This window comes from Dendrobates tinctorius, unplaced genomic scaffold (assembly GCF_039654945.1).
Source record: "Dendrobates tinctorius isolate UK_male_01 unplaced genomic scaffold, ASM3965494v1 ptg000154l, whole genome shotgun sequence".
Lineage (NCBI taxonomy): Eukaryota > Metazoa > Chordata > Amphibia > Anura > Dendrobatidae > Dendrobates > Dendrobates tinctorius.
The window spans coordinates 16445884-16734241 of record NW_027361821.1 but is presented as its reverse complement, the minus strand read 5'-3'; the positions used below and the strand labels follow the sequence as shown (position 1 = coordinate 16734241).

The 288358-nt window shown below is 45.0% G+C and overlaps 2 protein-coding genes across 5 annotated transcripts; both read left to right on the top strand.

The window, feature by feature from the left end:
* The first annotated feature begins 113291 nt into the window (after positions 1 to 113291).
* On the top strand, positions 113292 to 266869 carry LOC141050921 (probable global transcription activator SNF2L1). Its single transcript, XM_073547622.1, has 24 exons — positions 113292 to 113542; positions 118917 to 119003; positions 138501 to 138667; positions 140522 to 140622; positions 141549 to 141649; positions 142005 to 142184; positions 143124 to 143279; positions 144503 to 144634; positions 146200 to 146268; positions 146353 to 146462; positions 158085 to 158311; positions 167794 to 167915; positions 178662 to 178814; positions 179241 to 179373; positions 180210 to 180358; positions 180613 to 180732; positions 186678 to 186788; positions 188645 to 188758; positions 213058 to 213180; positions 230926 to 231058; positions 231340 to 231458; positions 242889 to 243101; positions 259683 to 259790; positions 266461 to 266869. Exons 1-24 carry the CDS (start codon positions 113474 to 113476, stop codon positions 266521 to 266523), a joined length of 3060 nt encoding a protein of 1019 aa, XP_073403723.1. The 5' UTR covers positions 113292 to 113473; the 3' UTR covers positions 266524 to 266869.
* On the top strand, positions 237061 to 240907 carry LOC141050920 (uncharacterized). 4 transcript variants are annotated; one of them, XR_012220561.1, is made up of 6 exons: positions 237061 to 237395; positions 237579 to 237664; positions 237758 to 237968; positions 238049 to 238205; positions 238331 to 239268; positions 239345 to 240907. XR_012220561.1 is itself a non-coding variant. In XM_073547621.1 (6 exons), the coding sequence occupies exons 3-6, from the start codon at positions 237818 to 237820 to the stop codon at positions 239077 to 239079; spliced, it is 459 nt and encodes a 152-aa protein (XP_073403722.1). In that variant the 5' UTR covers positions 237061 to 237395; positions 237579 to 237664; positions 237758 to 237817; the 3' UTR covers positions 239080 to 240907. The 4 variants fall into 4 exon arrangements, 2 of the variants coding, with proteins under 2 accessions (XP_073403722.1, XP_073403721.1); XR_012220560.1 differs by having other exon boundaries at positions 238331 to 239501; positions 239625 to 240907; XM_073547621.1 differs by having other exon boundaries at positions 238331 to 238455; positions 239054 to 240907.
* Positions 266870 to 288358: the final 21489 nt, after the last annotated feature.

The following is a 288358-nucleotide window of genomic DNA, read 5'->3' as shown; positions in this document are numbered from 1 at the left end:
GACAGGCCACGCCAAAAGGCCCCTACGAGGGCCTCATTGTTCCAACTGAGTTTGGAGGGCAAAGTGCAAAAACGGATGGCATATTGTCCATCAGATAGAGTACCCTGATGGACTCGGTGGTGCAAGCCAGATGACTCGGCTCGTCAAACACCTTGCCGAAGGTGTCCTAAAAGGTGGAGAGCTGAGATACGAGTGGATCATCACGCTCCGAGAGGGGATTCAGCCATGCTAACGCCTCCCACTCTAAGTGGGAAACTATAAAGGCCACTTTAGCGCGATCGGTGAGGTATTGCTGCGGCAGGAGCTCAAAATGCAGCCAGCTTTGGTTCAAAAACCCCCGGCACAACTTGGGGTCACCACTATATCGGGGTGGTTTGCATAAACGTTGCAGCGGGTGCAAGCCTGAGGCTTGGGCAGAAATGGAGGCAACAGATTGTAGGGCAAAGAGTCGGTTATCTACCGATGCCATATAATTGAGAATGTGGACCTGGGTGTCGCGTTGCTGAGTGTGCTCCTGTTGGAGACTGGCCAACTGGGAAGCATTCCCAGGATCAGAAGACTGTAAAGCCAACAAGCGGGACTCCATAGATTTAAAAAAAGACATAATCCTAGTCTGATTCACCCGTAGAAACACCAGTTCCTTTTGGGCTGAGGCCGTGGTACCAGCGGGGTCCATGGACTGATTATACTGTGACGATCCCTGGAGTGGACCCTCTAGGTCATGATACCAACCCACCCAGGGCAAGCTGACCTAGTGAGGACCACCCCCTATACAGGGAGTGTCAGAGGCAGACCCAGGGGGTAAAGTACCACGACTGCTGGAACCAGGTGGCCAGCTCACAGAAGACACGAGTGAGTGTGTCTAGCAAGGTGCAACAGGGAACGCGCAGAATACAAGAGTGTGCAAAGCGTGGACACAGGGGCACGCAGGGTATAGGAGAGTACAGGGCGTGTGCACAGAAGTACGGAGGGTTCAGGACTTGTACAAGGCGCGTACATTGGAGCATATTGGGTACGGGAGCGCGTATGGCGTGCACTGACAAGCACGCCCGGGTACGGAGCAAAGAAGAGCGCTTGTAGGAAAGCACGCCTGAATACAAGGCTAGGCAGAGGGCGTGCTGGAAAGCACACCTGAGTGCAAAGCAAGGTAGAGGGTGTGCTAAGAAGCACGAAAGGACACAAGGCAGGAGCAGAGCGTGTGCTAAGAAGCACGACAGAGCACAATACAGGAGCAGAGCGTGTTCTAAGGAGCACGACAGAACACAGTGCAGGAGCAGAGCGTGTGCTAAGAAGTACGGCAGAGCACAGGGCAATAGCAGGGTGTGTGCTAAGGAGCACGACAGAGCACAGTACAGGGGCAGCGCATGTGCTAAGAAGCATCACAGAGCACAAGGCAGGGGACCTGAATACAGAGAGCGGCTGTCACGTCGCTGTCAGACTCAGGGCCTGCTGTTCCGGCTTCGGCCACTAGGAGGCACCAGACAGGTACGTCGCCGCCAGACTCGGGGCCTGCTGGTCCGGCCTCGGCCACTAGGAGGCGCCGGGCTGTCACGTCGCCGTCAGACTCGGGGCCTGCTGTTCCTGCCTCGGCCACTGGGAGGCGCCGTGGTTCGCCCGTGGGTGATGGTGGTGACAGAGAAGAGGCTCCTGCACAACCATCTGGTGGGCGCAGGCTCCGCCCCTCTGTCAGTCGTCAAGAGGTTACTGCATCACCATCTGGCCTAGTCCTGGGGGCGGTCCTAATGACATCTTCAGTCCGGGAACCTGTGAGGGATGACCTGATCCGTCAAATACCTTGGGACTGGTCTTGCAAGCTGCCGGATATATTCTTGGTTCCCCTGCGTGCTTCTGTGTGATTTGCTATAGTTAACTCTGACCTCAGCCTGGATTTCTGACCATTCTATTGCCTGCCATTTTTGTACCTCTGCCTCTCTTCCTATTTTTTACGCTGACCTTAGCTTGGATTCCTGACCCTTCTGCTGCCTGCTGATTCTGTACCTTCGCTGCCCTCCTGGTTTTTACTGACCTTGGCCCAGACTTTTTGACCCTTCTGCCTGCTGTTTTTGTGCCTCTGCTACCTGCCGGCCTCCGACTTCTGCCTCCTGACCACGATTACGGGTTTTAGTTTTAACCCCTTGGCAGCCGTCCTGCTCTGGTCCACTGCACCTCTAGACAGCTACCCCCTGGGCCATGCTACAATTCCAGCTCCCTGTATAGGGGTTAAGGGTCTCGGGGTTACTCGGGGCGCTGTTCCTACTGCAGCCCAGATTCGCAGATGGTCGTCACATTATATCCAGCCCAAAAAACTGCTTTCTGTATATATATCCATCATATATAAAAGCAGTCTCCTGAACTTTTTTTTTTCCTTCTCCTGCCTGAGCTGATTTCTTGGCCTAACACCTGCTTCAGTGCACAGCCTGAAGGAACACTCCCATCTTTCTATACCAGCATGCTGCAGCCTGGAGACTTCAAGGGAAATGCTGGGTGTCAGAAATCCACATTCCTGGGACATCGGCCTCTGGTCATGCTGGCCTAGAGGCTCAGGTATTGCCCGCAAATGCGGCTAAACTTTTGTTTCCCGTCTCTCTCGTTTTCAAAAAAATCTCTGTGTGTGAAAGCTTATGTGGATTGTGGTTCTGCAGGCAACTTCATGGATTTTTGTTTGCAAGGAACCTTGGTGTACCTCTGTTAAGGCTTAATGCCCCTATTCAAACAGCTGCGATTAATGGTACATCTATTATCCAGGGTGGAGTGGAATTTGTCACTACAGAAATTGCTATGTCAGTGGGGACATTACACACAGAACATATGTCGGTTTTTGTTTTTCACAATTTATCACATGCAGTTGTTTTAGGTATGCCATGGTTGCGCCAGCATAATCCTGTTATTGACTGGCACCTAGGTGATATCGTGCTCTGAAGTCCACAGTGTCAGAATCACTGTATGTCGCTGTCAGTGAACCAAATTAAAATTAAAACACCCTTTATACCAGGGGTCCCCAACCGCCGGTCCGCGGCCCAGCACCGGGCCGCTGCAGTGCCCTTGCCGGTCCGCGGACACAAGGGGAGCCAGGGGGCGGTCAGTGGCGTAGCGGGGGCTGGGGCGGCGCGTAGCAGTTCTTAGCGGCGGCCAGGGAGCGATCCAAGCAGCTCCGCTGCCTGCAAGAGGGAGTAGCAGGAGCGGAGCTGCAAGGACCCGTCCACTGCGTCCAGCTTCCTGCCAGCCGCCCGCGCTTCCTGTCTCTGACTGACACAGAGAGGAGCGCGCCTCTGCTGTGTCAGAGCGAGGAAGCGCGGGCGATGCTGCGGACAGGTGAGAGGTGGTGTCTGTGTGTATGTATGTCTGTCTGTGTGTGTACATGTGTGTGTGTTGGTCTGTGTTTGTGTAGCCTGGCCCTGGAGGAGATGGGGACATGAGGAGAAGGCCATGAGGGGAGTGATGGGGTGAAGGCAATGATGGAGAGACAGCAGTGATGGGGTGAAGGCAATGATGGGGAGACGGCAGTGATGGGGAGAGGGGAGTGATGGTGTGATGGCAATGATGGGGAGAGGGGAATGATGGGGTGAAGGCAATGATGGGGAGACGGCAGTGATGGGGTGAAGGCAATGATGGGGAGAAGGCAATGATGGGGAGAAGGGAGTGATGGGGTGAAGGCAATGATGGGGAGAAGGGAGTGATGGGGTGAAGGCAATGATGGGGAGAAGGGAGTGATGGGGTGAAGACAATGATGGGGAGAAGGGAGTGATGGGGTGAAGGCAATGATGGGGAGAAGGGAGTGATGGGGTGAAGGCAATGATGGGGAGAAGGGAGTGATGAGGTGAAGGCAATGATGGGGTGATGGAGCACTCATTCAAAACCTATGGTGAGTTGAGTCACATTATAAATGTTATTTAATTATAAGTATGCACTGCTAAACTACAAGTGTCCATAGCCCCGCCCCCTTATGACCAAAGCCCCACCCCTGCCACACCTCCATCCCCGCCCTGCCGGGCCATGGAAGAATGGTCTTGCTTGAAACCGGTCCCTGGTGCAAAAAAAGGTTGGGGACCACTGCTTTATACCACATGCATTCAGGAACTATGAGGATGTCTTTTCCATAGTAGAGTCTGAGAAATTACCTCCTCATAGAGAGTATGACTGTCCTATAGACTTTGTCCCAGGTTCTCGTCTCCGTAAGGGGAGAATATTAAGGCTGAGTTCACACGTGGCGTTTTTTTCACGGCGGTTTTAAATGCGCGATTTTGCCGTGAAAAATAAGCATCCCATGCATTCCTATGGGATTCCGCAACACTGTGCTAATGCTGCGGGTTTTAACGTGGTGGAATCGCTTCGCGGTAAAAAACGCAGCATGCTCATTAATTTAGCGGAACCGCGGCGATCCCGAACCCATAGGAATGCATTGTTCTGCTTAATTTCCGCATGTGGCTGTGCACACCATGCGAAAAGTAAGCAGAACATTTGCGGATGGTACCCACGGTCCGGAGGAGAGGAGACTGTCCTCCGGGCTTTGGGTACCATATCCCTGTAAAAAATAGAATTTAAAATAAAAAATATTGTTATTCTCACCTTCCGATGTCCCGTGCAGCCTTCCCGCCTCTCTCCACGCTCCCGGTCCCAGTAATCCATTGCGAGCGATGACGTCCGTTCTCGCAGGATCGCGAAGTCTCGCGGTCATTTGCGCGATGTCATCGTGAATGACCGCGAGACGTCGCGATCCCGTGAGAACGGTCGTCATCGCGGTAATTCCCGCAAAGGATTACTGGGACCGGGAGCGTGGAGAGAGGCGGGAAGGCTGCGCGGGACGTCGGAAGGTAAGAATATCAATTTTTTTTTTTTTATTATTATTTTTTACATCCTATCTTTTACTATTGATGCCGCATAGGCATAGTAGCATAGTAAAAAGTTGGTCACACTTGTCAAACACTATGTTTGACGAGTGTGACCAACCTGTCAAACAGTTTTCCAAATGATGCTACAGATCGCTGAAAACGCTAGCAATTCAGCAAGCTAATAACGCTTGCAAAATGCTAGTTTTTCCGCAGGAAAATCGCGGGAATTTAAAATGCGATTTTCCCGCGGAATGGAATTCGGAATTCTCGCTGTAATTTCCGCAAGAGCTCTGCTACGTTTAAACCCAGCCTTAATCTCTCTGGTCCAGAGCATGTAGCCATGAATGACTACATAGCAGACAGCTTACGAAAAGGCTTTATTAGGCCATCCACATCACCTGTAGGGGCTGGGTTTTTCTTTGTGGAAAAAAAAGATGGTGGACTCAGACCTTGCATTGATTATCGTGAGCTGAACGCTATTACTGTAAAAAATCAGTATCCGCTTCCACTCATCCCTGATCTGTTTAATCAGCTACTGGGAGCCCGTTGGTTTACTAAGCTTGATCTCCGGGGAGCTTACAATCTTGTCCACATAAGAGAGGGAGATGAGTGGAAAACCGCGTTTAAAACACAACTTGGTCATTTTGAGTATCTTGTTATGCCGTTCTGGTTAAGAAACGCACCTGCCGTGTTCCAAAACTTTGTGAATAGAGTTGAGCGATACCGTCCGATACTTCAAAGTATCGGATCGGAATGGATCGGCCGATCTTTAAAAAAAGTATCGGTATCGCCGATTCCGATACCGGAAGTCCCATTCAAGTCTATGGGACTTCCGGTATCGGAATAAGAAAAACCCTGTTTTTGCCTTGTACAGCCTCTCTGGGGTCTGTACGGGCCTTTCGGGGGGCTGTGCCGGCCTGCCAGGGGGTCTGTGCAGGTTCCGGGGGTCTGTGCCGGCCTGCCGGTGGTCTGTGCAGGCTCCGGTGGGCTGTGCCGGCCTGCCGGGGGGCTGTGCCATCGGGCGATGCCTGCTACCATGACAGTGATTGACACATTAGCCAATGATGGGACAGTAGTAGTCCCATCATCCGGCTAATGTGTTGAATGTAAAAAAAAAAAAAAAAAAAAAAAAAAAAAATAAATTACATGCTACATACATACTACATACTACATACATGCTACATTCATACTACATAAATACTACATGCAACATACATACTACATATATACTACATACATACTACATGCATGCTACATACATACTGCATGCTACATACATACTACATGCTACATACCACATATATACTACATACATACTACATGCATGCTACATGCATGCTACATACATAACACATATATACTACATGCATGCTACATACATACTACATGCTACATACTACATACATGCTACATACTACATATGCATGCTACATACATACTACATGCTACATACATACTACATATATACTACATGCATGCTACATACATGCTACATACATACTACATATATACTACATGCATGCTACATACATGCTACATACATACTACATATATACTACATGCATGCTACATACATACTACATATATACTACATGCATGCTACATACATACTACATGCTACATACATACTACATATATACTACATGCATGCTACATACATACTATATGCTACATACATACTACATATATACTACATGCATGCTACATACATGCTACATATATACTACATGCATGCTACATACATACTACATGCTACATACATACTACATATATACTACATGCATGCTACATACATACTACATGCTACATACATACTACATATATACTACATGCATGCTACATACATACATACTACATGCATGCTACATACATACTACATGCTACATACATACCACATACATACTACATATATACTACATGCATGCTACATACATACTACATGCATGCTACATACATACTACATGCTACATACATACCACATACATACTACATATATACTACATGCATGCTACATGCATGCTACATACATACTACATACATACTACATGCTACATACATACCACATATATACTACATACATACAATACATACAGTACATATAACATAGAGTAACATACTTACCAATACTTGTCACATTGTTCCCCGAAGCCATTGTCTTTTCCGGAATAAATATTAACATAACAAACCACAAAAATACTCACCCACGATCCGAAGCAGTCCACGAGTGTGTCCCACGACGATCTTGGGTAGAGAACGGCAGCATCAGCTGATGCTGCCGTTCTCTACGGGCTGTAGGAATCCAATGACGGAAGGTAGGTATCCTTCCGCACTGTATTCCTCCGCCACTTAAAAAAAAAAAAAAAAGTCCCTAGTCTCACTTTATGCCATTGCTGTGTGGGAATTTCCCACGCAGCAATGGCATAAAGTGAGACTAGGGACTTTTTTTTTTTTAAGTGGCGGAGGAATACAGTGCGGAAGGATACCTACCTTCCGTCATTGGATTCCTGCAGCCCGTAGAGAACGGCAGCATCATCTGATGCTGCAGTTCTCTACCCAAGATCGTCGTGGGACACACTCGTGGACTGCTTCGGATCGTGGGTGAGTATTTTTGTGGTTTGTTATGTTAATATTTATTCCGGAAAAGACAATGGCTTCGGGGAACAATGTGACAAGTATTGGTAAGTATGTTACTCTGTTATATGTACTGTATGTCTATGTATGTATTGTATGAATGTATTGTATGTATGTAGTATATATGTGGTATGTATGTAGCATGTATGTAGTATGTATGTAGCATGCATGTAGCATGCAGTATGTATGTAGCATGCATGTATGTAGTATGTATGTGGTATGTATGTAGCATGTAGTATGTATGTAGTATGCATGTAGCATGCAGTATGTATGTATGTAGTATGTATGTAGTATGTATGTAGTATATATGTAGCATGTATGTAGTATGTATGTAGCATGCAGTATGTAGCATGTATGTAGTATGTATGTAGTATATATGTAGTATGTATGTAGCATGTAGTATGTATGTAGCATGCATGTAGCATGTAGTATGTATGTAGCATGTATGTAGTATGTATGTAGTATATATGTAGTATGTATGTAGCATGTAGTATGTATGTAGCATATATGTAGTATGTATGTAGCATGTAGTATGTATGTAGCATGCATGTAGTATGTATGTAGTATTTTTTTTTTTTTTTTTAACATTTAACACATTAGCCGGATGATGGGACTACTACTGTCCCATCATTGGCTAATGTGTCAATCACTTTCATGGTAGCAGGCATCGCCAGATGGGACTTGTAGTCCCATCGGACGATGCTTGCACAGACCCCCGGACATCAGCACAGCCCCCCGGCAGGCCGGCACAGCCCCCCGGCAGGCCGGTACAGACCCCCACAGGGTGCACAGACCACCGGCAGGCTGGCACAGCCCCCCGGCAGGCCGGTACAGACCCCCACAGGGTGCACAGACCACCGGCAGGCCGGTACAGACCCCGGGCAGTCCACACAGCCCCCGGCAGGCCGGCAGAGACCCCCGGAAGGCCCGAAATGACGGCGCATCATGATGCGCACACACCGCGCATCATGATGACGTCAGGCTGTCAATCAACTTTGAACTTCCGATTCCGATGCCGAATTCCGATATTGAAAAAATATCGGAAGTCGGTATCGGAATTCCGATACAGCAAGTATCGGCCAATACCCGATACTTGCGGTATCGGAATGCTCAACACTATTTGTGAATGATATCTTCAGGGATATCTGTGGGGTATATGTAGTGGTTTATTTAGATGACATCCTGATCTACTCTGCTGATGTTCTTACACACGCGCAACATGTCTGCTCTGTGCTCCAGAGACTTCGAGAACATTCTCTATTTGCCAAGTTGGAGAAGTGTGTTTTTATGGCTGAGGAGGTACAATTTTTGAGGTACATGGTTTCTGCTAAGGGGTTCCGCATGGATCCTGCCAAGATCCGATTCATTAGAGAATGGGTGCAACCCAAAACTCTAAAAGCGCTGTAGCGATTCTTGGGGTTTACAAATTACTACCGTAAATTTATCAAATGTTTCTCTGAGATCGCCAAACCGCTCACGGATTTGACCCTCAAGGGGGCAGACGTGGTTAATTGGAAGCCTGAGGCACTTCAGGCATTTTCTGTTTTAAAGGATTGTTTTTCTGCCAACCCGATATTAATCCAGCCTGATCTAGATCGCCCCTTTGTGGTAGAGGTCGATGCCTCTGAGGTTGGAGTAGAGGCAGTGCTTTCCCAAGGCACTGCCTCCCTCACTCAACTCCATCCATGTGCCTTCTTTTCCCGAAAATTCTCTTCTACTGAGAAAAATTATGATATAGGGAATCGGGAATTGTTGGCCATAAAAGGAGCCTTCGAGGAATGGCGCCACTTCCTCGAAGGTGCTAAACACAAGATTACAGTGATCACAGATCACAAGAACCTGACCTACTTGGAGTCAGCTAAAAGACTGAATCCTAGGCAGGCAAGGTGGGCTTTGTTCTTCTCAAGGTTTAACTTTGTGATCACGTTTCGTCCAGGGACTAAAAATGTAAGGGCTGATGCCCTCTCTCGAAGTTTCTGCCCCTCACAGGCCGAGGACTCGGAACCAGTTCCAATACTGGCCAATGGGATCGCTGTGTCGGCAGTGTCTCTGGACCTTCTGGAGGAGATCCGTTGGTCCTCAGAACCAGCCCCTGACATGTCGCCCCACCCAGAAATTGTTCATTCCAGCCCCGTTTCGTCTACAAGTTCTGAAGGAGTCGCATGACTCTGTCCTGGCAGGCCATCCTGGTGTCGATAATACTGCCAGATTAGTGACTAGGAATTTTTGGTGGCCAGCGGTAGTTAAGGACTGTAAAGATTACGTACTAGCTTGCGAAACCGGTGCTCGCGCCAAGTCCCCCCATTATCGGCCTGCCTGCTGGCTCCAGTCCATGCCCGTCCCAGAGAGTCCATGGACCCACATCTCCATGGACTTCATTACTGACCTGCCGACCTCAGAAGGGAAGACATGTATCTGGGTGGTGGTGGACAGGTTCAGTAAGCAGTGCCATTTTGTTCCCCTGTCTGGACTACCTAATTCAGAAACCTTGAGTAAGTTGTTCGTTATTCATGTAATACGACTGCATGGCGCTCCGGTGAATATCGTGTCCGACCGAGGTACCCAGTTCGTTTCTAAATTCTGGAGGGCATTCTGCAAACGCAGTGGTGTTGAATTATCCTTCTCCTCCGCCTACCAACCTGAGACCAGTGGTCAAACTGAGCGCACCATCCAAGCCCTAGAGCAGTATCTCCACTGCTATGTCTCGGAACATCAGTCCGATTGGGTGGAACATCTCCGTTAGCCGAATTCGCCCTAAATAACCAATACCAGGAATCCATCAAAACCACCGCGTTCTTCTGCAATCATGGTTTGCACCCACGTTTTGGTTCATTTTCGGCCAAGATGTCGGAGCTCCCGGGGGTAGAGAAATCCATACATCACTTACGGACTATCTGGTCGGAGGTGAACACAAACTTGAAAGGGTCCCAGGTCAAACAGGCTTCGGCCGCAAATAGACGGCGGTCCAAGTGGCCGTACCTGGGAGATGGGGACAAAGTTTGGCTGTCTACCAAGAACATTAAGCTTAAGGTACCATCTGCCAAACTGTTTCCCAGGTTTATTGGTCCCTATGAGATATTAGAGGTAATTAACCCGGTAGCCTTTCGTTTAAAGCTCCCTCAGTCTTTTAAAATACCCAATGTTTTCCACAAATCAATCCTCAAGATGTACCGCTCCCCAATTCATCCTGTCCAGTCCCCTCCTCCTCCAGTTTTGGTCAAGGGTGCCTTGGAGTACTAAGTCCAGGGTATCCTTGATTCCCGTTTGGTGAGAGGGTCCGTGCAATATTTGGTGCATTGGAAGGGCTACGGTCCAGAGGAGAGGTCCTGGATCCCGGCTAGTGACATCTATGCCAAGGTGTTAATTAGAAGGTTTCACCTCCTTCACCCTGACAAACCGGGTTTTGAGGGTCCGGAGGCCCCTCTTAGAGGGGGGTACTGTCACGTCGCTGTCAGACTCAGGGCCTGCTGTTCCGGCTTCGGCCACTAGGAGGCGCCAGACTGGCACGTCGCCGCCAGACTCGGGGCCTGCTGGTCCGGCCTCGGCCACTAGGAGGCGCCGGGCTGTCATGTCGCCATCAGACTCGCGAACGGCTGTTCCTGCCTCGGCCACTGGGAGGCACCGTGGTTCGCCCGTGGGTGATGGCGGTGACAGAGAAGAGGCTCCTGCGCAGACATCTGGTGGGCGCAGGCTCCACCCCTCTGTCAGTCGTCAAGGGGTTACTGCATCACCATCTGGCCAAGTCCTGGGGTCGGTCCTAATGACATCATCAGTCCGGGAACCTGTGAGGGATGACCTGATCCCTCAAATACCTTGGGACTGGTCTTGCAAGCCGCCGGATATATTCTTGGTTCCCCTGCGTGCTTCTGTGTGATTTGCTATAGTTAACTCTGACCTCAGCCTGGATTTATGACCATTATATTGCCTGTCGTTTTTGTACCTCTGCCTCTCTTCCGATTTTTGACGCTGACCTTAGCTTGGATTCCTGACCCTTCTGCTGCCTGCTGATTCTGTACCTTCGCTGCCCTCCTGGTTTTGACTGACCTTGGCCCGGACTTTTTGACCCTTCTTCTGCCTGCTGTTTTTGTACCTTTGCTGCCCGCCGGCCTCCGACTTCTGCCTCCTGACCACGATTACGGGTTTTAGTTTTAACCCCTTGGCGGCCGTCCTGCCCTGGTCCACTGCACCTCTAGACAGCTACCCCCTGGGCCTTTCTACAATTCCAGATTCCTATATAGGTGTTAAGGGTCTCGGGGTTACTCGGGGCGCTGTTCCTACTGTAGCCCAGATTCGCAGACGGTCGTCACAGTGGCCAAGCAGGGACCAAGCAGGCCTAGCAAGGAAGTACAGCAATAATCAGGCGCCTCCCATAGGAGGAGGCAGCCTGATTTAGGGCAAGAGCGCTGGTGTTACACCCGGTCCCTGTCCTGGCGCTGCTCCCCGTTCAGGGCACTCACCTCGTGCCTTGCACGCTGTGCCTGTGCAGCAGCCGGCTCCCTGTGTGTCCCATCCTGCTTCTCAGCATTCAGTTCTCTCCCCTTCCCCCACCTCCTGGTGTCCTGTCGGCAGGCCTTCAGCCAGAGCTATTAGGGTGTGTGCACACGCTGCGGATTCTGCTGCGGTTCCGCAGCAGTTTTGGCCGCTGCGCATCCGCAGCAGTTTTTGCTGCGGTGTACATTACCATAATATCCTATGGATATTAAAACCGCAGTGCAGACGGTGCAGATTTTTCCGCGCGGTTTTCCTGCGGTTTCCAAACCGCAGAAAGAATTGACATGTCAATTTTTTTCTGCGGATTCCGCTGCGGTTTGCCATCTCCTCCATTGTGGAGATGAAAAACCGCAGGGCAAAACCGCAGGCTAATCGGCAGGTAAAACCGCAGGTCTTTTGACCTGCAGATTTACCTGCGGATTTTACAAAATCCGCGCAGCCAAATCCGCACCCCAATCAGCAGCGTGTGCACATACCCTTAGGGCACACGCACACGCCCCCCTGGCTTCTTAAAGGGACAGCGTGCATTTTTCAAAATAAGCAATTATCCAATGGCAGCGCACTGGCTGCTATTTCTGGCCTCTCCATAGGGAGAGCGCTGGAGCAACGAGTATCAGTCATTGCTACACCCGGTTCTGTTGCTAACCTGTCTGCACTGCGTAGCAGTCTCTGTGCATTTTCTTGTGCTGTCTGAATCCTGATAACCCTGGTTATACCTGCAATCATCTGGGCGAAAGCCATCCCATTCCGCCAACAGCCATCCGAGTCCGAGAACTGAGTCAAGGTTACCAGAGCCAGCTACACACCATCTACCTGGATCCAGGACCCGTTTCATTACGAACTCTGCTGTCATTTCTGTTATCCCTTTTGGTCCCGCTGGGACAGCTGCCATGTGTCCGGGGTCTAACTGGAGGTAGCACCTGTGTCCTCTGGGTATTCCATTCTGGTCCTGTCTGAGGGGCTTTACTACGGGTACCCGGGGCTCACTAGTTACGCCCCCTTCAGAGCCCCCCGGACCGTAGTCCCGAGGTTCGACTTTAAAAATAAAAAACGAATGTGAACTTCACCATCTCTGCCTCCACTTCCATTCGTTACAGCTGGGACTTCCGGGTCAGGTCTTCCAGGACCATAGAGATGGCGTGGCTGCAGTCAGGGCAGAGAGGAAAGCGCATGCGTGCTTAGCAACACAGTGCAGCTATAGGATCAAGTGCGAGAGGTGTGCGTGCGCACCCGACAGGATCGCCGGAGCGGCCGCAGGATCGGAAGTGGTGACGTCGGGCGCAGAATCCTGGCCCTGGGTGAGAGCGGCATGACAATATTTTAAATTTTCATAAGGCCTGTTTCACACTTCCGTTTTTGACCATCAGTCAAAATCCGCCAGTTTTTGAAAAAAACGAATCCGCCATTTTGTTTGGCGGATCCGTTTTTTTCCCCATTGAGTTGCATTACCGGCGGATCTTGACGGATGGCCATCCGTTGGATCCGTTTTTTTGGCTGTAGGATCCGCATTTTTCAGTGCGCATGCCCGGAGAAAGGAAGTCAGCCGGGGATTTAACCCTGAAATCCTTTCTGGCGGTGGGAAAAAAAATCTCTCTCTCTCTCTCTCTCTCTCTCTCTCTCTCTCTCCTATGGTTCCTTTAAAATTCTGCATTCAACGGATCCGTCAAAAAAAACGGTCCGGTGGCATCCGTTTGCATGAGTTACAAACGGATCCGCTTTCCGCAATTCTGGCAGATTTTAACTGACAAGAAAAAAAGGAAGTGTGAAAGAGGCTTAAGGAAAGCAACAGATAAAAGGCCTCTTTCACACTTCCGTTTTGTCTTGTCAGTTAAAATCCGCCATAAATGGCGGAAAGCGGATCCGTTTGTAACTGATGGAAATGGACCGTTTTCTTTGACGGATCCGTTGAATGCAGAATTTTAAAGGAACCGCAGTCCGGGAAAGAGAAAGAGAGAGGGAGAGAGTTTTTTTTTCCCCACCGCCAGAAAGGATTTCAGGGTTAAATCCCCGGCTGACTTCCTTTCTCCGGGCATGCGCACTGTAAAATGCGCATCTTGCAGCCAAAAAAAAAGTTGCAGGGTCCATCCAGGCATGCCGGTGGACGCAAACATTTTGGCGGATCCGCAAAAAACCGGATCCAACGGATGGCCATCCGTCAAGATCTGCCGGTAATGCAACTCTATGGGGAAAAAAACGGATCCGCCAAAAGAAATGGCGGATCCATTTTTTTCAAAAACTGGCGGATTTTGACTGATGGTCAAAAACGGAAGTGTGAAAGAGGGCCTAAGATGTACCACCACACTTTGAATCCTGAGCAACTTATTAGAATGACAGGTGCCTTGATCTCGCCGCTTACTGTGTCCTAGGGATGGAGTGACAGCTTGGCTGTCCTATAGTATGCAGAGGCATGCTGGGCTGTCAATTTTGTATTTGGGATTACCTTCCATTCCAATTAGGCTGGGCCTACTGGAAATCCTCCAGGTGTCGCCCTACAGGGTGATTGCTTGGCCATTTAGCTGGCTGGCTATTTTGGGACTATTGCCAGTCGTAGCTTTCAGCTCAGAGGTGTGTTTGCTCTGATATTCTGATTTTTGTTGCCAGACCTTGGATTTATCTTTTGACTACATGATTGTATTACCACTTTTGCCTTGACGCACTCTGAATTTGGAATTCTGACCCCGGATTGTGACCAGATGACGCCTTCTTCTCTTCCCTCAGTTTATGATGTACTATCCTGGCTCTTGACCTCAGAATCCTTGACTCCCATACCTCACAGCTTGCCTGTGAGAAGTGACTCAGCGTCACAAGGGAAAGTGTGAAGAGGGAACTAGGGAGCACCTTAAATCTCTGTTTTAACAGGACATTATCACTAGAGTACTAGTAAACCTGTTGCCATGTAGTCCAACCACGCTTTCACCGCTGATTGGCAGCTTTCTGCCTAAGCATAGTGTACACAGAAAGCTGTCATTCAGGGGTAAGTGAGGGGTTATACAGGATTCAGCATTCAGAGAACTGGAAGATCTGTAGAAGAGAAAAGTTTGATTTTTAGGAAAATCAGGGTCACTACCCCTACATCATGCTTCAATTAAATGGGGTAGTAAAAACCTGTTGACAGTCTCCCTGAGGCATGACTGAAGCAGAATTGTGGGATGTTAAAATTGCTTTGGATGTTCAGAGTCACAAGAACTGCAAAAAGAAGGGGGTTGTTTAGAGCTCCATGAAAAAATAGTTTATAGATTATCTAGCAAACCCCTGGTTCCAACTTTTAGGTGGCACTTAGGGTGTAATGGAGGCCAGAAAGATGACAGGGATGTTTTGGAGGTGGTAGGACTTTCTGGGCATCCTCTAACACAGGGGTGGGAAATTTATTTTACCAAGGGGTCACATGAGAGACCATGTAGTGGAGGGCCGAAACAATAGGTTGAAATTAATTCTACTCAATATTAATTATAATTATTTTATATCAATATTCATTGTATCATTTAATATTTAGCAGAATTAAGTATGCCGACATCCCCTTATATACCGTATGAGCCCACACACAGTTACATACGTAGAAAAAAGACCTAGGTCCAACAAGTCACTAAATTGACTATAACCCACAAGGTCATGATGTGTACTGAGGAAATCATCCAGCCATTTTTTTCAAAAGCTATTATAGTGTCTGCCATTACTACCTCTTGTGGTTGGCATTCCACATTCTGACTGCTCTAACTGTAAAGAACCCTTTCCTGTTTAGATGCTGGAATCGCCTTTCTTCCACCCGTAATGAGTGTCCCCTGGTGTCCAGCATGATCTTTGAAGGAATAAGTCATGTGCCAGCAGGGCTGGTTTTAGACAAAGTGGGGCTCTGAGCAAAAGTTTAAAGTGGGGCCCCAAATGTTCACATATTGTACCATCACACAGAAACATTTCTGTTGTATTTACATGCGCTGAGATCAGGCTGTTAAACGAGTGTGATCGACAATATTGAAGTCATTCGACGCTTGTTTCCCGGCCTCTTTACTGAGGAAGAATGATAGGTACAGATGTCAGATAGTCCCTGATATAGTATAATGCATGTCCCATATAGTAGAATGGACTTCCCATATTACTTAATGGAGTATAATGAAGCCCCCCTTAGAGCATAATGCAGCCCCACACACAGTATAAGTTAGCCCACCTCATAGAGTATAATGTAGTCCCCTCAGTGTACTGTATAATGCAGCCCCTTCCGAGTTTAACGCAGCAGCCATCAGAGTATAATGCAGCCACCATCACAGTATACTGCAGCCCCATCATAGAGTATACTGCAGCCCCCATCATAGAGTATACTGCAGCCCCCATCATTGATCATATTGCAGCTGCACACACACACAGTATAGTGTAGGCTCCCACTCACAGTATAATGCAGCCTCTCCCACATCACACACTATAATGCATACACACACATGCAATACTTACCTCTCCTCCTCTTTCCCCCGCTGCTATGGCTTCTGCAGAGCATCTCATCAGCTCCACTACTGGCACACGCTAAGTCAGAGGGGGAGTGATTGGAAAGGGAGTGTCATCTGATGCTCTCTGCACCATCACTGCTATCAACTGTATCTGCATCTGTGATGTCGATAAGTTGAATGTGTGTGATGCGAGGGAGAGGGCGACAGGCCCCTCTTACTCATGGGCTCCTGGAGGAGTGGGGGCCCTAGGCAGCTGCCTGGTCTGCCTGCCCCTAAAACCAGCCTTGTGTACCAGTCATTTGTACTGGCCACACATATATTTATATATATATAAAAGAGTTCTCCTCTGAGGCATATTTTTTCTAAGCTAAACATGCCCAACTTTTCCAACCTCTCATCATACTAGAGGCCTTTTATCACTTGTAGTAATCTAGTTGCTCACCTTTGAACTCATTTCTGTTAGTCCTTATTTAAAATTGGAGCCCAAAACTGGATCCCATATTCTAGATGTGGCCTCACAAGCGATGTATAAGCGGGTAACAATACGTTGAGATCAAGGGATATTTTCTCTCTTTTTATATATCCTAAAATCTTGTTTGCTTTTGTGGCTGCTGCTTGACATTAAGTACTGCTGCTCAGCTTACTTGTAATCAGAATACCCAAGTCCTTCTACTGTTCTGTAGTTCCAAGTATACTCCCATTTACTGTATATGCAGCAATAGGATTACTCTGTCCTAAGTGCATTGCTCTACATTTATCTACATTAAATATAATTTGCTAAGTGTTTGCCCATTCAGACATCTTATTCACATCGTTTTGCAAAACTGTGCTGTCTAGTTCAGATTTTAGAATCCTAAATACTGGTCGTTTCGTGTCGTCAGCAAAGACTGACACTTTACTCTCAATCCCATCCACTAGGTCATTAACAAAGAGGTGAAAAAGAATTGGTCCTAGCACAGATTCCTTGCGGTCCCAACTGCTGCTAGCATAGAGCTCTGCAGTCCCAACTGCTCCCAGTACTGATCCCTGCGGTCTGCACTGCTGACTATATCCCAGTTAGAGAATGTACCTGTAATGATAAGTAAGATATGGCTTCGCTGGAACATTCCAGAATCTCCTATTGTTACACTACAGATGAGACCCTGCCAGTCATGCAGCTGCAACCCCCTTTCCTCCCCCCTCGGCTCACACAAAAAAAAGTCTAACCTGAATCCCCAGTGTGAGCTCCTTCCTGCCTCACGGCAGGGGGTCTCTTTGTCTCTGAACCTTGTGCTCAGCTACTCTCATAGAAAATAATGGAGATCAAATCATTCGGTCATAAAACGCTGCGTGTTTGTGATAAAAACACGAAAATTACATTTCTGCGTAGGGCATGAAACCTGCGTTCTGGCCCATAATTTTCACGGTTCTAGCACCCACAGAAACCGAGAATTGGATTTCTCATAAACAGTGTGACATAATTACTGCATGTTTGGTCTTTAGTTATTGTCTGCGACAGGCTAAAAAGAATGATACCATGTGCGTGTTTATATGAGGTACCCTCTGCGAGATGTAGTCATTATAAGTTTTGTAGTCAGAATTGTAACTCCTAGAACAGGGGGAGGAACATCTCTAGACCGCCCCTTTCGTGATGTCACAAACTCAAAGCTATAAGGTACTCCCTCCCTAAAATTGGTCATTCGAGCTGGAGGTTTGATGCCAAAAGGACCCCAGATGCAGGGCGATGTGTGGCCCCGCCTCCCCACATGGTTAGCCTAAAGACCATTAAGCAACTGTAAGTGTTGATTTCTATGTTAATCCCATTTATTTTATATTTGTATTGTACATACCTAATGTCTCAACTTTGTAACATCTTTTATCTGTGTAATCACTGCCCCCCTTTTGGGGAATAAAATGGGCATGAGCGAAGTCCACTACCTGGGGCACCGGGTAGGCGGGGGTTCCATGAGTCCGGAACCAGAGAAGGTGGATGCAATCACGTCCTGGCCCACCCCCAGGGCCAAGAAACAGGTGATGTCCATCGATGAAGAACCCGCTGATGTGCGCACGGACGGCCTCCTTAGCACCCTCTAAAAGGGGGAGGTGTAATGGTAAGTAAGATATGGCTTCGCTGGAACATTCCAGAATCTCCCATTGTTGCACTACATATGAGACCCTGCCTGTCATGCAGCTGCAACCTCCTTTCCCCCCCTCTCGGCTCACACACAAAACCAGTCTAACCTGAATCCCCAGTGTGAGCTTCTTCCTGCCTCACAGCGGGGGGTCTCTTTGTCTCTGAACCATGTGCTCAGCTACTCTCATAGAAAATAATGGAGATCTAATCATTCGGTCATAAAATGCGGTGCGTTTATGAAAAAACATGAAAATTACATTTCTGCGTAGGGCACAAAACCCGTGTTCTGGCCCATAATTTTCACGGTTCTAGCACCCACAGAAACCGAGAATTGGATTTCTCATAAACGGTGTGACATAATTACTGAATGTTTAGTCTTTAGTTATTGTCTATGACAGGCTAAAAAGAATGATACCATGTGCGTGTTTATATGAGGTACCCTCTGCGAGATGTAGTCATTATAAGTTTTGTAGTCAGAATTGTAACTCCTAGAACAGGGGGAGGAACATCTCTAGACCGCCCCTTTCGTGATGTCACAAACTCAAAGCTATAAGGTACTCCCTCCCTAAAATTGGTCATTCGAGCTGGAGGTTTGATGCCAAAAGGACCCCAGATGCAGGGCGACGTGTGGCCCCGCCTCCCCACATGGTTAGCCTAAAGACCATTAAGCAACTGTAAATGTTGATTTCTATGTTAATCCCATTTATTTTATACTAGCTGAAGAGCCCGGCACTGCCCGGGCATAGTAACTAACTGTGGTTAGTTATAACAAATTATAATTATCCTCCATCCCATAGCCCCATGCCCATATACCCATCATACATATCCTCCATCCCATAGTCAAGTGCCCATATACCCATCACACATCCTCCATCCCATAATCCCATGCTCATATACCCATCACACATATTCTCCATCCCATAGTCCCATGCCCATATACCCATCACACATCCTCCATCCCATAGTCAACCATTATGACATCATAATGAGTGGCGGGGCTTGCAACCTATGATGACATCAGCGTCGCCATGGCAACCATTATGACATCATAATGAGGGGCGGGGCTTGATACACACACACACTTTTTCCCCATTATGTAGATAGGGGCAAAATTGTTTGGTGAATTGGAAAGCGCGGGGTTAAAATTTCACTTCACAACATAGCTTAGGACACTCTCGGGGTCCAGATGTGTGACTGTGCCAAATTTTGTGGCTGTAGCTGTGATGGTGCGGATGCCAATCCTGGACATACACACATACACACACACATACATACACGTGAGCTTTATATATTAGATTTGTATTGTACATACCTAATGTCTCAACTTTGTAACATCTTTTATCTGTGTAATCACTGCCCCCCTTTTGGGGAATAAAATTATAACTTTATTAGGCTGTCTTCATGCTCTAAAAACGAACACGTGCCTTTAAGATAATTGCTACTGAATTGGGTTGGCTTTGAACCCCTCTCTTAAGTTTATAACTTAATCAGAGAAACTCTGGAGCTGGTGGCGGCAAAGTGTGATCTGGGCCCTGGGTACTGCTGAGAGTGACGGAAGGGATTTTATAAGCTAATTGGGTGGCTGCGGACAGAGCATTTTATAATTCCCTCACTGCAGCATGCCGGGTGGCCAGACCTCATTGAAGCAGCCGGCCGGTGACCAATTATCCCAGGTGTAGTTCCCTGACTGATCTGAGGGTAAGGGGGCGCCGGAGAGCTGCGAGTTCCAAAGTGGAACTGAAAGTTTTGTGAAGTATTGTGGGCAGTGGTGGGACAACCAAAATAACCCCCCTGCGATAAATTGATAGGGCAAGACTAGCTTGCTGTTTTTTTATCACATGGTGCCAGCGGTGGGATAACTAAGATAAGCCCCCCCGTGCCTGTGATAGCCGTGTGTTGGCAGTGCGTTGCATCCCTCCGTCCATGACAAACCGGTGTCAGCAGCGGGTCTGTGACAGTACCATTTATGACAACTCTTTGTTTCCTGTCATTTATCCAATTCCTTACCCATCTGCATATAGTTTCCCCCAGTCTCTGCTTATAGAGCTTCAGTAAAAGACTATTATGTGGAACAGTATCAAATGCCTTTGCAAAGTCCAGATAAATCACATCTGCCGCATTACCTACATCCAGATTTGCACTTACTGTACGTGCTCACAGATACCCAACATGTTAATTAAACACGACTTATATTTCATGAATCCATGCTGGTTGTCAGTTATTATACACTGCTCAAAAAAATAAAGTGAACACTTAAACAACAGAATATAACTCCAAGTAAATCAAACTTCTGTGAAATCAAACTGTCCACTTAGGAAGGAACACTGACAATCAGTTTCACATGCTGCTGTGCAAATGGAATAGACAACAGATGGAAATTGTGGGCAATTATCAAGACACCCTCAATAAAGAAGTGGTTATGCAGGTGGGGACCACAGACCACATCTCAGTACCTATGCTTTCTGGCTGATGTTTTGGTCACTTTTGAATGTTGGTTGTGCTTTCACATTCGTGGTAGCATGAGACGGACTCTACAACCCACACAAGTGGCTCAGTTAGTGCAGCTCAACCAGGATGGCACATCAATGTGAGCTGTGGCAAGAAGGTTTGCTGTGTCTGTCAGTTTAGTGTCCAGAGGCTGGAGGTGCTACCAGGAGATAGGCCAGTAAACCAGGAGATGTGGAGGGGGCCGTAGGAGGGCAACAACCCAGCAGCAGGACCGCTACCTCAGCCTTTGTGCAAGTAGGAACAGGAGGAGCACTGCCAGAGCCCTGCAAAATGACCTCCATCAGGCCACAAATGTGAATGTGTCTGCACAAACGGTTAGAAACCGGCTCCATGAGGATGGTCTGAGTGCCCGATGTCCACAGATGGGGGTTGTGCTCACAGCCCAACACTGTGTGGCCCTCCATAGAAATGACACCCCACACCATTACTGACTCACTGCCAAACCAGTCATGCTGAAAGATATTGCAGGCAGCAGATCGCTCTCCACGGCATCTCCAGACTCTGTCACATGTGCTCAGTGTGAACCTGCTTTCATCTGTGAAGAGCACTGGGCACCAGTGGCGAATTTGCCAATCCTGGTGTTCTGTGGCAAATGCCAAGCGTCCTGCACGGTGTTGGGCTGTAATAATAATAATTATTATTATAATAATAATATATTCCCCATTCTGGTATATATCTCTCATCCTCATATATTGTATATCCCTCATCCTGATATATGTTCCCCATCCTGGTATATATTTCTACATCCTGCTGTATGTCTCTACATCCTGTTATATGGACCCATCCTGGTATAAGTCCATCCATCCCGGTATATGTTTTCCATCCTAGTATATATTCCCCATACTGGTATATATCCCTCATCCTGGTATATGTTCCACATCCTGGTATATGGCCCTCAACCTGGTATGTGTGCCCAATCCTGGTATATGTCTCTACTTCCTGGTATATGTCCATCCATCCTGGTATATGTCCATCTTTCTGGCATATGTCTCTCATCCTGGTATATGGCCCTCATCTCACCCTGGACCTCCGCACCCCGACACCTCCTGTGATCACGTGCACTTAGCAGTGTGTGCAATAACAGGGGGAAGGTGGCACACACTGCGGGCTACAAGAAAATGGCCGCAATCTTCTACCACAGCTGTGTTCTGGACGGACCAGGGGGCATCCACCTGCACTCTCTTATGCCCAGGGACTGCCGTATTTCAGATGTGTAAGTGTCGTGCTCAGACACTTACACCCCCCCAAATGCAAATGGCAGCCCTCAGTGGCTGAAGCAAAAATTAATAAATACAAAACTAAAGTAGTGTATTTAATTTTGTATTAAAAACAATTATATAATCTATAATTATTAATACAAAACCAGAAAAATTGAGTCACCTTCCCTTTTTAGGCTGGCAGAGTTGTGCTGAGAGACAAGGTGGTAAAAACCTGGCGACAGATTCCATTTAAAGCATTACAGTGTTTTTTCCTTTTATATCAACTCCAGAGTGTTATCATTAATGTATGTTCTCTGACCCTAGTATTATACTCACCAGCCGCTGTCTTCTGCTCTTCACGACAACGCTCCGGTCTTGTGCTGCCACCTTGTGACCACAACTTCTGACTGACCGGAAGTCAGAGGTAACGTTCATAAGCTCTCTAAGTAAGTCTATGAGTACCTCGTTCTCAGTCTCATAGACTTACACTTAGTTGTGACTTCCAGCTCACCCAGCAATCACTGGAGCAATCTGACAGGTCACGAACTGCTGTACTTCTTGGGACCGATTGAGGTGTGAGGGAAGCACCGGGCCATAGTCATGGCCAAACACTCCGGTACTGTTATGCCCGGGACTCCCATCACAGGAAAAAGGTACATTTTCTGCATAGCACGATCTGTACTCACGGTGCTGGCAGAGTCCTCCCTCTGCCTTCCAGGACTACCTTCGGTCACTTGCATACAAATAAAGACAGAGTCCAAGCTTAGCTCACAATGCAGAACTTTACTGACGTCTCTTCGCAACCGAAACAGATTACAATCATTATGGACAATAGAATCTTCGTTACATTCCATAGCAGCTTTCCCTTCTTTACTCTCTTTCCTACGCAGCTCGAGGTCGGGTCGTACCCACTTGTACGTATTACTGGTGTCCCTTCTGTCTGTACTCACTATCACTGGTGCTTCCCTCTGCCGTTTCGCCCCGGCTCCTAGAGAATGTGCCAAGGTTGCGAGCCGCCACATAATGAAACACTCGCCCGTCTGTCAGCCCTCTGCTTCTCTCACTAGTCACTTCTTTCACTGGGGAACTCTATCCCCCTTACCTTGCTGCTGTGCTTTTTCCTCTTTCCTGGACAGCTGGGCACTTAACTTGAACATTGCTAGATAATAAATAAAGAAGGTAGTAGAACCTGGTGTATAAGACATGTGGGGAATTCTAATCGAAATATCCAGTGTAATATTATATAATTAACCACCAACATGCACACCCAAGGACTATATATGACCAGTTGCAAAGACATGCACAAAAGGGGGAAGGACGAATCCAAGAACGCAACTGAATGTCAAATGTAAAATTGCTTTATTAGCGTGGAAGGCAAGGTACAAATATAGTGTGCTATAAAAACACAATCAGCGAAAATGGACACTGATACCCTGTTGGCCAATACTACCCATAATAGTACAATAGAGTACATAATAAACATATATCTAAAGACTGGTTTATAGATAATATATATGATACCAATGATGTACCAGTGTATAGTCAAGCTAGATAACACCATATCCAGGCAGAGTAGAAAGTGCAAATTTAAATAAACAAGCAATGCATAATACCTGGATTGAGAGGTAGATAGAGGCCGCGGGGTACCCTTGTGCGCCCCAACGCACGTTTCGGAAAACCTTCGTCAGGTCGTGCAGAGAATGAAGTGAGGGCGCTGATTTAAATAGCGGGCATTGGCCGGAAATTGGACAGTGACGCAACCGGAAGTCGTCACCGGTTGCTATGCGTGTAAGAATCAAAGACATGGGCGGCGTATAAGCCGTTACCTAGGGAACACCCCAGCTCCTCCAGGCCGACAGTACAGAGGTGTGACGCGCAGATCCTGCGGGGCCCCACGAGACTGGACGTCCATAGCCCGCACTGTCAGACAGGAAAGGACGGGGGAACCACGCATGCGCTGTTAAGCAAGGATGACAAATGCCACCATATTAGAAAAGGGCAAATATACCCAGATTGCTGCTCAGCAATAAATACAAATAGTGGCACACAGAAAGGAAGTGTAAGAAAATCTAGGGATACAGTTAATGGGACTAATTGACATCATGCTAGATAACACTTTATGATATAATTATAATGCAATTTCAATGCATGGTAATATATACAAAATCAGTAAGTAATAGCATATCGCAATAATAGCAACATCTATCATAAAGGATTACCTATAGCAAGCATTTGATTAGCATATACAAATACAAATAATACTAGATCCATAAATACAGATCATACCAAAAATGACACAAGAACGCACCCTTAGGCTAGTTTCACACTTGCTTTTTTTTGCAGCGCGTTTTTCCCGCAAAAAAACGCATACAACTGCTGCGTTTTTTTCAAGCATTTTTATGAGCATGCATGAAAAAAACGCAGCGTTTTTAAGCGTTTGTATGCGTTTTTAGTGCGTTTTTACCGCGTTTGCATTTTTTTCCAACATTAGGTGGCCCCTCACACTAACCCAAACCATGACTTTACTAACCCTAACCCTAACCCTTAACCAAACCATACTTAACCCTAACCCAAACCCTAAACCCTAACTAACCCTAACCCTAACCCTAACCCTGACCCTAACCCTTAATCAAACCATACTTAACCCTAACCCTAACCCTAACCCTGACCCTAACCCTAAACCCCCTTAACTAACCCTAACTTTACCCAAACCCCTAAATTCCATTGTCTAAACTAATGGTAAAAAAAAAAACGCATGTGCAAAAAAACGCATACATGAGCATGCCAGTGCGCACATATGCGCATCCATAGGCTATAATGGCCAATTTTAGCGCAAAACGTGCGCATACGTGCGCATGCGCTTTTTTGCAGGGCCAAAAAATGCAACATGCTGCGTCTGGAAAATACAAACGCACACCCCAAAAAAACGCAGCGCATGAAAATCGCATACGTGCGCTTACCAGCGCGCAGGTATGCGCACCCATGTTAAATATAGGGGAAAAAACGCATGCGCAGGTATGCGTTTTTTTCCAGCGCTAAAAAACGCAAATGTGAAACCAGCCTAAGTTATATCTTATGAGACATAGTACAGAAGTGAAACAAATGGATAATAATCAGTTGGCCACGACAACTTCCATATTGACAAAACAATAATGTTCATAAGACAAATAGCCGCATGTCCACTTGATTCGTCAGCAGTAAAGAAGAAAACTTTGTTTTTGGTGCACACATGTAGCGACAAATCCATCCAGTAGCCCGCAGACAAAGCATAGAAAACTAAAATTGAAAAAAGATTAAAAAACAATAAACAATTAAAAATAGCACTAGGGATTCCAAAATACTCTAATCTAATCCAAGAAGGGGGCAAAACTGAGGTTCTCATTCAACCCGTAAGGATGCACAGTTCTCAATGTCCAAATCCAATGGGATTCAAGACGTGCTAATTTAGAAGATAATTTGCTACTCCTAATATTGACGTCAAGGGCATTAATGCCTCTAAATCTGATCAGACTACTATTGCTCTCATGATGTAATTTAAAATGCCGGGGAATCGTTTTCAGCAAGGATACATCCACCTGGCCAACTGACGCCTCAATGCTCAAAACATGCTCCCGCACACGCACCTTCAACTGACGTGAAGTTAGGCCTACATAAATAAGGCCACACGGACAAGTGGCATAATAGATAACATACCGTGTGTCACATGAGATGGATTTCTTGATGTTGTAGCTCTTGCCACTAGAGTCAGTGAAGGTGGTGGCGCGATCCATGCTCGGGCAAGCGACGCAGTGGCCACATGGATAGCACCCGCGCCTATTAGTCCTCCTATCAAGAAAGGTAGTCCTAGGCTCACTACCATAGAGCCTACGGGTAAGGTGGTCCTTCAGATTTCTAGCTCTCCTGAATGATAACGCCGGCTTCTCAGGTATAATTTTGGATAGAATCGGATTCACTTTTAAAATTGGCCAGGACTTCTGAAGGGCCTCCCGAACCCTAGTGGCCTGGGAATTATAGCCAGTAATGAATCTGACTTGGGATTCCTTTTTAGGAGCCATGTCACGCCTATTATCATACAGGAGGGACGTGCGAGAACTATGCTTAGCCCTATTATACGCTCTTTTCAAGGACCGTCGGCTATAACCTCTATCCAAAAATCAACACCTCAAATCCGCAGCCTGCTTTTCAAAGTCCTCATCTGAGGAACAAATCCGCCGCAAGCGGAGAAATTGTCCCACAGGTACCGCCCTAATAACATGACCGGGATGACATGAAGACGCATGTAGGAGTGAGTTTGTGGCAGTGGGTTTGCGATAGATGTCAGTATGCAACATAAAAGGAATGTCCTTCTTGACAATGGTGTCAAGAAATTCCACTCTCTCACTATCATGTGTGTATGTCAAACGGATATTCAGGTCATTGCTGTTTAAGTCCAAGAAAAATTGGGAAAGGTCAATCGAGGACCCCTGCCAGATCATCAATATGTCATCAATGTACCAGGTCCCTTCTGTCCGTACTCACTATCACTGGTGCTTCCCTCTGCCGTTTTGCCCTGGCTCCTAGAGAATGTGCCATGGTTGCGAGCCGCCACATAATGAAACACTCGCCCGTCTGTCAGCCCGCTGAATCTCTCACTAGTCACTTCTTTCACTGGGGAACTCTATCCCCCTTACCTTGCTGCTGTGCTTTTTCCTCTTTCCTGGACAGCTGGGCACTTAACTTGAACATTGCTAGATAATAAATAAAGAAGGTAGTAGAACCTGGTGTATAAGACATGTGGGGAATTCTAATCGAAATATCCAGTGTAATATTATATAATTAACCACCAACATGCACACCCAAGGACTATATATGACCAGTTGCAAAGACATGCACAAAAGGGGGAAGGACGAATCCAAGAACGCAACTGAATGTCAAATGTAAAATTGCTTTATTAGCGTGGAAGGCAAGGTACAAATATAGTGTGCTATAAAAACACAATCAGCGAAAATGGACACTGATACCCTGTTGGCCAATACTACCCATAATAGTACAATAGAGTACATAATAAACATATATCTAAAGACTGGTTTATAGATAATATATATGATACCAATGATGTACCAGTGTATAGTCAAGCTAGATAACACCATATCCAGGCAGAGTAGAAAGTGCAAATTTAAATAAACAAGCAATGCATAATACCTGGATTGAGAGGTAGATAGAGGCCGCGGGGTACCCTTGTGCGCCCCAACGCACGTTTCGGAAAACCTTCGTCAGGTCGTGCAGAGAATGAAGTGAGGGCGCTGATTTAAATAGCGGGCATTGGCCGGAAATTGGACAGTGACGCAACCGGAAGTCGTCACCGGTTGCTATGCGTGTAAGAATCAAAGACATGGGCGGCGTATAAGCCGTTACCTAGGGAACACCCCAGCTCCTCCAGGCCGACAGTACAGAGGTGTGACGCGCAGATCCTGCGGGGCCCCACGAGACTGGACGTCCATAGCCCGCACTGTCAGACAGGAAAGGACGGGGGAACCACGCATGCGCTGTTAAGCAAGGATGACAAATGCCACCATATTAGAAAAGGGCAAATATACCCAGATTGCTGCTCAGCAATAAATACAAATAGTGGCACACAGAAAGGAAGTGTAAGAAAATCTAGGGATACAGTTAATGGGACTAATTGACATCATGCTAGATAACACTTTATGATATAATTATAATGCAATTTCAATGCATGGTAATATATACAAAATCAGTAAGTAATAGCATATCGCAATAATAGCAACATCTATCATAAAGGATTACCTATAGCAAGCATTTGATTAGCATATACAAATACAAATAATACTAGATCCATAAATACAGATCATACCAAAAATGACACAAGAACGCACCCTTAGGCTAGTTTCACACTTGCTTTTTTTTGCAGCGCGTTTTTCCCGCAAAAAAACGCATACAACTGCTGCGTTTTTTTCAAGCATTTTTATGAGCATGCATGAAAAAAACGCAGCGTTTTTAAGCGTTTGTATGCGTTTTTAGTGCGTTTTTACCGCGTTTGCATTTTTTTCCAACATTAGGTGGCCCCTCACACTAACCCAAACCATGACTTTACTAACCCTAACCCTAACCCTTAACCAAACCATACTTAACCCTAACCCAAACCCTAAACCCTAACTAACCCTAACCCTAACCCTAACCCTGACCCTAACCCTTAATCAAACCATACTTAACCCTAACCCTAACCCTAACCCTGACCCTAACCCTAAACCCCCTTAACTAACCCTAACTTTACCCAAACCCCTAAATTCCATTGTCTAAACTAATGGTAAAAAAAAAAACGCATGTGCAAAAAAACGCATACATGAGCATGCCAGTGCGCACATATGCGCATCCATAGGCTATAATGGCCAATTTTAGCGCAAAACGTGCGCATACGTGCGCATGCGCTTTTTTGCAGGGCCAAAAAATGCAACATGCTGCGTCTGGAAAATACAAACGCACACCCCAAAAAAACGCAGCGCATGAAAATCGCATACGTGCGCTTACCAGCGCGCAGGTATGCGCACCCATGTTAAATATAGGGGAAAAAACGCATGCGCAGGTATGCGTTTTTTTCCAGCGCTAAAAAACGCAAATGTGAAACCAGCCTAAGTTATATCTTATGAGACATAGTACAGAAGTGAAACAAATGGATAATAATCAGTTGGCCACGACAACTTCCATATTGACAAAACAATAATGTTCATAAGACAAATAGCCGCATGTCCACTTGATTCGTCAGCAGTAAAGAAGAAAACTTTGTTTTTGGTGCACACATGTAGCGACAAATCCATCCAGTAGCCCGCAGACAAAGCATAGAAAACTAAAATTGAAAAAAGATTAAAAAACAATAAACAATTAAAAATAGCACTAGGGATTCCAAAATACTCTAATCTAATCCAAGAAGGGGGCAAAACTGAGGTTCTCATTCAACCCGTAAGGATGCACAGTTCTCAATGTCCAAATCCAATGGGATTCAAGACGTGCTAATTTAGAAGATAATTTGCTACTCCTAATATTGACGTCAAGGGCATTAATGCCTCTAAATCTGATCAGACTACTATTGCTCTCATGATGTAATTTAAAATGCCGGGGAATCGTTTTCAGCAAGGATACATCCACCTGGCCAACTGACGCCTCAATGCTCAAAACATGCTCCCGCACACGCACCTTCAACTGACGTGAAGTTAGGCCTACATAAATAAGGCCACACGGACAAGTGGCATAATAGATAACATACCGTGTGTCACATGAGATGGATTTCTTGATGTTGTAGCTCTTGCCACTAGAGTCAGTGAAGGTGGTGGCGCGATCCATGCTCGGGCAAGCGACGCAGTGGCCACATGGATAGCACCCGCGCCTATTAGTCCTCCTATCAAGAAAGGTAGTCCTAGGCTCACTACCATAGAGCCTACGGGTAAGGTGGTCCTTCAGATTTCTAGCTCTCCTGAATGATAACGCCGGCTTCTCAGGTATAATTTTGGATAGAATCGGATTCACTTTTAAAATTGGCCAGGACTTCTGAAGGGCCTCCCGAACCCTAGTGGCCTGGGAATTATAGCCAGTAATGAATCTGACTTGGGATTCCTTTTTAGGAGCCATGTCACGCCTATTATCATACAGGAGGGACGTGCGAGAACTATGCTTAGCCCTATTATACGCTCTTTTCAAGGACCGTCGGCTATAACCTCTATCCAAAAATCAACACCTCAAATCCGCAGCCTGCTTTTCAAAGTCCTCATCTGAGGAACAAATCCGCCGCAAGCGGAGAAATTGTCCCACAGGTACCGCCCTAATAACATGACCGGGATGACATGAAGACGCATGTAGGAGTGAGTTTGTGGCAGTGGGTTTGCGATAGATGTCAGTATGCAACATAAAAGGAATGTCCTTCTTGACAATGGTGTCAAGAAATTCCACTCTCTCACTATCATGTGTGTATGTCAAACGGATATTCAGGTCATTGCTGTTTAAGTCCAAGAAAAATTGGGAAAGGTCAATCGAGGACCCCTGCCAGATCATCAATATGTCATCAATGTACCAGGTCCCTTCTGTCCGTACTCACTATCACTGGTGCTTCCCTCTGCCGTTTTGCCCTGGCTCCTAGAGAATGTGCCATGGTTGCGAGCCGCCACATAATGAAACACTCGCCCGTCTGTCAGCCCGCTGAATCTCTCACTAGTCACTTCTTTCACTGGGGAACTCTATCCCCCTTACCTTGCTGCTGTGCTTTTTCCTATTTCCTGGACAGCTGGGCACTTAACTTGAACATTGCTAGTAGTCTGTGTAGGGTCCTGAGCACTTAAGCTCAGCTCATGCCAACTGAGAGTTTTTCAACCCCAGGCAACTAAACCCATCCACAGGGATCGAACGGCCCTGCCCTAACTAACTCTAACTAGGAAGTCCCCCCTATTCCTATCCAGCTAACCCCTCCTATTGTTAGCCCTTAACACTATACTAAATCTTTATTACCACCTCCTGGATAAGGAACTCCATGACCCCATCTAGTGGCCATAACTCTAACTGTACTGTCCCTATTATGTACATAGGTTAAACAGCAACAGAAAATATACACGTTATATCACAATACGATTTGAATCATAACACATAGCAACGATATATATTGTGGTGTAGTGACCACTGTGTCCGCTAGGGGGCGCTGTGTGGATGTCCCAGGACGAGAGTATAAGTATTTCCAGTGTCCTGATAGGTGTAGGACACTGAATGACCGTTATGTATCCCAAGGTGGGTGGCCTTGAGATGGAGACATATATGTGTGTGGATCAGCAGTGATACTGCTGAGGTGATGTTTCAATGTGTCAAGGATCAGTTACCTACAAATCCACCCAGGTGTGTGGTTAAGAACGCTATTGTAAAATGTGTATGAGTGGTTCAAGGACCTGTGATGAGGTCACAGCCATGTGACCCGGTGGGCTTGGCTACGGACCATATAAGGTGGCCAGGGTAGGTCACATGAGGTGAATGCAGGGACCTGGTTGGTCCATTTTGGAAGGCCCCGTCTGGGAGAGATGGGGGCTTTCTTCCTGACAGCAAGGAACGCTGTGTTGAATTGCTGCACGTGCCTGATGATTCCTAGGAGGGAATGGACGTCTGCAGCATGGTGAAGGAACTATGAGGAGACCCTGACATGGGTGAGATAACTGAGGCTGAAGAGCCTGTGTATGCATAACCTGTGTGACCACAGGGATTACAGAGCTGAACTCTGTCATGGACGCTATGCTGATGTTATGAAGTTTGTGTTGCTGCTGTGGGTTTATGATGCTAAATAAACCGCATGGACTATGATTGTTTATGGAAAACCTGTGCCGGATCTGGTTTTGTGGTGGCTAAGTGAGTATCCCCTACTTGAATAACAGCGCTACCTCACAATATATAGACACATGGGGAGCATAGGGAACTTAAAGGGATAGAGGTTTTTTTCACATACCCCTACAGGGGCAGCATCGAGAACAGATGAAGATGGTGTCTTGTAAGTATAAGGCTGAGTTCACACGTGGCATTTTTTTCGCGTTTCCGTGGCGGTTTTAACCGTGAAAATGAAAAAAATAAGCATCCCATGCATTCCTATGGGATTCCGCAATGCTGTGCTAATGCTGCGGTTTTTACCGCGGCGGAATCGCTTCACGGTAAAAAACGCAGCATGCTCATTAATTTTGCGGAATCGCGGCGGTCCCGCACCCATAGGAATGCATTGTTCTGCTTACTTTCCGCATGTGGCTGTGCACACCATGCGAAAAGTAAGCAGAACAATTGCGGATGGTACCCACGGCCCGGAGGAGAGGAGACTGTCCTCCGGGCTTTGAGTACCATATCCCTGTAAAAAATAGAATTTAAAATAAAAAATGGTGTTATTCTTACCTTCCGACGTCCCGCGCAGCCTTCCCGCCTCTCTCCACGCTCCCGGTCCCAGTAAGCCTTTGCGAAAATGCCCGCGATGACGGCCGTTCTTGCGGGATCGCGAAGTCTCGCAGTCATTCGCGGAACGTCATCGCGAATCACCGCGAGACGTCGCAATCCCGCGAGAACGTACGTCATCACGGGCATTTTCGCAAAGGATTACTGGGAACGAGAGCGTGTAGAGGGGCGGGAAGGCTGCGCTGGACGTCGGAAGGTAAGAATAACACCATTTTTTATTTTTTTATTATTTTTTACATTTTATCTTTTACTACTGATGCTGCATAGGCAGCCTCAGTATTAAAAAGTTGGTCACACTTGTCAAACACTATGTTTGACGAGTGTGACCAACCTGTCAATCACTTCTCCAAGTGATGCTATAGATCGCTTGGAAAACGCTAGCATTTTGCAAGCTAATTACGCTTGCAAAATGCTAGTTTTTCCGTGGGAAAATCGCAGGAATTTAAAATGCGATTTTCCGGCGGAATGGAATTCCGGAACTCTCGCGGTAAGTTCCGCGAGAGTTCCACTACGTGTGAACTTAGCCTAAGACTAAGAGCATGGAACTTGGATCAGTTGCACAACTCCGGGGGTTTCAATTAAAAAAAATGTGGTGCTTCAAACTCCTGATCAGGTTTCTTTAAGCTACAGTCATACGTTCAGTATTTGGTCAGTATTTGACATCAGTATTTGTAAGCCAAAACCAGGAGTGGGTGATAAATACAGAGGAGGTGATGTGTTTCTATTATACTTTTCATCTGGTTGCTCCTCTCCTAATTTTGGCTAACAAATACTGATGTAAAATACTGATCAAACACTGATAGTGTGCCCGTAGCCTACAGTGTTCAGTTTAAATGAGCACTAAAATGACAGTGTAGCAAAATGTTCTCCATGTTTCTTCTAAGTGTCCTGTTCTTAGTGAAATGAGCCAACTGCTCAGTTTGCCTTAATTGGTTCTGGATATAGACTATTGATTGACAGTTACAATAATAATGTCTTCTAAATCATTCTGCAGATCAGCATATGTGCGTCACATCATTCATTAGAGGTCATCACTGCTTGTTCTGATCAGGAGTCTAAAAAGGAAAGTTCCATTATAGAACATCGGCAAAACTGTTGAATCATCGGTCAGGTTTAACAAAAATATCAAGTATGTGCTCCTCAAGTATGGCTTTTTAATTGAATGCCATAATGTCTGTATAAAGGATGCTTGTAAACTACAAATCTGCCTCCTTATTATGGACAAGACCCCCAAAACTCCAGTGCTTCATCAGAATTGAAGTTTGAGTTCATCAGAAGAATATGACGTCCATCTATATAATTTGAGTCTTAAAGACTTCTGAAAGATTTCTAATCATAGTCTTTGGACTGGCTTGTCTTTAGTTTTTCTTTGTAAATAATGAAAGCACCACTCCAGCGGTTTTTTTATGGCACCGCTGGAGTGGTGCTTAAATGTAATTCAACTGTTTTATACTCGCCTGCCACCACCTTCATTCTTTTCCAGCATTGTTCCCGTCGGTCTCTGGCGAAAAAGTGACTTGCCTTCAGCTACAGTGTTTCATGAAGCACGTTGGAGCTCACTTTTCAATACATCTCCGAGAGCCTTCTTCTGGCTCTCATAGACTTGCATTGAGCTGTTGTGAAGTATCTTTTAACTTCCGGGCAGTCAGGAGTTAAGAACACAAGATGGCGCCGCGGAGATGATGCCACCGGGGGACTTACATTTAAAGCGCCACTCCAACAATGAAACCCCCTCCCCCCCGTTGGAGTGGAGCATTAATAGGGATGTCTTATCCTTCCCTACTCAGATAAATAGACTTCATAACAAGAACGAGGGAACTACTGTCATGACAGCCACCATAACAGGTGTAATTGCTGTGCTGTTGGACTAGTCTAGAAAAAAACTGTGACCCCAATTCATCAAAGCTATTTCACCAGAATTCTGTGTTAAATTTCTTTAATTTGGTGCAGCTCTGGTGTTACTTATGCCAGAAATGTTTCCACCAGTTGAGGACTGGCTTTTGTCCACTGGTGTCTTGCTTTTCTATTTCCGTTAGATAGCTATGACACTTCAACTAGTTGTCTGCAGCTAAAGCCCATCTGTGCTAAGGAAAAATGAGCTGTTCTTCAGACACGCTAGTTGAAGCACCAGCATTTCATTCATTTGCAATTAGCATGACTTTGCACCCAGTTTATCAGAGTGATTCTTTACATCCTCCTCTGACCACTTTATGCCCACAGGATCTCTTTTTACTGGACGTTCTCCTTGATCCCACCATTCTTGGCATATTTTCAGCACCACTAGATGAGAAAACCCCCATATGGAGGTTATGGCTAGGCCAGCACTGACGACCGTGCCATGTTTAAAGTCACTCTGATTGCTGTGCTTTCTCATTCTAATGTGAATTAATGCTGATAGTAGCAAACAAGCTCGCCGATTTTATACTGCACTTTGGGATCACGTGTCTAATTTAGAATAAAAGGAAGCTCCAATAGTATAAGTGCTGGTGGTCATATAAAGTGGTCATATATGCATACACCCATTTTTAGTCTTTTTACAAGGAAGCGGTGTAAATTACTGCCAAAAATCCCAAAAATGTTGAGCCATAGACTTGACCCTACTGTAATAGACCATGTAAGGAATGAATGTTACTATAATAACAGATGTAATTCTTACTACATTATTGTTTTATTCCCACAGCATGAAGATGTGATACTGTTCAAGCAGATATAGTCCAGCTGTTTCTTATACCCATTTCATAATGTTATCTGTTAAAAAGAATGTCTCACCCTCCTTACAGGAATATGAGGTAATCTCCAGCAAACCATCACAAGATCCCTGTTCTGGCACTGTAAGAGCCTATATATAGTGCATGGCGTTACTGGATGAAAAGATTGCTGGACAGAAGTATAAATCTGTGGGCCTATCACACACCAATATACCGTATAACATATTCTCTTGTAAGGTTGTAGCTTAATGTGACCCTTATGGTAAGTGAGCCCGATGGCCTTCTTTAGCCTATCATATTGCCTATTACCAGGCCCCTCATTATGCACCAAATTTAGCAGTCAACTTCTAAGACCACCCTATGCACGGTATGAAGCTGGTAGATATCTGTGGAGAAAGACGATGGGCCCAACAAGTACCAGGAGACAATTATTAGGTTATTGTAGGGTACACTCACGTATACAGTATAAGGTATTGTTTGTTCTTCACACTCAACGTCCCCAAATGCATGTGGACTTTACCTGTCAGATCCTTAGTCTGCAGCCCCAGGATGGTCCCCATCAGACAGTTGGGTTAAGACATGGAAAGTTCAAATCCAAGTCAGAAGCAGTTAAGGTTAAAAAGTCACATGTAACCTAAAGCAAAATCAAGCTAGTGTCCTTTAGTAATGGTGACTCCAGCAATATACCACCATCCGGGCAGATGGGGCGCCACAAACTAACACATATGATAAAGGAATATCCATCCGTAAGACCCCGAGTGAAGAGAGGCGCAAAGAAGAATTTCACACTTCGCGAAAGTCCAGCCAAAGACATGCATTACACGGTGCACCATTCCTATGCTTTGAAAATAGTGAAATCTGCAGCGAAAAGCAATGGCAATTCCTCACAAGACTATATTCTACCTTCCTGATTTTCAAGGGGAACAGTTCCCCAAAGGATCTACCGTGTCTGAACTGAACAAATTCAGTAACTCCTGTTAGGATTTCTGGGTCATTCTTTGTAGATCCAGTAACATATAGAATCCTAGTTGTAAGGACAAGAGAAAAAATTAGTGCAGGGAGAGGTGTGCCATTTTTAATTTGTAATAAACAATATTATGTTCATTATTGGATTTATGTTTTTCCTACTATTGTGGCTCAAATAGTTACAAAACAAAATGAAACTAAAATATAACTTTATATAAGAGATTAAGCTAATAACATATGCATATACATGCAATTTGAATTGCAACTTTTGGTGGCAGATCTACTTTAATCTAATATCACACAAAGAGAAACAAACATTTTAACTTCGTACAATACAAACCCAATGTTTTGCTCAAAAACAAGCTACATTTACGCTGTGTGGAAACATGACCTAAGGCAATCCTAATAAAAGTGTCCACTTATCTGCTAGGAGATCCAGTTATAGGGCACCTGTATAGTTTGGGAGTATTTTGAATACTTATATTATTCTGATTTCAAACATAAACATACAGCTACCTTTCGTAAGGATAACGTGGTGTGCTTCATTGGATACCAAATAAAAGATCTAATGTCTCCTAAATGCCAATACCTTAGATAATTCCAGAGCAGTATTTTGTACAAATAGGGGCATGTCTCCCCCTTCTGGATCTTCCATTTTGTTTATATAGCTTTCCAATGATGGTTGGCGGCACAGTAGGGACTCGGTCCTGCTCTGCCCCATCTATTTGGATGTCTGTTTGACACATAGTGAGGTGAACTACAAGAGTTAGGTACTGTCCGAATTAGGTCACCTTGTTGACATGGGATGTCTTTTATACTTTTGTGATCAAAATAGTGTTGTCATGACTCTGGATGGGATGGTTCAGCCCCCATCCTGGTCAGATCAGGATTAATGCTAGTTCACCTCTCTTTGGTTCTGGGTGGCTATGTGCTAAATGCTGGGTGTTCCTGGGTCTAGAGTCGGTGATACTTCCGTGTTCTCAGTTAGAGGTAGCTGACCCAGGGTACTCATCTGTAATTGTTGTGCCTCTGTGCGTGTGAGCTTTGCTGTGTATAACCCAGTTTGTCCCATAACTTCTGCCTGTTTTCTGCTTGGTACTAACCTGTCCTTTCTGGCTCTTTGACCCCTTGGATCGTCTCGGTTTACTCTTCTGTCTTGCAGCTCGATACCTCGCTCTCGTCTGGCTTCTGACAATGTTATCGTTTTGTGCCCTGTTCTCCGCGCTCTCGGCGGCTTCCCCGTCCTCATGCGGAGGCTCCGCTCCCACTGTCTCTCCTGCAATCATGTGACTGCTTAGTTACAGGTCCTGTGCGCACTGCATGCATTAGTCCTTACACTCCCTGCGCTCGGTCCCGTGCCCCCTGCTAGCGCCCCCTAGGCTTTCCTCAGTGACACTAATCAATGTCATTTCATTATCACCAACCCTTATTTTTTCGGGGGGTTTGTGACTCACTGTGTGTTATGGACCCACTGCGTGCTCTGTCGGATCAGGTGACTAACCTCAAAAAATGATAAAGAACCTGTCTGTTGAGCAAAGAGCGTTGGTCGCTTTTGACCAACAGGTACAAAGGGAGTTGGCAGATATGGTTAACACTGTTCGGGGTTCCTACTCTCCGTCTGGCAATGTGAAGGGTACTGTGTCTGATGTTTCCTTGTCCTCTCCTGAACCCTTTGTCAAACTTCCGGATACCTTTTCTGGGAATAAAAGAAAATTCCGGGTGTTTAGGGAGAGTTGCAAATTACTTTTTTCCCTGTGTCAAAGGGTGGGGATAGTTATTTCCCTATTACGTGAGGGGCCGCAGTCCTGGGCTTTCTCCCTATCCCCTACCTCCCCCGAGAGATTTTCTGTTGATTGGTTATTCGAGGCCTTGGGTCTGATTTATGATGAACCTGATCGAGTTAGATTGGCTGAGGACACGATTATGGGTCTCACCCAAGGAAAGCTCTCTGCTGAGTGGTACTGTTCAGAGTATAGGCGATGGGCACCCGAAGTAACCTGGAACGACTCGGCACTCAGAGGGCTATTCCAAAGGGGTCTGTCTGGGAATTTAAAAGATGCCTTGGCCCTGCATCCACTGCCCGATTCTTTGGATGAGGCCATGACCTAGGCCATCCATATGGACCGCAGGCTGCGTGAGAGAGGAGTGGTGCAACGTGAGGCTCCTCTGTTGCCAATTAAACCAGAACCTTCATTATCAGTTGAACTCATGGAGGTGGGGGCTGTCTCCTGAAGGAAAAGGAGAGGAGACATCAAAGGGAGAATAATCTCTGCTTCTATTGTGGAGCTCCAGGCCACTGGAGAAAGGCCTGCCCCTCTTGTCCCCCGGGTTCCAAGGTCTCGGGAAGCGACTAGGTCTGGGTAGCTGCCAAGGAGGTTACCCAGACCCTCAGGTACTTTTTTCCTCAGTCATCAAACTATTGTTAAAGTGGAAGTTAGTGTGAACAATTGTTTTTTTTCCCTCTTCTGCGTTAGTCGATTGCAGGTCTTCAGTAAATTTGATTGACTCGAGATTGGTGGCCCATTGTGAGATAGGGACAGTTAGCTTGGGGAAACCCATGATAGTGGTAGCTATAAATTCAACCCCTTTCACTAAGGATGGGATCCGTTCCGTTACTAAGGAATTCATCCTTAATGTGGGCCCTGTTCATCTGGCGCATATTGCCTGTTTCATTCTGATTAAACTCCCTGCCGGGTTGATTTTGGAGTTTCCTTGGCTACAATGTCATAATCCAGTCATTGACTGGGAGGCCCGGGAGATTGTTAAATAGGGACCCAATTGTGGAAAGAAATGTCTGAATTCTGCATCTGTGTCGTCCGTCAGTCTGGAGGGTATTCCGAAGCACCTAAAGGACTTTGAGGACGTGTTCTCCGAAAGTCAAGCGGAGGGGTTACCAAAGCATCACCCTTTTGATTGTGCCATCGACCAGATTCCTGGGGCTAAATTGCCTAAGGCCCGATTGTTTAACCTTTCTGGTCCCGAGCGGGCCGCTATGAAGGAATACATATCTGAGAGTCTCCGCAAGAGACATATCCGTTCTTCTGTGTCTCCTGTTGCTGCGGGATTCTTTTTTGTGAAAAAAAGACTGTGGTCTCCACCTATGCCTTGATTTTCAGGAACTTAACAAGATTACTGTAAGAACCACATATCCCCTTCCACTCATTTCCGATTTGTGTAATCAATTGTCCGAGGCCAAATGGTTTTCAAAACTAGACTTGTGGGGGGGCATATAACCTGATCCGGGTATGGGAGGGGGATGAGTGGAAGTCTGTGTTTCTCACAAATGAAGGGTTGTTCGAAAACTTAGTTATGCCGTTTGGTTTGACCAATGCTCCTGCGGTCTTTCAAAACTACATCAATCATGTGTTCTCTGATTTCATTGGGCGGTTTGTCCTTATATAGTTATGACATTTTGGTTTATTCATTTGATAAGCAGACCCATATTGGTCATCTTCGGGCAGTTCTCTGTTGTGAATTCACTTTCTGGCCTACCTCTGGTTACTAGTGAAGGTAGTGGAGCTAGTTATATTGACAGAGGGGTTGCGAATTCTATTTCCGGGCTTCCTCTGGTGGTTACAGGAGGTAATGGAGCTGATCTAATTAACAGAGGCCTGCCACCTGATAAAGAGGAGGACGATTGGACATCTGGAGTTTTTGACTGGATTTAAGACAGCCGACTCCCTCTATCCCTGCTGGTGATTTTTTCCTGCCTCCTGATGTCTTAGTTTCCAGCTCAGTCCCTGCATGCTCAAGCTAAGTGTTCTTTTGCTATTGTTCACATTTGATTTAGTTTTGTTTATTCAGTTTTGTGTGGTCAGCCAGCCCCGGCTGGGGCTGTGCTGAATTTCCATCCTTATGTTACTGCTTGTGCCAGTTTGTTTTTGTCCCTTATTAGATTGGCCTCTTTTTTGCTCTGCTTTCAGAATATGCCAGAGTGCTGATATAGTGGGCGAAGTCGAGTGATGCTACTTTCACACTTGTGTTTTTTTGTGGTGCATTTTTTTGCACACACAAACGCATTGAAAAAACGCATACAAACGCTGCGTTTTTTTCAAGCATTTTTATGCGCATGCAGGAAAAAAACGCAGCGTTTGTATGCGTTTGTATGCGTTTTTAGTGCATTTGCGTTTTTTTGCCCATTGCGTGTCCTCACCAAAAAAAAAATCTAGATAACAATCTTGCAACACACACGACCAATGGGACGTCAGTGGCGGTGTGGTATGTTAATATATAGACCCTGTCTACAGTATTCTTCACATTTGCTTGATTTTTCTCGTCTCAACATGGATCTGCGCTGGAAGAGTTTTCACTTCAACTTGGATTTGGACATCGCGATGGCTAGGGCATATGCAGTTGCTTGCCATGAACAAAGGAAGAGAGAGAGACAGCAAAGACGGCAGCGGCGGCGTATGTGGATACATCCGAATGTTGAACTCCGGGAGAGCCGTGGGGCGTACCACACCCTCTACAGTGAGCTACAGGCAAACCCGGAGAAATTTACAGATTATATCCGGATGTCCCAAGAAAACTTCAGGGATTTGCTTGCTCGTGTCCAAGAATCTATCTGGAGACAGGACACACAGCTCCGTCGTGCGATTCCTCCTGAGGAACGGCTCCTGGTGACATTACGGTACGTAATATTTAAAAACCAAGGGGTGGGGTCTGATGTTTTTTTTTTTTTACATGCACTATTCAAAACCTGGGCTAATTATTTTTCGTGAATGTACTAATTTTTTATTTTATAGTTTTAAAAAACCATATACAGAAATATTAATTTTACTTCTTTCTCTGTTTCGCAGATTCCTGGCGACTGGAGAGACACTATCTTCACTACACTTCCAGTACCGTATTGGAATCTCTACCTTGTCTGGAATTGTTGCAGATACCTGCCGGGCTCTCTGGAACGTTCTTTGTCCAGAATTTATGCCCCTGCCCACCGCTGAAAAGTGGATGGAAATTGCTGAGAAATTCTGGACAGTCTGCAATTTCCCCAACTGTTTGGGAGCTGTTGATGGCAAACACATACGGATCATAAAACCCATAAGAACTGGATCTGAGAACTATAATTACAAAAAGTACTTTTCAATAGTACTCATGGCCATTGCGGATGCCGGATGTATGTTTGTAGCAGTGGACATTGGAGCATTTGGCCATGGTAATGACTCCCAGGCTTTTAAAAACTCAGACATGGGCCGGAGGTTGTATGGCAACCAATTTAATTTCCCTATGCCACGGCCTCTTCCCCACATCGAAGCTCCGCCACTGCCCTTTGTAATGGTTGGGGATGAGGCTTTTCAAATGTGCGCAAACCTACTGAAACCCTACTCCAGCTGTGACTTGGACCGCACCAAAAAATTTTTTAATTACAGGCTGACCAGGGCCAGAAGAACTGTAGAGTGTGCTTTTGGGATTCTTGCCTCCAGATGGCGAATTCTCGGCACAGCCATTAATCTTAAACTTGAAACAGTGGATGAGGTGGTGAAGGCGTGTGTGGTTCTACATAATTTTGTGATGGCTAAAGAGCACCCGACCTTTCAACTCGATGATGCTGCTCCTAACCCATTGCCTGAATTCACTCAGCACCCTCTCAGGTCATCCGTTGAAGTTGGCCAAATGAGGGACCAATTTGTGGCCTACTTTATTTCTGATGTAGGACGGGTGCACTGGCAAGATGAAATGGTGTAAAAAATGTTTTCGTGTGTGTATGTTAATAAAAAACCTGTTTTGATACCAGTACCGAGTGCACTATGTTTTTTACACTCCAATAAAATAAAAAACTTCCCATGTATACCTGTGAATTCATGATGTTCTCACACCTGGGCAGCTAAATACAGATATGAGTTAAACTGCAGCATTGCTAGTCTGCGTGAAATATATTGGTACGTAAGCAACGCTGCAGGTTAAATATGATATGTGTATTAACCAGGCCATGATTGATAAATAGTTATGATTAGAGTTGAGCGACTTTGGTAGGATCGGGTTTCATGAAACCAAATTCGTTTCAAATGAAACTGGTCCGACTAGTGGAAAAAAAATCGGAGTTTCGTTCAAAACCCGATCCCAATGCAAGTCAATGGGGAATAAAAGTCTGCATTGAGTGGATGAATGCATTCCGCTCAATGCCGACTTTTATTTCCCATTAACTAACATTGTGGTAGGGTTTTGAACGAAACTCCGACTTTTTTTGCCCTAGTTTGACCAGTTTGTTTCATGAAACCAGATCCTAGTCGGTAAACTCTAGTTATTATACTAGGCCTTGGTATTGAACATATGACGTGTATTTTACCCATCAGTAGATTCAACACACACGTAATAAGAGTATGTTGTTAATTACAAGGTATATCTATAATCCCCCTTGCCTAGTATCACAATAAGTGAAATGAGGATGGTAAAAACAGCCAATCCTCAAAACACTTTTTATGACACCTTGCAAAGTTTAAGGCGTATTGTGTGTACGGCGCAGTGTGTGTAGCCGGCGCCAAACTTTGTTATGGTGAACCACAAATTTAAATTTATTTTTAACCAAAAAAATTATAAAAAACTTTATTTTTTTCTGCGTTTTGGGGCAGATGGTTGCAAGTTGGGGGTGTGCAGTGAAGATGAACAGCTTATTGTCGATGAAGGTGTTCTAGGGGAAGGGGCAACAAAACTTGTGGGGGAGTCCAGTTATGGGAATGGAACTAGACACACTAGAAGGAGAGGACAGAGGTTCAGCTACAGTGGTCCTAACTGTTTGTCTCCTTAAACTGGCCTGCCTGGAACTACTTGGGCCCAATGCCCGCCTTGATTGTTGGCGCCGCCTGGAACTTGGGGCAAATAAGGAATGTGGGTCCCCCATCTGCTGCTGTGGCTGCTGCTGTGCATGCTGCTTGTGGCTGCTGCTGCTGTGGCTGCTGCTGTTGTGGCTGCTGCTGATGCTCTGTGGTGGTGGTAGCAGTGCTCATCCTTGCAGGAGGACTGGTGGTGGCAGTGATGGTCCAGGTTTGCGGAGTGGTGGTGGCAGGGCTGGTAAATGTTGTAGTGTTTGTGGCAGGGCTGTTCCACGTTTGAGGAGTGGTTACTGTGGCTGTGCTCCTAGCATGCATGGGGGTGGCGGTGGTACTCCAGACAGGAGCAGCGCTTGACATGGTTGTGTTGGTGAAGTTACCAGCAGCACTCAGACTTGTGGTGGTGTAACGATGGGTGTCCTGGCTTTGAATAGAGGTGTCCGTGCAGTGGTATGCAGCACAAGTCAGTAGTGAGTAGTGTTGAGCATTCCGATACCGCAAGTATCGGGTATCGGCCGATATTAGCGGTATCGGAATTCCGATACTGACTTCCGATACTTTTGTCATATCGGATTCCGGGATCGGAATCGGAAGTTCCCATCATGCTATGAGCCTGCTTGCTTTGATTAAGCCAATGGGAATCCTCCGAAGTGTGGGCACATCCTGTTAGGCATGTAGGCATGTTAACTATTGGCATGGCTGTGATTGGCTGCCGAAATGATGTCATGATGCACTATAAAAGCCACCGCAGCCGCCATTTCTGGTCACTCTGCTGTGAATTCAGTTAGGGACAGGCTGCTGTAGAAGACTGTGAGGGACAGTTAGAAATAGCGATTCCACCAAACATCTAGTGCTTTACCCAGGCTACATAAACCACCACTGTAGCCTTCTTTGCCCTAGCAGCAGTGTTCACAGCTGTCTGCAAGGGCTGTGTGAGTGCAGCTCACGCTGTGGAGTGGGTCCTGCAGCCACGTCAGGCTGTAGGCCACCCAGTGTGATCACTGCTGCCTCATACATCTTTTATTTTTTGAGCTGCATTTTTTACATAATTTCAATCTAGTGTGCTTCCATCCGTATCCATATACGTTGGTTGCAAACACTAGTAGTAGACAGCGGAGCCTTTCTGCAGCCTTTCAGTGCTAGTGTCCACTTTGCTGCACTGTTCACGGCTGTCAGAGAGGTCTCTGACTGTGTGTGAGTGCAGCTCACGCTGAGTAGTGTGTCCTGCAGCTACGTCTGGCTGTAGGACGCTCAGCGTGCGTCAGTGCCTCACACATATTTTTATTTGAGTGCAGCTCATTTTTTCTTCTATTAGTGTGCATCCATCCGTCTCCATCTACGGTGGTTGCAAACACTATATAGGAGTACACAGCGGAGCCTTTCTGCAGCCTGTCAGTGCCAGTGCCCACTTAGCTGCACTGTTGACGGCTGTCTGAGAGGTCTCTGACTGTGTGTGAGTGCAGCTCACGCTGAGTAGAGTGTCCTGCAGCTACGTCTGGTTGTAGGACGCTCAACGTGCGTCACTGCCTCACACATATTTGTCTTTGAGTGCAGCTCATTTTTTCTTCTCCTATTAGTGTGCATCCATCCGTATCCATCAACATTGGTTGGTTGCAAACACTATATAGGAGTAGATAGAGGAGCCTTTTTTTCTGGCTTGTGCCCTGCCGGCGCAGCCAGATTATTATTACCCAATTTTTTTGGAGCCTCATCTTTTGCATTGTAGGTTACCTGCCTGCATTGTAATAGCTCCAAAAAGTTGGTGATACTATCAGTTTCAATTCTTTGTTCACATACTTTGAGTTTGTTTCCAACAAAGAAACCACAAAAAAAGTTCACCAAACACTACATTTGGATCTTGTGTAGGCCACATCAGCTCCTATTAAAGTGTAGTCCACACACACACACTTCATAAAATTAGTGTTTCTTGTACCTGTAACCAGCTGTTCAGGAATAAGCACACTAAGGCCCCCCTTTGTACTTTTCTGCCTATCTTAAGCAGTCTTGCAAGATGAAGAAGGCAGGGAGTAAGGCGCGTGGGCGTGGGCGTGGAGTTTCAGCAGGGAGAGGACGTGGGGATTCTGCAGGGAGAGGACGTGGGGATTCTACAGGTAGAGGACGTGGGGATTCTGGGCCTGCTGCGGGCACCAGTGGATCAGCATCCCCCAGTTTTAGCAGGCAACAGTCCTTTATGCGCAGCTTTGTAGGACCTCAACGTACCCCACTGCTGCGGGAGGAACAAATTGAAGCCGTTGTCGGATGGATGGCAGCTAACGCATCGACTTCAATTACTTCCGCATCCTCTCAGGGTCAGAGCACCGAAGAGCAACCATCTGTCTCTTCACCACCTGCCAAAGTGCCCAGGCAGTCAGAGAGACATGGACAGGAGCCATCACAGTCTCTACTTCTGTTCTCGGAATCTGTTGGCTTGGAAAGAGGGGGCCAGCCATGCAGCATTCCTGAATGTGAAGAAGAGGGAGTATGCAGTGATGCGCAACTTCTTTGTCCCTCTGAATCTGAAGAGGCGAGTGGGCCAGTGCCTATGGTCAGCACACCTCAGTACGCATCAGATGATGACGAGACTCAGTTGCCACTTTCAGGTGCGTACGGTGCTGGCGAGACAACCCCTGAGAAGCAGCTGTTTGAAGAGGGGAGGGAAGATGATGAGGTCCTTGACCCATCATGGCGTGAGGAACAGGAAGGTGGTGGGAGCAGCTCGGAGGAAGAGATTCCCCTACCGGCCAAAACAGGAGGCAGAGGGAGGGGGAAGACTTGGTTGCCTGTACCCTCCACTTCGGCACCCGTTAGGAGCATTCCTCATTCCAAAGGCAAACCGGGCGCTCCCAAGAGTTGCAGTGCGTGGTCCTTTTTTGACACAGTTGCAGATGACATTTGCTTTGTCAAATGCAAGCTGTGTCATCAGAGAGTCAAAAGAGGGAGAAATGTCAGCAACCTCAATACCACAAATATGTGGAAACATGTGCGCACCAAGCACGAGTTGGAGTTGCAGAGACACCCTGAAGACGTAGGCCAACGTACAGCACCACCTACCACCTCTTCAGTTCGTGTTGGGGCCTCTTCCTCCAGCTCACACACTGCTGGTTCGGCTTCCTCACAGGATCGCCAAGGAAGAACCTCTGCCACTGTTGTCCGGAGACCCTGTCAGATTACACCCATAGCAGCACGTTCCCATCCATCACAGCCATCGGTAGCACAGGCATGGGATAAAAGGCGCCCTTACTCGGCAAACCATCCCCGAGCACAGTCTCTGAATGCTGGCATTGCCAAACTTCTGGCAGTTGAAATGCTGTCATTCAGGCTGGTGGACACTGACACCTTCCGGGACTTAATGGCATTGGCAGTCCCCCAATACAACGTGCCCAGCCGCTTTTATTTCAGCAGGCGAGCCGTCCCTGCCCTGCAGAAACATGTTGAGGGCAAAATAAAACATGCGCTACTAAACGCCGTTAGTAGCTAGGTCCACCTGACCACCGATGCGTGGACCAGTAACCATGGACAGGGACGATACCTTTCCCTCACTGCCCACTGGGTCAATGTTGTGGAGCCGGGTACGGATCTGGAGAGTGGCGCTGTACGTGTTCTTCCAACGCCACGGATTGCAGGACTCCAGTCTGTACACATAGACTCCTCCTCCTACTCAAGTTCCTCAGAAACAGCAGAGCAGGAGCCTGTTACGACCGATATGAGCACAGCCGTGGCCAAACGTCAACAGGCTGTACTCAAATTAATTTCTTTGGGGAATCGAAGCCACACAGCGCAGGAGCTCTGGAATGCTATCAAGCTGGAGAGCGATGTGTGGTTTGGGCCAGCGAATCTCCAGCCGGGCTTGGTAGTGTGTGACAATGGCCGAAATCTGGTGGCAGCTCTTGGCCTAGGCAACCTCACACACATCCCATGTCTGGCACATGTTCTTAACTTGGTCGTGCAGAGCTTTCTGAGGGACTATCCGGATCTTGATGCACTGTTGCACAAGGTCCGCATAGAGTGCGCTCACTTGCGACGTTCCAGCACGGCAAGATCGCGCCTCGCTGCTCTGCAGCGACGATTTGGCCTTCCGGAACATCGCATCATATGTGACCTACTCACCCGGTGGAATTCAACGTTACATATGTTGGAGCGGTTGTGTGAGCAGCAGGCAGCAGTCATGGAGTACCAGCTGCATCAGGCGCAAACAAGTCGCACTGTGCGCCGTTCACACTTCAGCACCATTGAGTGGGCCTCTATGAAGGACATCTGCCTCGTTTTGCGTGCCTTCGATGAATCCACGCGGATGGCGAGTGCAGATGATGCACTAGTCAGCATGACTGTCCCCCTTTTCTGCCTGCTTCAACAAACACTGCAAGCACTAAGGGATGAGGTTTCGGAAGAGGTGGAGGATGAGGAGTCCCAAATGCCATCTGCTTCTGGACAGTCTGCGCTACGTGTTTCCTCACAAAGGCCTAGGCAGGGGACACTTTGTGAGGAGGATGAGGAGGAGTCGATGGAGGAGGAAGACATCTCTCCAGAGGAGGGAGGTACACAAACCTCTACTCAGTATGTACAGCGAGGGTGGGGTGATGCAGAGCAGGCCGAGGTCACGCCTCAAACAGGGGACAGCGGTTCTTTGGCAGTTGGGAGTCTGCAGCACATGGTTGATTTCATGCTGCAGTGCCTGAGAAACGACCGCCGCATCGCCCACATTCTCGTCTCGGCTGATTATTGGGTGTACACCCTCCTAGATCCTCGCTACCGGGACAGCGTACAAAGGCTCATACCAACGTTGAACCGGGAGCGTAAAATGCGGGAGTACGAAGAGTCACTGGTGCAGTCCATAATGTTTTCCATTCCACCCGACAGCATTGTTGCTAGTGCTTTAAAAAGCAGCTCTGTGCATCGAGGCAGTGGAGGAAACTCTGCACAAAGAGGGAGCAGAGGCAGCGCCGCAGCACAAGGCAAGGCCACTATGGCCCAAATGTGGCAAAGTTTTGTGTGTCCACCACAATTGTCTACACCATCAGCGACGCCTCGAGTCAGCAGGAGGCAACGCTTCCGTCAGATGGTGTCAGACTACATGTCTTGCCCTGTCGCTGTACTCCCAGATGGCTCTTCCCCCTTCAAGTTTTGGGTCTCTAAGCTGGATACATGGCCAGAGCTTAGCCAGTATGCATTGGAGGTGCTGGCTTGCCCTGCTGCCAGTGTATTATCGGAACGTGTCTTTAGTGCCGCAGGTGGTGTACTAACAGACCGTCGCACGCGACTATCTTCCGATAATGTTGACCGGCTGACTTTTCTGAAAATGAACAAGGCCTGGATCTCCAAAGACTTTGCCATTCCTCTTACAGACTAAATTAGTGGTTGGCAACTGTATCCAGGTCTGCTGGTGTGTTCATTTTTCTACCACCTGAACTATAATCCCTGTGCTTCAACACAGCCAGTTGTCGCTCAGATGTGTCGTCTGCACAGAGAAACACACTAGCTCCTGTGTTAGTGGGGTTCAGTAATGCCAGCTGATCCCCTGCTGTGTGGACGGCAAAGTCACCAGCTCCATCAACATTCAAACCACTACTGATTTTTAACCGTGCCCAACTTAGGTCTCTGGCTCCACTGTCTCTACTATTTCCCCTGACCTCCAACCCCGCCATCTACATCTCTGAAGTGGCGTCAGCACAATCTACAGTTTATCCCCTGATGTGTGTCCGGCAAGGTCTCCTGCTCTGTCCACATTCCCATAACCAGTAGTGGGAATGAGGACAGAGCTGGCGAACTTGCCGGACAAACATCAGGGGATCAACTGACGGGACTGAGCACCAGTAACACAGGAACAAGTGTAGATTGTGCTGACGCCACTTCAGAGATGTAGCTGGCGGGGTTGAAGGCCAGGGTAAATAGTAGAGACAGTGGAGCCAGAGGCCTAAGTGGAGCATGGTTAGAATCAGTAGTAGTCCACAACCTCCATAAAAACCGCTGCCCATTGGCCTCTGCATGCGGCATGCGTAATCCTGGGCTCCAACAGTGTCAGTTGGTGTTCAGAAGTGTCGTCTCCACAGAGCCAAACACATTCGTTCGAGTGTTAGTGGGTTTCAGCACTGCCAGCTGTTCCCCTGCTGTGGAGATGGCAAGTCTCCTGCTGCCTTCACCTGCCAAAAACAACAGGCCCCAGCCTGCTCCTCGCCTAATCCTGGGCTCCAACAGCGTCAGTTGGTGTTCAGAAGTGTCGTCTCCACAGAGCCAAACACATTCGTTCAAGTGTTAGTGGGGTTCAGCACTGCCAGCTGTTCCCCTGCTGTGGAGATGGCAAGTCTCCTGCTGCCTTCACCTGCCAAAATCCAGTAGGCCCCAGCCTGCTCCTCGCCTAATCCTGGGCTCCAACAGCGTCAGTTGGTGTTCAGAAGTGTCGTCTCCACAGAGCCAAACACATTCGTTCAAGTGTTAGTGGGGTTCAGCACTGCCAGCTGTTCCCCTGCTGTGGAGATGGCAAGTCTCCTGCTGCCTTCACCTGCCAAAATCCAGTAGGCCCCAGCCTGCTCCTCGCCTAATCCTGGGCTCCAACAGCGTCAGTTGGTGTTCAGAAGTGTCATCTGCACAGAGCCAAACACATTCGTTCAAGTGTTAGTGGGGTTCAGCAATGCCAGCTGTTCCCCTGCTGTGGAGATGGCAAGTCTCCTGCTGCCTTCACCTGCCAAAAACAACAGGCCCCAGCCTGCTCCTCGCCTAATCCTGGGCTCCAACAGCGTCAGTTGGTGTTCAGAAGTGTCATCTGCACAGAGCCAAACACATTCGTTCAAGTGTTAGTGGGGTTCAGCAATGCCAGCTGTTCCCCTGCTGTGTGGATGGCAGTCTCTCCTGCTGTCACCTCATTCAAAATACAGTAGGCCTCTGCCTACACCCTCCTATTTCCTGGGCTTCAACACAGCCAGTTGTAGTTCGGAAGTGCCGTCCACACGGAAAGAGATACTTGCTCCTGTGTCTCAGTGGGGTTCAGTAACGTCAGCTGATCCCCTGCTGTGTAGATGGCAAAGTCTCCTGCTGCCTACACAGTCGTACCACTACTGATTTTTAACCGTGCTCCAATTAGGCCTGTGGCTCCACTGTCTCTCGTATTTCCCCTGTCCTCCAACCCCGCCAGTTACAGCTCCGAAGTGGCGTCTGCACAATCCACACTTGTTCCTGTGTTACAGGTGTTCAGTCCGGTCAGTTAATCCCCTGATGTGTGTCCGGCAATGTCGCCTGCTCTGTCCACATTCCCATGGGAACGTCTTTAAAAAAAAAAAAAGTTTAATTCCTGCTATTCCTTTTGATTGGGCTAAACCTCTATGGCTTTAATGTCTCCTCCACCTCCCACAATACATTCTACATTATTCTTAGTTGTTTTTCTTCATGTAGAATTAACCTACAAGGAAAGAAAGGGTTTTTTTTTAATTCTGATATTTTGGCCCCATTGACTTGCATTGGTTCCCGGTATCGGAATCGGCGATACCGATACTTTTTTTTTTAAGATCGGCCGATCCATTCCGATCCGATATTTTCAAGTATCGGCTGGTATCGCTCAACTCTAGTAGTGAGGTGAAGCGAGTCAATGGTGGCACAGTTGGAAATGACACCACTGACTGCTGCCCGTACCAATTATGCTGCATAGCCTGCAAGAAAGCATTGTTGCAGGCCTGCAACACACTCAGCTGTTGCTCAGGACTAAGGTGTTCCGCCATGCCCTTTTCAATCTTACTAAAAAAATGGTGCGCTGGTCTGTTGAGGTCGGCCTCCAGATGGTCAAGACGCTGTTCGACAGAATGGAAGCGGTGTTCCATGTGGTTAAAACAATGTTCCATGAGTGAAAAACCGCTTTCCACTCTGTCTGACAGCGACTTGAGGCTGGTATTAAAGGCCCCGCTCAAGTGCATAAACTCGGGCAAGACATTCCTGTCCAAGGCCCTCTGCCACTGGCGGGTAGTGCCTGCATAACCAGTGGCAGAGACCTGGGACAGGGAACACCTGATTGACCAGCTTCCTGGTCAGCAGCTGTTTGTGTTGCTGACATGCAAGGTGCTTCCTGGCTGTCGGATGGCTGAGATTGGCCGAGGTCGTCCGATGAAGGACCGCTCCAGGGCCAGGTTGCAGGGTGCTGCTCCAGGTGCTGTGAAAGAAAGGAAAATCATTACTATCATGCCTTTACAAGAAGCATCAACTGTGGATTAGAAAAACACAGATTAATAAAAATAAAAACCAAAATATTATAATACTTACGATATGGTGGCAAGGACCGGTCTTAGGTACCGCAACGCTTGATAGTACCAGTATCTTGTTCTTGTCCTTGACGCTGAGCCACTGCGAACCTGGCCCTCAGCACGAACATCACTGTTGAAGCGGTCCTTGACCGAGCCCCAATGTGTTTGGACTTTATCCACTGTTGGAAAAACAAACAAACAAACAAACAACATTTAACAATTGTGTATGATGCACGACATATGCTATCATTAAACCCAACAGTGCCATCACGAACAAGAGTCAATGCGGCACAATACAGCAATACAATACCCAAAGCAGTCATTGTTGAGCCAGATGACACTGTTGGGTTTCGTGCAAGAATATATCTAGCACGAAACCCAACAGTACCATCAAGGACAATAGTCACTGCGGCACAATACAGCAATACAATACCCAAAGCAGTCACTGTTGAGCCAGATGACACTGTTGGGTTTCGTGCTAGAATATACAGTCATGGCCAAAAGTATTGACACCCCTGCAATTCTGTCAGATAATACTCAGTTTCTTCCTGAAAATGATTGCAAACACAAATTCTTTGGTATTATTATCTTCATTTAATTTGTCTTAAATGAAAAAACACAAAAAGAATTGTCCTAAAGCCAAATTGGATATAATTCCACACCAAACATAAAAAAGAGGGCGGACAAAAGTATTGGCACTGTTCGAAAAATCATGTGATGCTTCTCTAATTTGTGTAATTAACAGCACCTGTAACTTACCTGTGGCACCTAACAGGTGTTGGCAATAACTAAATCACACTTGCAGCCAGTTGACATGGATTAAAGTTGACTCAACCTCTGTCCTGTGTCCTTGTGTGTACCACATTGAGCATGGAGAAAAGAAAGAAGACCAAAGAACTGTCTGAGGACTTGAGAAACCAAATTGTGAGGAAGCATGAGCAATCTCAAGGCTACAAGTCCATCTCCAAAGACCTGAATGTTCCTGTGTCTACCGTGCGCAGTGTCATCAAGAAGTTTAAAGCCCATGGCACTGTGGCTAACTTCTCTAGATGTGGACGGAAAAGAAAAATTGACAAGAGATTTCAATGCAAGATTGTGCGGATGTTGGATAAAGAACCTCCACTAACATCCAAACAAGTTCAAGCTGCCCTGCAGTCCGAGGGTACAACGGTGTCAACCCGTACTATCCGTCGGCATCTGAATGAAAAGGGACTGTATGGTAGGAGACCCAGGAAGACCCCACTTCTTACCCCGAGACATAAAAACGCCAGGCTGGAGTTTGCCAAAACTTACCTGAAAAAGCCTAAAACATTTTGGAAGAATGTTCTCTGGTCAGATGAGACAAAAGTAAAGCTTTTAGGGCAAAAGCATCAACATAGAGTTTACAGGAGAAAAAAGAGGCATTCAAAGAAAAGTACACGGTCCCTACAGTCAAACATGGCGGAGGTTCCCTGATGTTTTGGGATTGCTTTGCTGCCTCTGGCACTGGACTGCTTGACCGTGTGCATGGCATTATGAAGTCAGAAGACTACCAACAAATTTTGCAGCATAATGTAGGGCCCAGTGTGAGAAAGCTGGGTCTACGTCAGAGGTCATGGGTCTTCCAGCAGGACAATAACCCAAAACACACTTCAAAAAGCACTAGAAAATGGTTTGAGAGAAAGCACTGCAGACTTCTAAGGTGGCCAGCAATGAGTCCAGACCTGAATCCCATAGAACACCTGTGGAGAGATCTAAAAATGGCAGTTTGGAGAAGGCACCCTTCTAATATCAGGGACCTGGAGCAGTTTGCCAAAGAAGAATGGTCTAAAATTCCAGCAGAGCATTGTAAGAAACTCATTGATGGTTACCGGAAGCGGTTGGTCGCAGTTATTTTGGCTAAAGGTTGTGCAACCAAGTATTAGGCTGAGGGTGCCAATACTTTTGTCCGGCCCATTTTTGGAGTTTTGTGTGAAATGATCAATGTTTTGCGTTTTGCTTCATTCTCTTTTGTGTTTTTTCATTTAAGACAAATTAAATGAAGATAATAATACCAAAGAATTTGTGTTTGCAATCATTTTCAGGAAGAAACTGAATATTATCTGACAGAATTGCAGGGGTGTCAATACTTTTGGCCATGACTGTATCTAGCACGAAACCCAACAGTGCCATCAAGGACAATAGTCACTGCGGCACAATACAGCAATACAATACCCAAAGCAGTCACTGTTGAATCAGATGACACTGTTGGGTTTCCTGCTAGAATATATCTAGCACGAAACCCAACAGTGCCATCAAGGACAATAGTCACTACGGCATAACAGAGCAGGGAAATACTTACTAAACGCCTTTTTGGAGGATGCAGTGGCGCTGTCCCAGCCATCCATCAACGCTGCGGCCACCTCATTCCATAGCCGCCAGGTCACCACATTGTCCTTGTACAGCCGGTCACGGCTGTCCCACAATGGGGCACACTCTTGGACCAGGCGGATAAGGTGCTCATTATCCAGGTAGACGTCTTCTTCCCGTTGTGGAACCTAGACAAAACACATTCATTAGAATATTCGAATTTTGTGTGAATAAAAAGTTACAAAAAAGATCCAGAAAAGAGGAAATATAGAAAATAAAAAATAAGGAACATTACAAATCATTTGCTACTTACATTCCATATCACCACCGGGACTTGGCTTGGCTGCTCATGCTGTTCGCCCTCACTAGTCGCGTCCGCTGAAGATGACGATGTCTGAAAAAAAAACAACAAGCGTTAGAGATTTTGAGAAGCAGCAGATATACTTACCAAACACATGAAAATAATCACCTCACGGTCTGCTTGCGCAAGTTCCTGCCGGGAAGGTGAATATTCCTATTCCGAAGACATACTGCATGTAAAAATAATACAAAGCATTAGTACATATACAATTTAAAAGGACAGGCATACATTTTTAGATGTAATAATACTCATATTCTTGCCGCTGAAGCTGGAATTGAAAATGGGGTCGTCTTTTGCAGTCTTTCTGCTCTCCAGGCTGTCTCTATAGTTATGGTACAGTGCTGGCAGACACCTCCTTTTATATAGACATGAAGTTTTTTTTAGGTGGGGATTTTTTAACTAGTCTAACCAATGGACACCAAAAAAAGCATGCGCAAAAAAAACTCATACATGCGCATCCATAGACCATAATGGTAATTTTTTCCGCAAACCGTGCGCATGCGTTTTTTTTAAGCGGTTGGGCGGACCAAAAAATGCAACATGTATCGTCTGGAAATTAAGGATGCACACGATAAAAAAATGCAGGGCAAGAAAAACGCATACATGCGCATGCCAACGCGCACGTATGCGCAACCATGTTAAATATAGGGGAAAAATGCATGCGCACGTATGCGCAAAAACGCTGCGCAAAAAACGCAAATTTGAAACCAGCCTGACTTCAGTATTTTTCTATTGGACATTTTTTGCAGGGTTTTCTGCGTGATTGCAGACAGTGTCTTTCCTTTCCTGTCCTGTCTAGTTAGTGTGCGCCCCTTCGTTTGCTCAGCCTATTTTCCTACCTGAATTTGTGTTTTCATCTTGTCTCACCGACAATATGTTTGGGGACTAGCTATTCCTTTGGGGTCTGCTCTTGGGCAGTTTAGATTTCCCCTTTCTTGCTTTAGGCTTATTTAGTTCTCCGGCTATGTCAAGGCGTCTAGAATCATCGTAGGTACGCTCCATGGCTACTGCTAGTTGTGTAGATAGGATCAGGGGTCTGCAATCCACTTAGTTACCAACCTCTCTGGTTTTCTGTAGCTTAGCTTGGTCTTGCTTTCCTCCTCAGTGACACAATCATAACAGTTCTCCAAAGACTCAGGGAGAACCAGCTTTTCGCTAATTTAGAGAAATGCTTATTTTTTGTCCAGGAACTGTCTTTCTTGGTATTTATTGTCTCTAGTGAGGGGTTCCGTATGGATCCCAAAAAGGTTCAGGCCATTGTAAATTGGGTGCAGCCCCGGGACCTGAAAGGTCTTCAGCGCTTATTGGGATTTGCCAATTATTACCGAAGGTTTATTAATGGGTTCTCACAGGTGGTCAAGCCCCTCACCGACTTGATGCAGAAGGGGGCTGATATTAAGAACTGGTCTGCCTCAGCAGTAGCGGCTTTTCTGATTCTGAAAAATTGCTTTATGAATGCACCGGTTCTGGTTCAACCAGATCCATCTGAACCCTTTGTGGTGGAGGTTGATGCCTCAGAGGTGGGGGTGGGGGCAGTGTTGTTCCAGGGGCCCGCCACTTTGACCAATCTAAGACCATGCGCCTTCTTCTCCAAAAAGTTCTCCTCGGCAGAAAGAAATTATGACGTGGGTAATCGGGAACTTCTGGCAGTTAAGTTGGCCTTTGAAGAATGGAGGCATTTTTTGCAAGATGTGACTCATCCCATTAATGATCACAAGAACCTGGTGTATATGGAGTCTACTAAAAGGTTGACCCCTAGACAGGCTAAATGGTCACTTTTTTTTTCCCGGTTACAGTTCTCGATCACTTTTGGTCCGGGATAAAAGAATGTGAAGGCCGATGCCTTGTCCTGAAGTCTGGATCCAGTTTCTTCCCCCAATCCTCCATCCTCCATTTTTCAACCTGGGGTGGTGGTGGCTAATGTGTCATCAGGCTTGGAACAGGAGATTTGGGAAGCTCCGTCTCAGCCTCCCCAGTTGATAAATTGTTCCTGTTCAGTTTCGACTCAGTTTTCCAGGAGTTCCATAATTCGGCTGCGAGTGCACATCCTGGGATTTCGGCTACTTGTGGGGCCATCGTGAGAGTTTTTTGGTGGTCCTCACTTACGTCTGATGTGAAGTTTGTGTCTGCTTGTGAAGTTTGAGCCCGCGCTAAGAGCTCTCATAACCGGCCGGCTGGGGAATTGGTACCTTTGCCAGTTCCTGATAGACCATGGACACATTTGTCGATGGATTTTATCACCAATCTTCCTCCTTCCAAGGGAAATACTGTCATTTGGGTGGTGGTGGACAGGTTTACGAAGCAAGCACACTTTGTACCCTTGGTAGCGCTGCCCTCTGCAGAGACGTTGTCTAGGTTGTTTGTTCAGCATGTGGTTTGATTGCATGGTGTGGCGTTGAGTGTGGTGTCTGACCGTGGAGTGCAGTTTGTGTGCAGGTTTTGGAGAACGTTTTGTAAAAAGTTGGGTATTGCGTTCTCCTTTTTGTCTGCATACCATCCAGAGACCAATGGTCAGACCAAACAGACTACTCAGTCGTTAGAGCAAATTTTGCAGTCTTTCCACTTCTAGTCAGGATGACCGGTCCGATGCCTTGCCTTTAGCAGAGTTTGTGTTCAATAGCCGTGTTAACCACTCCACAGGTACCTCCCCTTTCTTTTGTAATTACGGGTTTTTGTAGCTATACAGCAGTTGGGGAATTTATGGCGGGAGGTCCAGAAGAATATTGGGGAGGCTCAGAGGAAGTTTAAGGTTTTTGCAGACAGGAGACAGACTGTGGGACCTACCCTTCGGGTTGGGGATAAAGTGTGGCTGTCTACTAGGAACCTTAAGCTTAAGGTTCCTTCAGCAAAATTGGAACCTACAGTTATTGGCCCTTATGAGATCATGGAAGTGGTTAACCCAGTGGCATTTCGTCTGAGTCTCCAATTGTCTTTTAAGATGCCCAATGTATTCCATAGGAATCGGCTGAAACCATTGGGGGCTGTGGAAGAAGGGTCATTGGGTCCCTCGCCACCTCTATTGGTGGAGTATGAGGTGGAGTGCATCATGGATTTCCAGGTGGTCCATTGCTCCCTCCATTATTTTGTGCACTGGAAGGGGTATGGTCCTGAGGATCGATCCTGGATTCCTGCCGATTGACTCACACCGGTCGTTTCATGGTAAACCTGGGGGTCCGGTGGCCCCCCTGTTGAGAGGGGGGTACCATCATGACTCCATCCTGGTCAGATCAGGCTTAATGCTAGTTCACCTCTGTTTGGTTCTGGGCGGCTATTTAATGTTGGGTGTTCCTGGGTCTGGTGTTGGTGATAATTCTGTGTTCTCGGTTAGAGGTAGCTGACCCAGGTTACTCATCTGTAATCATTGTGCCTCTGTGCGTGTGAGCTTTGCTGTGTATGACCCGGTATGTCCCCTAACTTCTGCCTCTGTTTTCTGCTCGGTACTGCTCTGTCCTTCCTGGATCTCTGACCCCTTGGCTCTTCTCGGTTTACTCTTCTGTCTTGTCCCTGGATACCTCGCTCTTGTCTGGCTTCTGACCCTCTGCTTCCCACTGACAACGTTATCGTCCTGTGCCCTGTACGCCGCGCTCTTGGCTGCTTCCCAATCCTCACGCGCAGTTGCTCTGCCCCCCGTCTCTCCTGCGATCACGTGACTGCTTTGTCTCAGGTCCTGTGCGCACTGCGTGCCTTAAGGGCGCTTTACACATAGCGATATCGCTAGCAATATCACTAAAGCGTCACCGATTTGTGATGCAGCTCCCCGCTGGTTATCGCTGATCGCGCGAGATCGGCATGGTCCATTTCTCGTCTTCTGTTTGGCAGCTCACTAGTGACCATTTAGTGATGCACCAGCGATCCTGACCGGGTCGTATCGTGGTCGGGATCGCTGGTGCATCGCTAAATGTAAAGGGGCCTTTAGTCTTTACACTCCCTGCACTCGGTCCCATGCCCCCTGCTAGCGCCCCCTAGGCTTTCCTCAGTGACACTAATCAGTGTCATTACAAGTATTAGCTAAGTACCTCTCTGTTAGAGCTGTATAGTAAGTTATATGGATAGAAGTGAACCCTGTGCCACTTAACATAAAGTAGGTCACTAATGTAAGATCGAAGGGGTCCGACACATGGCATCCCCAATGACCAGACATGACAAGCTTTGCAGCATTGTCACATTGTGTAGTGGCAGCTGCTCAGTACTGCAGATTAGATACTATTCTCTATAGTGCTCGACCTTGGAAACATGGAGGTGTGGTGCTCTGCTTCATACACCGTCTACATCTGGCCACTGCTGGAGAAGATACTGGCTGACTGGTAGGGGTGGGGCCTTAAGGACAAGTCATTAACATGAAATTAGTGGGAAAACCTCTAACATAAAAGCTCTTTTAATGCTATATACTGTACACTGCACCAAATCCGCATTGTGCGCACAAGTCTTAATGCAGTAGATTTACTCAATGTCTGGCAGATTATATATTTTATTGTGATGCTTACAAATGTGCAATCATTTTTTATATTATCTTTAAGTCTTGGAGAACCATTAAGCTTATGAGCCCATTTGTATAAATGGTGCAATTTCTGGTGGTAAAGGTGTTACTACTTCTCAGAATTAGGCTCAGTATACCTACACTAAGTGTCCATGAAACACATCTTTCACATTTCATGAAAACCACCGACTTGAAAAGAAATGACACTTTTCTTAAGGATGTGGGCATCTTATTACATCTCCTAGAAACAATACAATGCATGTCACTAATGAGAATATTACATGTTCTTTGCAGTCAAATTCTAGTATACAAACACTTTAACTACGTTAAGTAAGAAAATTATTTACAGTGTTACAGGGGTGCCAAAAAATTATCAACTATGTGCGGGATCGATGATATCTTCTAGAGCAGTGGAGGTCCGACCGCTGGGACTTGTGCTGCTCGGCAGAGAGGTGAACTTCTAACACTGTTAGAATAGAGCGGCGGTGCGCATTCTCAGCCTAGGCGCCATTATTTCCTATGGGGCTGCAGGCGCTGCGCACACATTTTCCAGCAGTTCCATGGGGAATAAGTGGAGCTGTTAGCGTGGGTGGTCGGGAGCCGGAATCTCCAGGAATGGACCCTCTTGACCGTGGCATTGAAGGGCCCCGGGCGAGCTGCCAGGTAGAACCGACCCCTATACAGGGACCGTTAGGAGCAGGCCCAGGGGTTCAAGTACCATGGTAGCCGGTACCGAGAGGGGCGGCTCAGAATGGACTGGAGTAGGAGTGCGGGACTGAAGCGTAGACTGTAAGGCTGGAATATGGAGAGATGGCTGGAGAGGAACACAGGAGACAGGACTGAAGTAGGACTGTATGAGTATGTATAACTGGATGGAGCAGGAACACCTGGAGTAGGATGGAACAGGAACGCAGGAACAGGACTGGAGTAGGATGGAATGGAACACAGGAACAGGGCTGGAGTAGGAAGGAACAGTAATGCTGTAGCTGGAACAGAGTATAATGGAACTGGAACACAGGAATAGGACTGCGAGGCTGCTGCAGGAAACACCGCGGACGGAACCGAGAGGCTGCAGAGAGCACAGGTGGAAGCAGGGCCCAGTGTGCAAGGTAACACAATGATCAGGTACCTCCCTCAGGGGGAAGCAGCCTGATATGGCCCCATCTGGTCTGCCATTGGTCCGAAGGTGCCTCCGGGTCAGGGCACAGCCGGGGCACAAGAAGCAGAAGGGAGGCGCGGCCGCGGCCTATGGCGCATGCGCATTACATGCAGGTATGGCATTGGCTGCGAGCCCGTCAGAGGTGACCGCCGCGGCCGCCGGGCGGTGAGAGGCTGCGGTGTGGGAGCAGAGACCGGCTGTGGCATGGGAGCGGAGGCCGGGTAAGTATGACGGAGCGGTGTAACAGCATCCCCTCCCCTAAGCCGCTGTCATGTCGGACGCTATTCACACCACAGCGTCCGGCAGGCAGAGGTAGTTCCACCTCCGTCCACTATAGCCTCAGTGGCGCCGGCTTGAGTTTCTCAGGCTATCGGGGGTTAATCTAGCTGAAGATCAGGTTGGATGTTTGGTCACGCCCACGGTCTTTAAATAGTCGTGCTGGCCTATGGGCGTTGTCGATTATAGCTTGTGTTTCATACCAAGTGGTTCCGGTCTGGAGTGGAGGTGTTGGAGAGAGAGAGAGATTCATATCTGGTGTCGTATGATCCATTGTTACCTTCTCGCCTTCCCATATTTGTGTTTTGTTGTGCCCTGTTCACATTACTGTATAGTCCTGTGTGTATGCGGCGCGGTGCAGTTTAAGTTCTCCCTTTCTGTCTTTATTGTTCGGGGCTTTGGTGGTTTGTCTCCTCACTGGGTGGAGGGTGGAGGGTTAAGCTTAGGGCTGAGCAGGAGATAAGGAAAGGGTGGAGGCTCAGGCATTTGCACCTTCAGCAAAAACCCTGGGTTGAGGGTCAGACAGGGTTTCCCCTAGTTAAAGGGACATCACAGGGGCCCCGGGTATTTCTGCCTTAGTTGACCTAAGCCCCGCGTGACAGCCGCCCTCCCCGGAGATTAGCAAGAAATCTCATGATACGGGGAGGACTGATATTCTCCAGGGGCTCCCAGGACCTCTCCTCAGGACCAAAGCCCTCCCAATCAACAAGAAAGAATGTCCTACCTCTAACCCTCTTCATAGCGAGAATGTCCTGCACTTCAAAGACATCATCGGCACTCACCGGCTGAGGACCAGGATCAGGCAAGGAATGGAAGCGATTCAGCACCACAGGCTTCAGGAGGGAGACATGGAAGGTGTTCGGGACCCGGACCGAAGCAGGCAACCTCAATTTGTAGGCGACTTCGTTGATAGGACCATGAATTAAAAATGGACCGATGTAGCGAGGTCCCAACTTGTAGGAGGGCAGTTTCAACCAGATGAATTTGGAGGAGAGCCAGACTTTGTCCCCAACACGATACGGTTTGAGGATCCAATCTCCTTTTGTTGGCATAATTCTTCATCTAATCAGCGGACCTCTTGAGTGACGTATTGGTCTCGGCCCAAATCTTGGAAAATTCAGAGGACAAGGCGTTGGCCACAGGTACCTCGGAGGCAGGGGTTATCGGAAGGGGAACACCAGGATGTCTGCCAAAAACAATGAAGAACGGAGACTTGGCCGAGGACTCGCCAGCATGGTTGTTATAAGCGAACTCTGCCCAGGGGAGTAAGTTGACCCAATCGTTCTGGTGGGCGTTGGAGAAATGACGTTGGTACCCTGTCAACGTCTGGTTGGTATGCTCTACCTGTCCATTGGACTGTGGATGGTAGGCCGAGGAGAAGTCGAGGGAAACGTTCATGAGCTTACAAAGTGATCGCCAGAACTTGGAGGTAAACTGAACCCCTCGGTCAGACACAATGCGTTGAGGTAGTCCATGGAGTCTGAAGATTTGGTGAATGAAAACTTTGGCCAGCTCCGGCGCCGAGGGAAGACCGGGCAGAGGGACGAAGTGGGCCATCTTGGAAAAACGATCCACCACTTCCAAAATGACTGTGCAGCCCGAAGAGCGGGGTAGGTCGGTGATGAAATCCATGGTGATGTCTTCCCAAGGAACCGCAGGGACGGTTTCGTGTGGCTGGAAGACCCTGGACAGGGTGTCGGCTTTGGTATTCTTGTTGCCGGGACGGAAACGGAGCTCGAAGTCAAACCGGGTGAAAAATAAGGACCATCTGGCCTGATGTGGGTTGAGTCTCTGGGCAGACTGGAGATAGGCCAGATTCTTGTGGTCCGAGAAGATGACAAAAGGATGGACAGCTCCCTCCAGGAGGTGACGCCATTCCTCCAAGGCCAACTTGATGGCCAGGAGTTCCTGGTCGCTGATCAAGTAGTTACACTCGGATGAAGAAAAGGCCTTCAAGAAGAAGCCACAAGGGTGCAGGCGACCGGAGGCGGTTCTCTGGTACAATACTGCCCCGGCACCTGTCGAGGAAGCGTCCACCTCGAGTACAAAAGGTCGATTGCTCTCAGGGCGATGCAGGAACAGAGCCGTGGAGAACGCCCATTTTGGGGTCAGAAAGGCCTCTTCCGCCTCAGGAGTCCAACCTTTGGGGCTAGTCCCTTTACGGGTGAGAGCAGAGATAGGTCTTGTGATCGCAGAGAAGTGGGAGACAAATTGCCGGTAATAATTGGCGAATTCGAGAAATCGTTGTATCGCCTTTACTCCAACGAGTCGAGGCCATTTGAGAATGGCAGACAACTTCTCGGGGTCCATCCTTAGTCCAGCGTCGGAGATAATGTATCCCAGAAATGGCAGAGAGGTCTGTTCGAAGAGACATTTCTCGATCTTCGCATACAGGCAGTTCTCCCGAAGACGCTGTAGCACCAGGCGGACACTCTTTCTGTGAGACGAGAGGTCCGGCGAGAAGACGAGGATGTCGTCTAAGTACACGACCACACAGGAGTACAAGAGAAGATCCCGGAAGATCTCATTGACGAATTCTTGAAACGCCACAGGAGCATTGCAGAGACCAAAGAGCATGACCAGGTACTCGTAATGGCCGTCTCGAGTGTTGAAAGCGGTCTTCCACTTGTCACCTGCACGGATACGGACCAGATTATAGGCTCCTCTGAGGTCCAGCTTGGATAAGACCCGAGCCCCTCTGAGACGGTCAAACAGCTCCGGAATGAGTGGAAGAGGGTGCCTGTTCTTGATGGTAATTTCATTCAAGCCCCTATAGTCAATGCACGGCTGTAGAGTTCCGTCCTTCTTTTTGACGAAGAAGAACCCGGCTCCCATGGGCGAAGAGGATTTCCATATAAAACCTTTGGCGAGATTCTCTCGGACGTACTCGGACATGGCGGTGGTCTCTGCAGGAGATGGGGTAGATTTTGCCCCTTGGAGGGGTTGAACCGGGCACAAGTTCTATTGGGCAGTCAAATGGCCGGTGTGGAGGAAGGACCTCCGCTTCCTTCTTATCAAAAACATCGGCATAGGAGCTGTAGGCTGGAGGAAGACCCGGAAGGTCTGAAGGTGACCGAGGAGCGGCCGCCAGGCGGACAGGAATCAGACAGCGAGCTTGGCGCAGGTGCCCGCAGCGGAGTATCACCCCAGAAGACCAGTTGAGAACAGGCTGATGAGTCCTTAACCATGGAAGACCGAGTAGAATGGGGTGAAAGAGAGCTTAGGCAAAACGTAAAAGGGTATCTTCTCTCGGTGTAAGGCTCCGACTTGCAACTCCACTTCTTCAGTGACCAAGGTGATGGTCACCTGTAGCGGTTTTCCATCCACTGCGGCAATCTGGATAGGGTTAGATAGAGTAACCACGGGAATTTGGTATTTGTCCACCTCTTCAGGTCGAATGAAGTTACCTGCCGAGCCCGAATCCATGTAGGCCACTTCGGAACCACGTCTCTCCCCTGAAACCAAAAGCACAGAAATCGTAAGAGGTTGAGAGGGATCATCATCACCTAGGGAGGCCTCTCTTACCTGACCTAGGTGGAGAAGTTTCCCTGTCTCTGAGGTCAGGTGCGGACATAGTGTGACGAATCACCACAATAGAGGCACAGACCTTGTGCCCGCCTCGCTCTCTGACGCAACTCGGCCAACTTTAGGCGATCTATCTGCATGGATTCGACCGAGGAGGGAGAAGAGGACTCGGCCGAACGGGGACTGGCAGAATGGGTGAAAAGGGGAACTGGCCTGGTGGACCTCCTGTCTCTCGCTGACTCCCGAGCGAGCTCCTGGAAGCGTAGGTCAATGCGGGTAGCCAGCGAGATAAGGTCCTCTAAGGTGGACGGGGTATCTCGACCTGCGAGTTCATCTTTTATTCTGCCTGAAAGACCGCGCCAAAATGCCCCTACCAAAGCGCATTATTCCAGCCGAGCTCGGAGGAGACAGTGTGAAAGCGAATAGCGTACTGTCCGACCGTGAGAGAACCCTGATGTAAGTTAAAGAGTGACTCAGTGAGAGAGGCTAACCGGCCTGGCTCATCGAAGACTCTGCAAAAAGTATCCAGGAAAACCGGGAGACTCGAGACTACAGGTTCGTCACGTTCCCAGAGGGGATTCAACCAAGACAGGGCCTCCCCCTCCAGATATGACATGATGAAGGCCACCTTGGCCCAGTCAGAGGGATATTGATGCGGCAGCCATTCAAAGTGGAGGCTACACTGATTTAAGAACCCCCTGCAGAGCTTGGGATCCTGTTATGAATGAGTCACCGAGGAGGAAAAAACAAAAAGCAAGCTAAGCCCAGAGGTTGGTAACTAGCGGATTGCAGACCCCTGATCCTATCCACAACAACTAGCAGTAGCCGTGGAGCGTGCCTACGGTGGTCCTAGACGCCATGTCACGGCCGGAGAACTAAATAAGCCGAAAGAAAGGGAAAATCTAAACTGCCCCAAAGCAGACCCCAAAGCAATAGACAGCCCCCAACATGTATTGTCACAGACACAGGTAGAAAGATAGACTGAGCAAACGATGGGGCCCTCGCTAACTAGAAAGGACAGGAAAGAAAAGCTGCTGTCTGCAGTCACGCAAAAAACCCTGCCAAAAAGAATGTCCAACACGTCTGATAGAAAAAGGCCCTGAAGTCGCTAGACTTCAAATCACTATATCAGCACTCAGGTATATTCTGAAGACAGAGCAAAAGAGATCAACTGATCAGAGACAAAATGGGGATTCATCCCAGTCCCAGTCAGGGCTGGCTGAACACAAAAACTAAGTAAACCAGACAAAAACTCATATGAACAATAGCAGAGAAAACTTAGCTTTAGGAAGGCAGGAACCAAACTGGAACCAGAAGCCACAGTCAGGAAAAATCACCAGCAAGAAACTAGGGAGTCGGCTGCCTTAAATCCAATCAGAAACTCCTGATGTCCAATCGCAGTCCTCTTCCTCAGGTGGCCGGTCTCTGCCATTTAGATCAGCTTCATTACCTCCCTTCACCAACAGAGGGAGTCCAGATAGAGAACTCACTACTGCTCTGTCAGCACAGCCAGTTCCATAACCCTCATCAGAAGCCAGAGGCAAACCCGAAATTGAGCTCACAACAGGATCCCCGGTGAAGCAAGGCGGTTTGGCGAGGCGGGGAGTCGGGAGAGCTGTAGATGCGGGGGGGGGGGGAGTCGGGGCTGCAGTGGCAGCCTGGAGGGCCGACAAGCGACTGTCAAAGGAGGCCATGTAGGACAAAATGTGGGCTTGAATATCTTGTTGCTGACCCAGCTCCTGTTGGAGACTGGCCAGCTGAGTGGCATTTCCAGGATCGGCCACCTGCATGTCCGACAAACGTGTGTCCATAGACTTCATGACCGACATTATGCGTCCGATTCTCCCGCAGGAAGAGCAACTCTTTCTGGGTAGCAGCCGTTGTACCGGCGGAGTCCATGGCCTGATCGTACTGTTAGCATGGGTGGTTGGGAGCCAGAATCTCCAGGAGTGGACCCTCTGGACCGTGGCACAGGGACCGTTAGGAGCAGGCCCAGGGGTTCAAGTACCATGGTAGCCGGTACCGAGAGGGGAGGCTCAGAATGGACTGGAGTAGGAGTGTGGGGCTGAAGCGTAGACTGTAAGGCTGGAATATGGAGATGGCTGGAGCGGAACACAGGAGACAGGACTGAAGTAGGACTGTAGGAGTATGGATAACTGGATGGAGCAGGAACACCTGGAGGCAGGACTGGAGTAGGATGGAACAGGAACACTGGTACAGGACTGGAGTGGGATGGAACTGGAACACAGGAACAGGACTGGAGTAGGATGGAACATGAACGCAGGAACAGGACTGGAGTAGGATGGAATGGAACACAGGAACAGGGCTGGAGTAGGAAGGAACAGGAACGCTGGAGCAGGACCAGAGTATGATGGAACTGGAACACAGGAACAGGACTGCGAGGCTGCTGCAGGAAACACCGCGGACGGAACCAAGAGGCTGCAGAGAGCACAGGAGGAAGCAGGGCCCAGTGTGCAAGGTAACACAATGATCAGGCACCTCCCTCAGGGGGAAGCGGCCTGATATGGCCCCGTCTGGTCTGCCATTGGTCCGAAGGTGCCTCCGGGTCAGGGCACAGCTGGAGCACAAGAAGCAGAAGGGACGCGCGGCCGCGGCCTATGGCGCATGTGCATTGCATGCAGGGATGGCGTCGGCCACCAGCCCGTCAGAGGTGACCACCGCAGCCGCCGGGTGGGGAGAGGCTGCGGCGTGGGAGCGGAGGCCAGGTGAGTATGACGGAGCGGTGTAACAGGAGCAGCAGTCAGACCAGCTGCTCTATTTAGTAGTAGGGATAAAATTCCCCAATACTGAACGATGCGGGTGCTGGTGGTCAGACGGTGACGGATTAGCAAGTCAGCACCTATCGTATGGATAGATAAGAGTTGTTCAGTGAAATCAAGATAAATGTTAAATGGATAAAACCAACACAAGCATATACATTATGTTTTGTATGTGTAGGGTTCACTCTCTTCTCCTAATTTGATTGAGAACCAAGATATCACGCTTGTGCAGTAGACTCACAGGCGCACTCTGCTCTGCCCTACTGTGCGCAGAGTATAAAACAGCACTGTGCAAGCGCATAGTGACATCATCTGCATCAATCAATGAGAGGCGCTTGCGCAGTGCTGTGTTATGCTTTGCTCACAGTAGGGCAGAGAACGCCTGTGCGGACCTGTGAGGCTACTGCGCAGGCGTGATAGTTAGGTTCGCAATGTGGATGACACATCCAAATCAAAGCAGGAGGATGCGATTAGCAGAGAGGAGGCACAGACGCCGCAGCGCGGATGCTCATCGTTTGTGGGATGTAGATCAGGAGCAGTAAATGTGGTGCCATTTGTTCATTTGCTATAAAACTGGTGACAGGTTTCCTTTACAAATGCTTATTTCACAATTATCTATCAGCATAAACCAGCTGCTGATCACCCGATGAATGAGCAAAAGATAATTGTTTTCAGCCGTGCACCATCCTGTGTAAACAGAAATCTCACTGCGGAGAAAAATGGCAGCCTATGTACACTGAGTGATTCACTACACATCGCTCAGTATGAATCCTTTGTTATGGATCTGCAACACAGGACTGGGGTAGAAGGGGGGAAAACTGACCCTGCACTATGACTAGGCTGATACCCTACGATGGAGTGGGCGACCCATTCCTTGCGAATAGACCCGACGATCCTAGGTTAATCTCAAGCGAAGACCTATAGATGGGGGAAGGGGGGCCCTGAAAGATCTAAGGACTTAGTACAAAAATGGGTGACCTCCTAATAGATAGCACAGAGAAGGCTGCAGTAACCAACGGAATAAAGAAACAAAGACTAGCAGAACCAGAGCTCCCAGCACTGCACAAATTACACACACAGAAGGCAAAGCAAAGCACCAACCCAGAACTCAAGTGGATTAACACTGTTGTCCAGCAAGGACTGGGAGGCAGGTGCTGGGTAATAAAGATTGATACCATCACCCGACCCAAGACAAACCCAGCACCAGAGGAAAAAGACCAGCAGCCAGGACGCCACAAGAAAATGGCGGATAGTCACAAACATCCTTTATTTTGGTCTTCCTGTGTAAAAAGGTTATTAAACGGGTTATTAAATGACCAATCCCGCTGATTGGTCACTTAATGCTGCAGATTGTTCCGTGTAAATGGACCCTAAATCTACCTACAGAGGAGATCATGTGTATGTTTAATATGTAGATTTTGCTACTGATTTCTCCACTTAACTGAAATTTATGGTGCAAATCCACCAAAAAAAAAAAACCCACTGGATTTAAAAGTCCACACTACAATGCCAATGTCTGCATAGAAAATTGTACAACGCCATGAGATCATCTAAATTGCTGGTACAGAATAACGACATTGATTTTCAATAGCAAAATCCATGCAAAAGCTACCACAAATGTTTTTTTTTTACACAACTTACAGTGAGCCATTATTGCTTCATGTCACATGTGAGAATGCAAAAGTGCACGAAACATCGCCACCTTATGCATTTTTGCAGTACGTACTGCAATATATAAATCCATCATTTAATAGCAGTGGAATGAGCAACATACCGCCTATTATTGTGTTGAAAATCGGCTCCAGGGACACTGCGGTACAGCTATTTCTCCAAAGCCTCATATTGCTCGTGTTACTGTGAGCAGCCTGCGTGGCCTAACGCGTCTCTGGATGTGTTGTAAATCAGGCAATATGGGACATCATTGGTCAGAAATTGCAAAGGGATTTCCCAGCATCGGATCTATTCGTATCCATGCATCATAATATGCTGCACACAAGCATTTAACCCTCTGGGTCACTCCCCTCCTGCCCTCTGGGCTGAATCTAACTACCTTCCCCTGGAGGTTTGGAGATAAATCTCACAAAACTTATGAAAGATCATAACTCCTTTCTGGGTGGTCCTAGGGCAGCGGTCTTGGCACCATTGGCCCCTTCTACTCATAGAGACTGAACACAATTTTGCTACCTAGCTGCTAGTGGCTGTTCTGTGCATCTCCCTTCCCATGCATTTTAGAATGACTTAAGACCCAGGCAGGATCTTGACCTGGTCTGGGCATCTTGGAAATATATACGATGTACAGCTAGGACTTAAGCGGGAGTCACACATAGTTATCTCGCTAGCGAGATCGCTGCTGAGTCACAACTTTTGTGACACAACAGCGATCTCACCAGCGAGATCGCTGTGTGTGACAGCGATGAGTGACCGGCCCCCCTGCCGGTATCGCTGATCGCTGGAAGAAACCTCTGGACATATTTTTCGTCGCTGGTCTCCCGCTGGCCAGCACGCATCGCTGCGTGTGACAGGCAGGAGACCAGCGATCAGCTGTAAAAAATAGTAAAAAAAATATTGTTTTTCTCACCTTCTGACGTCCCGCGCAGCCATCCTGCCTCTCTCCACTCTCCTGGTCCCAGTGATCCTTTGCACGAATGACCGCGAGACGTCGTCGTGGGACCAGAGCGTGGAGAGGCAGGATGGCTGCGCGGGACGTCGGAAGGTGAGAAAAACAATATTTTTTTTATTTTAAATCTATTTTTTTACAGGGATATGGCATCAGCGCTAACGAACACAGTGATGTCGGGCGCTCAGCATCGCTGTGCTGATCGCAGGTGAAGCTGTCTGTTTGACAGCTCACCAGTGACCACATAGCGACTTACCAGCGATCCTGACACGTTGATATCGTTGTCGGGATCGCTGGTAAGTCGCTATGTGTGACTCCAGCTTTACAGTATTTCCAAATCTCCTTTATGAGATCTTAGCTGGCTGAACAAAGAACTCAGGTCGCATGGCTTGGATCCACAAGGGGTCTTCCTGTAGAAGGTTGCATACCAGCTAGCTAGTTGGGGGTGTGAATCCTTTGTCTGAGCTGGCCAGTTATCATGTTAACACAGCATGTGCTGAAGGATTTTTTTTTTATATTTCCATGCCCAATAGTATACAGATAATTGACATGAATGAAAATAAAAATAAAGGAATACTAGTAAGAGCAGGGTGCCAATATAAAATCAAATTATAGTGTGAATATAAATAGTAAACTAATTAATAAAGTAAATAATGAACTCCTTGCAATAGTAAAAGTGGACAATATATATTTAATATAGGGACAATCAGATAAAACCAAGGTGAAGAGAGAAAAAAACGACTACAAAGTCCAAAAGGTAATGTGATAAAAATGTTTATTGATAATTGCAATTACAGAAATAATAATGGGACCAAATCAAAAATCGATGTGTATTAGTTAAAAACAAGGCCACATGAAAAAACATAGACATAAAAATATGCTAAAAATTGTGGTTCATTGGCGATGTGGGTGGGGGAGGTGGACCATGGGAACACGGGTATCTCAGATCATAGTCCGATAATAGTTAAACTCAGATTTGGTCAAACACGTCATAGTTTATTTTGGAAGTTGAACACATTTTGGCTGAAATTGATAGGCCCCAATGACAGGACTCTGAACCAGTTAGATTCCTTCATGTCGTCTTACCCTGAACCCCAGAATATTAACTTGTTTTGGGACGCCCTTAAGTCATATCTAAGGGGATGTACGTCTTCTACAATATTTTTATATTAAATGGGTGACATCAAGGGAGGATGATGAAATGGAGGAGCGACTAAGGGAATCAGAAGCAAACTATATAGCTAATCAAACAAATGAAAATAGATTTGAGTGGTTAAACTCCTATAGATTATATATTCAATATATTAATACCAAGTCTAAGCGTAAATTATTCTTTACTTGTCAGTAATATTTTGAATTAGGGAATCAATCCAGTAAATTGCTGGCATTTATAGTATGTCAGCACAACATATCTAATACCATACTTCAAATTCGGAAATCAGGTAACTTAGTAGCTGCACAAAACACAAGAGAAAAGGTCCTCCAATGAGAGTAAAAAATTTTTTCATTTTATTGATCAAATAAATACATGATAAAATTAGAATTGGCAAACCATACAGAAATAGGATAGCAAAAACAAGCACACTGGGTGACACAATTAATAACTAAGGATAAACTACCTTAATAATGGCACATGAGAAAGCATATATATGAAAAAAGATATAAAAAAATAATTTTTTATATAAAGTGCTTAGTGCAAGAGAATTACTGACCAATATGCTTCAAAGCTCCAGACATATCAAAATTAATACAAAAAATACATAAATAAATACATAAGGTGCTGGTGCAATGAAAAAACTATAAGCAAAAGGAATTATGGTTAAATAATGTATTTCATAAATCCAAATACATCCATATCAATTCGTCAAAGTGTATGGAGAAATGCATAAAGTGATAGTGCAACAGAAGAATTGAAAAAGAAAATCATACACATAGAGATTAGTCAGATAATGGTATTGCTGGTTTTTCCCATATCTGGCTACCTCAGAACGGGATCAAAGCCCTGAAGTCTGTAATGTTGTGAATATACTGAGAGCCATATATAATAATAATAATAATAAATTTTATTTTTATAGCGCCGACATATTCCGCAGCACTTTACATTTCAGAGGGGATTTGTACAGACAATAGACATTACAGCATAACAATAATCACATACAGTAGATTATAACAAATACCAAGAGGAATGAGGGCCCTGCTCGCAAGCTTACAGTCTATGAGGAAAGAGGTAGACACGAAAGGTGGGTGGTAACAGTTGCCCTGATTGTATGGACCAGCCATAATGTTAAGTGTGTAACAGTACAAACACAGAGGGCTAATGGATGCATAAAGCATGTGGGAACATGAAGCGGGAAATCTGGTTATGTTAAAACTTTTGGCTGTGCCACAGAGGGATAGATTAGATTAATGTGTTAAGGCGATAGGCCAGTCTGAATAAATGCGTTTTCAGGGCACGCTTAAAATTGTGGGGATTGGGGACTAATTGTATTGACCTGGGAAGTGCATTCCAAAGAATTGGCGCGGCACGTGTAAAGTCTTGGAGACGGGAGTGGGAGGTTTTGACTATTGAGGATGCTAACCTCAGGTCATCAGCAGAACGGAGGGCGCGGGTAGGGTGGGTATACTGAAACAAGGGAGGAGATGTAAGGTGGTGCTGAGCCATGGAGGGCTTTGTGGGTGAGGGTAATAAGTTTATTAGATTAGATTAGATTAGATAAACTTTATTGATCCCGGAGGAAATTACAGTATTACAGCAGCAGAACAAAGATCAAGAACATTACAAGAACAATACACACTTTACAAAATAAGTCTATATGGACAGCAGATGCGGATAGACTGGTACTTGTAACTCACCAATTCCCCCCCATACACTTTGAACTTCATTTAGTCTTGGGATGCTTTACACTTATACATTTGTTAAACATCCCCACAGCTGTCGGAACAAACGATTTTCTATATCTTTCCTTTTTACACATTAGTTGGAGTAGACGCTTGCTGAATGTGCTCTTTTGCTTCGCAAACAGTTCATAGAGCGGGTGTGTATTGTTGCTCATTATAGCCTTGCATTTCTTAGTAATTCTATCCTCTAATACCTCCTCGAAAGTCCTGAGTTGTAGACCCACCGCCGCACTAGCCTTCTTGATAAGTTTATTCAGCTTATTCGCGTCAGCTGTGCGCACACTACTACCCCAGCATATAATTGCATCAAAGATTGCACTCGCCACAATGGATTGGTAGAACATTTCAAGCATTTTGCTACACACATTAAACGACCTTAACTTCCTTAGGAAGTAAAGTCTACTCATCCCTTTCTTGCAAACCTTCTCCATATGGCACCTCCAATCAAGCTTGCTGTCCAGGTGAACCCCCAAATATTTGAAATTCTCCACCATCTCCACATCCTGACCATCAATAGTGATAGGTAAGCAATCCTTCATGCACCTTCCATAACTCAACACCAGCTCCCTGGTTTTCTTTACGTTGAGTTCTAAATGGTTAGCCTGGCACCAGTCAACAAAGTCCAAAACCACCCTTCTGTATTCCTCCTCCCCCCGGTCTCTCTCAATACCTCCGACTATCACTGAGTCATCAGAGTACTTCTGAAGGTGACAAAGGTCTGATTTATACTGAAAATCAGCTGTGTATAACGTAAAAAGGAATGGCGACAGCACCGTTCCCTGAGGGGCTCCAACACTACTCTGCACACTATCCGATACGGCCGCCCCCAACCTCACAAACTGTGGCCTGTCCGACAGATAATCAATGATCCAATTCACTAGTCCCTCATCAACCGCCATTTCAACCAGCTTTTTACGTAATAATAGTGGCTGTAAGGTGTTGAATGCACTGGAGAAATCGAAGAACATGGCACGCACAGTGGTTCTATCATTGTCCAAAAAGGAATGTACTGTTTGTAGTAGATACGCTACAGCATCGTCCACCCCCAGACTCTGCCGATACGCAAACTGAAGGGGGTCTGTAAAAGCAGACACCCTCGGACACAAGTAGGCAAGTACAATTCTCTCCAAGGACTTCATCACATGCGATGTTAAGGCCACCGGTCTTACTGAATTCTGGAGTGGATGGGTAGCCAGTGTAATGACTGGCACAAGGTAGAGGCATCGGTGTAACGACTGGTGAGGAATATGATCCTGGCTGCAGCATTCAAGACAGATTGGAGAGGGGAGAGTTTGGTAAGAGGGAGACCGATTAGAAGAGAGTTACAATAGTCAAGACGAGAATGAATAAGAGAAACAGTTATAAGGATAAGGATATAAGGAAATGCATCTCATGGCTGTAAAAGAAAAGCTATATAAGTATATTTACCACAGTAGAAAATCACCCAGGGTCCCCCTGACGCACGTTTCGATGGTTATCTTCCTCAGAAGGGGTGCTCAACCTCCCGTTTCAAAAGATCACCCTTTTATAACCACATCCTCCATGCAATGCGGATCACCTGTGTAGTGCGCGGCCCCTACCAGCCGCATTATGTCACCCTCCCGGAAATGTGTCCCCATAAAAAACCGCCGTGTTTCACACATATAAAGACGCCGTTATAGCAAATACACGGTACCCGGAAGTGCACCCTCATAGTCGTCGTAGTGACGAATCACTATGCATATATTAAGAGCCGGAAGTATCAGCGCCATCTTGGATGCCCCGTGAAAGGAAGTGTACTCCGTTGTCCTGGAGATATCACGTCATACAGCACAACAGTATCGTGCCCTGTGAAACCAGCCTACCCTTTGAGGAATGCACATAGAGCAAATCTTAGCGCAATCTAAATAAAACGCTCAACTAATGTTTAAGGGACAGACAAAGAACTGTACAAAATCAACCAAACAAAACATATTCGCAGGAAACTGAGCAATAAAGATTTTTTTTCTTTTAACCCCAAAAAAACCCAGATATATCAAATAAGAATATTATTAAAGTTATTCAAAATGCTGTTTTGCTGAATTAAATTTTGTCATGATCAAACGGGTGATGCATGCGGGCCCTCATGCATCCTCCTTGTTATCATAACTATTTTAATGGTATTTTGGATATAAAATAATTATATACACATATATAATTTTTAGAAAAATTCTCTGAAGTTTTTTTTCTTTTTAAAGAAAAAATAAAGAATAAAAAAATAAAAAAATCTAAATAAAAATAAAAAAGATTAAAGAGAAAATTTTTTCCAAAATTTTTTAAATGAAATAGGAAATAAAATTCAAGAATAAAAAATAAATAGAAAATAATAATAAATAATTAAAACAAAATGTAAAATAATGAATGAGACAAACCACAACCAAAGGTGAATTATTTATTGAAGTGAATATGACATCATTAAATAGAGAGTGCACAGTGACATATAGAGGTATACATCACAAAAGATCCATATAAGGCAATATTTGCATAATCAATGTGTATAAATCAAACAAAAATATAGGACCCAACCAAAAAAATGATTGTCCCCCAAAAAAATTTAATAGTTAAAAATTAGGAAAAATAAAAAATATAACCCACCATGTAGCCATAAGTGCAAAAATTAAGCAAAAGTGATGACATGCACATGACAAAAATCATGTGAAAAAAATATGAAATAGATTGTATATATATAAAAAGAGCCTTCTAAAAAGCATTATCTGAACACAAGATATTGTGTTTAAAGTGATTTAGTGCAAAAATAATGTGCTATAGGCAAAATGCACCAAAGTGCTGTTCATACAAAAGAATTTTTGTTAAGTAAAAAATTTTTTAGTCATACTCACCATAATAGAAATTATGGTCTATAAAGAAAAAGAAAACAAGACAAAAAGACAAAACAACAAACAAATACACATAAATATGTATACAGATCTAAGGATGCACTCCAGCAACACCAGATAAAACTGCATTAAAAAGTGTATATATGGGATTAGAATGTTCAGAGATTTATTATATTCCAGGAAAAAGAGATAAGACAGAAAAGTATTCCAAAAGGAATCTCATAATTCCATCTTCACAACATTTTTGAATTCAACGTAATTCTTTTAGTTTCCACCATTCATCGGTCATATGGGAGGGACCGAAAATCCATTAGGCAATGAATAGAGGATGTGATACAAAGAGATGAACCGTCCATGACAGATATAGGTGATCAAAGAACAATCGACACTAAACAGTGCAAAGACAAAAAATTAAAAACAAAATTAAAAAACAAGTGAATAAATTCATTCACAAAATGGGAGCGTAGCTCAGGATTTCGTTTAAACCTTTGGGGCGTACCGTCTGCAGTCTCCAAATCCATTTAGATTCCAATTGTGAAAGTACCTTCCTGACATCACCTCCTCGATGGTCCATCAATACACAATCAATGCCGTTGACTTTTAAAAGTTTAGAGTCACAATTGTGTGCAATTTTAAAGTGTTTAGGGATTGGTTTTAGTGTTTTCCAATCTGCAATTTTATCAGCATTAATGTCTAGTACATGTTCATGGATCCTAACACGTAACTTTCTTGATGTCAAACCCACATAAATTAATTTGCAGGGACATGTTGCATAATATACAGTATAACTCTCTCCGTGTTACATGTAAAATGTTTCCTTATTTTGAACTCCTTTATCCCATCACTTGAATAGGAAATAACTTCTCGTCTAATGTTCAGACATGCAAGGCATGAACCACATGGAAAGAAACCCTCTTTTGGGCCACTGGCACCAAAAATATTCTTAGGTAAATCCCCGGTATAGTTACTTTTGACGAGTTGATCCTTCAGATTCATGGCCCTTCTATAAGTAATTGATGGACGATCAGGGATATATTCATGGAGTACCGTATCCGTAGTCAGAAGTGGCCAAAATTTTCCCAATGCTTGTTTCATGTCATACCAATGTTCGTTATATTGAGAAATGAATCTCACCTGTTCTTTCTCTGTTCTGTTCTCCTTTCGTGGTTGTAATAAAATGCTTCTCTCAGTGTTTAAAGCTCTCTTCAGACCCTTCCAGACAGATCTTCGGTTATACCCCCTCTCAAAAAATCTTCGGGACAGCTCACATGACTGCAAAGAGGAGTTAGCATCAGAACAATTACGTTTTAACCTTAAAAATTGTCCTGTAGGAATATTGTTAATAAGATGACTTGGGTGTGAAGATGAGGCATGCAGTAATTAGTTGACTGCAGTGCTTTTCCTATGAATACTTGTTTGTAGGCAGTCCTTTTGGTCCTTGTATAGCAAAATGTCCAGGAATTTGATAGATTCTTGACTTTGTTTGCTGGTTAAGTGAATGTTGTAATTATTCTTATTCAATTCCGAAATGAATTCCTCCAAGTGACATTCAGGGTCTTGCCATAGGAAGAGAACATCATCTATAAATCTTGTCCAGATTAACACTTTCTCAGAGAGTTTGACAGGATCTGTCAAAAAGCATTCCCGCTCCCACAGCCCCAGGAATAGGTTCGCATAGGAAGGCGCGAACGCCGCTCCCATGGCCATTCCCTGGAGCTGTAGGTAGTGGGTGCCCTTGAAGTGGAAAAAATTATGCTTAAGGCTAAAATCCAATGCCTCAAGTAAAAATTCTCTAAGTTGAACCTCCATGTCTGTGGTGGAAAGAAAAAAGGCAACCGCACCAATTCCATCTGAATGTTTGATGGACGTGTAAAGAGCTTCTATGTCCATAGAAACCAACCACATGTCAGATTCAAGACGCATACCCTCAAACCAAAGTTGAATCTTTCAGAAACGTAGGTAGCTGCAACAGACGATATACCCCAGAGTTTCCATGATTACTATAAAACACTATATAGCTCCAAAGGTGGTTTTAGCACCTTTGATTGTCTCGAGTATTTATCAGATGTAAAGTTTCCCATGTTAAGCCCTACTCAATGGCCCTTTTTGGATGCAGATTTTACATTAGAGGAGATAAATGGAGCTATAGCAGATATGGCCTCTTGGGAAGGCACCTGGGCTGGATGGATTTCCCATAGAATTGTACAGGAAATATCGGGATGTTTTGATGCCGCTCCTTTTGAGGGTCTTTCAGAGGACCTGGGAGGAAGGTTGTTTACAAGACTCCTTCTATGAAGCTAGTATAATAATACTTAAGAAAGAGGGGAAAGATCCTCTTAAATGTGGATCATATCGCCCTATATCGTTGGTAAATGTAGACTATAAGATCTTCACTAAGATCCTGGCCACTAGATTGAATTCGGGAATACTGAAAATAAGACATCCAGACCAGACCGGTTTCATGCTCGGGAAGAATATCTCTATTAATATCAGGAGAGTTCAGTCAGTGGTTCAGTAGAGTTCCCTGGTGCCAGATAATAATTGGGCCCTGGCCTTGTTGGATGCGGCTAAGGCCCTTGACTCCCTTGAGTGGTCCTTCTTATCTGCATGTTTATAAAAATATGAATTTGGTTCTAAATTTAGGAAGTGGATTTGCGCAATGTATATGAAACCAAATGCCTGAATAATAACAAACAACTCTATATCCGGGTCGTTCTCTTTGGCAAGGGGAACACGTTAGGGGTGTCCCCTTTCCCCGGCTCTTTTTGCTCTTGTGATCAAAGCACTGACGACTCTTATAAGATCCACTCCAGCCATTAAGGGTATAGATATAGCGGGCGATTTGGACACCATTGGCTTATATGCTGATGACATGGTGATATTTATGGATAAAGCAGAAGAAACATTACCCCATGTGATTGCCACTATAGATAGACAAGTTTAGTAGCTATTCGGGATTATACATAAATTGGGATAAATCTACTTTAATGTCTCACTCCCATGGTCCAAAGGATCAACTTGAAACGTTATCCCCATTGACCATTGTAGCTAATTTTACGTATCTCGGAATAAATATAGCTAAAAGCAGCAAACTCGACTTACAACTGAATATACTCCCGTTGTTAGAACTTGTCATACTTAAATTTGCGATCTGGAGTACATTACCGTTATCTGTCTCTGGACGTATCAACTTGATTAAAATGATTCTACTTCCCAATCTCAGTTATTATCTTCAACATAGTGCAGTATTGATCCCTAAATCTTTTTTCTCAGGCTTAAATTCATTAATTTCATCCTTTATATGGGGGAAGGCTAGACCCAAAATCAAATTATCTGCCTTACATAGATCTAAACAGATGGGTGGAGCAGCACTGCCGGATTTCTTTTTATATTATTTGGCTGGGCAAATTAAAGCCTTGAGTACCTGGATGCCCAATAATTGCCTACCTAACTTGGAGAGCCATTTGGCCCATGCTGCAAAGATTGACTACCTGGTGTTTTTTTTAGAAACAGACAAACCTAATATCCCAGGATTATTACCCTTACTCAGTCTGGCTAGGTCAGTCTGGAGACAATTTAACCCCTTTACCCCCAACGGTGGTTTGCACGTTCATGACCGTGCCAATTTTTACAATTCTGACCACTGTCCCTTTTTGAGGTAATAACTCAAACACTTCCATGGATCCTGGTGATTCTGACAATATTTTCTCATGACATATTGTACTTCATGTTAGTGGTAAAATTTCATTGATATAACTTGCGTTTATTTGTGAAAAAAATGGAAATTTGGCGAAAATTTTGAAAATTTTGCAATTTTCCAACATTGAATTTTTATACCCTTAAATCACAGAGATATGGCACACAAAAAACTTAATAAATAACATTTCCCATATGTTTACTTTACATCAGCACAATTTTGGAACCAAAATTTTTTTTGTTAGGAAGTTATAAGGGTTAAAAGCTGACCAGCAATTTTTCATTTTTGCAACACCATTTTATTTTTACGGACCACATCACATTTGAAGTCACTTTGAGGGGTCTATATGATAGAAAATACCCCAAAGTGATACCATTCTAAAAACTACACCCTCAAGGTGTTCAAAACCACATTCAAGAAGTTTATTAACCCTTCAGGTGCATCACAGGAATTTTTTGAATGTTTTAAAAAAAAAAATGAACATTTAACTTTTTTCACAAAAAAATTAATTCAGGTCCAATTTTTTTTATTTTACCAATGGTAACAGGAGAAATTGGACTGCAAAAGTTAATGTAATTTGTCCTGAGTATGCTGATACCTGATATGTGGGGGGAACCACTGTTTCGGCGCATGGCAGAGCTCAGAAGGGAAGGAGCGCCGTTTGACTTTTTCAATGCAAAATTGGCTGGAATTCAGATCGGACGCTATGTCATGTTTGGAGAGCCCCTGATGTGCCTAAACAGTGGAAACCCCCCACAAGTGACCTCATTTTCGAAACTAGACCCCCCAAGGAACTTATCTAGATATGTGGTGAGAACTTTGAACCCCCAAGGGCTTTACAGAAGTTTATAACTTACAGCCGTACAATTAAAAAATGATATTTTTTCCACAAAAATGATCTTTTCACCCCCAATTTTTTCCCAAAGGTAACAGGACCCCAAAAGTTATTGTGCAATTTGTCCTGAGTATGCTGACCCTATATGTGGGGGCAAACGACTATTTGGGCGCATGGCAGAGCTCGGAAGGGAAGCAGCGCCATTTGACTTTTTTTGGCTGGAATTGAGATCGGACGCCATGTCGCGTTTGGAAAGCCCCTGATGAGCCAAAACAGTGGAAACACCCCACAAATGACACAATTTTGGAAACAAGACCCCCCAAGGAACTTATCTAGATGTGTGGTGAGAACTTTGAACCCCCAAGGACTTCACAGTAGTTTATAACGCCCGGGCGTGAAAATAAAAAAATCATATTTTTTCCACAAACATGATCTTTTAGTCCCCAATTTTTTTATTTTGCCAAGGGTAACAGGAGAAATTGGACCCCAGAAGTTGTTGTCCAATTTGTCTTGAGTACACTGATATCCCCCCATATGTGGGAGAAAACTACTGTATGGGCACATGTCGGGGCTCGGAAGGGAAGTAGTGACGTTTTGGAATGCAGACTTTGATGGAATGGTCTGCGGGTGTCATGTCGCGCTTGGAGAGCCTCTGATGCACCTAAACTGTTGAAACTCCCCACAAATGACCCCATTTTGGAAACTAGACCCCCCAAGGAACTTATCTAGATGTGTGGTGAGCACTTTGAACCCCCAAGAGCTTCACAGAAGTTTATAACGCCCGGGCATGAAAATAAAAAAAATATTTTTATTTCCACAAAAATGATATTTTTGCCCCCAATTTTTTATTTTCCTAAGGGTAACAGGAGATATTGGACCCCAAAAGTTGTTTTGCAATTTGTCCTGAATAGGCCGATACCCCATATGTGGGGGTAAACCACTGTTTGGGCGCATGGCAGAGCTTGGAAGGGAAGGAGGGCCGTTTGACTTTTTCAATGCAGAATAAAGCGAGCTGGAATTGAGATAAGACGCCATGTTGCGTTTGGAGAGCACCTTATGGAAACCCCCCAATTCTAACTCCAACCCTAACCCTAATGGGAAAATGGAAATACATTTTTTTATTTTCTTATTTTTCCCTAACTAAGGGGGTGATAAAGGGGGTTTTGATTTACTATTTATGGTGGGTTTTTATGTTTGGCAGCTGTCATACGCTAAAAGACACTTTTTATTGTAAACATTGACATTTTTGATCGCTTTTTATTCCGATTTTTGTGACGCAGAATGAACAAAAACCAGCATTTCATGAATTTCTTTTGGGGGGTACGTTTACACCGTTCCGCGTGTGGTAAAATTGATAAAGCTGTTTTATTCTTCAGGTCAGTACGATTACAGCGATACCTCATTTATGTCTTTTTTATGTTTTGGCGTTTTTATGCAATGAAAACAATTTTTATATAAAAAATAATTATTTTTGGATCGCTTTATTCTGCGAGCTATAACTTTTTTATTTTTTCACTGATGACGCTGTATGGTAGGTCGATTTTTGTGGGACAAGATGACGTTTTCTGCGGTACCATGGTTATTTATATCCGTCTTTTTGATCACGCGTTATTGCACTTTTTGTTCGGCGGTATGATAATGAAGCATTGTTTTTTGCTTTGTTTTTTATTTTTTAAGGGGTTCACTAAAGGGGTTAACTAATGGGACAGTTTTATAGGGCGGGTCGTTACGGACGTGGCAATACTAAATATGTGTATTTTTGTTTTTTTTATTTACAAAAAATGAATTTATTAGGGAATTTTATTTATTTAGCGATTTTTTTTTTTTTTTTTTTTTTTTTTTTTTTTTTTTTTATAAATTATTTTTACACTTTTTGTTTTTACTTTATTACATTGTCTCAGGGGGGACATCACTGTCATGTGTCAGATCGCTGATCTGACACATCACACAGCGCTGTGACAGATCAGCGATCTGACTGGCGCTGCACAAGGCTTCCTCATACCTGCACTTTGCAGGCACTGAGGAAGCTGCCTCCCTGCAGGCCCCCGGCGGCCATATTGGATCCAGGGACCTGCAGGGAAGGAGGCCCCCAGAGCAGCGCAGCACATCGCGCTCCGCTGGGGGTCTCAGGGAAGCACGGAGCGAACCCCATTCCTGACGATGCTTCCCTAATCCCCCGGTACACTGCGATCATGTTTGATCACAGTGTGCCAGGGGTTAACGTGCCGGGGGTGGTCCGTGACTGCCCCTGACACATAGTGCCGGGTGTCAGCTGTGATAATTAGCTGACACCTGACCGCTATCAGCGGCGCTCCCCCCGTTTAATAGGGATTTTCAAATCACAAGGCCCCCAGGGTCTTATCTCTGCTTATATATGTTGTCTGCAGGTACCGACTCTGCTTTATTGACAGTAAAAGATGGAAAACTCTCTCATTCCTGATATCCAGGATGAAGACTGGGAGGAGATTCTTGGTTCTCCATCTAAGGCAGTGGTCCCCAACCTTTCTTGCACCGGGGACCGGCTTCAAGCAAAACCATTCTTCCATGGCCCGGTAGTGCGGGGATAGAGGTGTGGCAGGGGCGGGGCTTTGGTCGTAAGGGGCGGAGCTATGGATGGGGTTGTAGTTTAGTATATATATATAACATATAACCCCCATATATATTATGGCCCCACACATGTAATCCCCCATATATAGCATGATAGCCCCACACATGTAATCCCTCATATATAGTATGATGGCCCCACACATATAACCCCCATATATAACATGATGGCCCCACACATGTAATCCCTCATATATAGTATGATGGCCCACACATATAACCCCCATATAAAGTATGATGGCCCCACACATGTAATCCCCCATATATAGCATGATGGTCCCACACATGTAATCCCCCATATATAATATGATGGCCCCACACATATAACCCCCATATAAAGTATGATGGCCCCACAATGTACCCCGCAAAAATACCTCTCTTCCTCCACTGCTGCTCCAGTTGGGCTGCGGCTGCAGTGTTACTAGGGCCACGGGCAGAACAGAGTGAATCCTCTCTGCCCACAGACAGAGCTGTCATATAACGCTGTTAAGATAACGGGGTCAGCGCATTCCTGGCTGCAGCCACACATGCGTCGTAGCGTTCAGATGATGAACGCTGTGTGCGTATGCACGCCCCGCCCTGGTGATAGGCACCTTCAGTGTTCTCTGAGCCGCCGCAGAGAACAATGTCTGTGTATAGTGCTGGTCGGCGCCACCGCCGCGGATCGGCGCAAGAACCCCAACGGCCCGGTCCTGGGCCGCGGACCGGTGGTTGGGGACCCCTGATCTAAGGTGTCTACCATCAGCTAATAATAAAATGAATCAACTATATATCGTGCACCAGCAGGGCCGCAGCTATAATGAGCCAAGTTGAGCGACTTGCTGAAGCAGCAGGCAGCAGGGGGCGGCATTATGCGCTCCTCTACCTGCAGCACCTACAATTTAGCCTCTGAGTCTGCACACTGGTGCTGCGGCCGGTCGTGCAAGAGGCTGTCATTGATGGTCAAAGGATGTTCCCCCTGATCATGTGACCCCTGACTTCTCCCCTCCTGTGACCTCATCACAGGTCCTGTGCGCACAGAGCAGCCATATACGTGGAGTGCGGCTCTGCAGGTGGAGGTAGGTGCTGGATGCCCCATTATTCTCTATGTGGAGTGCGGCTCTGCGGGTGGAGGTCGGTGCCGGAGGCTCCATTACTCTCTATGTGGAGTGGGGCTCTGCGGGTGGAGGTCGGTGCTGGAGGCCCCATTATTCTCTACGTGGAGTGGGGCTCTGCGGGTGGAGGTCGGTGCTGGAGGCTCCATTATTCTCTATGTGGAGTGCGGCTCTGCGGGCGGAGGTCGGTGCCGGAGGCCCCATTATTCTCTATGTGGAGTGGGGCTCTGCGGGCGGAGGTCGGTGTCAGAGGCCCCATTATTCTCTATGTGGAGTGCGGCTCTGCGGGTGGTCTGTGCCGGAGGCTCCATTATTCTCTATGTGGAGTGCGGCTCTGTGGGTGGAGGTCGGTGCCGGAGGCTCCATTATTCTCTATGTGGAGTGCGGCTCTGCGGGTGGAGGTCGGTGCCGGAGGCTCCATTACTCTCTATGTGGAGTGTGGCTCTGCGGGTGGAGGTCGGTGCTGGAGGCCCCATTAGTCTCTACGTGGAGTGCGGCTCTGCAGGTGGAGGTCGGTGCTGGAGGCTCCATTATTCTCTATGTGGAGTGCGGCTCTGCGGGTGGAGATCGGTGCTGGAGGCTCCATTATTCTCTATGTGGAGTGTGGCTCTGCGGGTGGAGGTCGGTGCCGGAGGCTCCATTATTCTCTATGTGGAGTGTGGCTCTGCGGGTGGAGGTTGGTGCTGGAGGCCCCATTATTCTCTACGTGGAGTGCGGCTCTGCAGGTGGAGGTCGGTGCTGGAGGCTCCATTATTCTCTATGTGGAGTGCGGCTCTGCGGGTGGAGGTCGGTGCTGGAGGCTCCATTATTCTCTATGTGGAGTGGGGCTCTGCGGGTGGAGGTCGGTGCTGGAGGCTCCATTATTCTCTATGTGGAGTGCGGCTCTGCGGGCGGAGGTCGGTGCCGGAGGCCCCATTATTCTCTATGTGGAGTGGGGCTCTGCGGGTGGAGGTCGGTGCCGGAGGCTCCATTATTCTCTATGTGGAGTGCGGCTCTGCGGGTGGAGGTCGGTGCCGGAGGCTCCATTACTCTCTATGTGGAGTGTGGCTCTGCGGGTGGAGGTCGGTGCTGGAGGCCCCATTAGTCTCTACGTGGAGTGCGGCTCTGCAGGTGGAGGTCGGTGCTGGAGGCTCCATTATTCTCTATGTGGAGTGCGGCTCTGCGGGTGGAGATCGGTGCTGGAGGCTCCATTATTCTCTATGTGGAGTGTGGCTCTGCGGGTGGAGGTCGGTGCCGGAGGCTCCATTATTCTCTATGTGGAGTGTGGCTCTGCGGGTGGAGGTTGGTGCTGGAGGCCCCATTATTCTCTACGTGGAGTGCGGCTCTGCAGGTGGAGGTCGGTGCTGGAGGCTCCATTATTCTCTATGTGGAGTGCGGCTCTGCGGGTGGAGATCGGTGCTGGAGGCTCCATTATTCTCTATGTGGAGTGTGGCTCTGCGGGTGGAGGTCGGTGCCGGAGGCTCCCCATTACTGGGCACAGGGGGAAGTAACCTTTTCAGAGCTGAGACTATCTTGGTGCTTTTTTGTTGTCACTTTCTAAGAATCATAGCATTTTGTTCCTTTTCCTCTGATAGATACATATGACCCAAGTATGGAAAACAGGAAGTAACGAAACACATATTGCAATGTCCCTTTCCTGTCCCCACATGCAGTATAATGTTCCCCACTACCGTCACCCCCCCACACAGTATAATATTCCCACAGTACCGCCATCCCCCACACAGTATAATGTTCCCCCAGTACCGCCATCCCCCCATACACAGTATAATGTTCCCCCAGTACTGCCATCCCCCACACGCAGTATAATGTTCCCCACTACCGTCACCCCCCCACACAATATAATGTACCGCCATCCCCCCCATACACAGTATAATGTTCCCCCAGTATCAGCCCTTGGTTTATGCAAGACTCTGCTGTCTGTGCTGGTTCTCATCGTCCTGGATGAGGTGAAGTTTATGTGTGGGGTCAGGGAGGGTTTACAGAGTGTATGTAGCAAAGCCGTGTGTGTGAGTTGTACGGAGCGGAGCCGCACGTGTACGAGGTGTACAGAGCGGAGTCGCACGTGTGTGTATGGAGCGGAACCGCATGTGTATAGGGTTTACGGAGTGGAACCATTTGTGTACAAGGTTTACAGAGCATGGCCACGTGTGTATAAGGTGTACGAGGTTTACGGAGTGGAGCCATGTGTGTACTGAGTGGAGCCGTGTGTGTGTAAGGTGTACAGAACGGAGCCGTGTGTACGAGGCATAAAAAGCGGAAGTGTGTGTAGGATGTATGCGGAGCCATACGTGTACAAGGTGTATGGTGGGGAGCATTCATACCTCCCAGCGGGACAGTCCCGATTTTGAGAGCGATACTGCCCCGGCTGGGAGCTTACATTTCCCGCGGACACAGGAGTACACGGCGGAGCCCCGAGGAGCACTTTAAAATTCGCACGTGACGTTCCACCGGAAGTGACGTGCTAAAAGCTGACCGGAAATGAGGTAATTTCGGGAGGAGATTGTGACGGAACCATGGAGGCACTTCAGGGAATGCTTCAGATCCATCACAGTGTCCTCCTCCAACAGCGCGGATAGCAGGATCGCTTTGAATTCGGGGATGCCGGCCATGTGAGCGGATCATGATATGTCCTGCATCGGGAGGCTCAGGTGGGCACTACAGTGGGAGTCGGGCTGCTATAGTATCTTTATAGAATCTTTCTTTCTCTCTCTGTTTCTTTATCTCTCTAATCTTTCTTTTTTTCTTTCTCTCACTCTCTGTTCTTTCTTTCTCTGTGCTTTCTTCTTTTCTTTCTCTGTTCTTTCCCTTCTTTCTTTCTCTCTCTGTTTTCTTTTTTTCTCTCTGTTCTTTCTTTCTTGCCCACAGTACCAGTAGAATAAGGGGGGTAGGAAACTAGGTGGCACTGGTCACTTTGAGCCTCTCATACTTTTTATTGGTGTATAATCATATGCCCTGAGCACCCCCATAAAGAGGGCCAGCCCCAGACAACAGGGTACAAACAAATCACTATTAATATCAGTCCAAGTGGACAATTATATACGTAAAGGTAATGATGTCCCTGTGCCAAGCAGTGCGGAGGATCAGAATACACTGAGGAGACCAGAACAGCGGGGTTTGGGGAGAAGAATTATATGGGGCCCATTACATTGTATGAAGTAATATATGGGGCCCATTATGCTATATGAAGTAATATATGGGGACCATTATACTGTATGAAGTAATATATGGGACCCATTATACTGTATGAAGTAATATATGGGGACCATTAAACTGTATGGAGCATTATATGGGGCCCATTATGCTGTATGCAGTAATATATGGGGCCCATTACACTGTATGAAGTAGTATATGGTGCCCATTATACTGTATGCAGTAAAATATGGGGCCCATAATACTGTATGGAGCATTATGTGGGGATAGGGGATGACTTTGTTTGTTGTGGATCTGACCGCTGGGACCCCCATGATCCTAGGTAACATAGCTTTGAAGAGCACCATGTAAATGGAGCTGTGGTCAATCATACGCACTGTGGTGCCATTCACATGTGGCTCTTCAAATAACTCCTTAAATAGAGTGATATGGGGATGACAAAGTATAGCAAAAATTCACTGATCGGGGTGATGGGTGCTATAGTTTGTGGGCTGGTGAGATTTGTGTGGCAGGGCTACCATTGCCATTAATGACCCTTGTTCTGGATACTTCTGTGTTGTTCTTGTATGTGCGTGTGATGGCGCTGACATCCTTGTGTTTTGACACCTTTTTTTTTCTATTTATCTAAATCAAAATATCCACTATTGTACTCAGTTTTACAGGATAGATATGAAAATTTACTTTGTGTGCGAGGGGGGGGGGTGGGCATCATTTTGCTGCTCGCCTCAGGCAGCAGAGAGGCTAGGTTCACCCCTGTGCACCAGTCATACCTGACCCCGTTACGGTTATTTAGAATGGGGTAGTCGCAATACTCAGAATGTTTAAGATGTCATACAATGGATGCGGATTTTATATAAATGGTGTGGGGATGCCCAAGTATCCTATCCTTTTGGAATGTGGTAACCTCGTTTATATGTACTCCTGTTCCCATTATTCCATTAGTGTGTCTGTTTGGTGTGCTAGAAGATAAGGTATGGGGGCACCATGTTAAAATTCTCCTATGGGAGACACTTTTCTTAGCCAAGAAAATATTGGCCCTACGCCGGATGGGTAATGTACATCCATCTCTCAAAGCTTGGATTGAGCTGGTAAATTCAATTATACCTTACGAGCGGACAATGTATCAGAATAGGGGTTGCTTGCGGAAATTTAATAAGATGGAACTCATCTCACCTTACCATATCAACGTGTAGATAATGGTTTGATGCCATCATAATAGTTGTGGTGGAAAATACATTGACTCACACTTTATAGTTTCATAAGGTCATTAATGCTGTGGAAGTTGTTCTTGGCAGCAGAGTAGTAGTAGTTTTAGTTCTCTTTCTTTAAGACTATGATAGATACTTTGGTTGTAATGTATCCTGAGTTATGTATAACTAACCATTTACACACTTGAATAACGGGCTATTTTAAGTACTCCGAATTGTCCACAGGTCTCCCAAAAGAATGAGGACCTATGAAATTGAATTCTATACAAATATCTCATTGTGCAAGCTTGTTATTTTCCCATAGTTACTATGATGAATGTGTATACATTATATTGTTTGTATATAAAATGTGTATGTTTGTTTGTTGCTGTTCAATAAACAAATAAAAAAAATTGTGTTTTACAATGTGGTGGAAAAACCCCACAATGCAAAGTGGTGATAGTGATAAAAACAATAGCGTTTAAAGTGCGTGTGTGTGTGTGTATATCTATAATAATAAATGCCCTAAGCAGCTTCCGGTTGTAACAACTTCCGTCCAGTTGTAACCGGTGACGTCACCACACACACACGCACATGTTAACCCTCAACACACCACACCGCCTCAACACACACTCCTCTCACCTTCCACCTCCACTCATGTCCACTCACTCTTTCACTCCACATACATTCCTTTCTCTCACTCCGTTTCTCATACTCACACCGTCATCATCGCTGCCCCGACATCTTCCTCCGCCCCCGCGATCCAGGATCCAGACGTTCTCCAGGCCGCCGACATGTTCTTGCGGGACGCCATCTTGGATGTCGTGAAATCCCGCGAGATTCAAGATGGCGTCGCCGCAACAATATGTCGCTGGCGTGGACGACATCGGGATCCAAAAAGATGGCGTCGGCGAAATCTCGCGAGATTACGCCGACGCCATTTTGGATCCCGATGTCGCCCATGCCAGCGACATGTTGTTGCGGCGACGCCATCTTGAATATCGCGGGACTTCACGACATCCAAGATGGCGTCCCGCAAGAATATGTCGCTGGCGTGGGCGACATCGGGATCCAAAATGGCGTCGGCGTAATCTCGCGAGATTTCGCCGACGCCATCTTTTTGGATCCCGATGTCGTCCACGCCAGCGACATGTTGTTGCGGCGACGCTATCTTGAATATCGCGGGATTTCACGAAATCCAAGATGGCGTCCCGCAAGAACATGTCGGCGGCCTGGAGAACGTCTGGATCCTGGATCGCGGCGGCGGAGGAAGATGTCGGGGCAGCGACGATGACGGTGTGAGTATGAGAAACGGAGTGAGAGAAAGGAACGTATGTGGAGTGAAAGAGTGAGTGGACATGAGTGGAGGTGAAAGGTGAGAGGCGTGTGTGTTGAGGCGGTGTGGTGTGTTGAGGGTTAACATGGCAAGAGGTGTTAACGACGTCGGCGAAATCTCGCGAGATTTTGCCGACGCCATCTTGCATTCGTGAAATTGCGTCATTTACCTCACGCCGACTTGCTGTGCGGACGCTTGGCATTGCCTGTACCACCATAACTACTGCTGCCTTGGTCCTATGCCTGTTTACTGCCGGTGTCTAATTACTGGACCAATTTGCCTGTACCGCCATAACTACTGCTGCCTTGCTCCTCTGCCGGTGTCTAATTACAGGACCAATTTGCCTATACCGCCATAACTACTGCCTTTGTCCTCTGCCGGTGTCTAATTACAGGGCCAATTTGCCTATACTGCCATAACTACTGCTGCATTGCTCCTCTGCCGGTGTCTAATTACAGGGCCAATTTGCCTATACTGCCATAACTACTGCTGCCTTTGTCCTCTGCCGGTGTCTAATTACAAGGCCAATTTGCCTCTACCGCCATAACTACTGCTGCCTTGCTCCTCTGCCGGTGTCTAATTACAGGGCCAATTTGCCTATACCGCCATAACTACTGCTGCCTTGCTCCTCTGCCGGTGTCTAATTACAGGGCTAATTTGCCTCTACCGCCATAACTACTGCTGCCTTGCTCCTCTGCCGGTGTCTAATTACAGGGCCAATTTGCCTATACCGCCATAACTACTGCTGCCTTGCTCCTCTGCCGGTGTCTAATTACAGGGCTAATTTGCCTCTACCGCCATAACTACTGCTGCCTTGCTCCTCTGCCGGTGTCTAATTACAGGGCTAATTTGCCTCTACCGCCATAACTACTGCTACCTTGCTCCTCTGCCGGTGTCTAATTACAGGGCCAATTTGCCTCTACCGCCATAACTACTGCTGCCTTGCTCCTCTGCCGGTGTCTAATTACAGGGCCAATTTGCCTCTACCGCCATAACTACTGCTGCATTGCTCCTCTGCTGGTGTCTAATTACAGGGCCAATTTGCCAATACCGCCATAACTACTGCTGCCTTGCTCCTCTGCCGGTGTCTAATTACAGGGCCAATTTGCCTCTACCGCCATAACTACTGCTGCCTTGCTCCTCTGCCGGTGTCTAATTACAGGGCCAATTTGCCTCTACCGCCATAACTACTGCTGCCTTGCTCCTCTGCCGGTGTCTAACTACAGGGCCAATTTGCCACTACCACTTCATAACTACTGCTGGGCAATTACAGGGTCAATTAGTATCTGTTTACTCTACAATACTCCAGGACGCCTTCTTCACTGCCAGATAACTGCCAAATAGACTCCTTTACCTGTGCCAACATGAGTCATAACAAAAAGTATGCCAATGCCAGTGAAAGGAAAGCAGCTTTAGCACTACGACAAAAACAACGCCGTGCTAATGAGACTCCTGAGGAAAAACACCATCGCCTTGAGAAGATTAAGGCTTATAAACGCCGTCGCCTCACACACGAATCCCCTAACTCTAAATCCATAAGATTGGCTGAAGAAGCCTCTGCACGCCGTCACCGCCGACAACAGACGGCCTCTTCCTCATCATTATTATTAGACTCACAACAGGATGCTTCCACATCAGCATGTGGAACAAGTTACTACCACACTTCATCCTATATGCCGTTCACTGACATAACTAATCAGCAATCTGTTTCTTCCCTATCAATACCACCATTAGTCAATACCAACGCACAGTTTCTTCACATACAAGCTGCAGTTAGCCCGCAGAAAGTGCAACCAAGACAAATATACGTTGGTCTCAAAACTAGGCGCACCCCATCGGTTGGACATGCACTTCTACTACAACCTTACATTTTCACTAATGATGAAAATGGTATTACCGAACACAGCTGTGGTGACATGACCCATGTATGTGAGCATTGCGAAGCTTTGCATTTTGTAGCAGAGATACCTTCTGATAACTTTACGCTCTGCTGTCAGAAGGGTAAAGTCCATGTACCCATACTACAATATCCTGATGTCTTTACACGTTTGCTGAAAGGGCAAAGTGAATTTAGCAAAAATTTCATGGATAATATTCAAAGTATTAACAGTTCCTTTGCTTTTGCCTCCATGGGTGCAAATATTTCACCACCTCCTGGATATGGCCCATACTGTTTCCGCATACATGGCCAGATCTATCATAGAACTGAAACACTACATCCCTCAGATGACCAGCAACGCGCATTTGCCCAACTTTACATTCTCGATACCACTACCGCAAACGAACAACGCTTACGATGTAAAGAAAATCAAAAATGTCATCCTACATTGATGAACATTATTGCCCTTCAAATCCAAACTATTAATCCTTTTGTGGAAGCTTATCAAATGTTACGTGATGTGGAAGAACAAGAAAAAATTAAATCTCTACAAAACGGAACTGTCATGCCAAACATCACTATGGCTATTAAACAAGATCGTACTCAAGACCCTCGACGCTACAATAATCCCACTGTCAGTGAAGTAGCAGTCGTGTTTCAAAATGACAATGGTGAGCCACTAATGTCCACTCGCAGGATTTCAGAATACTCAAGATGGCATGGCCGCAAGAACATGTCGCCGGCGTGGACAATGTCGGGATCCAGGATGGCGCCGGCGGAAGATGTCGGGGATCGTGGAGCAGCGACGATGACGGTGTGAGTATGAGAGACGGAGTGAGAGAAAGGGTCGTATGTGGAGTGAAAGAGTGAATGGACGTGAGTGGAGATGGTGAAAGGTGAGAGGAGTGTGTGTTGAGGCGGTGTGGTGTGTTGAGGAGGTGTGTGTGTATTGAGGGTTAACATGGCAAGAGGTGTGTCACTATCCTCTCGATGCGATAGCATCGGGCCTTAATCTACTATAATAAATGCGCTAAGCAGCTTCCAGGTTGTAACAACTTCCGTCCAGTTGTAATTGGTGACGTCACAGCACACCTCTTGCCATGTTAACCCTCAACACACCACTCCTCAACATACACTCCTCTCACCTTTCACTATCTCCACTAATGTCCACTCGCAGGATTTCAGAATACTCAAGATGGCATGGCCGCAAGAACATGTCGCCGGCGTGGACAACGTCGGGATCCAGGATGGCGCCGGCGGAAGATGATGTCGGGGATCATGGAGCAGCGACGATGACAGTGTGAGTATGAGAGACGGAGTGAGAGAAAGGGTCGTATGTGGAGTGAAAGAGTGAGTGGATGTGAGTGGAGATGGTGAAAGGTGAGAGGAGTGTGTGTTGAGGAGGTGTGTGTGTATTGAGGGTTAACATGGCAAGAGGTGTGTCACTATCCTCTCGATGCGATAGCATCGGGCCTTAATCTAGTGTGTGTGTGTGTATATATATATATATATATATATATATATATATATATATATATACACACACTGTAGATATCTAATATATAAAGCTCAATGTGTGTGTATGTTTGTATGTGTGTATGTCCGGGATTGGCATCCGCACTGTCGCAGCTACAGCCACAAAATTTTGCACAGTCACACGTCTGGACCCCGAGAGCGTCATAGGCTATGTTGTGAGGCGAAATTTTAACTCTGCGAGTTCCAATTCACCAAACAATTTTGCCCCTGGGTACATAATAGGGAAAACGTGTATGTATATATGTATGTCCGGGATTTGCATGTGCACTGTCGCAGCTACAGCCACAAAATTTTGCACAGTCACACGTCTGGACCCCGAGAGCGTCATAGGCTATGTAGTGAGGCGAAATTTTAACCCCGCGCGTTCCAATTCACCAAACAATTTTGCCTATTCTTATCATTTCTATGGTGTTATCGTCCTTCTGTAAAGCTGGAAATAACACAATTTATTACCGTGCCAACACAGACCACCCTCTGACACAGACTACAGGGGGAGCCCAGTATCACACAGGATAGGATTAGATACACAACTCAAGCACACAGTATCACACAGAATAGTATTAGATACACGGATCAGCAGACAGTATCACACAGGAGAGGATTAGGCTAGTTTCACATTAGCGTTTTTTTGTGCAGCGCATCGTGCGCAGTCCAAACGCATAAAAAAACGCATCTAGCGTTTTGCATGCGTTTACTTATTTTATGCGCATGCATTTTAACCAGTTTGTTGCCATGTGAACTCTTAAAACGCATGCGATTTGTAACGCTGATGTGCGCATGTCTATGCGCACGCCAGCGTTCCCATAGACTGTAATGTGTTTTTTTTGCGCATTCCGTGCGCTTTTGTGCGCATGCGTTTTTTTGACACAGGTTGGGCGCACAAAAAATGCAACAGGGTGCGTCTGGCGCGCATAGGCGCACACTGCAAAAAACGCATGCGCACAAAAACGCGTACAAACGTTAGACCATGCGCACCCATGTTAAACATAGGGGTGCATGCGCATGTACGCGCACGATGCGCTGCGCAAAAAAACGCTAATGTGAAATTAGCCTTAGATACACAGCTCAGCAGAAAGTATCACACAGGAGAGGATTAGGTACACAGCTCAGCAGACATTATCGCACAGGAGAGGATTAGGTACACAGCTCAGCAGACATTATCGCACAGGATAGGGTTAGATACACAGCTCAGAAACAGGATGTGCCAAAGGAGAGGACATTTTCATTCCACTCATTCCATCTGATTTGTTTTTTTATTTTAAACGCCTCCAGTTTCCAATTCAACTGCTATTTGCAATGTCCATTAACAATGCTCAGTGACAGTCCTTGAAAGTAGTAGGGATCGATTTGCAATCTCCATGCTTTTCTCATGGTCAACTTTACGTGGTTGGAACTGCCAAAAATCTGTTCATCTTTGCACCGAAAGGAAAAACCAAAAATCTTCAATGAGTTGAAAATAAAATACTATCAATACTTGGGTAATCGTTTAGTTAATTTGTGTTGCAAATCTGTAGGTTGGTTACTATGCCCAGGCAACGCCGGGCTCTTCAGCTAGTGTGTGTATGTGTGTGTATATGTATATATATATATATATATATATATATATATATATACACACAGTACAGACTAAACGTTTGGACACACTTTCTCATTCAAAGGGTTTTCTTTATTTTCATGACTATGAAAATTGTAGATTCACTCTGATGGCCTCAAAACTATTAATTAACACATGTGGAATTATATAATTAACAAAAAAGTGTGAAACAACTGAAAATATGTCTTATATTCTAGGTTCTTCAAAGTAGCCACCTTTTGCTTTGATTACTGCTTTGCACACTCTTGGCATTCTCTTGATGAGCTTTGAGAGGTAGTCACCGGAAATGGTCTTCCAACAGTCTTGAAGGAGTTTCCAGAGATGCTTAGCACTTGTTGGCACTCTTGCCTTCACTCTGCGGTCCAGCTCACCCCAAACCATCTTGATTGGGTTCAGGTCTGGTGACTGTGGAGGCCAGGTCATCTGGCGTAGCACCCCATCACTCTCCTTCTTGGTCAAATAACCCTTAGGCTGTGTGATCCGCAGCGGATTTTACAGTGCAGAAACGTTGCATATCCGCATTGTTATGTACAGTGGCCTTAAAATCAATGAAAATAAAGAAAACTCTTTGAATGAGGTGTGTCCAAACTTTTGGTCTGTACTGTGTGTGTATATATATATATATATATATATATATATATATATATATATATATATATACACTCACTGGCCACTTTATTAGGTACACCATGCTAGTAACGGGTTGGACCCCCTTTTGCCTTCAGAACTGCCTCAATTCTTCGTGGCAGAGATTCAACAAGGTGCTGGAAGCATTCCTCAGAGATTTTGGACCATATTGACATGATGGCATCACACAGTTGGCGCAGATTTGTCGGCTGCACATCCCTGATGCGAATCTCCCGTTCCACCACATCCCAAAGATGCTCTATTGGATTGAGATCTGGTGACTGAGGAGGCCATTTGAGTACAGTGAACTCATTGTCATGTTCAAGAAACCAATCTGAGATGATTCGAGCTTTATGACATGGCGCATTATCCTGCTGAAAGTAGCCATCAGATGCCTGTTCTTAGCTGAGGAGTGGTACCCAGTGTGGTCTTCTGCTGCTGTAGCCCATCTGCCTCAAAGTTCGACGCACTGTGCGTTCAGAGATGCTCTTCTGCCTACCTTGGTTGTAACGGGTGGCAATTTGAGTCACTGTTGCCTTTCTATCAGCTCGAACCAGTATGCCCATTCTCCTCTGGCATCAACAAGGCATTTCCGGCCACAGAACTGCCGCTCACTGGATTTTTTTTCTTTTTCGGACCATTCTCTGTAAACCCTAGAGATGGTTGTGCGTGAAAATCCCAGTAGATCAGCAGTTTCTGAAATACTCAGACCAGCCCTTCTGGCACCAACAATCATGCCACGTTCAAAGGCACTCAAATCACCTTTCTTCCCCATACTGATGCTCGGTTTGAACTGCAGGAGATTGTCTTGACCATGTCTACATGCCTAAATGCACTGAGTTGCCGCCATGTGATTGGCTGATTAGAAATTAAGTCTTAACACACAGTTGGACAGGTGTACCTAATAAAGTGGCCAGTGAGTGTATATATATTTATTATGATATGTAAAAAATAAATCATAAAGTGCTGGGTGCAAAACATCTAAAAAACAAGAAAAATCACAGAGTAAACAAAAGTGTCAAAGTGAGAGCAGTATAATCCCATATAAAAATGGGAACAATAAATGAACACATCAGAAATCACAGTAGAATCATAGAATCATAGAATCGTAGAGTTGGAAGGGACCTCCTGGGCCATCTGGTCCAACCCCCTGCTCAAAGCAGGATTCGCTAAATCATCCCAGTCAGATGTCTGTCCAGCCTCTGTTTGAAGACTTCCATTGAAGGAGAACTCACCACTTCTCAGTACTGCTGAGTGGAGACGAGACCACCAATATTGTGTAAGGATCAAGTCAGAAAAAAATAGTAATAACTGGGATACTAGGGTCACACTTTCCTGAGATGGCGTGCCTCCCCAACGCACGAGTCGGAATGTTGCCTTCATCAGATAATTGACATGGAATTATGTTTCCAATATTCTTCCCAGTTATATTCTGTCTTTATATTAATGATTTCTTTCAGGCTTCGTGGTGTGCGGTGCCTGGAAGAAATCCCTGCCTCCTCTCTTTATTACAATACTACCCCCCTCCCATGCATGTCAGTTACGGCCCCAGAATCCTGCGCCCTGCACTCCCTCAAAAATACATACCTCATCCTCCCCTTCTATGGGGGTTAGTATTACAATGAAGACAGGAGGCAGGGATTTCTTCCAGGCATCGAACGCCACGGAGCCTGGAAGAAATCATTAACATAAAGACAGAATAGAACATCTCTTAACAACAAGAATTTGTAACATTTCTAGTACCGGTATGCCCATATTAATAGGTCATATACGTCCCGGGGGTGACAGATTCCCTTTAAATCCAGTGATTTTTTTATATGTTTCTCGATCACAGGTGGTACCTGGTGATGCATCTTTGAGCAGCACTTTTTTCTCCAATGTCCTCTGTGTTTAGGATTGTGACTTTGAAGGTCCAGTTTTCCTATAGTTTGCACATCAAACTGCAATACAGATCACAATTCTTCAGTGTGAAGTGCTGCTCATGAAATTAGACCATGGCATCTACATGGGTAGATAACGGCAGGGGACGCCTCTGCCACTAGGATGTCATGGCAGCTGTCGTTCTACCGAAGGCCTAGCAACATAGATCACTAAATTCACAATACAGAAGTATCAGTTTCCTAGGGAAGACTAACAAAGAAATTTAAAGAACACATTATATACAGTGCCTTGCGAAAGTATTCGGCCCCTAGGAACTTTTCAACCTTTTCCCGCATATCATGCTTTAAACATAAAGATACCAAATGTAAATTTTTGGTGAAGAATCAACAACAAGTGGGACACAATTGTGAAGTTGAATGAAATGTATTGGTTATTTTAAATTTTTGTGGAAATTCAAAAACTGAAAATTGGGGCGTGCAATATTATTCGGCCTCTTTACTTTCAGTGCAGCAAACTCACTCCCGTAGTTCATTGTGGATCTCTGAATGATCCAATGTTGTCCTAAATGACTAATGATGATAAATATAATCCACCTGTGTGTAATCAAGTCTCCGTATAAATGCACCTGCTCTGTGATAGTCTCAGGGTTCTGTTTGATGCACAGAGAGCATCATGAAGACCAAGGAACACAACAGGCAGGACCGTGATACTGTTGTGGAGAAGTTTAAAGCCAGATTTGGATACAAAATGATTTCCAAAACTTTAAACATCCCAATGAGCACTGTGCAAGAGATCATATAGAAATGGAAGGAGTATCATACCACTGCAATCTACCAAGACCCAGCCGTCTGTTATGACCTCATTTTCTCCTTCACCTTTGTCCGATGAACTCCCTCTGCTGGTGAAAGGAGGTAGTGAAATTGATTTGGATGGGAAAAACCTGTCATCTGAACAGGTGGAGTGTGATTGGACATCCGGAATCTGAGTGGATATAAGGCCGCTGACGCCCTGCTGGGTTACTGGTGATCCTCTCTGCTCTGAGTTCTGGCCTCCAGTTTAGTCCTGTCTACTAAAGCTAAGTTTTTGCTGTGCTATTGTTCCATGAGACTTTGTCTGGTTTACTTAGTGTTTGTGTTCAGACAGCCCTGGTTGGGACTGGCTGAACTCCATTTTTGTCTCTGATCAGTTGATCTCTTTGCTCTGTTTTCAGAATATACCTTAGTGCTGATATAGTGATTTTGAAGCCCCATCGTTTGCTCAGCCTGTCTTTCTGTCTGTGTTTTCATCTGTCTTCACCGTCAATACATGTTGGGGGCTGTCTATTGCTTTGGGGTCTGCTCTGGGGCAGTTTAGATTTCCCCTTTCTTTCTCTAGGTTTATTTAGTTCTCCGGCTGTGAACGAGGTGTCTAGGACCACCGTAGGAACACCCCATGGCTACTGTTAGTTGTTGTGAATAGGATCAGGGGTCTGCAATCCGCTAGCTACCAACCTCTCCGGTTTTCTGGACTTGGCTTGTAGTTTTGTTTTTTCCTCCTCCGGTGACTCATTCATAACAGAATCACCAGCCATACCGCAGATTCTAGGGTACTCAATAGCAGGAAAGAATGGTAAAAAAAAAAAAAGTGTCAGAATTTTTTTAATGTAAATTTTTTCCTCTTTTTCTCTGGGGCCGTAGGAGGAATTTTCTTAACGGAGATTAAGCAATTGTCTTATCGTGTGGAGCAGCTGGCTGCTGAAGTGCGGGGAATTTCCGCCTATCTTGCTCATTCACATGCTGCTGAACCAAAGATTCTTACTGCTGATGTGTTTTTTGGGGATCGGTCTAAATTTTTGAATTTTAAGAATAATTTTAAATTATTTCTTGCCTTGAAGCCTAACTCATCGGGGAGCTCTGCGCAGCAGGTTAAAATTGTCATCTCTTTGCTGCGCGGCGATCCCCAGGATTGGGCGTTTTCTTTGACACCTGATGATCCTATTCTAACTAATGTGGATGCATTTTTTCAAGCCTTGTGGTTGTTGTATGATGAACCTAATGCTATTGATCAAGCTGAGAAAGCCCTGTTGGCATTGAGCCAGGGTCAGGATTCTGCAGAGTTATACTGTCAAAAATTCCGAAAGTGGGCAGTCCTTACTACCTGGAATGATGGTGCCTTGGCAGCTCTCTTTCGGAAGGGTTTGTCAGAAACCGTAAAAGATACTATGGTGGGATTTCCTGTTCCCTCTGGTCTTGAAGATTCTATGTCATTAGCCATTCAGGTTGATCGGCGTTTACGTGAACGTAAAAGTACACGAGAAATGTTGCCACTTGTTGAACAAATGTCTGAACCTATGCAATGTGAGATTTTTGTCTAGGGCGCAACGTCAGGAGTTCAGAAGGTGTAATAAGCTGTGTTTTTTCTGTGGAGATGCCTCTCATATGATTTCTGTCTGCCCTAAATGAGAGAAACGTTTTGCACACACATTTGCTGTGGGTGGTGTTCAACCTAAGTTTCTTCTGGCAATTACTCTGATCTGCTCCCTGTCCACATTTTCCGCTAAGGCTTTTGTGGATTCTGGAGCAGCTCTGAACCTGATGGACTTGGATTTTGCTAAATGTTGTGGGTTTCCTATGACACCTCTGCGGACGCCTATCCCTTTAAGGGGTATTGATGCTACTCCTTTGGCGAAGAATAAACCTCAGTTTTGGACCCAGGTGGTAATGCGACCAGACCATCAAGAAAATTGCAGATTTTTGGTGTTGCATAATTTGCATGATACCATTGTTCTGGGATTTCCCTGGTTGTAAATCCATAATCCAGTTTTGGATTGGAAATCTGTGTCTGTGGTGAGTTGGGGTTGTCGGTGTGCTCTTGGTGACGCTCCTGTTTTCTCCACCTCTCCCCAGTCGCATGATGTTCCTGACTATTTGGCTGATTTTTATGATGTATTTAGTGAGAATAAGTCTGCGTCTTTGCCTCCTCATAGGAGTTATGACTGTGCAATTGAGTTGAGCCCTGGGTGTAAATTTTCCAAGGGTCGACTTTTCAATTTATCTGTACCCGAGCACGAGGCTATGTGATCTTATATTAAGGAGTCGTTGGAGAAGGGTCATATTAGACCATCCTCTTCACCTTTGGGTGCTGTTTTTTTTTTCGTGGCCAAGAAAGATGGTTCATTAAGGCCTTGTATTGACTATCGTTCCCTCAACAAAATTACTGTTAAATATCAGTATCCGTTACCCCTGATTTCTGATCTATTCTCCAGAGTTAAAGGTGCTTGCTGGTTTACCAAGCTTGACCTCAGGGGGGCGTATAATCTTATTCGCATTAAGCATGGGGATGAATGGAAGACGGCGTTTAATACTCCGGAGGGACATTTTGAGTACCTGGTGATGCCTTTTGGGCTCACTAATGCCCCTTCTGTTTTCCAGTGCTTCATGAATGATATTTTCCGGGACTTTGTGGATAAATTTTTTCCAGGGATTGGGACTCTCATGTGGAACATGTTCGGACTGTGTTCCGGATCTTGAGGGAGAATTCCCTGTATGTTAAGGGATCGAAATGCCTTTTTGGTGTACAGAGGATTTCATTTTTGAGATTTATTTTGTCTCCGTCAACTATTGAAATGGACCCGGCCAAGGTACAGGCCATTTATGATTGGGTTCAGCCCACTTCTTTGAAGGCCCTCCAGAAGTTTTTGGGTTTTGCTAATTTTTATCGTAAATTTATAGCTAATTTTTCTGGTATTGCCAAACCATTTGACTAAGAAGGGTGCTGATGTGCTGAATTGGTCTCCAGAGGCTGTTTCTTCCTTTCAGGAGCTGAAGCGGAGGTTCACTTCTGCTCCGGTTTTGCGGCAACCTGATGTCTCACTCCCGTTTCAGGTAGAGGTGGACGCTTCTGAGATTGGTGCAGGAGCTGTTTTGCCCCAAAAAGATCCGGTAACATTTAAAATGAATCCCTGTGCTTTCTTTTCCCGAACGTTCTCCCCATCCGAATGCAACTATGATGTGGGGAATCGGGAACTGTTAGCCATGAAATGGGCATTTGAGGAGTGGAGACATTGGTTGGAGGGAGCTAAACATCAAGTCGTGGTCCTTACTGACCACAAGAATTTGATTTACCTTGAGTCGGCCAAACGCTTGAATCCTAGACAGGCTAGGTGGGCCTTGTTTTTCACACATTTTGATTTTGTGGTCTCTTTTCTTCTGGGCACTAAGAATGTCAAGGCAGTTGCCCTCTCTAGGAGTTTCTTTGCTGATTCTCCTATTGTGACCAAGCCTGCTACCATCTTAGGTGAGGGGGTAGTTCTTTCTGCCATCTCGCCCGATTTGAGACGTGCTCTGGAAGAGCTTCAGGAGGACAAACCTGAGCGTTGTCCCATTGGAAAATTGTATGTTCCTGACCAGTGGAGGAAGAGAGTAATGTCTGAAGTTCATTGCTCCGCATTGGCTGGTCATCCAGGTATTTTTGGTACTAGAGATTTGGCGAGTCGGTCTTTTTGGTGGCCTGCCTTGTCTCGTGATGTCAGGAATTTTGTGCAGTCCTGTGGGACTTGCTCCGGTCTAAACCTTGTTATCGCTCTATTGGGTTGTTGATGCCTTTGCCGGTGCCCAGGAGGCCATGGACCCATATTTCAATGGATTTTATTTCTGATATGCCTGTCTCTCAGAGAATGACTGTTATTTGGGTGATTTGTGATAGATTTTCTAAGATGGTCCATCTTGTACCACTCCCTAAGTTGCCATCTTCCTCAGAGTTGGTGCCCTTGTTTTTGCAACAGGTGATTCGCTTGCATGGGATTCCTGAGAACATTGTGTCTGACAGAGGAGTTCAGTTTGTTTCTAGATTTTGGAGGACTTTTTGTTCCAAGCTGGGAATTCAGTTGTCCTTCTCCTCTGCGTTTCATCCTCAGACCAATGATCAGACGGAGAGAACAAACCAGACTTTGGAGTCTTATTTGAGATGTGTTATTTCTGCTGATCAGGATAATTGAGTTTCATTTTTGCCCTTGGCCGAATTTGCTTTAAATAATAGAGCTAGTTCTGCCACTTTGATGTCACCTTTTTTTTGTAACTTTGGGTTTCATCCTCGATTCTCTTCAGGGCAGGTGGAGTCTTCTGCCTGCCCAGGTGTTGACACTGTGGTGGAGAGAATGCACCAGATCTGAGACTAAGTGGTGGATAAGTTGTCTCTCTCCCAGGAAAAGGCCCAGCGGTTTTCCAACCGGCATAGGACCATTGGTCCCCGGTTTAAGGTGGGTGATATGGTTTGGTTGTCATCAAAGAATATCTCTATGAAGGTGGCTTCTCCAAAGTTTAAACCTAGATTTATTGGACCTTACAAGATTTTGGAGATTCTTAATCCGGTCTCTTTTCGATTGGCTCTTCCTGTTACATTCAAGATCCATAACGTGTTTTATAAGTCTCTGTTAAAGAGGTTTGTTGAGCCAGTAGTTCCTGTGGTGGCACCTCCTGACCCTGTATTGGTTGAAGGTAATGTGGAATATGAGGTTGAGAAGATACTGGATTCTCGTCTGGCTAGACGGAGACTCCAATATTTGGTTAAGTGGAAGGGTTATGGCCAGGAGGATAATTCTTGGGTTGTTGAGGTAGGGCTAAATTATCCCTTCATGGTTGAGCCAGTGATTTCCAAATTAATTTACAGGGCGTTGCTAGCAACTGGGAATGACCACACGGAGACGGGTGTCTCTGTACGGGAGGATCGAGGCAGATCACTGAGCCCCTTTACTGAATCTCACATTACGTAGCATTCTGCTTAATTATGCAAAGTATACAGCTACCAATAGAATCGTAATACATGTAAGCCAATAGTATTGCAAGAAAATCGGAATATGTCCCTAGCTGCGTGACGTAGAATATAGAACAATAGCACATTCTTTTAGGGTCTCATCTCATATCTTGTACAATCTGGAACAGTCTGGTTTCATAACAGCCGTGAACTTTCATCTAGTTAAGTTACAAAATTTAACTCGTAAACAGTAAAATGGCGTAGCGAGCACAAAAATGGATCCCGGAGAACAAGATGTCCTGTACATCTGAATACTGTACTTCACAATTCCTCCCTAGATAAATTTTGATAACACATATGCAGCATCAGAGGTGCTATCCCAAGGTAACAGCTTAAGGGGTACTGGTCTTCACATGACTGATGCCGTGTTACCAGTCATGGCTGTCGCCGCGCACCCGTCCCCCCCTGTATACTGCAGTTCACGAATAATAATTTTTGATGACTGTGTTGGAAAACTTTTGTAGGTAGCCATGCGCTTGGCTTCAACATCTTCATCAAGTAGCCTTTTAAGATCGGTGCAGAGAAGAGCAGGGGCGACGCCGCCTTTGGTATCATCATTAGCTGTCTTAGTGCAGAATTTCCTAATACATACAGAAATACACCAAAGGCCTGTTTCACACTTCCGTTTTTTCAAATCCGTCAAAATCCGTTGTTTTCCGTAAAAAAACGGATCCGCCATTTTTTGCAGGATCCGTTTTTTTTGTCCCATAGACTTCCATTACGGTTACCGCGGATCCGTCAAAAAAATGGATCCGTTTTTAAAAAAACGGATCCGTTTGCATCAGTTTCCGTCAAAAAAACGGAAACGGATCCGTTTGGCGGACACAAAAACGGAAGTGTGAAACAGGCCAACAAGTTTTAGTATCACATATACAACAAGGATACAGGCAGCAATGTGCAACAAGCTCTGTAAGATCCCAGCTATCCAGCCCCCAATTCCCTTGAACCAATTGGCTGGATTGAGAAAGGAGTAGGTGTCTGACCACCAACTGTCCTTATTACGATCATTGTCTTTATCGTATTGATCTCTGAGTCTTTGAATATCTTCTAACTTTAACCTTAACTTCATAGTACTGTTAGGATCTATATAATGACAGCAAGCGGGTTCAATGACCTGACACATACCACCTTGTGCTGCTGTTAAGTAGTCCAGCACTATAGTATGTTGATTAGTGACTATAATAAGTTGATTTTGGACAGCAACAGTAGTATTAAGTATGTCCAATATATCCCAAATTTGATCATCTAGATAGTCTGCGGCCCTAACCAATTTATCCCACATTTGTATAATCATAGGGTAAATGAAAATAGAACTGACAATTTTATTGGCCACACTCATCTGCACTATATGTGGTCTCCCTGAAGGGCGGGGTGAATTGTCCGCAGCTCTTTTGTATAATGTATGTTTGGGTATAGCCTGTGTATCCAACTGTTTGTTCAGAATAACAAAGGTGACCGGGGTCAAGTGACCCAGAGTACAAGTACCTCTTACCCCTACTGGCAACCATTTACAAGCATTGTCTCCACATACCCAGAACATGTCATCAGGTAAATCCCATAGGGCTGAATGTTGCAGTACCAATCTATGAGCTAAGTCTATGAACGCAGATGCATTCTGAAGCATACACCAAGCTGGAGATTGTCCTAAAGGACTTCAATAACCTACATCAGGATTTCCACAAGTGGGGGTTCCTGGCACATATTCAGAGGACTCATTACAAGATATATTGCCAGGAATACTGGCACAGGTTTCATTAGAACCCTAGGGAAACAAATTAGAAAATTCCCATGACGTGTTATGTAACCACCTTTCTAGCAACATTGGTTTGAAGGCATCAGTAGAGTGTAAAGTTACATTAAAACTGACTTGTAAACCATACGTTGGAACTTGCCCTAGATTGGTTAGACTAGTCTTATTCTTAGGGACCCATGCCCCTCCTTTGTAGGCCAAATATTGAAGTTGGGTATTACTTCCTGAAAGGTTACCTTGAAACCAGGGGTACCTCACAATAGGTATACCAACAGTTAAATTCCATAACTTAGCATTATCTGTGGCATTATTAGCGAGTGTGTCAGAACAGTCCGTCCAAGCAAATAACTCCTCGGGTGGAACAAGGGATAGCCAAAAAGGGGATGCTTGTGGCTGATACTGGTGAATACGTGCAGATCCAACAGTCTGCCAGAGACTGGGAATTGTCCAACAAATCTCTCAGTAATTTTTCATGATGTTGTATAAACTTATTATTCAAGGACGGTGGGGAATTTAGGCTGTCCCATGCGGTTACCAATAATAATATGGAAAATGCGAAAGACCAAAACATTATTCCCCTTCATTTGCTATTGACTTGTTGGGTGATGAGGAGGACTTCATAGAGACCGTCATACAAGGGTTCTAGTCCGTGCTTCCTGACATGCCTTTTCACGACTACCAAATCACCAGGCTTCAGGTTATAGCAGGTGTCGGTTTCTGCTGAATCTGGAAAAGAAGAGGAAACTAGAACATGGGTGTTAGTAAAAAATCTTGCTAAGCTGAATAACACATTGAACAGCACGGTCAGTTTCTTCTGATAACTGCTGAGGCTGGAAATTTGCAACTGGGGGCCTAGTACCAAACAATATCTCATATGGGGACAGGCCAGGTTTTGCAATAGAGGTAGTACGAATATGGTATAGTACAATGGGTAGGAGCTCTGGCCATAGAGCCGTAGTTTCCTGCATCATTTTGGTCAATTGTCCCGTCAGTGTGCCATTCAACCTCTCAACTTTCCCACTGGATTGTGGGTGGTACGGAGTCTGGAGGGCTACAGTGGATCCAAGCATTGTCAAAACTTCTTGGTACACATGAGAAGAAAAGGCCGGACCTTGGTCACTTTCAACAACTTCTGGAACCCCATATCTGCATATAACTTCTATCACCAGTTTCTTCGCTGTGGTCTTTGCAGTCATGTTGGTAACAGGGAATGCTTCTGGCCAACTGGAGAACCGGGGCCCAGTAGAATTTTTGCACCAGTGCGAGGGCCTGATTCTTTCCTCGATGTGTAGGCCCATGTGCCCATATGGCAATAGCAGGGTACATCCGCTTAGGGAGACACACGAGTTGGTCCTTTTTCCAGAGACCATTATCCATACGTGCCCCATCAGTCTTCCATTGCTACACCTCTTCCTTTGGAGACATTCTCTGCGTCGTCATTAAGCGGTCTCGCGGGGTCCGACAGAAAACTTTAGTCTGTTGTAGATCATCAGGCTCTTGTAGGGTCAGTGCTTCTTGTAACTGTTTACGCAGAGAGCGTGTGGTCACCATAGTTGTATGGTTGGTTCAACGGGTAAGAGAGCAGCGGCTTTTGCTTGCATATCCGCAAATGTGTTGCCAACAGTCTGTGGACTGGTCCTAGGACCGTGCACCTTAACTTTGATAATGGCCACCTGAGTAGGTAATTTGATCGAGTCCATGAGGGTTTTAACAGCTTCAGCATTTTTTACTGGGGTTCCAGCAGTAGTAATAAACCCTCGATTGGCCCATAGAGCCCCAAAATCGTGAGCAATACCAAATGCATACCGTGAGTCCGTGTATATATTAGCCCGTCTGTTCTTGGCCAAAGTACATGCAGTAGACAGAGCCTGGAGTTCTGCTTCTTGTGCTGACTGTGAGGGCGGGAGTGCAGCTGCGTGCACTACAGTGTCCTCTGTGGTAACAGCATATCCCGAGTGGAATCTACCAAACTCGTCAGCATATCTTGAACCATCCGTGTATAACACCAGATCAGGATTTGGGAGTGGATTCTCACTGACATTTGGTGGAGTAGCTGTTCCTTCTATCAGAAATTGGGAACAATCATGTTGGAGGTAATCCTCATCACTGCCATCTTTCCTTATAGTTCATTATACCGTCTTTCAAGGCTTTGTAAAGGGGTTACATTATGCGGGATTTATCCGGTATCCACTGACAACAATAAGTGCATAGTCCAAGAAAACGCTGGAGTTCAGTTTCATCTTTTGGGAAAGGAAGGGAGCTGACAGCTATTTTTCTTTCTTTTGCGAGGTGTCTGGCACCCTGAAGGAGACAGTGACCCAAGAATATCACTTGACCAAGGCAGAACTGAAGTCTCGAGGCCGAAACCCGACAGTTCAGTGCTGCCAGATGCTTTAAGGAGGCTAACAGTGGCAACAATGGGAAAAGACACCTGCTCATATTTTTTTTGCAAACTGGTTGGGACTGTTTTGTGCCCCTTGTGGCATAACTGTCCACATTAACTGTCGTCCCTGCTAAGTGAATGCAAATAGAAACTGGCAATCTGGGTGTAACAGAATGCTAAAGAAGGCATCGGGAAGATCAATAACTGTAAACCAAGCAGCATCCTGGGGTATTTGGGACAAAAGAGTATGAGGATTAGGCACCAGGTTTGAGAAACACTTTTACTGGTTCTACAGGCATTTTCCCTATATCATTTGGCCCTTTTGACCAGAGTTTAGATAGTATCTCTGAGAGGTATGGGGTGAGTCATTGATCCTCTGGCAATATTGGGGGTGGATCTGGGCCTTTCAGGGCCATCATAACTGTAGGAAGGACATGCAAAATACAGATTTCCTCACTGTCTTCATAACGTAAGAGCCATCTGACCATCATCTTGGAATTGTATTCCGGAGCGGATCTGTGATAAATCTGCCCCTAGTAAATTTACTGGACATGTGGGGGAGATTACAAACTGAACAGTAACCTTGGGAAAAGGTCCCACAGAAATAGGGTTTATAAAAGTATATTAATTGGGTCTACCATCTACTCCGATTAAAATAGCAGGGGAATGACAATCTCTGAAAATGTTTGAGTCTGGCACAGCGCCATAATTAGCAGGGAGGGGCTGAGGAGCAGGGTTACCAGTAGCTGAAGTCTGGGGGGCAAGAGTTTGCTGTGTGGGCTGAAGGGCACACTGATACTGATAAGGGACTGTGAACTCGCAGCCTCGCTGGGCACATTGGTGGGGGCTGGAGCAGCTGCTGGCTGCTAGCTTGCTTTTTTTTTTTTTTCTGTATGCTGAACAGACGGGTTAAATTCTTCTGAAAACTTTTTTTTTTTTTTTTTGCAGCGATGGCTGATAATAGATACTGTGAGCGTTTAACAAAGAAAAGGTGGGGGCTGCCTCTCGGTCTTCTTGTACAATTGTCATCTAGCAGGGAGACCTCTTCTTTCAAATCATCACTTTTAACTATTCGTCTGCCTAACACATTAGTATCATTAATCTCAGTTCCTTCTTTTAATCACTTCCTCACACCACAGTCACTTGCTTGAACCACAATACATCCCGTTTTTGCCATAATAATAGACAATTTTTCCTTCTTCAACATAGCAGTAACAGAAACAATCAGAATTCACTTCCTCTGTTCTCCCTAACACCTTCATCACACAATTCATGTGCCAAGCCACAAAACTCTTCTTTTCCTTCCACGGATTCTCTCATTTAGAGCTAAATATCCTGACAAATTGTGCACAATACTGGAGCGGCCGTACAGGTTGTTCCACAGGGTCAATAATCCCCCTCTGGGATTGCCCAAAATTCGCGGTACTCAGTGAAAGGAGGAGGGCGTCTCAGACTATCCCTCCGGACACCTCTTGATATATATATATATATATACCGGGTGAGTCATAAAGGACGGATGTATTTGAAGTGGCTATAACTCACCACCAGGTGGAGGTAGCGATGTGCGGGAGGCGGGGTTATGTTTGTGAGGTGAAAGCATTGTTTTTATTTTAGTTTCAGTTTAAGCTATGGTGCCGCGGACGATAGAACATCGCGTTTTTGCGTACGACAGTTTTGTCAAGAATAATGAGTGTATCACAGCCGTTCAGCGTGAGTTTCGGCGTCATTTCAATATTCACAGAAATCAAGCTGTTCCCGCTCGTAACACTATCCTACGTTGGGTTGAAGCACTCCGTACACGAGGTACACTAATGAACAAACGACCACCGGGGGCTCCACGAACGGCACTTACCCCTGAAAATGTGGAACGCGTCAGGCAAGCCATGCTGCGTAGTCCGAGTCGATCTGCTCGGAAACATTCTTTAGAACTTGCCCTCAGTAATCGTACAGTAAGGCGTATTTTGCATTTAGACCTGCATTTCCACCCCTATAAATTGGCCATTGTGCAACAGTTGGAGCGCGGGGATTACGCAGCGCGACTGAAGTTCGCACATGAGATGGAAGCAATTATTGAGCAAAACGACAACCTTATTTTATTCATGAGTGATGAAGCTCATTTCCATGTCAATGGCATGGTTAATCAGCAGAACTGCCGTTATTGGGCCTATGAAAATCCGAAAGAATTACATGAACGACCGCTGCACAGCCCTAAGGTAACGGTGTGGTGCGCTATGGGCAAATATGGCGTGATCGGTCCGTACTTTTTCGAAGGCGATAATGGCAATACTGTTACCGTGAACTCACAACGTTATATCGCCATGATAAATAACTTCTTTGTTCCTGAGTTACGACGGCAACATATCCCCATCTCTAGTGTGTGGTTTCAACAAGATGGGGCAACGGCCCACACAGCCGGAGCAACAATGAACGTTCTTCGCCCTCTCTTCCCTGGTCGCATCATTTCCAGGTTTGGCTATATTAATTGGCCTCCTAGGTCCCCAGACCTGTCCATGTGCGATTATTACTTATGGGGTCACCTCAAATCACGTGTATACGGTACAAGCTTAAGCCTCGATCATTACAAGAACTGAAGGAAGCTATTCGAGTGGAAGTTGCCCAAATCAACAGAGTTGTGTTGGAACGTGTTGATGCCAACTTCCAAGAACGCCTTTGGAAATGCATCACTGATAATGGCCACCACATGGCAGATGTTGTTTTCCACACTTGAATTTGTCAAATATTTTTCAGTATACGTAACCAAATCTGTGAATACATTTATATTTAATAAGTATTTAACGATTTTATGATTAGTTTAAAAACGTCCGTCCTTTATGACTCACCCGGTATATATATATCTAAGTTACATATCCTACCCATCTTCGATCACATGACCACGCCCAATACTAATAATGATCGGGAATTTCAGGATATTTTGACTATAAAGAGAGTCACAATCCCTGGTCAATCTGGGGTGTCCGTCCCATTTGAGGTACGGTTCGAGCACTGGGCCCCCAACGGGACTACACCTCTATATGATTCCACCCATGAGTCACCCCACCACGGGGACAAACCTCAGATCCTCTTTGCAGCAACAAGCACAGGAAAACCACACCAACGGTCAGTCTGAACAGTATAACTGCCAACTTACCGTGGTTGTCGTGGGGGGGTGATCAGTCCCAATTTTCCAGCACCTGTGTCTGCTCCAAGGGCCCTTTGTCTTGTTGTCCTCCGGGGGCCCCACGTTGGGTGCCAAGCTGTTGAGGTAGGGCTAAATTAACCCTTCACGGTTGAGCCAGTGATTGCCAAATTAATTTACAGGGCGTTGCTAGCAACTGGGAATGACCACACGGAGACGGGGGTCTCTGTACGGGAGGATCGAGGCAGATCACTGAGCCCCATTACTGAATCTCACATTACGTAGCATTCTGCTTAATTATGCAAAGTATACAGCTACCAATAGAATCGTAATACATGTAAGCCAATAGTATTGCAAGAAAATCGGAATATGTCCCTAGCTGCGTGACGTAGACTATAGAATAGCACATTCTTTTAGGGTCTCATCTCATATCTTGTACAATCTGGAACAGTCTGGTTTCATAACAGCCGTGAACTTTCATCTAGTTAAGTTACAAAATTTAACTCGTAAACAGCAAAATGGCGTCGCAAGCACAAAAATGGATCCCGGAGAACAAGATGTCCTGTACATCTGAATACTGTACTTCACAGGGTCTCTGCATCCGATATTCATGTCGAAAGATTGGTTCGTGCTTTTCATCGGGCCCATCCTGATCGCCCTGGTGGCGTGGATGAGGGTTCGGTGACCCCTCCTCAAGGGGGAGGTACTGTTATGAGCTCATTTTCTCCTTCACCTTTGATGTCCGATGAACTCCCTCTGCTGGTGAAAGGAGGTAGTGAAATTGATTTGGATGGGAAAAACCTGTCATCTGAACAGGTGGAGTGTGATTGGACATCCGGAATCTCTGAGTGGATATAAGGCCGCCAATGCCCTGCTGGGTTGCTGGTGATCCTCTCTGCTCGGAGTTCTAGCCTCCAGTTTAGTCCTGTCTACTAAAGCTAAGTTTTTGCTCTGCTATTGTTCCATGAGATTTTGTCTGGTTTACTTAGTGTTTGTGTTCAGCCAGCCCTGGTTGGGACTGGCTGAACTCCATTTTTGTCTCTGATCAGTTAATCTCTTTGCTCTGTTTTCAGAATATACCTGAGTGCTGATATAGTGATTTTGAAGTCTAGTGACTTCAGGGCCTTTTCTATCAGACGTGTTGGACATTATTTTTGGCAGGGTTTTTGCGTGATTGCAGACAGTTGCTTTTCTTTCCTGTCCTATCTAGCTAGTGAGGGCCCCATCGTTTGCTCAGCCTGTCTTTCTGTCTGTGTTTTCACCGTCAATACATGTTGGGCGCTGTCTATTGCTTTGGGGTCTGCTCTGGGGCAGTTTAGATTTCCCTTCTTTCTTTAGGTTTATTTAGTTCTCCGGCTGTGAACGAGGTGTCTAGGACCACCGTAGGAACACCCCACGGCTGTTAGTTGTTGTGAATAGGATCAGAGGTCTGCAATCTGCTAGCTACCAACCTCTCCTGTTTTCTGGACTTAGCTTGTATTTTTGTTTTTTCCTCCTCCGGTGACTCATTCATAACAGCCGTCCCTCTAAACTTTCATCTCAAACAAGGAGAAGACTGATCAGAGATGCAGCCAAGAGGCCCATGATCACTCTAGATGAACTGCAGAGATCTACAGCTGAGGTAGGACAGTCTGTCCATAGGACAACAATTGTGCAGTGAACAAATCTGGCCTATGTGGAAGAGAGGCAAGAAGAAAGCCATTTCTCAAAGATATCTATATAAAGTGTTGTTTAAAGTTTGCAACAAGCCACCTGGGAGACACACCAAACATGTGGAAGAAGGTGCTCTGGTCAGATGAAACCACTATCGAACTTATTGGCAACAATGCCAAACGATATGTTTGGTGTAAAGGCAACACAGCTCATCACCCTGAATACACCATCCCCACTGTCAAACATGGTGGTGGCAGCATCATGGTTTGGGCCTGCTTTTCTTCAGCAGGGTCAGGGAAGATGGTTAAAATTGATGGGAAGATGGATGGAGCCAAATACAGGACCGTTCTTGAAGAAAACCTGTTGGAGTCTGGAAAGACCTGAGACTGGGACGGAGATTTGTCTTCCAACAAGACAATGATCCCAAACATAAAGCAAAATTTACAGTGGAATGGCTCACAAATAAACGTATCCAGGTGTTAGAATGGCCAAGTCAAAGTCCAGACCTGAATCCAATCGAGAATCTGTGGAAAGAGCTGGAAACTGCTGTTCACAAACGATCTCCATCCAACTTCACTGAGCTCGAGCTGTTTGCCAAGGAAGAATGGGCAAGAATTTCAGTCTCTCGATGTACATAACTGATAGAGACAAACCCCATGCGACTTGCAGCTGTAATCACAGCAAAAGGTGGGGCAACAAAGTATTAAGTTAAAGGGGCCGAATAATATTGCACGCCCCACTTTTCAGTTGTTTAATTTCCACAAAAAATTAAAATAACCAATAAATTTCGTTCAACTTCACAATTGTGTCCCACTTGTTGTTGATTCTTCACCAAAAATTTACATTTGGTATCTTTATGTTTGAAGCATGATATGTGGGAAAAGGTTGAAAAGTTCCAGGGGGCCGAATACTTTCGCAAGGCACTGTAGATAAGAATATACAAAACAAACATTCAAATCACCTCTTTTCCCATTCTGAACATAAAAAGACGCTATTTGTCTGTCATCTAACCGGCCACAAAAAACAGAGCAAAAAGTCATCAAAATCTCATCTGTCTCTCGCAATACAGTGGCAATAAAATGCTCATGCCACAAAGAAAAGAGAAAAAAAAGTCTGACTGATGAAGCAAGACCATTTTGGGTCTCTTTTTTCAAGCTCTGACTTAATTATACAGATGTGGCCTTTGATCGGCCTGCTGTGCACAGAAACAAAACAATGGAGCAATCTCCAGCATTGCTGCACCAACATCTGCACTGTGGACTTTTCCGCAGATCAGTCTGCTGTGTGCACAAGAGTCCATTATACAGACTGGTGAACTGATTACTGCCTGGGAGTTGCACACTTGCTCTCCAGCACTATGTAGCACAGCGCACTCACTTTCCAGCACTAGGCAGCAAAGCAAACTGACTCTACAGCACAGCACGCTCGCTCTCCCGCACTAGGCAGCACAGCACTCACTCTCCTAAAAGGCACATTCGCTCTCCAGAATACCACGCTCACTCTCTAACACTAGGCAGCAGCACAGCATGCTCACCCTCCAGCACTAGGTGGCAGCACAGCATGCTACACTCTCCAGCACTAGGTAGCACAGCATGCGCACTCTCAAGCACAGTACACATGCTGTCAAGCACTAGGCAGCACAAAACTCGATCTCCAGCACTAGGCAGCACAGCACACTCACACTCAAGTAGTATGCAGCACAGCACGCTCACTCTTCAGCTCTAGTAGGCATCACATCACGCTCAACTCACCAGCCCAGCACGCTCACTCTCCAGCACACACGCTCTCCAGTACTAGGCAGCACAGCACGCTCACTCTACAACCCTAGGTAGCAAAGTATCCTCACTCTCCAGCAGTAGGCAGCACAGCACACTCCTCTCCAGTAGTATGTAGCACAGCACGTTCACTCTCCAGCACTACACTCACTCTCTAGCACTAGGCAGCACAGCACGTTCACTCTCCAGCAGTACACTCACTCTCTTACAAGACACATTCGCTCTCCAGCACAGCACTCTCCAACACTAGACAGCACAGCATGCTCACTCTCCAGCACTAGGCAGCTCAGCATGCTCACTCTCCAACACTAGGCAGCTCAGCATGCTCACTCTCCAGGACTAGGCAGCACAGCAAACTCGCTCTCCAGTAGTATGCAGCACACCACACTCACTCTTACAAGACACATTCGCTCTCCAGCACAGCACGTTCACTCCCCAGCACTAGGCAGCACAGCACGCTAACTCTGCAGCACAGCACATTCACTCTGCAGCACAGCATGCTCACACTCCAGCACCAGATAACACGCTCACTCTCCAGCACTAGGCAGCACAGCACGTTCACTCTCCTGCACAGCACGCTCACGCTTCAGCACGCTCACTCTCCAGCACTAGACAGCACACTCACAAGACACATTCGCTCTCCAGCACAGCACGCTCACTCTCCAGCACTAGACAGCTCAGCACGTTCACTCTGCAGCACAGCACGCTCACTCTCCAGTACTAGACAGCTCAGCACGTTCACTCTGCAGCATAGGCAGCACAGCACTTTCACACTCCAGCACTAGAAACACAGCACGCTCACTCTCCAGGACAGCACATTCACTCTGCAGCGCAGCACGCTCACTCTCCAGTACTAGACAGCTCAGCACGTTCACTCTGCAGCATAGGCAGCACAGCACTTTCACACTCCAGCACTAGAAACACAGCACGCTCACTCTCCAGGACAGCACATTCACTCTGCAGCACAGCACGCTCACTCTCCAGTACTAGACAGCTCAGCACGTTCACTCTGCAGCATAGGCAGCACAGCACTTTCACACTCCAGCACTAGAAACACAGCACGCTCACTCTCCAGGACAGCACATTCACTCTGCAGCGCAGCACGCTCACTCTCCAGCACTGGACAGCACAGCATTCTCACTCTCAAGCACTAGGCAGCACACCACAGGACGGCGTTCCCGCTCTGCGGACACAGGAAAGTTATGCGCAGAATCACACTGATAATTTGATAGCACGTCACCAGACGCGCGCTGTAACGTCCCTGCTCAGCCTCCGTAGATCGTGGCTCTGCTGCCTGTTGGGCCGTCCTCCGCTCGCCCCCGTGTACTTTCCCGCCCTCTGTCTTTAACTGTCGGGGCGGGGCTTGTTTCCCACCACCTGATGTGACGTTATTTGTTTTACTTTATGGCGTTTTTATAGATTTATCACCCCGGTTAAGTGAAGCAACAGCCCTGTGAGCAGTGATGGAGGAGATCCCTGACGAGGAGGTGCCATCCACATCACGGGAGGACGCAGACACCACTGCCGACGAGGTACGAGACCCGGCGGGAGGGAGGTCTCAGCCTCTGGACGCATGCCGCGATTTTCGTAAAGGCGCAGTTCTGCGGCGACAGAAAATCGCGGCAAAAGAACTGCGAGCTGCTCCCCGTAGCCCCGGCCCAAGTCCTGACTACTGCAACCGCCTGACAACCGGGCCATGAACGCACTCAGGCCAGAGAAGCCTGCAGCAACCGATCACAGGCCGGCTTTCATTTTCTATCAAGCCACTGAAAGCTGAGAGCTGCGATGTGATTGGCTGCTGCACCTTAAGCCTGGCCTGCAGTGTCAGTGTACACTGCTGCTGGTAACATACAGGCTACGGGCCTTGTGACGCATCCTTAAAGGGGTTGTCCGGCCTTAGGCTACCAGCCTGTAGTTATACTATGCGACTGTAGACTTGTGACTTCTAACATCGTGCACTGGGAGAGCTGTCATGTGGCCATAAGTAGGCAATGTGCATAATAATGGCCACAGTCCAACTAGACATGTCTGGCCTCACTCAATACACTTGTACACTTACATTGAGCGAGGCCGCGCACAGCGTCGGACTGGAGCACCTTGGGCCCACCAGAGAAAATCATTCTTGGGGCCCACTGTGTAGCTACATAGAAATAAATACAAGGCCACCAACTGTGTAATATAACACACTAATATCAGGGTATAACATAAGGTAGTACACGTCTTAATGATATAACAGTGGTTGGCGTCCACATTTTGGTTCAAACTCAATGATAAATGTTACCTGGTGTTTATTAACCACTAGGCCAATGTGTTATAGCACCAGTGTAGTGGAGGGGATTTTATGACATCTCATCTATACTGAGAAAATCCACGGTGGGAGTTGACCGATGCAGTTTTAAAGGGGATCTGTCACCCCATTTTATCCCTATCAGCTGCCGGCACCGCCATCAGGGGCTTATCTACAGCATTCTGTAATGCATTCTGTAATGCTGTAGATAAGCCCCCAATGTAACATGAAAGATAAGAAAAAAGAGTTAGATTATACACACCCCGGCGTTTGTTACGGTCCGATCCAGCGCCTCCCCATCTTCATATGACGATGTCCTTCTTGCTTCTCCCTCGGCTCCTGCGCAGGCGTACTTTTATCTGCCCTATTGAGGGCAGAGCAGAATACTGCAGTGCGCAGGCGCCGGACCTCTCTGACCTTTCCCAGCGCCTGCGCACTGAAGTACTTTACTCTGCCCTCAATAGGGCAGATAAAAGTACGCCTGCGCAGGAGCCGAGGGAGAAGCAAGAAGGAGGACATCATAGTATGAAGATGTTAGGGGCCGGACCGCGACACCCACCGCACCCGACCTCGCCCCCCGGTGAGTATAATCTAACGTTTTTTTTTATCTTTCAGGTTACATCAGGGGCTTATCTACAGCATTACAGAATGCATTACAGAATGCTGTAGCTAAGCCCCTGATGGCGCTAAAATGGGGTGACATTACCCTTAACAAATTCACCACCGATTTCATCCTTTGCAATACAAAGAATCAGGTCAGTGGTAAAGGTGCGACATTACATAGTAAATGCAGCAATATCTGCACAATGTCTGTGTGGATGTTTTTGATGTTAATTTGCTGTTTGATTTCTGCAGCAAATACATTATGTGAATGCCCCCTCTTCTAGTGGTGGGGGGTCCTAAATCACTTATATCTGACATTGGAGTAATATCAAAAGAGTTTTCCCTCACATCCCCCCCCAATACATTTTTTAACGTTTCATGAAGAGCCTCATTTTGTTAGTAGTAGGGAAAGAAAAGTTTTAGTCAGGGGTGATAAAGGGGGAGAGGTGGTGCAGTCAGGGTAATACAGTGAGAGAGGGGCGCAGTCAGGGTGTTACAGGGGGAGGTGCCGCAGTCAGGGTGTTACAGGGGGAGGTGCCGCAGTCAGGGTGTTACAGGGGGAGGTGCCGCAGTCAGGGTGATTCCGGGTCGAGGGGATGCAGTCAGGGGTGACTCCGGGGCAAGAGGGTGCAGTCAGTCAGGAGTGAGAGTTGAGGTAATGGGGCCCTGATTTATCCCTAAGTAACTTAGCCCCTCCCCCTCTCACCCCTCACTAAAGGCCCCCCATTTACTTTTAGGCTGGCAGGGGGCCCTCCTTCAACCATTGCAGCTGTAGTAGGGAGTCATCTATCTCCCTCTGCTGCTTACACTGTGGGGGAGGGGCGTTATAGATGACAGCAGCTCATTACCTGAGCTTTGCTGTACGGCTGGGGAGAAGAGGACACAAACTTAAGCTAACACTGATTAGCTGTGCTGCAGCCAGTCAGTGTTAGGGTACCGTTACACATGCACCAGCGATCCCGACCACGATATGACCCGGTCAGGATCGCTGGTGCATTGCTAAGTGGTCGCTAGTGAGCTGCCAAACAGGCAGATCTCACCAGCGACATAGCAACGGTCAGGGGTCGATACTTACCTGTCAGACGAGGCGATCCTGACGTCCTCCCGCCTGTCTCCACACGCCGCTCGTCGCCTCAGCAGGAAGTGGTCGACGAGAAACGGCCCAGGACGTTCTCGCGCGATCAGCGGGGGAGCAGGTCGGAGGTAAGTATCACACATAGCGGTATCGCTAGCAATATCGCTGCAGCGTCACTAGTAATGTTATAGCGATATTGCTAGCGATATCGCTTAGTGTAATGGGCCCTTTAGCCTTGCCAAGAGCTGCTCCACTCTCTGCTTGCTCATCGCAGGGAAGAGCAGTAACAAAAAGTCATCAGGACCCGAGAGCGCTTACTACTTACAAATAGTGCTCCCCAGTCTGCAGCAGCCGAACATGTGACGCCCGCTTGCACTGCTCTCTGAGCAGTGAGCACGGAGCTGGGAGTAGTGGTGGTGATGTCACGCTGGGAGGAGTCCTGCTCTGGGCTTCTCCCACAGAGCAGTGAATATTAATTTTTCTTTAGTAGCGGGGACAGCAGAAGCCGGCTTCTGCTTCCTGGCACGGGGGGGCCCATAGCAGCTGCCCACTGGCTGGGGGCCCCTGGAGCAGTGGGGGCCCTAGACACTATGCTTGGGCTCACCGGAGAATGCTCCGGTTCTCCGGTGGGCCAGTCCGACCCTGGCCGCGCATGTGTAGTCTCGTGACCGCCTGCATGCAAAGCACATACTTGTGTTACCTGGAGAATCCTGACAGCGAGCAGTGTGCGCACTGTGAGGATTCACAAGTCTGTAATCCAATTGCGGCTGCACATTTGAAGCCTGACCCTTTAATGCCATCTTCTCCTTTAAAGGGAATGTGTCACCCCACTTTTGGCCTATGAGCTGCGGCCACCGCCATCAAGGGCTTATCTACTGCATTCTGTAATGCTGTAGATAAGCCCCCGATGTAACCTGAAAGTTAAGAAAAACGAGTTATATTATACTCACCTGGGGGTCCGGTCCGGCGCCTCCGATCTTCTAGAGATGACGTCCTCCTTCTGCCACGGCTCGGGAAAGTCAGAGAGGCCCGGTGCCTGTGCACTGCAGTACTTTACTCTGCCTTCAACAGGGCAGATAAAGTACGCCTGCACAGGAGCCGCTGTAGAAGTAAGAAGGAGGATGTCATCGTATGAAGATGGGAGGCGCCGTACGGAACCGCGACACCCACCGAACCGCACCCCCCGGGTGAGTATAATATAACTCTATTTCCATAGTATTGGGAAAAAAAGGACGATCCGCAAACATTTTTTTGCGGCCCGTTATTGCAGTACAACACAAAAAGTGTGGCGATACGGCCCGCAAAAACAGGCCGCAATAACAGCTTGCAAAAAATGTGGTAAGTGTAAGACCAGCCTTATTTTTGGAGAAATACAGTATACGCACTACATGTCAGCACACTTCGATTGATGAATACATGAATTTCAGTGTTGCTGCACGTACAAATCGGATGTATGCAGAGAACATGTTTTTATTAAAATGCATAAAAGCTATCTAGCCATGAGAGGGTATACCCCATGGATCGGCCCCACAGCCTTTATTTTACCTGTACAAGTGCCAATCCTGCCTCATATTAACTGGAAAAGGTCCAGCACACGATCTACATTCATGGCTAAGGCCTCTTTCACACTTCAGTTTTTTGTGTCAGTTAAAATCCGCCAAAAAGTCGGACAAGCGGATCCGTTCCTAACTGATGTGAACGGATGCCACAGGATCCGTTTTTTGACGGATCCGCAGAATGAGGAAATTTAAGGGAACCGCTGGCCGAGAGAGAGTTTTTTTTCCTCCGCCAGAAAGGATTTCAGGGTTAATTTTCTCCCTGACTTCCTTTCTCCGGGCATGCGCACTGGAAAATGTGGATCCAACCACAAAAAAAAGTTGCATGGTCCGTCCAGGCACGCCGGCGGATGAAAAACTTTTGGCGGATCCTCACAAAAACGAATCCAGCGGATGACCATCAGTCAAGATCCGCCAGTAATGCAACTCAATGGGGAAAAAAACGGATCCGCAAAAAAAATTGCGGATCCGTTTTTTTCAAAACCTGGCGGCTTTTGACTGACAAAAACGGAAGTGTGAAAGAGACCTTAGACTTTGGATATATTCTATTTGTTCCTGATGGTCATACACTATGCAACCCCGAAAGTTTAATCTGACAGAGTGGCCCTTGTACTGGAAGTGGTTTTCCACTCTGTTTAGAGGGTAATTCCGAAGAAAAAAAAGTTAGAGGATAACTTGCTGATCAATAGGGGTCTGACGGATGGGTTCCTCAGCAGTCGCAAGGTTGGGGTCCTGCAGCCCCGCCTCGAGTGGAGTAGATTTGCGCACGCTCATCGTCCCCTTCAATCTATGGCTATGGGATGGCCGAGTGCAGCGCTCAGCTAGTTCTAGCAGTCTCGTCTACACTTAATGGAGTAGAAGTCTAGCATGTGCACATCCACTCCATTATCTACCTCCAGATCCCCATTCTCTGACTAGTGGGGGTCCCCAAGCAATGAGTACAATTATCCCCTATACTGTGGATAGGAGATAATTTAGTATCTTGGTATTAACACTAACTACAGCTTCATTGAATGCACGCAAGGGCAATACGGGTGCTACAGAGGTAGGTACTTTGCTTGGGACCCTCTCTATTTATCAGAGGACAGATACCGCCCTTCAGGATATTCAGTAACTTGTATGCATACCTTCGCTTCAGTATGGTGCCCCAATAAGATCATTACTGACCCAGAACCCTGCAGCCTTCTGTAAGTATATGGCTGTATCAGGCGGTTCATGACTGGCAGGTAGGTATGGTACCACTGAATTTTGGGATGCTATGCAGAATGAGAATATTAGTTTCTTCCATCCACCACTTCATCATGGCCCACTTTGAGGAAGTGTTTTGTGTTCGTGCATTGTAACCATAACGTGTGTAATCACTTTTCCCATTTATTCTGTCCTAGAAAAATGATCCTCCCTTTCAACTGAAGCTTCCTCCAAAAGCTCAGCGTCCTGAAAAGGAAGTGGATCCAGAGTATGAAGAAAAGATGGTAAGCAGTGCTCTGCCAGGATAACAGACGTGTTGTGTGCCGCTGAGTAAAGGCCTAAAGTCACACAATGGCAGGAAGGTCCACATTTACTGGCAGGATGTTACCAGGAAAGTGAGTGAGGGAGCTGTCAGTACCCGCTGTTTCTCATCTGCTCCATGAGATATCACCGCTGCCAGACACTACCCAGCAGGCTGGCACTCCTCCTCCTACTGCCAGTAGGGTAAATTTTTGGGCTGGTAATATTGTGATGAATATTAGAGGAGAACATTAAGAAAGAAGCCAATCTTGTCTGAAGACTTACACCAGCAGCACAGTATAACCATACTGACAGCAGTAAATCACAACACGCCCTTCATAGACTGTAGTCAGACGTGTCACCTAAGAAAAGTAGACTAGAAACAGGGAGCGAAACAATGAGAACGATGTGGGGGGGGGGGTTATAGGTTTGTGAAGAACTCTAACAGGAGATGCTGTAATGGCAAGGAGCAGAATGTGGTCAGCGTCGTGGAGGAAGGCATGACACGGATCGCATTGAATAATGCCGAGTACAAAGCCCTGGTGTCTTGTGTTGTACTTAACTGGTCGCTTGTGTATTACTATATATTATACATTTGGTTCAGTCTCTTGTGCTATTTATGCATTTATATTAAATTTATGACAATCCAGATGACATTTTCTGTTGGGATGAAGGGCTTGAACCCCCCAAAATGTAGCACTGTGTATTAATAAAGCTGTTGTAACGTTCTGTGTCTTTACTTTTATTACTATGGTGGTGGTGTTTTTATATAGTGGTCAGTATATGTGGCCAATATTCTCTTATTGGGGGAGGAAAAAAAGTGTTTAGACACTTTTTATGCCTTCCCAATGAGGGGTTGTGTCCTCACACTAAGAGGGAGTGGTTTAGTCAAAGGGGCTGTGGTCTAACAGATGACCCTGCACCAAACAATGTACCAAGATTGTGATGCAAACTTTTGGCATAAATGGAACCAACTAACAGGTGGGGTAAGCTTAGACCAGAAATACATGCCATTTGATAAAACTACTGTATCACTATGATAAATCTGTAGAATTTTACTGCTAAGTATGATATTGATAGCTTTTCCTTGATCTATGTGCTCTGTGGCTGACACATATATAGGGTGCCTTCTTGGTATCATAAATAACACTGAGAATCCTCATCTAAGATATTTCTAGGACCCTTAGTTAGCAGGAGAAGAGGGGTCCATTGCCCCTGTTGACCTACTGGCAGGTTCCTCTGCATTCCCTCTACAGATACTTGGACATGTGAGGCGGCTGCTCTTGCATGTAGCTTTCTTTTAAACTGGTAGTCTTAAGTTTTGAGGTTGTCCCTTATCACTAGGGGTCTGACTGGTAGGACCTCAACTGACCCTGAAAACCAGGGCTGTATTGAGCTCGCTCATGCACACTGCCATTACTCGTTCTTAGGCCTCTTTCACATTTCCATCTCCAGTACGTGTGGTGACAGTTTTCACACGTACCTTGAGACCAGGGCCGTATTTAGAGTGTGTGCTGCCCTAGGCAGGTTTCGTGCTGTCCCCAACCCCCCCCATTGGCGAGTATGACTAATGCAGACACGGTCGGCAGTGACTTGGGCTACTTTCACATCAGCGATTTTCGCCATTCATGGCAGATCCGGCAGTTTTTTCCGTATCTGTCACGTAACGGATCACTTATGGCAACACTGCATTCGGCCTCGTTCATTCCCTATGGGACTTGTGGGCATGTGCGGCACTTGCGGTTTTGCTGCGATCCCGCAAATGCGGTACTTGCAGCAACGTAAAAAAAACGCTGCTAGCTGTGTTTTTTTTTTTTTTTTTTGTCTCACCGTAAGTGCAAAACCGCAAGTGCCGAACATGTTTGCAAGTCCGATAGGGAATGAGTAAGCGGTCCGAATCTATGTATGCCCATGTAGCTCTTTCAAAGACAATTCCAGTAATATTTTTACATGTTCAGTCTATTCATCTGAAATCGGTTTGCATACATATGCAAATGAGGGAGTAGAGCTGTTACTCCTGCTCTTTTTTCCAGAAGGAAGCACATAGAGGCTGTCGGTGAAGGAGATGACACTCTGTGGGAAATAGGGCTGGAGTGATAGAGGGATAAGATCCACCATAGTCGTTAGGCATTATTTATAGATCAATTGAAATGTTGATTTCTCAGTACAGCAGAACGGATCTGGTTCACAAATCTGTTTTTTTTTCACGGATCTGTACAGATCCGTCTCCATAGACATCCATGTTATTTGACTCCAGAAAGCTACGGATCCATGTCTGTCCGATTGTGTCGACGTTTTTCAAGGCAGCCCAAAACCAGAGCAGTCTCCGATTCTGGATGCATGAAAAGAACTGACACAAATGGATCAGAGAAAACGAATAGAATAAAATGAATAACAAAGAGTAGACACGGATCAGAAATGTAGCAGTGTGAAAGCCGCTAAGATATTTTTGATTGAAAAAGCATTTGAATTCAGTAAATGTGGCCTCAGACTGGAAGCACAAGCTGTGAGATGCATGCGAGATACTTGTACGAGTCTTACATGACTCTCCTGGGACAGTGGCAGGAGGGAAGCATGTCAGCTGTATGAGTTTCTATGCAGCTGATGCACTCGCGTCCAGAGAGCCTGCCGCTGTCCCGGGTGAGTCATGCGACACTCATGCGTGTATCTTGTATGCCTCTCGGTCCGTGTTTCCAGCCTTAATGCTACAAAATCAACAAATGACCATTGGAACCTAGTGTATAAGTATGGTAAAATAGCAGTCATTCCATGAAGCGCTACAATGCCTTCAGGCAACTGATTAGTGCTAGTGTCAATATTGATGGCCTATTATAAGGATAGGATATCAATATTACATCCTCAAATAAATCAATAAAAACTTGTAGTGCATAGAAAGACCTAATACACAATGCTGCCAGCAAAAATATTCTTGCATAGCTATTATGGCAGCATGGTGGCTCTGTGGTTGGCACTGTATATGGTGGCTTAGTGCTTAGAACTGTATATAGTGGCTCAGTAGTCAGCGCAACAGCTTTGTAGGTCTGGGGTTCAAATCCCAACAAGGATGACATATGCAAAGAGTTTATATGTTCTACCCGTGTTTGTGTGGGTTTCCTACCACACCCACAAGACCTACAAATAGGATGTTTAGATTGTGAGCCCCAATGGGGACAGTGTTGATGTATGTAAAGCGCTGTGGATTTAATAGCGCAATATCAATGAATAAATATTCTTAATATGTCACAATACCAGGATCTGAGGATCTTCTGTTTCGAGGTCACGAGCTCTCTGATGCGATGTTGCTGCCTGTCTCGCTGTCTTCCTCTTTTGACACTGCAGTGTGGTGGACAAGAAAACATTAACTGGTTAACAGCAAGAAGTATGGTGTCTGTACTAACTGAACTATAAACATCCCCATACCATGTCCAGCAGACATTGGAGAATTACTCGTGTATAAGCCGACCCCCTTAATTTTGCCACAAAAGACTGAAAAATTATTGACTCGCATATAAGCCTAGGGTGGAAGATGCAGCAGCTACTGGTAAATTTCAAAAATAAAAATAGATACCAATAAAAGTAAAATTAATTGAGACATCAGTAGGTTAAATGTTTTTGAATATCCATATTGAATCAGGAGCTCCATATAATACTCCGTACAGTTCATGATGGGCCACATAAGATGCCCCATATAATGCACAAAGGTTAATAATGGCCCCATAAGATGCTCCATAGAATAATATGCCCCATATGCGGCTCCATAAAGGTTATGGCCCCATACGACATTCCATAGATTATGCCCCATATGCTGCCTCATAAAATGCTCCATAGAATAGGCCCCATAAAATGCCCCATAAGATGCTCCATTGCATATACCCCCATATGCTGCCCCCATAAGATGCTCCACTGAATATGCCCCCATATGCTGCCCCCCATAAGATGCTCCATTGAATATGCCCCCATATGCTGCCCCCCATAAGATGCTCCATTGAATATGCCCCATATGCTGCCCCTATAAGATGCTCCACTGAATTTGCCCCCATAAGATGCTCCATTGAATATGCCCCCATATGCTGCCCACATAAGATGCACCATAGATTATGCCCCCATATGCCGCCCACAGAAGATGCCCCATAGATTATGCCCCATATATTGCTACTACAGGTACTAAAAAATCAAACTGCTCAGTCTCTCCCCGGCCCCCATTCTCCCCCTGGCACTCATTAAACCCCCCCGCTCATTCCTCTCCTCGCACTGCTCAGTTTCCCCCTGGCCCTCATTCCCTGCACTCATCTCCCACACCCCCCCCCGGCGCTCAGTCTCCCCCCCCCCCCCCCCCCCCAGCCCCCATTCTCCCCCTGGCACTCATTCCCCCCCCATTCCTCTCCCCGCTGCTCATTCTCCCCCGCGGCCCCCATTCTCCCCCTGGCTCATTGCCCCATCCCCGGCGCTCATTCCCCCCATGCTCATCTCCCCCCCCCCCCCCCCCGGCGCTCAGTCTTCCCCTCGGCCCCCCCCCCCCCCCCGCTGCTCAGTGTCCCCCACCGGCCCCCATTCTCCTGGATCATTCCACCACCCCCCGCGCTCATTTACGCCCGCTACTCAGTCTTCCCCCCGGCCCCCATTCTTCCAGCTCACCTGTCATGGCGCGGTCTGGTCCTCCTGCTGCTGCATCATGTGCCAGGAGCCGCGGCGCCGGTATCTTGAGCTCTCTTCCTGTTTGTGTCAGCGTGCGGTCACGTGGTACCGCTGATTAAGATCATGAATATGGGTGCCACACCTATGAGAGGCGTGGCGTCCATATGTATTCATGAACGGGACCACGTGACCGCACGCTGACACAAGACGACAGATATCGGCGCAGCTGTGCAGGACCATCTGAGCTGCAACAGGCACCGCTGGAGCCTGGAAGAGGGGAGTATGATTGTGGAGGGGCTGGGGGGTGAACGAAACGAGGGGGAGGGCCGACCCTGGACCCCCCCTCCCCTAAAAAAAAAAACCCTTGCTCAGGTGCCGCCCCGCCCTAGGCACGTGCCCTCTGGTGCCTAATGGTAAATACGGCTGCGTGAGACACTGACACACGTAGACCCATTCATTTCTGTGCACGTTTAGTGTGTTTCCAGAGACCGTGTGTACATGGGCAAAACACACTGACGTGTCTGTTTTTTACCATCAACAAGGGCCGCAAAACATCCCGCACATGGAGAACACACATTGATGTCATCCGTGTGACACGAATCGGCAACGGGGAAGAAGCGCTACAGTAAGCGCTGTTCCCAAGCGGCAGGTGCTGAAGACGCTCTCATTCTCTCCTGCTCTGCCGGTGATCGGCGCGAGCAGGGGAGAATAAGGATTTATATTAAAGTCAGAACAATGACAGCAGGTGAGGGCTTTTGGGACTATTACTCCCACCAACCTACACCTTCTGACGGTAAGAACAGTGACAGCAGGAGCGGATGATGAGGGTAATCCTCACCCACCGGCTGCACAATAAATGAATGAAAAACCCGACGTGGGTTCCCCTTTTTTCTATAGCCAGCCTGGCAAAACTCACAGCTGGGGGCTGCAACCCTCAGCTATCAACTTCCGCAAGGTTGGTTATCAAGAATAGAGGGGTCCCCACGCTGTTTTTTTAGTTATTTAAATAATAAAAAAATGACGTGGGGTCCCCCCATTTTTGACAACCAGCCTTGCTAAAGCTTACAGCTGGGGGCTGGTATTCTCAGGCTGGTAAGGGGCCGTTGATATAGGCCCCCCAGCCTAAAAATAGCAGCCTGCAGCTTCCCAGGAAAGGCACATCTATTAGATGTGCCTATTTTGGCACTTTACCCGGCTCTTCCCACGTGCCCTGTAGCGGTGGCAAGTGGGGTAATGGTTGGGGGGTTGATGTCACCTGTGTATTTTCAGGTGACATCAAGCCCTGAGGTTAGTAATGGAGAGGTGTCAATTAGACGCCCCCGTTACTAACCCCACAGTCACCTTGAAAGAAAGCACAGACACCCAGAATAAAGTCCTTTAATTGAAAAAATGACACAGACTCCTTTAATAATCTCAATTAAACTATACTTACAACCTCACCTAATTCCACCGAAGCCCTCGATCTCCTGTAATGAAAGTAAAATAAAAAAACAATATACCACACCTGTCTGTCGTTCTGTCCCACGCCATAATCCATGTCTGGGGGAGAGAAATAGTTTTCAACCTGGACGGTGCCAAGATGCGACCGTCCAGGCTGAGAAGCACTCGTGAATGAGATGCTGTGAGCACAGCCTCTGTGACGTCACTGTGGCTGCGTTCCTAGCCGGGCTGAACGGCCGTGACCTCGGCACCGTGGGTCACCGCAGTACAAGCTCAGTGTCTTCACAGCGGATCACGGTGAGAATTTTTCGTGGTGATCTGCTGTGACCTCATCACTGGCATTTTCCCACGGTCCTGAGGTCACCTCAGTTCAGCCCGGCTGGGAACGCAGCCACAGTGAGGTCACAGGCTGGGGAGAATGATGAGAGCCGTCTTCAGTACCCACCACCGGGGTACAGCGCTTACTGTAATGCTTCCCCGGCGGCTGTCCGTGTGGTACCAGAAATAAACGGATGTGTGAAAGAGGCCTTGGGGTCTACCAGAGATAGGTGAGTGCTGCTCTTGGCTGATTTTCATCACTCCCATAAGAATGAGTGGAGCAGCAATGCACCTAGTCTACCACTGCTCAATACACACAGGGCTAATCAAAGCGCCAGTTATTTGGATCAGTGGGGAGGTCCCAGCGGTTGGAACCGCAGTGATCAGGAAATTCTAACCTTTCCCATGGAGAGAGGATAACTACCAAGCTTTACAATGTGCCATAGACTTTAAAGGAAAGTATGAAAGAACCAAGCAAGAAGTGTAGCCAATCCTCCATTGAAGTGTTGGGAGAATATCTTGACCATAGGCAAACAAGTTTTTCGTACCCTGGTCTCCCGATAAATGAGGGTCCCAGAATGGGGGAGATGTAAGCTAGGAACACTCCTGTAATATACTATCACTATTTTTAATCCTGCTTATAGTATGGCAACACTTCTGTATGAGTCCAGACATTCCCCAAAAAATTCAAATCTTTTAGTCCTTGCTCCAGTAACATCTGTGTCTCCAACAATTGGATATTCATAGTTCCTCTCCAATACTGGGTCAATTGTACAGTAAACTCCTGACCATTAATAACTAGTAAGTTTTCTGTCCCTCATGGGTATTTTCTTACTGTTGCTTTGCATACATTAAAGTGCTTGTGCACTGCTCCTTCTGAATTGCCTATGTTTCGCCAGTACAATAATAACACCTATACTCCTCTGCAGTGCTGGCGATGTTCAAGCTCTGGGGCTCATGTGACATGTCATACTATCCCTGTGGCCAATCAGCGCTGACTTGACGGTTTCCTCCTTTGGACAAATCAGACATACAGAGTTAGGCCACGGTCACACGTTTCGTACTTGGTCAGTATTTTAGATCAGTATTTCTTTTCCAAAGATTTTATTTGGATTTTAAAATAACAGGCAAGAATAGGGAGTAAGGGCAGGAGAGGAAGGAGGGGGGGGGGGGGGAGGATAGGGATGGGGAGGGAAAGAAAAAAAAGGAGGGACATAGGTAAAATAACAATGCAACAATATAACAATATAACAAGAGTGATATTACACTTATAGGGTATATAATGCCCAGGTCACTGGGGGTGTAAAAGGTATAAACAAAACAGCTGCGAACAAACGCATAACGAGAGATTGTAGCCAATTAAGGCCAATCATAAGTGAGCAAATATTTAGCAAGGATTAGTAGACGAAATATACAATTAAATGGTAGCGCCTAGAAGTTGGTGGTGAGAGAAATTAAGTTATAGGGGACGGAAAGGCCTTGTCCCATTTGTTCCATTTTTTATAAAATTTTCCAAACTGATTATTAATCAGAGCAAAATTCAGTTCATGTGCTCTATGTTGCTGGACTAGGTGGAAGATAACCTCTGGATTTGGGAGTATTTTGTTTTTCCAGTGGAAAGTGATGAAATTTTTTGCTACAAGACAAAGATGAATGAATATGGGTTGGAGTGCCAAGTCTAGTTCGTCTAGGTTAAGGGAAAGAAGGGCCATTTGAGGGGTGAGGGTTAAAGTTTTGTTAGAGAGTTTATTGAGAGAGGTAGAGATCCAAGACCAGACTGTTTTGACTCTGGGACATTCCCAAAACATATGCAATAGGTCTCCCTTGAAGCCACAGTCTCTCCAGCAAAGGGGTGAGGATGAGTTTGAAGGACCGAAGTGTGCTAATTTTGCCGGAGTAAGGTACCAATTACTAATAGTTTTAAAGTATGTCTCTTGAAGTGGAAATGAGATTGTGGAGTTGTACGTTTTGGAGAGTTTAGATCAGTATTTCTAAGCCAAAATCAGGTGAGGAACAATCAGAGGAAAATTTTAATTAAAACAAGTGCACTAATTTGGCATTTTTGACCCACTCCTGGTATTGACTTGCAAATACAGACGTAGAATACTGAGAGCAGCTGCTGACATCTTATTTCCACCGAATGTCAATTATGTCCAAAGGAGGAGAGTGAAACCAGCACTGATTGGCTGCATGGATTGTGTAACATTATGTCACGCAAGCCCCGTTAGAGCCAATGCCAGCACCTGAGGTGAGGATAGGTGTTAGTATTTTACTTGGGAAAACATATAGCTTGTCTGAGTAGTGGGCAACTCCATTAATAAAAGAAATGGGAATTTTGCCTATGGTGCCTATTTTTGCACCAGCTCAAGAAGTTCTGATCCAACACGCTAATGTAAATCAGTCATTTTTCTTTCCATGTACGAATTAAAAAAACAAAACATAAAAATTGACATCTAAATTAGACCTAAGGCTACATTCACACAGCTGTGACACATCCAAATGCTTCATATCTCACTGTGATAAATGTGAATAAAAATGAGGCCTTCCAGGGATCTGTGTCTTGATTTGGAAGCAAGCAGATGTGGAAAATCTGCAGGTTAAAAAAACACATGTAATCCGCACATGGCTAAATCAATAGTTTTGTCAAAACCAAAAAACAGGAATTATCAAAAACAAAGCAAATTTATTTAAAACATGGCACACCAACAAGTGACAAACAGCAGCATTAAAACACAAGTAACTGATTTTACCTGAGGCTACGTGCACACGTTAAGTATTTTACATCAGTATTTGTAAGCCCAAACAGGAGATGGTGATAAATACAGAAGTGGTGACGGGTTTCTATTATACTTTTCCTATGATTGTTCCACTCCTAGTTTTGGCTACAAATACTGATATAAAATACCGTATATACTCGGGTATAAGCCGAGATTTTCAGCCCATTTTTTTGGGCTGAAAGTCCCCCTCTCGACTTACACTCGAGTCATATACCGGGGGTCGGCGGGGGAGGGGGAGCGGGGTTGTCAGAGATCATACTTACCCCCTCCTGGCACGGACTCTGCAGCCCCCTTGCTTGTCCCATGGTCTCCGTTGTCTGCCTTCAGCGGTCACGTGGTACCACTCATTAATGAGCATGCGTATTTTTCCGTGATGCGATTCTGCCGCGGGAAAATCGGCAGCATTAGCACAGCATTGCGGAATCCCATAGGATTGCATGGGATGCTGTTTTTTTACGTTTTCGCTGCAAAATCGCGCGTTAAACGCCGCGAAAACGCAAAAAAAAGCGACGTGTGAACGCAGCCTTAGTGGGTGACTGAATTGAAACTTCTAGCACAACTTCAGTACAACCAAATCATATGTTTTCTGTTTGTACCATTAAAAGCTAGTTCAGAAAAGAAAAATAAAAAAAATCTGGAAGTAGGTGTTTTATAACTTAAAATTCAGACAGAAGTAGTTTGCCGTATATTTGCATATACAGTGTGTCCGTGAAGTCATGGTGCACTTTTGACCAGTCACTGGGAAGCACCAAAAGACGATAGAAATGTGAAATCTGCTCCAAAATCCAAATAAAAGAAAAACTCCCAGTTTCATACCTATTCAGTGCAGTTCGATGTGGGCTCCATTTGTTGCCCTACACACATCCAAACGATAGTGAAGTTCTTGCCACACACGGGTAAGGACGTCTGGTGTAACAGAGTGAATAACACTTGTGATTCTCTGTTTTGAGTGATTAATGTCGTTGATACGTTCAATGTACATATGTTGCTTCACATAACGCCAAAAGTAAAAGTCTAAGGGCGTCATATCCGGGGATCGTGGTGGCCATAGCTTGACAGAACCCTTGCCTATCCACCGCCGAGGGAATGTTCTATCCAGAAACTCACGAACAATGATGGCGTAGTGTGGAGGAGCGCCGTCCTGTTGAAAGATGACACCTTCTGGAAATTGTGGCACTTCATACAATTCCAACATGTCAAGATACGTGTTTGCCGTCACAGAATGCTCCGCGAAAAAAAATGGGCCTATCACCTTGTCATGCATCAGGCCACACCACACGTTCACTTTAGGGGTGTTACGTTCTGTAGGGATTCTACTTGCTCAGGTGCAGCGGGAGACAATGAGGAGGCAGATTCCTATAAAGTTCATGGGGTTTATTGCATCATATACCCATAAGACAAAGGAGCACAAAAGAAATAGCCTTTAGCTCAGGCAAAATACATAACAAATGTCCAGTCCTTTAGGCCCAGTCCTGGAGCCAGAACACGCACAGGAGACTTCCACTCCCCACATACAACCCTCTGTTTCAGGAGCAGTCTACGTTATAAGGGTATAGCCACACCCACGAACCCAGCAGCTGACTGGTCACGTGACTGTGACCTCACCACAGGTCCTTGCAATACATTAGCAATATAGTGATATTACTTAGGACTTATGTTACAGAGACAAGTCGTCTCTGAGACACATACCTCCCATCAACTACAACCCTTAGCCATGCCACATACCTCACCCCTCTGCCTAAAGCCGTGGGGCTTGGCATTTTCACCTACTAGACAAGGGATTCTTGAGAGGGCATCGGCATTACCATGTAGCTTCCCGGTCCTATGCTCTACATGGAAGTTGAAGTCTTATAGGGCTAAGAACCAGCGGGTGACCCTAGCATTCTTACCCTTTGTTTCCCTCATCCATCTGAGTGGGGCATGGTCAGATTTTAACCGAAACTTCCGTCCCACCAGGTAGTACCGTAAGGTATCCACTGCCCATTTTATGGCCAAGCACTCCTCTACAACTGATTAAAGTCTTTCACAAGAAGACAACTTCCTACTCGGGTAAAGAACAGGATGCTCCTCCCCACGTATCTCCTGGGAAAGGACTGCACCTACCCCGACATCTGAGGCATCTGTCTAAAGGATAAATTCATGTTGAAAGTCCGGGGCCACCAGAACGGGTTGATTACACAGAGCCCCTTTCATCTCTTGGAAGGCTGACTCTGCCTCTTCGGACCATCTGACCATTACTGACTTTGTCCCCTTTAGAAGATTAGTTTGGGATGAACCTTCTGTAATTTCCCACGATCCCCAGGAAGGATTTAACTTGCTTTTTGGACAGAGGTCTCGGCCATGTTTGAATTGCCTCCACTGTATTGATTAGGGGTTTGCTCTCGCCACGCCCCACTACATATCCCAGGTACTTGGCTTCCTCTTTGCCCAAGGCACACTTCTTTGGGTTTATCGTAAACCCCGCCTCCCTTAGAACATCAAACACTGCTTGGACCTTTTCCAGGTGAGTCTCCCAGTCCGGGGTAAAGATGACAATATCATCCAGGTACGCGGCAGCGTATAGCTTATGAGGAACAAGAATTCTATCCATAGCCATCTGGAAGGTCGCCGGAGCACCCTGCAGGCCAATCGGCATCCGGACATACTGGAAGCACCCGTCTGGTGTAGAAAATGCAGTCTTCTCCTTGGCTTCCTGTGCCATGGGGATCTGCCAATATCCCTTTGTCAAATCCAAGGTGGTTAAGTACCTGGCAGGTCCAAGTCTCTCGAGCTCATCAACGTGTGGCATAGGATATGCGTTGAACTTGGAGACCTCATTCAGCTTCCGGTAATCGTTGCAGAACTTCCATTCACCATCAGGTTTTGGGACCAGGACAATCGGGCTCGACCAGCCGCTCTTGGATTCCTCAATGACCCCGAGCTTCAACATATGCTGCCCCTCCTTGGAGATTACTTCTCGATGAGCCTCAGGAATCTGATAAGGCTTCACTTTCATCCGCACATGTGGCTCAGTCAGAACTTCGTGCTCGACGACCTTCGTGCATCCCGACAATTCTGAAAATAGGTCCCGTTTTCTCTGGAGTAACTCTCGGCACTGCTGTTTCTGGGCCTTCGATAGCGTTTCCACTATGGTAACCGCTCCAACCTCACCTAGGTTTCCCAGTAAACACGGAGTTACCGCTGGCTCTCTATCTTGCCACGGCTTGAGGAGGTTGACATGGTAAACCTGGTATGGTTTCCGTCTTCCAGGTTGGTGAATTTTATAATTTACCTCACCAAGCTTCACCTCATACGGCCCTTGCCACTTGGCCAAGAACTTAATCTCCACTGTCGGAAATAGCACGAGAACTCGGTCTCCCGGACTGAACTGCCTCACTCTTGCTGACCAGTTGTAGACCCTGGCCTGAGCTTCTTGTGCCTGGCGGAGATGTTCTTTTACAATGGGCATCACCTTCGCAATCCTCTGCTGCATCAGTGTGACATGCTCAGTGACGCTTCTGTGGGTCATGGCTTCGGGTTCCCAGGTTTCCTTGGCTATATATAGGAGACCTCACGGATGTCGGCCATACAGAAGCTCGAAGGGCGAGAACCCCGTGGAAGCCTGGGGAACTTCACGGATAGAAAACAGCAGATACAGTCTCTACCGTCTTTCTCTATGGCTTTTCTTAGCATGCTCTTCAGTGTTTTGTTAAATCTCTCAACAAGGCCATCTGACTGCGGATGGTACACTGAAGTCCTCAACTGGGAGATCTGCAGAACCTTGCACAACTCCCTGTTCATCTTGCTCATGAAAGGTGTTCCCTGTTCAGTCAGGATCTCCTTCGGCAAACCCGTCCGGGAAAACACATGGACCAGCTCGCGGGCTATACTCTTCGCGGAGGAGTTTCTCAGGGGAATTGTCTCAGGATAACATGTGGCATAGTCCAGGATAACTAATATATACTGATGGCCCCGGGCTGATTTAAATAAGGAACCGACCAAGTCCATGGCAATTCTCTCAAATGGCACCTCAATAATGGGCAATGGCACAAGGGGGTTCCGGAAGTGAGATGTGGGGGCAGTTAACTGACATGTCGGGCAGGACCTGCAATAGTTTCCTATCTCCCGGTGACATCCAGGCCAATAGAACCTCTGCACAACCCGTTCCTGCGTTTTTTCCACCCTCAGGTGTCCCCCCAAGATGTGTGAATGGGCCATGTCCAACACTTTTCGTCTATAGGAGCCTGGTACTATTAACTGTTCTACCAACTCCTCCCTTATTTTCGTGACCCGGTATAACAACTCCCCACTCATCATAAAATAGGGAAACCTTGTGTCCGCTCCCGGCTCCTGTGCAACCCCATTAATGGCGGTGACATTGTTGAAGGCTTCTCTCAGTGTTGGGTCCCTATGTTGGGCAGTCCCAAAATTCTCACCGGCCACCCCTAACTCCGGAATGTTAGATACAGGGGACCCTTCCTGCTCATCCGCCACAAGGACACATAAAGGAAACCCGTCTACCTCTGATGGTGGCGATACCTTATTAGGGTTCATTGGTTCCCTGCTCTTGCTAGCAATCTCAGAACCCTTACCCCACAGATCACAAAACAGACAGAAATCCCGGCCTATAATTATAGGATGCAACAAGTCCCGAACGACGCCAACTTTATGGGACTTGGTGCCATGCGCTGTTTCAATGTTCACCCTGGCCATAGGGTAGTCTTTTGCATCGCCATGTATGCCCCGAACGCCAACCTTTTTACCCAGGAGTAGGTTGAGAGTAAAACTGGCCCTTACAAGGGTCACCAAGCTCCCGGAGTCTAGCAGCGCCATTACTGCTCGACCGTTCACCTTCACGGGACACGCTTGTGGCCCCTCGTTAGGTGGCGAGTTCACACTGCAAGCTGGATATGCATAGAATGAACTACGGCGCCCCATGCTGCAGTCCATCTGCTTGGTGGTCTGGGAACAACGGGCAACTATATATCCTGGCCCGTGGCACTTCCAGTAAATAATATCACCTGTGGGGACCTTGGGCACCGCTTCCCCCGCCCTTTTTGACCTTGGATGCCCCACCCCTTTTTGGGACTCCGCCCCCTGTTGGAAGCACCAATACGGAATGGGCTGCTTCCTCAAGGAGTCTTCCATCCCCTGGTATCTCTTGACCAGTCCGACCAGTTCATCGGCATTCTGGGGATCACCTTGGGCAACCCAAGTCTGTAGGTGAATACAGAAACCGATCCTTCACCACTCGCTCTACCATCTGTGCAGGGGAAGACGACTCTGGCTGCAGCCATTTCTGGACCAGGTGCAACAGGTCGAACATTTGGGAGCGCGGCGGTTTGTCCCGGTGATAGGCCCAGCGGTGAACTCGCTGTGCCCTGTTAGTCATTGTCACCCCCAAATGTGCGAGAATTTCAGCTTTTAGTTTGGGATACTCCTTGGCGTCTTGTACAGTCAAGTCATAGTACGCCTTCTGGGGCTCCCCCATCAGGTATGGGGCCAGTACCTCTGCGCACTGCTCTGGCTGAAGTTTTTCCCTCTCAGCCACCCTCTCAAATACCGTCAGGAAGGCCTCAACATCATCCTCGGGGGTCATTTTTTGTAATGCGCGTCTTACCGCCTTCCCGACGTGGGTGGCATCAGCCAGACCTGGGGTTGGGGCGCTCATCCTGCCCTCCATCCTCCTGCATCTGCTGCCGTTGCTCCTGCTGGCTCTGCTGGAACTGCTGCCGTTGCTCCTGCTGGCTCTGCTGGATCTGCTGTAACAACAGCCTGTTGGTCTCATGTTGCTGTGACTGGGACTGGACCAGGTGTTTCAGCAGGTCCTCCATTATTCCTGGTTGTGCTTGCTGCCTCGCAGAAAACTTGACCCAGGACATGCAGCAATTGTCTCAAGTCTCTGCTGGGAACGCTGCCCGCACATCTAGCACCAATTGTAGGGATTCTACTCGCTCAGGTGCAGCGGGAGACAATCAGGAGGCAGGTTCCTTTAACGTTCATGGGGTTTATTGCTTCATAAACCCATAAAACAAAGGAGCACTAAAGAAACAGCCTTTAGCTCAGGCAAAATACATAACAAATCTCCAGTCCTTTAGGCTCAGTCCTGGAGCAAGAACACACATGGGAGATTTCCCCTCCCCACATACAACCCCCTGTTTCAGGAGTAGTCTATGTTATAAGGGTATAGCCACACCCACGAACCGAGCAGCTGACTGGTCACGTGACTGTAACCTCACCACAGGTCCTTGCAATACATTAGCAATAGAGTGATATTACTTAGGGCTTACATTACAGAGACAAGTCGTCTCTGAGACCCATACCTCGCATCAACTATACAACCCTTAGCCACGTCACAGTTCGTACTCAATATAGGCATGAGGATGTTCAGCAGCCCATGTTCGGACGTTATGGCGATGAACATATCCACAGATATGGAAGCCCGCCTCATCAATAAACACAATTTTCTGCAAAAATCTTGCATCATTTTCGATCTCATGAAACATATCTGTAGCAAACACGCATCGTTTGGGTCTATCCGCTGGTTTGATAGCGTGCAACAGCCATAATTTGTACCCCGTTAAACAGAGACATTTCTTTAACGCCTTATGAACTGTAGTCTTCCTTAGGTGTAATTGTCAAGCATACTGCTGAGCAGCTGAAGAGTTCTTTAAGTTCCCACCTGCCCTCCCTGACTTTTATGGACTTTGTTATTGTATACTGTATGCTTTCCTGTGACTGGTCAAAAGTGCACCCATGACTTTACGGACACACTGTATTTTTGATGTGTTTGTCCTATGCAGATGTACAGATGTGAAAACGCCTGCTAGTTACAGAAGGCCATGCAGGAACGCAGAAACCCCCCCCCCCCCCAATTAAATACTTTGTCACTCGCTATGTCTGTTGAGCCGGATATCATCCTGTGGCCCTCAACGTATGTTACTTTATTCATAAGTGTCTCATCCACGTGAGCTGTATTGCACTGCGCTTTACTGGGTACCATTAATCACACTTTATCTTGCTGCATAGGTTCCTGCATATTTTGCATCCGGTGAACTCTACATAAAAGTTCTGCTCTATACAACCATATTCAGAATCTCAGATCCCCAATTTGCCTGTGTCCCTTCTTTGTTTTATTTCTTGCCTGCTGCTTGTATAGTGCTTACATACTCCTATAGTACAAGTCTTCTTCCTCTCTGAAGTGGAAATTTACATATTAAATTTCCCAGAGGAGCATTGCATGGTAAGTAAGCCTCCGTACCTTGGCATGTCAGAGCTGGTATGTCACTCTCCACAAGGCAAAATGTAACCCCTTAGGCTATTTTTACTGAAGCCGGGTTATTTGCGGGCCGCTTTTGCGGGCCGTATTTTTTCCGGTCTCCCGCAAAAAACCTTCTTGGATCGCCGTTTTCCCCTGTTGTAACAAATTGCAGGGAAAAATACGGCGATCTGCAAATACTGTGTACCGCAAAAACAAGCTACCGTTGTTTTTGCGGTACCATTGATTTAAATGGAGGCCGCATCCGTGAGCCGTGAAAAATATCGAGCAAGCAATGGAATGATAAGATGGCGTAGAGATAACCATGGCTGCTCTCCTCTCTCTATGCAGAGCTGTATATAATGGCCATTTAATAAGGTGACTTCATTATAAAATGGGAAAGATACTGCATTCTTTGTCAGGTGAGACGATGTGTAGTATGTGTCCAAAAAGGACATCTAAAAACCCTGCATAATTATGTGCATTGATAGCATGTTTAGCAGATATTTGATCAATAAATGAATGATGGGGACCCTCAATAATGTCTCGAACAAAAGGGCAATGCCCCCAAAGAGTTGATCTTAATGACATTCCATCAAGGACAGGTCGTGCTACTGTATTCTTTCTTATAGCGGGCATTGTCTGGATCGAAAAAAGATATGGGCTGGTGGGCAAATAAGGGTCTGTTCATACTGGTCATGTGTCAACTGGGTCTGTAGACTTCTTTAGTCCTGACATGTTTTTTTTTTTTTTTATTTTCTTTTCTTTGGGCTTGTTTATATTTCTTTTGTTCCACTGTATTAAAAAGTGATGCCTGCGAGGCAAAAAAAAGGGATGCTTTCTGAGCAGAATCCAGGTGTGTGCTTAGGAGTCATCCAACACATAGACAAGCAGACACCCTATATATATATAGTGTAAATGTCTCTTGTCTCTCTTGACTTGTCCGGTTTAGTAAGTCCTTGTATCCTTTGTCGTATGTCAATTCTAGGCCATGTTTTCTTAGAATCCTGCAATGTTATGTTCCTCTGTTATTCATCCTAGAATTGTATGAATAAATTGACAACAAGGTGTTACCAGTTCGAGGGTGGGTTGGCATCCCAGCACAAGATGTCTATGCATTCAGTTCTCACTAATGGACACAACCCATTGATAAAAAAATAAAAAAATAAAATAAATAAATAAAAACAAAAAATCTACTCCATAATTGTTATAGTATGGGGATTAGAATTATTGATAAAAGCAGGCATCAGTGGTGGAACCTGGAGCTTTTTAAATAATTTAATTCAGATTCATATTCTGTTAATGATTTGCTTTACAAGAGTAGTATGTATGAAATAATTAGTTAATGATTTGCTAACATCCTGTCCCATGATCTTATCAGCTCTCTGCCGGTAACATAAGATGATGATGTATATACAGTCATGGGTTAAAGTTTTTCTCCCAGAAAATTTTTAGCTATTGCACATGTTTTGTTATACACATGTTTATTTCCTTTGTATGTATTGTAACAACACAAAAAATGGACATAATTTCACACACAACCCCAAAAATAGGCCAGACAAAATTGCTGGCACCTTTCCAAAATTGTAGGTAAGCAACTTTGTTTCAAGCATGTGATGTTTGTTCAAACTTGCTTGTGGCAAGTAACAGATGTTGGCAATATGATAATCACACCTGAAACCAGATAAAAAGGGGAGACGTTCACCTTTGCATTGTGTTTCTGTGTGTTGTCACACTAAGCTTGGAGAACAGAAAGAGAAGAGAACTGTCTGAGGGCTTGAGAACCAAAATTGTTGAACAATATCAAAAATCTTAAGGTTACAAGTCCATCTACAGAGATGTTGATGTTCCTTTGTCCAAGGTGCGCAGCATAGTCAAGATGTTTACAACCCACGGCATTGTTGGTAATATCCCTGGACTTGGACAGCAGAGAAAAATTGATGAAAAGTTGCAACGCAGGATAATCTGGATGGTGGATAGGCAGCCCCAATCAAGTTCCAAAGAAACTCAAGCTGTCATTTATGTCTCAGGGTACATCAGTGTCAGAGCAAACTATACATCAACATATGAATAAAATGAAATGCTATGACTCGAGACCCAAGAGAACTCCACTGCTGACACAGGGACTTAAAAAGCTAGACTGCAGTTTGCCAAAATGTACGTGACTAAGACAAAATCCTTCAGGAAAAGTCTTTTGGACAGATGAGACCAAGATACAGCTTTTTGGTATAGCACATTGTTCTACTGTTTACCGAAAATGGGATGAGACCTACAAAGAAAAGAATATAGTACCTACAGTCAAATATGGTGGAGGTTTAAAGATGTTTTGGGGTTGTTTTTGTTGCCTCTGGCACTGAGTGCCTTGACTGTGTGCAAGACATCATGAATTCTGTAGATTACCAAAGAATTTTGGGTTGCAATCTAATGCCCAGTGTCGTAGAAAGCTGGGCTTGTGTCCTAGGTCATTGGTCTTCCAGCAGGACAATGTCCCTGCTCATACTTCACGAAGCACCCAGAAATGTTTGGAAACAAAGCGCTGGAGAGTTCTGAAGTGTCAGCAATGAGTCCGGATCTAAATCCCATTGAACACCTGGGGAGAGATCTTAAAATTTCTGCTGGTAGAAGGTGTCTTCAAACATAAAAGACCTGGAGCAGATTGCCATAGAATAAGAAGAGTGGTCAAAAATTCCAGTTGAGAGATGGAAGAAGCTTCTAGATGGTTATAGAGGTGATTGATTGCACTTATTTATTCCAAAGGATGTGCAACCAAATATTAAGTAGAGGGTGGCAACAATTTTTACCCGGCCCATTTTGTCCAGTTTACCTTTTCCTCTGTTTTTTTTTTGTGTTGTTCCAATACACACAAAGGAAAAAAATGTGTAGAACAAAATGTGTAATTGCACTGAATTCATGAGAGAAATACTTCATTTTCTGCAACAATTTTTGAGGGTGCCAACACTTTCGGTCGTGACTGTAGATGTGAACATTGGGCAGAAGCCTGTAGTTCTCTAGATGTAGAAGTACATACTTTTAGAGCGTTACTTTGATGTATTTGTATTCTTTTCATATTCCAGAAAACAGATCGTTCGAAAAGATTTGAGTTTCTCCTGAAGCAGACCGAGCTATTTGCACATTTTATTCAGCCCGCTTCCCAAAAGTCTCCAACGTCTCCTCTCAAAGTGAAATTAGGACGCCCCAGGATAAAGAAAGATGAAAAACAAAGTTTGTTGTCGGTTGGAGAGTATGTAAATCGCTTCTCGCCTTCTTTGACATTTCACAAATGCAATTAAACAGACTGTGCACAATTTTCTAATTTACAAGCCAAATATCAGTGATGACTATTAATGGCATCAAATAGAAAAAAAGCCATTACTTCTGGGCTAAATGTATTGTCACAATGATGGAAGAATTCTTTCTTTTTATATATGGTACTTTTTATGTTTATGCTGTAAGTCCCCACTAGTTATGCTTTTCTTTGACATTGTTTAACCCCTTAGTGACCAGCAAATACATCTTTTTACTGACTTGCATTATAAGAGACTAGCATCCGCATACAGGTGACAATCCAGCAGCTATAAGCTGTACACTATAGCTGACAACTTGCTTCATCAGCCATGATCAGTGTTGGCACTGACTATAGTTTAACTCCTTAAATGCTGCTGTTAAGGACTACAGCATCTAGATAGTTAACAGCGTGTGCGGCGCCCTCTTTAACCCTATCGGCACCCTGAGATCATGATTGTGTGCCTCTGATGTTTGCAATGGCAATTCATGGCTAAATAACAGTCTTAGAGTCTGCCGGCTACAGTGGCCTGTTCAGAAGTTATCAACATTTCGATTATATTAATTCATGAAAGTTACCTGAAGAGTTAATAAACTACCTGAAAGCAATTTTGAATATGTTGGGGGGGCTGTTTTTAAAATGGTATCACTTTTTAGGGTTTCCAATATATAGGTACAACAAATTCACTTCAAACCTGGATAGGTCCCTAAAAAAATAAGTTTGGTAAATTTCCTCGAAAAAATGAAAAATTGCTGCTACATTTTTAAACCTTCTAAAATGCGAACAAAATAAAACAAAATTTTACAAATGGTGCTGATGTAAAGCAGACACGTGGGAAATATTATTTAATGTTTTTGTGTGGTATAACTATCTAGATTAAAGGAATAACCATTCAAAGTTTGACAATTACAAATTTTTTGAAATTTTTGTAAACTTTCTGATATTTTTATAAATAAATGCAGATTTTTTTTTTACAAATTTACCATTATCATAAAGTATAATGTGCCACGAAAAAACATTCTCAAAATCAATGGGATTTGTTGAAGCGTTCCAGAGTTATTACCACATAGTGACACTGGTCAGATTTCCAAATTTTTGCCCGGTCACTAAAGGGTTAAAATCTAGAGCTTCAGGTGAGACTTTCAAAACTGCCAGCAGGTTTTCCATCTGTCAGTCACTTTTAGGGTATGTGCACACACTGCAGATTCACCTGCGGGTTTTTTCCCGCGGAACCGCAGGTAAAACCGCAGGTAAAGTGACCTGCGGTTTTGCTGCGGTTTGGCCTGCGGTTTCACACCTCTACTATGTTAAAGGTGTGAAACCGCAGCAGAATCCGCAGAAACAGTTGACATGCTGCGGAAAAAAACCCGCAGCTTTTCCGCAGGTAAAAAAACGCGGCGTGAGCACTGCGGTTTTGAAAACCCATAGGCTAACATGGTAAAGTACCATGTCTGCGGAACTGCTGCAGTTCTGCAGGGCCAAAACCGCAGCAAAATCGCAGCGTGTGCACATGGCCTTACCAGATTTGAATCACTCTGTTATTCCTGCAGGAAATTTTACCGTTCCTCTTGAGGAAGGTTTTTGTCCCTTTCACCTCTTGAAATCGTTGACAACGCCAAGCTGTATCATACTCACCTTCTTCTTAGTTCTATCCTACATTTCCAGAAAGTATAACAGCACAGTAGTATATTACAAAGTTGTAGAAAAAGATGCCCATGTATTCAGTATGTATGGTTATATGCGCTGCATGTGGGGGACACATGGACACCATTAACTTGATAAATGTATTCTTCATATATTTTCTTAATGCAGCAATCGACACCGACGGACAGAGCAAGAAGAAGATGAAGAATTATTGTCTGAAAGCCGCAAAACTTCCAATGTGTGCGTGCGATTCGAAGAATCACCATCTTGTATGTCATAACTTTTTCTGCTCAATGATTCACCTATCATGAACTAAGGTTAAACTGATGTTCTTTATTAATGTAGTAGGTAACATGCCTGTGTGATACCCCATAGGACCCTATCACACATAATTTGTAGACCGTGTTCTGGGTGTTTTTTTTTCCTCACACTGACCCATTAAGGCTAGTTTCACATTAGCATTTGGAGGCACAGCGGATGCTCGCCGTGAACCTCTGCCCCCTGCCGCGCCTCCTCCGGTCAGCTCCGCCTATGGGCGCATGATGTTGCATGCGACCTGCGTACCCTATCTTTAGCATTGGGTACGCAGGCCGTGCGCAGGTATGCTTTTGCCGCCGCATGCGTCCTTTTGACGGTGCAGCGATCGCACCAAAATGCAACACGTTGCGTTTGGCACAGGTTGCCGCACCGTCAAAAGAACGCATGTGGCGGCAAAAGCATACCTGCGCACAGCCTGCATACCCAATGCTAAAGATAGGGTACGCAGGTCGCATGGATGTTTCATGGCTGTCAAATAGCTGCGACAACTGGAACATAATATTCGAGCACGCTGAAGATACTCTAGGAGCACACGCGCATGCTCAGATAACACCTTGTCCGGTCACACTCGCTCATCACTAATGACAACTTCTATTGGAGTGGGCTGCCTGAGACCTATAGTGTTGGATGCTCTTTGTGTTAGTTACATACCTGGGATATTGATCTTTTTAAAGGAGCTGTGCCGGACTACTACAATGATGCCTACTCCTGGGGAAAACTCAGTGGAGAAAGAAGGTTCACAGTTCTCTCCTTTGTAATCATTCTGCTATAATGATGGGTTTTATATAGCAAAACACTTGTAATTGTATTTGTGATGTTACATCGGTGTCTTATTTAGGTTTTAATCAGACCTCATCTTTGAATGCTTACTCTGCAGATGTGAAATCAGGAAAATTGCGCGATTATCAAGTCCGAGGCCTCAATTGGATGATCTCTTTGTATGAAAATGGCATTAATGGCATATTGGCAGATGAAATGGTAAAGTCCATGTATTCTGTGGTGTATAAGTGTCTGTTAGACACAACTATAGACATATATGTATATATATATATATTTATTTATTTAGATAAATAGACCTATGCACTTATATTGCTCTTAGATCAGCCTTTAAGATTAGATGTACTGTATGATTCAGTTTCCTATATGAACATTTCCCATGACGACTCCATTTATAATAAAAGATTTTATTGCAGTGGTTATTAGGGCAATTTATTGGATTGTCTGAGGTGCTGCGTTGCGCTTTAGCAGTTGATTTATATATAACTGTTATGTATTTGAAGAGCAGAATCTGTGTTATTTTACATGTTTTTATCTTTGGTCTATTTGTTTTTAGGGATTAGGGAAGACATTGCAAACAATTGCTTTGTTGGGCTACCTTAAGCACTACAGGAACACTCCTGGTCCACATATGGTGTTGGTACCAAAATCAACTTTACACAACTGGATGAATGAGTTTAAACGCTGGGTCCCGTCACTTTGTGCTGTCTGTCTTATTGGTGACAAAGATGCACGGGTAAGTATTGCTATTGTAAGAGCAGGTAATCACAGATAGACTTTATACAAGTGTGTAAAGGGGCATTTACACTGCAAAAAAATTGTGAACAAGTGCTGCTAAGAACGTTTTTTCACGATTATCTTGCAGTGTAAACAAACTGTCGATCACACGTTGAATGAGCAAAACTCTCATTCACTGGGTGAAATGATCTTTGGTGCAGCGCAAAAGACCACCATCCTCGGTGGTGCATCGTCCTGTATAAAGAGGATTCGCACTGCCGAGAACATTTACAGTCTATGTCCACTGAGTGATCCAATACAGATCGCTCAGTGAGCATCGTCTGCTTGTGTAAACGGCCATTTAAATGACTACCAATCAGGGAAAAGTTATATTGTGCTGCCAGTATGTCCATGTAAAGAGACCTTAAGTTACTCGGTTAACTTTACATGATGAAAATAATAATTTATCACCTACACACAGGATTAATAATTTGCAGATCAGGGTAAAACAGATTGATTGGAGTCTATGGGACTTACTGCGACTTACTGTGTCCTACTCAGCTGTCGTCTGCAAGCTCATTTTAATGTTTTCCCCATTTTTTATTAGTTCCCTAAGAGGACTTATATCTGCGATCTCTTGATTGCCTCTACAATGCACTGCTATCCTGTCAAACTGATGTGATTGGTTCTTGCATTAAAGCAGTTACTTTCCGGTGCCGGTACCTCCTGTTCTTTCTCTATGTACGGCAGACATCGCTAATGGGGTTAAGGCAACATTTTATTTTTATCGCTTTGTTTTTATTTTACTGGACAGCAGATTACATACTAAATGTACTATTATGTTCACTGGTGACAGGTTCATTATAACAGTAAATCCCTAAATATGCATTTTTTTGTATTGTAATCTGTCGTTTCCTCAGTTTATGTTCAATATGTTCTTATTTCTTATGTAAACCAGGCGGCCTTCATTCGAGATGTCATGATGCCGGGAGAGTGGGATGTTTGTGTTACCTCCTATGAAATGGTCATAAGGGAAAAATCTGTTTTTAAGAAATTCAACTGGAGATACCTTGTTATTGATGAGGCACACCGAATAAAGAATGAGAAATCTAAGGTCAGTTGCGTGATTAAGACCGATAGTTATAATGTGCCTTCAGTAATTGTCTAGAAGTGTCCTTTAATAGGATATGTTCAAAGGGATTACTTTCCAGACACTGGTGGTCCGACTGCTGTGGTCTCCTTCGTTGTTGAGTGAATGGCGCAAACCACCGCTCCATTTATTTTTAATGGAAGCACCAGAGATTACTGAGCGCAGCGCTCTGCTGATCTTGGCACTCCTTTTAGAATGAATGGAGTGTCAGTGCTCATGATCAACCTTTGCTCTGTTCAGCAGGTGCTGTTCAGAGTCCCTTGTTGCATTTTGGTGCGATCAGTGCACCGTCAAAAGGACACATGCGCCGGCAAACGCATACATGCTCACGGCCTGCGTACTCGATGCTAAAGATAGGGTACGCAGGTCGCATGCAGCGTCATGCGCCCATAGGCAGAGCTGACCGGAGAAGGTGCGGCCATGGGCAGAGCTTCACGGCGGCCGTGCGCATCCCTCCGCAGCTCCAGGAAACGCTAGTGTGAAACTAGCCTAAGTGTTAACTTTTCTTGCTACAGACCTCTCCTTCGTAATTCAGGAGCATACAATTTTTATGCTCCTGTATGTAATGTTGTTACTGATATATTGGTGCTGCAGTCCTGTCACCGATACTTTACTCTCCACACTCTTTCCCCCTCCATCTGTTAGCAGAGAGAGAAAAATTGCTTGAATTGATGCCATGCTATAGTAAAAATAGGACTTATTATGTTGCAAGTTCTCTGTGCAGACGCTCAGACAGCTCCTGTAAGACATAAGCAGGGAGGAAGTAAAGGGCTGCAGTAATCAGTCTCTTCCTACCCCTCTCAGTGTTGATTCATACAGTGTGTGCTTCCTGCAGGCGAGGAAAGCCAGCAGACATTATATTTTGTAAATGACTCATGGAGGTAGATATCAGAGGAGGTTTTCTATGGATCATTGGACGCATGCTTTAAAATCTTTCCATCATTTTGCAGATAAGACATTTTTTACTTAACAACAGATATACTTATCTGTATTTTTGAAGCTCTGGATCCCTGCAGGGGAATTAAACACAACTAAAGGATAAATGTAGAATTGGATCGTGAGTGAATCTTCGCCACAGAACATTGGTGGATTTCTGCATCTCGTATTCTAAAAGTGCAAATAATAATTAAAGCTCCAGAATCAACTGCTCAGTCTGGTTATATGTGTTTGTTTGGTCTGTTCTTTAGCTTTCTGAGATTGTCCGAGAGTTCAAGACCACCAACCGTTTGCTATTGACGGGCACGCCACTTCAGAATAACCTCCATGAATTGTGGGCATTACTAAACTTCCTTCTACCTGATGTATTCAACTCTGCGGATGTAAGTCGTCATTTCTTACTATCATACAATCCTCACCAGTCACAACAATGTACCTCTGCCATATAGACTATTGCAGCAATTATTCACTGCCAACCCAAAATACATTGCAAACTGTTCTCACAATAGGTTGCAAATATAGGTCTAACTAAAGAGATGTAATGGGGCCCCATGTAAGGTCTGTAACATCACCCTCAACTAGCACCAGTGATTTACACAGTATTACTCGAGTCATCATATGGGACTCGTGGACCTTTTTGATGGTCTCACATTAAAGGGAATCTGTCACCCTTTTTTTCGACTATTAGCTGCTGGCACCGACATCAGGGGCTTATCTACAGCATTCTGTAATTCTGTAATGCTGTAGGTAAGCCCCCGATGTAATCTGAAAGATAAGAAAAAAGAGTAAAGGCCCCGTTACACATAACGATGTCCCAGCGATCCCACCAACGATCCAACATGGATGGGATCGCTGGGACATCGTTAGGCTGATGGCTGGTGAGCTGTCACATAGACAGCCCCTCCAGCGATCAGGACCAGCGAGCAAGCTGGTTTCTAATGTAAACATCGGGTATCCAGGAGCCGCGGCTCCTGGATACCCGCTGTATACCTTGGAAACTGGCGTACGTGCTGGTTTCCAAGGTAAACATCGGGTATCTAAGAGCTGCGCGGCTCCTGGATACCCGCTGTTTACATTAGGAACCAGCGTCCAGCGTCGCTGATCGCTGGTCTCTCGCTGCCACACGCAGTGATGCGTGCTGGCTAACGGGAGACCAGCGATCAAAAAATGGCCCAGGCCGATCGAGCACGATCAGCGATACCCGGCAGGGGGGCCGGTCGCTGATTCCCTTCACACACAGCGATCTCGCTGGAGAGATCGCTGATGCGTCACAAAATCCTAGCGAGATCACTGTGTGTGGCGGGGCCTTTAGATTATACTCACCGGGGGGGCCGGTCCGGCGCCTCCCATCTTCATACGATGCCGTCCTCTTCTTTCCTTCCTGTCGTGGCTCCGGCGCAGGCGCACTGCTCTGCCCTATTTAGGGCAGAGTAGAATACTGCATTGCGCAGGCGACAGACCTCTCCTGGCGCCTGCGCACTGCAAGACTTTGCTCTGCCCTCAACAGGGCAGAGCAGTGCACCTGCGCAGGAGCCACGACAGGAAGAAAAGAAGAGGACAGCATCGTATGAAGATGGGAGGCGCCGGACCGGACCGCCCCCCCTGGTGAGTATAATCTTACTTGTTTTTTTTCTCTTTCAGGTTACATCGGGGGCTTATCTATAGCATTACAGAATGCTGTAGATAAGGCCCTGATGGCGGTGCCAGCAGCAAATAGTCGAAAAAAAGGGTGACAGATTCACTTTAAAGAACCCCTTGTACAACTGCAACCTCTTCCCCATGATGTCAGGCTTTCCTCTGGTAGCACCAGGGAAATGTCTGAATTTTACAGATATTTCACTTTACAACGAATGCTATTGTAAATCACATTTCCGTCATGCTTTTTGTTGCTGCGTATGTAATGTCTTATCTGACCACATCATTTATTGGAATACACTTGACTTTACAGGATTTTGACTCTTGGTTCGACACCAACAATTGTCTTGGAGATCAGAAGCTTGTTGAAAGACTTCATGCAGTAAGCACTGCTTTATCTGTAGAAGGACACTTTATTTCTTGCTTTTGGACATAATTTTAACTCCATTTTTATGTATTTTACCAGGTTTTAAAGCCATTTCTTTTGCGTCGTATAAAAGCTGAAGTTGAAAAAAGCCTCCCTCCAAAGAAGGAAGTCAAAATTTATCTGGGGCTCAGTAAAATGCAGAGAGAATGGTAAGAGCCATTTGTGCGTCACTCTCACAAATGCAGTTATGTGTATTGCTCTGCTGGTGCCTATGTGAAGGAGCAGGAATTTGAATGGTCAGTTTTGGATATTTAGAAGTACTTTCGAGTTGCGTACATTTGTAGATACATTGCTGTACTGATTATCGTGATTTACAACGGATCCCATTATCCAGAGCTACATTCACAACGCTGCAAAGCTACATTCACAATGCTGCAGAGCTACGTTAACAAGGTTGCAGAGCTACATTCACAACGCTGCAGGGTCACATTCACAATGCTGCAGAGCTACATTCACAACGCTGCAGAGCTACATTCACAATGCTGCAGAGCTACATTCACAAGGCAGCAGAGCTACATTCACAACGTTGAAGAGCTACATTCACAACGCTGCAGAGCTACTTTCACAAGGCTGCAGAGCTACATTCACAACGCTTCAGGGTTACATTCACAAGGCTGCAGATCTACATTCACAACGCTGCAGAGCTACATTTGCAACATTGCAGAGCTGCATGGACCTTGCTTTGATGATTTTCTTATTAAGGGTGAGGTCTGCGCACCAGGCACATTATAGAAACTTGATTTTAGAGAGTCTGTTGCTTCATCTTCATTATGTGAGTTTAGACAAAATTTTAGACATGTATCCATCAGGAGCCTTGTCCAGTACTAAGCTTCAGATGAAAGGAAAACGGAATGATTCCTTGTCACCATGTACGGTCCCGTTGAAGATTACAAACAAAGATGGTTTTGGAGGTGCAATTGGGATAGTGATGGTGGAGCTTACCTCTGCTCCTAGGCTTTCATGAATGAGGCTGTTTTCACACATAGAGCTCAGCACACATATATCTAATGCATCTAAGGTGCATCTGCCAAGAAATGGCCTCCTTATTATCACAGCAGCATTTTCTCTTTCGCCTCATTGGGAGACGCAGAGACCATGGATGTACGCTGCTGCCACTAGGAGGCTGACACTATGCACAAAAAAGGTTAGCTCCTCCTCCGCAGTGTACACCCCACCGACCGGCAGGAAATTCCTCAGTTTAGCTTAGTGTCAGTAGGAGGTGGACACGGGTCTTTCATTGGACCCTTATCTACCTCGATGTGCGTCTTTCCTTTTCAGGTTTCAAGAGGGATACAGTGTTAACAGTGACAGCTGTACTCCCACAAAGAGGCTATGAGTACGGCGTGTACTGTCACTCCGTATCCTCATAGTTCTCAGGGTGGACCACAGATTCAGCACAGGTGATGTGCCAGCGAAAACGGATGGTCCTTGCTCCCCCCCGCCTCCCACCCACTCGCCCACCAGAGCCTGTCGGTTGGACGAGGCGCGAACACGTAAAGGATGAACAGACAGCGTGGGATACTGAAGGTACCTTTATTGGAGCACCGGAACATGAAGCCAGGAGCGGCGCCATAAATAGCGCCGCAGATTCTCGGCCACTCGCGCCTTCCAACGGTCGCCGCATCCCCCTTTGGGTCAGACTGCGGTGCGGACTTTCTTCACCCACCTCCGATATTCCTGCAGGCTGGCATCTAGGAGCAGGGCTCTGGCGGCGTCTTCTTTAGGGACGAACGCGGCTTCGCCGCAGATCTTCCGCGCCGCCCCTTGCTGACAGGCAGCCGCCGTTTCAAATTTAGTCACCGGCTTTAGTTTGGGCCTTTGCGCCCGTTGCGGCCACGCCCCCCGTTCTTTCTCATAGGCCGGCTGCGATCCCGCCCGCCCCAAAGCCCTCCCACCGCCTCTCTAGTCTTGTGGCTGGGAAAGGGGGGGGTGGTTCTTCCCTCTGGTGCAGACGGCTAGCTCCGCCCTTCTTCTTAACACAGAAACCGCGTTTTTGCTTCCTCACATCAGGCTGCCGCCATCTTTGCAGCCTGACAGCCGGAAATTACAGCGGATGCCAGCGCTCTCTGTTGAACCCCTGCCAGTTACTAGAGTCTCTTTCGGGGACACGGGACTGTGAGTAGTTCTGCAACTGCAGACTGACACCATACTCTGCCTTTCTGTCCCCCAACCTTCCGGCTTTTCCGCAAGTTTTCTTCTTTTCTTCCTTCACCATGTCTAATTCTAAGTCTGAGCGTGGCCGTCCGCCGGCCTCTACGGGCACTCTAGTCCAGTTCTTCTCATGTTCCTCTTGCAATCGCAAACTTCCCTCAGGGCAGCCTACTCCCCTCTGCCTGGACTGCAGCAATCCCATTCAGCATGACCCCGTCCAGGAGCCATCTAGTGAGCCACGTGAAAGTGAACCCCCCGTCCCTGGCTGGGCCTCGTCTCTTTCACAATCCGTGGCAGACCTCACCAGAGTGTCGCAGTCCCAAGTGGCCGTCCTTGATAAGTTGCCCCTGGACACTTCTGCAGGGTCCAGCAGGTCGCAAGACTTTCCATCTGAGCCAGCTAGCAGAAGCCGCAAAAGGCCCAGGCAGGACCTCCGGCCGGAATCCTCCCCTGGCCTCTCTTCTCCACTTAGTCCTTCCCAGCAGTCGCCCTCCCGTGCCTCCTCACCCGAGTCAGGGGAAGCGTTCTCGGATATGTCATCTGAAGGAATTTTAGAGCTGGATTCGGACCAGGACGCGGACATGAAGGTTATGGTACAGAACCTCATTGCGGCGATTAATCACACCTTCGAAATATCTGACGCCCCTGCAAAATCCTCAGATCAGAAGGTTTCGTTCAGACGGGCAGAAACACCTTCCAGGGTATTCGCTTCCCATTCCGAATTTGGAAAGATTCTTACCAGGGAAATAGAAAATCCGACCAGACGATTTCAAAGAGGGAAGCGCCTCGGCGTGTTGTACCCGTTTGCCAAAGAGCTCACGGACAACTGGTCTGCTTCTCCCTCGGTGGACCCACCCGTGTCCAGACTTTCTAATAACACGGTTCTCCCGCTTTCAGGTGTGGCGTCACTAAAGGATTCTAATGATAGAATTATAGAATCCTTAGCTAAGTCAGCATTCGAAGCGGCTGCAGCGGCGCTATGTCCAGTCTTTCCTTCATCGTGGGTAGCAAAGGCCATAGCCACTTTTGCAGAGGATCTCCGTAAGGGCATCCTAGATAAGGCCCAACCAGAACAACTGGCCGATCTGGCCAACCAGATTTCCCATGCAGGGGATTATCTGATTTCTGCTTCCTTGGATGCCGCGTCTTGCGCAGTTCAGGTGTCAAGTAACGTAGTGGCAATCCGACGTACAATTTGGCTCAAGGCTTGGCAGGCGGACTTATCTTCAAAGAAGTCTCTTACCAGTCTGCCTTTTCAGGGAGCGCTCCTCTTTGGATCACAACTGGACCAGATTATTAAAGATGCCACTGGAGGCACGAGTTCCCTCCTCCCTCAGTCCAAGCCTCGCAGACCCCCGCTAAGGCGTCAATTTCGGCCCTTTGGGCTTTCCGCCGCTTCAATACGGCAGAGAACTTCTCTAACCAACAAAGACCACAGGCACGCCAGGATAGAAAGAAGGTGTCCTTCAGACCCACTCCCTCCTGGCGATCTCACTCCTCCCAAGGCAGACCCTCCAGGTACAGACCTGGACGGTCCACATCAGCATGATTATCAATGAACTCCCGAGGGGCCCTCCCAATTGGGAGGTCGGCTCCTTTTCTTCAGGGACATCTGGCTAGCCTCGGTAGAGGACGCTTGGGTCAGGGAAGTTGTATCGTCAGGATACAAGATAGAGTTTGTTTCTCGTCCACGGGATCGTTTCTTCGAGTCCCGTCCTCCAAAAGATCCAGCCTTAGTTCCGGGGTTCCTTGCAGCCATCGCCTCTCTCCTCAGTTCTGGGGTGATTGTGCCCGTTCCCGAAACAGAACGTTTCACAGGGTTTTATTCGAACCTATTTGTGGTGCCGAAAAAAGACGGGGCAGTTCGACCCATACTGGATCTCAAGCTACTCAACAAGAGAGTCCGACTCCGGCATTTCAGGATGGAATTGCTTCGTTCGGTAATCGCTTCCATGGAGGAGCAGGAATTCATGTGTTCAATAGACATTCAGGATGCCTATCTACATGTTCCCATATTCTCCGGACATCAGAAATTCCTGCGTTTTGCGATTCACCAGGAACATTAACAGTTCGTTGCGCTGCCCTTCGGTCTCGTCACCGCGCCCAGAGTTTTCACAAAGATCATGGCGGCGTTAATGGCCTTGTTGAGGATCAGAGGTCTTGTTCTTTTTCCGTACCTCGACGACATTCTGATCAAAGCTCCGTCTTTTCAACAGGCTCGGCTAAGTCTTACGATTGTCCTAGACACCCTGTCCAATTTCGGGTGGCTCGTCAACAGGAAAAAGTCCTGTCTTGTTCCGACACAACGTCTGGTGTTTCTGGGCCTATTGTTCGACACTCGTCGATCAAGGGTCTTTCTCCCACAAGAGAAGATTGTTTCCCAGCGGCAGGATGTACGATCACTACAGATCACACGATTTCCGTCCCTCCGGACAACCATGAAGGTCCTGGGAAAGATGGTGGCAGCGACAGAGGCAGTTCCCTTTGCCCAATTTCACGCCAGACCTCTCCAACATGCCATTCTGTCGCGGTGGAACAGGTCGGCTCTTTCCCTGGATCGCCCTGTTCGTCTTTCATATCGGACCAGGCAGTCCCTCAACTGGTGGTTGACGGCACCTCTCATCTCCTTGGGACGGTCTTTCCTTCCCATTCACTGGCAGATTGTAACAACGGATGCCAGTCTCCTCGGCTGGGGGGCAGTGTTCCGCACCCACACTGTTCAGGGTCGGTGGTCGACTCAAGAGACGACTCTGCCGATCAACGTCCTCGAGATACGGGCAATTTATCTGTCTCTCATTCACTGGGAGAGGCTCCTCAAGGGCCTGCCTGTCCGGATTCAGACAGACAATGCCACAGCGGTGGCATACGTCAACCGCCAAGGAGGGACACGGAGTGTCTCAGCCCTAGCAGAATTGTCCAAGAATCTTCATTGAGCAGAGGTTTCAGTCCCGACAATTTCCGCAGTACACATACCCGGCGTAGACAACTGGGCCGCCGATTTTCTCAGCCGCGAGTGGTCCCTACATCCGGAGGTATTTCATCAGCTTTGCCGTCGATGTGGAACCCCGGATGTAGATCTGCTGGCATCTCGCCTCAACAGGAAAGTCCCACAGTTTGTATCCAGGTCGCGAGATCCTCTTGCAGTGGGCGCCGACGCTATGGCCATTCCTTGGTCGCAGTTCGAGCTCCCCTACCTGTTCCCTCCCCTGCCTCTTCTTCCCAAGCTGTTGAAGAAGATCAAAGCAGAGGGAATTCCAGTCATCCTCATCGCCCCGAATTGACCCACAAGGTCTTGGTTCGCGGACATCGTCAACCTCGCGGCCGCCCCCTGGAAGCTTCCAGACAGGGCAGATCTACTGTCTCAAGGTCCAATTTGCCACCCCAATTCTCAGCCGCTCAATTTAACGGCGTGGCTGTTGAGACCGAGGTTTTGAAACGATCAGGACTCTCCGATCGAGTTATTCATACCATGATCCGAGCCAGAAAGCCATCGTCTTCCAAGATTTATTACCGTACCTGGAAGGCCTATTTCACTTGGTGCGAGGCCAATGACATTGCGCCCATGTGTTTTTTGCTCCCTTCTGTCCTGTCGTTTCTTCAGGCAGGGCTGGATGCGGGTCTTGCCCTCAGCTCTTTGAAGGGTCAAGTTTCGGCGCTGTCCATTTTATTTCAGAAGACGTTGGCCTCCCGTCCTCAGGTTTCCTTCCTTCAAGGTGTGGCTCACACGGCTCCTCCGTACCGAGCGCCCGTAGATCCATTGGATCTTAATCTGGTTCTCGAGGTTCTGCAAGGTCCTCCCTTTGAACCTCTCAGAGAGGTTTCCCTTCCTCTCCTTTCTTGGAAAGTAGCTTTTCTGGTAGTCATCACCTCCATCCGGCGCGTGTCGGAATTGGCAGCTCTTTCTTGCCGCTCCCCCTTCTTGGTGCTCCACCAGGATAAGGTAGTTCTGCGGCCTCCGCCCTCTTTCCTTCCTAAGGTGGTGTCTACTTTCCACCTCAATGAGGATATTGTTCTCCCGTCCTTTTGTCCGAGTCCAACTCATCCTCGGGAGCGGTCCTTGAACAAGCTAGACTTGGTCAGGGCGATGAAGGTCTACCTAATTAGGACGACTAATTTGCGAAAGACAGACTCTCTCTTCATCATTCCAGATGGGGTGCGGAAAGGTCAACCGGCCTCCAAAGCTACTATTGCTCGCTGGATCAGATCGGCAATTTTGGAGGCCTACCGGGTCAAACATCGAGTGGCCCCTCCGGGAATTAGAGCGCACTCTACCCGGGCAGTGGGTGCCTCCTGGGCGGTGCGCCACAGAGCTTCCGCGCTGCAGCTTTGCAAAGCTGCAACCTGGTCATCGGTTCACACGTTTGTGAAATTCTACAAGGTCCACACCTACGCTTCGGCGGACGCCAGCCTAGGTAGAAGGTTCCTGCAGGCTGCGGTGGTGAGTCCGCTGGCTTGATGGAAGTTTGTTTTTTCCCACCACAGGGACTGCTTTGGGACGTCCCATGGTCTCTGTGTCCCCCAATGAGGCAAAAGAGAAAACAGGATTTTTGAGTTGCTTACCGTAAAATTATTTCTCAGAGCCTTCATTGGGGACACAGCACCCTCCCATGTTCTGCAACTCCTAATCTTATGTTTGTTGGTTGTTTACAGTTGAGTTGTTTGTTCTGTTTTCAATCTATTCTGTTACTTCTCCTACTGCTTTCTCACTAACTGAGGAATTTCCTGCCGGTCGGTGGGGTGTGCACTGCGGAGGAGGAGCTAACCTTTTTTGTGCATAGTGTCAGCCTCCTAGTGGCAGCAGCGTACACCCATGGTCTCTATGTCCCCCAATGAAGGCTCCGAGAAACAGATTTTACGGTAAGCAACCCAAAAATCCTGTTTTCTGCTGCATCATCAGATATTAATTGCTGATGGTTTACCTATTGTTCATGGCTGCACATTTTCTCATATAGTAGATTCAAAGATCCAGGAGTTTTGATTCCAGTAGATGCAATATTTTTACTACATGCCTTTGTCAGGATGTCCCTGACAGTTTGGCATGTCTTCCACTTGATAAGGCCTTTTATGCTTTTATGGTAGTGAAGCTTAGAGTTTTCCAGCATTGATAACTTCAGAATTAATCACTAATCTATAATCTAATATATAAAGCTCAATGTGGGTGTGTATGTATGTATGTGTGTATGTCCGGGATTGGCATCCGCACCGTCGCAGCTACAGCCACAAAATTTGGCACAGTCATACGTCTGGACCCCGATAGCGTCATAGGCTATGTTGTGAGGCGAAATTTTAACCCCGCGCGTTCCAATTCACCAAACAATTTTGCACCTATCTACATAATGGGGAAAAAGTGAAAGGAAAAGTGTTGGAGGCAAATTGACAGATGCCAGATGTGAACAAGGGGGACTTAAAGAATGAGAGCGATAGCACCAAAGAGTATATACCGTACAGTTGCTAAGATGGGGCCCTGACATGGGATACTCACCACACACGGGGATATGAACACACACACAAAATGCGCCACACACTGCCACGTGCTTCAACACATATACCACACATACATCAACCTCGCCACATAAAAGTCGAAACACAAAAGTCACCACTCTGTCCCAGAGCTGTTTAAAAGATGAAAAATGAGCTGTGATTGGTTGCTATCAGCAACAGTTTTCTTTGTAGACAGTTGTGGTAACTGAGGCCTATTATTCTTATCATTTCTATGGTGTTATCGTCGTTCAGTAAAGCTGGAAATAACACAATTTATTACCGTACCAATACAGACCACCCTCTGACACAGACTGCAGGGGGAGCCCAGTATCACACAGGATAGGATTAGATACACGGCTCAGCAGGCAGTATCACACAGGATAGGATTAGATACACAGCTCAGCAGTCAGTATCACACAGGATAGGATTAGATACACAGCTCAGAAGTCAGTATCACACAGGATAGGAATAGATACACGGCTCAGCAGTCAGTATCACACAGTATAGGATTAGATGCACGGCTCAGCAGTCAGTATCACACAGGATAGGATTAGATACACAGCTCAGAAGTCAGTATCACACAGGATAGGAATAGATACACGGCTCAGCAGACAGTATCACACAGAATAAGATTAGATACACGGCTCAGCAGTCAGTATCACACAGGATAGGATTAGATGCACGGTTTTTATGTGCAATATAATCATTATAATTTGTTATAACTAACCACAGTTGGTTACTATGCCCAGGCAACACCGGGCTCTTCAGCTAGTCTGAAATAAGTCTGGAAGTAGCACCGCAGTGGAGATTCTATAGAGCTCTATCAAGTACTGGGGTCTCTGTTCTACTGATCAGAAGAGGTATTGGGTGAAACCCTAAGGCCTGCTTCACATTTCCGTTGTCGGCGGTCAGCTGAAATCCGCCAAAGGTAAAAAAAACAACGGATCCGCCTCTGTTTAGTGACATACGGATATCAGCGGACCACTTTTCAGTACAGATCCGCGGAAGAAGCAAAGTGCCGAAAGCGACCGTGGCCTGGAAAAGGGGAGAGAGAGAATTTCGCCGCTTCCAGGACCGTATTTCAGGGTTAAAATGTTTCCCGGAGGAAAGCGTTCGGGCATGCGCACTAATAAATAGCGGACCATCAACCGAAAAAAACGTTGCAGGGTCCGCCCGGGAACCGCTAAAATTTGCACGGATCCGTCAAAAAACGGATCCAACAGACGACCGTCAGTCAACATCCGCCACTAATGCAAGTCTATGGGGGAAAAAAGCGGATCCACCCAAAAAGGGGCGGATCCGTTTTTTTCACAAACTGGCGGATTTTGACTGACGTCAAAAAGCGAAAATGTGAAAAAGGCCTTACCCATCACATATTGGTATTGGATCAGACCCTTACAAATCACACACTGGTATCGGGTCAAACCCTTACTAATTTCACATTGGTATCGGGTCAGACACTTACTGATACCGATCACACATTGGTGTCAGATCAGACCCTTACCGATCACACACTGGTGTCAGGTCACAACCTTACTAATCACACACTGCTGTCAGGTCAGTCCCTTACTGATCATCACAAATCATGGTCAGGTCAGACACTTACCAATACTGATCACATATTGGTGTCAGATCAGACCCTTATCGATCACACGTTGGTGTGTCGTGTCAGACCCCTACTGATCACACACTGGTGTCAGGTCTGACCATTATCGATCACACGTTGGTGTGTCGTGTCACACCCCTACTGATCACACACTGGTGTCAGGTCAGACCCTTACCAATCACACATTTGAGCTGGGTCAGACATTAAGGATAGTGTTGGCGCAGCCAACATTATTCTCTCCCTGTACATAGGTGCCTGACACCTTAGCTGTGCTAGGCGGCTGAGGAGAAACGGGGTCAGTGGGTGCTCTCATCTGCTGGCCCGGCTGTTTTTAGCAAGACTGCATGAACCAGGGCTCATACCACTGAACGCCCGCTCTATCTCCCCGTGGGCAACATACTACACAGACAACGCAGAGTTAGGGTAAAACAGTGTGGCAATACTTTATTGAACCACAACACCCAATAGCAAACAGAACAATCCCAGCAATTACCCCCATGGTGCACATTACCCTTCTGCTGACTCGCCTGGATAACGGTACATGTTACGTCAGAGCTCCCAGGGTCGATATTCCACCTGTGATATACACACAGAGAAGAGATATTGACAAGCGTAGGGAGATGACCGAGAACAGTCCATAGAGTCTGTATAAGGTCCAAAGCCAGTTGACACAAGAATCATCTCCTGGCTTGTCCGACCATCTCCATGGAACCAGGCGACCAGTGGGTCCCAAAACCTGGCTTTTTCCAAACATATCCATGGTTGAGAGAAGGTCACTGGATCAGATCTGTGTCCTTCCAACTGGAGCCGATCACTCCTAGGTTGTTTCCCTTAGAATCATAGATCCGTGTCCCTCGTGATGGTGCCATGATGAATTGGCTGCAGTCTTCTCATTCGTTGAGTGTTGTGCAGAATGTACAACTGGTAGCTTTCTGTGTCATGAGATGAGATGATATCAGGCCTGGTCTCTCCATCTCAGGGTCTTTTTATACTCCAGAAAGGTAAGCTAGTTTTAAGGGCCTGTCACAATAAGCGATATCTCTAGCAATATCGCTATAACTTGTGACGTTATAGCGATATTGCTAGCGATATCGCTGTGTCTGATACTTACCTACGACCCGCTCCCCCGCTGGTTATCGCTGATCGCGCGAGAACGTCCTGGAGTGTTTCTCGTCGTCAGCTTCCTGCGGCACTTCCTGCGGAGAGACGAGCGTGGAGCCGGGCGGGAGGACGCAGGATCGCCTAGTGTGACAGGTAAGTAGCGACCCCCGTCCCTAGCGATGTCACTGGTGAGATCTGCCTGTGTGGCAGCTCACTAGCGACCACTTAGCGATGTACCAGCGATCCTGACCGCGTCATATCGCTGGTCGGGATCGCTGGTACATGGCTAAGTGTGACAGTACCTTTAGAATTACCCCAGTGTCCTTCAGTACACCCTCACAGTCTTTCCCTATCTGCAGTCAACAAACTGGTTGTAGAATACAATACACAATTAGCATATCAGCTCACAATAAACACAGATAAACACACACTATGTATAAAGGCCCCGTCACACTAAGCGATCTCGCTAGCCAGATTGCTAGGATTTTGTGACACATCAGCGATCTCGCCAGCGAGATCGCTGTGTGTGACGGGGATCAGCGACTGGCCCCCCTGCTGTTTTTCGATCGCTGGTCTCCCGCTGCCCAACACGCATCGCTGCGTGTGGCAGTGAGAGACCAGCGATCAGCGACGCTGGACGCTGGTTGCTAATGTAAATGTCGGGTATCCAGGTACCGCGGCTCCTGGATACCCAACGTTTACATTAGAAACCAGCATCCAGCGTTGCTGGTCCTGATCGCTGGGGCTGTCTATGTGACAGCTCACCAGCGATCAGCCTAACGATGTCCCAGCGATCCCATCATGTCGGATCGTTGGTGGGATCGCTGGGACATCGTTTAGTGTGATGGGGCCTTAAGTCACTATTACAGACTTACACAGTATGTTAAATAGTATATCAGCTTGCAAGACTATATTCTTGACCCACCAGACATAAACACTTAAATCCACAAGCCAATATACAGATAAAAAACGAACTCCCCTTGGCTTGCAAAAAAACACATTCGTCTGGGTAATTAAGATATAATCTGGTTTCTTCACAGCGGCCCGTTTGAACCTGTGCAGTATAGTGCTCAGAGTACAGGCCATACACAGTGCTTGTAGTTAGTGCAGACCCAGGGTTTGATTGGCGAGGATTTCATTACAAGGCAGTTTAGTTTTAATAATAATAATAAAAAAAATAAACATAAACCCCCTCCACAAAAAACACTGAATTTTCACAAGCAAATACCCCCTAATGTCATATTTGGCAATTACTATATTTGTGAATGCTTTACTATTAAGCCTCCATTAACAAGCCTTATAGCAGCGGGTTCTCTAGACCTCATCCCTCTAGATGAGGGGCGCTGGTATGTGGTTTGTTAAGAGAAATTCTGAATGTACTATTGTGCTGTTCGTGCTTTCAGTGTTAACCTGACTTTTTGCAACTCTTTAGGTACACAAAAATTTTAATGAAAGATATCGACATTCTGAATTCTGCTGGAAAAATGGACAAGATGCGTCTGCTAAACATACTGATGCAGCTGCGCAAATGTTGCAACCATCCGTACCTGTTTGATGGAGCTGAGCCAGGTCCCCCGTACACCACTGACACTCATCTGGTCTTCAACAGTGGTAAGATGGTTGCTTTGGATAAACTGCTTCGAAAACTGAAAGAACAAGGTAAGTAATTACTTGCGCTGTTGTATGGTTTACCAATAAGACTGGTACAGCTTCACATAGAATGCAGATTCACAAAACACTGGTAGAGAGTGACGTCGGCATTAACTCTTCAGAAAATAAGAGTCTTAAGCACTCACATAGAAACCTAGTATGGTCCTTCGATCTTAACCCCCAAGGGTGGTTTGCACGTTCATGACCGGGCCAATTTTTAAAATTCTGACCACTGTCCCTTTATGAGGTAATAACTCTGAAACGCTTCCATGGATCCTGGTGATTCTGACATTGTTTTCTCGTGACATATTGTACTTCATGATAGTGGTAAAATTTAATTCATATAACTTGCGTTTATTTGTGAAAAAAGCGGAAAATTGGCGAAAATTTTGAAAATTTCGCAATTTTCCAAATTTGAATTTTTATGCCCTTAAATCACAGAGATACAGCACACAAAAAAATTAATAAGTAACATTTCCCACATGTTTACTTAACATCAGCACAATTTTGGAACCAAAATTTTTTTTTGTTAGGAAGTTATAAGGGTTAAAAGTTGATCAGCGATTTCTCATTTTTGCAACACCATTTTATTTTTAGGGACCACATCACATTTGAAGCTACTTTGAGGGGTCTATATGATAGAAAATACCCAAAAGTGATACCATTCTAAAAACTGCACCCCTTAAGGTGCTCAAAACCACATTCAAGAAGTTTATTAACCCTTCAGGTGCTTCACAGGAATTTTTTGAATATTTAAAAAAAAATGAACATTTAACTTTTTTTCACAAAATAATTCAGGTTCAATTTTTTTTTATTTTACCAAGTGTAAAAGGAGAAATTGGACTGGAAAAGTTATTGTGCAGTTTGTCCTGAGTACGCTGATACCTGATATGTGGGGGGAAACCACTGTTTCGGCGCATGACAGAGCTCAGAAGGGAAGGAGCGCCGTTTGACTTTTTCAATGCAAAATTGGCTGGAATTCAGATCGGATGCCATGTCACGTTTGGAGAGCCCCTGATGTACCTAAACAATGGAAACCCCGCCCACAAGTGACCCCATTTTGGAAACTAGACCCCCCAAGGAACTTATCTAGATATGTGGGGAGAACTTTGAACCCACAAGGGCTTCACAGAAGTTTATAACGTACAGCGGTACAATTAAAAAAATCATATTTTTTCCACAAAAATGATCTTTTCACCCCCAATTTTTATTTTCCCAAGGGTAACAGGGCCCTAAAAGTTATCGTGCATTTTGTCTTGAGTACGCTGATACCCCCATATGTGGATGTAAATGACTATTTGGGCGCATGGCAGAGCTCGGAAGGGAAGCAGCGCCATTTGACTTTTTTGGCTGGAATTGAGATCGGACACCATGTCGCTTTTGGAAAGCCCCTGATGTACGAAAACAGTGGAAACCCCCCACAAATTACACCATTTTGGAAACTAGACCCCCCAAGGAACTTATCTAGATGTGTGGTGAGAACTTTGAACCCCCAAGGGCTTCACAGAAGTTTATAACGTACAGCCGTACAATTAAAAAATCATATTTTTTCCACAAAAATGATCTTTTCACCCTCAATTCTTACTTTTCCAAGGGTAACAGGACCCTAAAAGTTATTGTGCAATTTGTCCCGAGTGCGCTGATACCCCATATGTGGGTGTAAACGACTATTTGGGCGCATGGCAGACCTTGGAAGGGAAGCAGCGCCATTTGACGTTTTTGGCTGGAATTGAGATTGGACACCATGTCGCGTTTGGAAAGCCCCTGATGTACCTAAACAGTGAAATCCCCCCACAAGTGACCTCATTTTGGAAACTAGACCCCCTAAGGAACTTATCTAGATGTGTGGTGAGCACTTTGGACCCCCAGTGCTTCACAGAAGTTTATAACGCCCGGGCGTGAAAATAAAAAAATCGTATTTTTTCCACAAACATGATCATTTAGTCCCCAATTTTTTTATTTTCCTTCTCCATTGTGTCGATGTTCAAAAAATGGACTGCACACAGATGACATCCTACTGCAGCTCAATGATTTCCACGCATTCATTGACTTGTGTGGCCGAGTGCGATCTGAATATTGGATGTAAATCGGGCATGTAATGATTATTTTCCTCGGGCAGACTCTGTCTGAAGAAAAAATCAAACGTGCACTGCCCCATAGAATAAGATTGGTCACGATGCGATCCATTGTTTTGTCGGATCTCACTCAGACCGATAATACGGCCGTCTGCTCCTACCCTTAGACTAGGTCATCAATATCAGATTGATGGGAGGTCTCACTCGCGGCACCCCACCAAACACCAGTCGTTACCTACGGCGGCAGCCAGATATAATTGGTTTCATTTGAAGTATAGCTGCTTCAACAAAATTGAAAAGACCAATAAATCTATAGGAGAGGCACATACAATTAGCCAAGCTTAGTAATTATATTCTGTCACTTTATGTGTAGGGAACACCCCATTAATACAAAACAAGCTCAGTGCACAGTATCAAGGATAACTTTTTTAACCCCTTGGTGACATCTGTTGGACATAGTGCACATCTGCTGTATATCGCATTACGGAACAGGTTCAGCTGCTGAGCCTGCTCTGTACTGTACAAGCTCCAGTTGAGTTACATTCTCAGCACTTGGGACTATCTGTTGCGATTGAAGTCATAGCCAGCTCTGTTTAATCACATAGAAGCGGCCGACTACCATGACGATGATCGCAGGAGGCTGTTGGCATTGTTATATGCCCCTGTGGCTGCCATGTTTGTATGCTTGTGAAGCTCTGCGTGTGGCTGAGCTTCATAAGAAATCGGAAATTTCACAATAGACTGCAATATTACTGTACAGGATTGTTTAAGCCATGAAGCAATTGCAGCTACAAGTACCCTAAGGGGACTAATACAAAATATTAGGTAAATTCAATCTACTTTTCCCTTAACAAAAATAACATAATTGAAAAAGAAAGCACTACATTTCATATTGCGGCATGTGTAATTGTTCAAACTAATAAGATATCAAAATATTCATCACATATGATAAATGCCCAAAAGGAAAAAAAAAATTGCTTCATTTCCCCCCAAAGAATGAATAAACAGTGGTCAGAAAATACTAAAGACTGACCGGAAAATAAAAAAAAGTTATGGTTCTTGTAATATAGAAACGAAAGCCAATTTTTAATTAAATTACTATATAAATTTGGTTACACCATAACTGTACTGACCCCAAAGAACATAGCCACCGGGTCATTTTGCCACAAAGGAACAGAGAAAAACACAAAAATACCACATTGGAATTTGTTTTCTATTTCACCCAAGTTCAAATTTTCGTTTCCTGTTTTTCACCACATAATATGGTAAATTGTGCCTTTCAGAACTGTAACACATCTTTGCAAAATGTAAAGTCTTTATATAGCTGTGTTGATGGAAAAATGCAAAGTTATGGACTTTAGATGGCAATGTAGAAAAATGAAGTATTTTTCCCAGAAAATTATTGCACTTACACATGTTTTGTTATACACTTGTTTATTTCCTTTATTTGTATTGGAACAACACAAAACGCAGGCAAAAAAAGGCAAACTGGACGTAATCTATAATAATAAATGCCCTAAGCAACTTCCGGTTGTAACAACTTCCGTCCAGTTGTAACCGGTGACGTCACCGCACACCTCTTTCCATGTTAACCCTCAACACACACACTCCACTCACCTTTCACCATCTCCACTCACGTCCACTCACTCTTTCACTCCACATACGACCCTTTCTCTCACTCCGTCTCTCATACTCACGCCGTCATCGCCGCTGATCCACGATCCCCGACATCATTTTCCGCCGGCGCCATCCTGGATCCAAACGTCCTCCACGCCGGCGACATGTTCTTGCGGCGACGCCATTTTGGATCGGCGAAATCCCGCGATAGTCAAGATGGCGTCGCCGCAAGAACATGTCGCCGGAGAGGATGACGTCGGGATCCAAAATGGCGTCGGCGAAAACTCGCGAGATTTCGCAGACGCCATTTTGGATCCCGACGTCGTCCACGCCGGCGACATGTTCTTCCGGCGACGCCATCTTGACTATCGCGGGATTTCACGATACTCAAGATGGCGTCGCCGCAAGAACATGTCGCCGGCGTGGACAACGTCTGGATCCAGGATGGCGCCGGCGGAAGAAGATGTCGGGGATCGTGGAGCAGCGGCGATGACGGCGTGAGTATGAGAGACGGAGTGAGAGAAGGGGTCATATGTGGAGTGAAAGAGTGAGTGGAGATGGTGAAAGGTGAGAGGAGTGTGTGTGTTGAGGGTTAACATGGCAAGAGGTGTGATGCTATCGCATCCTCCCGATGCGATAGCATCGGGCCATAATCTAGTTTCACATAAAACTCCAAAAATTGTCCGGACAGAATTGTGGGCACCTTTCTAAAATTGTGGGTAAACAACTTTGCTTCAAGCATTTAATGCTCGTTCAAACTCACCATTGGCAAGTAACAGGTGTGGGCAATTTGAAAATCACACCTGAAACCAGATGAAAAGGAGAGACGTTGACTCAATCTTTGCATTTTGTGTCTGTGTTTGCCACACTAAGCATTGAGAACAGAAAGAGGAGAAGAGAACTGTCTGAGGACTTGAGAACCAAAATTGTTTTATGTATATCAGCAATCTCAAGGTTACTACTAGTCCTTCTCCAGAGATCTTGATGTTCCTTTGTCCACGGTGCGCATCATAATCAAGAAGTTTACAACCCATGGCACTGTAGGTAATCTCCCTGAGCGTGGAGGGCTGAGAAAAACTGATGAAAGGTTACACAATCTTTGCATTTTGTGTCTTTAAGTGCCACAATAAGCAAGGAGAACAGAAAGAGGAGCTAGTCTGGATGGTGGATAAGTAGCCCGAATCAAGTTTCAAAGAAATGCAGGCTGTTCTGCAGGCTCAGGGTGCACCAGTATCAGCGCGAACTATCCATTGACATTTTAATGAAATTAAATGCAATGGCAAGAGACCCAGGAGGTCCCCACTGCTGAAGGACTTAGGGTCACAATGTAGTGCCCAGTGTCAGAAAGCTGGGTTTATGTCCTAGGTCATCTATCAGGACAATGACCACAAATATACTTCAGGAAGTACCCAGAAATGGATGGCAACAAAGCGCTGGAGAGTTCTGAAGTGACCAGCAATGGGTCCATATCTAAATCCCATTTAACACCTGTGGAGAGATCTTAAAATTGCTGCTGGGAGAAGGTGCCTTCAAATATGAGAAACCTGCTGCAGTTTAGAAAAGAAGAGGGCTCCAAAATACCAGTTTCTCTATCACTTCATTGGGGGACACAGGAATCGTGGATGTATGCTGCTGCCACTAGGAGGCTGATACTATGCACAAAAAAGTTAGCTCCTCCTCTGCAGTGTACACCCCACCGACCGGCACTGGATTAGTCAGACAATTGGTCTTGCGGCGGGAGAGTGGTCCCTGCATCAGGAAGTCTTCCATCAGACTTGCCTTCGATGGGGAACTCCGGATGTGGACCCCATGGCGACCCGACTGAACAGGAAGGTTCCACTGTTTGTTTCCAGGTCCCTAGACCCTCTCTCGGTGGACACCGATGCTCTGGCGATTCCCTGGTCACAATTTGCTCTTCCCTACCTGTTTCCTCCCCTCCCTCTTCTTACAAGACTTTTGAAGAAGATCAAGGTGGAAGGGGTGCCCGGGATTGGTCCAGAAGGTCTTGGTTTGCAGAGATTGTCAATCTTCTCGCAGATGCCCCCTTGAGGCTCCCAGACAGGCTAGCTCTTCTGTCCCAAGGACCGACCTGCCAACATAATTCTCGGTCGCTCAATTCAACGGCTTGGCTGTTGAAACTGCGATTCTGAGAGCGGTTGGGTTTCCAGACCGGGTGACTCGCACCATGATCCAGGCTAGGAAGCCATCATCCTCAAGGGTCTAATATTGGACTTGGAAAGCCTATTTCAGCTGGTGCGAGAGTAATTGTAGTGACCCGATCCAGACTGGGTATGTCCCTTTAAGTAACCCTGGACCGTGATTAGCTTTTGTACACCTCAACTCACCCCTAAGTTATCCTTTTACTGTTATATGGTTTAAATGAATCCATTACTCACTAATCTCATATATTCATGATTTATATATTAATCTCACAATGTGAAGTCTGACACAAGAATTGAGAGTTATCCTATTGGTTGGTGACCCTGTCACAAAGGTTCAATGGGAGGAGCTACCTCCAGTCTCTGTGGAGACAAGACAGGGTTCTGGACGGTTTCCTGAGGAGTCGGGTTCAAGATGTGACCCAGAGCAGACCTCATGTGAGGGGTCTCCTAACCCCCCCTCCAAGCTCCAAGCCTGGAGGTTCATCCTTCTCTTCATCTCAAGAATAACAGCCAGGCCTAATGACTTGGATCTTCCTCTGACTTCTACAGCCAAGATGGCTAAAGGCTTTTAACCCTGGGTCCCCGCTGTCCGGTTTAAGGCATGCTTCTCCAGCACCAGGTCGCACTAAATGTGTACAGACGAACCTATTCCTCTGCGTGTTGAGGAAATCGAGGGTCCCCAGCCTCACCGCAAATTATCCCTTATTTACTTCAAGTATATTTCTGCATGTACCGTGACCAGCTGAGAAAATGAATACGGGATTCCAGGTCTGTACATATTGCCATATATTCCCTCTTCTACCTTTATGCCACCAAGAGACTTTGAGCTTCTTAGAATTACCTGCAAGTACTGCTCCTAACTAATACAGGTTCTTAAAGCTCCAGAACCTTAATTCTATGTCAGAATCCAATCCTGAACTGTATTGGCCGTGGATTCCCCACGTGAACTGTTACCATAACTCCATGTTATTTCTCCCCGTTCTGCTGACGTAAAGCAGCTGTTATCCCCGAGACCTGTTGTCTGTGGTTATTCAATCAGCTGTGGACACAGCGTCGCGGTGGATAACAGTGAACGGAATAGCCCCATGTCAGGGCTGTTGCATAATCACATCCCGCCTGTGTCCTTTTCTCTAACTTTATTTTGTTTTTTTTCCAGGCGGGACTCGACACTTGTCTGGCTCTTACTTCTTTAAAGGGCCAGGTGTCAGCGCTTTCGATTCTTTTTCAGAAAAACCTATCCTCTTGTTCTCAGGTCATAACTTTCCTTCAGGTAGCGCATGTGGCTCCCCGTACCGGACACCTGTGGATGCCTTGGACCTCAATATAGTTCTGGAGGCCCTGAAGAGCTCTCCCTTTGAACATCTCTGAGAGGTTTCTCTGTCCTTTCTGTCTTGGAAGGTGGCCTTTCTTGTGGCCATCACCTCCATTACGTGTGTCTCGGAAATGGTGGCTCTTTCCTGTCGCCCTCCTTTCTTGGGTCTTCACCAGGGCGAGATGGTTTTGCGGCCTCTACCTTCTTTCCTTCCCAAGGTGGTGTCCGCTTTTCATCTAAATGAGGATATTGTCCGCCCTTCCTTTTGTCCTTCTCGGACTCATCCTCTGGAGTGTTCATTGAACAGGTTAGACCTGGTTAGGGCGGTACGGGTCTATCTGGCTAGAACCGCCCCCTTTAGGAAGACGGATTCTCTTTTTGTTATTCCAGAAGGTGCACAAAGAGGTCTGCCAGCCTCCAAGGCCACGATTGTTTGCTAGATCCGAACGGCGATTTTGGAGGCTTACCGGGTCAAGACCAGAATGCCTCCCCCTGGGATTAAGGCTCACTCTACCCCAGGCAGTGGGCGCCTCCAAGGTGGTACAACAAAGGGCATCTGCCCTACAACTTTGCAAAGCGGCAACCTGGTCTTCCATTCACACGTTCGCCAAATTTTATAGGATCCATGCCTACGCTTCTACAGACACCAGCCTAGGAGAAGGATCTTGCAGGCAGCAGGGGTGAGTTCTCTGATCTGAACTGAGTTTCTGCTGTTCCCTCCCCAGGGACTGCTTTGGGACGTCCCATGGTTCCTGTGTCCCTCATTGAAGCGATAGAGAAAATAGGATTTTTGGTTGCTTACCGTAAAATCTGTTTTTCGGACCCTTCATTGGGTGACACAGCACCCTTCCATATTTATCAGCTATTTTTCTGTGTTATATTGTAACAGTCTGAGTTGTCTGTTTTTCTTTATCGCTATCTTGTTGTTTCTCCTACTGCTTTCTCACTAACTGATTATCCTAGTGCCAGTTGGTGGGGTGTATACTGCGGAGGAGCTAACCTTTTTCTATGCATAGTGTCAGCCTCCTAGTGGCAGCAGCGTACACCCATGGTTCCTGTGTCTCCCAATGAAGTCTACGAGAAACAGATTTTACTATAAGCAACCAAAAATCCTGTTTTTTGGGTGAAATTATGTCCAACTTGCATTTTTTTTCCTGTTTTTTTTTTTTGGTATATTTTTATTACACAAAAATTAAATAAATGTGTATAACAAAACGTGTAATGGCAGTAATTTTCTGGGAAAAATACTTCATTTTCTGGAACAATTTGACGGGTGCAAACACTTTTCGGCCATGACTGTAGGTAGTAGCAATTCTCAGCTTGCTTAGAACTGATCCAATATCGTAGGATGCACTATTATCTACCTATAAGGATGGGCTTTATTGGTGGCAGAGATAACATGTCCGCTTCTCTCTACGGGAAATAGAGAATGTGTGCCGGATGAACCATGAAGCACGCCGTTCCCATGCCTTCCATGGGATTGAACATTTGATAATGAAATCTAGAACTGATTCACAGTTTGCTGCACTTTAGCTTTTTAGAGTCAAAAGGATTTTGTAAAAATAGATTCAATTGTGCTAAGACTGAAGCAGAACTGCACAATAAGAAGTGTGAAGTGCAGCTTGTTATGTGGTTTGTGGAGGAGAGAATAAAGCCCCAGGATTCCTTAATAGCCCCATTAGCACCAGAGCGGCCTGTTCCTGCTGTACATGTGAATTTGCTGTGGCCGTATACGTGTGTGTGATTTTGGTAAAAAAGCTTTTCTGGCTACTATTCCTACTCTGCTCTCTAATGAAATAAAACACAAAAAATGCCACGTTAAGGACTGGCCCTGGTGCTGCTAAAAACACAGCAGGTCAACGACATCACATTGTTAAATAAAATTGTGTGAAAATGGAATTAATAAATTGCCACTTACTTGCAGGTAACAGCCGGTGCTGGTTTTTTTTTTAACTTGTAAAAGAAAACAGTGGAAAAACCCTACAAAAACTAAATGAGAGGATTTTGCACTGCTAGGTATTTTAGTTCCACTAGATGGCGATGTGACCGCATAATCTTTTTTGTTCATTTAGCGGTGAGACAATGACTCCGGCCCTTCGCTGCCTTGATCACGTGTTATGCTGATTTATTCTATACATTACAGGATGCATAGGAAGCCATTTCTTGTCTGATGTAACAGTTAACAATGCCATCATATTCTGGAGAATAGCAAACCATATGTTAACACCAGAATCCATTAATGCGATTGCTTGCCTGGTATTTCTGTACTCCATATGCTGATGAACAGTGCACAATTGTAGCCGTGAAAATACTTTCTTTTTGTAGGATCTAGGGTCCTGATATTCAGTCAGATGACCCGGCTGCTCGACATTCTGGAAGATTACTGCATGTGGCGCGGCTATGAGTACTGTCGCCTTGATGGACAGACACCACATGAACAAAGAGAGGTAATGTCAGCTAGCTTTCATCTGCAGACACGCAGAGCTCACTGGAAGGATTTTACAGTCCTGGATCTTTCCCGCTGAGGACTTTGTAGGTCACAAGGCCTAATGGACCTGCTTATCAGCAAAGCTAGGCTTTCAAGATGCAGAGATTTCTTTATTAGATCTTATGTAGAAATATAAATGCATACAGTCAAGTTTATATTCAATAATGCCAAACTTAGCCCGGAAAAAAACAACTCTTTATAGACTGTTTTTTATGCCTTCTTATTATCCACTTAGAGGGTTTGTCCCACAAAGAACATTTTATTTAATTTATATTGGCATAGTGATATGTTGCACATTTGGATGTGTTAAAAAAATGTTCCTGTGCTGAGATAATCTTATAAATGTGCCCCTGCTCTGTACTGTGTAATGGCTGTGTCTGACCATGCAGAGCTGCTCCAGTTCATGGTTGGCACACACCACAGCTCCTGTGCAGGGGGGAAAGCATCAGTCAGTCATGATAAGTGAGTATACAGACGAAGCACCAGGGTCTCACAGCTGCTACTTTCAGAGGTAACACCTCCCAGAAGCCAGTTTTTCTGCTTTATCACCAGTCCTGTGCGCTTATCGTAAATCAAGTCAGTGACATAAGCTCAACAGACTATGGGCTCCTACCTCAGTGACATCATTTATGATGAGGTTTGAGGACTAGAGATGCTGTAGAAACTCTCACTCATGTGTTATCTCAGTCAGTAAAATGTGTTACCACAGAAAGTAGCAGCAGTGAGCAACTTTGTTTCATTTTATACTCATTTATCATTATTGACTTATGCCCCCCCAGCGATAAGGAGCTTTCGTATGTTACGACCATGACCTGGAGCAGCTCTGCATGGCTAGACACGGCCATTACACAGTACACAGCAGGGGAACATTTATAAAATTTTCTCAGCACAGGAACATTTTACTTAAAACACATCCAATTGTGAAACTTATTATTCTAAAGGTAATTGATCATGGGAAAGCTCCTTTAAGGGTTTAGGATGCCCCCATTAGTTAACAGCATGGCTGTCTCTGATATTTATATGGAACAGCTTTTATATTTAATCGTGCTGTAGCAGATTAACCACATGGTCAATCATAGTGAGAAGTGTTTTTCATCTATAGACTACAAGCATGAGGGAGTTAAACCCCCATACATCTATTAAGGCTTTCGGATAATTGTTCGTACAGCACCTATTTTCACTGTCACTCCCAAACACAGGAGCTCCCACACATCTGGGTTCTCTATGAAAATGACGCTGTCAGACATGCTTAAATTCCCTATCAGTCATCTGTTTGGGGCTCCCATGCACATTAGATTGTCGGCTGAGCTTGTTGATATTGGTGGGTTTGACTGACGTTAATACAGTGTGAATGGGGGGCGTTAGGCCAGCTTTACACAACTAACATTCATGGTCTGAATACGGACTGGCAAAGGGTCTCCTGATCTGAGCTCCCTAGTCTCACTGGCATATATGAGACTGCTGAGTGTGGGTCAGGAAACCCATGGCTAGTCCTGACATCATGGTTTGTTCACAATCCAAGAATGTCAGATGTGTGAAGCCAGCCTTAAGGGCCTGTCACACTAAGCGATATCGCTAGAAATATCGCTATAACGTCACTGGTTTTTGTGATGTTATAGCGATATCGCTAGTGATATCGCTATGTTGGATACTTACCTCCGACCGCCCCCCCGCTGGTTATCGCTGATCGCGCGAAAACGTCCTGGACCATTTCTCGTCGTCAGCTTCCTGCTGGGGCTTCCTGCTGTGGAGACGAGCGATGCGTGGACGTGGGCGGGAGGACGTCTTCATCACCTCGTCTGACAGGTAAGTAGCGACCCCCGACCCCTGCGATGTCGCTGGTGAGATCTGCCTGTGTGGCAGCTCACTAGCGACCACTTAGTGATGTACCAGCGATCCTGACCGCGTCATCGCTGGTCGGGATTGCTGGTACATCGCTAAGTGTGACAGTACCTTTAGTGTAGTTCTGTGTTCACACTCTGCCCCCTGCTGTATACTACAGCATTAGACCGTCATTCACCGAACAGAGCACAGAAGAGTGTCTTTTGGACTTCTGTCTGTCTACATCTGCACACCATTTATTTAGCTGTATAGGAAACCATAGCAGACTGTTCTTTTCTTTTTTGGCTACTACAAATAAGTACCCCATGCTACACAGCATATACATATTTTTTTACGGTGATGCCTCTATATTGGACAGATACCACATTATACACTGTAAGGTAGTGCTGTTATTCAAGTAGGGGATAGTTGCTTAGCCGCCACAAAACCAGATCCGGCACGGGTTTTCCACAAAACAATCATAGTCCATGCGGTTTATTCAGCATCATAAACGCACAGCAGTAACATAAAGTTCCTCAAATCAGCATAGCGTCCATGACAGAGTTCAGCTCTGTAATCCCTGTGGTCACACAGGTTATGCATACACAGGCTCTCCAGCCTCAGTTATCTCATGTCAGGGTTTCCTCATAGTTCCTTCATCACGCTGCAGACGTCCATTGCCTCCAGGGAATCATCAGGCACGTGCAGCCATTCAACACAGTGTTCCTTGCTGTCAGGAAGACAGCCCCCATCTCTCCCAGACGGGGCCTTCCAAAACGGACCAACCAGGTCCCTGCATTCACCCTATGTGACCTACCCTGGCCACCTTATATGGTCCGTAGCCACGCCCACCGGGTCACATGGCTATGACCTCATCACAGGTCCTTGAACCATTCTCACACACTTTACAATATCCTTCTCAACCACACCCCTGGGTGGATTTGTAGGTAATTAGTCTCGCCCGATTCACCAGCTACCTGGAGACTTCTCCCGGACACGCTGAAACAGCACCTCAGCATTATCACTGCTGATCAACACACACTTAAGTCTCTATCTCAAGGCCACCCACCTTGAGATACACAGCGGTCATTCAGTATTCTGCCATTTATCCTCTCTCCTAGGACATCCACACAGCGCCCCCTAGCAGACACAGTGGTTACTATACCACATACCTCCCCCCTCTGTTCAAACTTGTGGGGTTGAACACACAACTTTACACCAGGATCTCGAGACCGGGCACTCATTACACCTTGCCCCATAGGTAGAGAGAACCATCTCCATCTGTCACATGGCGTCATTCCTACATTAGGCCTCCCCCGCCCCCAGCGGTCAGAATATAGGCCCTGATCTTTGACCCTCCAGTCACGGTCTGTCTGCGTCATCAGACACTGTTTAGTCACCACATTCCTCTCCCTGTCTGTTCCGTTCCCCGACCAGCTCCCCCGGTCAGTGCGGTCATAAGTCTTAGTTAAGCCTGAGTCTGACTCATTCAGCATCTCACAGGAACTACGGTCTTTCAACTTCATTGTGCCAGTCAAACTACCACTTGTTGACATTCTTCGGCCACCTGCCATGTCACTTCTTGGAGGAACCCTTCGGGTCCTTACATCTTGGGTGGAAGGCGGCTGCCACCTGGTGTTCCGTACCTCTTTATTGATCCATCGACGGTCCAGCCTTAACTTCTCAATCTCTTGCAGGTACCCCACTCGATACTCCAATAGCATCCAAAAGTTTCTCAGGCTTACCACGGAGCCAACCACCATGATGGGAATCCTACCCTCTTCACTGGATATCTGGTCTTCATCATAAGGAGGGATCCTCACCCTCACTACACCAGAGATATCCACAAGGTCTTGCATTACCTTCCCGAATCTTCCAATGATTCTCCCAATCAGACCCTTGGGTACCGGAATCACATCTTTCTGCAAACCCAACCGATCCATAGCCTCTCTTGCTAACTCTAGGCGTCGAGCAGCTTTCATATTACTCCGCCTAACCAGCTGTTTGGTGTGAAGACATTGCAGATGCATTTCTTTCAGGACAGCTACCCGTTTTGATGTATCTTCTCTGCCTGAAATTATCACCAATTGCGGAGTCTCAGGTGCCCAGTGCACCTTACACACCTTGACCGCCTCTTTGAAAGCCTCATGCACACCTTCCTCAGCACAGGCTTCTTGCATGTCTTTGGGTACCTCGACTACAGATTTGAAGGTCGTGGTCTTTCTCTCTTCCTGGACAGAAGACTCTGGCTTTACCACAGACACTTCCCTCACTACCGTTGACCCGACCGGGTTACTGTCTTCGGTTCACAAGATTTTATCTCTTCATGACCCTTTGCCACGATTGGTACTGGCAGTTCCGTCTTGTTGTCACTCGGGCCCGGCCGCTGTACATCTTCATCAAAGCTCTTCTCCCGCAGAAGACGTCTTACAGTTTCTTTGAGCTCCATGACTTCTTTCTCGAGCTCCTTGACCCGGTGCTCGGTCGTTTGTCTCAGGACTCTTTCCTGTCTCATATGTTCTTCTGTCTCTTCCCTAAGGGTCTTTTTCATGTCTTGCCACGTTGACAGGTGACCTCTGAGCTCAGAGACTTCCTTCTCTAGCCCTTCTGTGCTCCCTTTCTCTCTCAGAGCCACAGTCACCCCCAGAGTCTGCGTCACCCCGACCTGCCGAGCAATCCCTCCTGTTACCCATTAACCGTGCCAATACTCCAGCCGTCTTATCAACCAGGTCAACCTCGGTCTGGTCACGAGATGTCAGGTCCGTCCGTTGGGCAGACGTACCCCTTTTCCCGGTCACTTCTACCTCTGACCTGTCCATGTCAGGAGCCGTCACCGTCTTAATATCGGTTAGCCCAACAGTAGGACCGTCTCCAACCTCCTGGCATATGTCATCAAACCTGACAAAGTCCCGGCCCCACTCCAAGGCATACACTAAGTCTGGTGGTATACTGCCACCTTGGCACTCACTGCCTTTGCACCCCTCAAACATTACTCTGTCTACCGCATAGTTCACCGTGACCCCATGTTTACAGCGAACCTGGACCATTTTCTCTCAGTCAAACAGAAAGTGAGAGGAGTTCCTGTCAGTCACCTGACTCTTTGAGTCCAACCGTCCCGAGATTCCTTCCCGGTGCAGCATCTCGGTACACACTTGCGGCCAGTCATCATCCGGAAAGAATATCCCACATTCTGGAAACAACATACACGAACACTGCGATTCCTGTTTTGCCACACCGGCCCCTTTCTGGACAACCATCCCAATTTGGGTCACCGCCCCCCTCTGGGACTCCACCCCTTTTGGGCTACCACCCCGATTTGGGCCTCCGCCCCCTTTCAGGATTTCCCCATGTCCGTTATACCGGTTTTCTCAGACCACAGTTCACACAACACAGTTTATGTCTCTTACGATACCACACAAGTCCTTGTTGGCACCACCACAGCTCCTGCTGTCACCGATCTTCGACACCACTGGCTGCCGTTCACACACAGCTGCTGGTGTCACCTTCGTAACCCCGCCGAGTTACAGGAGGCCGCTTGTCACCTTCTTGACTCCCACTGAGCCACCGCAGGCTGAGTTGAGAAAAGAAAAAAAACAGACCACACAAAACTCACGTGTCCTGTCTGTGTGCTTTTCAGGACGTTCCATCTCCGCCTGAGACCGTCCAACACACAGGGTGCACCGGGTGCTATTCAGGGAGCCGACCCTCCCAGGGTTTCCCAATACACCGGCCTCACCAGGTCCAGGGGCTCAGTGGGTGCTCTTCAGGACATCTATCTCCTCCTGAGACTGCCCAACACTCACGCCTCACCAGGTTCAAGGTCATACCACGTGCTCCAGGGATCCAATTCTTCTCCCAGAACCTCCCAACACTGACCCTCCAGGACCTTGCTCACTGAACCCTCCAGGAACACAGTCTTTCTCACTGACCCAGGTCAGTACAGCACGAACACCTGTCCGTTACCTGTGTCGGCCACACAGGTCCTCGGGTACCTCTTATCCGCAGAGGCACCCTAGCAATCACCAGTCTCTTTCACTGACCTGCTGTCAGTATATCACACGGCTTTCACTACCGTCAGCCCTCCTGGCTCAGTGTTGCCAGCACTGCAACATGTGTCTTTGGAAACCGTTGCCCTTAGCAACCAAAACTTTACAGTCCTCTTCTGTTGCTCCTAGCAACAAGGCTACAACAATGCCCATATCTTTCTCCAACCAATTGTGAGGTAGCGCTGTTATTCAAGTAGGGGATACTCGCTTAGCCGCCACAAAACCAGATCCGGCACGGGTTTTCCACAAAACAATCATAGTCCATGCGGTTTATTCGGCATCATAAACCCACAGCAGTAATAAAATTCCTCACATCAGCATAGCGTCCATGACAGAATTCAGCTCTGTAATCCCTGTGGTCACACAGGTTATGCATACACAGGCTCTTCAGCCTCAGTTATCTCACCCACATCAGGGTTTCCTCATAGTTCCTTCATCACGCTGCAGACGTCCATTCCCTCCAGGGAATCATTAGGCACGTGCAGCCATTCAACACAGCGTTCCTTGCTGTCAGGAAGACAGCCCCCATCTCTCCCAGACGGGGCCTTCCAAAACGGACCAACCAGGTCCTTGCATTCACTCTATGTGACCTACCCTGGCCACCTTATATGGTCCGTAGCCACACCCACCGGGTCACATGGCTATGACCTCATCACAGGTCCTTGAACCATTCTCACACACTTTACAGTATCCTTCTCAACCACACCCCTGGGTAGATTTGTAGGTAACTAGTCCGGCCCGATTTACCAGCTACCTGGAGACTTCTCCCAGACACGTTGAAACAGCACCTCAGCATTATCACTGCTGATCAACACACACATAAGTCTCCATCTCAAGGCCACCCACCTTGAGATACACAACGGTCATTCAGTATTCTGCCATTCATCCTCTCTCCTAACACATCCACACAGCGCCCCCTAGCGGACACAGTGGTAACTACACCACAACACCTAGACTGTTGAAGGTATACCCCCAGCAGTAGCTGCAAACACAAGGTGCATTCAGTTTTTACTGTCTGCTATTTCATTGTAGTAAGAGCAGTGTAATATAGGGGGCTGTATGATTTGTTTTTGGAAAAGGAAACTAGTGGAGTGTGAAAGATAAAGGTTTTCTGAGAACCATTGCTAGAGGATGCTTTCCAGACTAGCTTGGGATCAAAACAGTTCATTTCTTTGTTTAGAAGTACATGAGGAGGGATAGTCTGTTTCCACAATTTATAGCAATAATTACACAGAAAAAAACATGTGGAAAATACAGGTGTTTAACCAGACAATTCTTTTCATGGCCGATTCTGGCTCCTTCATGATTACTCCAACTTCCAAAGGCTACAGCTGCTTTGGCGAAGTCCTGAAAGGTACTGTCAAGACTCAAGGAATAATTATACCGAAAAAATTGCGGTCTTTTTTGAGTGCTGCCAGTGAGGATGCAAACATACATGACGTGGAAAATACAGGTTTTTATTCGAACAACACGTTTCGGGACGATTTGGCTTCTTCATCAGGTGGGGCAGATGTACCCGATGAAGGAGCCAGATCGGCCCCGAAACGCAGTACCCTTCAGGATTTCGTGGAAGCAGTTGTAGCCTTTGGAAGTTGTTGTGCCAGCTCCTCCACACCTTCAGGTTACTATCGCATTTAGGTTACGTTCACACTATCAGTGTTTGATGAGTTTTTTACCTCAGTATTTGTAGCCAAACCCAGGAGTGGAACAATCAGAGGAAAAGTGTAATAGAAACCTGTCACCACTTCTGGATTTATCCCCCACTCCTGGTTTTGGCTTACAAATACTGAGGTAAAATAGTGACCAAATACTGAACGCGTGAATGTGGTTTTCGTAGCGCTCTCCTTTTTTTTTTTTTTCATCATACACAGCAGGTTGTGGTCACAAATGAAAGCTGTTCCTAAACAACAGAAGTGTAGACCTTTCTCTGTTTCTCTGCTCCAGCGTCCATTAGCATCTATTTGAGCAACATAAAGTGATTATGTTCCATTTTCAAGCTTCTATTACCTGTACACATTCCTGCGAGCTTTACATGGGGTATTTATGGCTTATTTTATTATTAAATTCAATAAAGAATATGGAGAGTGACAACCCTGCAGTAAACAGCAGTGCTTCTCTTTAGAATCGTACTCATGGATGTTTCCTGGAACAGATACTATAATGGCTGCCTTCAGTTTCCCGGCTGGCTCTTTTCCTGCACATCATCTTGTTTACCAAATCTGACGATTCGGAGGACAGAATATGTCTGGGAATAGCTATGTATCCAGGAGAAGCGTACACTCTGCATTACCCATTATGCTCTGAGGCCGCTGTATGACAAAATAAAAAGTAATATGATATACCAGGAAAACAGCAAAAATCATGTCAGTGCAGTGTGATTGCTGCCGTCTGGGCGCTCCCACATCTCCAGCACAAGATAAAGGCATCTACAACGCACCCACCTCCAGAGTTAGCATATGTCCTGCTTTATGAAGCTGTTGGGCATTTTTTTTTAATGTTTTTACAATGTATTCCCTATTCACAGTGTTCCATCACAAATAAGAGTAGTTGATATGTGCTGGGTAATTGTAATGTGAAGATACTGGATGCTGATAGCAATAAGGGTATGTTTAAACGTTCAGTATTGGTAACAAAAAAAAAATCTGTCAAATACTGATGTGTTGGCAGGAAAAATTATTGCAAAAGATACTTACTTTTTTAAGTGGTTTTTTTTTTTAAATTTTGCCTGTGTTTTTGATGGGGTTGTGACGAACCCACTCCTCACCACCCTGCCTGACATCACGATTACATCAGAAGGACCACGTTATACGGGTTTCCCCACTTTCACTATTGTGATATTCCTTACCCCTTGGGGACACTTAAGGTCAGCTTGGCACAGTTTTACATAGACACCCCCTGTCCACACGGGCCCAGGAAGGCATGGAGAGTGAGACGATGTGGCCCACGCAGTCACTGATATGACACCACACTCGCCCACAACCCTGACAGGTTGAGAGCCCCCTTTCACTAGCTCCAGTGAAACAGCACCTGGTATACCAGGTAGGCCTGCCACCAACAGATTTATATCGGGCCAGAAACCAGTCCGATAGCATGAAAAATTAAACCGAGAAATGGACGTGTGGATTACTACACATGGTATCTATTTTGCAAGCAAGCCTTTTGTTCTGAGCTTAGCTGGTTCAAGGTGTGAGATCTGTCACTTTTGAAGCTTTACCAACTGCTGAGCTAGGTGTCCTGTTATAACTGCACATTGGAAGGCGATTATATAATCCCATGCCAAATAGGATACAAATGATTGACATGAAATTATATCTCCAATATTCTTCACAGGGAGTGTATGCTATCTGGGCCCGTTTCGATTTGATTTTAGTGATTTTTTTTTTTTAGAATTTTTGGTGCCCCTGATCATATGGTCTTCATGGGATTTTCTTGTAAAGATCCCTGTTCCTCTTCCGCTTCCACCATTTCACCCAGATTATTTTTGAGGGGCCAACACTATTATTTTGAATGTTTATGTAGTTGAATAATATTTTTAGATTATTTTTCTTTCTTTGGCAATGAGTGTTGCTGTCTCAATGTTTTCTGCCTTGATTTGTTTTTTTTTACAGTTTATTTTTTCTCTACAACTACCTAAAGGGAACTTGTCATGTCCCCAAACACTATAAACCTGCACATATGGGGTTAATCTGCAGGTTAATAGTGTTCTAAAGCCGGGCTGCCGTCACCGCCACCACATTGAAAGCCCGGCTGCTAGGAGGAAGTGAAATTTATTACTCCCTGCAATCTCGGCTTTCAGTTGTAGAGGTGTGGCTTCAGTCACCGCTCATACTTAGTTGCGGCTGTAACCACACCCCCTCACTGACAGCTCGCTCTGTACTGATGCACTGCTGAGCTGGCTGGCAGTCAGTGCTGGGGCGTGGTTACAGCTGCTGCTCACTATGTGCTGAGCGGTGACTGAAGCCGCACCAGCTGAGCCTCTACCACTGAAAGCCGGAGGCTGCTGCGAGAATTAAAGTTAAGTTCCTTCTGATTTCTGGGCTTGAGTACGGCAGCCGCACAGCTGTAGAACACTATATTAACCTGTAGAATTACCCCTCTGGTTGGGTCCTGCCAAAGTTGTGAAAGATAATTGTTCTCATTTAACACAAACAGCATCTTCCATGGTTGGGTATATCTGTCATTAGTTGATAAGGCGTTAATCCTTCCCATCTGATATGGGTCAAATAATGCAGACTACATATCCCATGAAGCTGCCAGGAGGGATGTGATTCACAATGATGTGATCTTGTGGGTCACAGAATGTCAGAGACTGACTTCCTGACTACACAGTACAGGGTGGGCCATTTATATGGATAAACCTAAGTTAAATGGGAATGGTTGGTGATATCAACTTCCTGTTTGTGGCACATTAGTATATGGGAGGGGGGAAAGCTTTTCAAGATGAGTGGTGACCATGGCGGCCATTTTGAAGTCAGACATTTTGGATTACATCTTTATAAATGGCCCACCCAGGTGTATCCATATAAATGGCCCACCCTGTACTGTATATAGGGGAATAGTTGTAACACTAGTGATCGCATTACGCAACGTCCTATGATGAAGGTGGAGAAATGTTTAGATGAAACCGAGAAGGGATGAAATAAATGAAACCATCAGAGAGACTATTGATGGTGCATAAGCATTATATGTGCAGAAAAGCTGGAATTCTTCTTTAGTGTTTGCATATTGGGGATATGTTGATTTGGCAGCATGTGTGCTCGGCTTGTGCTGTACAGTAGTCGATTATTTGTTCTGTGTATGAGAACTAACCTGTCTGTAATAACTTTTTCGATTTGCAGGAAGCCATAGAAAGATTTAATGCACCTAACAGCAGCAAATTCATCTTCATGCTGAGTACCCGTGCCGGAGGCCTTGGAATAAATTTGGCAACTGCTGATGTGGTGATTTTATACGACTCAGACTGGAACCCTCAAGTCGATTTACAAGCAATGGTTAGGAATATAAACTTCTGTGCTTGTCGTGTTACTTGCTGCTACATTTTGTTTTCTGTTTTAGATTCAAGCAAAATATTTCTAATGGGAATACTTTATATCCTGGATTTTAGATTCGATATGTGAGAATTACGGGCTAATCATGGGACTAATATGATTGTTGTCCACAATTAGGGTCAGATGCTGCAGAAAAATCACCCCGTAACTAATAGGGTAAAATGCAGACAGACTACACCTAGAGATATAAGTAGATGTCACCCCATGGGTTTTTTAGAAGTTGATTCTCCCCAGAAAGACCCCCTCAGCACTCCTCAGTCATTCCAGCACCCCTCAGTCAGTCCAGCACCAGTGTATTTCTGGATCATAACTTTTGATTGTTATCAAGTTTCTGCACAACAATTTTTTTTATCTTTTTATTTGCAACAGGATCGAGCCCATCGCATAGGCCAGACGAAGACTGTTCGGGTATTTCGGCTCATTACCGACAATACAGTGGAAGAAAGGATCGTGGAGAGAGCAGAGCTAAAGCTTCGACTGGATTCTATAGTCATCCAGCAAGGTATCTTGCCGTCTGTTTCTCCCATTCCCATAGCATTGGATGGCCAAGTCTGATCTGCAAAAAAAATGGAGACTTAATCCCTTCTCTGGGTTTCAATACTGTGGTGGGAGTCGATGCCAGCCGCTTGGGGTCGGTGATGTGATAATAGCTGTGCTCAGCTCTTCTCCCATAGGGATGAATGTCTATGGAAACAGGCAGCAGAGTTCTATAAATCCCATCCACTTTACTGGAACTGTAAGACGCTGCGTTTTGTGCGCAATAAATACACAGTGTAAAAAGCTCACCAAAAACTCAGCTGCTAGACCAGGGGTGGGGAATCTTTTTTCTGCCAAGGGCCATTTGGATATTTATACCACCCTTCAGGGGCCATACAAACTCCGCTCACAAAGTACATCCTGACTCTGGCACTGGTGTCAGGACGTAATCCCATGCCCTTCAGTGTTCAGTAGTGAACACTGCGTGTATGTGCTCACAGAGCAAGAAGAAATTAATGAGCTGGTGGCAATCAAAATATAACTCCCTGCCAAAGCACTGTGGTCCCTGAGAATCTGCCCGGGGGCCGGATTAAAGGTCATGGAGGGCTGTAAATGGCCCTGGGGCCTGAGGTTCCCCACCCCTGTGCTAGACGGAAGCAAAGAGTGAGAAGAAATTACTGATCTAAATCCCTGTTTTCATTCTCATAATCTTGTGGTTTACTTTATAGTTTCAGAAAATGCTGAAATACATACAAATATATTTACAACATTACGAAAAAACTATTATGTAAGAGTGGTTTTCCACATTAAGGAATGATAATATATTATTTAGATAAAACCAAGTCATCTTTCCAACTTTAGGACGACTTATCGATCAGCAATCAAATAAACTTGGGAAGGATGAAATGCTTCAGATGATTCGCCATGGAGCCACCCATGTGTTTGCATCAAAGGACAGTGAACTGACAGATGAGGACATTACTACAATTTTGGAAAGGGGGGAGAAGAAGGTAGCATTGCTGCTTATTTGTCATTTAATCCAGTTCCATTGATTTCTGCCAGTTAGCACCAGTACTCCCATCATTATTAAGCACACCTATTAACGATACTGTGTCCTGCTGTGCAGACTAGGTGACCATGCACATACACATTCATACAGGCGGATCAGATGTAGAGTTATTCATTATTCTTATACTCATCTTTATCTTTAAAACCTCCCTATTTAGTGTTACTTCTGTAGATAAGGAAAACCTCTTCTTTTCAGACTGCTGAAATGGCTGAGCGCATGGAGAACATGGGGGAAAGCTCACTCAGAAACTTCTCGATGGATACAGAAACAAGTTTATATAACTTTGAAGGAGAAGATTATCGAGAAAAACAAAAGGTAACATTTCACATGCTTTATAAATGACATATTACGTCCTACTAGATATGTATCAACTATCTAACCTTACCTCAATAATAACTGAGAAAGCATTAAGTGGCAAATTAAGCTCCCTTATGGCAATATATAATTGTACTGTAGATGGGGTCACAAACAGCCCTGATTCCCTTGTGTGGTATATTTAGAACTTACCAGGCCTCTTTAATCAGAACTGTCTCACCTTAACCTTCCTATATTGCCCATAGCAAACAATCAAGAACTCCGCTTTCATTTAACCAGAGCAGTATAAGAGATGAATGAGGGCCATCATATCCTTTTCTTCTGGTGGGATCTTGGTGGAAAGTAGTAGTGTGTGTGTCCAACCATTCATCATGATAATGGAGATCTATGTAACCCAGCCTCAGTCACAGGAACACAGGACTAATCTGAAGGTTAATTTCCAAACCTTGCGGTTCCAGCAAACAGTAGTGTGCATGTTCTGTTGCAGAAGTGATGTAACACAGGATCTGTAACTGATAACAAAAATAAAAATAGACAAACAAATGTTAGTACACCCATTGATGTTGTAAACATCTAGAAAAGGATTATAAGCGCACATCAAGAGAGCAGCATATAGACTTGTCCTGAAATGACAGCACCTAAAGCCACCGTCTGTCAACTATGCAAGAGTTAAAAGAGGGAATAAACAAGCCATTTGGCTATTAATCTTACACAGGCATTGCACTCATTGGAATACATCATGTCTGATGAAGCATGGTTCTTTCTAATCAGGTGTGGTATTTCACCGAATCGTAGGAACTGGCACACAAAAAATTGTCACGACTTACATAATCAACGATTGCATGACTATAGGTACACGGACTATGAGTCCAATATTTGCTGAAATATGCCTCTGAAAGGAAATTTGTCACCAGGTTTTGCAAACCCATCTAAGAACAGCATGATGTAGGGGCAGAGACCCCTGATTGCTGCAGTTTTGATACAATCCCTGTTTTCTCTGCTGCAGATCTACCAGTTGTCTGAATGTTGAGTTCTGTATAACCCCATCCACACCAGTGATTGTCAGCTTTCTGTGTACACTGCATAGGCGTAAACGTGCCAATCAGTGGTAAGGGCGGGATTATACAGAAGTCATGAATATAGATGACTACATGGCACAGGTAAACTAGTCCTGTAGTGATAATCTCCTGCTGATAAAACTGTGGCTGGCCTATATCTGCCCTGCTCCTGGTGATTGACAGGTCTCTACTATGTGTGTAAATAGGGACAGACATGTCAATTACCAAGAGTGGAGTAGGGAGAAGGCGCCCGGCTCTTCAAACTAAATCTTCTCTGAAACATTGGAGCCTTTTAGAGAAAAACATATCTGACTACAATTGTGGTAGCCAGTGTCATGACTCTGTTATCGAGTGTCCCGGGACCAGAGGCTCCTTCCCTGTCCCTAACACTAGGGGGCGCCCTATCTCACCCTGTTCCCCGGATAACTTCTGACGGTGAAGATGACAGGACAACGTACCTTACCTTAGCTCCTGAATCTGCCCAGTTTGTACCCTTCCCCTGCCCTGGGGAGAGGGGAGTAGTAGTCCACCGTAGTACACAAACCAGACGAACAAGGTAATACGCACAGGGGTAAAGAAGAATACCAAACGTACAAATATACTCACACATACAACAGAGGAATGTAACGGGGAGTGGAGGATGGGGTTAAACCAAAGTAGGAGAAGAAAGGGAATTATCACCAGGGCTGTGGAGAGTCGGTAAGCCAAACTTGCGACTCCGACTCCTCAATTTCCCTTACACCGACTCCACGACTCCGACTCCCACATTTATTGCTTTTATTTAAGTGAAAAATGTATTGTAGTACAATGTGAACACCAGACATTTAATCATTTCTATGATCCAATAATCAAGATATTTAGGTAGAACATAATATCTATTTATTGGAATACAACTTTAGAACACAAAAAACTGTAATTAATTGTAAATATGTAATACACTGTATAATATCGATTACATATATACAGTACAGACCAAAAGTTTGGACACACCTTCTCATTCAAAAAGTTTTCTTTATTTTCATGACTATGAAAATTGAAGATTCACTCTGAAGGCATCAAAACTATGAATTAACACATGTGGAATTATATAATTAACAAAAAAGTGTGAAACAACTGAAAGCATGTCTTATATTCTAGGTTCTTCAAAGTAGCCACCGTTTGCTTTGATTACTGCTTTGTACACTCTTGGCATTCTCTTGATGAGCTTCAAGAGGTAGTCACCGGAAATGGTCTTCCAACAGTCTTGAAGGAGTTTCCAGAGATGTTTAGCACTTGTTGGCCCATTTGCCTTCACTCTGCGGTCCAGCTCACCCCAAACCATCTCGATTGGGTTCAGGTCTGGTGACTGTGGAGGCCAGGTCATCTGGTGTAGCACCCCATCACTCTCCTTCTTGGTCAAATAGCCCTTACACAGCCTGGCGGTGTGTTTGGGGTCATTGTCCTGTTGAAAAATAAATGATGGTCCAACTAAACACAAACCGGATGGAATAGCATGCTGCTGCAAGATGCTGTGGTAGCCATGCTGGTTCAGCATGCCTTCAATTTTGAATAAATCCCCAACAGTGTCACCAGCAAAGCACCCCCACACTATCACACCTCCTCCTCCATGCTTCACGGTGGGAACCAGGCACGTAGAGTCAATCCGTTCACCTTTTCTGCGTCGCACAAAGACATGGTGGTTGGAACCAAAGATCTCAAATTTGGACTCATCAGACCAAAGCACAGATTTCCACTGGTCTAATGTCCATTCCTTGTGTTCTTTAGCCCAAATAAGTCTCTTCTGCTTGTTGCCTGTCCTTAGCAGTGGTTTGCTAGCAGCTATTTTACCATGAAGGCCTGCTGCACAAAGTCTCCGCTTAACAGTTGTTGTAGAGATGTGTCTGCTGCTAGAACTCTGTGTGGCATTGACCTGGTCTCTAATCTGAGCTGCTGTTAACCTGCGATTTCTGAGGCTGGTGACTCGGATGAACTTATCCTCCGCAGCAGAGGTGACTCTTGGTCTTCCTTTCCTGGGGCGGTCCTCATGAGAGACAGTTTCTTTGTAGCGCTTGATGGTTTTTGCCACTGCACTTGGGAACACTTTCAAAGTTTTCCCAATTTTTCGAACTGACTGACCTTCATTTCTTAAAGTAATGATGGCCACTCGTTTTTCTTTACTTAGCTGCTTTTTTCTTGCCATAATACAAATTCTAACAGTCTATTCAGTAGGACTATCACCTGTGTATCCACCAGACTTCAGCACAACACAACTGATGGTCCCAACTTCATTTATAAGGCAAAAAATCCCACTTATTAAACCTGACAGGGCACACCTGTGAAGTGAAAACCATTTCCGGTGACTACCTCTTGAACTCATCAAGAGAGTGCCAAGAGTGTGCAAAGCAGTAATCAAAGCAAAAGGTGGCTACTTTGAAGAACCTAGAATATAAGACATATTTTCAGTTGTTTCACACTTTTTTGTTAATTATATAATTCCACATGTGTTAATTCACAGTCTTGATGCCTTCAGAGTGAATCTACAATTTTCAGTCATGAAAATAAAGAAAACTCTTTGAATGAGAAGGTGTGTCCAAACTTTTGGTCTGTACTGTGTATATATACATGTACATAAATATACATATACACACACACTATGACTTATCTCAGCTAAGACAAAGCATAGATCCTCAGGCTACATTCACACTATGGGCGTAGCCAGGATCAAACATGGGGGGGGCAGAACCTAATGCTGTTCCACAGGATTTCATACTGCACACCTCAGCTGCTGCAGAACCTCATACTGCACACCCCTACACTTGAAAATAAAGCCTGCACCTTAAGAAGATGTGGTGATGAATGCAGTCTATTTATTCCAACTATCAATTGATGTTGATGTGTTACTGAAGACGAGCAATACCTGTCCTGGGCGTCCTTTTGGGCAGCTATGAGGTGTACCTGACTGGTGCTAAAAAAAAAGGAGTGTTAGTCTGTGTGCTATCCGGCTTTCATTCTTTTTGGTACAGATATGATATGGATACAGATATGGATAAATGGATATATAGATAGAGCAGATTTCTAATCTGCTTTTGCTATTGAAAACATTATCTATGAGCTCAAAAACCTTTCAGATGATGCGTTTTTTTAAAAAGCTGATCTGCCTTTGCGACTGAAAAACATATCCTCAAAAAACGCAGGAAAAACGCTGTGTGTGAATGTAGCCTTAGATCAGGAATAGAACAGCCATTTATAGGACATTTCATAACTTTTCCAAATTACTATGAAAAAATATTCAGCACATTCTGCATTGAACTGTACCCAATTTATTATATATTTTAGGAGTCGGGGTCGGTCCATTTAATACCGACTCCAACTCCGACTCCACCAAAATGAGCACCGACTCCGACTCCATGACTCCGACTCCACAGCCCTGATTATCACACTCACAAAACCAAGCAACATTCACAGATAAATCCACCAACCAACTACTCAAGTAACCACCAACACATCTCCATCTAGCCATGCAGCATAAGCTAGCCCTGACAATGTGTTTTAGTCAGGGCCCAGATTATATAGGGGATAGGAGTGGCTAACAGTGCACAGCTGAGAGCTTTAGCTCCAGGAGCTTTCTACAGATTAGTTTAATCCATGCACTGCTGAAAGAAATTTTAACCATTTAATAAGAAGGTGAAGTGCTTCTAATCAGTGCAGCAGGAGGAGAACTCAAACGCTGCTGTCTTCTGGCTCCTCTCTGTCACGGTAAACCCATGGCAGCCAGGCTCTTATTCATGCTGCTTAAAGGGAATCTGTGACCCCATTTTTGCTCTATGAGATGGGCCACAGCATTCTTTAATGCTGTAGATAAGCCCGCCCCCGATGTAACCTGAAAGATAAGAAAAACAAGTTAGATTATACTCACCGGGAGGCGCGGTTGGGTGCGATGGGTGTCGCGGTCCGGTGCCTCCCAACTTTTAGCGATGACATCCTCCTTCTTACTTCTGCCGCGACTCCTGCGCAGGCGTACTTTATCTGCCCTATTGAGGGCAGAGTAAAGTACTGCAGTGCACAGGCGCCGGGAAAGGTCAGAGAGGTCCGGCGCCTGCGCACTGCAGTGCTTTACTCTGCCCTCAACAGGGCAGATATAGTACGCCTGCACAGGAGCCGCGGTAGAAGTAAGAAGGAGGACGCCATCGCTAGAAGATGGGAGGCGCCGGACCGCGACACCCATTGGACCGGAACGGGACCCCCGGGAGAGTATAATCTAACTTGTTTTTCTTATCTTTCAGGTTACATCGGGGGCTTATCTACAGCATTACAGAATGCTGTAGATAAGCCCCTGATTGCTGTGGCCGCAGCTCATAGAGCAAAAATAGGGTGACAGATTCCCTTTAAAGTTTGGGCTGCATGAATTGAATGATAGTTTCCTTTTACAACCTTTTACAATGTACAACATGTTTACAAGCTATCAAATAAAAAAAATGCATATTAAAATATAAGATATAATTTCAATCCTAAATTAAAACAAGGACAAGCTTTGGCACCATGCACAGTGATCAAGGGCAGCAATGCTATAATTGCATCTCCATGTTCTCTGTGTACCGTTATGGATTTTTTAGTTTCAATAATATGGAATAAAGCATTGAAGATTTTATGTATTATTGCCCCTTTCAGGAACATTTCTTTCTTTGGCGCTTTGCTCTTTCTCTTTACTATGTGAAGATGCTGGATCGGTGATGAAAGTTTCTTTACTTGGCTGTTGCTGAGTCATCAAGTCATTGTTTTGAAGGAAACTTAATGTAATTTTTTGCTATCCAATCCTAATTGGCCACTTAAAGCCATCATGTTAATTTGTAATTTCCCATAAAGTGGATACTTTTCTAAAGTGCTTTTTTTCTTTGATTGTACATTTAGCTAAGCATGTTGGAGTGGATAGAGCCCCCCAAACGGGAGCGCAAAGCCAATTATGCTGTGGATGCGTATTTTAGAGATGCCTTACGTGTTAGTGAGCCAAGGGCACCAAAGGTAAAGTGCTACTTACATTTTCTTAGTGTAAAGCTTGCATCCCCCTTAATGCCCATGTTCCCTTTATTTAAGATTTCTCTGAGTATGGCTATGTATTCAATAAGGTTATTCATCTCTTTCTTTCAATACAAAAAGACAGCGCACAAGAATGCTTCTGTAGCTCCAGCCATAACTGTTCTTTTATAAGGAGCCATACATTATGTTACAGTGGTGATTGAGTGATTTAAAGAACACCAAAGATAAAAGTCGTGCAACTCCCCTCAGGTCCTGCACTAGGTATAACATAACAGGCGAGATTTATGAAAACTGGCTTATATTTCGACAGGATAAAATTAGAGAAGACAAGTAGAAATGGGACTTGAATCATTGCTATACATTTATGACACATGCCTATTTTTTATATCACCTCTCGGCGGTTTACTTTACTTTACTCCAAGATTTTGTGCCAAAATAATGGCTAAGTGTGATTAACACAATAAATCTAGTGCGTGACATGTGCCAACTTTATCCAGGATCGTGATGATCTAGTACAAATCACAACATGAGAGCAACTTTTGTTTTTCAATTATGACCTGGAGGGGACACAGAAGTCTTCATTGCACTCTGCTGTCACTTAGAGGTTGCCCCATTCCCTCTTGTGGAGGGAAACTCTCTTGACAGACACAATGGTACAAATTAAATAACACTCTTTTAGACAGCATACGATTCACCAGATTTCTCAGAGGGATTCATACTGGATGATAGATTTGGTGCATCTTTAGACTGTCTAATATAATTTTACATTCATTCATATGCAGCAATGTTCTTTTGACAGGCGAATCTAAGAAAGTGTCTTAAACATATGTGCGATGCCGGGCATCTAAGCTGTGATAGTTGGCCCATTTAGCATAGTTTGTCTCTATCATTCAATGTTTTGCAAAATCTGATTTTGAAGCTTTCCATTGCCACCCAAAATACCTATGTCTGCCCATATCTTTATTCAGTTACTTTTGAATTAGTCAGAACTAACTCCTTTTACCCTTCCAGCAACATGGTGGCCATTCACACTGTCATGTGGCCTGAAGCATGTAGCACCAGTCCAGAGTCTAGCAAGTCCCTTGAAGGTAGGAAAGCAAATTTACAGGCAGCAAAAGCCATCTCTGTTCTCAATTCAGACTTGGTTCTCTTCTTTCCATTCTGAGAAACCATCTCCAGTCAAGCAACGTGATCGTTCTTCAAGCCTCCCCCCCCCCCCATAATTTTGTCACCCAACAAGGTGAACAGCATGTGTCCTCTCAGAAGACCAGACAACAGCAAGTTCCAATGGCAGTGGGCCCAGTTTTTTACATAAAAACCCTAGGCAGGATGGTAGACACTATGGAGGCAGTGCTTCGGGGCGGCCTGTGGGCAGGTCTTTCCTTGGTTTCTCCGGCTTAGAGCAGGAAGATGAGACTCTGCCTACAGTCCTGCCACGGAGCACAGGCATATCATTATCTGAAAACTTCTAACACTGATTACCAAGAACCACAAGATGGATCTCTTCACCCCAGGTATCATTGTAATCAGTGTAACAGCACCAATCTGACAGTGTCTGTAGGCTACTGTGCACAATCCTGCTGACAGGTTCACTTTTTAATAAGTTACTGAGTCTCTAGTTTCTCTGTGTTAGTATTGCATTATTATTGTTACCATTAGTAACATATTAGGTGATTGCTTCATATACAAGTGTAAGGTCTGTTTTATTTCTAGACATTTAAATTAAGTCCATCTCTCCAGCAGTGATGAATGCATTGGGAATAATTTTTGGTCACTTCTACTTTGCAGTAGATTAATATGAACAGCAGTGTTAAAGTATATATATATTTTTTTTTATTTAGGCACCACGGCCACCAAAACAACCCAACATTCAAGATTTTCAGTTTTTCCCTCCAAGATTGTTTGAGTTGCTGGAGAAAGAGATACTTTATTACAGAAAGACTATTGGCTATAAGGTAATGGCAAGATTATCTATTGGGGTAAGCTTGAGGCCAGCCAGATGTTTTCACTGCCGCCATGCAAATTACACATCGGCCACACAAATCAGTGGCCGTCATTGTACAGTAATACAAGTCCTCCAGAACTAGTCACTTGTAGAGAGCTGCTCTTCTTCATTGTAGCTCATAGAAGAGGGACCCAGAGCAACGAAGCCACCTATTATGACGGGCATATATGACAAAGGGGCATATGACCTTGCTCTTCTACGTCTTTTACTTACATGATTTTGCCAAGGATATCACCCTCTTTATTGTCTGTGAAGTGATGAATGTTTCACATAAGTGTTATATTAGAAAATCCTAGCCTGACTGTGGGTGTGAAGGCCCGCACAAACATCATCCCAAGGATCCTTTAAAAAGAAAGTGTCATTACAAAGTGTTGTTTACATCAGGTTTGTATTTTTTAAAACTTGTTGCTAATGTTTTGAAATTTCTATATCGTTATATAAAAAAAATCAGAAATCTTGTAATTCTCACACTGGCCACCATGGATGGCCATGGAACAAGGGGATGGAATAAGATTCTGCAGGTGAACAACTGGCTACGTCGATGGTGCCGTCAGCAAGGATTTGGATTTCTGGATCACGGAGTGAATTACCTATACGATGGACTACTTGCTAGAGATGGGGTGCACCTTACAAAGACTGGAAAACATGTATTTGGAAAGTTGTCTTGCTACACTCATCAGGGGAGCTTTAAACTAGAACAATGTGGGAAGGGAAGCAAAAGGCCAGAAAAAGCCATACACCTGATAAATGCTATTGAGAACTCTGCTATTAGAAGTGGGAGGAAAGAACAAAGACAAGAAAATCTAAATAATAAAAGTATTGGAGAAAGAGAAACCAATCACAAACTAAAATATTTCTATACTAATGCACAAAGCATGGGCAGCAAACAAGGAGAATTGGAACTACTAACGCAGGAAAAGAAATATGATGTCATTGGAATCACTGAAACTTGGTGGGAAAATACACATGATTGGAATACAAGGCTAGAAGGATACAACTTATTTGCAAGAAACAGACTTCATAAACGAGGAGGATGTGTCACATTGTATGTTAGAAACGTGTACATATGCACAGAGATTGAAGCTTCAGAGACTGGGAGTTCTATGGAAACTGTTTGGGTAAAAATACAAGGACAGAACAATGGAAAGGACACCATTGTAGGCATTTACTACAGGCCGCCTGTGCAAGCTGAAGATATGGATGAACTCTTTATGCATCAAATGGCCAAGTTCTCCAAAAAATATGACATAGTTTTCATGGGAGATTTCAACTATCCAGACATTTGTTGGGAATCTCTCTCAGGAAAAACAGGTCAAGGAAAATCTTATCCTCTCTTGCTGACAACTTTATCTTCCAAAAGGTAGGGGAGAAAACAAGGGGAACTGCTACCTTGAATCTAATCCTTATAAACAGGGAGGAAATGGTTGAGGAGGTAAAAGTGCCTGGGACCCTAGGAGGTAGCGACCATGCTATTTTAGAATTTTGGATAACTAGAGGACGAAGACCTGTGAAGACTCAGACGTCAAGGTTAGATTTCAGAAAGGCAGATTTTAAGGGATTCAGAAAGAGACTTGGAGGGATCCAATGGCTGGATATCCTTAAGGACAAAAATGTCCAGAAAGGATGGGAAATTTTGAAAACCGAAATTCTCAAAGCACAATTGTTAACAATTCCGAAAAGAGGGAAGAATAGGAAGCATTTAAGGAAACCAGGATGGATGAACGCAGAACTTAAACACATGCTAAAAAGGAAGAAAGAAATGTTTATAAAATGGAAAGAGGGAGGCATATCTAAAGAAGAATATAATGCTGTCTGCAGAACCTGCAGGGCACGAATCAGATTACTAAAGCTGACAATGAGCTGAGGCTTGCAAGAGACATCAAAAGCAATAATAAAGGATTTTGGGGATATGTCAAAAGTAAAAGAAAAGTCAAAGATGCTATAGGATTTTTACAGGATGAAAATGATGAAATGGTAAGACAGGATGTTGAGAAGGCCGAACTTTTAAATTCCTATTTTGCATCTGTTTTCTCTCAGAAAGGAAATGTAACATCAACTGTTCTTCACTGTCCTATTAAGGGAATAGAAGAATCCAGGATATCTATAAACAGAAAGATAGTGAGGAAACACTTAGCTAACCTAAATGAATTCAAGTCTCCAGGTCCAGATGAATTACACCCCAAAGTACTGAAGGAGATAGCAGAAGAAATTTTTGAACTCTCCATAATCTTTGAAAATTCGTGGAGAACAGGAGAATTCCCAGAAGACTTGAGAAGAGCAAATGTTGTTCCTATCTTCAAAAAGGGGAAGAAGGTGGACCCAGGCAACTATAGGCCGGTGACTCTGACTTCTATACCAGGAAAGATCTTTGAACAAATTATTAAACAACATGTATGTCAGTATCTGGATAAGAATGAAGTGATTAAACAGAGTCAGCATGGGTTTGTAACTAATAAGTCATGTCAGACTAACTTAATTTCCTTCTATGACAGAATCACTGATTGGGTAGATCAGGCAAAATGCTGTAGATATAGTATATCTTGACTTCAGCAAAGCATTTGACAAAGTATCTCACACAATCCTTATTGAAAAAATGACTAAGTATGGAATGGACAAGGCAACTGTTAGGTGGATTCATAACTGGCTTAGTGATCGGACCAAAAGAGTGGTCGTAAATAGCTGCACATCCAGTTGGAAGAATGTCTCAAGTGGGGTACCACAGGGCTCTGTCCTGGGCCCTGTATTGTTCAACATCTTTATCAACAATTTAGATGAAGGAATTGAGGGTAAACTGATTAAATTTGCTGATGACACAAAGCTAGGAGGGATAGCTAATACTAGAGAAGAGAGAGAGAGGATTCAAAAAGATATAAATAAAATGGAGCAGTGGGCAGCAACTAACATAATGGTTTTTAACGGAAAAATGCAAAGTGCTACATCTGGGCAATAAAAATGAAAAAAACATACAGAATGGGAGGAATAGGGCTAAGCAGCAGCACATGTTAAAAGACTTGGGTATACTAATAGATCACAGACTGAATATGAGTCAACAGTGTGATGCAGCAGCAAAAAAGGCAAATGCAATTCTAGGATGTATTAACAAGCATACAGTCTAGATCACGTGAAGTCTTTATTGCCCTCTACTCCTCTTTGGTCAGACCTCATCTGGAATACTGCGTCCAGTTTTGGGTGCCACATTTTAAAAAAGACATCAACTGTCATGTTCCAGTGTGGATCTGACAGGTTAAATGTACATAATGAACTTTTTTTCCTTTGACTTGGTGCCAAAGTGGTGTGATTGCCCCCGGTGGCCATTAGAATTATTACACGTGGTGTCGTTCATTCTAAGTTGCCCCGGTGGTGGTGAGCGGTATTGCACTTTAGTTTCTTTGGTTTAATGTGCACTTAATTATAAATCAGGTGTGAGGCTCTATAAAAATGAGCCAGGTGTGTTCAATCACTGTTGGTGACATTGTGTTCTTCATTTGGGAAGCGAGCCTGGGTGAGGAAGGAGCTGAGCATGAGTCCTGCGCAGCCCAGCCAGAGGGGACAAGTGGCAGCTATGTGGTCTGCAAGAAGGGCTGGCATGGCGTGGTGGAGTCACAGTTTATGGTGTCGGCAGGAAGTGCTTGCATGGCTTGGTGGAGTGACGACTATGGAGAGAGTTGCACTCAGCAAGCGGGACTTGGTTGCTGATAGCTGGACTCAAGCATGCTTGACTTTTTGGGCAGGAGCTGAACTCATCTTTGGGACTCTGTTGCTGGACTTCTGCAATTGGTGGTGGACTCTGCTCCAAGGCTGCACTATGGTGAAGGATCCAGTTATGGTGATGGATCCGGATGGAGGAGAAGATGCACACAGGTGGTGGGCTCTGTTGCTAGGAGCGTACGCAACAGAGCAAAGCTAAGTGGGGTTTCCCCTGTATTGTCATTTTCCCTCATGTGTGTTTAGTGCAGTGGTGGGATTAGTTTCCGCACCGACCAATTCCCTAGTGAGGGTTTAGGTTCAGGGCGAGCTAGGGTTTTTAGGTTTCTGTGCGTCGCCCGATGCGGAATCGGCATAGGGAACGTTAGGAGTGCAGGGACACTGGCTCAGGGGAGTACAGGAGGTCTCCTCTTCCCTATTCCCTATTGCAGGGCCCACCATTGTTAATGTTACCCAGGTTCCCCCTTTATTATTTAAATTCGCCTTACTGGAGGCGGGGTTTCCAGACTACTGTATGTATAACGTGTAATACCTAAATTCGCCAGTTGGAGGCGGCGTATCCAACTGCACGTTTTATTATTTAAATTCGCCCCACTGGAGGCGGTGTATCCAGGGTCACGTGTGTCATATGGGTTCGCCTTGCGGTACTCGCTGCGTCCAGACACACGTGACCGTGACATCAACAAACTGGAACAAGTTCAGAAAAGAGCGACCAGAATGGTGACCGGTCTGCAAACCCTGTCTTATGAGGAAAGGTTGCAGGATTTGGGAATGTTTAGCTTGCAAAAGAGAAGACTGAGAGGAGACTTAATAGCTGTCTACAAATATCTCAAGGGCTGTCACATTGTAGAAGGATCATCTTTATTCTCATTTGCACAAGGAAAGACTAGAAGCAATGGGATGAAACTGAATGGGAGGAGACCACAGGTTAGATATTAGAAAAAACTTTTTGACAGAGTGATCAATGAGTGGAACAGGCTGCCACAAGAGGTGGTGAGTTCTCCTTCAATAGAAGCCTTCAAACAGAGTCTGGACAGATATCTGTCTGGGATGATTTAGCGAATCCTGCTTTGAGCAGGGGGTTGGACCAGATGGCCCAGGAGGTCCCTTCCAACTCTACCATTCTATGATTCTATGACTGATGTTAGATTTCATACTGCGTGTTCTGTGCAGAAGACTTTTCAGTATCTCATTATCATTATCACAGGCATGATTACAATGAAAGGTAACACACACCTACAGAAAGCACAGACAAAAATGCTCACTGCTAGAGTATATATAAAGAGGGCTGCAGCCGAAACCCTGTAAAAATAACTGTCAATTGAGAAAGAAAAGACAGAGAAAATGTGTGCCCACCCAATAAATAATAAATATTTAATTTTATTAGGGACAATATATTGCAAAAACAAACAGAAAAATCAATAGAACATTATTAAAAATGTACATATATAAAAAGGCAAAACAATATTTGGATAAAAATAGTCCAAAAATAGCCACTCAGACAAGGCACACTTTAAATAAATTGGTATAGCAATCCTGATTTAAAGGAAGATATGTAGGACATGATTGTCAAAAAATGTATATAAAAAAATGCATGTCAATTCCTATAGGTAACATATAAACACATATCAATAGAGACATACAGTGGGGGAAAATAATTATTTGATCCCTTGCTGATTTTGTAAGTTTGCCCACTAACAAAGACATGAACGGTCTATAATTTTAAGGGTAGGTTAATTTTAACCCCTTCCTGACATCAGACGTACTATCCCGTCCATGGGACCCGGGACCCTATGCCCATGGACGGGATAGTGCGTCTAGCGCGATCATCGGCGCCCACGTGGTGAGCGCCGCTGATCGCGGCCGGGTGTCAGCTAATTATCACAGCTGACACCCGGCACTATGTGTCAGGGGCGGTCACGGACCGCCCCCGACACGTTAACCCCTTGCACACCGCGATCAAACATGATCGCGGTGTACTGGGAGTTAAAGGGAAGCATCGGCAGGGAGGGGGCTCCCTCCGTGCTTCCCTGAGCCCCCCACGGCAGCGCAATGTGCAGCGCTGCTGCGGGGGACTCCTTTCCTCCGAAAGCCCCCGTCGCCATCTTGGATCCGGGGGCCTGGAGGAAGCTGGCTTCCTCAGTGCCTGCAAAGCGCAGGCATGAGGAAGCCTTCTGCACTACCTGTGACAGATTGCTGATCTGTCACAGTGATCTGTGATGTGACAGATCAGCGATCTGTCACAGGACAGTGATGTCCCACCTGGGACTATGTAATAAAGTAAAAAAAAATTAAAAAAAAGTGTAAAAATAATTTTAAAAAAATCGCCAAATAAATTAGTAAAAAAAAAAAAAAATATTCCCCAATAAATTCATTTTTTGAAAATAAAAAAAACCCAAAACAATAAAAGTACACATATTAGGTATCGCCGCGTCCGTAACGACCCGCCCTATAAAACTGTTCAATTAGTTAACCCCTTTAGCGAACCCCTTAAAAAATAAAAATAAAAAACGAAGCAAAAAATAATGATTTATTGTCATACCGCCAAACAAAAAGTGTAATAACGCGCAATCAAAAAGACGCATATAAATATCCATGCTACCGCTGAAAACGTCATCTTGTCCCGCAAAAAACGAGCCGCCACACAGCATCATCAGCGAAAAAATAAAAAAGTTATAGCTCGCAGAATAAAGCGATGCAAAAATAATTATTTTTTATATAAAATAGTTTTCATTGCATAAAACCGACAAAACATAAAAAAACGACCTAAATGAGGTATCGCTGTAACCGTACTGACCCGAAGAATAAAACCACTTTATCAATTTTACCGCACGCGGAACGGTGTAAACGCACTCCCCCCAAAAGAAATTCATGAAACGCTGGTTTTTGTTCATTCTGCATCCCAAAAATCGGAATAAAAAGCGATCAAAAAATGTCACGTGCCCGAAAATGGTACCAATAAAAACGTCAACTCGTCCCGCAAAAAATAAGACCTCACATGACTCGGTGGGTCAAAATACGGAAAAATTATAGCTCTCAATATGTGGTGATGCAAAAACTATTTTTACAATAAAAAGCGTCTTTTAGCGTGCGACAGCTGCCAAAAATAAAAACCGCCATAAATAGTAAATCAAACCCCCCGTTATCACCCCCTTAGTTAGGGAAAAATAATAAAATTAAAAAAATGTATTTATTTCCATTTTTCCATTAGGGCTAGGGTTAGGGCTAGGGCTAGGGTTAGGGCTAGGGTTAGGGCTAGGGTTAGGGCTGAGATTAGGGTTAGGGGTGTGTTGGGGTTCGGGTTGGAGTTAGAATTGGGGGTTTCCACTGTTTGGGAACATCAGGGGCTCTCCAAATTCAACATTGTGTCTAATCTCAATTCCAGCCAATTCTGAGTTGAAAAAGTCATATGGTGCTCCTTCCCTTCCAAGCTCTGCCATGCGCCCAAACAGTGTTTTACCCCCACATGTAGGGTATCAGCCTACTCAGGACAAATTGCAAAACAATTTTTGGGGTCCAATTTCTCCTGTTACCCTTAGGAAAATAAAAAATTGGGGGCAGAAATATCATTTTTGTGGAAAAAAATGATTTTTTTATTTTCACGTCCGAGCGTTATAAACTTCTGTGAAGCACTTGGGGGTTCAAAGTGCTCACCACACATCTAGATAAGTTCCGTGGGGGGGGTCTAGTGTCCAAAATGGGGTCACTTGTTGGGAGTTTCAATAGTTTAGGTACATCAGGGGCTCTCCAAACGCACATGACACCCGCAGACCATTCCATCAAAGTCTGCATTCCAAAATGGCACTGCTTCCCTTCCGAGCCCCGACGTGTGTCCATACAGTAGTTTTCTCCCACATATGGGGTGTCAGCGTACTCAGGACAAATTGGACAACAACTTTTGCGGTCCAATTTCTCCTGTTACCCTTGGGAAAATGAAAAAATTGGGGACTAATTGATCATGTTTGTGGAAAAAATACGATTTTTTTATTTTCATGCCCGGGCATTATAAACTTCTGTGAAGCCCTTGGGGGTTCAAAGTGCTCACCTCACATCTAGATAAGTTCCTTAGGGGTTCTCGTTTCCAAAATGGGGTCATTTGTGGGTGTTTCCACTGTTTAGGTACATTAGGGGCTCTCCAAAGGCAACATGACACCTGCAGACCATTCCATCAAAGTCTGCATTCCAAAACGTCACTACTTCCCTTCCGAGCCCTGACGTGTGTCCATACAGTAGTTTTCTCCCACATATGGTGTGTCAGCGTACTCAGGACAAATTGGACAACAACTTTTGGGGTTCAATTTCTCCTGTTACCCTTGGGAAAATAAAAAAATTGGGGACTAATTGATCATGTTTGTGGAAAAAATACGATTTTTTTATTTTCATGCCCTGGCATTATAAACTTCTGTGAAGCCCTTGGGGGTTCAAAGTGCTCACCTCACATCTAGATAAGTTCCTTAGGGGGTCTAGTTTCCAAAATGGGGTCATTTGTGGGTGTTTCCACTGTTTAGGTACATTAGGGGCTCTCCAAAGGCAACATGACACCCGCAGACCATTCCATCAATGTCTGCATTCCAAAACGTCACTACTTCCCTTCCGATCCCCGACGTGTTCCCATACAGTAGTTTTCTCCCACATATGGGGTATCAGCATACTCAGGACAAATTGGACAACAACTTTTGGGGTCCAATTTCTCCTGTTACCCTTGGGAAAATAAAAAAAATGGTGACTAAAAGATCATGTTTGTGGAAAAAATACGAATTTTTTATTTTCACGCCCGGGCGTTATAAACTTCTGTGAAGCACTGGGGGATTCAAAGTGCTCACCACACATCTAGATAAGTTCCTTGGGGGGTCTAGTTTCCAAAATGGTGTCATTTGTGGGGGGTTTCCACTGTTTAGGTACATCAGGGGTTTTCCAGTCGCGACATGGTGTCCGATCTCAATTCCAGCCAAAAACGTCAAATGGCGCTGCTTCCCTTCCGGGCTCTGCCATGCGCCCAAATAGTGGTTTACCCCCACATGTGGGGTATCAGCATACTCAGGACAAATTGCACAATAACTTTTAGGGTCCTGTTACCCTTGGGAAAATAACAATTGGGGTGAAAAGATCATTTTTGTGGAAAAAATATGATTTTTTAATTGTACCGCTGTACGTTATAAACTTCTGTAAAGCCCTTGTGGGTTCAAAGTTCTCACCACATATCTAGATAAGTTCCTTGGGGGGTCTAGTTTCCAAAATGGGGTCACTTGTTGAGGGTTTCCACTGTTTAGGTACATCAGGGACTCTCCAAACGTGACATGGCGTCCGATCTGAATTCCAGCCAATTTTGCATTGAAAAAGTCAAACGGCGCTCCTTCCATTCTGAGCTCTGCTATGCGCCGAAACAGTCGTTCCCCCCCACAAATCAGGTATCAGCGTACTCAGGACAAATTGCACAATAACTTTTGCAGTCCAATTTCTCCTGTTACCCTTGGTAAAATAAAAAAAATTGAACCTGAAGTATTTTTTTTGTGAAAAAAAGTTAGATGTTCATTTTTTTTTAAATATTCAAAAAAATTCCTGTGATGCACCTAAAGGGTTAATAAACTTCTTGAATGTGGTTTTGAGCACCTTAAGGGGTGCAGTTTTTAGAATGGTGTCACTTTTGGGTATTTTCTATCCTATAGACCCCTCAAAGTGGCTTCAAATGTGATGTGGTCCTAAAAATAAAATGGTGTTGTAAAAATGAGAAATCGCTGGTCAACTTTTAACCCTTATAACTTCCTAACAAAAAAAAAATTTTGGTTCCAAAATTGTGCTGATATAAAGTAAACATGTGGGAAATGTTAGTTATCAAGTTTTTTGTGTGCCGTATCTCTGTGATTTAAGGGCATAAAAATTCAAAGTTGGAAAATTGCGAAATTTTCAAAATTTTTGCCAAATTTCCATTTTTTTCACAAATAAACGCAAGTTATTTGAATGAAATTTTACCACTAACATGAAGTACAATATGTCACGAGAAAACAATGTCAGAATCACCGGGATCCATAGAAGCATTCCAGAGTTATGACCTCATAAAGGTACAGTGGTCAGAATTGTAAAAATTGGCCCGGTCATGAATGTGCAAACCACCCTTGGGGGTGAAGGGGTTAACATTGAGAGATAGAATGTCGAAAATAAAATCCAGAAAATCACATTGTATAAATTATATCAATTTCTTTGTATTTTGCACATTAAATTACTTGTATTAAAAGGTAACTTCAAGTCTCTGAGAGACAGAAGAGTCTGGGAGTATAAATTTATGACAACTTTTGACACACTCAGTGCAGGAATGAATGTGTCGCATGGATTTATGTCTTTTTACATCAATTAAGGAATTTGCTCTTCAGACCTTCTGGGGTCATCACACAACACAGAACCAGACCCCAATCAGAGGGCAATAAAACATTCACACTCTTTATCTATGAACTGTTCCAATATTTATGTTTATCCCTTTCCCATAATAACAATTCTGCTTCACATCACTTGTCTTATCTATTGCATTATATCTGTGCTGTTTTGTGTATAAATATGTGATTCTTCAGGTGTTGTATTGGTTTAGCCTGATGAAGTCACCTGAGTAGTCTCGAAAGCTTGCAATGTGTTACCATCTTTTCAGTTATCCATTAAAAGGTATCAACCACTGAGGACTCTCAATTCTAAATATTCTCCTTTGCATTTTGCAGTGAGAAATAAGTATTTGATCCCCTACCAACCATTAAGAGTTCTGGCTCCTACAAACCACTTAGATGCTCCTAATTAATTCGTTACCTGCATTAAAGACAGCTGTCTTATATTGTCACCTTTATAAAAGACTCCTGTCCACAGACTCAATTAATCAGTTAGACGCTAACATCTACAACATGGGCAAGACCAAAGAGCTTTCTAAGGATGTCAGGGACAAGATCATAGACCTGCAAAAAGCTGGAATGAGCTACAAAACCATAAGTAAGATGCTGGGAGAAAAGGAGGCAAATGTTGGTGCACTTGCAGACAGTCTTTGAAGGAACTCGGTAGGAAGGTTGTTGGAGCACTAACCACAGATCTTCTGAGACCTTCTATAGGCTTGTGCAAATCTCTCTGGCTCTGTGGGGCCATATAATCACTTCCTTCAGAACAAGCCGCAGAGACACCATCACATGTTTTTCAACGCAAGCAATGACTAGCCAGGTCTTTCCCCGGGAAGGAACAACCACGGGAAGGGCAGTCTCCAATGAAGAAAACCACCTATGCCAGAACATGGTATCCATCCACAGACATCTGTTTCGTGGTATTGCCCCTCATCAGTGTGGAGTAGGAAACTGGCCAGTAGGAGCAATGCCTAGTAGAAGACTGTGAAAAATGAGGATGAATGAACTCATGGAGATCAACATCCAACACTGTGGAGACACCATCACATGTTTCTCAACGCAGTGATTCTAGAGCAATGCCTCCATCCCTTATGGGAAATATGTGAAAACATGCAAAACACAAGCCGCGAAGACACCATCACATGTTTCTCAACGCAAGCAATGACTAGCCGCGGCTTGTGTTTTGCATGTTTTTACATATTTCCCATAAGGGATGGGGGCATTGCTCTAGAATCACTGCGTTGAGAAACATGTGATGGTGTCTCCGCAGTGTTGGATGTTGATCTCCATGAGTTCATTCATCCTCATTTTTCACAGTCTTCTACTAGGCATTGCTCCTACTGGCCAGTTTCCTACTCCACACTGATGAGGGGCAATACCCCGAAACAGCTGTCTGTGGATGGATACCATGTTTTGGCATAGGTGGTTTCCTTCATTGGAGACTGCCCTTCCCGTGGTTGTTCCTTCCCGGGGAAAGACCTGGCTAGTCATTGCTTGCGTTGAGAAACATGTGATGGTGTCTCCGCGGCTTGTGTTTTGCATGTTTTTACATATTTCCCATAAGGGATGGGGGCATTGCCCTAGAATCACTGCGTTGAGAAACATGTGATGGTGTCTCCGCAGTGTTGGATGTTGATCTCCATGAGTTCATTCATCCTCATTTTTCACATATAATCACTCCAGGACTCCTTGTTCTTTATACTGAAGATAGTTCTTAATTAGTGATGAGCGAGTATACTTGTTGCTCGGGTTTTCCCGAGTATGCTCGAGTGTCCGAGTATTTTGGCGTGCTCGGAGATTTAGTTTTCGTCATCTCAGCTGCATGATTTGCGACTTGTAGACAGCCTGAATACATGTGGGAATTCCCTAACAAACAGGCATTCCACACATGTATTCAGTCTGCCTAGCAGTCGCAAATCATGCAGCTGAGACAACGAAAACTAAATCTCCGAGCACGCCAAAATACTGAATTATTTTTCTCTTTGCTTCGTTCGCTTTTTTTTACAACTTTTGCACAGTGCTGTATATAAAATGGATTTACCCCTTTCTGACATGAGACGTACTATACCGTCCATGTGTCCTGGGCCCGTATGACCGTGGACGGTATAGTACGTCTCAGCGATCGGCCGCACACACAGGTGGTGTGCGACCAATCGCGGCCGGGTGTCAACTGAAACTCACAGCTGACACCCGGCACTAAGTGCCAGGAGCGGTCGCAGACCGCTCCCAGCACTTTATCCACCAGAATGCTGCGATCGAACACGATCGCAGCATTCCAGGAGCAGACTGTCAGCCCTCTGCCTTTGGATCGGAGGACCCGCGGCGTGATGCGGGGTCCCGATTGCTGCCATGGTAACCCAATGTCGTCATAATGACATCCGGGTTACCAGAGCTGAGAAACTTCCTGTCATGCGCAGTGCATGTCAGTAAGTCTTTCAGGGCAGTGTGCACTGAGTGCAGCGCTGACAGCTTCTGTAGCATGCAGATGCTGCTTCATCTGCGTGCTATAGAAGCTATCAGCCTGCAAAAAATGAGTCTCCCATGGTGAGACAAAGTAAAAATTAGAATGAAGTAAAAAAAATTGAAATAATTACAAAAAAAAAATAATAATGAAAAAAATCAATATTTATTTTATCACTAAGTAAATATTTGAATGAAAAAAATCTAAACAATAAAAGTACACATTTGGTATCGCCGTGTCCATAATGACCCGACCTATAAAACTGTACCACTAGTTAACCCCTTTAGTGAACATAAAGAAAGGCAAAAAACAATGCTTTATCATCATACCGCCGAACAAAAAGTGTTATAACGCGATCAAAAAGATGGATATAAATAAACATGGTACCGCTGAAAACGTCATCTTGTCCCACAAAAAACGAGTCACCATACAGCGTCATCAGCGAAAAAATAAGTTATAGCTGTCAGAATAAAGTGATGAAAAAACAATTTTTTCTATAAAATAGTTTTTATTATATAAAAGCGCCAAAACATAAAAAAATGATATAAATGAGGTATTGCTGTCATCGTACTGACCCGAAGACTAAAACTGCCTTATCAATTTTACCACACTCGGAACGGTGTAAACGCGCTCCCTCCCCCAAAGAAAGTTGAATTGCTGGTTTTTGCACATTCTGTCTCCCAAAAATCAGAACAGAAAGTGATCAAAAAATGTCATGTGGCCGAAAATGGTACCAATTAAAACGTCAACTCGTCCCGTAAAAGACAAGACCTCACTTGACTCTGTTGGCCGAAATATGGAGAAATTTTAGCTCTCAAAATGTGGTGATGCAAAAACTATTTTTGCAATGAAAAGTGTCTCTTAAGCGTGTGAAAGCTGCCAAACATAAAAACCCGCTATAACACCTCTTTCACACGTCCTGATATTTCCGGTACCGGAGATGTCAGTGTCTGTGTGTTTAGTTATTGCGGTACACGTGTGGCATGTGTGTGCCGCATCAGTACCACACGGACGGGTGCCATGGAAGAAGCGTTACAGTAAGCGTTGTTCCCCGGCGCTGGGTGCTGAGCATAGCTTTCATCATTCTCCCCTGCTCTGCTGTCGATCGGCGCAAGCAGGGGAGAATGATGAGTTACATTTAACCCCTTAACAACCGTCGATACGCCTTTTAACGGTGGCAGTTAAGGGCAATTAAACCACAGCACCGCTTTTTAACGGTGCTGAGGTTTAAGGTTATAGCGCCCCTCAGCGTCGGAATTTCTGTGGGGTCTTGGCTGCCGGGGGTAGCCGAGAACCCAGAGAACATGATTTGGGTTGGTTTTTTACCGACCCCAGTGTTGCGCTCGCCGTTATTAGCGGTATAACGCCGAGCGCAAAAAAAACCCTCAGATTTTCCATTTAATTTCTCCTCTGATGTGATCGCACATCAGAGGAGAGAGAAATAGGGTCCCCCGATCACCCACCCGGTACTTCCGTTGTCCCAGCAGGCCCCCCTGAAGTCCCTACCACAGTGATCAAAATAAAAAAAATAGTAAATCAAACCCACCCCCCTTTATCATCCCCTTAGTTAGAAAAAAATAAAATAAATGTATTTATTTCCATTTTCCCAATTCAGGTTAGAGTTGGGCTAAAGTTAGGGTTAGGGCTGGGGCTAAAGTTAGGGTTGTGGTTAGGGTTTGGATTACGGTTACGGTTTGGCTAGGGTTAGAATTGCGATTAGGGTTAGGGGAGTGTTAGGTTTGGGATTAGGGTTATGGGTGTGTTGGGGTTAGGGTTGGAGATAGAATAGGGCGGTTTCCACTGTTTACACACATCAGAGCTCTCCAAACGCGACATGGCGCACAATCTCAATTCCAGCCAATTCTGCGTTGAAAAAGTAAAAAGGGGCTCCTTCCCTTCTGAGCTCTGCTATGCGCCCGAACAGTGGTTTATCCCCACATATGGGGTATCAGCGTACTCAGGACGAATTGCACAACAACTTTTGTGATCCAATTTCTCCTGTTACCCTTGGAAAAATAAAAAATTGCGGGCGAAAAGATCATTTTTGTGAAAAAAATATGATTTTTTATTTTTATGGCTCTATGTTATAAACTTCTGTGAAGCACTTGGGTGTTCAAAGTGCTCACCACACATCTAAATAAGTTGTGTAGGGGGTCTGTTTTCCAAAATGGTGTCATTTGTGGGGGGTTTCCACTGTTTAGGCACATCAGGGGCTCTCCAAACGCGACATTGCGTCCGATAGCAATTCTAGCCAATTTTGCGTTGAAAAAGTAAAACGGTGCTCCCAAACAATTGTTTACCCCCACATATGGGGTATCAGCATACTCAGGACACATTGCACAACAACTTTTGGGGTCCAATTTCTCCTGTTACTCTTGGTAAAATAAAAAAAATTGGATCGGAAGTAAATTTTTTGTGAAAAAAAGTTAAATGTTCATTTTTTTAAACATTCCAAAAATTCCTGTGAGGCACCTGAAGGGTTAATAAACTTCTTGAATGTGGTTTTGAACACCTTCAGGGGTGCAGTTTTTAGAATGGTGTCACATTTGGGTCATTTCTATCATATAGACCCCTCAAAGTGACTTCAAATGTGATGTGGTCCCTAAAAAAATCATTAAGTACAATGTGTCATGAGAAAACAATGTCAGAATCACTGGGCTCCATGGAAGCGTTCCAGAGTTATTACCTCATAAAGGTACAGTGGTCAGAATTGTAAAAATTGGTCTGGTCATTAACATGCAAACCACTCTTGGGGGTAAAGGGGTTAATTATTAAATGTATAATACCCCCCATAATACTTTGTTGATGGAAAAAATGTTACAGGGTCTCAAATGCAGTGAAAAAAACACAAATAATTATTTCTTTTTTTTTATAGAAAAAAAATTGTCAGCAAAAAATTATAAGTTTTCATTATGTGACCTGTATAGTAAGTCAATTAGAATGGTTACTTTAAAACTAAGCTCTGATGCGGCTGCATTGTCAGAAAAATGAAAGCAATTCTGGCTTTTAACCCCTTAACGACCAGGGGTATTTTTGGTTTTACATTTTCATTTTTCCCTCCCCTTCTTTCCAGAGCCATAACTTTTTTAATTTTCCGTTTATATGGCCATGTGAGGGCTTATTTTTTGTGGGACGAGTTGTACTTTTAAATGACATCATTGGTTTTACCATATCGTGTACTCGAAAACGGGAAAAAAAATTCCAAGTGCGGTGAAATTGCAAAAAAAGTGCAATCCCACACTTGTTTTTTGCTTGGTTTTTTTGTTAGGTTCACTAGATGCTAAATCTGACCTACCATTATGATTCTCCAGGTCATTACGAGTTCATAGACACCAAACATGTCTATGTCCTCTTTTATCTAAGTGGTGAAAAAAAATTCCAAAGTTTGCTAAAAAAAAAAAAAAAATTTGCGCAATTTTCCGAGACCCGTAGCGTCTCCATTTTTCATGATCTGGGGTCGGGTGAGGGCTTATTTTTTCCGTGCCGGACTGACGTTATTAATGACACCACTTTTGTGCAGATATGATCTTTTGATCGCCCGTTATTGCATTTTAATGCAATGTCTTGGTGACCAAAAAAACGTAATTCTGGCGTTTTGAATTTTTTTCTCGCTACGCCGTTTAGCGATCGGGTTAATGCTTTTTTTTTATTGATAGATCGGGCGATTCTGAACGCGGCGATACCTAATATGTGTATGTGGGATTTTTTTTTTTACTGTTTTATTTGGATTTGGGCGAAAGGGGGGTGATTTGAACTTTTAGGTTTTTTTAATTTTTTTTTATTTTTAAACATTTTTTTTTTTTTTTACTTTTGGCATGCTTCAATAGCCTCCATAGGAGGCTAGAAGCATGCGCAACCCGATTGGCTCTGCTACATATGGGCGATGAGCAGATCGCCCATATGTAGCAGATTTACTGCTGTGCTTTCAGCGCCGACCACCGGGTGGCGCTGAAAGCCTTATGCCTGGAACAACCATAGAGGTCTCATAGAGACCTCTGGTTGTCCAGGCAACGTGACGCCGACCCCCGATCACGTGACGGGGGTCGGCGATGACGTCATTTCCGGCCCGGCGGCCGGAAATTCTATTTAAATGCCCGCTGTCAGCTTTGACAGCGGCATTTAACTAGTTAATAGGCGTGGGCGGACGGCGATTCCGCTCGCACCTATTGCGGGCACATGTCAGCTGTTCATAACAGCTGACATGTCCCGGCTTTGATGCGGGCTCAGCGCCGGAGCCCTCATCAAAGCAGGGGAAATGTCTGATGACGGACTGTGTCCGTCATTGGACATTAAGGGGTTAAAAGAAAAGCTGTGTCATTAGGAACCAAACTAGGGCACGTCATTAAGGGGTTAAACTGTATATATTTATTCACACACGTAGATTTAACACTTGCAGGGACTTTTTTTAGGATGTTCGGCTTGTAATTAGGTTTCATCTCTTCAAATCCCAGATGTATCGTCGCTCCCAACATCGTAGCAGACATTTATATATATTCTTGTTACAACATTTTTATTTGCCCTTTCCCTTTAGAGGGAACACATTTAATAAAGGCGGCAAATCTTACATACTTACATAAAGTACCATAAAATATATTATTCTGTAATAGTAAACCTGATCTTTTTTCTGTGGAGCACTCACAAAAAGCCTAATATTCTCTGTGATAGGCGCAAAGGTGAGGATTACACCTTAATATTGATATAAACTGCGTGCAGAATTATTAGACAAGTTGTATTTGAGAGGATTATTTTTATTATTGAACAACAACTATGTTCTCAATCAACTCAAAAGACTCATAAATATCAAAGCTTAATTTTTTGGGAAGTTGGAGTGGGTTTTTTTTTTTAGATTTGGCTCTTAGGAGGATATCTGTTTTTTCACGTAACTATTACTGTGCAGAATTATTAGGGTACGTGCACACGCTGCGGATTCCGCTGCGTTTCCGCAGCGGTTTTGGCCGCTGCGGACCCGCAGCAGCTTTAGCTGCGGTGTACAGTACCATTCTAATGAATGGGAAATAAAAACCGCTGTGCCGACGCTGCGGAAAAATCCGCGCGGATTTGCTGCGGTTTTGAATCCGCAGAAAGAATTGCATGTCATTAATCCGCAGCGGAATCCGCAGCGTGTGCACGTACCCTTAGGCAACTTAATAAAAACCAAATATATACCCATCTCACTTGTTTATTTTCACCAGGTAAACCAATATAACAACACAAAATTTAGAAATAAACATTTCTGACATTCAAAAACAAACAAAAAAATCAGTGACCAATATAGCCAGCTTTCTTTACGATGACACTGAAAAGCCTTCCATCCATAGATTCTGTCAGTTGCTTGATCTGTTTACGATCAACATTGCGTTCAGCAGCCACCACAGCCTCCCAGACACTGTTCTGAGAGGTGTACTGTTTTCCCTCCCTGTAGAGCTCACATTTTATGAGGGACCACAGGTTCTCTATGGGGTTCAGATCAGGTGAACAAGGGGGCCATGTCATTATTTTTATTTTTTTTAGACCTTTACTGGCCAGCCACGCTGTGGAGTATTTGGATGCATGTGATGGACCTGTACCACTGCTTGAAGAAGGTGTCTTCCAGAAACTGGCAGTAGGTCTGGGAGTTCCTCAACCCGAAAAGGTCCCACAAGTTCATCTTTGATGATACCAGCCCATACCAGTACCCCACCTCCACCTTGCTGGCGTCTGAGTCGGAGTGGAGCTCTCTGCCCTTTACTGATCCAGCCTCGGGCCCATACATCTGGCCCATCAAGAGTCACTCTCATTTCATCAGTCCATAAAACCTTAGAAAAATCAGTCTTAAGATATTTCTTGGCCCAGTCTTGACATTTTATCTTATGTTTCTTGTTCAAAGGTGGTTGTTTTTCAGCCTTCCTTACCTTGGCATGTCCCTGAGTGTGGCAGACCTTGTGCTTTTTGATACTCCAGTAACGTTGCAGCTCTGAAATATGGCAAAACTGGTGACAAATGGCATCTTGGCAGCTTGACGCTTCATTTTCCTCAATTCATGGGCAGTTATTTTGCGCCTTTTTTTTATCAACACGCTTCTTGCGACCCTGTTAGCTATTTGCCATGAAACGCTTGATTGTTCGATGATCACGCTTCAAAAGTTTGGCAATTTCAGGACTGCTGCATCCCTCTGCAAGGCATCTCACAATTTTTGACTTTTCAGAGTCCGTCAAATCTTTCTTCGGACCCATTTTGCCAAAGGAAAGGAAGTTGCCTAATTAAGCACACCTTATATAGGGTGTTGATGTCATTAGACCACACCCCTCCTCATTACAGAGATGCAAATCACCTGATTTACATAATTGGCAGTTGGCTTTCAAGCCTATACAGTTTGCAGTAGGACAACATGTATAAAAAGGATGATGTGATCAAAATACTCATTTGCCTAATAATTCTGAACACAGTGTACTCGTTTTATGGCTTAGGAGACTTGCTAACCATACCTCTCTGAGGGGCTCAAACACTGCCAGCCTGTGAAAGGGTAATTGTACATCTCACTGATGGGGTGATAAGATGAAGTCCCATTAATACCAGACCTTAATGATGATATTGCTGGCTATAATGTCTTATGCCTAAGGGTTTGTGCAGACGCTGCAGATTTAGGGTATGTGCATACGCTGCGGATTCTGCTGTGGATCTGCAGCAGTTTTGGCTCTGTGGGTCCGCAGCAGATTCTGCTGCGTTGTACAGTACCTTTATTTCCTATGGAAAAAAAAAACACAGTGCACATGCTGCGGATTTTTCCGCGGGTTACAATCTGCAGCATGTCAATTCTTTGTGCGGTTTCACACCTTATCAGTGTGAGGTGTGAAACAGCAGGGCAAAACCGCAGGCTAAGGCTGGTTTCACATTTGCGTTAAAACAACGCTGCGCCCTGCGTCGTTAAGCCCCGCCCCGAGCCGGCTCCCTGCCCGCCCCATCCGGGATCACCGCCTACTTTCGCATTTGCACGCATGCGATCGGCGCACCCTATCTTTAGCATAGGGTGCGCAGATCATGCGCTGCCAGTGTGAAAGTAGCGTGCTGCGCACTTTTGACGGTGCGCCGTGCGCGCCGAAATGCAACATGCCGGCTCGGGGCGGGGCTTAACGACGCAGGGCGCAGCGTTGTTTTAACGCAAATGTGAAACCAGCCTAATCCGCAGATAAACTTTTGTCCTGCGGATTTCCAACAAAATCCGCACAACCTAAAAACTACGTGGGCACATAGCCTTAGTGGGTTTTTTCCTTGCAGATTTTCTAGATAAACTTGAAGCAATCCTGATGTCATCAAAGTGATTGAGAAACCTGAAGTGTCATGCACACATTGCTTATTTTTGACTTGCAGATTTGGTGCAAAAAAATAATCAGCTGCATGTCAATTGTGCGTTTTTGCCATGCGTTTTTCTCCATGTACTTCCCTCACTCAAATCTGTAAAAAAAAGCACCAAAAATGTGTTTTTTTTTCAGCTGCTTTTTTCCTGCCAAGAGTTGCAGAAATGGTACAGAAATTTTACTCAACGTGTGCCTATAGCCTTATCCCCTTAGCGGCCTTCAGTATGCATTAAAACGGCAGCGGTTAATGGCGATCGGGAATAAGGCTGAGTCGGAAAATTTCCAGGATCTCGGTTACCTGGGGTAGCTGAGACCCGGGAGAACATGATCAGGGATGTATTTTTCGGTGTCCGATCACGTGATCACCTTTATTCAGTGAATAACGACGATCACAAAAAAAAAAGTGTGACAGCTGTTTCAATGATTTCTCTCTCTCCTGACGTGATATACATGTCAGAAGAGAGAGAAATATGTCCCCCGAACCCCTACAGTACCTCTGCCATCCCCCGATCCCTCCTGATCCATCCCCCGGCCCAGCGTCATCTTCCTGGAAAAAAAATGGCGGGCGCATTCGTCGTTTGCCCTCCGAGATCTGCCAGTCGGTACCCGGCAAAAATAGGTCATTTTTCCTATTGGTTCCTTTTGATTACTATGATAGACCCTATCACAGTGATCAAAATAAAAAAAATAATAAATCAAATCCCTCTTCGTCACATCTTTAGCATACTTTTTTTTGTTTAATTCTTTGCAGTAGGATTGTGTTAGGGTTGGGGTTAGCCGTGGGTTAGGATTAAGGTTGGAGTTAGGATTGCGATTTTTTTCAAAAGTTAGGAAAAAAGTTAGTGCTCGTGTTGATCACAAGTGCTCACTACTCTAGATTTCATCGGGTGCTCGAGTATGCACGGAGTATCACACATCCCCACATGTTTTTTTGTTTGTCTAACAGCCTCAAAACAAATGGGGAGGGGACTTTAGCATGTCATTCGAGCACCCGCGATTTTTGGTGCATACCCGAGCACCCGATGCAAACTGGAGTAGCGAGCACTTGTGCTCAACACAAATGATGCCATTTTCAATATGACGACCTAATGTTATCAAATTCTGTGTCGTACATGTGGGTTCAAAATCCTCACTATACCCCTGGATAAAATCCTTGAGGATTGTGATTTCCAAAATGGGGTCACTTGTGGGGGGTTTCCACTGTTTAGGCACATCAGGGGCTCTCCAAACGCTGCAAGCGTCCGCTAATTATTCCAACAAATTTTGCATTCAAAAAGTCAAATGGCGCTCCTTCCCTTCCAAGCCCTGCCGTGCGCCCAAACAGTAGATTTCCCCCACAAATAAGGTAGTGGAGTATTCATTTTTTTCCTTCCACATTGCTTCAGTTCCTTTGAAGCACCTGAAGGGTTAATAAACTTCTTGAATGTGGTTTTGAGCAGGTTTTAGAGTGGTGTCACTTTTGGGTATTTTCTATCATATAGACCCCTCAAATTCACTACAAACAAACTACAAATTTTACAAAAATGGTTTTGTAAATTTTGTTTGAAAAATGAGAAATCGCTGGTCAACTTTTAACCCTTCTAACGTCCAAACAAAAAAAATTATGTTTAAAAAATTGGGCTGATGTAAAGTAGACATGTGGGAAATGTTATTTATTAACTATTTTGTGTGACATAATGCTCTGATTTAAAGGCATACGAATTAAAAGTTTGAAAATTGTGAAATTTTCAACATTTTTGTCAAATTTCCGTTTTTTTCCACAAATAAATGGCATTCAAATGGAGTTGTTCCAAGTTAACGCATTCATCCTATCACCCCCCTTCTCCCAGCGGCATGATCTCAGTGCATCGATGGGTTACCACCAGGGTTCATGTTGCCGACCGTAGTTTTGATCACACTCAGTCAATGTCATTCAATGAGGGCTGTACACATCATTCAATTTTCATCTGATGGGGAAATTCAAGGGAAAAATTTGCAACATGTTCAGTTTGCCTCTGCGAGACGTCGCGATCCCGCGAGAACGTATGTCATCGTGGGCATTTTCGCAAAGGATTACTGGGAACGGCTGCGCGGGACGTTGGAAGGTAAGAATAACACCATTTTTTTTTTTTTTTTTTACATTTTATCTTTTACTACTGATGCTGCATAGGCGGCCTCAGTAGTAAAAAGTTGGTCACACTTGTCAAACACTATGTTTTACGAGTGTGACCAACCTGTCAATCAGTTCTCCAAGCGATGCTACAGAGCGCTTGGAAAATGCTAGCAATTCTGCAAGCTAATTACGCTTGCAAAATGCTAGTTTTTCCGCGGGAAAATCGCAGGATTTTAAAATGCGATTTTCCCGCGGAATGGAATTCCGGAATTCTCGCGGTAATTTCCGTGAGAGTTCCGGTACGTGTGAACTTAGCCTTACAGCCGCTGTTCACTGTGCTGTGAACTGTGACTATAATCTCTCTGGTCACACTGCAGTGACTGAAATCCAGCGGCTCCCAGAAGGATTAAAGTTTATTTTATCCCAGTAGCAGTATCTGAAATTTAAAGGCGTTTGGGAACATGACAGGATCCCTTCAATCCCTTTGTGACCTTATAAGATAAATATATGTCATTTGGGGTCAAGAGGTTCTCTAACAGCAGCAACCAGAGCTGTCTCTAACGGATACTGTTGCCTGCCTTCCACCATGACATAATGACGGGTGCCCATAGGCAGGGATTGATAGGAGATTGATATAGCTATTCTATACCTCAATACTGAAGCACACTGAGGTGTTACAGGATATAGTGCAAGCAATTAATAATAAAAAAATGATTAAAAGCAAAATATATTTTTAAAAATGTAAACGTTTGACTGACCCTCCCCTTTTTCATATTGGAAAATAAAGAAATTAGGAAAATAAATGCAGATGCCATTTTTGATCACTGCACCCGCCTTCTGTATCCCCCCAAAAACACAATAAAAAGTGCTCAAAACATCATATGTACCCCATGTATCAATAAAGAGACCAGCTCCTCGTGCAAAAGGGCCAAGTCCTCACATAGCTGCATTGACGGAAAAATAATAAAGTTGCGGGTCTCAGAGTGACATAATCCACATTTTTCTTTATTTGCCAATTTCAATTTTTTTTAAATACAAAATGATATTTAAAAGAGGGATAAAAGTTCGTATTGCACATTAAATGCTGTAAAAAGTTATCCCTAAAACAATGTCAGAATTGTGGGGGTTTTATTTTCACCATTTCATTGAACTTGGAATTTTTTTCTAATTTTTCAGTACATTATATGGTAATATGAATGCTGTCATTCAAAACAATGTCTCGTCCCGCAATAAGCAAATCCTCGTAGGACCGTAGTGAGGCACAAATGAAAAAGTTATGGCTCTTGGAACAAGGGGAAGGAAAGAATAAATGCTCAATAACGAATTGTACTATTTCCCCAGACTGATCATGTATAGTAATTCACCTTGATAGAAGTCTAGTCATTATAGAGCTAGGCAATATTTTACCACCTATGACAAATGACAGTTTTGTAAAAGTATAACTCTACATTAAATTACACTTTCCCCGTGTAATTGGATAGTTTTTCCTATTACATGTGAAAGAAAAAGAACATGACTGCCAGCGGAGCACCGTGTCTGCGTAACGTAGTAGTCACCTAATTAGGAAAGTCAGTAACGCCTCGACATAGGCAGAGGTAATACTTGCTGCTCCCCCCACTACGAGGAGTCATTCTGCGGCATTTCTCATTTCATACCGCACAAAGCCAGTAAGGAAAACATGGCTGCTGGGGTCACAAATTAAAAAAAGAAGATTTGAGAAAAAAAAAATGGCGTTTACTATGAGGAGTAATTAAGGATTGCGGAACCTCTTTTTCTTTTATGCTTTAATCGTCTGCTCTGTTTCCAGTGTTTATGTGCATTAATCCAATTTTGATCCTAGCACTAGATATTCTTTCTTTATAATTTTTTTTATCATGCATTGTTTCTGCCTATATCCATATCTTGCATTATAGCCAGCTTTGTTTGCATGTTCATACACAAGCTATTAATTACCACGACCTAAAACCTGCTGACGTTTTTGCAGGCACCAAGTTACATTTTCTAATTTATGTCTAGTCCATTTCAGTGATGTGTAAGCAATGCTGGAAGAAAAGTGCAACTTATCTGCCACCGTTCCAAAATGTGCTTATTTCTAATGCCCAGTTATTAGAAGGGCTGCAGTGTTATTCCGCGTGACAAATGCTGCGCGCTGAAGTCCATCAATCCTTTTATCGGCTTTACCCGGCTCAATTTCTGTAGCGTGTGTTGTAAAGTAAGATTGATATGAGTGTGAATGTATAACAACATTGTTGCCGCACAGCTTATTCTCATCTTGACTTCTGATTTCAGGTCCCCAGGAACTCAGACCTCCCAAATGCATCTCAGGTACAAAAAGAAGAACAGAGGAAGATTGATGAGTCCGAGCCACTTGGTGCTGCAGAGTCAGAAGAAAAGGAGACACTTCTTACCCAGGTATACAAAACGTGTCCACGTCTCATCTCGCCATAACTGCTTTTACTGCTTACTGACCTTCTTGATAAAAGGACGCTGGGTAGCCATAATGCAGGTGTAGATATGAACAGTATTTCTCTGGTTGGTCAAAATTAAAGCGTTATTCCCATGCTATATTATTAGAACATGCCATTGCTTTAAAGGGGTTGATTGGTCCAAATCAATAAGTCTGCAGTCACTGCAGACTTATAAACCCCCACCAGCACACACACTGTGCGCTGTAGGGATTCGCCGGTTTCCAATCCAGGACCGTAGGGTATGTATGAGTTATACATACTCCAGGCCAGTGGGCACACCCTTGCTCCATACACTTGGCTGGCCAGTGGGTGTGTTCTAATATAGGGTACAATACAAGTGTATGGAAGCGAGGCCACACCCACTGTCCTGGAGTATGTATAACTCTTGCATACCCGCCGGTCCCGGATTGGAAACTGGCAAATCCCTGTCGCACACAGTGTGTGCGCTAAGGGAATTCATAAGTCTGCAGTCACACAGCCCCTTTGAGGACCTTGATAGTCCGAATTCTAAGACCCCGACTTCTGAGAATGAAATAGATGCAGAGATGATTTAGCGATGCATCCCCTTCTAAGTTTTACCTGCACAGGTGCGAACTTGGTGACGTTTCTGCAGTTCCGGTAGTGACCGGGGGCCTCAATGTCCTGGGAAGATAGTAAAGGAAATGAGGCTTCAAAATATCACTAATACACACTCCTTGTCAGGTTCGGTGGTGTTCCTAGAAGTCAGGCTCTCAGCGAGCATACTTTAGCCAATTAATAACTTTTAAGCTGAGGAACTTAGCTATGTAAGCACTGAGAGGTTGAATCTGAGGGGAGCTCCAGCCATCCGTACATTATCCTGCATCATATCTGACACCTGAGGCTCTGGTAAGCCTGTAAACATCATCATCCTGGGGTGGATTTAGCCTGGCTCCTGAGGGGCTGTTTTGGTTCAGCCTCAGTCGGACACGTAACGGCAAATGAACCACACAGAATACAGCTCTGGAGGTGTCAATGGCCATCTTGAGTCCAATCTCTGAGGAGCAGAATGAGAGTAGTGTGAATGCCCCCCCCCAGCCTGCCAGGGGATCTGAACTTTATCAGATACAACGTGACAGCTGTGGTGTATAGCCCTGAATAATGGACCCACAGCCAGCGTTTCTCTGTTGGACACAGGAGCTAAGGAGGGATCTTTGATTCAGTGAGGAGATTCTCTCACTCTCCTCCCAGAGATTAGTTCACTTTGAGACTCTCAGCAGGTAGAGAGGGAAGCTGCATTAAGAGCCCTGCGATAAGGATCTGATAGCAACTGATGGCAAGCCATATAACTCCCTAACAAGCAATAGACACAGGCTGAGTGTCACAGGACCCACAGTGCATAACAAAACACAGGTAATCATAGAAATGGACCAGGCTGTTAACAAGGAATATACAGGTTGGGCCATTTATATGGATACACTTAAATTAAATTTGAATGGTTGGTGATATCAACTTCATTATATACATTAGTATATGGGAGGGGGGAAACTTTCAAGATGGGTGGTGAACATGGTGGCCATTTTGAAGTCGGCCATTTTGAATACAACTTTATTTTTTTTCAATGGGAAGAGGGTCATGTGATACATCAAACTTATTGAGAATTTCATAAGAAAAACAATGATGTGCTTGTTTTTAACATAACTTTATTCTTTCTTGAGTTATTTACAAGTTTATGACCATTTATAAAATGTATTCAAAGTGCTGCCAGTTGTGTTGGATTGTCAATGCAACCCTCTTCTCCCACTCACTCAATTTCATGATTACTATAAATCACTATATCAGTCCAAAAGCGACTATAACACCGCACACTGCCTCTCATACCTGTCAGACTTGCGATTCCCAGAACTGACCCATTCTCAGCAATCCATCCTGGAGGCAGATTTTACATTGGATGAGATAATTTCTGCTATTAAAGAAATGGCAAAAGGAAAGGCACCAGGCCCAGATGGTTTTCCCATTGAGTTATACAGCAAATACCAAGATACTCTAGCCCCCCTTTTATTGGATGTCTTTGAGCACACCAAAGAAGGGGAACGCTTACCAAACTCCTTTTATGAGGCAAATATAATAGTTCTTGAAAAGAAGGGAAAGACCCACTAGAATGTGGATCATACCGTCCAATCTCGTTAGTAAATGTAGATAATAAGATATTCACAAAATTCCTAGCCACTAGACTTGATAGAGTCATTCTCAAAATTATACATCCATATCAGACTGGATTCACACCAGGAAAAGTACACATTTAATATCAGAAGGGTGCAGACCATTGTACAATATAGCTCACTGATACAAGATAATGAGTGGGCCCTGGCTTCACTTGATGCAGCTAAGGCGTTTGTCTCTGTAGAGTGGCCCTTCTTGTCTGCATGCCTCCAGAAATTCGCATTTGGTCCTAGATTCACCAAATTTGCCCACATAATGTATACAGCCCCTACAGCTCAATTAATAATAACATTTCATCCGATCCCTTCCTCCTTGGAAGGGGGACAAGGCTGGGTCGCCCTCTATCCCATGCCCTATTTGTTTTAGCCATAGAAGCTTTAGCAATAAGAATACGCTCCACAGCAACAATTATGGGCGTTACCATAGCAGACCGATCCGATACTACTGGCCTATACGTGGACGATATGGTAATATTTATGGACGAGGTTGAAGAAACTTTACCACCAGTCATCTCCACTATAGACACATTTAGCAAATATTCCGCACTCTACATAAATTGGGATAAGTCAGCACTAATGCCTCTCCAGCATTTTTCAGGCGTCCATTTGAAGCAGCTATCTCCACTCCCGACTGTGTCTCAATTTAAATACCTGGGCATTATTATACAGAAAGATAGCAGAAATGAGTTCCCATATAACATCTCCCCCCTGCCTGACCACGCTAAACTTAAATTCACACAGTGGAGCAAATTGCCACTTTCAGCTACTGGAAGGATAATGTTAAATTAATTCTACTCCCTAAATTTACCTACATATTTCAGCATAGTGGGGTACCCATTCCTAAGTACTTCTTTTCAACGCTTAGCTCATTAATCACTGGATTTATCTGGGGAAACTCTAGGCCTAGACTTACACTGTGTACCCTACAAAGGTCCAAAAAGCAAGGCGGGGAGGCGCTACCAGACTTCTTTTTATACTACCTAGAGGGACAGCTTAGGGCAATTGACTCAGATGCCAGATAGTCCTCTGCCTATCTGCCTAACTCAGAGAATCACTTGGCACAAGCGGTGGGAATGAACTGTTTATTGTGATTTCTGGAGACATATAAACCAAACATTTCTAGGATGTCACCTCTTCTTAGGCTTGCGTGCACAATCTGGAGACAAGCTAAAAGAGTAGTTGATTTCACTGAGGTTGTGGCAGAAATGCCACTCTGGCACCACACATACTTCACTTCTCTACAAGAACATCCCGCCTCTGCTTTCTGGAGCTCCAGAAATGTATCTTCTCTCCCACTGATCGGCATACTTATATCACAGGGACCACAAGGTCTTATCTCCACTCTATACACCTATCTACTGTCAGCAAACATGGACTCTACTCCTTTGACAGTTAAGGGAAAATGGCAGCTCTTGATTCCTAACATTCGGGAGGAGGACTGGGAGGAGATGCAGGAGTCCTCAATCAAGGTTTCCCCATCAGCTAACAACAAAATGACCCAATTATATATAATCCATCAAGCATATCTTACTCCAGCTAAATTGGCAAAAATGGGTCGTTCTCAGACCTCGGAATGCCCGAGGTGTCATGAGTTGGAGGCCGACTTCATACACATGATGTGGAGATGTCCAGTAATACATACATTCTGGCAGGAGGTTACCACCTTCTTGTGATCCCTAATAGCAATACCAAGTCCCCTGGATCCCTTGATGTGCCTGTTTGGGGTTGTGGAAGAAGATAATTGGGACCATCATATTAAAATAATTCTCCGAGACGCTATTTTTGGCCAGGAAATTAATTGCTCTGAGATGGATGGGTAGTTCACACCCAATACTGAGATCCTGGGTAGAACTTGTCAATTCGGTGATTCCATATGTAAACACAGTCTATCAAAATAGAGGGTGCCCTGGGAAATTCTATAAAATATGGGACTTCTGGAACTCCACACCCGTCACCATCTAACAAGTGCCTAAGAATATTGACGTGGGGGTGTGTGCCCAAATCACATTTACAGGTGCGTCGGATTTTCCAGCAGAAATGTTAATTTTTAGTTATTGTTATGTAACTAGTTATTGGGTATCGATCTCCAAGTCTCGAGGTCGACGTTATATGTGATCCCGTAAATGTATACTGAGATAACAAGTTAGAATGCGTGGTTAGATGTATGTGAAATATATAACCACAGTGTAACATTGCTGGACGGTTAATGACCAGACATGGGGATGAACACCTACTAATTCATACATTGTTGCTTCTAATTTTGTAAACCAGTGTAAATGTACTCCTGTTTATGGACATGGGAAATGTGTTTGTTCTTATTTGTATTTTCAATAAACAAAGTTTAAAAAAATAAATAACCTTTAAGCTATATTTTCTTTTCCAAAGATTTTATTGTTTTAAACTTTAAACAGGGGAGGTATGTGGGAGGGAAGGAGGAAGGGGTGGGGTGGGTGGGGGGGAGAATGGAGCAAGAGATAATAGGGAATTAGGGAATATGCATCAGGGTATGTTCACATATAGGTTTTTTTGATGCTTGTTTTTCTGCAGACTGTGGCCAGAAAACTATAGCAGAAAGATGGATTTTTGGTTCTTACCGTAAAATCTCTTTCTTGGAGCCTTCATTGGGGGACACAGAATACCATGGGTGTATGCTGCTGCTGCTAGGAGGCTGACACTATGCAAAACAAGAACATTAGCTCCTCCCCGGCAGTATACACCCACCGACAGGCACTAGGCACCTCAGTTGGTGAGAAAGCAGTAGGAGAAGCAACGGAAACTCTCTAAATATATGTACCACCCCAACAGGGGACTCAAAGACCCAACACGGTACAAAGTAAACAGGGAGGGTGCTGTGTCCCCCAATGAAGGCTCCAAGAAAGAGATTTTACGGTAAGAACCAAAAATCCATCTTTCTTTATCGCCTTATTGGGGGACACAGAATACCATGGGACGTTCCAAAGCAGTCCCAAGGGCGGGAACAGCAATAAGGAACGAAAGAACAGGAAAGGCTTAGTTCGGCCGGTGCGCCACCGCCGCCTGCAGAACCTTCCTACCAACAACTGCATCAGACGAGGCCTGGGTATGAACCCTGTAGAACCTCGCAAATGTGTGCAAGGACGACCAGGTCGCGGCCCTGCAAAGTTGCAGAGCCGAAGCCTGGTGTCGAACGGCCCACGAAGCTGCCACAGCCCGGGTGGAGTGAGCTCTCACTCCCGGAGGGGGCCGTTTTTCCTGAAGTCGGTATGCTTCCTGAATGGTAGAACGAATCCAGCGAGCAATCGTGGATTTGGATGCCGGAAGCCCTTTCCTGTGACCTTCAGAGATGACCAGCAATGAATCGGATTGACGAAGTGAAGCGGTCCTAGCGAGGTAGACACGCAAGGCTCTAACAACATCCAGCTTGTGGAGTGACCTCTCAAGAGGGTGAGAAGGAGCCGGACAAAACGATGGAAGAACGATATCCTCGTTGATGTGAAAGGAGGAAACCACCTTTGGCAGGAAGGAAGGAACGGGCCTGAGGACGACTTTATCCTGATGGAGCACCAGATAAGGAGAACGGCATGACAAGGCCGCTAACTCAGAAACTCTTCTGATGGATGTAATGGCGATCAAAAAGGTCACCTTCCATGACAAAAGTGACAAAGGAATGTCCTGGATGGGCTCAAACGGCGCCTTTTGGAGAGTGCCAAGAACGAGATTGAGATCCCACGGTTCTATTGGTGAATGATGAGGAGGAGCCACATGAGCGACTCCTTGGAGGAACGTCTTAACCTGCGGTAAGGAACCGAGCTCTCTTTGAAAGAGGATAGACAAGGCAAAAACCTGGCCTTTCAGGGTACTGAGAGACAGACCCGAATCTAAGCCAGACTGGAGAAAACCCAGTATGGACGGAATGGAAAAAGCCATTGAAAAAACTTTTTTATCGTCGCACCAACGGAAAAAAGCCTTCCAACACCTGTGGTAAATGCGGGAAGAGTCTGGCTTCCTGGCTTTGATCATCGTCTGAATCACCTGGCTGGAAAAACCTGATTCTCTTAGAATTGCGGCCTCAACGACCATGCCGTTAAATTCAGAGACCGAGAATTCTCGTGGTAAAGGGGGCCTTGCGAGAGAAGATCCGGACGGACTGGAAGTCTCCAGGGAACGTCCGCGAGCATGTTCACCAGTTCCGCATACCAAGGCCGTCTCGGCCAGTCTGGAGCCACAAGAATTACTGGAACGCCTTCCGATTTTATCTTGACCACTCTTGGGATCAAGGCAAGAGGTGGAAAAAGATAAGGGAGTTGGAACTGGGACCACGGAATTACTAGGGCATCGCAAGCGACGGCTAGAGGATCCCTGGACCTGGCTACGAAGCGCGGAACTTTGTGATTCATCCGAGATGCCATGAGGTCGACGTCCGGAGAACCCCAGCGCTTGCATATCTGATCGAAGACTGAGGGATGGAGAGACCATTCGCCTGACGCTAGGCCTTGACGACTCAGAAAGTCGGCTGCCCAGTTTTCCACCCCTGGAATGTGCACGGCGGAGATTGCTGGGACGAAACGTTCCGCCCAGCGCAGAATCCTGGCCACTTCTGACATGACTTGGTGGCTGCGCGTGCCGCCCTGATGGTTTATGTACGCCACAACCGTGGCGTTGTCCGAGTGAATGTGGATCGGCTTGCCGACGAGAAGGGGTTGCCAGCGAAGAAGGGCCAGAAAGATTGCTCTGATCTCGAGCAGATTGATAGGAAGAAGAGCTTCCTGAGGGTTCCAGTGTCCTTGAGCCGTCCTCTGATGAAAAACCGCTCCCCAACCCAGGAGGCTGGCGTCGGTGGTGATGACTTGCCACCGAAGCGGGAGGAAGGACCTCCCTTGGAGGACTGATGTAGCCATCGTCCACCAAGTGAGGGATTGCCTCACTTTGAGGGGGAGAAGGATTGGCCGGTCTAAGGACCTCGTCGTCTTGTCCCAGGCTGAAAGGAGGGACAGCTGAAGAGGACGAAGGTGGAACTGTGCAAAGGGCACTGCTTCCAAGGAAGCTACCATCTTCCCCAGAATTTTCATGCAGAATCGAAGGGGAATGGGCGTTGGCCGTTTGAGGGCTCGAATCCCTTTGAACAGAGCCGCAAATTTCTCCCTCGGTAGAAACACCCGGGCCAGGTTCGTGTCGAACTCCATGCCTAAAAAGGTCAGACGCTGAGTGGGGCTGAGGACGGACTTTTCTTTGTTGACTAACCATCCGAGACGGTCGAGAGTATCCAGAGTTATCTGAAGACTTAGGAGACAGTCTTGACGGGACGAGCCCTTGATTAAGAGATCGTCCAGATAAGGAATGATGAGAATCCCTCTGGATCGAAGGATGGCCATGACCGTCGCCGTCACTTTCGTGAAAACACGGGGAGCGGAGGCTAGGCCGAAAGGGAGAGCCGTGAACTGGTAATGATCGTCCTGAATCGCAAACCTGAGATATTTCTGATGTTGCAAGCAAACAGGGATGTGAAGATAGGCATCCCGTATGTCCACAGAGCAGAGGAATTCTCCGGGTTCCATTGAGGCTATCACCGATCGAAGAGACTCCATTTTGAAGTGAAGAATCTTCACGTGGCGATTGAGCAATTTGAGGTCCAGGATTGGCCGCAGGGAACCGTCTTTCTTCGGGACTACGAAGAGATTTGAGTAGAACCCTGAAAACCGTTCGTCTGAGGGAACGGGAACAATCACTCCGGCGGAAAGAAGGGAGGAGACGGCCTGAAAGAATCCTGGAATGTGGGACCGTTGTCTTGGAGGACGAGACAGGAAAAAACGCCTGTCTGGCGGGGAAGAAAATTCGATCTTGTAACCGGATGCGATGATTTCCCTGACCCAAGCGTCGTCGACAACCGACAGCCAAGCGTCCACGAAAAAGGAAAGTCTGCCTCCCACCCTGGAAAAATTTCCAGGTGGGGGTGCCCCGTCACTTGGAGGCAAACCTACCGGAACGGGCACCTGAGGACCTGGAGTATTGTCCTCTAGATCTCCAGCGGGGAGCGGGCTTGTAAGAAGGTTTCTTCTGCTCTCGCTCCCTAGAAGCGGAAGGACGCTCTTGCTGGACAGATCTCTCTGTGGACGAGAACGGACGAAAGGGCCTAAAGGGCCGAAAACCCTTTCTATTAAAAAAGCGTCTTGGTCGAAACTGGGGGAGAGAAGTACTTTTACCCCCAGTGGCATCGGAAATTATTTGATCCAGTTTGGCCCCAAAGAGCCTAGAACCATGGAAGGGCAGATTGGTGAGCGACTTTTTTGAGGGGTATCCGCATTCCATGACTTTAACCAAAGAACTCGGAGTACAGCTACTATATTGCTGTTAGCCCTAGCAACACAACCGGCCGCATCTAAGGAGGCGGCTAAAAGGTATTTACCCGCGTGATTAATTTGATCTGCCAGATCTGCCAACTCGTCCTGGGGAGCTGCCGCTAAGATGCCCCTGCGAAGAATTTTTGCCCAAGCCGAAATGACTTTAGCTACCCAGGAGGAGGCGAAAATAGGGCAGAGGGAGGCACCGGAGGCCTCAAAGATAGACTTCGCCAAAGATTCTAACTGCCTGTCCGTCGGATCCTTAAGCGATGCACCGTCTGGAAGGGACAGAACTGTCTTAGAGGCTATGCGAGAAACGGGAGGGTCCACTTCAGGGGCTTTGGTCCATTTAGAAAGCAAATCAGCCTCAAATGGATACAGAACATCCAAATACCTGCGGCCCGAAAAGCGTTGCTCAGGGTGCTCCCAATGTTTGGCTAGAGTAGTATCAAACTCGTAGTGGTTTGGAAAAGTTTTAGATGGAGGTTTTGAACGTTTAAATGGGACAGAACATTCCTGAGGAAGGGGCTTGTCCTGCTTAATCTCCAGGGTTTGGAAAATAGCTGAAAGAAGACTATCGACCATACTTCGTGTTTTAGACATGTCATCTGCTTCTGAACTAGATCCTGATTGTGGATCGTCGTCTGACCCAAGGTCGTCCACTGAAGGAGACGGACACCTGGGTGAAGCAGACGGGCCTAGCGAACTGGAAGACGAGCCCGATAGGAGACGCTTCCTGGACATCCTATTCGGCCTGTCCCTCTGAAGGTCGCGGTCAGGAGCGGACGACTCACCCTGAGAGGCGGTCGGAGCAGCGGTGGCTGAAGATAGCTGAGGCAAACTTTGTAGGACCTGGACCAGGGACTGAGAGACTTTGGTCAGATCGGATACCGACTGAGACATAGCTACGGCCCATTCTGGGAGAGGAGAAGTGCCCCCACCACGGGGATCTGTGTGCTCCTGAGAGGCCGACATAGCTGAAGGACTGCAGGACGGGCAGAAAGGAGATGGCTGATCCGAAGCCCACTTCCTTTTACAGCGCGCACAGGCGTAATGAGTAGCGGTGGGCCTGAAACAGAGCTCCCCTGCAGGGTTGGGCATAAGGAAAACTGCGCTGAATCTCCGCGGAAATTGGGGAAAGAACTGCGGAGGAGGGCTAATATCTCTGCATAGAGCAGAGCCTACCTAGTTCCGGCGAGCAGCAGAAACGCTGAAGTGTCCCCCAAGCAGCGCAGAAAGGCAGGACCGAAGAAACAGGAAATGCCTGATGAGGTGAGCGGTGGGCGGAGCTTAGCGGCTGAGCCGCAATTGGAGCTGAGATGAAGGAAGGGGATGAGGAGCCCTGTGATGGGCTAAAAAAGGCGCGAGGAAAGCGCGCTCAGAAAGAGGAGGAGGCGCCCTGAGAGCGGGAGCAAAGTGAAAGTGAAAGTCAGCACCGCAGCCCCGTGATTAAATCGCCCAGGAAGGAGAAGATAAAGTCCCTGTAATGGAGGTACTGGCGCGCAGGAGAGCTGTGGAAAACCATGGCCAGCTATGAAAACAGGGAGAGAAAAACCCTGTATTCAGCCCTGTAATATGAGTGGAGAGGCGCGCGGCTGGTGAGAGCGGCGCCCGACAGGCAGGGAGAGGGGCGGGAAATTCAAATCCTGGTGTCCAGTTACCCACCAATGTGCCTCTTGGGGATGCTGCGGGCTGGAGGGATCGTTCAGGCACCTACCTGAAGTCCCTGAAGAGGATGACCACAGGGGCCTCTCACTAGGGCAGTGGCCGCTGTCCTCTGTACCCGCTTTCTGTAGAAGACGGCATTAACCTCTTGATGGCGAGGGGAATCTTGCGATCGCCGTCTTCCTCTCAGCCCTGTCCCGAGAGAGGGGTGAGGAGGGGGATTTTGGCAAGGACCAGCCACCTGTCCGCATCCCATAGCACCCGGAGGTGATATGGGACAAAGTCCTGCCAGCGCACTGAGAGTTGCGATGTGGGATCACCACACTGCTCGCTCAGCCGCCTGATATGGGAAAGCAGAGTGAATTTTCACCCTGTTTCCCGACTTGAATCTGCAAAATAAAAGACAAGAGAATTAAAAAGTTCACACTAGAACACCTAAGGAAAGAAAAGGTTAATTGCGGATCTGGGAAGTTCCCGGTCCGCCTCCTACAGACACTAAGCACAAACTGAGGTGCCTAGTGCCTGTCGGTGGGTGTATACTGCCGGGGAGGAGCTAATGTTCTTGTTTTGCATAGTGTCAGCCTCCTAGCAGCAGCAGCATACACCCATGGTATTCTGTGTCCCCCAATAAGGCGATAAAGAAATTATGCTTATTTTTATTTTCTTAATGTATTCTTTTTTCATTGTATTGAACTGAACCAAGAGGGTGTGTCCAAGAGGCTTTGCACCTCTTGGATCGGTAAAGATAAGAGGTACCTTATATACTCGTATATAAGCCGAGTGCAGGAGCCGGCAACTGTGACATACTCACCCTCCTGGCACTGTCTCCGCAATCCCTGCATCACCGTGGTCCCAGGCCGGCAGCTTCTTCCTGTGCTCATCGGTCACGTGACCCCGCTCATTAAAGGGAATCTGTCACCCCATTTTCGGCCTATAAGCTGCAGCCACCGCCATCAGGGGCTTATCTACAGCATTCTGTAATGCTGTAGATAAGCCCCCGATGTAACCTGAAGGAGAAGTAAAACGAGTTAGACTATACTCACCCGGGGATCCGGTCCGGTCTGATGGGTGTCGCGGTCCCGTCCGGCGCCTCCCATCTTCATACGATGACGTCCTCCTTAATTATGCCGCAGCTTCTGCGCAGGCATACTTTCTCTGCCCTGTTGAGGGCAGAGTAAATTACTGCAGTGTGCAGGCGCCGGACCTCTCTGACCTTTCCTGGTGCCTGCGCACTGCAGTACTTTACTCAGCCCTCAACAGAAGCGCAGGAGCCGCGGTAGAAGAAAGGAGGAGGATGTCATCTCTAGAAGATGGGAGGCACCGGACTGCGACACCCACCGCCCCCGCCCCCCCCCCCCCCCCCCCCCGGTGAGTATAATCTAGCTTGTTTTTCTTATCTTTCAGGTTACATCGGGGGGGCTTATCTACAGTATTACAGAATGCTGTAGATAAGCCCCTGATGGCGGTGGCTGCAGCTTATTGACCGAAAATGGGATGACTGATTCCATTTAAGGTGATGAATATGCACTCCTCTCCACTCCCATAGGCGTGGAGCGCATATTCATTACCTTAACCTCTTAACGACCAGGGGTATTGTTGGTTTTGCATTTTCATTTTTCCCTCCCCTTCTTTCCAGAGCCATAACTTTTATATTTTTCCATCAATATGGCCATGTGAGGGCTTGTTTTTTGCGGGACGACTTGTACTTTTGAGCAACACCATTGGTTTTCCATGTCGTGTACTACAAAACAGGAAAAAAATTCGTAGTGCAGTAAAATTGCAAAAAAGTGCAATTCCACACTTGTTTTTTGCTTGGCTTTTTTGCTAGGTTCACTAAATGCTAAAACTGACCTGCCATTATGATTCTCCACGTCATTACGAGTTCATAGACACCAAATATGTCTAGGTTTTTTTTTTATCTAAGTGGTGAAAAAAAATTCCAAAGTTTGTTTAAAAAAAAAAAAAAATGCGCCATTGTCCGAGACCCGTAGCATCTCCATTTTTCGTGATCTGGGTTTGGGTGTGGGGTTATTTTTTGCGGGCCAAGCTGACGTTTTTAATGATACCACTTTTGTGCAATAGTTCTTTTGATCACCCATTTTTGCATTTTAGAAAAACGTAATTCTGGCGTTTTGATTTTTTTTCTCGCTACTCCGTTTAGCGATCAGGTTAATCCTTTTTTTATTGATAGATCGGGCGATTCTAAATGTGATGATACCTAATATGTGTATGTGTGATTTTTTTTAATTGTTCTATTTTGAATGGGGCGAAAGGGGGGGGTGATTTAAACTTTTATATTTTTTTATTTTTTTCATATTTTTCAAAACTTTTTAAAAATTTTTTGGCATGTTTCAATTGCCTCCATGGGAGGCTAGAAACATCCCATACTTGATTGGCTCTGCTACATATAGGTGATGAGCAGATCGCCTATATGTAGCACAATTACTGCATTGCTATGAGCGCCGACCACCGGGTGGCACTCATAGCAATGCGGCATCAACAACCATAGAGGTGTCCAGGAGACCTCTGGTTGTTATTCCAGTGCATCGCTGAACCCCGATCACGTGACGGGGACAGCGATGCACGCATTTCCGGCCGCGCGGCCGGCAGCACTTGTTAAATGCCGCTGCCAGAGTTTGACAGTTTAACTAGTTAATAGGCGCCGGTTGCGATTCCACCGGCGCCTATTGCGGGCACATGTCAGCTGTTCAAAACAGCTGACATGTCCCGGCTTTGATGCAGGCTTTCCGCTATGCTCGTCATTGGACTTTAAGGGGTTAATGGGCGGGGATAGGGACTGGAGAGCCAAGCAAGGATGGTGGATCCATGCATACCATGACAGGGACGGGGGGAGCCATGCAGACAATGACAGGGATGGGGGAGCCATGCAGACAATGACAGTGGACAGGAGAGCCATGCATACAGGATAGGGACTGGAGAGCCATGCATACAGGATTGGGACTGGAGAGCCATGCATACAGGATAGGGACTGGAGAGCCATGCATACAGGATAGGGACTGGAGAGCCATGCATACAGGATAGGGACTGGAGAGCCAAGCATATAGAATAAGGACGGGGGATCGATGCATACCATGACAGGGACGGGGGAGCCATGCAGACAATGACAGTGGACAGGAGAGTCATGCATACAGGAGGGACTGGAGAGCCATGCATACAGGATAGGGACTGGAGAGCCATGCATACAGGATTGGGACTGGAAAGCCATGCATACAGGGTAGGGACTGGAGAGCCATGCATACAGGGTAGAGACTGGAGAGCCTTGCATACAGGATAGGGACTGGAGAGCCTTGCATACAGGGTAGGGACTGGAGAGCCATGCATACAGGATAGGAACTGGAGAGCCTTGCATACAGGATAGGGGCTGGAGAGCCTTGCATACAGGATAGGGACTGGAGAGCCATGCATACAGGGTGGGGACTGGAGAGCCATGCATACAGGATAAGGACTGGAAAGCAATGCATACAGGATAGGGACTGGAGAGCCATGCATACAGGATAGGGACTGGAGAGCCATGCATACAGGATTGGGACTGGAAAGCCATGCATACAGGGTAGGGACTGGAGAGCCATGCATACAGGGTAGAGACTGGAGAGCCTTGCATACAGGATAGGGACTGGAGAGCCTTGCATACAGGGTAGGGACTGGAGAGCCATGCATACAGGATAGGAACTGGAGAGCCTTGCATACAGGATAGGGGCTGGAGAGCCTTGCATACAGGATAGGGACTGGAGAGCCATGCATACAGGGTGGGGACTGGAGAGCCATGCATACAGGATAAGGACTGGAAAGCAATGCATACAGGATAGGGACTGGAGAGCCATGCATACAGGATAGGGACTGGAGAGCCATGCATACAGGATAGGGACTGGAGAGCCATACATACAGGATAGGGACTGGAGAGCCATGCAGACAGGAGGGACTGAAGAGCCATGCATACAGGAGGAACTGAAGAGCCAAGCACATAGAATAGGGATGGGGGATCCATGCATACAGGATAGGGACTGGAGAGCCATGCATACAGGATAGGGAGTGGAGAGCCATGCATACAGGATAGGGACTGGAGAGCCATGCATACAGGAGGAACTGGAGAGCCAAACACATGGAATAGGGACGGGGGATCCATGCATACAGGATAGGGACTGGAGAGCCATGCATACAGGATAGGGAGTGGAGAGCCATGCATACAGAATAGGGACTGGAGAGTCATGCATACAGGAGGGAATGGAGAGCCATGCATACAGGATAGGGACTGGAGAGCCATGCATATAGAATAAGGACGGGGGATCGATGCATACCATGACAGGGACGGGGGAGCCATGCAGACAATGACAGTGGACAGGAGAGTCATGCATACAGGAGGGACTGGAGAGCCATGCATACAGGATTGGGACTGGAAAGCCATGCATACAGGGTAGGGACTGGAGAGCCTTGCATACAGGATAGGGACTGGAGAGCCTTGCATACAGGGTAGGGACTGGAGAGCCATGCATACAGGATAGGGACTGGAGAGCCATGCATACAGGATAGGGACTGGAGAGCCATACATACAGGATAGGGACTGGAGAGCCATGCATACAGGATAGGGAGTGGAGAGCCATGCATACAGGATAGGGAGTGGAGAGCCATGCATACAGGATAGGGACTGGAGAGCCATGCATACAGGAGGAACTGGAGAGCCAAACACATGGAATAGGGACGGGGGATCCATGCATACAGGATAGGGACTGGAGAGCCATGCATACAGGATAGGGAGTGGAGAGCCATGCATACAGGATAGGGACTGGAGAGTCATGCATACAGGAGGGAATGGAGAGTCATGCATACAGGATAGGGATTGGAGAGCCATGCATACAGGAGGGACTGGAGAGCCAAGCATATGGGGGATCCATGCTTACCATGACAGGGACGGGGGAGCCATGCAGACAATGACAGTGGACATGAGAGCAATGCATACAGGATAGAGACTGGAGAACCAAGCATATAGAATAGGGATGGGGGATCCATGCTTACCCTGACAGGGACGGGGGAGCCATGCAGACAGAGATAAGGATGGGGGAGCCATACAGACAATGACAGGGGCCAGGATAGCCATGCATACAGGATAGGAACTCGTGAGCCATGCCTACAGGAGGGACTGGAGAGCCGAGCCTATAAAATAGGGACGGGGGAGCCATGCATACAATGACAGGTACGGGGGAGCCATGCAGACAATGACAGGGATGAGGGGACAATGCATACCTGGCTTATACTCAAGTCAATAAGCTTACCCAGTTTTTCGTGGCAAAATTAGGTACCTCGGCTTATACTCGGGTCGGCTTATACTCGAGTATATACGGTAGATTCTAGACTAATATGAGGTCGATAGTTACATAGATATGTGCCATTAAAGAGCACCTTTTTTCAACTGTGACTGGTGTGCTGCCTCAGTCTTTTTTGGATTTATTCATAAGGTCTGGTATATGCCTATGAGGCTTTGCACAGTTTTTTCTAATTGTGCTGTTATCTCACTATTTTTTTTACATAGATAGATATAAAGTCAGTTGTAAATCTATAAGTAAGGAGATACAGTAGGTGATAAATAGAAATGAAGTAGATCCTAAATTGATATGAGGTACAGTAAGTGATAGATATGTCCAACCACAGGCAGAAAAGCGGTGAAAATTACACTGAGGCGTCGTGTTTTTTGCCTCATTATGGTCAAAGGAAATCTGTCAGCAATTTTTTTTATATATAATCTGAGAGCAGCATGATGGTGCAGAGAGACTTACCAGCTTGTGTTTTGCTGTTTCAATAAAATCAGTGTTTTATCAGCATGAGATTATCACTACAGGACTAGGTGTCTCGTGCCATCTGGTTCAAGCACAGTGTACATCGAGAGCTGCCAATCAGTGGTGTGAGCGGGGTTATACACAGCTCAGCTTTCTGAACAGAGAAAATTGATTCTAGCACAATGCTGCACCCAGTAAACTTGCTGGAACTAGGGGTCTCTTTTCCTACATTATGCTGCTCTCAGATTACATAGCAAAAATCTGCCAATGGATTCCCTTTAAGGAAATGATCTGCACTACTGCAGAGATTTATTATTTTGTTCAATTTGTGCAGATGTTTAAAGGAATAGAATTTGTGCTGTTAAAAGCTTTTTGTATGCACTAATAATTATGTCAATTATTATAATATATCAAGCTAAAGTAGCATTACTGAGCAGTGTAGCAAATCCTTTAAAAAATCGGCAACTATAAGCTGAACTTAAGGGCCTGTCACACTAAGAGATATCGCTAGCAATATCGCTATAACTAGTGACGTTATAGCGATATTGTTAGCGATATCGCTGTGTGTGATACTTACCTACGACCCGCTCCCCCGCTGGTTATCGCTGATCGCGCGAGAACGTTCAGGACTGTTTCTCGTCGTCAGCTTCCTGCGGCGCTTCCTGCTGTGAGGACGAGCGACACGTGGAGCCGGGCGGGAGGACGCAGGATCGCCTGGTGTGACAGGTAAGTAGCGACCCCCGTCCCCAGCGATGTCGCTGGTGAGATCTGCCTGTGTGGCAGCTCACTAGCAACCACTTAGCGATGTACCAGCGACCCTGACCGCGTCATATCGCTGGTCGGGATCGCTGGTACATCTCTAAGTGTGACAGTACCTTTAAGGACCAGTCTATTTCAAGTTTGTTTTTTAATCAAAACATGAAGCAAGAAATTGCATTTACTGATTGAAGACAATCACCATTCAGAGTTGCATAGGAAAGATGAACTTCCTTTGTAGTTTCACTCCAGTAATAAGATGAAAAGATTCCCCTAATTTTACAGAACAGGACACGTACATAATAATAATAACGCTTTCTGTTAAGTCCATTTTAGAGAGGGATAATTTGTATTTCAATTCGTATAACTGAGAACTTAAGTCTTCGCAACATGAAAAAAGCAACATTTATAGTGATATTTTTCTGTATTTTGTTGTGTTCTATATAGCAATCCCAACAGAAAACATTACGTTCTGCGACCCAATGAACATCCATTTTCTAGGGAAAGCAATAGTTGGAAACCCCATTCAGTTTTCTTTGACCTTTTTATAGCATACCTGTCATTTTGGGTAACAATACACAGAGACATGAGGAATCAGTAGTTCACACAATAGGAGTGAGTAGGGGTCTGGTTTCCAGAGCTTACCATCTATAGAGGGGGGTGGCACAAATATTAGTGACTGGTACAATGGTCCATCCACTGGCTATAAAACAAGCCTCATGAATAAGTCATCAGCCATTATCTGTGTATGCATGAGGGGATGAACGTCTTTTGTCATTGTAGGATGTTTGTGAAAATGTTAATGAGGTTGGACAACTATTTTAAATCTATGCAAGAGGGGTCTGGAGCTCTGTGACAAAAAAAAAAAGGGAAAGCATAAAAAAAAAAGATTCGGGGCAGTGTTATAGAATGAATTGTTCTTCCATTTTACATCATTTTTTTTAATAAAACATTTTCATTTTTTTCTTACATTGACAAATAGGGTTTCACAAATTGGAATAAACGGGACTTCAACCAGTTTATTAAAGCTAATGAGAAATACGGCCGTGATGATATTGATAACATTGCGCGGGAAGTAGAGGGGAAGACTCCAGAAGAGGTCATTGAATACTCAGGTTTGTTAGCGCCTAAAGCCCATAAGTCACGCACAGGCTTATAGAGTTAATTTTCTGTACATGTGTTTTTGAGAAGTGACAACCCGCAGTCTGGGAGATGGAACAATTGATCATCAGTAGTCCATGAAGCCCACCACATTTAGCTGCTAACCAGACTGTAATGTAAGAAGTAGCTGTTCATTAAGCCACTGATCAGATAGCAGTAATGTCACTGCCTCCATCCAGTGCTTCCCTATATCAATATAAGGCCACACAGTCACACATTACGCGTCTGCTTTCAGCTGTGTTCTGGGAACGTTGCAATGAGCTACAAGATATCGAAAAAATCATGGCTCAAATTGAACGAGGAGAAGCGCGCATTCAGAGGAGGATCAGCATCAAAAAAGCGTTGGATGTCAAGGTACTCATGTCTTTTTCATTTATGTAGACTGCCAGTAGTAAGTCACGTGCTATACAATAATTGACAAGAAACATGTGGTTCATGGTAGGATTTGCGTACAGAATAGATATTACAATTTAGCTGGTTATCAAGAAAAATTGGATTCAATTCAAGTCGATCACTAGAGGTCCAGCTTCTGGAACTCCTCGGGGACAACTAGTGTGACTTGGGATAGTTGTAGAAGGGAAAGATGGAATATTATGAAGCAGGCAAAAAATGGAGAACCATCTCACATAAGTGATTACCTTTAAAGGGATTTTCCAGGAGCTAGCCTTAGGATGTCAGATTGGTGGGGGGTCCAACACCCAGGACACCCACTAATCATCTGTTACCATTTCTGGTTGCAGCTTCATGTACACTCTGTACAGAGCCAGCACACCTCCATACATTGTGTAGTGGCCGTTTCTGGTTACTGCAGATCTGCTCCTAATCTCTTCTAGGAGCTGAAGTACCCAAGAATGACCACTACACAATGTTTGGAGTCAGGGGTGTCCTGGGGGGTACACTTACCAAGGGAGCTGATAGCAGCTGATTGGTACTAGTTCTGGGGATCTGCCCCCCACCAAATTGATCTCCAATATCACAGTTCTGGACAACCTAGTTAGGCCCCTTTCACACATCAGTTTTTTGCTATCAGTTGTAAACCGTTGAGTTTTGAAAAAAACGGATCCGGCGACTGATGCTGCTGGATCTGTTTTTTTTTCTCATCAACGGATTGCGACGGATGGCCTCATGTTTCATCCGTCGTTCGCCAGATCCATCGAAAATTGCTTGTCCTGCGGCCGGAGACGACAGACAAAGTAACGTTTGGCTCCTTTCACACGTCAGTTTTTTGCCGTCAGTCACAATCCTTTGACTCGAAGGATCCGTCGCAGATTATGAAAAACTGATGCAACGGATTTGTTTTTTCGACGGATCCGACTAGCGGATCCAGCGAAAAACCAGATCCGTCGCATCAGTTTTTTCATCCGTTTCTTCCGTTTTTCGACGGATCCGTTTTTTAAAAACGCCCAATGGGAGGCTCCCAAACGTTATTGGCTACTGAAAACCTATAGATACAGTGTTTCTACACCTCATCTTTGACAGGTTGTAGAACAAGTGGCAAAAATGGAAGGTGTGATTGCGAACATTGAGAAGATTTATGTGGATTTTACTTTTGAGGCGAATCGTTTGGAAGCGATCGTTCTTGAAAAGGAGCGAGAAAGACAGCGCATCATGCGTCTGCACCGGCGTCATTTCGTTGTTTTTGGATCCACCCAATCACTGCACTGAGAATGACACATGGGGTGTATTCTACGTTATATATGGAGTTGAGAGGAAACCTTGTATGATTATCAGAATATTACTTTTTGAAGTCCTGTGGCAGTTTCAAGAATGAGGGACAAATTTGCAGAGTACTTTATTTCACCTCAAGGACGAGTAGAATGGCAGGATGAGACAGTTTGATATCTTTGTCTTTTCATATAAAGTATGTTGGAGTACCACACTTATTGAAGTTTTAAAATTTGTGATGACACCATTATTTTTTTCTCTTTACAAAAGTTTTGTACCTTGTTACCCAAAGTATTGTACCTTATCATTAAATAAATGAAAGACAATAAAGCTTTTTATCCATCAAAAATATTTTTTATTTATTAAAGAATTATAAATTAAGATAGTTTGGGGTGGAGATAGTACTGGAGGGGCTGACAGATCGGACCACTTCGACAGTGGGAGTATGGAGACCGGATTGTGGTGGTGGCGGTTCGAAAGGTAAAACAGAAGGTGAAGGGGGTGGAGAAACCAAGAGGATGGGCGGACAAAAAAAAAAAACGTGAGTAGGGATGGGATTTTTTAAGGTTTGAGGGGTTGAGTGGAGGGATTGGGAGACAGAAGAGGTGGTGGGTGGAGAAAGAGGGTTGTATTTGGGGCATGATGAGTGTGGAAGGAGACTGGTGGTAGTGGGTAGGGAGTACAGGTTGGGCAGGGAGTGGAAGCACAGATGCTGTGGTTGGGAACTGTTATGGGGCAGGAAGCTGATACGGGGCAGGAAGCTGGCATTGTACAGGAGGGGGAGGAGGGACTGTGGCTGGAGGGGGGCAGGTGCGGGAGGAACTACCGGGGCAGGTGGAGGGGCTTGGGAGCTAACCAGAACTAGAGCAAACTGGCAGGCTTGCATTACCTGCATCTGCTGGTCAGGAGATAGGTTGTCTATGCGCTCGACTACTGCCTGGAAAAAGGAATGACTGGGCGATTTACTTGCATCTAAATGCATCCTATCCAGACGCGTGCTCAATTCAAGCATACTGTTGTTCCCGATGTTGAAACCGCTGCTAGGTGGCAGCAGCAATGTCAGAGGGGTGGGGTAAAGGAAAAGCTACCTCGTCACCAGCAGCTTCATGTAACGAAGTCTGCCAAGATGCTCCAGCGCTGGTGGATGGGACCGAGGGACCAGATGTGAGGGAAGGCAGGGAAGGTGCAGATGGGTCGGGTCTGTTGAAGTGGTCCCCGGTGGCGGACTCCTGTGGGATCGCTCCAGAAGGGTTCAACTCTGCAGGCTCCCGAGTGCTGCAGAATGTGCTGTGGTACAAAGAAAAAAAAATGTACCAGCACTCATTTGTTCAGACAACAGTTTCAACGAATTCTGGAAGGATGCATTTAGATGCAAGAACTCGGGCGCATATTTCTTTTCCTGACCCCTCTGGCACTGCCGCCCAGGACCCAAAGGTGTTCTATAGGTGGCAGCAGTGTCAGAGGGGTGGGGTAAAGGAAAAGCTACCTCGTCACCAGCAGCTCCATGTAACGAAGTCTGCCAAGATGCTCCAGCGCTGGAGGATGGGACCAAGGGTCCAGATGTGAGGGAAGGCAGGTGCAGATGGGTCGGGTCTGAAGTGGTCCCGGGTGCTGGACTCCTGTGGGATCGCTCCAGAAGGGTTCAACTCTGAAGGCTCCCGAGTGCTGCAGATGGTACTGTGGTACAAAGAAAAAAAAAAATGTAATTAATATATTGCTATTGCTTGGCCCTGGCTGAAACAAAAAAAAAAGGTTACACATGTAAACGTTCTTACTTAGTAAATGGGGTGGGGATTATTTACCTTCTACTCACCATAGTTGCCCAGAGGAACGACAGGGCTCTAGCATACTTATACTTCCATCTGCGTCCTCCCGATCCACTCAGGGCCTGCATCTCTTTGTTGAACTCCTTCATGAAGCGATCCCTGCGTGACCACCACCGCTTGATAACTCTGTCCCCTGTAAAGTGAAAGCACAAATTGGTTAGGTTACAACACATTACATCCTGCAACATAACTTACTGAACTGTGAATACTTACGCACTTGGTTCTGGGCCGAGGCATCATGGTCCTCCCAATCTTCCACAACTTCGTTGCACACTTTCTCCCAGAGCTGAGGGGTCACAACAACGTCAGCGTGGCGGCGGTTCCCCATGTTCCACAGCGGCTCCCGCTACATCGATAAGGAGGGCTATGTCTATTCTTGCCTCCTCACTGTCAGAGTCGGGAGCACGCTGTGAAGCCTGTTAAAAAAGACAAAAAACAAAAACATTACACTCAAATCATCCACATGAAGTTGAAAAATACAAAAAACAAAACAAACAAAAAAAGCTTACTCTCTGCTGACCGCCCCGACGCTCACGCCGACGACCCTGGGAGGTGTTTTGAGGACCTCTAGGAAGACTACATAAAAAAAAAAAAATAAAGAAACATGTGCTTGGATGTAGCCTTATGTGTTGGTTGTACTGTGATGATCTGTTTCTGCGATGCATGTAAGAAACTCCCCGTCCGTCTCCTTCTGAAAGCACCTCTGATGCTGCAGCTTCCTGTTAAACAAGAATTAATGCGTATAGGGTTATATGTACAAAAAAAGTTATCACAAAAAAAAAAAAAAATTACCTCAGTTTGCTGACGATGTGAGGGAGGGCTCCCAGAAAAAGACATATTTGAGACTCGCTGGCCTGGCTGTGTCGCTGGTCGGCTAGGCTGTGTCGCTGGTAGGGCGGCAAAAGTATCTGCAAGTATAAAGACACTTGTTAGCTACTATACATTGGATATATAAAGCGCTTTGGCCTTTAATATTTACATGATGGGTTTCACTGGCTGTGTCGCTGTTGGCCTAGGCAACTTTCTGCAAGAAATAAACACGATTGTTAGCTATTATACTAAGATTTTTTCTGTGTTGTATGCTGATTTAAAAAGAAAAAAAAAAAGGTAACTCCATAGCTATTAGGATTTCAACCCCCCCCCCACAAAAACAAATCCCTTTATGCCCCCAAACAAAAAAAATGCTAACTACTTTAGTAAGATGCTAAACCACCCCCTCTGTAATTAAAGGGTTTTAGATATGCGCGATGCGCAAGCAAACATAACCCTTCCCCTCCAGTATTTCCCAAAAAGCCCCAAACATAACACACCCACCCAAGTAGTACCTTGCAAACACCATTGCACAGTAAATACCCTCCTTCCCACTTTAAATCCCTAAACCGCCACTTGAATATATATTGACCACAGATGTAATGTTTTAAAAACCCTGGTAAAAAGACCCAATTTCTGCATTCCCTATTTGTATACACCATGGATTTTTAAAATACAACCTTAAACACCTCTGTATTGCACGGAAACCAAAATAACCACCACAGGTGCTTTCCTGTGAGACATAACCCAAAAATTTAAAGTTACCTTGGTGAAATGATACTACAGATGGCAAGGTTTTTGAACAATTTTAACAATTTTTTTTTTAACTCACGTTTCTTAATTTTTTTTCAACAAAGTAGGACTACACAGCTCTTTATTGAAATACAAGGACAGTAATAGAAAAAAAAAATTCTTGCCTGAACACTGCAACTCCAGCTGGCTGGACTCCCGCTGGCTGCGGGCTGGCTGGACTCCGACTGGCTGGACTCCTGCTGGCTGGCTTGCTTACTGGGACATTGATGAGTGAAGCCCTACCTGGCAGGTTTGTATACCTTTCCTAACTGGGGGGCTGGCTGGTTATAATTTGGTACTAAATAATAAATTGGAGCATGCTTAGTAAAGAAAAACGGAATCTGTCGCCGGATTCTGGCATTTGACGAATTACGATGGATCCTGCGCCCATAGGCTTCCATTCTAGCAAACGACAGACGGATCCGTCGCTGTCCGATATTTCGACGTAGACAAAAAACGTCACTTTGTCCGTCATCTCCGGCCAACGGACACACAATTTTTGACGGATCCAGCGAACAACGGATAAAATGTGCGGCCATCCGTTGCTCATACAAGTCAATGAGAAAAAAACGGATCCAGCAGCATCAGTCGCCGGATCCGTTTTCTTTCAAAATTCGACGGATTGAGACTGATAGCAAAAAACTGATGTGTGAAAGGGACCTTTTTTTGTCTACGTCGAAAAATCGGATAGCGACGGATCCGTCGTCGTCCATCGTTTGCTAGAATGGAAGCCTATGGGCGCAGGATCCGTCGGAATCCGTCAAATGTCGGAATCCGGCGACATATTCTGTTTTTTTTTTTTTAACTGAGCATGCTCCGATTTATTTAGGATCCTTTTAGCCAGCCCCCAATTAGGAAAGGAATATAAACCTGAAGGTAGGGCTTTACTCATACATGTCTCAGCAAGCAAGCCAGCAGGAGTCCAGCCAGCCTGAGACAAGCCAGCAGGAGTTGCAGGGTCCAGTGACCCAGCCAGGCCAGCCAGTCTCAAATATGTCTTCATCTGGGAGCCCTCCCTCACATCGTCAGCGAACTGAGGTAAATATTTTTTTTTCTTTTTTGTGATGTTAACACATTTTTTACACATAACCCTACAGTATATGCATTCATTCTTGTTTAACAGGAAGCTGCAGCATCAGAGGTGCTTCCAGAAGGAGATGGACAGTGTGGAGAAAGACCCGGAGCGGGCTCGCAGAGTGTAAGTTTCTTACATGCATCACAGAAATAGATCGTCACAGACATCACAGTACACCCAACACATAAAAAACTGATCATCACAGACGTCACAGTACACCCAACCTATAAAAAACAGATCATCACAGTACACACAACACATAAGCCTACATCCAAGCACATGTTTTTTTTTTATTTTTTTTTATAGGCTTCCGATTCTGAGGCTCAACGTAGAGGTCCTCAAAAAGTGCCTCCCAGCGTCACCGGCGTGAGCGTCGGGGCGGTCAGCAGAGAGTAACTACCTTTTTTCTTTATTTTTGGTTTTTGTATTTTTCAACTTCATGTGGATGATTTGAGTGTAATGTTTTTGTTGTCTTTTTTTAACAGGCTTCACAGCGTGCTCCCGACTCTAACGGTGAGGAGGCAAGAATAGACATCAACCTCCTTATGGATGTAGTCCGAGAGCGGGAGCCGCTGTGGAACATGGGGGACCGCCGCCACGCTGATGTTGTTGTGACCCGTGGGCTCTGGGAAGAAGTGTGCCACAAAGTTGTGGAGGATTGGGAGGACCTTGATGCTCGGGCCCAGAACCAAGTGCGTAAGTATTCACAATTCAGTAAGTTATGTTGCGGGATGTAATGTGTTGTATACTAACCAATTTGTGCTTTCACTTTACAGGAGACAGAGTTATCAAGCGGTGGCGGTCACTCAGGGATCGCTTCAAGAGGGAGTTCAACAAAGAGATGCCGGCCCCGAGTGGATCGGGAGGACGCAGATCGAAGTATAAGTATGCTAGAGCCCTGTCGTTCCCCCGGGCGACTATGGTGAGCAGAAGGTAAATATTCCCCACCCCATTTACTAAGTAAAAACGTTTACATGTGTGACCTATTTTTTTTTGTTTCAGCCAGGGCCAAGCAATAGCAATATATTAATTACATTTTTTTTCTGTTTGTACCACAGCACATTCTGCAGCACTCGGGAGCCTTCAGAGTTGAACCCTTCTGGAGCGATCCCACAGGAGTCCGCCACCGGGGACTTCAACAGACCCGACCCATCTGCACCTTCCCTGCCTTCCCTCACATCTGGTACCTCGGTCCCATCCACCAGCGCTGGAGCATCTTGGCAGACTTCGTTACATGAAGCTGCTGGTGACGAGGTAGCTTTTCCTTTACACCACCCCTCTGACACTGCTGCCACCTATAGAACACCTTTGGGTTCTGGGCAGCAGCACCAGAGGTGTCAGGAAAAGAACTATGCGCCCGAGTTCTTACATCTAAATGCATCGTTCCAGAATTCGTTGAAACTATTGTCCGAGCAAATGAGTGCTGGATTCAACCTCATGCACAACAGTATGCTTGAATTGAGCACGCGTCTGGATAGGATGCATTTAGATGCAAGTAAATCGCCTAATCATTCCTTTTTCCAGGCAGTAGTCGAGCGCATAGACAAGCTTTTCCCTTCACCCATGACAGCACACCTGAGATATAAGGGGCGGCACCTCTCCCCTTATATCTCAGGTGTGCTGTCATGGGTTCCGGAAAAAACGGCTACCGGTAAGTAACCATGGTGTTATCTCCTGACCAGCAGATGCATGTAATGCAAGCCTGCCAGTTTTTTGTATTTTTCAAATTCATGTGGATGATTTGAGTGTAATGTCTTTGTTTTTTGTCTTTTTTTTAACAGGCTTCACAGCGTGCTCCCGACTCTGACCGTGAGGAGGCAAAAATAAACATCGACCTCCTTATCGATGCAGTCCGAGAGTGGGAGCCGCCGTGGAACATGAAGGACCGCTGCCACGCTGATGTTGTTGTGACCCGTCGGCTCTGGGAGGAAGTGTGTAATGAAGTGGAGAAATGGAACGACCTTGATGCTCGGGCCCAGAATCAAGCGCGTTTTAAGTATTCACAATTCAGTAAGTTATGTTGCACGATGTAATGTGTTGTATACTAACCAATTTGCGCTTTCACTTTACAGGGGACAGAGTTATCAAGCGGTGGCGGTCACTCAGGGATCGCTTCAAGAAAGAGTTCAACCAAGAGATGCAGGCCCCGAGTAGATCGGGAGGGCGCAGATCGAAGTATAAGTATGCTAGAGCCCTGTCATTCCTACGGTCGACTATGGTGAGCAGAAGGTAAATAATCCCCACCCCATTTACTAAGTAAAAATGTTTACATGTGTAACCTTTTTTTTGGTTTCAGCCAGGGCCAAGCAATAGCAATATATTAATTAAATTTTTTTTTTCTTTGTACCACAGCACCGTCTGCAGCACTCGGGAGCCTGCAGAGTTGAACCCTTCTGGAGCGATCCCACAGGAGTCCAGCACCCGGGACCACTTCAGACCCGACCCATCTGCACCTGCCTTCCCTCACATCTGGACCCTTGGTCCCATCCACCAGCGCTGGAGCATCTTGGCAGACTTCGTTACATGGAGCTGCTGGTGACGAAGTAGCTTTTCCTTTACCCCACCCCACTGACACTGCTGCCACCTATAAAACACCTTTGGGTTCTGGGCGGCAGTGCCAGAGGGGTCAGGAAAAGAAATATGCGCCCGAGTTCTTGCATCTAAATGCATCCTTCCAGAATTCGTTGAAACTGTTGTCTGAACAAATGAGTGCTGGATTCAACCTCACGCACAACAGTATGCTTGAATTGAGCACGCGTCTAGATAGGATGCATTTAGATGCAAGTAAATCGCCTAATCATTCCTTTTTCCAGGAAGTAGTCGAGCGCATAGACAACCTATCTCCTGACCAGCAGATGCATGTAATGCAAGCCTGCCAATTTGCTCTAGCGCAGGTTAGCTCCCAAGCCCCTCCACCCACCCCGTAGTTTCTCCCGCACCTTACCCCCCCTCCAGCCACTGTCCCTCCTCCCCCTCCTGTGCAATACCAGCTTCCTGCCCCCTATCAGCTTCCTGCCCCATAACAGTTCCCAACCACAGCATCTGTGCCTCCACTCCCTGCCCAACCTGTAATCCCTTTCCACTACCACCAGTCTCCTTTCACACCCATCATGCCCCAAATACAACCCTCTTCTCCACCCACCACCTCTTCTGTCTCCCAATCCCTCCACTCCACCCCTCAAACCTTACCAAATCCCATCCCTACTCACGTTTTTTTGTCCACCAATCCTCTTGGTTTCTCCACCCCTTCACCTTCTGTTTTACCTTCAGATCCGTCACGACCACAATCCGGTCTCCATACTCCCACTGTCGAAGTGGTCTGATCTGTCAGCCCCTCCAGTACTATCTCCAACCCAAACTATCTTAATTTATAATTCTTTAATAAATAAAAATATTTTTGTTGATAAAAGCTTTATTGTCTTTCATTTATTTAATGATAAGGTACAATACTTTGGGTAACAAGGTACAATACTTCAAAACTTTGGGTAACAAGGTACAAAATTTGGGGTATCATGGTACAAAACTTTAGTAAATAGAAAAAACATCATGGTGTCATCACAAATATGAAAACTGCAATAAGTTTGGTACTCCAGCATATATTATATCAAAAGTAGAGTTGAGCGACTTTGGTCGGATCGGGTTTCGTGAAACCCGAATGAATCAAAATTTGAGTCGGATGAAACTGGTCCGACTAGGGCAAAAAAAGTCGGAGTTTCGTCTGAAACCCGACCCCAATGCATGTCAATGGGGAATAAAAGTCGGCATTGAGTGGATGAATGTCATCCGCTTAATGCCGACTTTTATTTCCCATTGACTTGCATTGGGGTCGGGTTTCGGACGAAACTCCGACTTTTTTTTTTTGCCCTAGTCGGACCAGTTACATCCGACTCAAATTTTGTTTCATTCGGGTTTCACGAAACCCGATCCGACCAAAGTCGCTCAACTCTAATCAAAAGACAAAGATATCAAACCGTCTCATCCTGCCATTCTACTCTTCCTTGAGGTGAAATAAAGTACTCTGCAAATTTGTCCCTCATTCTTGAAACTGCCACAGGACTTCAAAAAGTAATATTCTGTTAGTCATACAAGGAGGTTTCTACCAAGTTGTCATCCATGGCAATCTGTTCCTTGCATATTAGGAAATTGTGCAGGACTACACAAGCTTTCACCACCTCACCCACAGTGTGAGTCTTCAGGTTAATAGCGGTCAACAGAACTCGCCATTTGGATGTGAGAATGCCAAAAGCTCACTCAACCATTCTTCGCGCTCATGTTAAGCAATAATTGAACACTCTTTTCGTTGGCATCAAGCCATTACTTGCGTATGGCTTCAACAGGTGTTGCGAGAGTTGGAACGCTTCATCTCCAACACATACAAACGGCATTGGTGGCCCAGAGATTTCAGGGAGCGGTCTTGGTGGTGGAAATTGGAAGCTGTTTCCATATAAATGACATTCCATTGCAGACAATTTAAATACTTGAGAGTCATTGGAGTGGCCATAGACCCCAATATCGACTGCTATGAATTGTATTGTGCATCTGCAATGGCCATAAGCACGATGGAGAAATATTTCCTATAATTAAAATATACAGAGCCAGATGCAGCTGGTTTGACGATCCGAATATGTTTACCGTCCACTGCACCCATGCAACTGGGAAACAGACAAATCTTTTGAAAGTTTTCAGCATTGTCCAGCCAACTCTCCGTTGTGGGATATATTCCTCATGTAAACAGTCCCACAATGCGCGGCAGGTGTGTTTAACAATCCCCGATATAGTGGAAATTCCGAGTCGGAATTGGAAATGAAGTGAGGAAAGGGATTCGCCATTTGCAAGGAATCTGTAAAGGCAAGACAATAATTACTGCAAACTACCTGCAACAACATTACAGTTTTAAGTCTGCTTTAACAGGAGGAGATACAATAAAAATGGCTTACCGAAGAGTAACCATCAAACGCTCCGCCGGTGAAATTGAGAAGCGGCAATAGGTGTCATTTCTATGGATGAAGTCTCCAACACGTGCAACCAAAATATCAAGGTTTTCCGCTTTCATCCGAACATATATAACGTAGTATACACCCCATGTGTCATTCTCAGTGCAGTGATTGGGTGGATCCAAAAACGACGCCGGCGCAGATGCATGATGCGCTGTCTTTCTCACTCCTTTTCAAGAACGATCGCTTCCAAACGAATCGCCTCAAAACTAAAATCCACATAGATCTTCACAATGTTCGCAATCACACCTTCCATTTTTGCCACTTGCTCTACAACCTGTCAAAGATGGGCTGTGGAAACACTGTATCTATAGGTTTTCAGTAGCCAATAACGTTTGGGAGCCTCCCATTGGGCGTTTTCGAAAAACGGATCCGTTGAAAAACCGAAGAAACGGATGATAAAACTGATGTGACGGATCCTTTTTGTCACCGAATCCGCTAGTCGGACCAACGGATTGTGACTGACGGCAAAAAACTGATGTGTGAAAGGGGCCTTAATTGTGCAGAATGTTACCAGAAATAAGGATGACAGGGCAAGTGTAAACTTTATCCTGCAAATAATAATAAGTAAAAGGGACTGAGAAATGATTGCTCGGTGAGCTGATGTGTCTGCTTTATTCAGATTGCAAGGTACAAAGCTCCGTTTCATCAGCTGCGGATACAATATGGGACCAATAAAGGCAAAAACTACACAGAGGAAGAAGATCGGTTCCTGATATGCATGCTTCATAAAATGGGCTTTGATAAGGAAAATGTGTACGAAGAGCTGCGCCAGTGTGTCAGAAACGCCCCTCAGTTTAGGTTCGACTGGTTCATCAAGTCGAGGACTGCCATGGTAAGTACTGTCATCACCTTACTATGGTAATGTAGGCAAGAAAGTGCCTTATACAGATCCAGACAACTAACATTATATGACTATTGTGTGAGCACCAAACATTTCCTGGGTACTGTGGCTACAGGAGCGCAGAGGGTAATTATGGGACCGTATGACGTATGTCATGATCCATTTTTGGATCTATTGATTTGTCTTCTCACATTAAAACTTTTTACCTTTCAGGCCAGTGGGGGTTAAATGCAGTTTTCCCCTGTTGGCAAACTGGTATATTACTGCAGTGCTGCTGGGTCAGCTAATGTTTCTGGTGACCACTCCCACATCCTTTAAAAGGTCACCTGATGCATCAGCTGACTGTTGGTGTTACAGGTCCTTTCTGGAGACCAGCCTAGCAGAAGCAGCTGTCTGGTGCCTGCCACGTTTGGTGTTAAGAGTCCTGTTGCTGTTGATATCTGCGGTGTGGAGCTTTGCAGCGGTGCAGCAGAAAGCTAAATGTTGTATTTTTGTTATGTTGTCTCTTTTGGTGTCTGCCTTTCTATTCCTTTTGTTGTACAGTATTAGTGCAGCGGTAGGACCAGTGCTCTCACCTGCCAGTTCCCTACTTAGGGATAAGAGCAGGGCAAGTGAGGGATTAGGTATCCTGCTCAGCGATGGGATGAAAGAACCCCTATAGGGAAGATAGTGATACCAGGGCACATCCTCAGATGAGTGCAGGAGGTGTCCATTCCCCCGTTCCTTATCGAGAGGGTCCATCGTTGTTATAGTTTCCCTGGTGTTCCCTGGTGTGTTGTGCTTTTGGTGACCGACCTACCGTTAGGTCGTGTCACACTGGGTCAGTCAGTCCGTGACATTGTATTAGTGAACAATAGTACCGTCATGCTATCTAAGTGCACCAAGGAATGCTTCTAGTTATATTGTACAGAATTCTGCTCTATGAAGTAAAGATGTGATTAAAGGATTTTTTCCACAAACAAAGTACATTTTAATAATTAGATCTTGGAATAATAATAATTTCCACAATTGGATGTGTTAAAATGTTCCTGTGCTGAGATAATCTTATAAATGTCAAAAAACTCAAGATAAAAAGCGGACGGCACCGCTGTTACCCGTCGAGCAGCGCGAAACGGCCGTTGTCAGCCTTTCTTGCACTCCTTATGTCACTCCCCCGACTTGACATGTTCATGATATGTCAATAAATCAGTGAAACTTCCATCTCGATGAGTGCGACCTTTTCTCTTTGCATGGAATCTTATAAATGTGCCCCTGCTGTGTACTGTGTAATGGCTGTGTCTGACCGTGCAGGAACATGGTCTGATCATGTCACATCTCCTGGGCAGAGGAGGAAGGAAAAGAGAGGATACAGACAGGACAGCAGGGGATCACAACTGATTCTTTGTGAGGTAAAACATTTCACTGCCTGTGTTTTAACCCCTTACCTACAAATGACGTAATATTCCGTCCATGTGACCATGGACCTAATTACCATGGACGGAATATTACGTCATCGCGATCAGCAGCGCCCACGTGGTGAGCGCCGCTGATCGCGGCCGAGTGTCAGCTAATTATCATAGCTGACACCCGGCACAATGTGTCAGGGGCGGTCACGGACCGCCCCCGACACGTTAACCCCTTGCACACCGCGATCAAACACGATCGCGGTGTACCGGGGGTTAAAGGGAAGCATCGGCAGGGAGGGGGCTCCCTCCTTGCTTCCCTGAGCCCCCCACGGCAGCGCAATGTGCAGCGCTGCTGCGGGGGACTCCTTTCCTGCAGGTCCCCGGATCCAATATGGCGACGGGGACCTCCGGGGGCCTGCAGGAAGCTGGCTTCCTCAGTGCCTGCAAAGCGCAGGCATGAGGAAGCTTGTGCAGTGCCTGTGACAGATCGCTGATCTGTCACAGTGATCTGTGATGTGACAGATCAGCGATCTGTCACAGGACAGTGATGTCCCCCCTGGGACATTGTAATAAAGTAAAAAAAAAATTAAAAAAAAGTGTAAAAATAATAAAAAAAAAAATCGCCAAATAAATTTAAAAAAAAAAAAAAAAATATTCCCCAATAAATTCATTTTTTGGAAATAAAAAAAAAAACAATAAAAGTACACATATTTGGTATCGCCGTGTCCGTAATGACCCGCCCTATAAAACTGTCTCAATAGTTAACCCCTTAAGCGAACCCCTTAAAAAATAAAAATAAAAAACGAAGCAAAAAATAATGATTTATTATCATACCGCCGAACAAAAAGTGCAATAATGCGCGATCAAAAAGACGCATATAAATATAAATGGTACCGCTGAAAACGTCATCTTGTCCCGCAAAAAACGAGCCACCATACAGCATCATCAGAGAAAAAATAAAAAAGTTATAGCTCGCAGAATAAAGTGATGCAAAAATAATTTTTTTTTATATAAAATTGTTTTCATTGCATAAAAGCGCCAAAACATAAAAAAACGACCTAAATGAGGTATCGCTGTAACCGTACTGACCCGAAGAATAAAACCGCCTTATAAATTTTACCGCACCCGGAACGGCGTAAACGCACCACCCAAAAGAAATTCATGAAACGCTGGTTTTTGTAAATTCTGCGTCCCAAAAAACGAAATAAAAAGCGATCAAAAAATGTCACATGCCCGAACATGATACCAATAAAAGCGTCAACTCGTCCCGCAAAAAATAAGACCTCACATGACTCGGTGGGTCAAAATATGGAAAAATTATAGCTCTCAATATGTGGTGATGCAAAAACTATTTTTACAATAAAAAGCGTCTTTTAGCGTGCGACAGCTGCCAAACATAAAAACCGCCATAAATAGTAAATCAAACCCCCCGTTATCACCCCCTTAGTTAGGGAAAAATAATAAAATTAAAAAAATATTAATTTCCATTTTCCCGTTAGGGTTAGGGCTAGGGTTAGGGCTAGGGCTAGGGCTAGGGTTAGGGTTAGAATTGGGGGTTTCCACTATTTGCGCACATCAGGTGCTCTCCAAACGCAACATGGCATCTGATCTCAATTCCAGCCAATTCTGCGTTGAAAAAGTCAAATGGTGCTCCTTCCCTTCCAAGCTCTGCCATGCACCCAGTGTTTTACCCCCTCATATGGGGTATCAGCCTACTCTGGACAATTTGCAAAACAACTTTTGGGGTCCTATTTCTCCTGTTGCCCTTAGGAAAATAAAAATTTTGGGGCAAAAATATCATTTTTGTGGAAAAAATTTTTTTTGTTATTTTCACGCCTGGGCGTTATAAACTTCTGTGAAGCACTTGGGGGTTCAAAGTTCTCACCACACATCTAGATAAGTTCCTTGGGGGGTCTAGTTTCCAAAATGGGGTCATTTGTGGGGGGTTTCCACTGTTTTGGTACATCAGGGGCTTTCCAAACTCGACGTGGTGTCTGATCTCAATTCCAGCCAAAAAAGTCAAATGGCGCTGCTTGCCTTCCGAGCTCTGCCATGTGCCCAAATAGTCATTTACACCCACATATGGGGTATCAGCGTACTCAGGACAAATTGCACAATAACTTTTAGGGTCCTGTTACCCTTGGGAAAATAAAAATTGGTGGTGAAAAGATCATTTTGTGGAAAAAATATGATTTTTTAATTGTACCACTGTACGTTATAAACTTCTGTGAAGCCCTTGTGGGTTCAAAGTTCTCACCACATATCTAGATAAGTTCCTTAGGGGGTCTAGTTTCAAAAATGGGGTCACTTGTGGGGGGTTTCCACTGTTTAGGTACATCAGGGGCTCTCCAAACGCGACATGGCGTCCGATCAGAATTCCAGACAATTTTGCATTGAAAAAGTCAAACGGCGCTCCTTCCCTTCTGAGCTCTGCCATGCGCCGAAACAGTGGTTCCCCCCCACATATCAGGTATCAGCGTGCTCAGGACAAATTGCACAATAATTTTTGCCGTCCAATTTCTCCTGTTACACTTGGTAAAATAAAAAAAATTGAACCTGAAGTAATTTTTTTTGTGAAAAAAGTTAAATGTTAATTTTTTTTAAATATTCAAAAAATTCCTGTGACGCACCTGAAGGGTTAATAAACTCCTTGAATGTGGTTTTAAGCACCTTAAGGGGTGCAGTTTTTAGAATGGTGTCACTTTTGGGTATTTTCTATCATATAAACCCCTCAAAGTGGCTTCAAATGTGATGTGGTCCGTAAAAATAAAATGGTGTTGCAAAAATGAGAGATCGCTGGTCAACTTTTAACCCTTATATCTTACTAACAAATAAAAATTTTGGTTCCAAAATTGTGGTGATGTAAAGTAAACATGTGGCAAATGTTACTTATTAACTTTTTTGTGTGCCATATCTCTGTGATTTAAGGGCATAAAAATTCAAAGTTGGAAAATTGCGGAATTTTCAACATTTTCGCCAAATTTCCGTTTTTCTCATAAATAAACGCAAGTTATATGAATGAAATTTTACCACTAACATGAAGTACAATATGTCACGAGAAAACAATGACAGAATCACCGGGATCCACGGAAGCGTTTCAGAGTTATGACCTCATAAAGGGACAGTGGTCAGAATTGTAAAAATTGGCCCGGTAGTTAACGTGCAAACCACCCTTGGTAGTGAAAGGGTTAAGCAATGTTTTACCTCACAGAAAGAATCAACTGTGGTCCCCTGCTATAATGTCAGTATACTCTTTTGTGTCCTCCTCTGCCCAGGAGATGTGGTGTGATCAGACCATCTTCCTGTACGGTCAGACACAGCCATTACACAGTTAACAGCAAGGGACATTTATAAGATTATCACATCACTGCATCTTATGCCTCCTCAACTACTGCAACCTCCTGCTCTGTGGCCTTCCTTCTAACACACTCGCACCCCTCCAATCTTTCCTAAACTCTGCTGCCCAACTTATCCTCTTGTTCCCCCGCTATTCCCGATCTCTCCTCTTTTTTCAATCCCTTCACTGGCTCCCCATTGCCGAGAAACTCGAGTTCAAAGCCCTAACCATGACGTACAAAGCCAGTCACGACATATCTCCTCCATACATCTGTGACCTCGTCTTCTGGTACTTACCTGCATGCAACCTCCGATCCTCACAAGATCTCTTTCTCTAGTCCCCTCTCATCTCTTCCCACAATCACATACAAGATTTCTCCAGCGCATCCCCCCTACTCTGGGACTTTCTACCCTAACATAGCAAACCTTCAAAAGGATCCTGAAGATTTTCCTCTTCCGACAAAACTACAAGCTGCAGTAACTCCCGTTCCGCCATACCGCTGCATGACCAGCTCTCTACTCACATACTGTATCCTCACTCATCCCTTGCAGACTGTGAGCCCTCATGGGCAGGGTCCTCTCTCCTCCTGTACCAGTCTGTGAGTTGTATTGTTCATGATTATTGTACTTGTTTTTATTATGTATAGTGCCATGGAACAAATGGTGCTATAATGATAGTAATGTTCCTGCGAGGTCAGACACAGCTATTACACAGTACACAGCAGGGGAACATTTATAAGATTATCTCAGCACAGGGACATTTTATTTAATTACACATTTAATTGTGGAACTTATTTGTATTGCAAGATCTATTAATAAAAATGTGCTTTGTTCTTGGGAAAACCCCTTTTAAAGGCAACCTGTCAGGAACGATAATGCTATTAACCTTCAGATATAGGGTTAATCTGCAAGATAATAACGGTATTAAGGTGCCCTGCAGCTGTACTAAAAGTGTGATACCAAAAGACAAAGTGTACATCCCATATGTATAAAAATATAATACTTCATTTAGAAAAATATAATACAATGTCATATATCATATATGCAAAAATACATAACAGCCATAATGACCGTCAATGCAATGCAAAAAAAATTTGATAAATATAATAGAAAAATGTGCTATACAAATTTGATAAATATAATAGAAAAATATGCTATACAAAACTAATAGTTGATTAAACCCCAGGCCACAAAAAAGGGGCTAATACTGGGGGATTATGTAAATTCTCCTGTTAGCTAAACAAAGTATCCAAGCAAATACAAGACAAAGTTAAAAAGTATTGATAATGCCACTCCTACCCATAGCCCCTCTTCCCAGAGTCCCAGAACACGCAACCCCAACACGAATTTCGCGTTGGCTTCCTTGGGGGGCTGTTCTAAATTGTTTCTGCAGCTGTACGAAAAGTGCAGCACTTGGGAGAAAATTGTCTTTATTCCTCCCTGGAGCTGCCTGCTTTCAGTCATGCAGGTAGCAGCTACTGTCAACAGCACACCCGCACTCTGACAGCCGGCTCCACACTGATGCACTGCTGTGCGAGCTGTCAGTCAGAGTACCCAGGCGTGCTTACCGCCAATGGCTCACAGTATAGTGAGTGGTGATTAGCCACTCTGTGCACATCTCATGACTGAAAGTCGGTGGCTCCTTTTAAAGCTTTTACACTGTGCCCTGCGATCTTACAGCAGTGTCTCTTTTAGCCCGGGGTCACACTTGCGAGTTCAATGCGAGAAACTCACGCGAGTCTCTCGCATCAATACCCGGCAGCATTCGGACTGGAGTGTGCGGCTGCATGTCTTTCTATGCACCAGAACCTGTTTACTATGCCAGATATTGGCACTGGGACACATCCCATATAACCGGCATGATAACTAATAGGGCCGTGTAAGTATGGTGGACATCTGAGATAAGTATGAATGGACACTACCCCTAAAGTGATGACAAGTAATATACAGTAAGGAAAAAAGGTGCAATGCACATGTGCAGACAATGAGTAATGGAGTATCCAAAAATATATGAAAGAAAGTGAGCAGTAAAGTGCCATGTGCGGAGCCACCCAGGTAAATTAGCTCATACAAAAAACATCTTATGGGAACGGTGACCTCACGCTTATCGCCACTGTATTTAGTGTACAAATAAGTTTCTATCAGTTTATAGGCTTTTTCATAAGTATTTGCACCCTATTATTTACCAGACTGAATGGTTTTTGATATTTAAGGAAAATGCATGTTTCTTAATCATTTATAGGAGTGGTGTCCAACAACATTGTTGCCTATACTAAACAATATTTCCACCTCTCCCGACCTCCTAATTTTAAAGGAACACTCTGAAGAGATATTAAAAGTGCATGAGAGTTACCTTAGGATAGAAGCGCATGCGCTGACAAATCTTTCTATCCATTTTGTCACTTGCTTTGGACAGGGCTTTGTCCTCCATTTCTCGTGTTAGATGTTAGTCTCAGAGGTGGGACTCTTATTTGATGTTTTTGACATATTCATAATTAAAGAGGCCCTCCTCTCATCAAAGTTTTTATCCCCTTAATATATTGCAATCATCATATTACAGTATATAGCACTGTGTACTTACAATTGCTTATTTTTCCTTTCTACCCCACTAATAATTCTCTTTTTTTGTGTTCTATGTAGAAAGAAGAAATCTCTTGTCCCTGCATTTATCATTCCCCTCTTCAACTCCTGACCCAACTGCTTCCCCATCCTCCTGCCAGGGAGCAGTGACTTATGACTCATGCAGGGAAAGTTGACCTCCTGTTTCTACCTAGAGCTTAGAAGGATTCAGCTAGGCAGTTTTTAATAACATGATGTCATAGACCTAATGGAAAAGAGAAGAATTAGCTGGTTAGAAAGGCAAAATGAGCAATTGTGTAAGTACACAGTGCTGTATTATATGATGAGTGCAATATATTAAGAGAATAACAATTTGGATGGGAGGAGGAGTGCTTCCTAAAAATGCCCCTTTAATACTTGGTTGCACCACATTTAGTGGAGGTAATTGTATCCAAAGATTTCTTACAGTTTTACTTAACTTTTTCTTTATTTCCATAATAAGATGTATGCCGCGAGATTCGGTCTAAAAGTAACCATTTGAGAAGAAATTTCTTGTGTAAATGCAGTAAAAAAATAAAATTGTCGAAGATGAGCAGAGAATACAATTATATCTGAGAGAAAGGCGCCTTTGCTCCTAGGATAGATGGTGGATAGTGGTCTGCATTTAGCAGATGTAATTGGGGCCGTATTGTATGAATTAGGTTTCAGAAATCAGCAAAAATGTAATTTTCTATGTTTTACACTAATGCATTACTGAGAGGCTGAGTGTTTTCTACCTAAAAATCAAATAGGAACAATGAAATTACGTGATGAAAATGCCCGGCTGATATCGCGGCAGCATTTCCCTGTTCTTCAGAGAGCTGAAAATGGCAAATGCATCAGTTATCCAAATGGCTGGTGTATGCTAATAGTATTCCATGCATATCATGTCTGCCCCTCAGTCTGAGAGCACATCTGCTTCTGGAAGTGAACGTGTCACAATTCACTGTAGAAATGGAGGATGAGGGTCGAGGTTACAGCAAAGAGCCAGATGTTGTGCAGCGCTGATCGTACGGCCATGTCTCCCCCAACACAGAGCACCACAGGTTTATCAGAGAAAAACAATAGACCACAAGGGACTTTTTCCATGATATACATTTATGGCATCTAGAAGTGGAGATCAAGGCAGAGCGGTATGCGCTGTGATTCTAGCACACGCGCCTCTATATTAGCCGGGGCTCTGGGCGAAACGTTCTTCGATCAATAGGACAGAACCGGTTTAGTGCAGCACTTGATTTATTCTTTTCGTTCACTGCATGTTCACATTGATCTTTTTACATGCAGTGCTGTTATGAGAAGCCTCTCCTCATGCTAAGGGGCTGAGGGCCTAGGTAAAACCTTGTTTAATAAGTCTGGATCAACAAATATCCTTATTTATGTATTATGTTGTGTTTATATAGCGCCATCATATTCCACAGCGCTTTACAGGCACTGTCCCCTATCAGTATGTCTTTGGGGAGTGGTAGGAAACCGGAGAACCCGGAGGAAACCCACGCAAACACGGGGAGGACATACAAACTCCTCATGTGGGTATGAACCCAGGATAACAGTGCTACCCATTGAGCCACCATGCTGCCCCCTTTCCATTTTCATCAGGGTGGAAACTGATGGAAAAACTCATCCAATTGTTTTCAATGTCCGTCACATCAGTTGTTGTGCTGGATAGATGGAGATGCTGGTCTGTAGGCCTGATCATAGCGTTTCATGTAACATTGGGGTCTGCCTTTAGACCACGGCAGCTGAGGCATTTTTACCGTCACTTGTGATCTGGCTCAAAAAATTGAACCTGATGCAGCAGATATATGGACCCAACATTATTCACCGAATACCCAGTCTACCTCCATATATTTGAGCCCTGGGGCATCCTTGGACAGTAGCTTAGGAAACCGCCAGTGAGAAGCGGCTACTTGGCTTTTAACGGTTGAAAGGTCTTCTGTTTCGCGGTATTAGGGAATATCCAGAAATCTTTCTTTTTTTCTTTTTTTTTTAAACATATTTCGTAATGTTCACGGAGCTTTGCTTGTTCTTGCTTTTAGCTGTATTATTCCTGTACTATAGGCATAGTAAACCCAGATGGCTGGAGGAAGACATTATGGATGCTACTCCTACTTACGCCTTTTAGGTTCACAGCTCCCATCCTATAGATGTACATGCACCAAACTCATGATTAGATCCTATGCATTTCTTAATATACACGGTATAGAGTATTAATAAATATTCTAGCCTAGGCTTTATGTTGTAAATCAGAACATTTTTATTCTGCTGCTCTCGTCATGTGTCCGGGTGGCCACAAGAGGGCGCTGTATACTAACTCATGCCGCTGCTTGTAAAAAAAACACCCCATGGCTCTGTCTTTGTCTACAGTCTGTGAATAGACTCCGTAAAATCAGTTTCTTCCAGGCTAGGGAATCAAAGAAAAAGTTGTGTATATGTATAACTAAATATATGTTTTATTAAACTATAGAGAAAATCGAGACATATTTTGTAAAATATCAATTTTATATTATATTTGCTATGTACTTTGTATGCAGTACAGCTCCAATATCAAGAAAGGTTATTTTCTATATCATTATTAGTATATTATCGTATTTGTCTTATAATTGTCGATTTCTTTGTGGCGTGTCTAGCTATAAAGTGGATTTGGGTTCGGCAGGTAAATAAAGAGTATTTGGTGGAGCCTAGAAATATAGTCTTACCTGCATAGCACAACATTTCCCCACTGTCTATAAGGATTACTAAAAAATATAAGAAGCTTAACTATGGTACAAAGAGCCTGGAGATAGACTCAATTTTGCTGACAATCTGGAAACTAGGACCTCAGTGTTTGTGCCCCCCCAGTCCCTGCTTCTTTCTCTTGGAAAATGTTTGCTTTTCCTAATTACCAAGGGAACAGCACTGAATTTTCTGTCTGACGTTTATACACCCTTCAATGACGCAAAAAGCAAAAAGTTTAAAAGGTCACTTTGCAATCTCACTATCGCTCTCCAGTAACTTGTATCACTCGTTGCCATGGATACGCTTGGTGAGAATTCTGTCTTGTTACTAAACTTAACACGATATGTCTGTATGTTACAAAGGAGAACTTGGACTAACGTATATACTCTTCGTTGATGTACTGTAGGTGCGGAAGCAAGAGTGATGCCCTCCATTACTGGCTGCATTCACATAAGCGGGAACATTGTAGAACAGAGTACACATTCGGTTATATTGTCAGGTTCAAAATAAGAAAAAAAAGAACTATTGTTCAGTGCAGGTTTAATGCAAAGGGTAACACAGTCTTACACATTTTTGTCTAGATCTTCCTCCCTTGTTTAAAGAATATGGACAACTTTGCAGAGAATTTTTTATTATTCCAAATGTAAAGTTAACGGGAAGTTGAAGATTCCCCGTCTAGGTAAAGGTTGGGCTCGCTTTTACTTATAGTTAGCCTTCAGATCATGTCCATGTCATAGGAATGCTGCCACCTGATGAAGACGATGTCTGGCCGTTAAAACGCGTTGTGGAATTAAGTTACTTCTCAGCACTACTCCTTGGCGCTCCTGTGACCGCGTTTATTTGCATCCTGTATTGTTTATCCCTCTCTGAGGGTTCACGGCTGGTGCTGCCTTGGGCTTATTGCTCAATTCAAAGCCCTCCCTGTGGCCTGGTCCTCAGCGCTCCCCTCAGACCGCTTATTACTTTTCTGCATGTCATAGGTATGACTCAGCAGCGAAAGAAGAACACATTACAGTTGTACTCTGGTTCAATCCCCAGGGCGGAGAACCACACTGAGCCATCATGGTCGTTCTCCAGTCATGTCCACTCTTCAGCTGATTAACATCCCCTTCAACACATTCTCACGTTCGTGTACCGCCAATCAGAACTTTCAGTAGATCTAGCAGTCACAGATACGGCTGAGCTGTGATTGAAAGTTTCTAGGAATGATGGGTGAAGACGCATACCCCCAGAGAGGATGCTGAGGAGACGCCCAGTTGGTCTATAAGCAGAGATTTCTCATACTGTTCTACAAAAGCAACAAATGTGACTTTCTGCATTGGAGCACAAAACAGAAAGAAGTGGCAGAATCAAGGGAGCTCAATGATATTTACAAGATGTTTATCTAAATTTTTTTTTGGTGCTAGTGACAGGTCCTCTTTAATCCGTTTTCTAAATAGTCTTCTTTAAAAATCCATCATAGTACTTCCCAACCACTCTTTCAGTGTTAGAGAGAGCATCGAGGAGAAGATTTGTACACAGATCTGCAGTGTGCAGGGGAGAGTGTATCTTGGAAAGCACAAAAAAACAGGTTCTAGAAAAGGGGGAAAGAACATGAAATAGAAATAAGTGCAGTATTGGAGCAAGAATAGACGATAGCATCTTGGATACACGTGAAGCTCACATCCAGCATATATTACTGGGAGATAATCCTAAAATAATTTAATTTTTTCTAAGTGCAATTCTATTACCTACAGGTAAGCACTTATATATTTTAAATATTCATGTTAACTTGTGCCAAATACCAAGCTCAGCTCTGCCGCTTCTGGTATCTGACATATATAAGTACTATGTTCCATGTAGTATTGTGTGATTCATTTCACAATTTGTACATATATTATTGTAGCTCAGGGATAGAAGCTCTTGGTGTGTTTCCATGTTCTGCCGTGCCAGGGGTAGGGGGTCATGATCTGATTCAGCGGTGCTTTGGCATACTCATTATTAATCATCTGCATTCAGTAGCTGAGATCTCTGGAGGACACGTTTATAACATTTCCTGGCCTGAAATCATTAATCTTTTCTCACATAGTGTATGGCTGAGCTTTAGTAGTACACTGGCTCCACTCCTAGCTACAGAATTAGCACTCGGATCAATAGGCTATTGTTCTATATTGATTAGTAGGTTAATTGGTAACCAGGTAACTGATCCATCCGTTCTGGAGTAGCCCTCCACATCTGGCGTTGTCCTGATCTGAGGGACAGTTGCCATAAAATGGCATAAGACACATCCAGAAGCCCTGCAATAAATGCTCACAGGCTTTGCCCTATTTATGACTATATCCTAAATCTTGATTAGTCTTCTGCCCTTTCCATAATACAGAAACGTTACTCTCCTCAGTCTCCGAATCCTTAGTGTGTAGTCCGTTACATTCCTATTCATATTTTAGAAGTTAAAATACGTGTTCCCCGAGCCCTGCAGGGCAGTGCTGTCCTTGCTCAGCCACGCAATGCAAGAACCAGGAAAGGTTTATGTCCCTCTGCGATCACTCGTACATGCATATTTATATAAAACTGCGGCTCTTCATTAGACGGCAGACGCTCTCAAAATGTACAAGATATGAACTCCTACAGATGTATTGATTTTAGGCATTTATGCCTAGTAACATAGCTATTGAAGTATACAGCAATACCAAGAAGTGAAAGTGTGCTGTCATCAAGTACAGTATAAGGGTGCATTCACATCCCAATATTTAAAGTGGCTGAGATTCTCAGCCAGAAAAGTTGGAGAGTGTGTCAGGCGAGTGTCACGTGTTTTTTTTTTCTCACCTACCATCCGTATGACATCTTATGCAATGCCTTTTTAACATCAGCTTTTACATGCAGCAATTCTGTCATTTCAAGCTAGTTTTGTTACTAATAAAACAATGTTATATACAGATCTAGAAAGATGATAAAGGTCATTGAGATGTAGCTTACTGTACATGTATTTAGCTAATAAAGAAATAAAAGAAAAAAATGGGGCCCCTTTTTTTCTTAACCAGCTGAGGGAAAGCCAACAGCTGGGTGCTGATGTATAGTCTGGGAGGAGGGTAATAAACATGGAGCTTCTAAAAAATGCTGCAAATTTTTACTCACCCCAACTCCTGATGAGGGAAAACTGGCAGATGAGCACTGCATAATTGACTAACATTGTAGCGAGTGCAATGCAAGATTTTTGAAAATATGTCAGGGTAGTGCAGTACATTTGTAAACCTATGTAATTATTAAAAGGGGTGTTGTCTAGAAAACTCACCTTCAAATACAAAGTTAGATTGAGTTATAAGAGGTGGGAGGGAGGTCCATCGGTTATTACTTGAACTGGTTAATTACAAAGAGCTTCTCTTATTCTGTAGCATTTCTAACGTCCCTGCATTACATGGAGAGCCCTTTGATTTAAAAAAGAATTGTGTAATATTTGATTTGACCAGTGGTGGTACTTCAAAAAAGGTCATTTCACAAGACAAGCAGTTGGTACTTCTCCATTTACCCTCCTGGACTTGGCAATGATATATTAACATTAGACAACGGATGTATACATGTACTAGTGGTGCTCAGTATTTAACGCTTTAAAAGGGAATTAGTAAGTAATATCAACTCCTAAAACCCAATATATGGACATACAGGTCTTTAAAATGTAAAATCAATGGCACCTTTATATTTTCTATCTGTTGCTACATTCCCGATTAATTAGCGTTTTCATTTCTGATTTCTCTGCCTGGCTACTAAAGTCGTCACACACCCTGTGAGCTATCAATAATGCTAAAGATGATTGTGCTGTGTGGGGAAATAAACCCAGGGAGTAGTGGCTCCTTAAGTGCTCTGTCAGGCTAGAGCACTTAAGGCATGATTTGCATACGAATGAAAAGGCAAATTTCTCCAGGATTCAGCCACAGATAGAAGATATAAAGGTGCCGATGGACGTATTTCAATCACCTGCATGCCCACACATTTGTTTTGAAGGGTTGATCTTATTGATAGATTCCCATTAAGAATTGGGTATTTTTTGACCATACATGCAAACTTTTATTATTCTTAACCATCGCATTCCAAGAACCATATTTTTGTCAGTTTTCTATCAACATAACTGTATGAAGGCTTGTGTTTTCAGGATGAATTGTATTTTTTCAGGGACACATTTAACATACACTTTTACTAAAAGCTTAGAGCATGCTGATCTCTTGGCGTCCATCTGCTGGGACCCATAGCGGTCCCGAAAGAGGGGAGTTCTGTTGTGAAAGGAGCGGAGTTGTGCCTGATAGACAATGAATGGAGTGGAGCTCAATGGGAAAGTCATATACAGCACTGCGATATTTTCAGCAGGTCTATAGACAATGAATGGAGTGGAGCTCAATGGGAAAGTCATATACAGCACTGCGATATTTCCAGCAGGCCTATAGACAATGAATGGAATGGAGGTCGAACATGTGTACCTCCGATCCATTCAGGATGAGTCTCCAGAGCCTGATATCTGTATCCCTAAGTTTGCCCATTTCCCTGCTTTCCATGCATCAAAAAAAGCCAAAGTGTTGTACATTTTATCTACTGCCAACAAGCCTTTGTTCTAGAGATGATGTGTCACACAGGTTAAAATGGTAAATGACATGTTTTATGTTCGTAATATAACACCACTTATACCAGTATGGTTGGCAGACCCCCTTTAGGCCATGCTTAGTTACAAAGCTGTCTTAACACAAGACATACTGGTCTGCGCAAACTCGAGGAGACATATCCAATATTGATCCAAGTGTCAGATCAATATTGGCAATGCAAAATTATGGGTTCGTGAATAAATCGGGACAGCCTTCGGATGTTATCCAAGTGCGAAGTGCTATCCTTTTTTCACAGACAGCTAGCTAGTAGATGGTAGACAAATTTTTCTGTTTCGTATCCGAGACATACTGATGAAACTCAGAGGACACTGGTGAAAATCTGATTACACTCTGCACTCCGAAGAAAACCACTGACCGTACATGAAAAAAAAAACGGACATGTAAATGAGCCGTTACATTGAGAAAGTGACCTGATGTAATACATTCTCTACACACGCTTTAACCCACTTCTTTCCCCTCACACGATGGCTGATTTCGTGGGCACCAATGTGCTGTCATGACAGCTGGGGTCTGCTGATGACCCCCATACTTGTCATTATGACCCACCTGTGAAAGGCGTTCACAGGAGATCATGATTTTAACTATACATAGACGTGCTGATGCACTACTGTTTGTAGCACAAGCGATCAGGCGATCACAGATTCAAGACCCCTAAGGGGAAAGTTTTTAAAACAATGAAAAAAAAAAACCAAGTTCAAATCACCTCCCTTACGCTCCATTAATAATAAAACATGCACATATTTGGCATTGCTGCATTTGTAAACGTCAGATCTAGTAAAATATGAAGTAAATCTGTAAAAATTGGTAAAAAAAAAAATCCAAACTCCAGAATTTTTTTTGGGGGGGGAGGTGGGGCACTTTAACATTACAATAAAAAGCGATCAGAACATCATATCTATCCCAAATTTGTATCAGTAAAGATATCAGCTCAGGGCGCAAAAAATAAGCCGTCACACAACCCCATATCCCGAAAAATGAATGTGTTACTGGTCTCGGAAAATGGCAACAAAAGCAAAATTGGATTTTTGCACTTGGAATTTTATTCCTGCATACCAGTACATCACATGATAAAATAAAGGATATCATTCAAAAAGTGCAATTCGTACCGCAAAAAACAAACCCTCGTACTACTATATTGACTGCAAAATAAAAAAGATTATGGCTCTTGACAGAAGTGGAGTAAAAAACATAAAAAAACAACAGAAAATCGCCAGGGGTTGAAGGGGTTGAGGCTTTTTTTTTTCTTTTTTTAATACAAGGGTCGATGTAAATCGTATAGGGATTAAATCATTGTTCTGAATCGATTTGATGATTTCTTTTTGGTTCGCTTAATCCGATGAATAGCAGACAAACAAGGCGCTAATTCTCCGAGTTATCAGCCCATAAAGAAGACCTTAACGGTAGTGCTTTTCTCCATCAGACAGTTGGAATTCTTAGAATTGTGACACAAGCTTTCTAAACACCAACTTAAAGAAGCACTTCCCCTCCCATCAAAGTATCCTCTTAATATATTGCAGTCATCATATTATGTAGCACTGCGCACCTATGATTGCTCATTTTGCCCTATGATGGGAATGCTTCTTTGAACATTGGGAACTAGGAGAAAATTACTAAGAACATTGTAAGAACATTGGCTATCTTGGTTATGGAAAACTCGTGAGTGATCCTTGCGTGTACAGTCATTTTTTTCCTTCTACCTATGACCTAATTTCCACGTGTTGGCATTTAAAAAAGTGTCACGCTGTCCTCCTAACAAGTGTGCTGCAATCCCCAGATCTCAGATAATGCTCTGTAGTTAATAGCGCCTAGAGTAAAGCATGGATTTACACATTAGGTCACTTATTCTCTGTAGATTGCCTATATCATTTATTAATCTCTGCAATTTCTGATTCCTTTATTAAATTTGTTAGGAGCTGCAAAGACGCTGTAATACCCTTATATCACTGATCGAAAAGGAAAACCTGGAAATTGAAGAAAAGGAAAGAGCAGAGAAAAAGAAAAAGACACCCAAGCAATCGGTAAATATAAAGAAAAATATTGTGTACCTGAAAGCTGAACACCTAAATGAAAATTGTAATTACAGTAAATGATGATTTAGAATTAGATGTTTTTTTTTATAGAGGAGTCACAGCAGTAGTATCACAGTTTTCGATTAATTACGGTATTTGCTTTGTTATTCATTTTTTTAACCCGCAGCCAGGAGTAGATGCAAAGTAGAGGCATAATATACAATTGACCTTTATACATTTCCTACATTTTCCCGCTTATTTATCCAATATCGGCTTATCTTTAGAACAAAAAAGAAGAAAAAAAAGCTGTGTAAACTACCGGTGCATCTCAGAAAATTAGAATATCATCAAAAAGATAATTTATTTCGGTTCTTTAATACAAAAGTGAAACTCGTATATAGAGTCATTACAAATAGAGTGATCTATTTCAAGTGTTTATTTCTGTTAATGTTGATGATTATGGCTTATATCCAGTGAAAACCAAAATCATTATCTCAGTAAACTTCACACTAGACCTTAGGCCAGTTTCACACGTCCAGATAATTCCGGTACCGGTAAACACGATACTGAAGCTATCCGTGTCCGTGTGGACACGTGGTACCTCCGAGTAGCAACCGTGTGCCACACGTGAGCCGCATCAGGACCACACGGACGCCGCCGGGAAGAAGCGCTACAGTAAGCACTGTTCCTGGCAACTGGTGCTGACCGCGGCTGTCATTCTTCTCTCCTGCTCTGCCAGCAGGAGAGAAGAATGAATGAAAACTCGACGTGGGGTCCCCCTCATTTTATGAACCAACCAGACGAAACTTACAGCTGGGGGCTGCATCTCTCAGCTGTCAGCTTCATCAAGGTTGGTTCTCAAGAATAGACAGGTCCCCACGCTGTTTTTTTAAAATTATTTAAATAATTAAAAAAAAAAACAGCGTGGGGGACCCCCCCATTTTTGACAACCAACCTGACTACAGCCAACAGCTGAGGGCTGATATGCTCAGGCTGGTAAGGGGCCATTGGTCTTGGCACCCCACTGCCTAAAAACAGCAGCCCCCAGCTGCCCAGAAAAGGCGTATCTATTAGATGTGCCTATTTTGGAGCTTTACCCAGTTCTTCCCACCTGCCCTGAATGGGTGGCAAGTGGGGTAATAAGGGGTTAATGTCACCATTGTATTTTAAGGTGACATTAAGCCTGGGTTAGTAATGGAGAGGTGTCAATAAGACACCTCTCCATTACTAATCCTATAGTAAACAAAGGGTTAAATAAACACACACAATAAGAGCAAAGTATTCTAATGAAAGAAGACAACACACACATTTTTAAAATCTTTATTACACTGGTAATTCCTTTGGGAAGCCCTCGTTCTCCTAGAAAAAAGTATAAAATAATAAACCAAACATATGCATTTCCTGTCCTGCGCTTAGTCACATTCCACAGCGTAAATCCATCTCGGGGGTTAATACATTTATCGGCGGAGCGCTGCTAACACAGCCGCTCCCGACTGTAACTGACTGGGGAATGAATGGAGCAGAACGCACTCAGTGATGAGCGGTGACGTCACCGCTAGTTACTGAGCATGCACCGGCTGCTTCCATTCATTCCCCAGTAGTTTACAGTCGGGTGCGGCTGTGTTAGCAGCGCTCCGCCTGTAAATGTATTAACCCCCGAGATGGATTTACGCTGTGGAACGTGACTGAGCGTCGAACAGGTAATGTATATGTTTGGTTTATTGTTTTATACTTTTTTTGCAGGAGAACGAGGGCTTCGCAAAGGAATTACCAGTGTAGTAAAGATTTTAAAAATGTGTGTGTTGTCTTTTTCCATTAAAACACCGTATATACTCGCGTATAAGCCGAGATTTTCAGCCCGTTTTTTGGGCTGAAAGTCCCCCTATCGGCTTATATACGAGTCATATAGCGGGGGAGGGGGACGGGGGTGGCAGAGACCATACTCACCCCCCAGCACGTCTCTGCACCCCCTGCTTCCCCCATGGTCTCGGCGCCCCAGCTGTTCCTGCATTCAGCGGTCACGCGGTACTGCTCATTAAAGTCATGAATATGCGCATGTTTAATGAGCGGTACCATGTGACCGCTGAATGCAGTATCAGCTGGTGCGCTGAGACTATGGGGGAAGCAGGGGCTGAAGAGACCATGCGCCAGGAGGGGGTGAGGATGATGGGGAGCAGAGCAATATTTACCGATCCCCTCTCCATCGCTGTCTCCCGAGTCCTCTGGCTGTGACGTTCAGGTCAGAGGGCGCAACGACGTAGTCAGTGCGCGCCCACTGCTGAACGTCGCTGCAAGGACACGGGAGACAGCGATGGAGCGGGAACCGGTAAATATAGCCAGTGCCGGCGGCGACACTGGCAACTGGCCCCCAGCGATGGAGAGGTGAGTATGTGTTTTTTATTTTTTATTTTATAGCAACAGCGGCAGCAGCATATGCGGGTTATTTATATATGGAGTAATCTTGGGCCACCATTAACCCTTGTGCAGCAATATATGGGGGGTATTTATGTATGGATCATCTTCTTGGCCACAATTAACCCTTGTGCAGCATATTATGGGGGGGTAGTTATGTATGGAGCATCTTGTTGGGCCACCATTAACCCTTGTGCAGCAATATATTCGGGGTATTTATGTATGGAGCATCTTCTTGGCCACAATTAACCCTTGTGCAGCATATGGGGGGGTGTAGTTATGTATGGAGCATCTTGTTGGGCACCATTAACCCTTGTGCAGCATATTATGGGAGGTATTTATGTATGGAGCATCTTGTTGGGCCACCATTAACCCTTGTGCAGCAATATATGGGGGGTATTTATCCTTGGAGCATCTTCGTGGGCCACCATTAACCCTTTTGCAGCATATTATGGGGGGTATTTATGTATGGATCATCTTCTTGGGCCACCATTAACCCTTGTGCAGCATTGTGTGGGGGGGGTTTATCTATGGAGCATCTTTTTGGATCACCATTAACCCTTGTACAGTACCACCCTCGGCTTATACATGAGTCAATAAGTTTTCCCAGTTTTTTTGTGGCAAAATTAGGGGGGTCGGCTTATACACGAGTCGACTTATACACGAGTATATACAGTACTTTGCTCTTATTGTGTATGTGTTTATTTAACCCTTTATTTACTATAGGATTAGTAATGGATAGGTGCCTTATTGACACCTCTCCATTACTAACCCGGGCTTAAGGCCTCATCACACACAGCGATACCCGCGGGGTAGCGCTGATCGTGCAGGATCGTCCTGGGCCTTTTTTTATCATTGCTCTCCCGCTGGCCAGCGCGCATCGCTGCGTGTGGCAGCGGGAGCCAACGATCAGCAAGGCTCCCAGTTCTCTAAGCAGGCTCTGGGAGCTGGTCTCTAAGGTAAATATCGGGTTACTAAGCGGTGCGCGTCACTTAGTTACCCGATGTGTACTTTAGAAACCTGCGTGCTGGCAGCTCCCGCTCCCGGTGTGAGCACGCAGGTTTCTAAGGTACACATCGGGTAACTAAGTGACGCGCGCCGCTTAGTATCCCAATATTTACCTTAGAAACCAGCGTCCTCGCTGGTGCTGATCGCTGGTGAAAGCTGCCTGTTTGGCAGCTCACCAGCGATCATGTAGCGATGCACCAGCGATCCTGATAAGGTCGCATCATTGTCGGGATCGCTGGTGCATCTTTATGTGCGATGGGGCCTTTAATGTCACCTTAAAATACAAAGGTGATATTAACCCCTTATTATCCCACTTGCCACCGCTACAGGGCAAGTGGGAAGAATCGGGCAAAGCTCCAGAATAGGCGCATCTAATAGATGCGCCTTTTCTGGGCAGCTGGGGGCTGCTGTTTTTAGGCTGTTGGCCAAGATCAATGGCCCCTTACCAGCCTGAGAATATCAGCCCTCAGCTGTCAGCTTTAGTCAGGTTGGTTGTCAAAAATAGGGGGGACCCCATGTCGTGTTTTTTAATTATTTATTTAATAAATAATTAAAAAAACAGTGTGGGGACCCCTCTATTCTTGAGAACCAACCTTGATGAAGCTAACAGCTGAGGGATGCATCCCCCAGCTGTAAGTTTCATCTGGTTGGTTCATAAAATGAGGGGGACCCCACGTCGGGTTTTCATTCATTCTTCTCTCCTGCTGAGCAGGAGAGAAGAATCACAACCGCGGTCAGCACCAGCCACTGGGGAGCAGCGGCTCACAGTAGCCGCTTCTTCCCGGCGGCCGTCCGTGAGCACGGAGGACAGTTTGAACTGATCTCCGTGTGCAGCATGTGTTGCAGGCCGTGTGTCCTTGTTAAAATGGACATGTCTTCGTGTTTTGCCCACGGACACGGTCCGTGAAAAAACGCTGACATCTGCATAGACCCATTTATTTGAATGGGTCTACGTGTGTCGGTGTCTCCAGTATGTGAGAAACTGTCACTACACGTACGTGAGCCACTGACGTGTGAATGAGGCCTTAAGCAGCTTGGATTGTGTGCCTCTCCACTCTTCCTCCAGACTCTGGGATCTGGATTTTCAAGGCCTAGTGTGAAATATCCACAATCAATGATGGTTTCGGGAGCCATGTCATCTGCTGGTGTAGGTCCACTGTGTTTTATCAAGACCAAAGTCAGCGCAGCCGTCTACCAGGAAATTTTAGAGCACTTCATGCTTCCCTCTGCCCACAAGCTTTTTAGAGATGGAAATTTAATTCTCCAGCAGGACTTGGCACCTGTCCACACTGCCAAAAGTACCAATACCTGGTTTACACACAACAGTATCACTGTGCTTGATTGGCCAGCAAACTCGCCTGACCTTAACCTCCATAGAGAATCTATGGCGTATTGTTAAGAGGAAGATGAGACACCAGACCCAACAATACAGACTAGCTGAAGGCTGCTATCAAAGCAACCTGGGCTTCCATAACACCTCAGCAGTGCCACAGGCTGATCGCCTCCATGCCACACTGCATTGATGCAGTAATTGATGCCAAAGTATTAAGTGCATTTACTGAACATACATTTCAGTAGGTCAACATTTCAGATTTTAAAATCATTTTTTCAAGTATTTTAATTTACTGAGATAATAACTTTTGTGTTTCATTGGCCGTAAGCCATAATCATCAACATTAACAGAAATAAACACTTGAAATATAGAGTCTTTACTAACAGTGATCTATAATATGAGTTTCACTTTTTGTATTAAAGAACTGAAATAAATAAAATTTTCGATGATATTGTAATCTTATGAGATGCACTATTAGAGTATGTGCACACTTTGCGGATTCGTGTGCCGATCTTTCTGTGCAGAATCTGCAAAATCCGCAGGTCAAAATTCCTGTGTTTTACCTGCGGATTTTGCCTGCGTTTTTACACCTGTGGATTCCTAGAATGGAATAGGTGTAAAAACGCTGTGGAATCCGCACAAAGAATTGACATGCTGCGTAAAATAAACTGTTGCGTTTCCGCGTGGAATTTTCTGCAGCATGTGCACAGCAGTCTTTGTTTTCCATAGGATAACATGGTACTGTACATCTCTTGGAAAACTGCTGTGGATCCACAGGGCCAAATCCGCTGCGGATCCACACACGAATCCGCAACATGTGCACATACCCTTAAGCTTAAAACTATGTCACTGAATAAAAAAGCACTAGGAAAAAATGCTTTAAAAAAATCTGCTATTAAAAAAGCGTGAAACACCTGCGAGTCTGTGATTGAGACTTGGGCTGGATTCATATTTGCTTTGTTTTAGTCAAACACAAGTTAAAGGGAACCTGTCACATCAGAAAACACTATTAGCCTGCAGATACGGGGTTAATCTGCAGGTAATTCGTGTTACAATGCTGCCTGACCACCTGAAAGTGTGGCTACTGAGAGGAAGTGAACTTGTTTCGTCTCTGGAGCCACTGGCTTTGTGGAGCAGCCATATTCATTGCTCATAGCACCGTTCACTGGACTGTGAGCGGCAGATTTAAGTACACCATGGCGCTTTGATTGAATGCTCATTCTACACAAAGCTAGCTGTCAATCAAAGTGTGGTGGCGTTCTTACAGCTGCTGCTAACAGTATAGTGAGCAGTGCTTTGGGTGATGACTGTAGTTGCTCCGTGCACCCCTCCATGCCTAAACACCGGTGGCTCCTGGGAGTATTAAAGTAAGGTGGCCAGGTAGCTTTGTAATGCTGTTAATCTCCAGCTTAAACCCTATATTTGCCATTAAATAGCATTTTTTAAGGTGACAGGTTCCCTTTAATACAATGGAGAAACATGCGTGTTATTATTCACATTGATCCCTTCTAAGCTTTGGCTGAAAAAACTTTACTGAAAACTACACATGTAGAAAATTAAAAGCAAGGCACATGCAAAGCAAGTCTCGTCTGATGCTCACATGAAAGTCCACCTCTCTGATCTGTCTGTGTGCAGTTTGACAGATAGGAGAGCAGGAGGAGACAGACAACGAGCTTTCGCTTCACCATGTAATCCACCGCCGTGTCTCACACGGGGAGGGAGATACCGATTATCCAGAACATTGAAGTGATTTTTCTGGGGTAATATAACAGAGTTTTTAAACAAAATGATTTGAAAATGGTCTATTCATCACATGGTCTATGTAATGAGATCAAAGAGTGTAAGTTAGCCACCATTTAAATGTTAACAGATACTTCTGTAAATTCCTGCCGGAGTCATATTGGTTATTTTTCTCTTTTCTTTCAGTCGGGTAAAAGAAAGGCTGATGCAGACACTTTAAAGAAGGATACAAAGAAAGTCAGGTCCTAAAGTTTCCTGGAAAGTTGTGTGTAGGGTACAGATAGAAGATTGCCATTTATATGTTCCTACGATATAGTAATACCTCCTGTGAAGTTAACGTTCAATGATTGCGCTTTTCCATAAGTTCCTAATTACAGTTATATGTGTAAGAATGTGTATATTTTTCAATGTCTACCTGATAAAAGACGTGTCATTATATTTTATGCTTCCCATGATATAGACATCTTCCATAGTATGTGAAAATCATATATTTCATATTATAGCGGTCCTTGTTATAAGCAAGTGAAGAGGGTTTTAGTTTTTCTATGTTTTATACGGTATGCAGTGGCTTTTAAATAAAATCTAAATCTAAGAAGCTTCAGACTTTACTTTTTTACTATGTTATTGGATCTGAAGACCATTAGTTATATTATACGGTTCAGACCTTTGCTAAACTCTTTGGTAATAAAATTAAAGACTATGCTGCAGCAAGAAAAACATCGAAAAAGTCTTTTTTTTTTTACATAGTTACATAGGTTGAAAAAGACGTAGCTCCATGAAGTTCATCCTTTCTCCACCAATTTTACGTTTATCACTAATTTAACTATAACCCACAATGTTATATGTGCTTAAAAGCTGTCATAGTGTCTGCCATTACTACCTCTTGTGGTCGGCATTCCATGTTCTACTGCTCTAACTGTTTAGCTGCCAGAATCGCCTTTCTTCCACCCGTAATGAGTGTCCCCTGGTCCTTTGTATGGTTTTTGGAAGGAATAAGTTGTGTGCCAGTCCTTTGCCTAGCACCGTAGTGCTCCCAGCTCCTATCACATGTTAGCACCAGTGTGCGCCACGCTACAATAGGCACTACGGTACTGCATGTTCAGCAACATCAGTCAGAGCGGCGCCGTGCGCCATTAATGTGCTTCCCAGACTAAAGCTTAGGCTGGTTAGCAGCCTGTGGCCTAAACATGTTACCATGGTTGTTAGCGTCTCCAGACTTGTGTCCCTATCGAGCACATCAGAGATGTCATTTTTCCTATATTGCAAAGGTAGTTGCCAGAAGTGGATCTTGATGATTTCTCTGCCCAAGTTTATTCAGAGTGACAGAACATTTCTCAGACATCCATTAGGGTAAGTTCACACTAGGTGTTTTTCCTGATTTTTTAAGCTAGTTTTCAGCTTCTTTTTACAGTACCGACAAAGCTTATGAGATTTCAGAAATCTCATGCACACACATTGTTTTTTTTTATCATCAGAATTTTGTGCTTTGCAGCATTTTTTGACATAGAGCATGTCATTTTCAGCTTTTTTGCAGCATTTTTCACTCACTGACTTGAATGGATGGTGAAAAAACAGTGCAAATGCGCAGGTTGAATTTTTTTCATAGAATCATAGAATCGGAAGGGACCTCCTGGGCCATCTGGTCCAACCACCTGCTCAAAGCAGGATTCGCTAAATCATCCCAGTCAGATGTCTGTCCAGCCTCTGTTTGAAGACTTCCATTGAAGGAGAACTCACCACTTCTCGTGGCAGCCTGTTCCACTAATTAATTGATCACTCTAACTGCCAAAAAGTTTTTTCTAATATCTAATCTGTGTCTCCTCCCATTCAGTTTCATCCCATTGCTTCTAGTCTTTCCTTGTGCAAATGAGAATAAAGTTGATCCTTCTACAATGTGACAGCCCTTTAGATATTTGTAGACAGCTATTAAGTCTCCTCTCAGTCTTCTCTTTTGCAAACTAAACATTCCCAAATCCTGCAACCTTTCCTCATAAGACAGGGTTTGCAGACCGGTCACCATTCTGGTCGCTCTTTTCTGAACTTGCTCCAGTTTGTTGATGTCTTTTTTAAAATGTGGTGCCCAAAACTGGACACAATATTCCAGATGAGGTCTGACCAAAGAGGAGTAGAGGGAAATAATGACTTCACGTGATCTAGACTGTATGCTTGTGTTAATACATCCTAGAATTGCATTTGCCTTTTTTGCTGCTTCATCACACTGTTGACTCATATTCAGTCTGTGATCTATTAGTATACCCAAGTCTTTTTCACATGTGCTGTCACTTAGCCCTATTCCTCCCATTCTATATATGCTTTTTTCATTTTTATTGCCCAGATGTAGTACTTTGCATTTCTCACTGTTAGAAACCATTCTGTTAGTTGCTGCCCACTTCTCCAGTTTATTTAAATCTTTTTGAATCCTCTCTCTCTCTTCTCTAGTATTAGCTATCCCTCCTAGCTTTGTGTCATCAGCAAATTTAATCAGTTTACCCTCAATTCCTTCATCTAAATCATTGATAAAGATGTTGAACAATACAGGGCCCAGGACAGAGCCCTGTGGTACCCCATTTGAGACATTCTTCCAACTGGATGTGCAGCCATTTACGACCACTCTTTGGGTCCGATCACTAAGCCAGTTATGAATCCACCTAACAGTTGCCTTGTCCATTCCATACTTAGTCATTTTTTCAATAAGGATTGTATGAGAGACTTTGTCAAATGCTTTGCTGAAGTCAAGATATACTATATCTACAGCATTTCCTTGATCCACCCAATCAGTGATACCGTCATAGAAGGAAATTAAGTTAGTCTGACATGACTTATTAGTTACAAACCCATGCTGACTCTGTTTAATCACTTCATTCTTATCCAGGTATTGACATACATGTTGTTTAATAATTTGTTCAAAGATCTTTCCTGGTATAGAAGTCAGACTCACCGGCCTATAGTTGCCTGGGTCCACCTTCTTCCCCTTTTTGAAGATGGGAACAACATTTGCTCTTCTCCAGTCTTCTGGCACTTCTCCTGTTCTCCAAGAATTTTCAAAGATTATGGAGAGGGGTTCAAAAATTTCTTCTGCTATCTCCTTCAGTACTCTGGGGTGCAATTCATCTGGACCTGGAGACTTGAATTCATTTAGGTTAGCTAAGTGTTTCCTCACTATCTTTCTGTTTATAGATATCCTGGATTCTTCTATTCCCTTAATAGGACAGTGAATAACAGTTGATGTTACATTTCCTTTCTGAGAGAAAACAGATGAAAAATAGGAATTTAAAAGTTCAGCCTTCTCAACATCCTGTCTTACCATTTCATCATTTTCATCCTGTAAAAATCCTATAGCATCTTTGGCTTTTCTTTTACTTTTGACATATCCCCAAAATCCTTTATTATTGCTTTTGACATTTCTTGCAAGCCTCAATTCATTTTCAGCTTTAGATAATCTGATTTGTGCCCTGCAGGTTCTGCAGACAGCATTATATTCTTCTTTAGATATGCCTCCCTCTTTCCATTTTATAAACATTTTTTTCTTCCTTTTTAGCATGTGCTTAAGTTCTGTGTTCATCCATCCTGGTTTCCTTAAATGCTTCCTATTCTTCCCTCTTTTCAGAATTGTTAACAACTGTGCTTTGAGAATTTCATTTTTCAAGATTTCCCATCCTTCCTGGACATTTTTGTCTTTAAGGATATCCAGCCATTGGATCCCTCCAATTCTCTTTCTGAATCCCTTAAAATCTGCCTTTCTGAAATCTAACCTTGACGTCTGAGTCTTCACAGGTCTTCCGCCTCTAGTTATCCAAAATTCTAAAATAGCATGGTCGCTACCTCCTAGGGTCCCAGCCACTTTTTCCTCCTCAACCATTTCCTCCCTGTTTATAAGGATTAGATCCAAGGTAGCAGTTCCCCTTGTTTTCTCCCTTACCTTTTGGAAGATAAAGTTGTCAGCAAGAGAGGATAAGAATTTCCTTGACCTGTTAGTTTTGCCTGAGAGAGATTCCCAACAAATGTCTGGATAGTTGAAATCTCCCATGACAACTATGTCATATTTTTTGGAGAACTTGGCCATTTGATGCATAAAGAGTTCATCCATATCTTCAGCTTGCTCAGGCGGCCTGTAGTAAATGCCTACAATGGTGTCCTTTCCATTGTTCTGTCCTTGTATTCTTACCCAAACAGTTTCCACAGAACTCCCAGTCTCTGAAGCTTCAATCTCTGTGCAGATATACACGTTTCTAACATACAATCCTCGTTTATCAAGTCTGTTTCTTGCAAATGAGTTGTATCCTTCTAGTCTTGTATTCCAATCATGTGTATTGTCCCACCAAGTTTCAGTAATTCCAATGACATCATATTTCTTTTCCTGTGTTAGTAGTTCCAATTCTCCTTGTTTGTTGCCCATGCTTTGTGCATTAGTATAGAAACATTTTAGTTTGTGATTGGTTTCTCTTTCTCCAATATTTTTATTAATTAGATTCTTTTGTCTTTGTTCTTCCTTTCCACTTCTAATAGCAGAGTTCTCAATAGCATTTGTCAGGTGTATGGCTTTTTCTGGTCTTTTGCTTCCCTTCCCATGTTGTTCTAGTTTAAAGCTCTCCTTACAAGTGTAGCAAGGCGACTTCCAAATACATGCTTTCCAGTCTTCGTAAGGTGCACCCCATCTCTAGCAAGTAGTCCATCGTATAAGTAGTTCACTCCGTGATCCAGAAATCCAAATCGTTGCTGACGGCACCATCGACGTAGCCAGTTGTTCACCTGCAGAATCTTATTCCACCTCCTTGTTCCATGGCCATCCACTGGGAGGATGGAAGAGAAGACCACCTGCGCTCCCAGTTCTTTCACTTTCTTGCCTAAGTCTTCAAAGTCTCTGCAGATGGTTTCCATGTCGTTTCTTGCGGTGTCATTTGTCCCCACATGTAGTAGCAGGAATGGGTAGTCATCTGTAGGTCTGAAGAGTCCTGATATCCTGTCAGACACATCTTTAATTTTTGCACCTGGAAGACAGCACATTTCTCTTGACGTTATATCCGGTCTGCAGATAGCGGCCTCTGTTCCTCTCAACAGGGAATCCCCCACGACCACCACTCTCCGTTTCTTCTTCACAACATTTTTCTTTCTCCATCCAGGAGGACTCTGAAGGCATACAAGGTTGCTGTTTGTTGGCAAAGTCTTATCCTGATGTATTTCTTCATCGTTTTCCTGCCTGAGAGCCTGGTACTGGTTTCTGAGCAGTATGGGTGCTGACTGCCTCCTGATCCTCCTGCTTCTCTAGGGCGGCACGGTGGCTCAGTGGTTAGCGCTGCGGGTCCTGGGTTCGAATCCCACCAAGGACAACATCTGCAAGGAGTTTGTATGTTCTCCCCGTGTTTGCGTGGGTTTCCTCTGGGCACTCCGGTTTCCTCCCACATTCTAAAGACATACTAATAGGGAATTTAGATTGTGAGCCCCATCGGGGACAGTGGTGATGATGCGTGCAAAATGTAAAGCGCTGCGGAATATGTTAGCGCTATATAAAAATAAAGATTATTATTATTATTATTATTATTCTCTGGGTCACATGTCTCCATTCCTCTGTTTCTTCAGGTGCACTTCGAATTTCTTCTCTTTCTGTAACATGAAGAGATAATTCTGCTCTGTCCAAGAACTCTTCACCTTCCTTAATGATCTTCAACGTAGCTAACCTCTCTTCGAGATTTTGCAACTTTTCCTCCAACAGGGACACAAGCTTGCATTTGTGGCATGTGAAGTTTGGCTTTTCCACTGGTAAATCTGTGAACATGTAGCAAGAAATGCAGCTCACCAAAAGGCTCCTGGCCTCTTCCATCTTGAGATTTCTTAAAAACGATGAAAGATGAGCCAAAATTTGCGCGCCGATAGGCACTGGGAATATGCAAATGATCTCCTCAAGACTCTTCCCCTGGTTTTCCGATTTCCTCTTTTCAGCTGCAGCGGCCAAAACCCAGTGATCGTTGAGCTCGCGGAGACTCTTCACTTATTCCAGAAGGCACTGGGAATATGCAAATGATCTCAAGACTCTTCCCCTGGTTTTCCGATTTCCTCTTTTCAGCTGCAACGGCCAAAACCCAGTGATCGTTGCGCTCGCGGAGACTCTTCACTTATCCCAGAAGGCACTGGGAATATGCAAATGATCTCCTCAAGACTCTTCCCCTGGTTTTCCGATTTCCTCTTTTCAGCTGTAACGGCCAAAACCCAGTGATCGTTGAGCTTGCGGAGACTCTTCACTTATCCCAGAAGGCACTGGGAATATGCAAATGATCTCCTCAAGACTCTTCCCCTGGTTTTCCGATTTCCTCTTTTCAGCTGCAACGGCCAAAACCCAGTGATCGTTGAGCTCGCGGAGACTCTTCACTTATTCCAGAAGGCACAGGGAATATGCAAATGATCTCAAGACTCTTCCCCTGGTTTTCCGATTTCCTCTTTTCAGCTGCAACGGCCAAAACCCAGTGATCGTTGCGCTCGCGAAGACTCTTCACTTATCCCAGAAGGCACTGGGAATATGCAAATGATCTCCTCAAGACTCTTCCCCTGGTTTTCCGATTTCCTCTTTTCAGCTGCAACGGCCAAAACCCAGTGATCGTTGAGCTCGCGGAGACTCTTCACTTATCCCAGAAGGCACTGGGAATATGCAAATGATCTCCTCAAGACTCTTCCCCTGGTTTTCCGATTTCCTCTTTTCAGCTGCAACGGCCAAAACCCAGTGATCGTTGAGCTCGCGGAGACTCTTCACTTATCCCAGAAGGCACTGGGAATATGCAAATGATCTCCTCAAGACTCTTCCCCTGGTTTTCCGATTTCCTCTTTTCAGCTGCAACGGCCAAAACCCAGTGATCGTTGAGCTCGCGGAGACTCTTCACTTATCCCAGAAGGCACTGGGAATATGCAAATGATCTCCTCAAGACTCTTCCCCTGGTTTTCCGATTTCCTCTTTTCAGCTGCAACGGCCAAAACCCAGTGATCGTTGAGCTCGCGGAGACTCTTCACTTATCCCAGAAGGCACTGGGAATATGCAAATGATCTCCTCAAGACTCTTCCCCTGGTTTCACATGCGGTTGAACCCAAAATCCCTACTCCTGATGTGTTTTCTGGGGATCGGTCTAAATTTTTGAATTTTAAGAAAAATTGGAAATTATTTTTTGCCTTGAAGCCTAACTCATCGGGGAGCTCTGCGCAGCAGGTTAAAATTGTCATCTCTTTGCTGCGCGGCGATCCCCAGGATTGGGCGTTTTCTTTGACACCTGAAGATCCTATTCTGACTAATGTGGATGCATTGTTTCAGGCTTTGGGGTTGTATGATGAACCTAATCCTATTGATCAAGCTGAGAAAGCACTATTGGCATTGAACCAGGGTCAGGATTCTGCAGAGTTATACTGTCAAAAATTCCAAAAGTGGGCGGTCCTTACTACATGGAATGATGGTGCCTTGGCAGCTCTCTTTCGCAAGGTTTTATCAGAAACCGTAAAATATATTATGGTGGGATTTCCTGTTCCCTGTGGTCTTGATGATTCTATGTCATTAGCCATTCAAGTTGATCGGTGCTTACGTGAACGTAAAACTACACGAGAGGTGTTGCCACCTTTTGAACAAATGTTTGAACCTATGCAATGTGATAGAGTTTTGTCTAGGGTGCAACGTCAGGAGTATAGAAGGCATAATAAGCTGTGTTTTTCTGTGGAGATGCCTCTCATATTATTTCTGTCTGCCCTAAACGAGAGAAACATTTTGCACACACATTTGCTTTGGGTGGCGTACAACCTAAGTTTCTTTTGGCAATTACTCTGATCTGCTCCTTATCCACATTTTCCGCCAAGGCTTTTGTGGATTCAGGAGCGGCTTTCAATCTGATGGATTTGGATTTTGCTAAAAGTTGTGGTCCTCTGCGGACGCCTATCCCTTTGAGGGTTATTGATGCTACTCCTTTGGCGGAGAATAAACCTCAGTTTTGGACCCAGGCGATAATGCGGGTCGCCCCAGACCACCAAGAAAATTGTAGATTTTTGGTACTGCATAATTTGCATGATACTATTGTTCTGGGTTTTCCCTGGTTGCAAATCCATAATCCAGTTTTGGATTGGACATCTGTGTCTGTGGTGAGTTAGGGCTGTCGGTGTTCTCTTGGTGACACTCCTGTTTTCTCCACCTCTCCCCAGTCTCATGATGTTCCTGACTATTTGGCTGATTTTTATGATGTATTTAGTGAGAGTAAGTCTGCGTCCCTGCCTCCTCATGATTGTGCAATTGAGTTGAGGCCTGGGTGTAAATTTCCCAAGGGTCGGCTTTTCAACTTATCTGTACCTGAACACGAGGCTATGCGATCTTATATTAAGGAGTCGTTGGAGAAGGGTCATATTAGACCATCCTCTTCACCCTTAGGTGCTGGGGTTTTTTTCGTGGTGAAGAAAGATGGTTCATTAAGGCCTTGTATTGACAATCGTTCCCTTAACAAGATTACGGTTAAATATCAGTATCCGTTACCCCTGATTTCTGATTTATTCTCCAGAGTTAAAGGTGCCTGCTGGTTTACTAAGCTTGACCTCAGGGGGGCGTATAATCTTATTCGCATCAAGCATGGGGATGAATGGAAGACGGCGTTTAATACTCCGGAGGGACATTTAAGTACCTGGTGATGCCTTTTGGGCTCACTAATGCCCCTTCTGTCTTCCAATCCTTCATGAATTATATTTTCCGGGAATTTGTGGATAAGTTTTTGATCATCTATTTGGATGATATTCTGATCTTTTCCAGTGATTGGGATTCTCATGTGGAACATGTTCGGACTGTGTTCCAGATTTTGAGGGAGAATTCCCTGTATGTTAAGGGATCGAAATGCCTTTTTGGTGTACAGAGGATTTCATTTTTGGGATTTATTTTGTCTCCATCAACTACTGAAATGGACCCGGCTAAGGTACAGGCCATTTATGATTGGGTTCAGCCCACTTCTTTGAAGGCTCTCCAGAAGTTTTTGGGTTTTGCTAATTTTTATCGTAAATTTATAGCTAATTTTTCTGGTATTGCCAAACCTCTGACTGATCTGACCAAGAAGGGCGCTGATGTGCTGAATTGGTCTCCATAGGCTGTTTTGGCATTTCAGGAGCTGAAGCGGAGGTTCACTTCTGCTCCGGTTTTACGGCAACCTGATGTCTCACTTCCATTTCAGGTAGAGGTAGATGCTTCGGAGATTGGTGTAGGAGCTGTTTTGTCCCAAAAAGATCCGGTGACTTCTAAATTGAATCCCTGTGACTTCTTTTCCCGAAAGTTCTCCCCATCTGAACACAACTATGATGTGGGGAATCGGGAATTGTTGGCCATGAAGTGGGCATTCGAGGAGTGGAGACATTGGTTGGCGGGAGCTAAACATCAAGTTGTGGTCCTTACTGACCACAAGAATTTGATTTACCTGGAGTCGGCCAAACGCTTGAATCCAAGACAGGCTAGGTGGGCCTTGTTTTTCACGCGTTTTGATTTTGTGGTCTCCTTTCTTCCGGGCACTAAGAATATTAAGGCAGACGCCCTTTCTAGGAGTTTCTTTGCTGATTCTCCTATTGTGACCAAACCTACTACCATCCTAGGTGAGGGGGTAGTTCTTTCTGCCATCTCGCCCGATTTGAGACGTGCCCTGGAAGAATTTCAGGAGGACAAACCTGAGCGTTGTCCTATGGGAAAATTGTATGTTCCTGACCAGTGGAGGAAGAGAGTGATGTCTGAAGTTCATTGCTCCGCGTTGGCTGGTCATCCAGGTATTTTTGGTACCAGAGATTTGGTGAGTCGGTCTTTTTGGTGGCCCGCCTTATCTCGTGATGTCAGGAATTTTGTGCAGTCTTGTGGGACTTGTTCCCGGTCTAAACCCTGTTCTCGTTCTAGTGGGTTGTTGATGCCCTTGCCGGTGCCCAAGAGGCCATGGACCCATATCTCAATGGATTTTATTTCTGATCTTCCTGTCTCTCAGAGAATGACTGTTATCTGGGTGATTTGTGATAGATTTTGTAAGATGGTCCATCTTGTACCACTCCCAAAGCTGCCATCTTCCTCAGAGTTGGTGTCCTTGTTTTTACAACAGGTGGTTCGGTTGCATGGGATTCCTCAGAACATTGTGTCGGATAGAGGAGTCCAGTTTGTCTCCAGAGTTTGGAAAGCTTTTTGTTCCAAGCTGGGAATTCAGTTGTCCTTCTCCTCTGCGTTTCACTCACAGACCAATGGGCAGACTGAGAGAACAAACCAGACTTTGGAGTCTTATTTGAGATGTTTTATATCTGCTGATCAGGATGATTGGGTCTCATTTTTGCCCTTGGCCGAATTCGCCCTAAATAATAGAGCTAGTTCTGCCACATTGATGTCGCCCTTTTTCTGTAACTTTGGGTTTCATCCTCGATTTTCTTCAGGGCAAGTGGAATCTTCAGCCTGCCCAGGTGTTGACACTGTGGTAGAGAGAATGCAGCAGATTTGGGACCAAGTGGTGGATAACTTGACCCTCTGTCAAGAAAAGGCCCAGCGGTTTTCCAACCGGCATAGGACCATTGGTCCCCGGTTTAAAGTGGGTGATATGGTTTGGTTGTCGTCAAAAAATATCTCTATGAAGGTTGCGTCTCCAAAGTTCAAGACAAGATTTATTGGACCTTATAGGATTTTGGAGATTCTTAACCCGGTTTCTTTTCGATTGGCTCTTCCAGTTACATTTAAGATCCATAACATGTTTCATAAGTTTCTGTTGAAGAGGTTTGTTGAGCCAGTGGTTCCTATGGCGGCACCTCCTGACCCTGTGTTGGTTGAGGGTAATGTGGAATATGAGGTGGAGAAAATACTGGATTCTCGTCAGGCTAGACGGAGGCTCCAGTATTTGGTCAAGTGGAAGGGTTATGGCCAGGAGGACAATTCTTGGGTCCCTGCCTTTGACATTCATGCCGACAGATTGGTTCGTTCTTTTCACCTGGCCCATCCTGATTGGCCCGGTGGTGTGAATGAGGGTTCGGTGACCCCTCCTCAAGGGGGGGTACTGTTGTGAAATCATTTTCTGGTTTACTTCTGGTGAGGGTGGTGGAGCTGGATGTGTTGACAGAGGAGTCGTGAGTTCTCCATCCGGGCTCGCTCTAGTGGTAACAGTAGGTAATGAAGCTGATCTAAATGGCAGAGACCTGCCACCTGAGGATGAGGACTGTGAGTGGACATCAGGAGTCTCTGACTGGATTTAAGACAGCCGACTCCCTAATTCTTTGCTGGTGATTTCCTGCCCTGAGGTTCTGGTTTCCAGTTCTGTTCCTGCCTTCTCAACCCAAGTGTGCGCTGCTATTTTTTCACTTGAGATTTGGTCTGGTTTTCACAGTTTTTGTTGTCAGCCAGCCCCTGCTGGGGCTGTGCTGAATTTCCATTCTTATGTCTCTGTTTATGCCAGTTTGTTTTTTGTCCCTGATCAGATTGGTCTCTTTTTGCTCTGTCTTCAGAATATACCAGAGTGCTGATATAGGGAATTGAAGTCTAGTGACTTCAGGGCTTTTGTTATCAGAAAGTTTTGGACATTTTTTGGCAGGGTTTTGTGCGTGATTGCAGACAGCATCTTTCCTTTCCTGTCCTTTCTAGTTAGTGTGGGCCCCATCGTTTGCTCAGCCTATTTTTCTATCTGTGTCTATGTTTTCATCTTGTCTCACCGTCAATACATGTTTTGGGGCTGTCTACACTGTGTTCCAAATTATTATGCAAATGATATTTTTCTCTGATTTTCCTAAATAGTCGGTACAAATGACAGTCAGTGTAATAAAAGTCATCACCGGTTAGAGTATACATCAAATTTTATTGAAGAAACCTCCCAATAATAACAGTATAATCTCCAAAATGAATAAAATCTCAAATTGCACTGTTCCAAATTATTAGGCACAGTAGAATTTCTAAACATTTGATATGTTTTAAAGAACTGAAAATGCTCATTTGTGGAATTTGCAGCATTAGGAGGTCACATTCACTGAACAAAAAGGATATTTTGGAGTTAAATAGCTTAACAGTCCAAGTGACATGTTAACATAGGAACCCTTCTTTGATATCACCTTCACAATTCTTGCATCCATTGAAATTGTGAGTTTTTGGAGCGTTTCTGCTTGTATTTCTTTGCATGAAGTCAGAATAGCCTCCCAGAGCTGCTGTTTTGATGTGACCTGCCTCACACCCTTATAGATCTTTTGCTTGATGATGCTCCAGAGGTTCTCTATAGGGTTGAGGTCAGGGGAAGATGATGGCCCCACCATGAGTTTATCTCCTTTTATGCCCATAGCAGCCAATGATCAGAGGTATTCTTTGCAGCATGAGATGGTGCATTGTCATGCATGATGAGGATTTTGCTCCTGAAGGCACGTTTCTGCTTTTTATACCATGGAACACAGCTGTCAGTCAGAAACTCTATATACTTTGCAGATGTCATTTTCACACCTTCAGGAACCTTAAAGGGCCCTACCAGCTGTTTCCCCATGATTCCGGCCCAAAACATGACTCCTCCACCTCCTTGCTGACGTCGCAGCCTTGTTGGGACATAGTGGCCATCCACCAACCATCCACTACTCCATCCATCTGGACCATCCAGGGTTGCTCGACACTCATCAGTTAACAAGACTGTTTGAAAATTAGTCTTCATGTATGTCTGGGACCACTGCAACCATTTCTGCTTGTGAACACTGTTTAGGGGTGGCCGAATAGTAGATTTACACAGCACAGCAAGCCTTTGAAGGAACCTACACCTTGAGGTTCGAGGGACTCCAGAGGCACCAGCAGCTTTAAATATCTGTTTGCTGGTTTGTAATGGCTTTTTAGCAGCCACTCTCTTAATCCAATGAACTTGCCTGGCAGAAACCTTCCTCATTCTGCCTTTATCAGCACAAACATGTCTGTGCTCAGAATCAACCACAAATCTTGTAACAGTACAATGATCACGTTTAAGTTTTTGGGAAATGTCTAATGTTTTCATCTCTTGACCAAGGCATTGCACTATTTGATGCTTTTCAGCAGCAGAGAGATCCTTTTTATTTCCTAAATTCCTTGAAACCTGTGCCATGCTTAATAATGTGGAACATCATTCTTAAGTAGCTTTCCTTTAATTAAGCTCACCTGGTAAACTAATTATCACAGGCATTTGAGATTGATTTCAGTGATCCAAAGAGCCCTGATACACAATACCATCTATGAGTTTATTTGATAAACAAAAAATTACATCTTTATGACACTTAAATCCAATTTGCATAATAATTTGGAACACAGTGTATTGCTTGGGGTCTGCTCTGCGGCAGTTTAGATTTCCCCTTTTCTTGCTTTAGGTTTATTTAGTTCTCCGGCTGGGACGAGGCGTCTAGGATCATTGTAGGTACGCTCCACGGCTACTGCTAGCTGTGTGGATAGGATCAGCGGTCTGCAATCCGCTTAGTTACCAACCCCTCTGGTTTTCTGTGGCTTAGCTTTTTTTTGTTTTTCCTCCTCGGTGACTCATTCATAACACTGCGTGCTTCCCCTTAGAAACTACTACATATATAGGCCACACTACAGGGTCAGGAGAGAGGGATTGTGGGAGCTGGTTGGGTATAATTTGGCAGCTGGGGCCAGCATACCAGGGGATGGTTAGATGATCATAGGCACTAGACCAGGCTGTGTCAATATGCTATAGCACCTTCCACCTGATAAGATCTAGAGAGGCCCCAGTCACAGATCCAAATCAGTAAGTATTACATACAGTGCAACAATTGAATTATACCAAAGCTTTAACAAGCACATTAAAATATGCAGCAAAATGGTAAAGCAGCAGAAGTACGGAGTTGTACTATTTGGATATAATGCAGCAGAGGTGGGAAGTTGTACCATTCAGGCTGCTTGCTGGCAGTGAATGGAGTAAATACATGCAGGGTGGCTCAGTTGATTACCATTCAGGCTGCTTGCTGGCAGTGAATGGAGTAAATACATGCAGGGTGGCTCAGTTGATTACCTGTATAAAGAGAGAAGAGAATATGGTCTGCCATATTACTCCTATCGTGACCTGCGGGAGAAGTACTGATGTATATTGTACCCCAAATCACACTGTCAAGTCAATTAGTGGTGCAAATTCAAAACATGAAAATAAAAACAAACAGTTGGTATCTCTATGTCTGTAAAAGTCCGACTATTAACATATGACATTATTTATCTTGTAACGTCATCAAAAAAAGTCCAATTGTCAGAATTGCTGTTCACCTTAGGCCTGTTTCACACATCAGTTTTTGATATCAGTTGAAATCCGCCAAAATGGCGGAAAGCGGATCAGTTGGCGGACTGACATCAACGGGTGGCAGCGGACCGACGTATGCACGGATCCGGCGAAGGTTTAAATTGAAAGGAACCCGCGCCCAGAAGAGAGAGAGAGGGAGAGAGATTTTATTCAGCGATTGGGATTGAGGGTTAAATCTCCCGGAAAGGCAAAAATGCGGATCACGTTGCATTGTACGTCCCGGCAAGTCAGCGGACGCCAAAATTTTGGCGGATCCGCAAAAAATCGGATACAACGGATGCCCATCCGTCAAGATCCGCCGATAATGCAAGTCTATGGGGAAAAAAACGGATTCGCCAACAAAAATGGCGGATCTGTTTTTTTTGCAAAATGGCGGATTTTGACTGATGGCGAAAAACTGATGTGTGAAACAGGCCTTTCGCTCACATAATGAAATAGCAGTCACATCTTATGGACCCAAAATGGTGCCAATAAGAACTACACCTGTTCTGCAAAAGACAATCCTAACAATGATTCCTCGCCATAACAATAAAAAAAAGGTACGGGTTTCTGAATGTGGTAAAACAACCCATTTTTTTTTCTTAAGATGCTACTTTTTTAAAAATTAGTAAACGTGGTCATCTGCTTTACTGAAAGTGCAGCACCAGGGAGAAATGTAACTTTATTTTCTCCCTCGACCCACCGGCTTTCAGTCATATAGGAGTGTTAGAGCAGTGTGAGCTGCAGCTGTAAGCACAACTCGCCACTTTGATTAACAGCACTGATGTATTGCTGAGCTGGCTGTCAGTCAAAGGCCGCGATCACACTACCGTGTGTGATGTTAGACACTTGCACGAGTCTCTCGCCTCAACACCCAGCGCTGCTCCCGGCACTCAGGACCGGAGCTGCGACTGCATAGAAATACAGTGCAGTGCCGGGTATTGATGCGAGAGACTCGTGTGAGTTTCTTGCATCACACACGGTAGTGTGATCCCGGCCTAAGTGTCAGTGCATGTTTACAGCCACCACTCCCAGTTCTCTGAGCAATGACTGTGTCCATACTTCTATAACTGAAAGCTGGCAGTTCCCAGGAGAAATAAAGTAAAGTTACAGTTTTGCAGCCAGGCACCTTCATAAAGCTAGTAACCTGCAGATTAACCCTCTATCTGTAGGTTAATAGCATTCTCCGACTGGTCCAATTTCATTTTAATGAGTTATCTCTTATTTGGGGGCAGGACGTGAGGACCAAAACAAAATCTTCAGAATAAAAGGTAACGCTAACTTAATGCAAATTTCCATACTCAAGCTGATATAAAAAAATAAAACGATTATATTTTGCAAATCATAGTATATTATTACATTACATAGATACTACATTAAAGTAACATCGAAAAAGCTTTCTAATTTGGCAAGATGGAGTCCAGTTGTGACCAACATGTATTGTTTCCTACAAAAAATGAAAAGCAAATCATTCTAAAGGAATAGATACATTATTACACATATTACCATTTTCACGTGCCATTATTAATTATATGATGTAAATGCTCCAAGGAAAATACATTTACCATAATTTCAAATTAGATGTTTTATAGGCAAAATAATCTATAATTATGATATAAAAATAATGGAAATGAATTGCATAATGTTAACATTAGAATAGCGAACATGACTTCCATGTCTGATATTATCATATATATAAATGCTGCTGGAGGGTATAATAACATGAAGTCGCTAAGCACCCGTAATGGAGGAAACCTGCTCATTCATTGTGTAGTTTTGTCACTTATTTACAAAATGAACTGCAAAAAGAATCTTAAACTGTGTCTGATGCCAATGAGGGGTGAACCTAACAAATTCTACGTTCCCCCACTACGTATCCTCTAGGAGAGTCGAGGATGCAGTAGACTGGTTCCTATGGTTAGTAGTGGAATATGAGGTTAAGACCTGGCTGTTTGTAGATGTTCTCAAATTTTCATCTGCTGGATGGGGGAACCAGGATACAGTCGCAGAAATTTGCCAACTTGGTTGACTCCTGGAGGCAGTACTATTTAAACGGAATCTGTTACCAGGTTTTGGCTATGTAATCTGCGATCATCATAATGTAGGAGCAGAGACCCTGATTACAGGGATGTGTCACTTACTGGGCTGTGCTTTGCTGTTTCAGTTTTACCAGTGTTTTATCAGCAGGACAACTGGCCTCGTGCCTCTTAGTCCAGCCACACCCCCAACACTGATTAGCAGCTCTGTGTCACTATACAATATACACAGAAAGCTGTGGTGTGTGCGGGTTATATACAGCTCAGCAACTGAGATCTGCAGCAGAGAAAACTGTGACTCTATCACAACTGCTGCACCCAGTAAACTATGTGATACATCAGTGGAATCAGGGACTCTGTCCCTACTTTTAGCTGCTTGCGGATTGCAAATGAAAAACTCTACTGACAGATTCTCTTATGTAAATCTTTCTAAAGTCTCACCCATATCTTTGTACACATATGGCACATAACTTTTTTATTCTTCTGCAATCTTAAATGGGTGTAATTTACTAAGTGACTACAGACTTCTGCACACTGTCAGGATTCTGCGGTGTTACCGATGAGAGCGGGCAGTCAAGTGACCACAAGTATGCAATTTGCATACATGCGGTAATGTGCCAAATATACATGCTCGGCCTCAACACAAGTGAATTGAGCGAGACTAAGTACATCTTGGGGGAAGGATTGAATCTGTAGAAAATATTTAAAGAAAATTTCTGGGATCTACTTTTTTCTTTTCTTTTAAATATCTTTTTATTAGATTTTTATGAAAATTACAACCGTGTCTTAACATGGTATGCATCCAAAAAAAAAATACAATAAGATATTACAGTATTACCCTTCAATAATGCTGTATCTCGCAGAATATTGAACCACTGCTTACATACCTATACAACAAGTATTGAACATCCATATAGATAGACATATATAGAAAGTAGAGAAAAGGAGGTTCAAGGGGAAGTGGGGGAAGGAACGATGGGATCTACTTTTATATATATAAAACTAATATGTTTGCACATTGAGAAGTATTTAAAAAAAACTACTTTCCTACAGGAACCACTAACTCGAGTACTGCTGCATCTAAAAATTTTAATGGAGATTTTGCGTTTCTACCCAAGTCTTGGCTGCAGCAGAAAATCTTTTTGTGCGATGTAAGGATGTTCCCTGTGTGAGATGATTGGGAGGGAGAAGGACTTAAAGGGAATTTCCATTTTGAACGTTAATAATGTAAAGATGCTGGTTCCACGCTGAGACCCTTGAGAATAAGACCACATTTTTTGATGCCAAGAATAAAGTGGTGGTCATACATGTATGGTCATCTCCATTCTGTTGTATGGGAGTTCTGAAAATTAGCAACTAATGTTGTTTTCAAACTTTTAAGCTCCCATACAAATGCATAGAGAAAGCGGAGCGTAAGGAGCCACCTCTCTATTCCCAACAGCGATTTCAAAATGCATGCCAGTCCCAGTGATGGAGCCATCATCTAGAAGACATTTATGACATATCCTGTGGAGAGGGGATGGCCTTCAACATTCCCTTGACAAACTAATAAAGTACATTATACGGGCTGTGTTACACAATGAGAAACACCTAAGTAGCCGCAAGGAAGAAATAACTATAGACCACGTAAAGGCAAGTAATACTTATGGCAAGCTGGAGTAACCAGCTCACCTGTCTTAGAGAGTGCACCAGATCAAAATCCACCACAACGAGAAGTCCAAAGAGCGAAGATCACCTAATCCAAAATAACAGGTTATGAGTAAGAGGCGTCTGCCTCGAAACGCGTCAACTTTCATGATCTAACAAACTTTTTTTTATAAAAGTTTTTTTTACATGCCATATCTCCTTTCCCTGTTTTTAATTATTGGAAGATAAAGTTTTGCACTTTTTAAATATGCTGGCTCTTCGCTTTTTGGACTTATTAATACTTACGACACTATACAACTACACTGATGTGGAGCCTATTGAAACAGACTAAAGGACCTTTTTAAACACTTGGGAAGCCTTTGCAGGTGTTTTTTGTCAATTATTCTAATTTTCTGAGATAATAACTTTTGGGTTTTCATTGGCTGTAAGCCATAATCATCAACCTTAACAGAAATAAACACTTGAAATAGATCACGCTGTCTGTAATGACTCTATAATATATGAGTTTCACTTTTTGTATTGAAGAATTGAAATAAATTAACTTTTTGATGATATTCTAATTTTGTGAGAAGCACTTGTAGATATGCGTCAGCCATGAACTATCAAGGTGCACAACATTTTTGGAGAAAATATATAATTTTGAAAACTTTTGCACAACTTATTGACATTAATGACAACTTCTAAATTCATGCATCTTTTCTAATAGTGATACATTTCTCAGATTATACTATTTTACTGTCATCTTTTTTGACTCAAAATATCCATGTTCACTCCTCATCAGGAATTAATTTTCTAAACACCATATATTATAGACTAACATTGATTCTAACTCTGAAAAAAATAATGAAATGTAAAGGTTCTTTTACTTTTATGACACAATTCTTCTTTGTCAACATCTGTTTTATTAGTCTGGGGCGATACGCAGGCATTTTCAAACGTGTTAATTCCAGTCCAGAATACCCTAAATTGCGTATAAACGCAACTTTGATAAGATTTTAATGCAGCAACAAATTTATCAAAAGGCTAGAATACAGTTTTATGCATCTTTCATGCAATTTGTGTGAAAATTTTCTAACAGCCAATATTTAAAGGAAACCTATCACTAAAAATCAAGTTATATTTAAAAAAATATATATATATGTGATCATATGTGTGTATTTACTTATTTTTACTTATTTTTAGATAGGTACTGACTCCTTTCAAAGTCAGTATTCATCTAAAAAAAACTTTTTTTTTTTTTTTTAACCTATTTTTCAATTGCAACGTGTTGCCATCTTGTGGATGGCACTGGTTCTCATTGAACCCTCTGCACCATGCCTGCTTCTAATACACATGCATAGACAATTATCTATATATATAAATGCCAATTTGGACTTCTGGCCACTGTCCCCAAATCCCATAAGGCACCGCCTCATTGTCACTTGCGCAGGCGTGGTTCGTGGTCGCAAGACATACAAGTCTCCACTATTCCCACGCAGGCGCAGTAACAGCCACATCGTTACTACGCATGCGCAGGAGTAGTGGTGACGTGTATGTCACTTGAGCAAGGCCACGAACTGTGCCTGCGCAAGTGTCATTTCACATCACCGCTATTCCCACGCATGCGTAGTAACAGCCACAACTGCGTGCTCTACCCACGCATGTGCGGTAACGACGCAGCAGTTACTGCGCACTCGTGGTGCGATAGCATCGGGCCCATTTCTAGTAATGAATATAGTTATCACTGGTGGAGCAGCGATATGGTGTTTTCTCAAAAAATGCAACGATGTCCCTGGAAGCTGCACGTATGGCTACACTCCCTAGTGCCATTTTGCCAAACATATGTAAGCAGAACAATTGTATTAACTTTTTATGAGTGTTATGTAGCAAAAAAAAAGAACAACCAGTCACACAATTTTTTTATGCCATTTAATAATCACCATACGTAATCTTCTTAAATAGGGAGAAAAAAGACTTTTAACCCTAATATGTTCTCTTTTCTAGATACTCGTATGTATTTCTATGTACTAGTACAATATGCCTGTAAAGATAAATACTGTTTAGCTCTAAAGGTGGAGAAAATCTTCCTGGGTCTCAGTGCTAAAATTCTGCCTGCCATGCTACGGATTGTGAGTTTGAATACTTGGAAATACCACACTTTAAGAAAAGTGAATAATTGTGTGTATGAAAGCATCTACTGATTTGTGAAGAATGTTGAAGGGCTTAATATGAAAATATAACCTATTTTACTAGCAATATGGCAAAAATGGAATAGAGATCACTGTCAACAGTAGTTTTGAATAGAGTTGAGCGACTTTAGTCGGATCGGGTTTTATGAAACAAAATTTGTTTCAGATGAAACTGGTCCGACTAGGGCAAAAAAAGTCAAAGTTTCGTCCGAAACCCAACCCCAATGCAAGTCAATGGGAAATAAAAGTCGGCATTGAGCAGATGACATTCATCCACTCAATGCCAACTTTTATTCCCCATTGACTTGCATTGGGGTCGGGTTTCGGACGAAGCTACGACTTTTTTTGCCCTAGTCGGACCAGTTTCATCTGAAACAAATTTTGTTTAATGAAACCCAATCTGACCAAAGTCGCTCAACTCTAGTTTTGAATAGTATACATGTCTTCCTTCTTTCCCTTGCTTAAAGTGAGTCACAAAACATTATCAGATGCTGTTATACTGCAAAATGCAGCGGTTTTGCTATACACTTACTGGCTATAAAAGGAAAGAGAGGCCTCAAAAAAAGGGGGCAAACTAAAGTGCACAAAGTGTCATAGTATTAGTGGCATAAGAATAATCCTATATTTCAACATGATTAATATCAAGAAAGCATTAATTACACCATACCAAAGTGAAAAAATCAAAAGGGACCACAAATAAGAAAAATGCACAGGTGTCAGAGGGTAAATACCTCAATAATATACTAAAAAGGTCATGGCGCTAAGGTGCCATAGGATAGAAAAGGGGGATGTACCTTTAAGAGCTGCCCGATCTTGATGCCGCGCACCCCGACGCGCGTTTCGGAATCAAGTTCCTTCGTCAGGGGGAGATCACTGTCAGCAGTAGTTTCAAATGGTATACATGTCTTCCTTCTTTCCCTTGCTTAAAGTGAGTTACAAAACACAATCAGATGCTGTTATACTGCAAAATGCAGCGGTTTTGCTATAACCTTACTGGCTAAGTAGTTTAAAACAGCATGATCACAGAACCATCAGGCCTACATGTTTATACAAAGTCACAGGAAATTTGTGGTTTAACTATAAAGAAGTTGTCCAGTAGAAGCTCTTCATTGAAACAATGCTCCATGTAATATAAAAACATACCTCCGGCACAGCGCCATTCTAATGATAGGTCCCGTGTCTGTATGTGCTCGCGTGACATTGTTTTGTCAAGTGAGTGCTACAACCTATCAGTGGCTGCTGATGGACTTCAGTGCTCAAACTTCTTTTGTCTGAAACGGTTTAGTCTGATGGATGTGCAAGTGCTGAAAGGCTATAGCACCAACGTGACAACAGTATCACATGAGTTCTGGTATTTTTGGCCTCAATATCACTGGTATGACCTCATTCTGGGAATTGAGTATATATTGTTTTTATTTTACATGTGACACCGTTTCATTTAAAAGGGAAGTTGGGGCAGAGACCCCGATTCCAGTAATGTGTTGCTTACAGGGCTGATAAAACATTTTTGTTGCAGTTTTGATTAATCTGCTGCAGATGTAGCTCAGAATGCTGAGCTCTGTATAACCTTGCCCTCATGACTGATTGGCAGCTTTTTGTATACACTGTGCATAGGCAGAAAACTGCCAGTGGTAGGGGTGGGGTTATACAGTGCTCATGAACATGGATGACTACATGGTAGCAGATTTACTAGTCCTCTAGTGATTTACTGTCTAAACAGTGATTTTATCAAAACTGCAGCAAGCAGACTAGTAAGTGACACATCGTAGGAATCAGTGTCTCTGCCCCTACATTATCCTGCTCTCAGGTTAGGTGCCAAAAACCTGGTGTTAGATTCCCTTTAATAAAGATGGAATAAGTGATTTCTGTAATAAAATCTAGAAGATTAATGCTCCTTTTGTCCGCATTTGTTTAATCACATGTAGTTACAAGTATTTCTCCAGTATAAAAACAATTGGGACACTTGCTCCTTGCACACACTCAGCTATAGACACTTGTACGCTTTTTAACTTTA

What these genes read in the sequence shown, in the direction of transcription:
- LOC141050921 (XM_073547622.1), top strand. Translation starts at nt 113,474, where the DNA reads ATGGAGGAGATCCCTGACGAGGAGGTGCCATCCACATCACGGGAGGAC. An exon ending in GCATATTGGCAGATGAAATG is followed by an intron (nt 141,650 to 142,004) that starts GTAAAGTCCATG and finishes ATTTGTTTTTAG; the next exon opens with GGATTAGGGAAGACATTGCA. An exon ending in TCAAGTCGAGGACTGCCATG is followed by an intron (nt 243,102 to 259,682) that starts GTAAGTACTGTC and finishes TAAATTTGTTAG; the next exon opens with GAGCTGCAAAGACGCTGTAA.
- LOC141050920 (XM_073547620.1), top strand. Translation starts at nt 237,818, where the DNA reads ATGGATGTAGTCCGAGAGCGGGAGCCGCTGTGGAACATGGGGGACCGC. An exon ending in TCGGGCCCAGAACCAAGTGC is followed by an intron (nt 237,969 to 238,048) that starts GTAAGTATTCAC and finishes TTCACTTTACAG; the next exon opens with GAGACAGAGTTATCAAGCGG. An exon ending in GCGACTATGGTGAGCAGAAG is followed by an intron (nt 238,206 to 238,330) that starts GTAAATATTCCC and finishes TTTGTACCACAG; the next exon opens with CACATTCTGCAGCACTCGGG.